At 44.2% G+C, this 288,358-nt stretch overlaps 3 protein-coding genes and 1 long non-coding RNA gene across 4 annotated transcripts; 3 read left to right on the plus strand and 1 right to left on the minus strand.

The window, feature by feature from the left end:
* The first annotated feature begins 7,553 nt into the window (after positions 1-7,553).
* Positions 7,554-15,011, plus strand: LOC117313302 (uncharacterized). Its single transcript, XR_004527764.2, has 4 exons — positions 7,554-7,779; positions 8,529-8,691; positions 8,950-9,650; positions 14,521-15,011. It is a non-coding gene; the product is annotated as an uncharacterized lncRNA (long non-coding RNA).
* A 13,993-nt stretch (positions 15,012-29,004) lies between these two features.
* Positions 29,005-200,222, plus strand: PTPRJ (protein tyrosine phosphatase receptor type J). The gene is made up of 23 exons (XM_073808963.1): positions 29,005-29,454; positions 142,208-142,226; positions 143,384-143,617; positions 145,575-145,757; positions 150,490-150,717; positions 153,695-153,961; positions 156,551-156,802; positions 164,060-164,317; positions 165,073-165,351; positions 167,856-168,146; positions 172,209-172,340; positions 173,943-174,153; positions 174,268-174,392; positions 180,341-180,428; positions 183,231-183,272; positions 183,934-184,021; positions 184,577-184,667; positions 186,902-186,975; positions 187,082-187,216; positions 189,940-190,059; positions 192,951-193,111; positions 194,446-194,581; positions 196,612-200,222. The coding sequence occupies exons 1-23, from the start codon at positions 29,020-29,022 to the stop codon at positions 196,768-196,770; spliced, it is 4,008 nt and encodes a 1,335-aa protein (XP_073665064.1). The 5' UTR covers positions 29,005-29,019; the 3' UTR covers positions 196,771-200,222.
* A 38,521-nt stretch (positions 200,223-238,743) lies between these two features.
* LOC101336613 (olfactory receptor 4P4-like) lies at positions 238,744-239,659 on the plus strand. Its single transcript, XM_019947799.1, is given in 3 exon segments — positions 238,744-238,975; positions 238,978-239,474; positions 239,477-239,659. Coding segments are annotated over 3 exon segments (912 nt in total).
* Positions 239,660-244,298: 4,639 nt separating this feature from the next.
* LOC101337357 (olfactory receptor 4P4-like) lies at positions 244,299-245,231 on the minus strand. Its single transcript, XM_019947798.3, is given in 3 exon segments — positions 244,299-244,352; positions 244,354-245,159; positions 245,162-245,231. Coding segments are annotated over 3 exon segments (930 nt in total).
* Between the last annotated feature and the right edge of the window lie 43,127 nt (positions 245,232-288,358).

Consider the following 288,358-nt stretch of genomic DNA (forward strand, 5'->3'; position numbering starts at 1 on the left):
TTTCTTAAAAACAAAAGCAATTAAAACTCAACTACACTAAACCAAACCAGACTTTTAGATTTTGTTTTTCTATCCCTAAGCCTTTTAGACAGATCTCAGTAAAAGTTTTTGGTCTTGATGCATGGGAAAAGAATTAAAGACATCCTTTGAGTTCCTTTTGAACGACTGTTCTATAAATGTTTTAAAATGTCGCATCATGTTTATAATCCTTATTATAAATAAAAATCACTGAATATTGCCTAGTGATTGTCATTTATTTTGTGACTTTGCTTTTTTTAAAAAAAAGCCCATGCCTGAATGTTGGTGGAAAGCTACCAACCAAAGTAATAGCAAGAGTTTTCATTTCATTTTCAAAGCTACTAATCAAAGCATACCAAAGCATTTTTCATATAAAACATTCATCTGATATGGAAAAAAACCTTTAACAAACAGCATGCAAAATAACTAAATTTAGTGGAGTTTGCATAAGAGTACCTGTTTTTCCTAGCAATTAGACAATAGTGTACTTAGTGGTTAGATGTTAAAGCTTTAGAGGAAAATCCTTGCTCTGACACTGAGAAGCTGTTTGAAACTGGGCAAGTGAATTAACCGTTCTGAGTCTGTTTCTCTATCTTATAAAATGGGGTTCATAATAGTATCGACCTCAAAGAGTATCTGTAAGGATTAAAAGAGAATCTATGTAAAGCTTATAGTATAGTACTTGACACATAGTAAGCATTCAATAAATCATTATTATCACTTACTTATTACATATTACTATTATGAGATAATGTGAGCTTTGCAAATTAAGTGCTGTGCAAAAGAAAATTATTTTAATTATATTGATATTTTGAAAACATTTTAATTACTAAAAATACCTCAGATTTTTTAAAGGAAATTTTGACATTAAAGAAAAATGTGGGGCTTCCCTGGTGGCGCAGTGGTTGAGAATCTGCCTGCCAATGCAGGGGACACGGGTTCGAGCCCTGGTCTGGGAAGATCCCACATGCCACGGAGCAATTAGGCCCGTGAGCCACAACTACGGAGCCTGTGCGTCTGGAGCCTGTGCTCCACAACTAGAGAGGCCGCGATAGTGAGAGGCCCGCGCACCGCGATGAAGAGTGGCCCCCGCTTGCCACAACTAGAGAAAGCCCTCGCACAGAAACGAAGACCAAACACAGCAAAAATAAATAAATAAATTTAAAAGAAAAATGTGGAAAAAATTAAGATCACTCATAATGTCACCATTCAGATGCAACCACTGACACCTTTTTTAGTTTATCTCTTCTCATCTTTTTCTAGACGCAGTGTAGTTTTACCTTGTATATATCATTTTAAAATTGGGTCTCTGTCTTTAACATTATTTCATTATCTTCATGTTGTTTGTTAGAACAAATTTATAGCCCATTCAAAGCAAGCCTATGAGACTTGATGTGTGTCCTTCTCCTATTGAATGTCCCTCCCATCTTGCAATTCATCTTATCTTACTGTATTTTTATGAATCTCTGTAATTTGTCTAATATTCTTTTTTGAGTTAGCAGAGTAGAAATCAATGACTCTCAATCCTGACTGCCTATTAGAAACACCTATAGAGCTTTAAGAAAATACTAATATGCAAGCAATATCCCAATTTAATAAAAATTTCTAGGGGTGGGTCTTGGCATCAGTACTTTTCAAAAGAGCCCAAGTGTTTGTTTATGCAAATAAACAAATAAATACATGATTATAATAATTTCTAATGTATATTATTGCATACCCTTCCTAAGCACATACTTTTAAAAAAAATTTATTTATTTTTGGCTGCATTGGGTCTTTGTTGTTGCACACAGGCTTTCTCTAGTTGCGGCAAGTGGGGGCTACTCTTCATTGTGGTGGCTTCTCTTGTTGCAGAGCACGGGCTCTAGGCATGCGGGCTTCAGTAGTTGTGGCACACGGGCTCAGTAGTTGTGGCACATGGGCTTAGTTGCTCCGTGGCATGTGGGATCTTCCTGGACCAGGGATCAAACCCGTGTCTGCTGCATTGGCGGGCAGATTCTCAACCACTGCACCACCAGGGAAGCCCCTGTTTTTTGTTTTTAAACTCAACAGCCACTCCCTGCAGCCACAGGGAATTCCCTGGCAGTCCAGTGTTTAGGGCTCTGGGCTGACACTGCAGGGGGCGCTGGTCCAATCCCTGGTCGGGTAACTAAGATCCTACATAAACAAACAAACAAACAAAAAACACCCGAACTTTTGTGGTATTGGGTTGGCCAAAAATGCATGACCTGAATCTAATTATTAGGAAACATCCGACGAAACCAAATAGAGGCATATTCTACCAAATATCTGGCCTGTGGTCTTCAAAAATGTCAATGTCTTGAAAGACACAGAGGGACTTCCCTGGTGGCACAGTGGTTAAGAATCCACCTGCTAATGCATGGGACACGGGTTCAAGCCCTGGTCTAGGAAGCTCCCACATGCCGTGGAGCAACTAAGCTACAACTACCGAGCCTGTGCTCTAGAGCCCGTGAGCCACAACTACGGAGCCCAAGTGCCACAACTACTGCAGCCTGTGCGCCTAGAGCCTGTGCTCTGCAACAAGAGGATCCACTGCAATGAGAAGCCCGCACACTGCAATGAAGAGAAGTCCCGGCTCACCACAACTAGAGAAAGCCTGTGCACGGCAATGAAGACCCAATGCAGCCAAAAAATAATAAAAATAATAAAAAAAAAAGAGTGAGCCAAGAATACTGGAAAAAAAAAAAGATAAAGAAAAAGTCTGAAACTATTCCAGAGTAAAGGAAAGTAAAGAGACAGCACAACCCAATGTAAAATGGGATGTAGGATTTTGTTCTGCTCTAAACAGACGAGATAATTTGAGAAATCTGAATAAAGTCTGAAGATTTTATAATATTACATCATCATCAATAAAGTATTTAGGGATAAAAGGGCTTCATGTTTGTAGTTTACTCTCAAATGATTCAGAAAAAATATGTATGTATTACATATGTATGTATGTGTGCATGTATTGTGTGTGCAGAGACAAAGAAAATAATAAAACAAATGCGATCAATTGTAAATATCTGGGGAATCTGGGTGAAGAGATAGTGTTAATTCTTGTGTTATTCTTCGAACTTTTTTGTAAGTCTGAAATTGTGTTAAAATAGATAAATTTTTAAAATCCTAAACTTTTACAAAGTCCTAAAAATGGAATAAAGTAGGGACAGAATTTAAAAATGCAAAAAACACCTTATTTTTGTTGTTTTAAAAATAATCCGTAGCTATATGGAGAGAGATCTTACTTAAGAAGAGACAGTTGTCAGCATATAGGCGAGGGAGGTCTGGGCTTCTGTTTAAGCATCTGCTGATTTAAGGATCCAACAAGTATGCTGGCAGAGTATGTCCAACAGAGGGCGGTGCAACATTATGAAGAATAAATCACATCACATGGGTTTTGGGCAACATTACTTAAAGTGGATTCTAAAGTGTTTACAAATAGAACAGAGGCATTGAGAATCTTAGAGCTGAATTCTATCTGCAACCCATTTTACAGATGCACAAACTGAGACTCAAAGAGGGGAAAAAAACTTGCCCAAAGTCATAGCCACCAGCAGCACAACCGCCTTGCAAATAATAACCACAGCTATGATTTATTGAAGGCTTACTATACGCCAGGAACTGTATGTACTAAGCACTTTACATGCATTATTTAGGTAATCACACCTCCACTCCCATCTTTTTTTTTTTTTTTTTCAGTTATGTAGCTGAGGCTCACAGAAGTCAGTAACTTATCTGATGGATGTCACTAATAAATGAGATTCTGGAGGTGCTCATAGCTGACATGCCATTCTGTCCTACAGTTTTGCTGGTATACCTACCCTATCCTTGAAGAATCAATCACCTAATAGGGGAAGGCAGAACACAGCCATCAAAACAGAAATTTATCTCAGCACTTACTGATGGATACACATACACACACAAGTAACCAGAGATTAAGTGAAGAAAGATTCCAAACTGGTCCCCTTGCTTCTCTTCTTGTACTGTCCACAACTCACTCTCCACACGACAGCCAGAGTCATGTTTTAAAATATGTATCAATCATGTCACTCTCCTATGAACATCTTCTAACGGCTTCCCATATACTTAGAATAAAATCCAGACTCCTCACCAGGCTCTGCTTGAGCTGACCCCTGCCTACCTCCTTGACCTCATCTCCCACCAATCTCTTCCTTGTCCACATTGATTTGGCCATACTGGCCTTCGTTCCACCCTGAGCACATGTGAAGCTTGTTGCCACCTTAGGGCCTTTGCAACTTGCTCTCGCTTTTGCCTGGAACCCTCTTCCCAGGTCTCCACGTGGCTGTCCCTTTCTTCTCACTCAAGTCTTCCCTAAATGTGGCCCCACAAAGAGACCTTCCTGATCACAGGATCTAAGATCGTGCCACCGCCTTCCTACCACTGCCTCCTGCTTTGTTTGAGCTACTGTATATGCTACTGTTACCAAAGCACAAGTGCCGTCTTATCATTATCTGAAATAATCTTGTTAACTTGTTTCCTTGCTTATTGCCCAACATTTTCCCCTCTAGAAAATATTCTTCTTGAGGACAGAACTTGATCATCACAGCAGCGCCTAGAGCTGTGAGTGTCTGGCTTAGAGTAGGAAATGTAATACATAGTTATTGAATGAATGAACAAATGAATGAGTTGAATTGATTGGAGCAGGGAATTCTTGTGCAACAAAGCAGGGTGGGGTAGGAAAGTATGTTTGAAAGGGTCAGGAGAAGATTGAGGAGGCCTCAAATGGTAGGCTAACCCCTCTATGCGTACGCTGTAGGCAGTAGGGAGCCACTGAAAGTTTTTGATTTCCTGAAAGCAAGGTTTGTTCATTTAGTTTCCAAGCAGTGTGTAAGATGGATTGGAGAGGAGAGCTTGGAGATGGACAGTCGAGTTAGAAGACTAGTGGAAACCCAGCCAAAGGCAGAGTAATAGTTTAAAAACTAAATAAATTGTCTGCTTTGACCCTATAACAAAAACAACTGCCACAACTCATTGGTATATAGAACTTACTGTGTCTCAGCAGACCCATCTGCAATGTCCCCCAGTCGAGTGCAGTCTGAAAGAAGACTGGAAATGGAATCAGATGGGCAGAGGTTTCAACTTGTCCTGATTCTGCAATTACGGTTTATGGGCAACATCATTTGAGTCAGTCCTTAAAGGGTTAACAATCAGGTCACAGGATTTAAGAATTTAAAAGTCTGAGCCCCAGAAGGGAACCAGTCCACATCTTGTCATTTTCTCATAAGGAAAAAATGAGATTAGAGAAGGGAAGTGACTTGCTCAAGGCCAGGAGGCCAGGAGAGCTTCCTCTGTTTTCCAGAGATGCTTCATGTCTGAGTTTCTTCACCTAGAAAATGCAGAAGTTCTTCTGCACAGGATCAAATAGATACTGTGAGAAGGCTTTGCAAACTGTGAAATGAGGGGCTCGTGTGGTATTTTATTATTATCTGGCCATAACTGCCAGCTTGGCTTTGACTCAGGTTCAGATTCATTCTTCCAACACATTTTATTTAGAGCTTACTAATGCTTACTATTTATTGCCTACTAATGCCTCTTCTCAGCACTGGAGACACTGCAGTGAACACACAGCCCCTACAAGCCCTAATCCTCCCAGTACTTACATTCTAGGGAACTGCGTGTGTGGGTGTGTTTGTTGTGTGGTGATAAGTGCTATGGAGAAGAGCAAAGCAGGAAGGGGAATGGGGAGTGGCCAGAGGTGGGAGAGGGGCTAGAATTATACACAGGGGTGTCAAAGAGGGCCTCTCAGAGAAAGTGACCCAGATTCTGGGCTGCACCTAGCACAGTGGAGGGGAACTTTTAAAATTAAAATAAAAAAGTTTGGAAAGGAATATACTTGTTCTTGGGCATCAGAGTCTCAAGGGAAAGGCTGATTTTGCTCGGATCTGTGGTGATGACCATCCGACACTGGCTCGGAGCGTAGGCTGCAGAAATGAAACCTTTGTCATCAGCATTCTCTTAGACCATCAGACGCAACTTTCTGCTTCCTTCTTGCAAACAAAACCCGAGCAAAAACCTTAAAGGAGTTAGCAGAGATAATTAGCATAAAGACATCCTCAAATCTGGGTAATTAAGGAAGGGGGCAGGAACCCACATTGCAGCCCTACTCTCTCCTAAGTGCAGCGCTAGGCTCCTACACACCCATCTCATGTGATCCTCCAGGCAGCCCTACAAGGGAGATATTATTGTTCCCATTTTGTAGATGAGGAAACTGAGGTCCAGAGCACCCGTGTGACTTGCCCAATGTCAACATAGCTGAGAAATGACACACCAGAGGTTTAAACCCAGGCCAGCCTGGGTCTTTATCCTGTGTTCTCTCTGTGAGGTCACAGCCCCTTCCCTGGGCTGAGAGCTGGAGTGGTTTTGAAAGCAACTACTGAAACCTTTCCCAGAAGAGACGCAGAAATTACATAGTCCAACTCCTTCATTTTACAGAGCAAACGAGTTAACAATACGAACGCGCGCCTAAACACCTGGTAGCCGTGAATGGATGCTGGTTTTCTGTCTTTGCAGATTGGAAACCAACGGTTTAGAGACAAGAAGTTACTTCCCTGAGGTTTACAAAGCAGCTTAGCAGCAAAGCCCATAGACTAAGGAGCCCCGGGAAGCCTACATCTTTTCACTACTCTCTGAGCCCCTTAAGGCTTAGAGGTCAAAGGCTGTAGAGTCAACGACAAAGAGAAAGAGGAAGAACTGTCAGGCCTGGAGACCAGTGATCTTTCAAGGCTTCTCTCCAAATGATTACTACGGGGAATGGCCGGGGTGGGTGGAGGTCTGGGGCCAATAACACGGAGTAGCCATGAGCTGGTGGGCTAACGCTACAGCCACTGCTGGGACAGTCGTGGCTCTCTCTTACGCTGCACGGACTGACCCCTGTCACATCCGACTTGCCCCTCAGGGTGCTTTGCTTCCAGAGGCAGTGTGGTGGTGGTACCAGCTGACGGTGCGCTGGTGGTCTTGGTTCCAAATTCGCATTCACGGGGTGAACCTGAGCAACGGTAATAACTGCGACAGCTAACATTTAATGAGTATGCATGTCTGGGGTGGGGCTGGGGAGCTGGCGTGTGTGTGTGTGTGTGTGTGTGAAGACAGACAGAGAGAGGGGGGACAACTCTGGTCAGAGTGTGGGCTAAAGCTTGCGGGAGGAGCTAAACAGGGGCAGGAGGGCTCGTCCCAGCACCCAGTCAGGTGTCTTGAATTTTCTTCCCAGTTCACAGATGAGAAAGCAAAGGAAGGCTCAGGGAACTTCAAGGTCATATAGACAGTGAAGGTTAGAACTCTAGTCTGTCTAAGCTCCATTTCCCCATTTTATGTTGGGTGTGTGAGTGTATATGTGCGTGGGGGCTTAATTCCTTCTTCCATTTGAATGAGAAAATGCCGCGGGGCGGGGGGCAGGGTGGAGGGAGGTGGGAGGGCGGAAGAGCTCTGGCAATTCCCGCTTCTAGGAGTAAAGGCGCCACACTTTTGGAGCTGTCTCTCTTTGGGAAATTCACCAGGATGGGCCTTTATACAAACATGAGGCAAGTCCCCGCCCATTGTCCTTGGGGAGGGGGTGGGGTCACCCCAATCTCTACGCAGATGGAGCGGAGTGCCTTGAGTTCACTTGAATGATGTGAATCTATCTTTTTAACCACCCTTCACCCTTGAGGAATGGGGGAGAAATAATCTTCCCGGAGCGAGATTCCAACTGGACATGAGGTGCCTCCTCGGGAGGTTTTTGAAGATTGAATAATGGAGATGAGGAAGGTACTGCGGACCCTTGTGACTGATTGGTATGGGCCATCCAGTCATTCATTAATTCACCCAAGCTCTGCTAGGCTTTGGGAATTTACTGGCGAGTTACCCACCAGCTGAACTTTGGGAGAGTTAAAAGGGCAGCAAAGCAGCCCAAAATAGGAGAGCTAAGATTGTAACTGACTGCTAGACCTGTGAAGCCCACCTGGAGTCTTGATGTCAGGGTGGTGGGAGAATGGGGTCTCTGGGTCGTGTCAGTATTTGGATAGTTTAAGATCAGGAGGATCCAGTGGGTGGTAAGATAAATTTACAGTTAGAGTCTGGAATCAGGGAAATGCAGCTTAGAGACGTGTTTGGTTAGTAGAGGTTATTTTTTCATTTGAATTTAAATGCCTTTAGGTGGGGATTGGACTCCCAGCTTCCTGGGTTCTCACCACTCCTTACTGGCCCCATCGGATTTACATTACAGGCCGTCTGCCCAGCCCTGTGGCTAACAGAGTTTTCCACCCTAACAGTGGATGTCTCCAAGTTTTGAGAGTCTATTAATTCAAGTATAAATGAACCAAAGGCAGATGTGCAGAATCTGGTAATGGTTTTAAGCTTTGAACTTCTCTCTGAGTCTCACTGGAATGAGATAATAATGGTGATCTTTACTGGTGATCTTTATTGATGACAATAATAATTGGTGATAAATAATGGTGAATAAGTTGACATTCATTTCCATTCATTCCACATGTTTATTAAGAACTGCTATGTGTCAGCACTTTTCTAGGTCTTGGGAGTACAGCAGTGAAGAAAACAGACAAAAATGGAACTTGAATTCCAGCGTGGGTGGAGGGAGACAGACAGTAGAGAAGATACATGATTGAAACGCATGGTGTATTAGACGGTGATAAGTACTATGGAGACAAAGTGGGAACGAAGGTAAGAAGTTTGGGAGGAGGAAGGCTTAGATAGGGCGGCCATCGTGGGCTTCACTGAGAAAATGAATCTTTAGTAAAGACCTGAATTAAGTGAGGGAGCTGCCATTGGGGGCAAAAACAGGCAGAGAAAGCAGCAAGTGCAAAAGTCCTGAGGGGGGACCAGGCCTGGGGTTTTAGAGTAGCCCTGTCAGCATACCATGCACTGTTCTAAGATATTTCACTTCTATGAGGGAGGTAACATTATTGTTCCCATTTACAGATGGGCAAACTATGGCCGGAGAATCTAAGAAACTTGCTGTGGATTAGGTAAGAGGTGGAACCAGGCTTCTAACCCAAGCTGCCTAACTCCAGAGCTTGTGCTTTTAAATACTAAGCTGTGTTGAAGAGATCAGACCCAGGTACTGAAGACTTACACCTCCAGCTATAAGCAGCCTTCCAAGCCCTGGAGGAAAACCCTGGGTGTGGTGGGAGGGGAGGGAGTGACTCAGACCTTGGCTGGCTTCCCGCTGAGTCACTGCTGAGGGGCCGTGAAAGGAGTCGAGTGGCACTCAGGCTTCACCTCCTCACACTGGTAAATTCCTGTCTTCTGGGGGAGATGCCTGGCGGCAGACCCGAACCACACATCGTTGGTGGACAAGTTCGTCTGACTTTCCTAACAGCTCTGTTGTGGAACCGTGGGTGGGCTCCATTTCCTGGTGTGGCCCCACAGCCAGCAAGAGGGAACACTCCCGGAAGTTGACTTTCTGCCCAACCTAGCTCTGTATCCTCCAACGTGTCCTGGATGGACACATTCTGTCCCTCGTCAGGCTGGCTGTGTTGCATCTCAGGTGAACTCTTCAAGAACAGCTGTGTGCTTGCCATGCCACTACAGAGAGCAAGATGCAAAGGGCAGCCACACACGTTGCCCTGGGGCTTATTCTCTTGACATAGTCATTCAGGAAGACAGCAAGGAAGAAATGTGTAAGTACTACGGCAAGTATGTCAAGTTTGTTATGATTTCAAAACAGGGATTGACGAATAACAGTAGCTAGCAGGGACTGAGCACTAATTATGTGCCTGGCGGTTTCGAAGTGCTAACCATGGTATATCTCATTTTCATAGTTCTCACAACACCTAGTTAGGGAAGTGCTTCCCATTGTACAGAAAAGACAACAGAGGCTCAGAGAGGTCACACATAGGAAAGGGCAGGAAGGACAGTGGGAATAAAATCCTGGAGTCAGGAAAGTACGAGCCTGGGCTTCCCTAGCAGTCCGGTGGTTAAGACTCCGTGCTTCTGGGCTTCCCTGGTGGTGCAGTGGTTAAGAACCCGCCTGCCAATGCAGGGGATGTGGGTTCGATCCCTGGTCTGGGAGGATCCCACATGCTGCGGAGCAACTAAGCCCGTGCGCCACAACTACTGAACCTGAGCTCTAGAGCCCATGAGCCACAACTACTGAGCCCGTCAGCCACAACTACTGAAGCCCAAGTGCCTAGAGCCCATGCTCCACAACAAGAGAAAGCACCACCATGAGAAGCCCACTTACCAAAATGGAGAGTAGCCCCCGCTCACTGCAACTAGAAAGCCCATGCAGAGAAATGAAGACCCAACACAGCCAAAGATAAATTAAAAAAAAAAACGGGGTTTGATCCCTGGTCAGGGAACTAAGATCCTGCATGCTCTGCAACGCAGCCAAAAAAAAAAAAAAAAAAAAAAAGAAAGTACAGCCTGGATTTAGAGAGCTCCAAGGAGCTGGAGCAAAAGGATGGAGGAGGGAGGAGGATAGTGATGGATGAAGCTGGAGAGGACCAGTGAGACCAGACTATGAAGTCTGGACTTGAGTTCATAGTAGCAGGGAACCACTGAAGATGTTCCATCATGTTTCTCCTTGGTGCCCCAGAGGTATCACACCTTTGTCGCTTTGGTTTAGGGTCACTTTGGAGCATGAATAGTGGAGACTGAACAAACACAGTGGGAAGAACTCATACTGTCTGCATGGTGAGATCCCTCACTAGCTCCTCGCTCACCAAGCATCCTCTGTATTTGTTGAACCTCTGCTGCAGAATATCCTTGGATAAGAGCTGTATGTTCCCAGGAATGTGCTGTCCACAGCTGGCTGGTCCTCTCCACTCTGGCCATGCCCACCTTCCCTGATTCACATCTTTTCCTGGCCTTCACCTCCCTCCTCCCCAATTCTAATGTGCACATAAGTTGTTTTTGTCTAGCTGGCATTTCCGCTACTTTTGCAAAGCTTCTCTTCCCTGTGCTCCTTCTGCGATCTAGCCAGTTTGCCTCACAACACTTTCTTGTGGTAGACGCCATTCGTTACCTACCCAATCTAGTCTCCTTCCTTCCTGGCTTAAGAAACCCCAATTTTGTTCAGGCTGACCACATGGCCAGCCCCAGGCCATGGATCATGATACATCTAAGCCAATCACATCCCTATTTCTCACTTTTCTAGACTCCCTTGCAGCTAGGGTATCCACGTGACCCAGTTGTTGCCTATAAGACCCGAGGGGAAGTCTGCTCTGGGGCTTCTGAGAAAGCTTTCAATTTTTTGACAAAAGAAAACAGCCTCTTCCCCATGACAAACCCTTCCCACTGCCCCCAAGGTAAACACAGTCGTGATGGCTAGAGCTCTCTGCAGGCTGGGAGGATGTCCACTGAGGGTTCTCAGCAGCCATCATTTGGAGAACGCCTGCTTTCCGAGGAGAGCGTACCATCAAACACAGAGAGAAAAGCATCAGAGCAGGGAGAGAGAGAAAGAGAGAAAAGTTGAAGTCTTATGTGAATGTCTTTATTCATACCTGAAAGCAGAACTACCCCTGGAATTCCAAGTTATGTGAACAATGCATGCCTTTCTTTTTTCCTTATGCGTGTTGAGGTGGGTTTCTATTATTTGTAACCAAAGGTCCAGGTCTCCCATCTTGATGATAAATGTTCCACAGGACTCCCAACCTTCCTCTGCCTGTAACACCTGTGACCTTGACGGACTGTTAGGATGTGTGTGAGTCACATGTCATCCACCTGCCCGCCCTCAACCTCAGCACCCCCTCCCCAGCACACACACACACACACACACAGACACACAGACACACACATACACACACACACACACACACACACACACACAGAGATATCTCCATCTCTACCCTCTTGGTAAAAGCTGGCCCAAGGGAATGAGGAATGAGGAAACCCAGGGTGTCACCACATACTAAGGCCACTTCAACTCCACATTGTGCTCAGAATGCCCTTGCAACACCCTTGTTTGAGAAACACTACAGTTAAGAAATGGGAGTCAGAGAAAAGCGGGCTGGGTGGGCAGGGGTGGGGTGCATGGGGTCCATGTGATCTGGGAGGGAATTTTGAGATTGTGCAGCTGTTCTCTCATTTGTTCATTCATAAAACATTCCTTTTGCCTTTATTTATTCTTATTGTTAATTGAGATATAATTGACACATAACATTAGTGTCAGGTGTACAACATAATAATTTGTTATTTGTATATATTGTGAAGTGATCACCACAGTAATCTATCATCACACAGTTATAAATCTGTTTCTCCTTGTGACGAGACCTTTTAAGATCTACTCTCTTAGCAACTTTCAAACATACAATAGTATTATTATTATTATTATTTTTTGGCCACGCCGAGACATGGGATCTTAGTTCCCTGACCAGGGATTGAACCCATGCCCCCGGCAGTGGAAGCACAGCATCCTAACCACTGGACCACCAGAGAAGTCCCTACAACAGTATTATTAACTGTAGCCAACATGCTGCACATTACATTTTATGACTTACTTTTTTTTTTTTTTTTTTTTTTTTTTTTTTTTTTTTTGCGTTATGTGGGCCTCTCACTGTCGTGGCCTCTCTCGTTGCGGAGCACAGGCTCCGGACATGCTGGCTCAGCGGCCATGGCTCATGGGCCCAGCCACTCCGCGGCATGTGGGATCCCCCCGGACCAGGGCACGAACCCGTGTCCCCTGCATCGGCAGGTGGACTCTCAACCACTGCGCCACCAGGGAAGCCCATGACTTACTTATTTTAAACTGGAAGTTTGTACCTTTTGATCCCCTTTACCCATTTTGCCCACCCCCAACTCCCCCACCCCACCTCTGGCAGCACCGATCTGTTCTCCACGCAACACATTTCTCTGTTGAGCATCTACTTCGTGCCAGAGTCTAAAATGTTCCCTGCTTTCTCTATGTTTGCGAGGAAATGTAACGTACAGTATATGAAAGATACAAAGCGAAGAAACTGGTGAGTCTCCATCTTCTCTCCTTCTCAAAGAGGAAATGACCTTAAAATAAAACAGATGAAATCCAGATTGGCAATGAGAGAGCCTTACTACTGAGTGGGATTTGGGATGTTAAAATGAGATATCACATTGGGAGTGAGAATCTCCTTTCCTGGAAACCTTCAGGATGAAGATCTAAACCACTGACTCATCATTACTAGGCACCTCCATGGGGTAATGCATAAAGCAAAGGCTTCCGAGTGAAGCAACTTAGCTTTGAATCCTGACTCCTTTCTTGAAATGGGTGGGTTTTGACAAATTGCTAAATCTCCCTGAGTCTCAGTTTTCTCTGAGTTACTGTGAGTGTTGTACGACGACAATATTATGTACTATTTTTTGAGGGCTGACTATATCCTGGTTCTGATCTAAGCTCTATGTCTCAACTCATTTAAACCTCACAACAAATGAAGAAACTAAGGCTTCGGAAGGTCAGATACCTTGCTGGTCAGTTGTAGAGCCTGGCTTTGAACTCAGGGAGCCTGGCTCTAGAGCTTTTGCTTGTTACCGGGTCACTTACTGCTGCCATTCTTGGTAAAATGGAGACTCATTTGTTTCAGTCACTAGGAGAGTGGTAAGTAAGATGCATGGGCTCTGGGGCCACACTGCCCTGGTTCAGATCCCAGGTTTATCACTCCTTAGCTGAGTTATTATGAGCAAATCATTTCACTTCTCTATCGCTGTCTTGATTTCTTCATTTGTAAAATGGAGCTGATAATAATGTTCTTAGGCTTTTTGTGAGAATTGAGTGAGTTAACACAATAAACTTTTTTTTTAAAGGCCATTGATTTTTTAAAAAATTTATTTAGGCTGTGCTGGGTCTTAGTTGTGGCATGCGGGATCTTCGTTGTCGCGTGCAGGCTCTTTAATTGCAACATGTGGGATCTAGTTCCCTGACCAGGGATCAAACCTGGGCCTCCTGCATTGGGAGCATGGAGTTTTCGCCATTGAACCACCAGGGAAGTCCCAACATGATAAACTTTGACTCATACCCGGTACATGGTAAATGCTCAATAAATGTTGCCTAGTATTTTCTTTCAGGTCTCTTTGCTGCCTCAGGGAGGTTCCCCTCCCCACCTCCACCCAATCTGAATTATGTTCCTTCTCCGAGCACCATGTTCCTTTCCCATATAACACTCAGGACGACTTGCAATCATGTATAATTGTAACCACCTCACAGGGTTGTTATGATGATTAAATGAGATAATGTGAGTAAAGCAGAGCTTCCTGGCATATGTTTGGCTCTTGGCAAGTGTAAATTGTTATATTATTATCACCATTATTTACACTGGATGCCTTCCTTGGTTGAAATCACTGATGTTTTGATGTATTGACAATTTCACTAAATTGAAGGCACCTGTCAATCATAACCACACCATTACTGATGCATTTCTAAGAAATACAAAATCACGACACAAAGCTTTCCTATCACGTAGAATTTCCATTTCATGCATATTGAAAGAGCTCTTTTAAGTCTTATTTAGACATAGATTTTTATCATGTATCAAGCTGCTCTGTTTCCTTGCCTTTTTAATACACAATAACTTTTCATTTCAGTGCCAAATCAGCGTGGAATCTTTTTGAAGACATTGTTAGTGGCGATTAAACCAACACCTGTGGTGCTAACAGTGCACACAACTCAAGGGAAAGGATGACGAGACGGAGAACTGTGACCAAGTTTGTGCACGTGCGGTCAACTGCAACTATATCACGACTATCTCCTGGCTGCCTGCAATTTGACATACTGTTGATTACAACATACAGCCTTATTTCAGAGATGTAAAAATATGAAAAAAACGTGTCATAAGTTTGATGGAATACAATATTAAAATTTAAATGTCCTCGCTAACAGTCATGTTGTTCCTTATTTGGTTTTCCGAAAGCCACCGTGGTTCAGATCAAACCTATGTAGGTTTTCCTTCTTTTTTTTTTTTTTTTTTTTTTTGCGGTACGCGGGCCTCTCACTGTTGTGGCCTCTCCCGTTGCGGAGCCCAGGCTCCGGACGCGCAGGCTCAGCGGCCATGGCTCACGGGCCCAGCCGCTCCGTGGCATGTGGGATCTTTCCGGACCGGGGCACGATCCCGTGTCCCCTGCATCGGCAGGTGGACTCTCAACCACTGCGCCACCAGGGAAGCCCCGTTTTCCTTCTAAGTAATGGCTTCATCTTTAGCAACAAGCTTTGCGTTTGTTAAAGCAATGCTGGCTGCTGTAAAAGCTAAACCCTAAAACCACATCGGTTAACACTCTAAAGGTTTATTTCTTGCTCGTGTAAAGTCCAAATCAGGTGCTCCTCGTTGGCAGCAAGGGCTTCACTCCATGTGGTCATTCAGGGATCCAGATACATAGATTTTGTGTTGCAACAGATCATTTCAAGGGCTTCTCTGGGCCTGTAACATAGAATGTTTCGTGGGCTGAGCCTGGAGGTGGCTTGCACAACACACTTTTTCTCACATTCCACTGTCAGATCTTGATCCTATGGCCACATCTAACTGCAAGGGAGGCTGGGAAATGTACTCTAGCTGTGTCACCGGGAGGAAGAGGAGTTTGGTGATCAGGCACCAATATCTGCTCCAGGCTTTGTGGGAAATTCAAGCACTGTGACGGGCATGCTTATAAGTGAATTCATTTCACCCTCACAGCAACCCCCCAGGTGGTTGCTATCTTCATTTTACAGGTAAAGAAACTGAGGCTCAAAGAGATGAAATGACTTGCTCAAGGCCACATCGCTCCACAGTCAGGGAGCCAGAGTTGGAGGTCTTGCTCCCTATGTTCTTCCATTACACCCACCTGCCTCTTATTATTATTTTTTTTTTTTGCGGTACGCGGGCCTCTCACTGTTGTGGCCTCTCCCGTTGTGGAGCACAGGCTTCGGACGCGCAGGCTCAGCGGCCATAGCTCACGGGCCCAGCTGCTCTGCGGCATGTGGGATCCTCCCGGACCGGGGCACAAACCCATGTCCCCTGCATCGGCAGGCGGACTCCCAACCACTGCGCCACCAGGGAAGCCCCCACCTGCCTCTTTGAACTATCCAAGAAAGGCAAGGGCGGGAGGGAGTCAACAGTCCTTCTCAGATGGAGCTGATTCACCTATAGGGTATAGTTGGGTTTTTTCCAAGGCCAGCAATTTCACCTGTAGTCAGTCACCTCTTACTAGTGGATGGGAGGGGACCAGGTTACAGGGTTTGCTACCCACTAATAGCCTGGGTTTCTTTTGACTGAGTCTAGCTATACTGGGTACATGATTTTTGGGAGCGATCTTTTTTTTTTTTTTTTGACCGTGCCTCGAGTCTTGTGGGATCTTAGTTCCCTGACCAGGGGTTGAACCCGTGCCCTCGGCAGTGAAAGCGTGGAGTCCTAACCACTGGACCTCCAGGGTATTGACAATGGAGATCTATCTACACAGATGTTGATGTAAATGAGATTGTAGATATAGACATTAAAAGGAAACTTAAAAGTAAAAACAACCAAACACAATGTGTAGCTGCTGATTGGATCTTAGTTTGAAAAACCAGCATAAAAAAAAAATTATAGGAGGACTTCCCTGGTGGTCCAGTGGTTAAGAATCCGCCTTCCAACGCAGGGGATGGGGGTTCGATCCCTGGTCAGGGAACTAAGATCCCACATGTGGGGGGCCAACTAAGCCGGCACGCTGCAACTACAGAGCCCATGGGCTCTGGAGCCCGCTCACCGCAGGGATGAGCCTGTGCTGAAACAAAAGCTCCCACGTGCCACAACTAAGACCCAACACAGCCAAAAATAAATAAATAAAATATTAAAAAAATATTACAGGAACAATTGTATATACTTGAGCATGGGCAGAGTATTTGATTCTATTAAAGAATTATTATTAATTGTGTTGGGTGTGATAATCATGTTGTGGCTAGGTATACGGTGGTCTTTAATTTTTAGAGATGTGTACTGAAGTATTCAGGGGTGAAACGTCATGATGTTTGTACTTTAAAACACATCAACAACAAAAACAGCAACAGAAAAATAGATGAAGCAAACATGGCAAAATGTTAAGAACAATTAAATGTTGGTAATAGGTATGAGGATGTCCATTATATTATTTTTTTTCCCCATGACATTTACTGTTTGAAGTCAGACAATGGGGGCATTTGGATGCAGCTTAAAAACGAATAATGCTTGTTACTGTCAGGTATTTTTCTTGCTATGTTTATTTATTGACTCATCAGTCAATTTCTTCCCTCCTCCACTTAACTGTAAATCCACGAAAACAGGGACCTTGCTCGTTTTGATTATCCTTAGCACCTGTATCCCTAGCACAGGACCTAGCACACAGTTGGATTTTTTTTTTTTTTTTGCGGTACGCGGGCCTCTCACTGTTGTGGCCTCTCCCATTGCGGAGCACAGGCTCCAGACATGCAGGCTCAGTGGCCATGGCTCACGGGCCCAGCCACTCCGCAGCATGTGGGATCTTCCCGGACCGGGACACGAACCCGTGTCCCCTGCATCGGCAGGCGGACTCTCAACCACTGCGCCACCAGGGAAGCCCCACAGTTGGATTTTAATTTTTTTTTTTTCTGCTAAACTTAATTCTCACTGATGTCATTGACCCTTATTCATCATTGCCGGTCTTTGCTTTGCTGGTTCTTGCTGCATCTCTGGCTTTCTAGGTTCCCCCATCCATAGCCCTCCCCTGCCTTGTCTTGGTCTATCCTTGGTCACAGGAAGCAAAGTACTGTCGGTGGCCCTTGTGCCCACCATAGTCTCAGTGCCAGCCTGCAGCCGTCTCCCACCCTCCCCTGTGATTTTCTACCATCACACTGTTGACTCCTGGAGGGCAGGGACTTTGCTTGAGACTTCTTGATAGTTGCTGAAGCACTCAGCACCACACGCAACCAGTGCTCTGAAATCATTTGTTGATTGATCACTTGTATTCATCTCCCTCTTGGCCTCACTTCACCCTTTTCTGATGAGAAATATTTTCATGTATTACTTTCTTTTCTCTCTGTCTTTTTTTTTTTTTTTGGCCGTGCAGCTTGTGGGATCTTAGTTCCCTGACCAGGGATTGAACCCGGGTCCTTGGCAGTGAGAGCTCAGAGTCCTAACCACTGGACCACCAGGGGAATTCCCTCTCCTACTATTTCTAATTATACAAGTAACACATGGTCATGGTAGAAAATTTAGAAGATAGAAATAAACTAAAAGAGAAAGGATTAATGATCTGAAATCTTATTTCCCATTGTTATCATCTTCATACATTATTAACTTTTCTTTATGTGTATATTAAAATGTTTTTCTCTCTATAAAATGACATTATTTTTATCCTGCTTTCTTCCCCAGCAAAATATTGAGAATATTCTTCCAAATCAATAGGTATACGTCTATGCCATCATTTAAAATATTTGTAAAGTATTCTTTTATAAGGCTATACCATAATTTACTTAACTAGTCCCCTATTGGTGGGCATTTAGGTTGTTTCCAATTTGCTACTGTATTGAACATCCTTGCTTATATCTCTCTTTATGCACATGTCAATCATCTAGTCGTTCGTTTAGTAATTTTTATTGAGTCCCTTCTGTGAATCAGGCTCTTTTCTAGGCAGTGGAGAAATAACCACAGTGGGTTTTCTGAGGTAAAAATGCCTTTATTATTATTGTTTTTATTATTATTAAAGACTTTTTTTTTTAAGAAGACGTTGAGGGTAGGAGTTTATTAATTAATTAATTTATTTTTGCTGTGTTGGGTCTTCGTTTCTGTGCGAGGGCTTTCTCTAGTTGTGGCAAGCGGGGGCCACTCTTCATCGCGGTGCGCGGGCCTCTCACTATCGCGGCCTCTCTTGTTGCGGAGCACAGGCTCCAGACGCGCAGGCTCAGTAGTTGTGGCTCACGGGCCTAGTTGCTCCGCGGCATGTGGGATTCTCCCAGACCAGGGCTCGAACCCGTGTCCCCCGCATTAGCAGGCAGATTCTCAACCACTGCGCCACCAGGGAAGCCCATTAAAGACTTTTGATACATATTGCCAAAGTGCCTCCAGAGAGACTGGATTGGTTTCATTCCCACCTGCAGTATGTATGTCCCAGGCCCCATCCTACCATGGTCCTTAAGGGCCAGCTCCAGATGGCCTCTGCAGGGAGGGGTCCAGCAGTGTGTCTGGCATCCGTTCTCTGCTCTCCCCCTGTCTGGGGTTCTTTCCTTGGCCATACCCCCTGCCCTTTCAGTATCAGCTCAGGCCTTTTGTGTCTCCCTTTTCTAGCGCCATGACCCTAGTAGCTTCCTGCCAGCCTCTGAGCAGGCCTTTGATTTCTAGGTTCCCTGCAGATACTTCCTCCATCTGCCATGGCCCCATGCAGTGCTCCCCACAGAGTCAGCACCACTCTTAGCCCCTAAACAGAGTGTTCAGACAACCAGAGGATGAGAAGCAGGCAGGATTCTGGGACTCCACTGCTGATGACAGGTTTTCTCCTTCCTCTGTTTCTCTGTCTAATTTCATCAATAAACTCAGGGGCCAATCAGGGGATCTCCCTTGATCTCTGTGCAGGAATAGCTGGAATTGAATCTCAGTCCTTGGCCTAAATCCTTCCAGGGCAACAGGGACATCACTTGGCATCCAAAGATTAGTGCAGAGTGAGCAGCCATGTATTTGGACATGGCCCTGGGGACAGAGGGATCAGTGGTCCTATGGAAAGGCATCCTGTCCTGACAGGCTGGAGATGGGTCTGAGCCCTGGCTCTGTGTGTCCTGTGTGACCATAGTAGACAACTTTTGGGGTGTCTGCTCAGCTCACTGCTACCCCTATCTGTGCATCTACCTACCAGCGAGGTGGCCTTTGGTCGCGATCGTTACGTAATATGACCCTCTCTCCTCAGCCACATTGATTGGACCAGGGGTGGGCATGGGATCCAAGCTGGGCTAATCAGATTCCTTCTGAGAACTGGGATTTGATATGGTCTACGAGTCACTATAAGGACATGAAACAGAGGTGAGAAAAACTGGAAAGAAGTACACGGAGATGCATTGAAGGGTGGCCTGCAGGAGAGAAGCAAGAGGCAGAGACAACTGTCTGGAGCTCTTGGTGGTTTTCCAGTTCTTGGTCCCAGGCTAGGGGAGGCCCTGGGTATTCCTGCCTTGGGGGTGCTCTGTGACACTCCAGTGTTATAACAAAACCCCCCTTTTTGCTTAAGCTATCTCTGTAATCTGCAAACAAGCGAACACAAATATAACTTACAATGGTGAACAGGGCTAAGTGTCAGTCTTCTGAGGCTTCATCTCCTCATCTGTGAGATGGAAATAGGGTCAGAGCCCACTTCTCAGGAGAGGGCCAAATGTATTCATGTTTGTAGGGCTGTGGGCCTGACAGGTTAAACTATCTTGAGTATCATTCTTAACTGTATGTGAAAGAATTTTGTAAACTTGAAAATGACATAACACTGTGTGTATGTGTGTGTGCATGTGCACATGTGTGTATACCTCTCTCTCTATTCCACTCCTATCCCAGTTCCCATTCGGACTTTTCTCTACACACTTCTCCATGGCTTTAGACAATCATTGACCTCCTTTGGGGCCTTTGTTTGGTTACTGGTAAAATCAGGGGTTGAATGCATGACCTCTAAACTCCCTTCTAGCCCTGGGAGTGGAAGATCGAGCTGGCTGGCTAACACCTGGGTATGATCCAGGTGCGCAGAGAATACACCTGCCTCAGGTTGGTGCTGAAGGCCAGGAGGCCGGGAGCCAGGGATCCTCCCAGGTAACAAATGCCAGGTCGAGTTAGGGAGCCAGGCAGGATCCCTTCACTGCTTTGCCTTGTTTATGTTTATGCTTCTTCTCTGCGGATGTCTTGCTCCGGGCCTAACGAGTCTTCAGGTTGTCACTGTGTCAGCAGGGACCGGAGTAAAGGAAATCTAGCTTTGCCAGAAAAGCCAAGGCCTTGAGGACACCGGTTGCAGGCTTACCTACACCGGGATTACAGCTGGTGTACAAACTCCTTCTTTCTGCTGGATTCCTTTGCTTCGGACAATGGCCAAATCAGAACCAGGCCCAGGATCAGCCCAGCCCAGCTTGCTTTCCCAGGGCCCAGAGGCTCAAGGCAAAAATGCTTCATGTTCTGTACATCTTTGGTGACTGCAAATTTCAAATTTCTTAACAGCCCAGAGATTAATGGAGGTTATTTGAGAAGGGTGGAGGCCCAGAATGCGAGAGATCTTACTTTCTTTCCTGTGAGTCACATAGAGGAGAGGGAGCACGTCAAGAGAGATTGCAGAACAGAGCCTTACTGCTGAAGCACTGCTGATACATGGACCAGATGTGTTACCATTCACAAGTCACTCAACCTCCCTGAGCCTCAGTTTCTTCATCTGTTTCTTCATCTGTAGAGTGAGCGGGTTGGACTGGATGACCTCCAAGGTTCTTTGTGTGTAATATTTTACAATTGCCCAAGTCTCAGGATGATAAGCCCTGAGAGCAGCAAGAGCACCTTTCAACAGAGTGGATGCAAGTCTCAGAAAAAAAAAGCCTGATGAAAATAACAACAGAGGAAAATGACAGCAGCAGATGAATAAGAAACAAGGGAGAAGAGGAATTTGTCTATATGTTCTTATCTTGAAATCATGCATTTATTGTGTATGTTCAGGGAATTCAGGGGTATCTGTAACATGCTGCCCTTGGCAAGACACTGAAGCTTAAAGGACCATGTGGGAGATACTGAGGGTAGGGAAAGAGTTCTACAGAAGGACCTCCTTAGGCCAGGGATGTCTGCCCTGGGAAGCAATCATAGAGTGGTTAACACAAGTTTGGCTTCAGCCAGCTTTTTGTCCGCCTCCTGTTCCGCCACCTGTGTGTCCTTGAGCAAGTTACTTAAACTGTACGTGCTGTTATTTCCTTAACCATAAAATGGGAATCATGACAGCACCTGTGGGGTAGGGTTGTGGGTATAAATATACAGATAAAGAAGGATTAAATGAGATAAAGTGTATAAAATAGCTTGCACATAGCCTGGTACATAGTTAGCTGCCAATAATGGAACTGGATGTTATTACTTAGGTGTTTACTGTCTCTTGATCTTGGATTATAGCTTCTAAGTAAGTAAAAGGAAACTCTTTAAACATATTCTGCTTATATGTGGTAGTCTAGACCTTTTAAAATTCTTTTGCTTCATAGGAAAAAAAAAATCACATAGACTCAGAAGACACTTGAGACTGTTTTCCCAAAGTGGTTGGAGGAAGCTAACGGTACCTGGGTCACCTGTGTGCTTCTTAGTGCAGAGTCCTGAGCTCCAATTCTAATCGGAGATAGAACCCTAATTCAGAGTTTCTGATGGGGGGCCAGAAATAAGCATGTTAACCAAATCACTGATAAAGGCTGAAAGCCAGATCTTTTATTTTATTTTTTGGAATAAATTTATTTATTCATTTATGGCTGCGTTGGGTCTTCATTGCTGCGCGCGGGCTTTCTCTAGTTGAGGCGAGCGGGGTTACTCTGTTGCGGTACGCGGACTTCTCATTGCGGTGGATTCTCTTGTTGCAGAGCCTGGGCTCTAAGCGCACGGGCTTCAGTAGTTGTGGTGCATGGGCTCGATAGTTGTGGCTCACGGGCTCTAGAGCACAGGATCAGTAGTTGTGGCGCGTGGGCTTTGTTTTTCCGCGGCATGTGGGATCTTCCCGGACCAGGGATCGAACCCGTGTCCCCTGCATTGGCAGGCGGATTCCTAACCACTGTGCTGCCAGGGAAGTCCCTTTTTTTTTTTTTCTTTTAGGATGGAATCCGGCCCCCCTGCAGTGGAAGCGTGGAGTCTTTACCACTGGACTGCCAGGAAAGTCCCTGAGAGCCAGCTCTTAAGGAGCACGCTGCCTTGCCACCCAACCGACCAGGTCAGTGCTTCTCAAACTTTCAGGTATATAGGAATCTCCTGGCAATCTCATTCAAATGCAGATTCTGATTTAGTAGGTGCGTTAGTTAGCGTTCTTCAGAGAATCGGAAACAATAGGAAAAAAATATATAAAATTTATATGTTGGGGCTTCCCTGGTGGCGCAGTGGTTGGGAGTCCGCCTGCCGATGCAGGGGACACAGGTTCGTGCCCCGGTCCGGGAAGATCCCACATGTCGCGGAGCGGCTGGGCCCGTGAGCCATGGCCGCTGAGCCTGCGCGTCTGGCGCAACGGGAGAGGCCACAACAGTGAGAGGCCCGCGTACCACACACACACACACACAAAAAAAAAAATATATATGTTAAAAAAATATATACAAATAAAATAGGTATTGGCTCATGTGATTATGGCGGCTGAGAAGACCATGACCTACCATCTGCAAGCTGGAGACCCAGGAAAGCTGGTGGTGTAGTTCAAAGGCCTGAGAGTCACAGAGCCAGAGAGCTAATGGTGTAGATTCCAGTCTGAGTCTGACGGTCTGAGAACCCGGAACGCCAGGCAGGAGAAGATCGTTGTCCAGCTCAAACAGTCAGGCAGAGAGAAAATTCAACCCTCCTCCGCCTTTTTGTTCTATTCAGGCCCTCAACAGATTGGATGAAGCCCACCCACATTGGGGAGGGCCATCTGCTTTACTCAGCTCACTAATTCAAATGTGAATCTCTTCCGGAAGCACCCTCACAGACACATCCAGAAATAGTGTTTAACCAGATATCTGGGCATCCCAAGGCCCACTCATCAAATCAACCATCTCAGTAGGTCTGGGGTGGGGCCAGAAACTCTAACAAGTTCCCAGGGGATGTCATACTGCTGCCCAGTGGGCCACACTTTCAATTGCCAGGTTTTAGAGGCTCTGTCACTGTGATGGTCATGAGTACCATTCACTAGTACCATTCATTCCCAATCTCCTTTTTTTTTTTTTTCTATCAGTTACTATGCCTTTACCACTTGTATCTCCTGGAATATGTGCCTGGCACTTTGCATGTGACTTTTCCTTTCATTTTCATAATGATCAATTATCATCCCTTTAAAAAAATTTTATTTATTTATTTGGCTGTGCCGGGTCTTAGTTGCGGCACGTGGGATCTTAACCTGCGGCATGCGAACTCTTATTTCCGGCATATGGGATCTAGTTCCCTGACCAGGGATTGAACCTGGGCCCCCTGCACTGGGAGCATGGAGTGTTAGCCGCTGGACCACCGGGGAAGTCTCTATCATCCCATGCTTTACATGAGGAAATGGAGGCCAAAATTACATAGCAAGCATAGGACTTGAACCTATGACCATCTGATCCAAAGCACATATCCTCCCCCATTACACCACCCTGCTTCAGATCTTCCAAAAAAATATTTTAATAATGGCAAACACTTACATGGTATTTACTTTATTCCAGGCAGTATTATCGGTGCTTTAACTACTGTAATACTTATAAAAATTCTATGAGGTAGATATTATCATCAAGAACATCCTCATTTACAGATAAGGATGTTGAGGCACAGAGAACTTGAGTAACTTATCCAGGGTCACACAGCTAATACATGGCAGGACCAGGATTTGAACCCAGGCAGCTGACTCCAGAGTCCAGACTCATATCCACTAGACTTTATTGCCACTAGCAAAGCTCATGCTTGTAGCTCTCTAATATGATACATACTAATATGATATATACGTGCACATGTTTATATATCATTTATATGTATAATGTAACTATAGGGCCATATATGATTTTTATTTGCTTATTTAGATTTCAGGGTATTTTCTTCTCTACTAGCAAGATTCCACTATACAATTGTTCCCACACGAGTTGATTACTTACCCTAACTGCAGGGACCCAGGTGTTGTATACATCCAGCCCAATGTGATTAAGATTTTCTTTTCAACCTGAAAAAAAAGAAAAAAAAGAAGAAAGAACATTTCTTTTCAAACCTGAAAAAAATTAACTTATTCTTAACGAGCAAGGACCCGGCTGCCAAGAAGCCCTGGGACTCTGGGCCTCCCGCCTACTCTCGCTCTTCTTGTCTTTACACCTCTCAGCCCTTCCTTTGTTGGAGGTGATGTTTCTGCTGCAGGCTTGACTGCCCTCCTGCCCCCAACCTGGCACTTGTGGTCTTTGTGTGGAAGTAGTTCGCAAGCCCTGGACAAAAGCCTCTTGTCCCCTAGGCTCCAAGTCTCCTTACCACACACTCCCCGTGTACCCAGGTACCCCCAAACCCTGGGTCTTGTGTTCGTTCTGCCAGCCCGGTGTGATTAGTACTGGACTCCCTGGGAGCTTGAAGGTACTGGGCTCCCTGGGAGCTTGACTCAGGACCTAACAGTTGGAAGTGCAGAAGCCCGTGGGCTCCTCCCTGTGGGTGCCTACATTTGGGAAAGGGTGGGGACTCTTGAGAGCAATGGCTCTCTTTCTGCTCTCTACACTCTGAAAAATCTGTCACGTGCTACTGTTTCTCTGCAAGTAAACTTTGTTTCCTATCTCAGCATACAACACACAGCACATAATACACACACACACACGCACAGAAATATGAACATGCTTAACGTTGCAAGTGCTTGAAGTCAGGAACAAAAAAGGCCTGCCGAGACACTCCCTGGTTTGGTACAGGGGCAGGTGATTAAGGCCGTGTTTCAGGAGGAACTGAGGTCTGGTGGACAAACATGGAGTTCTAACCACAGCCCAGTTATTAGTCCACAGGAAACAGCCTGTTACTATTGTAAAGATGAAGTGCTACTTTTTTTTTTTTTTTTAAAGAACTTTCGAAAAGTCTTCCTTTCCATTCTGATTCAGTTCAAGTCTGTGAGGCAGGAAGGTCTCAGGGCAGCCATGCCTGCAACATTAGCTAATCAGACTCCCAAGAAACATTCCATTCCGCTTAGGAGGGCTTTGGAGAATGGTTTGCTCATGGTGGCTTTTAAAATAAACTGAGGGTTGCCAGGCTGAATTGACTCCCTGCAGGGCCGGCGACCTGGTTCCAGGCTGGTGCCCAGCAGGCTTGCTTCCTGCTGGGATGGTGGACCTCTCATGAAACATGGTTGCCTTGCCTGTTCCCCATTCTTGGGGGATGAAGTGGAAAGTCTTGTACCTTCTGTCACTGCCTATTTTAAAATTGGGGAAACTGAGGCCCAAGAGAGTCATGATAAAAGTAATAACAACAGCTAACACAGAAAACACTTTATATTAAGTTATCTACAAATGTCAAGGGAAGGGGCACCATGACATAGTGGCAAGAAAGGTATGGTTTCAGATTCTGATTTTGCCCCTCTGAAGCTCTGTGATCTTGTGTAAGTAACTAAGCCTCTCTGAGATGTAGTTTCTTTGTTCCTAAAATATTGATAATGATACCCATTCTATAGGGTTGTAGTAAGGAGCAGAAATAATGGATGTAAAGTACCTAGAGTAGTGCCTGACACCTAGTTAGTACCAGATCAATGGACTTTATTATTAGTAGGGATGCAATGCAGGCCAGCCATAAGATCAATAGTGCCTTCCAATCCTGTTTCACAGCAAGAATTACCCAAGGAGCTGGTGAAAAGTACAGATACAGTCCTCTGCAGTCTAAGGAAAGGCATGGGAACGTATATTGTAACAAGCCACTGGGTGATTCTTACCTGGCAATTTTGGGACACATTCAGGTATGCTGCCCTCCAGCCTCTCTTTGCTTTGACCCTTTCATTCTCTGGGCACCTGGCCCCATATTCAGTAGAGCTTTAGCTTTTGCTTGAGGGTGGACATGATTAAAAGGTCAGATAGCATTATTTATTCTGAGAGAGAATGTGCTCTGAACTTTGCACAGCAGATTTATTCCTGAAAAGCTGTTTGCAAACGGAAGTTGGGGTGTGTGTGTGTGTGTGTGTGTGTGTGTACAGACATATATTTAACACCTTAGTTTGCTATTCAAAGGAATGCATTCAATTCAGCTAAATAAATACTATATGAGTGATTATTATGTGCTGGGGATACAGTGACAAGGAAAATGCAGGCCTTGTCTTCAAGGGCCTGACTTACAGTCCACTGTGGTTAGGTTAGGTTAGCACAGGGAGCTACAAGAGCACAGAGGGGGAAGGGTACCCAACTCAGGGTTGGGGCATCTGGGAATTTCTAGGGGAGGTGGCATCTGAGGATCCTCCTGTACACTGGAACATAATCTCAAGTCCTTTTGCAAAGAGAATGACCCTTCCCTAATTTATCCTTGTGGAAAAATGAGCTTTTCCTGCCATGGGTAAGGCACTGAGTGAGGTGTTACAGGGCAACCAAGGGGAGAAAGGCCCGATCCCTGCCCTCAGGGAGTTTATACCACACGTACTCAGGATTAATTTATGTCTCATATAGGTCATTAATCCAGTGTGATCTGTTTATGACTGAACAGGTAGTTTATTATTCAGGTTGTAACTCCCTTTACTGAAAATACTGTTTATTCTCTTTCATCACCATGTTGTGGGGAAATCCGGTTCCAACTAACACAACCGTGAGCACATATTTCATCCAGGAGAAAAACCCAAGCGCACGCTGGTGTTCCCAGAGCTATTTGCAGACCTGTCACGAAGCAGTGGAGGCCTGGATGGATCCTTAGGGTCGGTAGGGTCTATAAGTATCTGGGGCAACCTGAAGACCTGGTAGCACTGGCAGTAAGTCACGCTTTCTTTGGCCATCACGGATACGAACGCCTTTCAAACCACCTGTCTCTGCCCCAAGAAGGTGAGGAGTTAGGAAGGAACAGAATTCCTGGTGAATTACGATAATTACACCGTGTTTAAACAAAAGATGGCAGGGTGTTTGAGTGACCAGGTGAGGTTCCTTTACCTTCTGTTCTCTGTGTGTGCAGTCCTGGTAGGAGCTGCTTAGACCCTTTAAGCGAAGATGCGTTCCTGTCTCGTAGATGGGGAACCTGAGGTACAAGAGGTGTCTGGTTGTGGTGTTGGGCACCTGGTGGTTTACAATCTGCTGCACATCGAATCCAGCCCAGACTTATTATTGTGCCTTTCAGAGTCTCTATATATGAACCCCTCAACCTCCCATTTGCTTCTTCTCAGAAGGGCCAAGCCTGAAGCATCCGCCTCCCATTTTTTGCCAAGTTGCTCCCACTTCTTGAGCCCCTGCCCCCCTCTATCTTCCTGGTGAAATTCAACCCATCCTTCAAAGCCCAGCTCAGGTGTCACCTCCTCCCCTGGTTGGAATTCATCTCTCCCTCCCCAGCACTCCTTGGTTTAGCCCTTTCTCTCATTACTTTTCCTTGGGCAACAGGCTGAGCATCTGATTCTCAGTTCCCTCCTGTGTGCATGGGCATAACAGTAACATCTGCAGTAATCTTTAACCCCTTTCGGGTTGTGGACTTCTTTGAAAATGTGATGAAAGCTGCTGGAAGAGCTACTGCTTACTGAGGCCCACTATGTGTGGTGTCAGGCCGGGTGTTTAGGACTTTTCCGTTCATTATCTCATATAATGGTCAAGTCTCTCCAGCCAGGTACTAGTATTATCCTCACTTCACAGATGAGGAAAGGAGGCCCAGAGAGGTGAAATGCCTCTCCCGAGGTCACACAGCTAGTACTACTAGCAGAGCCAGGTTTACCACATGGCAGAGCGGGGGATCCTAATCACTGGACCCGCTCCAATGCCTGCTCTCTGCCTCCCTGGTCCGGGGATGGAGGCGGGGAGAACACACTGCACGTCCCCTACAATTTAGGGGTTCATGCACCTCCACTGCCACCCCAAGCCTTCGCCGGCAACCCAGCGAAGGTCAACCAGGCCTTCCCTGGGTTGCCGTCTTAACGCAGGCCCGGCTGTGCCCTCGGCAGGGGTCTCGGTCAACATCTGGTGACCCAAACTCGGGGCCATGGAACCGGGCCGAGGGGTACGGGCTCGCGTCTCAGCCGCAGAGCCGCGTCCCGGGTGCCGAGTCCCAGGAATGTGGGAGGGCTGGGCGGAGAGGGCGGGCAAGGCGGGGGAGCTTCCTCTGCCCGCCGGAGGGGAGCCGCCCGGGAGCGCGCGGGGAGCGCCGCCGCCCCCTCCCAGCCGCCCGGCCGGCCCGGCGGGGGCGGGGGCTGCAGCGGGAGGGCGGCGATGGGCCGCGGTGCTCGGCAGCCGGTCGGCCGGCCGGGGTGGGAGGAAGCGATGAATATTCAGAGGGGGAGGGGGAGGGAGGGGGCTGAGCGCTCGCCGAGGCTCCCTGCAGCCCCATCCGCATGACGCGCGGAGGAGGCAGCCGGAGCCGCCGGAGCCGGGATCAGGGCGCTGAGCGCGGGGGGTGGGCGCCGCTCGCTCCGCCCTGCGAAGCCCCTGCGCGCCCAGGGACGCGTCCACCCCGCTGCAGCCCCGCCAGGCTCCGCCGTGTGGCCGCTGCCGCCGCCGCTGCTGCCATGTCCCCGGGGAAGCCCGGGGCGGGCGGAGCGGGGACGAGGCGGACCGGCTGGAGGAGGAGGAGGCGGAGGCGGCGGCTGGAGGCGGCGACTAGGGCGCCGGGGCTCGGAAGCACGGCGGGGCCCGACTCGCGCGTCCCGGGCACGTTCCAGGGCGCGCGGGGAATGAAGCAGGCGGCGCGGGAGGCGCGGCCGCCTCCGCGTTCGCCCCGGCTCCGCTGGGCGCTGCCGCCGCTGCTGCTGCTGTTGCGCCTGGGCCAGGTGAGATGGGTGGGCCCGTGGGGGGGCGCGAGGAGGGTGGGGGCGGGACTGGCAGCCCCTGCACCTGCCCGGGTGCGCCCTGCCTGCGGGGATCGGGGGAGGTGGCGGGGGGTCCGCGTCCTCGGGGCCCCCCGCTGCTGGAGGCCGGCCTCGCGCGCCGGCGACCGAGCCGTTTCCCCGGCTGCCGCGTACGCGAGGGAGGGTGGTGGGCTTCGGGGTCCCGGGTGCCCGGAGCCTCCCCGTGGCCGGCCCCGCGCGGGCTGCAGGCCGTCTCTGGCCCGGCCCTGACCCGAGCTGGTCACATCTGGCCGGCGCGGGCCCGGCTCGCCAGCCCGAGGCGGCCGGAGGGGGCGTGTTTGTGGAGGGCTCCCGACGCGGAGCCGGGCGGGCCTGGCCGAGCCGCAGCCGACCTCCGACCCGGCCTGCGGGGGCCCGAGGGGCCGGGCCGAAGGGCAGCGGCGGCGGCCGCGGGGAGCCGGGGCAGGGTCGGGCGCCGGGCGGCGGGCAGTGGGAGAGGCGCGGGGCCTCCGGGCAGAGGGCGCTGCTTCTGGGGAAAGTTCCCAGCCTGGGGAGAAGGTGGCCACTCGCAGGCGTGCCTCCGGGCGACGGTCCTCTTCCCGGAGAAGCTGCTTGCTTCCCTGGATGCTTAATTCGTGCTTTGTGGGCGCCGACTCCCCCCCACCTCCCCGCCCTGTTTTCTAGCTTCGCTTTTCAGATAATGCTGTGCCTGCCGTTTTGGTGACGATCTTTCTGAAAGCGCCGTTTCCCCTTCACGGTGTTCCCACGGGGTGAGGCCGGGCAGCTGGGAGATGTCCCCATTTCACAGATAGGGAACTGGAAGTGAAAAAGCAGAATCACCCAGCCCTGCGGCGGGAGCTGAGCCAGCGGGTTCGTCCTCACAGCTTTCTAGGAGACTGCTAGGGTCTTGAACTCGCAGTGGAAAGGGCCCTGATGATACCCCTGTTGTGCATTTTGTAAAGGAAAAACCTTGCTTCTTTTATACAGACAGCGGCTCTGAGGACATGATGTTTGAAAACCTGGGAAGTGAGTTACTGGCTGGGTATGGAACCTGGCTTCAGGGAAAACTGTTTTTTTTTTTTTTTTTTTCCCCAGGTCCCTTCCTTTCTCTTTCTTTCTTTTAAATTGAAATGTAGTTCATTTACAATATTGTATTAGTTTCAGGTGTACAGCAAAGTGATTCGGGTATACATATATATGTATATCTCTATATATATACTTTCGATTCTTTTCCATTGTAGGTTATTACAAGGGAAAACTTTTCAAGCACAAATAAAAAGATTGTCTGAGAGCAGAGACGTCAGCCTTGGGGCAGCAATGCAGCCCAGCAGGCAGGACAAGAAGGCAGCTGGGGCCTGGGGGCTGCGACAACTCTCAGCACCCAAAGGACGCTCTGGTTGCTAGTGTCCCCTCACAGTTTTCCTCGGCAGGCTTTGAACAGGCTGTCCTGAAGGCCTGGAAGGCTCTGTGACCTCCTGCAGAGAATATTGGATTAGGTGTCAGAAGACCAGCTCCAGGGCCGGGTGCAGGTTGGACTTGCTCTTCCGTCTCCTCCATCCTCAGTTAATAGCTTTTGTAGCATGGGACCACCTGCCCCATAGCGTTGTTTGAGGGACTTTCACTGGCCAGTGTCTGAAAGAGCTTTGTAAACATTAAAGTGTGTCCAGGGCTTCCCTGGTGGCGCAGTGGTTCAGAGTCCGCCTGCTGATGGCAGGGGACACGGGTTCGTGCCCCGGTTCGGGCAGATCCCACGTGCCGCGGAGCGGCTGGGCCTGTGAGCCATGGCCGCTGAGCCTGCGCCTCCGGAGGCTGTGCTCCGCAACGGGAGAGGCCACAACAGTGAGAGAGGCCTGCGTACCGCAAAAAAAAAAAAAAAAAAAAAAAAAAAAAAAAAAAAGTGTGTCCAGATGGGGTTAACATTAAGGTACAGTGTGTATGGACTGTCTTCTCCCTGACCCTGTAAGGAAATTCATGGAGAATAGTATATGAGATTAAAAAAATATTGCCTCATATTGAAGATCTTTTGTACCAAAGTTAATACTAAAGAAATACTTCATTTATTTTTAGTTTACTTTGGTACATATATATTTTATTATATTATTTATGGTTTTGCTTGGGCCCTGATGGTTGCTAGCTGTGCTTTGAATCAGCGAAACGTTTCTTGGGTAAATTTATTTCTTGCCCAATCCTTCCTTGTGTTTCGATAGCATCTCGCCACGCTACACTTGTCCCCTATTCAGGTATTTCCTTCCTCTCTAATTTGTCCTGTAGAAACTCAAGAGGGCTCTTTATTTCTCATTTTTGGATACATTATAAAATAGGAAGTCTAAAAGGCTCTCTGAAAAAGCATCTTCAAAATCCACATTTGACGGTCTATTTTGATACTGGGTATTTCAGGGATTCAGCGCGTTTTTGAGCTGGACCAGACTTCAAGATAGCTCAAAGTCCTTTTTCTTTGTTCCTTTGCTTGTTTCTTTTCTTTTTCTTTCTTTTTTTTTTTGATAAGGCTATTGAGGCCCAGGGAAGACAGTGATTGGGCTGAGGTCACCTGGCAAGACAGTAGAGGAGCTGGGACTGGAACCTGTGTCACTTGCCCGTGCCTCAGATTTTCATGATGCTGTTTTTTGGGCCATGTTTTCTCTTTGTTCTTAATTTTACAATAGGCACAGCCCTGCCTCACTGTGTACTCCTGAAACTGTGGGTGTAAATTGAATTTTTCAAAGTCGAATCATATTTGAGATTGAAAGTCATATTTGAGATTTCTGAAGCTTGTACCATACACATAGGAAATGTGGGTGAAGTTATCGGACTGCCTCCCTAACACTTGGTTGGTTTTGTAAGGCTTGGATGGTGTGTGTTTTTAAATGGAATCAACTGTAGCAGCTTAAAAAATGGCCAAGTTGTAGAAAAGATGAAGCTCTGTTTGGGCATTAATGATAATGGGTACGGAAGCAAGGAAGCTGAGGTGCTGGAAGACTTAATGCTTAGTAGGGCTGGAAAAGCAATTTTTTAACCTGGCTTCTCATCCCCCTTCTCCAAGACAGGAAGGATGGCCAGAGATGATTCCAACATGAGGACTTTGCTGTGTGCGGTGACTTCACCCATTCTTGTAGCATTTTTGCCCACTAATTTTGGTCTGTGTGTATGTTTTAGGCAATGTGACAAAGCAGTTTTTCCCCCTTGCCTCCTTCTTTGGAGAAAAGCAGTCCTGACAGATTCTTTATAAAATCAGCTTGATAGTGGGCTGCTTTAGAATGAAAAACAAACGAGCAAACTGGTGAGTGATAGCTGTTTTGTTGGTCTTATAGTGTTTTGGATTTGCTTTTCCTTTGTTTTCTTCTTTCCTGGTGAATAATAGCTGTTTGTGTTTATTGTCTACCGTAGCTAATCCTTAAGCCCTCTTACCTACCTGTTTCATCCAGGGTACAAAAAATTATTTTGACTCCCCTTGAACTTGCTTGTTAAAATTCTCATAGGGGTGACTTTAAATATTTTTGTTTTGCTTCAGAACAACAACGGAAAAACCAAACGATTATGTTTTGTTTGCAGACAGTTTAAGAAAACAGAGCAAATTGGTTTATGGTTAGACTGTGACTTTGAGCCGACTTCAAGTTTAGCCACACGGTGAAGATAACCACAGAACACCCAAGGTTTCCTAAGCAGAGAGAATCCTGGCTCCTGAGCGAGCAATTTCGGTCAGCAAAGAGGTTATTTAGCTCCTAAAAGTAATCTTTGCTTGGGGTTGAGGCCCAGGTAGAGTTGCTGAATGACTGTAGGCCTGGGTTTAGCCAGCATTTCATCAGCAGTTACTTACTTAGTTCATTCACTGCTTGGCCAAGGGAATTATTCAGAGTGTAGGGTAAGAGGCAATTTTCCCTTCGAATAGAATGCTGCTGACAACATTAATTAATAGGTAACTTTAAATGTGGCAGGCACTAAGGGTTTTAATGCATTATCTCATTTGACCATTGCAGAAATAACTGAGAGGTAGGTGCTATTCATGGTCCCATTTTATTTTATTTTAATGTTTTTTCTTTTTTAATTTTGGCCACACCACGTGGCTTGTAGGATCTTACTTCCCTGACCAGGGATCGAACCTGGGCCCCAGCAGTGAAAGCACTGAGTCCTAACCACTGGACCTCCAGGGAATTCCCTGATCCCGTTTTATTTGGGAGAAAACTGAGGTTCAGAACTTACCAAAGATTCATAACTAGTACATGGCAGAGGTGGGTTTGCCATCTCTGCCGCTCCAGTTTACTGTCCTGTGCTGGAAGAATTCATGTGTTTTACAAAAGTCTTCAGTGTGCAGCTAAGAGAGGAGGTGACACAGATGAGTCTATCTATGAAACAGAAAGAGACTCACAGACATAGAGAGCAGACTTGTGGTTGCCAAGGGGTGGGTGGTAGGGGAGTGATGGATTGGGAGTTCGGGGTTAGCAGATGCAAACTATTATATACAGAATGGATAAACAGCAAGGTCCTACTGTATAGCACAGAGAACTATATTCAATATCCTGTGATAAACCATCATGGAAAAGAATTTTAAAAAGAATGTATATATAGGTATAAATGAATCATTTTGCTGTACAGCAGGAATTAACACAACATTGTAAATCGACTATATTTCAATAAAAAAAGGAGGGGGAAATAAAAAGAGAGGAGGTGAGTGACCTGTGGTGAAGGACAGGCTTGTGGGGCCTGAACCCTGATGGGACAGGGAGTCATTTTGGGTTTTCTGCATTCTAAACCCTGTAGAATCTACTCCCTTTGTAACACAGACAGCCCAGGAACCCCCTTTCCTGCTCATGTTTCTTTGGGAGCCTGAGTATGTGAGGCAGGCCTGCTTTAGTGGAGACAGAATGGGATCTGGGATGGAAAGACCTGGGTTTAGGTCCTCGCTCAGCCAGTTAGTAGCTGCCTAGACTTGGGCAAGACACTTAACCTCTGTGACTCCTCATTTCCTTATCTGGAAAATGGGACTAATACTTCCTGCTTCACTGGGTGGCGGAGAGGATCAAGTCAGATGGAAGAGGAACTGCTCTGTAAATTCCGAGTCTCCCCGTTGCTAGTTGTGGCTGCTGCTGTTATCTGCGGAGGGGAGGTGGGGCTTCAAGTCATTAATTCATGTAACAAATATTTATTAAGTGTCTCCCACACAGTGGTGCGGAATAACCCTAGTGGTGTGCAAAATGAACTTGGCTCACAGAACATTTTAGAAAAATGTTAATAATTATTTATTTTAGGGGAGCGTTAGTAAAAAAGTTATAAGTGAGATGTCAAACCCATGAGGGTCATGGTAAATAAATTTGTTTAAACTTAATAAAAAGTTAAGCTAAAGAAAAATATTGAGTACGGAATTATGGAAAGATGTTGTGGTTACGGCACACTTGTAAATGTGATAAATTGCTTCAATTGGGGACGTGCTGGATGTGGGACAGGCACTGAATGGAGGTCCTGGTGATGAGCAAGAGAAGCAGGTGGCCTCGTGACTCTTACAGGCTGTGGGGCTGACATCGTTCTGATCACCCCCGGCTAACCAGTCACAGGTGTGATACAGGCTGTGCATGTGACGTCTTTGCTGCCCCTCCAGAGAAAGGGCTGGCACTGGATTTGCCAGGGAAGGAGTGGTCATGAGAGGGGCAGAGAGTGTCTAAGTGGAGATCCCTGGAAGCTGCAGGTCTCTCAGACCAGAGAAGTCCACAGCAATTTTGTCACCTCCCCGTATGGCTTTCCAGTGGCTTTTCTGGTGACCTCTTGGAAGACGGGAGCTGTAGGAAATTTGTTATTACTTCCTTATCAGTGATAGGATTCCTTAATAGTCATCCTATTGTCTCAGAATTTCCACGGCATGTAAATGCCTGGGTGACGGGTGGTGGCAATGAGACAGCAGATGGGAGGCACTTTGAAAGCGAAGTAGTGTCAGTTCCCACAGAAGGTCTAATTTTAAACATGCAAATAATTTTCAGTTCCACTTTTCCTTCTTCCTGTTAGAGGGAAGCTGTGCCCTGTTGCCATTTCTGAGGCTTGAGCAGACAATGTCATTATTATGCCACAAACTATCTCCTTCTCCAGGGCAGGGATGGGGTGGTGTTTTTCTGAGTGCCTGTGCTGGTCACAATCCAATGCTGTTTCATGGCTTCTGAGCAAAGAAGTGAGTGAATATTAAAACTCAGCACCAATACGGGTCCAACACAGTGGTTCTTAATCTTTCAGGGGAGGGAGAGGTTTAAGACCCTTACAGGGTATGCAAAAGTGAAGAATCCTTTCCCTAAAAGAAATGCAGACATTTACAATTCAGAATCCAATTTCAGGGGTTTCACAGACTCCTTAAAATAGACCATGAAGCCCAGGTTGAAAACCCTCCAATCTAAAACTGTAACATTTAGAAAAGTATCAGTCCTCTTCAAAGAGATAACCCTGTGGGTAACCTTGGTTTCCTCCCAGGAAAAAAAAGTTTCTATGTAATGTATACAAGTATCTGTGTTGAGCTTTTTAAAAAGTTACATTAAAGGAAACATTATATATACATTGTTTTCTACTTAGGCTTTTAATTTTTTAATACTTAGTTATCTTGGAGATTATTTCATATCTGTGCCCATAGTTTTAACTCATTCCTTTAAATGACTGCCTAATCTGATGTGTGACTTTCCCATAGTTCATTTCACCCTTCTCCTGTCAATGGACAGTTAAGTTGTTTTTAGACACTCTGACCCCCTTTTTAGGAATCATGCTTCAGAGAGTGTCTTGATACATATTTCTTGTAACCTTCACAAGAATTTCCATAGGGTAAATTTCTAATTTTAGGATGGCTGGGTTAGAGGGTACATGCATTTAAAAATTCGATGGCTGTTAAAATTTCCCCACTTTGTACCTGCATGCATAGGCTTGGAGAGTGTCTGTTTCTCCATACTCTCAGCTGAATTGAGGATTGTTAAATTTGTAAGTGTGTGCCAGCCTGAGAGGTAAAAAATTGTATCCTGTTACTTTTAGTTATAGCTTCAATTTTGAGCATTTTTTTCTTGTTTTGGGCTATTTGCATTAATTCCTTCTTTTTTTTTGGTGGGGCGGGGGTTAACTCCCTGTTCATTAAAAAAAAAAAAAAAGATTGTCTTTTTGTTATCAATTTGTACAAGCGCTTTGGAAACTGAGGAAGTTAGTCCTTTGTCTCTAAGTTGTGTTTCAATTACATATATTTTCCAATTATTTTAGATGCAGCCCTTGTCCTTAGGAACTCAGAGATAAATAAGACCCCTGGGTGATGAAGAGAGTATAGACCTGAGAGCCAGCCTGCCAAGTTGGAATCCTAGCTCCACCATCTAACTAGCTGTGTGCCTTAACCTTTCTGATCCTTGGCGTTCACATTTCTAAAATGCTGATAATAGCAGTGGTACCTTTCACACAGGGTAGTTGGATAAGTTAAATGGGATCACATTATGTTAAAGTTCCTTGTAAATAGATATAGAAATTTAAGAACATTACTTCATTTTCTCAAGAATTAGGTTTTTAAAGTTAGGGCAAAAGGCCATAATTACGAATTGTAAACGTTGTGTTACAAAAAATTTTAAATTGGATTTAAGAGATTAAATCTACAATGGATGGTATACATACATACATATGTATATGTGTTTATATATATATTAAAATGTATAATGTGAAGTAGCGTAGGCTTCTCGGCTAGCATAATTTAAATTATATTTCTCTTTTGACAAGTTAATATAATTGAATTAATATAGGTCAGATGAACACAAGATATGACTGAAGAATGGCCAGTGTGGTCTTTGCCCCCAAAGAGCACAGGAATAATGACCATGTCCTTTAAAGCAACAGCGTCTTCCTTGAGTGTCTCTCTTTCTCTTGTGACCTGGCCAGCTCTGGCTGTGGCCACCTCCTATCTCTGGGGACATTTTCTGTAGGACCAAGAGGACTTATTTTATGCCACCAACTGAAAGTTTAAAGACATAATCCTTGACTCTAATTGCAGGAGATGGGAAGTTGAGGGAGTCTGTGTGGACCATGCCACCCTGTTTCCATGGCAGCGAGGTGATGCTGCATTTCCTGCTACTGGCTGAGGGGCTACCACGTTTTCATGTCCTTGTGTCATGGCGGTTATTCCTTCCCCACTAAGCATGGACCACACTTGTGGTCTTGTTTTGCCAAGACATTGGCATACTTTACTACTTACAAAAACGAGAATATTAATTTTACCTTATAGTTTGCAAGGCCTTCAACATACGTGAACTCATTCAGTTCTCATAGCATCCCTGTGAGTTTGTCATTGTTATTCCCATTTAAGGTGTGGCTCAGACTATCTCTCAGTGTCTTGTCCGGTCCATTTCAGGTGCCATCTGTCTTTTGCACAATAATAATGTACATTCATTGTGTAGCCCAGTTTTTAACATTAGTCAAATTTAGAATTAGCTTTCAAGAGGCAAATGGGGCAGTTGAGTCCCCTAGTTTGGTTCATACATAATTATTAGGTTGAACCATATGAAATTACTGTTTTTGGTCCTTTGATACCGGTAGTTGTGTATGAGTCTACCTAATATGTCCCAGAAAATGTTCTTTTAAAGTGTGGTTTAGAAAACCAAATCATAGACTTGCATGTTGTAAAGCAGTATATTTAAAACCATGGATCATAAAATCAGTTTAGTGATTTTAATAGATAGAATATATTCTATCTATTAAAAAATGATAGAAGAGAAAATATTGGCATCTACTGTATGTAGGAAGGGTAAGTATTCCTTTATGAAACTTGTTTCAGTTGTATGTGTGTGTGTGTGTGTGTGTGTGTGTGTGTGTGTGTGTGTGTGTGAGAATGTACTGAATTGAGTATAAATTGAATTAATCATGGCTTCAATCATTGCCAAAAACCCTGGAAGCCATTATTATAGGGAATGGAGTGATGGAAGGTGTGGGGTTGGGGTGGGGGTGGGCATGCAGGTGGTTTCTGTTTCCAGGGACGGTGGAAAACTAGTATAAAGTCCCCAAATGTGCGTCATCAGTGCCCCCATATATGACTGAAAACCATTATGCAGTGGCTGGTCCAGGAAGGCCCTTAGGAGGAGAGGGTGTTGACTGGCAACTGAGGAGGCCTGACTTTTAGTAGTTGCCCTTCTGGATAATTCGGGGGGACCACCCCAGTGGGACAAGCTATTGGCCGTGCTCTGCGTTCTTTGGTAGATGGGTTTGTTAGGGAGCTAACAGTTGTGGACCACACGTCCACTGGACCACCACTGGACCACACGTCCAGTGTGTGGTCTACTTTGAGTGAGAACTTAGGACGTCTCAGGGGAGCTGAGGCTCTGAGGGCTTCACCCATCTGGTGGACAGTGGAGGACTGAGACTCACGGCCTAGATGTTTTTTTTTGTTGTTGTTGTTTTTTTACCTCCAGGCCATGCTGCCCTCATTCCACTCATGGTGATCTGCACTGGCCTCATGCGGATCTCTGTCTGGGGGCTGTTAGTGCAGTTGACTGGAGGATCCTGATCCAGAGATTGATTTGATTCCCCTATGAGTCAGTTCTGTTTTGTTCTTTTTTTTAAATATAAAAAATTTGAAAATACAGATAAATAAAAAAGAAAGCAGGGACTTCCCTGGTGGCGCAGCAGTTAAGAATCTGCCTGCCAATGTAGGGGACACGGGTTCGAGCCCCGCTCGGGGAAGATCCCACATGCCGCGGAGCAACTAAGCCCGAGCGCCACAACTACTGAGCCTGCGCTCTAGAGCCCACGGACCACAACTACTGAGCCCACGTGCCACAACTACTGAAGCCCGCGCGCCTAGAGCCCGTGCTCTGCAACAAGAGAAGCCACCGCAGTGAGAAACCCACGCACCACAACAGAGTAGCCCCACTCGCCGCAACTAGAGAAAGCCCACGCGCAGCAAGAAAGACCCAATGCAGCCAAAAATAAATAAATAAAGATAAAATAAAATAAAAAAAAAAGAAAGCAAAATTATCTGTAATCTCCACTTTCCTGAAATTAACTCCTGGTACCATTTTATGACGGGTGATCTTTGTCTTTTTTTATGCTTGTTTTATCTATCTCTTTCTCCTAAAATAGGATTCCTTCCTACACATGCTTTGTAATTTATATTTTTCTTTTTTTTTTTATTGGGTTAGATGCTGGTACCCCAGGAGGTCACAGCATAAACATGAGGCTTCTTCCTGGAGGGTCACTGTTACTCAGTAGAAAGTCTTTTGAGAAACATTTTTATTTCTTTAAACAAACAAACAAACATGGTTGCATCTAGAAAAATTTCAGCAAATACAGGAGACAACAAAGAAATCTGTACCCTGCAGACCCTCTGGGGGTGTGAGTTCACTCTCCTCTGCTCTTCTCAGGGGCATTTTGTAAAGTAGTGATAATATGTTGCAAACATTTTTCCCTTGAGAGTAAATGTTCTTCCCTTCTCTAACTTTCGGCTGTTGCAGCCCATTGCATTATATGGAGGTGCCTTAATTTATCTCATTCATCCTGTTGTCTGGTTTGTTTCCAAAACTTTTTGCTGTAATAAAGACTGTTCAGATGACTTTGTGATTAAATCTCTGAACACATCTCTGATGATTGCCTTAGGATAAGTGAAGATGATAAAAATAGTAGCTACCATAGGTTGAATAGTTATTATGAATTGCTGTCAGCACTTTGTATGTATTAACTCTGTAATCCTATGTTGTAGGTTCAGGGAAGGAAACCGAGGCCAAAGACCTATAATCTGGTCCATGGCCACACACTGTACCGGAACCTCAACCAGCTAGTTGTGGGTTTCCTTGGGGACACGGGGAGATCTGGGAGGATTGCCTACATGGGCCAGGGTGTGTGTGAGTCTCCTGGAAGGACAGCAGGCTTGAGGGCCATTCTCACAGGTGGGAGGGTCTCTTCCTGTGGGATGGGAGGCACATTGATACTTGCTGCTCAAGTGCCATGACATGGCAGGAATGAAATGCTTCCCCAAACCACAGAAGCTAAGAGTGATTTTGCCGTGGATTTTAGGTCCTGGAGCCGTAAGTGGTAAAGGCTGCCTGAAACTTTGGGGCCTTGGCCCAGGTCAAATGAATGAAATAATGGCATCAAGTTGGGGTCTTGGCTTTCCTGTTGTGAATGAATTTGGATTTCATAAAGCTTGAAATTGGGCATGGATGACATGCCTTTAGGGTGTCCCATAAGAAGAGAAGCATGGAAAAGGGCATGGGCTTTGGTGTCAGCAGAAGCATGGACCCAGGTCTATGTTCTTCTCTACAGCCATGCCTTGGAACTTGTTACATCATCTGGAAAATGGGTAATAATTGCTGGGCCACGTGTTATTAGGGTTAAATGAGGGAAGGTGTGTGAGGCACCCAATCTGGATTGTGGCTTAAGTGTTCGCTCCCAGCTCACCCATATTAACACAGTGCCTCCTGACTCTGGGGCTGCAGCTGCCACGTGCCCAAGGTTGAGCAGACTTGCTGTGCAGGTGTTCAAACAACTTCTGCCGTAGTGCCCAGGAGCATTGTTGTCTAGAGTGGTCACCAGATCCTACCGTGTGAAGAGAAATTGTAAGGGTGCAGGACAGGAGCTCTTATTTAAGATGACATGTTGGCACATCTGAAGATGTGGGCCTGTATTCACTTTGAATCATAACAATCTCTAAAAGACAATAATGTTAATTAAGCTAGAGCAGGAGATCATGAGAGAGAGAGAGAGAACATACAACCAGCCATAAGCCAGCCTTGACTGGAGGAGAGAAATGGTCCTGTTTGTCTTTTCTCCTTGTGGTGAGGCCATCCCGATCCATCAAATCCTTGCTTCAGGCAGAAAATACTTAACAAGCTCTAATCCCTTCTTTTAGATCTAGTACTCTCCAGCCTAGCCTGTCTTTCTTTTTCTTTTTTTTTTTGAGATTATTGCAGGCTTTATAGAAAACTGCCCAGGGGAGATCCAGATTTCCCGGGTGGGGTGGGAAGGCAGGCCTCAAGGCAATGCGTTGAAGGAGGGTGACTTCCTGTGTGCAGAGGCAGCACAGGCCAGCCATTCTGCCTGACGCGGTGGGGGGGGGGGGCAGTCAGGGGGAGGCGGCCCCTCCCACTCACCAGTTGTGATTTGGGATCATGGAGAAGGCAGGGCACTGAGGCTCTGACCCTGGACAGGAGGGCTTGTCCCTTCCCCTTCCAGAAGGATATGGGGGGCAGGGGTGGAGAGGTGGCGGCGAGGAATCTCCAAGGGAGAAACGTCACATGGGTGGGAAGGAGCATGTGGCCAGCAGCTCCCAGCCCTTCAGAGCCCCTCCCGCTCCCCTCTCTGTGGCACAATGGGTCAGGTGACCCTGGTGGTGAGGCCAGACCATCTACTTTGCACCCCCAGGACTCCCTCCTCCACGATCTCCCATGGGGATCTGCTAGTATGGTTGGGGGGTGCTTCGCATCTGCGCCTGTTTTGCAGGGCTAGAGGGCTCATCCTAAGAGGAAAGGGGGCTGGGCATATCCCAGGGATGGATTCCTCACTGGACCCTGACCCAGTGAGTGGAAGTGTGGGTACTGAGTGCAAGCGACGGATGTAGGAGGAATTGAGAGCCTAAGACCTGGGCAGGGGGATGAAACTCAGATCGGGGTGAAGAGCTGAGAGTTTGAGATTGGGGACAAGGACTGAGTATTAGGGTATCAGAGCCACAAGTGGGAAAGGCTGAGGATCAGCTCCGCACTAAGGCTGTAAAGGGGTGCGCCTGTGCCTGGGATGGGAGAGAGAGAGAAGAGCTGAACCCCAAGCCTGGGCCAAGGAAGGGAGGGGCCTGAGCTAGAGCTGGGGTGGTGGGTGGTATGAAATACATCCTCAGATTGGGGGAGGGTGCTCAACCCTCAGACTTCCGGGATGTAGGTCTCTGTACAGGATGGAGAGTGAAGAGCTTCGAAATGAGAAAAAAGGCTCAAAGTCCACAGAAACCTTCTGGTGGGTTGCTGTGCTGCTGAGACCAGAATGGGATGTGAGGGCCCCCGAGCCCTCGAAGGGAGCTGAGGGCTGCTAGCTGGAGTGTCGTCTAGGGGGATGTTTCCTGCTGAGAGGTCTGGGTTCAAAGCACAGGGTAGTGGAAGCAGTCCCAGGGCCTTCGGATTGAAGGACAGGTTCTCTGGGTGAGTCCTGAAAGGGGGAGGGGGCTTCTGGTGGTTCAGGAGGGCTGTCAGAGCTTGGGATGGGTGGACCGGGTTTCTGGAGTCAGAAGAGAGTGTCTCTGGGTCTTTGATGGTGACAGCTCTCAGAGGCTGGGGAGGGGGGTACAGCTTGGGGCCCCTGAGTGGGGGAGATGCCATAATCCAAAGATCTCAGATTGGTCAGGGGTAGGTCTCAAAGCCCCGAGCTCGCGGGTGTCTCACACCCATGGCCTCGGGATAGGCCTTGGGTAGCCTGTCTTTCTTAGTTTGCTATACCCAGCTCTGCTCCATATAGTTTGGCCTCATCATCAAGCACCCGTCTCCTGACTTCGTGCCTCAATCCGTTCCTCAAGATCACCTCCTCCTGCAAACCACTCTACCCAAAACCATCTCTGATCCTGCGTCCTCATTACAGTTCAGGCCTGATGCTGAAATTGTTTTCATGGCTCAGACGTGTGCGTCTCCCAGATCAGTCATAACATCCAATGTAGCCTCATTGTATCTGGCTACCGGGAGTCCACCCCTGTGAGGGTGGACATCAGAGGGCTTGAAGTCACTTCGGTTGATAGTCTTGTTCATGGGGCTGAGAGACAGAGCTAGGGCTCTCGAGGAAGAAGGCTGCCTGGGAATTCCTTGTTTTCCCATGTTGTTTAACCTCTGTGCCTCATTTCGCTTATCTATAAAGTAGTGGTGAGTATATGACTCAGCTCTAGGGCTGTTACAGGGCGTACATAAGATACGGTATGTATTTAGCACATATTTAGTATCAGTAAACATTGCAAAAGAAAAAGGGCCACGTGTTGGGTGGGGGTGAGGCTCAGACCCTCAGCCTCTGTCTGACCACAGAGTTTGTGACCAGCCTTTTGATTTCCTTTGGAAGAGGCACATGTAGTGCTTAGCCTTTGCTGTCCCCTGGAATCCGGCATTTTGGCTTCGAGGTTGTCTCCCAGTGTGGTTGGGGTGAGTGGGGACAGCTTTTTTCCTTTAGAGCAGCGTCTCTCAACCTCATTTGGGGCCTGATAATTCCTTGTTTGGGGGCTGTCCTGGCCACTGTAGGACGTTTCGCAGCATCCCTGGCCTCTGCCTGATAGATCCCAGTACCCACCTCCCCCAACTTGTGACAATAAAAAATGTCTCCAGATATGGCCAAACGTCCCTGAGGGGTAGCATCGTCTTTGTTAGTAGGGGGCCCAGCTGTCCTTCCATTCCCAGGTGATTGCGTCACTGACTTCCTCTTGTGAGACCGTAGGTCTAAACTAACAAGCGCATTTATAGCCACATTGCTAGATCTCAGAAGAGGATTCATATTCCACCTCTGCTCATTCAGTGAGTACTCTTTAGGGATGCTGTGATAGGTCCTCCCGTGCCAGGCTCCACTTTTCCTCACCCTGCCCGGTGGGACAGGAAGCCGGTGTTAACGTGATATGTGTGGTGCTAAGCTCTACTGCAGGGGATGTGAAATTGAAGGAAAAGCTTAGCGTTTATTAGGAGGGAGGCCAGATATGCCAAGCTCCACACAAGAGATAGACCTGGTCAAAGGGAAATCCCATTACAAAGGGATTCGCTGGTAAGTTCCCCCTCCCACCACCTCCCTGGAGCAATTGTCAGCCTTTAGAGGCCCCAGGGCATAAGCCTGGAGATAACGCCTTCAGAACCAGTGACAGGGAGCCCGGCAGGAATGAGGCAGGAGGAAGAACCCCGGAAACCTACTGAAACGGTGGTACCATGGTGCCCATGGTGCCTGCCCCGGGGCGAGGAGGTTGGCTTTCTGAAACCCGGGTATTCACACAGCTCTTCCGGAACACATCACTTTGTGAAGCCGAAAAAAGGGCTCCTCTCTCAGTGTTGGCCACACCTGGTTAGGACGTACTCGTTTTAGGGGCTCTAGTCTTTTACCCAGAGTCCAGCAAGCTCTTCCAAGCTGTCCGCCGCACTGTCACGCACTGCGCTGGGCTCCCTCTTCATCCTTTTAATTATGGTCATTTTAGCACTGAGGCACAGAGAGGTGAAGGGACTCGCGCAGAGCCAGGGCTGGGATTGTTCCGTAATCTCCTTTCTGCTGCTTTGTGATCAACACCAATTTAGTAGCTTTCAAGGCCTGAATTTTCTCTTGCGCCAAATGGCGATAATAAATACCTCAGAGGACTGTGATTGAGATTCCATGAGAAAAGGCATGGGGAGCCCCCAGCGTGCCCCAGCCAGGCGTGGGGACTGGCATACAGAAAGTGCCCCATAAATGCCAGCTGGCCTCATTATTATTGTCTCAACTATCAGTAAGAGCAATAGGGCACCGGCCTTGCTGAGCTTTTCCAGGAATGGGACTGGTTTGCCCTGATCTAATCATAGAGTCTGTCTCAGGCCCTGTTCAGTCAGTGTTTGGGGGTGCAGCTACTTGGAGCGGGGGAGAGATGTCACCTGGGGAGGACAAAGAGACTGAGCTTGAGAGAATAAAGCAAAATAAAGCAAAACCTGCCCTCAGGGATAGAACATGTGATCTCCCAGTCAAACCAGCTGAGCTCATTGCCAGGCAACTCGGTAGTTAATCATTGCTTATAGGAAGATAAAAAGGATTATCACCTCAAAGAATGTCAGAGTGAGAAAGGACCTGAGGGACATTAGGCTAGGGAAGACAAATGGGTTCCAGTTTATGTCCATTTTCAAGTGATTGATAGTGGCTGCTCCAGCCCTGCATGGAAGGGATTCTTAGACCACTTGGAGTGGCCTAGCTCAGCAGGAGAGAGTGCTGGGATCAGTTAGTGATGTCTGCCATGGCCACAAGAAAGGCAAGGGGTGGCACACAGGCTGTTTTATTTGCTCTCTTTGGTTTCAGCTGGGACAATGAGACCAACGATTTGCTCACTGAAGGGTCACCCAGCAAGTCAAAAAACCACAAAAATCCCTTTTGGAAGGGATCTTTCAAGGGTATCCAGTTCTTAGGTTTCATCTCTGAGAAAGTGATTTTTGCTTGACTATCTTTAGCTAGGAGGAACTTGCTATCTCAAAAGGTGGCTCGTTCTGTCCTTGGGCACCTCTCCTGGGTAGTACTTACACCATAGAGGGGGAGAAGCCCTTAGAATACACTTTTGGTGGGCTCTTCTCCACCGTGGCTGCACCTGGGGGGCTTTTAGAAGATACTGACTGAGGGGGAAAAAAAAAAGAGAGGGAAAATACCGATTGGAGGTTCCCACTCCTGACGAGTGGGATTTGAGCACCTGCGTGCGTGGGCACACACCATCCCCGGCATCATTGTCTTATTTTTAATTTTCCAGACTCTTCATGTGGTATTAATGTGTAGCCAGGGTTGAGAACCACTGAGACCAACACTTTTTTTGGAATCAGAGGCCCAGAAAGGGTATGATTGTCCAGGGTTATATAGGGTTAGTGACACAAGGAGAAGGAAACTAGGGTTTCTTTCTTTATAGAGTGCCAGCCACGTGCTAGGTTCTTTTACTTTCATGCTGAGACTCTTCTCTCGTTTTAAAAAAATTAATTAATTAATTAATTTTTATTTTTGGCTGTGTTAGGTCTTTGTTGTTGCACGTGGGCTTTCTCTAGTTGCGGCGAGTGCGGGCTACTCTTCATGATGGTGCACGGGCTTCTCATTGCGGTGGCTTCTCTTGTTATGGAGCACGGGCTCTAGGCACGCGGGCTTCAGTAGTTGTGGCACGCGGGCTCAGTAGTTGTGGCGCACGGGCTTAGTTGCTCCGCGGCATGTGGGATCCTCCCGGACCGGGGCTGGAACCTGTGTCCCCCCTGCATTGGCAGACGGATTCTTAACCACTGTGCCACCAGGGAAGTCCCACTGAGACTCTTCTTGTCCCCCAAAGGTGTGTTATTCCACTGCTTAAGCCCATGTGGCTTCATGTTGCACTTGGTATAAACCCAAATGGTGGCCTGTAAGACCCTAAACCTTAGATCCGGATGACCAGACCCATTCTTCCTCTCTGACTTCACCCTGTCCACCCGCCCCTTTTCACTGATTCCATTCATGCTGCTTCTGTTTTAGCAGACACTGGCGCCCACCCTCCTCTCTCCCTTGGGGTGCAGGGGTGGGGGACACTTGCTGCAGTGTTCTTCCCCAGATCCTTCTGGTTCCTTCTCAGGCTTTAACTCGAGTGTTTTGTCCAGACCCCTCTATTGCTGTCCTGCTTCATTTCCTCCATCCTTACCACCACCAGAAACTATCTTACTGGTTTACTGTTTCTGTTTCCCCATTCCCTGGAATATGAACTTCAGGAGGTAGGGACCCTGTCTGGGTCTCTGTTCATACCTTGGAGGGAGCCTGCCTCAAAAAGATGCCACCAGGGAAGCCCCCAGAGCTGGTAGTGTCCCCAAGTTACAATCGACTAGAATCCCATTTAACTGCCTCTCAATCTCATATTATTTCCAATTATCTCATAATATTTTTACCTTTTGCCATGGCACCCCTAAATATATATATATGTGTGTGTGTGCATGCGCTCTAGTAAAAAGAGCACAGATTTTTTTTTCTTTTTTTTTTTTTTTTTTTGCGGTACGCGGGCCTCTCACTGTTGTGGCCTCTCCTGTTGCGGAGCACAGGCTTCGGACGCGCAGGCTCAGTGGCCATGGCTCAGGGGCCCAGCTGCTCCGCGGCATGTAGGATCTTCCCGGACCGGGGCACGAACCTGTGTCCCCTGCATCAGCAGGCGGACTCTTAACCACTGCGCCACCAGGGAAGCCCAAGAGCACAGATTTTGAAGTCCTTTGGACTTGAATTTGAATCCCAGCACTGCCTCTTACTAGCTGTGTGATCTTGGGAGATTACTGAACCTCTCTGAGGCCCAGTTTTTCTTGTCTGCAAAGTGGAATCACAGTCAATACTAATGATTACTTGACATTGATTGAATGCTTTCTATGTGCCAGGCACTGTGCCAAGTGCTTATGTGTTTCGACTGAGTGAATCCTTACGATCACCTAAGGAGGTGGTTCTCTTCTTGCCTTCATTTTACCGGAAAGGAAAACCAAGATACAGAGAAGTTAAGCAACCAGCCTGAAGTCACACACAGCAAATCAAGTGAGGAACCAAACTTTGGCACCTTGGTTCTAGAGTCGGGTTGTTATGAATTTATGAAACCATGTCCAGATGGCCCCAGATGGCTGGTAATGCTGAGGCCCCAAGGGTGCGTGGTGTTGGGCCCTGGTACTCAGGGAGCGTGGGGCATTGCATGCGTTTCCCATCAAAACAACAACAACAAAAAACTTTTGCCTCAAATATTTATCAAGTGCCTACTTTGTGCCAGGCATTGTGACTATGACCAATAAAAAAATTACAAAATAATTCTCAATCCTATCACCCCAACTCATCAGCCCTTTATTTCCATGCCCGGTTACCTGGGCACTTTTTGTGGTTGTGACTGTTTTAATTGGAGATGCGGATTTATGACTGTGCTGGGCCTGAATTTGGTGTCATCTTGCTGAGGCATTTTCTGGGAGTATTTGCCCTGTTTTTTTTTTTTTTAATTTATTTTATTTTTGGCTGCAGGGGGTCTTGGTAGCTGCACGCGAGCTTTCTCTAGTTGTGGTGAGCGGGGGCTACTCGTTGTTGCGGTGCGCGGGCTTCTCATTGTGGTGTCTTCTCTCGTTCTGGAGCACGGGCTCTGGGCACGCAGGCTTCGGTAGTTGGGGCACACGGGCTCAGTAGTTGTGGCTCGCGGGCTCTAGAGCACAGGCTCAGTAGTTGTGGTGCACGGGCTTAGTTGCCCCGCGGCATGTGAGATCTTCCCAGACCAGGGCTCGAACCCGTGTCCCCTGCACTGGCAGGCAGATTCTTAACCACTGCGCCACCAGGGAAGCCCTGCCCTGTTTAGATAAATGGAAGAGTGAACAGCCACGGCTGCATTTCAAGTGGCTGCTGTATTCTGGGCTGGGGAGGCTCAGGGTTGATGTAGGACTGAGAGGCCTCAAAATGAGTTTGGTCTTTTTTTTTAAATTTATTTTTTCCTATTTATATAAGAGTAGTGTAACAATATTAAAAGAAATTTAGAAGTTGGAGAAAGGAGGGGACTTCCCTGGTGGTGCAGTGGGTAGGACTCCACGCTCCCAATGCAGGGGGGTCCGGGTTTGATCCCTGGGCCCGCATGCATGCCCCAACTAAGAGTCTGCATGCTACAACTAAACATGCTGCAACTAAGACCTGGCGCAGCCAAAATAAATAAATAGATATATACTGAAAAAAAAAGAAAAGAAACTAGAGAAAGGAAAAAAAAGCCACGTATCTCTCCTCATTGGAGAACTATTGTAATTTTAAAGGAGTTACAGCTATGACTTATTCCAGGTTGTTTCTTATTTAAAATAATTGTCATCACAGACAGGGACAATTTCAGATCCTTTCATGCCAGAAGGCTAAATGAAGAGCACACTTTTTCCATGGTGATAAATGGATGATAGAACCATAATTTTTTTTATAGCTGCAGGATACTGCATGGATTGGGGGTACTGTCATTCACTTAACTTTTTTCCTGTTTAGAGTTTTAGGCGGCAGCCAGTTTTTCACTGTTATAAGTAATGCAGGGATGAATATCTTCACGCTATCACTTTTTCTGTGAAACAGAAATGATTTCTTCCAGATGAATTTCCAGGCATCTTTGTACTCTTTGATACCACTTGCCAAATGACTTTGCGAAAGGGGTGCCTTGTTTACATTGCCATTAGCATGCATGTGACTGCCTGTTTCATTACGCCCACACCGGCACTGGGTGTTACCCATTTTTAAAGACAGATGTTAAATTTAATACTTGCATTTGTAGACATGCCAACTGGGCTGTGTGGTGGCTGTGCCTCCACCGCTTTTGGACCGTGCGCGACTCGTGTAGAGCCTGTTCTGTGTGATCTTTTTTAAACATTAATTAATTAATTATATATTTAAAAAAATGCGCCGGGAAGATGTCAAGTCACTGTTGGTGTTCTGTGCTGCAGTCTGCGCTTGTCTTGTGGTACCTAGAAAAATTCTAAGTGCAGCCGGAAACCAGATGGGCCTAGGTGGGTATTAGCTGATTGCAGAGATAATCAGGTGTATTCATTTCATTTTTAGAGCTAATTTTAGGGGTGCCTGCTCTGCAGTATCTAACCTTAAACTTGAATTATGTGATGGTCAGATGGACGTCTGAAGAATGAAATATTGTTGAGCGCTTATTAGATATCTGGCCTTTTTTTTTTTTTTTTTGTGGTACGCGGGCCGCTCACTGCTGTGGCCTCTCCCGTTGCGGAGCACAGGCTCTGGACGCGCAGGCTCAGTGGCCATGGCTTACGGGCCCAGCCGCTCCGCGGCATGTGGGATCTTCCCGGACAGGGGCACGAACCCGCGTCCCCTGCATCGGCAGGCGGACTCCCAACCACTGCGCCACCAGGGAAGCCCGGGCCTTCTTGATTATACGTCGAAAGTGGCAGCATGTGCTAGCATAGAGGGCAGAGAAAGTTGAGTTCAGACCCTAGCTTTGCCCTTTGCTTCCTCCCTTCCTTCTCACTACCCTACCCTGCCTTTGTTTCCTCACCTGTAAATCAGTCTGACCGTTCCAAGGAGCGCTGATGTCAGGATCAAGAACCCTGTTATCAAGGGTTTAGCACACAGGAAGCCATGGGGATCTACTTTTGGTTTTGACACAACAGTGGCCTGAGGGGTGGGGACAGAGAGGAGTTAAGCAGGCCGGTCCAGATCTCTTTCCTTTGGGAGGTTCTGGTTTAGCGGGAGAGGTGAGGTGGGCTGCTGGGTCCGTTTCAAGTCACAGATGGGGCAGCCCTCAGAATACCAGCCGGGAGCTGAGACAGAAGTAAGGCCAAACGAGTAACCTTGGTTGCTGTTTGGGGGTGAATGCTGGGAGCCCAGGCCTGCAGTGGGGAGGACTCATTCTGGGGGCAGTGATGGGTCACGCTTGGTAAGTTCACCATGTTTGTGGCAAGGTAGGCTGGGGCCGGGCTTGGAGGTTTCGGGTGTCTGAGCGATTTAGACCCTGTCTTGCAGAGCATGAGGCATTACAGGAGGATTTTCTTTTCACATTTTATATATTAAGCATTGTATTATGTTGTTATATTTTTTAATGGTAATTTAAAAAATAACAGCTGTATTGAGATGTAATTCACATACCACAAGATTCATTCTTTTCAAGTGTCCAACTCAGTTGTTTTTAGTATATTCAGAGGCAATCATCACTGTTATCGAGTTCCAGAATATTTTCATTACCCCTCAAAGAAACCCACACCCATTAGCAATCACTCCTGATTCCTTCCTCCCCCCAGCTTCTGGCAACCATCAGTTTGCTTTCTGTTTCTAAGGATTTGCCTTTTCTATGTGTTTCATATAAGAGGAATCATATAATGTTTGTCTTCTTGTATCTGGCTTATTTCACCCAGCATAATGTTTTCAAGGTCCATCTTTTTTTTTGGCCACACTGCACGGCTTGTGGGATCTTAGTTTCCCTGACCAGGGATCGAACCCGTGCCCCTTGCATTAGAAGTGCAGAGTCCTAACCACTGGATCGCCAGGGAATTCCCTCAAGGTCCATCCTTATTGGAGTATATCAGTGCTTCATGCCTTTTCATGGCCAAATAATATTCACCATAGGGCCCATCCCATGTGTTATTTCTTCTTTCACGAGTTGATGGACATTTGGGTTAATTCCTCTTTTTTACCTATTACGAATAATGCTTCTGTGAATATTTCTCAGGTTTTTATGTGGACAGATGTTTTCACCGTGGGAGGACTTTGAACTGGGGAGTGGTGTTTGGAGCCTTTGAGCAGGGTGGGCTGTGAGGAGACCTGTGTGTGTTTCCGCCTTTACCAGGCCAGTCCAGGGCAAGCTTAATGTGCTCCATTTCTTTTAAATGACCCTATGAGGCAGGGTCTGTTACTACTCCCTTCTGACAGATAAGGATACTTGGGTTCAATGAGATGAAGTATGCTGCACAGCTAGAAAATGGTAGGTCCCAGCTCTGTCCGGTTCTTAGCCGGCTGGCATGCCATCTGCTCCTGGGAGACCAGGTGATAGCAGTGGCCTCCCTGGGAGGGGCCAAGAGGCTGAGCAGTCCTGTAGAGTGACAGTGAGCTGGATGGAGTTGGGGTGTGTGTGTACACGGGTGCGAGCGCGGTGTGCAGTGAGGGGAGACGTTTCACAGGCGGCATCGGCAGGACCTGCTGTGTGCAGATGTGACAGTAGAAGGAACACAAGTTGGGGTTATGAGAGTGAGTTGGATTCTTGGAACGAGACCTCTGTGACCTTGGGCTGATCTTGTCTCCTTTGCACATTACCTTCCTCATCTGGAACCTGGTGTTCTTCTCCCAGCCTCCTGCCTCCCTGAAGGCTGAAATGAACAAGGGCGGGGGTTGGGGAGGAAGGGAGGAGAAGAGGAGAAAGGAAGTGGGGGGACCAGAACCTGCTAGAACATGTCTGGGAGGCAGGGAGGGACACACGCGGCAGGTGCCGGCAGGTTTGGGAGGAGGTCGCCCGCTGGTCTGGGAGGACGTACATCCCTGCCCATTTGGGGGAGTTTTGAACCCCGGTTGTAATTCTGAGACTATTGATTTTTCCTAGTAGTTGAACTGGAGCCTTTGTTTCCAGGAAGAGTCTGGTGCTGACCCGCCCTCGGCATGGGCAGCTGCCTCCAGCACATCCCTTGCTCGTTCTGCCTGGACGTCACCTGAAAGCCAGCGAGGCTTTCCTGGGTCCTAGAGGTCACTCGGGTGGCCTCTCCTATCTGGGCCTGTCTCTCTGCTCCAGTGGTAGAGCTGGCTGTCCCCTTTATCAGTGACTTGCAGCTGGCCTGGGTTTTGTGAAAAGCCTGTCGTTGCCATTTAGAAAATGAAGACAGAAACCTCCCCTTTGGTGCTGGCATCGCAATGACTTGCTCTTGTTCTGACTGCAGTATTTTGCTGGGTTGTTATGAATCAGGCACTTAATGTTTTTTAAGTGTGATGAGCACACGTGTCTTACTATGAGAAGCTAGGCTTAGGGGATGCAAGTTAGGTGATTTTTTCTTAGACTAAGTCAGAATCCTGCCCCTATCAGAGAGTGATCTAATGTGTTCTCTCTTTTTTTTTTGCGGTATGCGGGCCTCTCACTGCTGTGGCCTCTCCCGTTGCAGAGCACAGGCTCTGGACGCGCAGACTCAGCGGCCACGGCTCACGGGCCCAGCCGCTCCGCGGCATGTGGGATCTTCCCGGACCGGGGCACGAACCCGCGTCCCCTGCATCGGCAGGCGGACTCTCAACCACTGCGCCACCAGGGAAGCCCTAATGTGTTCCCTTTTATCCTGACCTATGAGGACATAGGGGGCCTAGGTGTGTGATCCTTCCTCTGTGTGTTTCTGCCCTCTTGCCTCCAGGCAACTGCTGTCGGTCCGGGGCTGTACTTATCAGTTCGCATCATGAAGTCCAGTCACTCTTCATTTATATAATTGGTCAGGCCCAGGCCCTTTGGAGCAGGAAGGGACCTTAAGGATCACCTAATCCAAACCTTGCCCTTTGCAGATACTGAAACTGAGGTCCAGAGAAGGGAAGCCACTTGCCCAAGACCACACAGCTAGTCATAGTGTGAGCCCAGCTTCCTGGCTCCACTACCCTGTTCTTCCGGACAGTAACGTTCCCAATCGTGAGCATACAAGGCATTCAGGGAACATACCTATCTTTGACCCGTTTCTCCAGTGGACGTGGAATTGGTTTTCTGGGGTTGAATTCTGTGGTGTGCTTGGTAATCTGCTGAGGGGAAATGCATTCTTTTCTGGGAAGCGTTGAAAGTGTCTGCTGGAGTCTGGCATCTCTGCAGTGTTTGGCCACCTGAGGGGAGGTTGAGCATGCTTGGATCCTGAAGGTGTTGGCTGACAGATGGTCCTCGCCTGCTACCCCCATTTATTGCATTTATATCTAATAGAGTAACCCAAACTGGGAGGCTGAGTTTGGGAGGTGAGTTGGGGAAGAAAAAGAGTAGTGTTCCTTTTAGAATAAAACTTGCTGATATAACGTTGAAAGTCACTGTCTTACTCATCCTCATCCGAGATAAGTCACACAATGGGTGGTATCTGGGGTGCAGAGTTCCCCCCTGTGAGAACACAGTGAGATGAACTTTGTGTGGGCTGGTCTGTTAAAAACAAGAAGCCATGGGTTGGAAACAACTGAAATGTTAAGCAGTGGGGGAATTGCGGAAACCGTGGACTACTACGCAGTCATCACAAATGCTTTGAAAGAATGCTTAATGACACAGGAAGATGTTTGTAACGCAAGACGTTTAAAGATGTGGGCTACAAAATAAGGTAAAGTGGAAACCCAGTTCGGTAAAACATTCAACTAGACTTCCAACTCAAAAACATGTTTTGCAGGGATACAGGAGTGCACTATAGTGTGGTGTTTAAAGAAAAGCAGGTTAGGCAGCCCTAGGCCAAGTCCCATAATTGCTGCGTGCCCTTGGGCAAGTCACTGGACCTTCCAGTCTCAGCTTCCCATCTGTAATTTGGAAGAAGTACCTTGCCTGTGCGTTGTTGTAAGAATTCAGTGAGCTATCTGGGCCTTCAGAGATAGGGCTTGCCTGGCCTTAGACCTTGAGTCATTGCGCTGTGGTTGAGAGATCAGACCAGACCGAATTATCTGCTGCTTCAAGCCCATCAGAGCTCCCAGTACCTTCTGGATCCTGGACCTACACACTGTGTGGGCTCACGTTTCTTGCAGTTTCCTCCAATGTGCCATGCCCTTTCCACCAGGTCTGCACACATCCTGAAAGACATCCTTGTGTCTTTGTCTGCCTAAGTAGACTGGGTTCCCCCAGGGCACCATGTCACAGGGCCAGGTATCCAGGAGGTGCGCAGTCAGTGTTTGTCAAATGAATTGAAGAGGTGGGACTTGAATTGGGCCTTTAAGTAAGAAGTGGGGCTTGGTGATCAAGGCAGAAGCCTCATTCTAGGAGGCAGGCAGGGCAGAGGGCAGTGGCGGTCACTACCGCCTGTTCAGGGACCAGACCCGCTGGGCACACCAGAGATTGACATAGGCACAGCCTGCCTTTTAGCGTTCAGTGTCACACGGGCATCGGCACACTTTGTAAGACATTTCATCTATCGGGCTTGATCAGTTTTGCTACCTTTTGTAGATTGGGGCTGTGTGCGCTTCTTCATAAGAGAGACCCATAAGACCAAGCCTGTGTGGTGGTCGTGTATGTACTGAGGCTGCCAGCAACGTGCTGATGGTGAGACAAGAGCTGGACTTGGGGGCGAAGGTAGCCTGGGTTCTGTGTCTGGTCTTACCACTTACTAGATCATCTATCTTGAGTGGAGTGACTTAAGGAAAGAAAGCAATGCTTACCAGAGTGTTCCAAGTGCCTTTACACACAGTATTCTCATCTAGCTCTTGTGGCAGGGGTGCAGCTCAGAATGTGAGTGGTGTTAATGAGGCAGTAGGGAGTAGTGGGGACTTTGGTCAACTCAGAGAAGATGCCCTGTTTGAAGGCGAGTGCCTCCCCACTTTTAAATAACATATTAAAATGTGTCAGACAGTGTGTTTGTTGTTTTTTTAAATTGTAGTAAAATATATATAACAAAATTTAGCATTTTAGCCAGTTTTAAAAATTAAAAACATTTTTTAAAACTTTTTTATTTTGTACATTTTAGCCATTTTTAAGTGTATAGTTCAGTGGCATCGTGTACACTCACAGTGTTGTGCGCTTATCACCACTGTCCATTCAGGTGCTGTATTCTGTGCTTTGTAAACAGCACCTGCTATATTTAAAATGCATAAGCAACAAGGACCTACTACTGTATAGCACAGGGAACTCTGCTAAATACTATGTAACAACCTAAATGGGAAAAGAATTTGAAAAAGAATAGATACATGTGTATGTATAACTGAATCACTTTGCTGTACACCTGAAACTAACACAACATTGTTAATCAACTATGCTCCGATATAAAATAAAACGTTAAAATAAATAAATAAATACCACCTCACTTAATCCTTACCAACCAACCCACGCCACCTCCAGTGGAAGCACAGAGTCTTAACCACTGGACCGCCAGGGAAATCCGAGGTATCTCCAATTTTTAATCCTCGTTTGAGAATTGAGGAATCTGAGACACGGATGGGTCAAGTAACTTGCCCAAAGACCACACAACTGGTCAGTGTTGGAGCTGGGATTCTAACCCTAGGGAAACCAGAGTTGTCAGTTACTCTGATTCCTTTTTTTTTTTTTTCCCCAAGAAAAGCTGAAAATAGTTTTAAATGTTGAAACACCTGCTTTTAAAAAATATTGACTCAAATTAACCAAACAAAACACCGTTAGGGCCAGATGACAGCCTCACTGCTATAGGCTGGGCATAGTTCTCCCAGTAACTCATCCCCACCTCACCTGCCCCCAGGAGGAGTTGGGAGGATCCAGGGAGATAATGTAAGTGAAAATCTTTTGTAACCTATGAGGAGCAATAAGTCTAACTTGGAGTTAGTAAGAGTAGCTAATATGCATATTGAGTGCTTCTGTGTCAAGCCGAGTTCTCAGTACTTTCATTCTCACGAGAGCCCTCCATGGGTCGGGGTATTGTTACCCTCCTTTTGCAGATGAGGCACAGAGAGGTCAGGTACCTCTTCTGAGGTCACACAGCTGGGAGGGTGGAGTCAGGATTAGAACCTGGGCGGTGGGGTCCAGAGTGGGGCTCTGTCCACTGTGCTTATTGCCTTTGTTTGGGCTCAATTCTGAAGAATTACCAGGGAAGGGGAAGCGCTGAGCATCTCTTAAGCCCAGATTGGGGCCAGACACTTTGCTAGGCACCTTCTCTCACTTTATTTCATTTAACCCTCACAACAGTCCCAAGGCCGTGGTGGAGTGTCTTATTTTACGGAGGTGGAAACTGAGACTCAGAGAGGTCTAGTGACTTGCCAAGATCCCAAGGGGAGGGAGTGGCAAAGTCGGGATTTGAACTTGAATCTGAGAGAGTGCGAAAGCCCACACTTCTTTCCTCTACGTGGGAAGGTAGTAATCAACCGATTTTCAGTTTTAAAAAATATATCTGCTTCAGGGGAGAGCACTGAAAAGTACAGTCAGGAAGACTTGGGTTCACTCTGTGGAAGTGACTGAGAGCTGTGGCAGTTTCCCTCGCTTGTGTTTAGGTGGTTTCTTGGGGGTCACATGAGTCCAGGTCTGCAGCAGCTTGGGGACGTGGGGTGGGGAGCGTTGAAGTGGGCGTTACTGGGGTGAGTGCCGTGCTGGCCATTGCTGGCCATTGCCCCAGTTTCCCCTCTTATCTCCTTTTGTGAATGCTTTGCTAGCAACAGCCTTGCAAATCAGCTTGTTTGGAGTCGCCTCCTCGCTCTAAGTGGTGCTAATTGAATTAGCCACAGCCTCGAGGTGGTGTTTTCAAGGTTGGCATCTATGAGGCTCTGTTGGAAGGTCTACCAAGCACGGTGTTGATTTCCACTCCTCTTTGTTCAGCATGGTCCCCTGAAGCTGCTCTGTGCCAAGGCCTGTGCTGAGTCCCAGGAGAACGAGAATGGAGGGTGATGTCCCTGCAGTCAAGGACCTCGTGATCTAGTGCAGGAAAGGAGGAGCCACCGCTCTGCTGCCGTAACAGCAGATGCAGCTGTCAGGGAGGACCTTCCGGGCGGCAAGAACAACATGGGCAGTTGGGGGAGGTGGGGTTGGAGAGACACCTTGTTGGGGCTTTGGGAGCAGAGGACTCACGGGTCCCAGCCACCTTCCAGTCCCCGGCACACAGGGCTGCTGAGAATGTAGTTCAGGGTTGCATTCAAGATGTCAAGCCCCAGGGGGCAGAAGGTGGATGACAAGTGATGCTAAACAACAGTTGGGCCCACGGTCACCTACAGGCCATTTTAATTTCTTTCAAACACACGGACTAGGTGCCTAGAAGTAGGAGGAACGTGAATCTCGTGGCTGTGTAGGTGGACGGCAGGCCAAGGCAGTCCGGCAGCACAGAGGGGTCTGAGGGCAAGGCCAGGGTTCACGTAGAAGCCTGGGCCGGTGCTTGGTGCTCAGTACTAGGCAGACACTTAACAACTGTTTCACGAATGAGTGAATGGGTGCCAGAACCTGCCGGGGCGTATCCGAGGCTGGGAGCAACCCTCTGCTGCCCGGAAGGGCTCAGTAAACACTCGTTAATCATTTCCTGTCTGGCAAGCCCTGTGGGTGCCTGAGACAGCCGTGGTTTGCATGGGGGAGGGGGTGCTGGTCATTCGGATGGCCTGGCCTTCTGCCCGCCTGGCTCTCTGGGAGCTGGGGGATGGCACCTGCGGGGGCGGGCGGCTAGAGCGTCAGCCAGGGGTACCTGTTGCCAGGCGGCCTCTCAGCTTAGTGAGCTAAACAGAAACATGTGATGCACCCTGTGGCCTGCCACCCAGGGACTCCTGGATGGACACATACCCAGGTCCTCCTGCCTCCTGTACCCTCTTCCAAGAAAGCTCCCTGGGGGTGGTAAGGACCTTTTCCCCGACCCAGACTCTGTGCTTTGCTTGGACTTGGGTGTTTCTCTGCAGGCAGGTGACCCTGAGCCAGGAGACTGGGAGTTGGTCTTGCTGAACAAGTGGGTTCTGGAATGTTCAGGGGCAGCCAGAGTGTCCATGTGTCCAGACAGAGGGAGCTGGTTAGGTCCGAAGGATCCATTTGATTTAAAAAAAAATGCCACGTGTTCCAAAGTGCATAGGTGGTGGTGGTAGAAGGGGTTGGCTTGGAGAGTGGGGGTGCTCTTCGTTCCTCGGCTATCATGGGACCACCTCTGATCTCTGGGGTGGCCCCCTTTCCTTCTTAGGATCAGTTAGAGTCCCCTAGGGTCACGAGAACACATGTGGGTCACTTTCCCATTCTATGGGGGAAAAAGAGGGGGTTTGTGGCCAAGCAAGTTTAGAGAACTCTGGGCTAAACAAAATCAAACAGATGTCTTTCTTGCAAGACTTCTAAGAACGTTCCATGTGCTTATGACACTGACAGGGAGGCGAATATAAAACCCTTATTTTTCCCAGATTTTTGTTTTACCTCGTATCTGTTTATCTCTATTTTTAGAAATATCTCACGAGACTAGTGTTTTCAGGAAACTGCCGCAGAAGGTTAATTCAACAAAGATTTGTTGAGTAATTACTATGTACCAGGGGCCATTCTAGATGCTTGGGATAAATCAATGACCAATTCCGCCCAAGAGCCTACCCTGGAGGAACTTACCTTCTTGTAGAAGCTAGGACCTGACCTTTACAGAGGACCTGCTGCGTGTCGGGCATGTGAGCTATCACCTGTTATCCCGTTTAACCCTCACAACAGTCTGGTCGGATAGAGGGATCATTTTATAGATTAGGTAACTGAGGCCAGGGGTAAAGTGACCTCCCCATTTCGGCTGAATTGTCCTTTTTGGATTATGCCTTTGAATCGCAAGAGGAGCTGGGGAAGTAAGGAACTGCCTGGCAGGGACATTAGGGTCTGTGGTGGGGAATCTTTTGCTATACCGTTGTGACCCTTTATGAAGGTCTGATGGAGAAACTTTTCTGAGGCTCTGAATCAGACGGGGAAAGATGTGCTTCTCCAGAACAACTGGTTTGTTTTCTTTTTCTGGGCGCTGAGAATCTCGTGGCTGATCGTGTTTCCCTTTGGCTTTGGTTACTAAGCACCTGAGAGCTAGGTGTGTGACCCGTCTTGACACTTCTGCAGAAAGGAACTGACCATGTGGTATATTTTTCTACGTGCTGGTCTTACCCCTGGCTTTATTATTTGCCTTACGTTTACTTTTCTCTTATCCCGATTCCCTTGGCCGTTTATTTTATTCTTTTGTGTTGTTTGTATTATTCTAATGCACTATGAAGTACCTGGCAGATGGGGCTGAGTATAACTGAATTTTAAAAATACTGGTAAGGTGACTTGTGTAAGACCCTCCAGCTGGCTTGCAGGGAGGCGGCTCCACCTTTGTCCACCACGTGACGTACCTCTCTGGATGAGGACCCACCGAGAGACAGCTCTGTTTGCCTTTGCAGCCACCGTTTTGTGGGTTTCAAAGGAAGCTGGGCTGGCAGAACTGGAGGTCTTGAGTGGCTTGAATTGACCTGCATGTCACACGCGTGGTTTGAGCCGTGGATCCTCCTTGGTGAGGGCTGCTCAGCCTTCCCTTCCTGCTTGTGGTTCTGAGGATTCCCAGCGGGGCAGACCCCCCTTGGACAGACAGATGAGCACTGTAATGCTCTTTGCAGCTACGTCTCCTTCATTATCCTCATGGCAACTCTGTAGAGAAGGCAGCTTGGGAGCGGGGAAGAGCTTAGTATTGGGGATTTGGATCACATGGCCACAACTCTGTGCATATATGTCACTTTTCTGAGCCTCAGAAGCCTCACCTCTAAAATGGGTCCCCTAATTCCTGCCCTGCCAGCCTCGCTGGATTGTCGTGGGAAAATGAAGCAGGTGAGCGTGGAAGCACTTGTCTGGTGTCATGTACTGTGCCCGTTTGCAGTGCCCTGTCTGCATGGTGCTAGACGATGAACATCATAGGAACATTGACTCCTGTACCCATCACTTTGGTAAACTTTACATACATTTTCTTAATGAATGCACAAAGCATACAGACGAGTGGGGACGACGATAGCCCCTTTTTGCAGGTGGAAAATATTAAGTAATTTGCTTAAAAAAGATTAAGTAATTTGCTCAAGGCCCCAGAGATCTTAAGTGGAAGAGCCAAAATTTGAACCCAGGCAGCCAAGCCTACAGCTGAACTTACTATTACCACTATCATAGCAAAAGGCAGAAGCCTGAGACCTTTTTGGGTAGCGATATTAATGCACATCAGTGTCGTAGGGGCAGTAAGGACCACCTGGGGTAGGAAGTTGGTGTGGGTGGTCCCTGGAGGAGCAGTGGAACCTGGGACTCAGCTGGGTAACAGCCCTGGGCAACCGAGCTCGTCTCTGAGCTTCACGTTTCTCACCTGTAAGATGGGGAGATAAAAATGTGCCTCGTGGTGTTAAATGAAATAGGGGACGCATGGATGCTTGTTCCTTGCTCTAAAAATGTTTGTGATATGTGAACGACATGGAGAGTAGATGTAAATTAATTGTAATGGCCCCTCTGTCTCTTAAAATCATCCTCCTTGCTGAGATGGCTCGATCACCCCCAGTCTGCAGATTCTTTGTTCAAACGTTTTGTCGAGAATCCATTTTGCAAAGTCCTAGCAAAGTGCCAGGCATGAATTACACACACCAGGGATGTGGCTGGGGGGCGCTGTGAGTGGCACGAAGCCCTGGGCCTGCCTTGGGAGCATTGGGAGGAATCTTAGAAGTGAAGCCCCTGGGATGAGGCAGTGGGGTCCCAGGGATCTGAGGTGGGAGGGAGAATTCTCTTTTCATTGTTTAGATCTGTTTTTCTTCCCATGTACAAGTAATAACAAAACTTTCAAAAGTTATGTGAAAAGCAGCTAATTAAAAATACAAACGCAGTCCCCTTGGAGACTAGAAACGGGCACAGGAGAAACAGGTTAAGTGGGAACAAGATCCTTTTGTAAGGGCCAATGAGGGGAGGGGCTGGAGAGCAAATCCCACCTTCTGAAGGGGGGGAGACTGGGCTCCCTTTAGTTAAGCTAGATGAGCTCCGGCTTTGAGTAAGTGACAGACAGCCTTTTTATTTCCTGCTTTGTTCTCTCCCAGGTACAAATTGACCACAGTCTTCATGCATGCGAATGGCAGCTGGAAGCTGCCCTAGGGGGATGGCGAGATACCTCCGAGAATAAAGCCGAGGCCTTCCTTTTCTCTGTCTCACCAGAGTCCAGTTACCCCCTCTCCCAGCTTCCTGGCAGGGAGGGGGTGGGGTGGGGGAGGGGAGGCCCCATCCCAGCAGGCCTTTGGGGTCAGGCCGTCGGTTCCCCATCTCCCAATCTCCCTGTTCTTCTCCTGACTTTGGGACGACCTCTGTTCAGGAATGTGGAGGTTGCAGGGGTGAGGCGGGCACTTGGCCTTGACAAGAGCAGTGGAGAAGGACTCTCAGTGGAAAGGAAGCATCCTTCCTGGTTCACCCTCTTCTGCCTGAGCCCGCTGGACAGGTGCGCGGGGGCAAGCCTGTTTGGACTTGAGACCTCTTGCTTCACCAGCGTAGAATCCCGCCCCTTAAAAAAATCCCCCCTGAAAGCAAAAATCAGGGACCATAGCAAAGAAACTTGAAAACCAGGGGGGACTTGGCACTCTCATGTTAACTGATTCTGACATAAGGTAGTGACCCTAAGGAATGTTACTTTGGAGAAACATCTTTGGACTCAGAGAAGATCGTACATATTTGTAGGTATCTGGTAGCTGTCTGTTGTGAAATGAGCTCCTTGAAATTTTTTAAAAGCTAAATTAAAGATTTGCAAAAATATTAAATATATCAGAAATGAAACATTCTTTTTTTTGAGGGCCCTCCTCCCCCCCCAGCCAAAACCAACATCCACTTCTTTTTTCTGAGCCTAAGAGGAGTAAATAGTGTTGAGTGGGCCTGGGAGCCTTCAGGAAGGGGCCCGACTCCCTACGCTGACCATTGGGCAAACTCATTTGCCCAAGTGTGAAAGTAAAATTTGCTGACCCAGGTGAAGGGGGTGAAAAAAATGTTGTGATGGACATCTTGCCAGGGTACCAACAGTGTGTTCCCGCTCCCAAGGCATCACCCTGACACGTAGGAGCATTTAGGGTCCCCCCCCCCGCAATGGTGTTGAATGCTGTCAGCTTTTCCTTCCTAATTCTTTACCTTAATAGATTATTTGAGAAAGGTTGATTTGCTTTTAAAAATCAGCACCCAAGCATGCGCCATCACACTGCACACAGATGAGAGATTGATGCAGTTCTTTAAAATTCATAGCCTGTGTTGTGTACATAGCAGCAGAGCTGGGTGGTAGTTATGTGTGTAACCGCTGACAGAAAAGGAAGCATAAATTTTGTAGGAAAGAATTTGTTTTGGTGCCCTGTTCTTTTTGCTTCATATCCCATATCGTTTAAAAGAGGGATATTTTTTGTTAAAGGGAACTGTGTATTTGAGGTAAGTAGACTAAAGTGAGATAAATGGTTGGGTTCTGTCATGTGGGTGTAAAAATGGCACAGTTTCTGAGATCACCCCGTTTCTGTACTGTCCCCGTATTTATCTGAAAATTAGAAAATACAAAGTATGGGCTTGTCCTGAGATCCTGGTTCGATTGTGATTTATTTCTGTTTTACAGAGCTGAGATCGGTGAAATTTCAGGAGGTTTTAGCCAATGATGATCCAAAGACAATAAATATTGCTTTGTGGGGAGGTTTCCACCTTGTGTCTGATTTGGTGACCGTAAAATGGGAGCCAGACGTCGGGACCCATTATGCAAATGTAGAAAGTGGCCGGATTTGAAGCAGTCATCTTGGCTGGCGGCATGAAATACCCTAATTTTTGGTGGCGGTGTTGGAGGGCGTTAGCACAGAAAGTAAAGATGCTCTTTGTTCCTTGCTGCTGTGGGAATGTCTCTTGTCTCTCCCAACCCTTCATTTGGTGTGGTCCCCTTTCCTTCTTAGGACATCTGGAGTTCCCTGGGTCGTGAGAACCTTGTCCACGTCTGTCCCCCACTAAGCTCACGTTTGGAGGTCTTAAAACTGGGCTTGGTGCAGTCCGGGTGCAGAGCAAACGCTTGGTGACTGCAGCCGGCACAGCCCAGGTGCCAGAGATGGGTCAGCAGCTGAGCAAGCAGAGGTTTCAAAACCCTCTGAAAATCAAGCTGTGTGTCGGTTCTGCCGTTGCCAGCCGTTAGCTTGGAGCTTCTGGAGGTACCATAGGTGCGGATGCGCCGATGAGCTACGAACAGGCTGTGGGCAAGTGCATGAAGCAGTGAAGAAGCAGGGGGTTTAGACAGTTCACCTCTGTATTATCTGACTTGATTTTGAAGGGCACATGCCAGAGTTGGGTGAAGAAATATCCCCAGATACAGAGAAAGATCCCCAAAGGGCAGGCTAGCCACTGATGGTTTTTTATTTTTTAAAGAAAGGGCGGAGCGGTTTACTTTTCTGTGGTAGAAGGGTAGGCTGCCCAGAACCCTTCACAGGAGGGTGAGTTTTGTACAGAAGCCCCAGGGTTTGGGGCATCAGGGGTAGGAAAGAAGCCAAGATGTGTGTGTGCAAAGGACAAATGCATTGCGAGAAGACCGAAGACTTTGGGCTACTGTGTACGTTCACATGGGATCACACCGCCCCACCCCGACCCCACGCAGGCAGCACCCTGAAAGAGAAAGCCAGAAAGCCGACCGAAGCCTTTGAGGGGGGGTCTAGCCCATTCAGGTTTCCACTGCAGTCTTCAGCGTCGTTGCTGTTGTTTTAATTTTTCATTCTTGTGGGTCTTTTGCTTTTTAAGGAAAACTCTGGGTCTATTTGTCAGATGGCTAATAACACAGTATTCCCTTTTCTGCCTAAAGGCAACAAGGGATTCCTTCTGGCAAACGGCTTAAGAACCATGGTTCTGGAGTGGGGCTGCTGGGGCTCAAACCCCTCGCTCTGCCATTCACCAGCTCTGTGACCTTGGCCAAGTTCCTTAATCTCTCTGGGTCTCAGTTTCCTACTCTGTGAAATGGGGAGAAGAGAACCTACGTCCTAAGACTGTTGTGGCGATTAAATATGTTAACCTGTGGAGAGTGCCTTAGACAAATGCTGGGCACGTGGTTGATTATGTGTGAGCGTTGGTTATAGGAATTAAGATGCAGTGTGGGTGGTGGAAAGAGCGCTGGTCGGGGGAGTCGAGAAACCTGGCTTCCGGCCTGATTTCTAACAGACTGCGTGCGTGTCCTTGGGCCTGGCACTTTCCCTCTCTGGGGTTCTGACTTTGCACCTGTAAGATGAAGAGGTTTGGCTTGAATAGTGCTTTTCTGGGACTCTGTGGTAAGGGGTAGAGGTAGGGGCAGCCTCAAGACTGAGTGACAGAGGCTTGTAGACCTCCGTCTTTGCTTCAGCTGGGGCAGCTTGGGTTCCTTTCATTTATGGATTTTGGTTCATGGCAAAGAAAGGGTTCATTTGCGTGTGTGTGTGTATGTGTGTGTGTGTGTGTGTGTGAGAGAGAGAGAGAGAGAGAGAGAGAGAGAGGGAGAGAGAGAGAAAGAAAGAAGTATGGAAGTGGCTGAACCCAAGGACCCTTCCTGGGGGAAGATGCAGGGGGAGAGGGCTAGCCAAGGGGAAGTTGGTAGGGGTGGGCCTGATGGGTGTAATGGAGCCTGGGGAGAGGGGTTTGACAGCCTGAGGTCACGTGGCACAAGACGGGACTAAATATAGAGCAGCGGGGAAATGCTGTCATCATTTTTGTCCCAGTGGTCTGGCCTGATTTACTTATTTGGCAGGTACAAATGGCTGCATGTTATAACGTGACCATTGTTTGGAGGAGAAATTAAGAGCAAGAAAACCAAGAAAAATGACTTTCAAGAGTGTAGAAATTCACTTTTGTTATAGCTTTTACTAATTCTTGCTGGAGGTCATCCCAACTTGAACAAAACAAGAATTTAAAGCGGAGGGTGCCTGCCAGTTGTTAGTACTCTTGCTTCCTCCTCCCTCTTTTCTTTCCTTTCCATTCTAATAATCACTAGGAATTTCCCTGATACGAATGTCCATTCATTCCTTTGTATTATCACTCAGTGATGAGGGGCTGTCTTGCCAAGTGGAAAACCCATTCACAGGCTAAATCCGTGGCTTTGTTTTTCTTTTTTTTTTTTTTTTCTTCGGTACGCGGGTCTCTCACTGTTGTGGCCTCTTCCGTTGCGGAGCACAGGCTCCGGACGCGCAGGCTCAGCGGCCATGGCTCACGGGCCCAGCCGCTCCGCGGCATGTGGGATCTTCCCAGACCGGGGCACGAACCCGCGTCCCCTGCATCGGCAGGCGGACTCTCAACCACTGCGCCACCAGGGAAGCCCCCGTGGCTTTCTTGAACCAGAGTTTTCCATGGGGTTTTGAACTTCATTCTTACTCAAGTGGGATTTAACGTTTCCTATTATTTCTTCAGTAATATCGCAGATCCAACATTTTTTTTCAGAGGGAGGTCCTGATGATTAATCAAACAGAATTCAGATTATTTGTGCCCCCCTAGGCTACTTCTTCAATTAAAAAGTCTTTCAAAACCCAGCCCTGGCACACCTCATCCAGCAGGCCTCCCACCTGGACCCCAGCCCGTGTTCACATTCCTTCCATGTTAGCGACGTGGTTAATCTGTAGGGTTCGGTGTTTTGATCCTTAACTAGGCTGTTTCCTTACTGAAGACAGGAATCATACTGACATTTCTTTTCTGTTTTGCTGCCATGACCAACCTTTTCTCTCTCTCACTCTGTATCTAAGATCAAAGCAGCAGAGTAAATTTCCTTGCCCAGTTTCTGATGAGAATAAGTGTTGGGGACCAAACATCCCCTGTTCTGAAAGGCTGTGCTGCTGCCTTGTTTACCAGCTAGTGAGTGTTGAACGTTTGCTTGTAGAATGTACACGGATTGCTGTGTTTCACGCCTGAGCTGTGTTGTTATTTCATTCATTCTGAGTGGCATCTAAGCCAGGTCCACCTGGAGTTTTTCCAGGTTCCCCAGACCTGGCAAAGGCAGGGATCCCATCGTATTCAGCCGTATTTCTTGAGCACTGCTTAGAAGGCCTGACACACAGTGGGTAATCAGGAAGAATTGAGTTGGTAATAGAAGGGGAAAATAAAGGTATATTGAATTTCTTCGAAGCTTGTTGCCTAGCTCTCTCGAGGGGCTTTTTGATTTCTTTCAGCAGTGCCATCTGCCAGGGCCTGAGAGTATGAGAAGGAGGGAGGTGTGGGTCTTGTGGGTCAGCTGTGGGCTCTGGAGGAGGGATTAGTACCTGGGGCTGGAGGGATCGGGAATCTGCTAGGCCCATAAATCTAGCATAAATGTGTCTGCAAACTCAGAGGCCTTTGGGTATGTGGTAGGTGGCCTGTAAAAGGTAAGTGGACAGTGGACAGCCTCAGTCTTGGAGATTCAGAAGAGGTGACGGTATGGAAAACCGGTGACTGCGTGCTCTGCCTAAAGGGGGCAGCTGCCAGTCGGCTTCTTTGTCGCCGTGTAGAAGCATCGTCCTAGAAAAATTTAGATTTTTTAATGTGATGTCTCCTAATCCTCAAATGTTGGCCACAAGTTCAGCTGCAGGATGGTGCCTGCTGGCCTCTGAGCGAAGGCGAGGCTGGAGAATGCCAGAGGTCACCAGGGGATACACACACGCCATAGGGTCAGTTTAGGCGGGTGTTAGTCACTGTGCAGATGGTCGCGTACCAGGATTGCCACGGAAACGGACATGCGTGCACGCAGGGCGGGCGGAGCAGATGCCCAGAGTTGGCATCAAGGAGACATTGACGACAAAAGCCGAGTTCTTCACCCACCAGAAAACCTTCTGTTCCTGGTCCCCTCCCCTCCCCCACGCCTTCAAGGGCACCTCCCTGCCTCCCGTAATGTAAGTCTGAATTTTCCAGTTTGGCATTCAAGGCCTTCCTTGTGCAGTGTAACTGTAAACGGTGCCTCCGCCCCAGAGTGTGGCCTCAACTTTCTTACACACCAGTTTTATCTCCCTGGTTCCCTCCAGACTTCCTAGGCTGCAGCAGTCTCAGTCTGTGCCCATGGTTTCTTCCCTCCTGGTTTGTTTTTTTTTTTTTTTGCGGTACGCGGGCCTCTCACTGCTGTGGCCTCTCCCGTTGCGGAGCACAGGCTCCGGATGCGCAGGCTCAGCGGCCACGGCTCACGGGCCCAGCTGCTCCGTGGCATGTGGGATCTTCCCGGACCGGGGCACGAACCTGTGTCCCCTGCATCGGCAGGCGGACCCCCAACCACTGCGCCACCAGGGAAGCCCTTCCCTCCTGGTTTTACTCATGCTGTTCCCTCTTCCTGGAACGCTTGTCTCTCCAGTTTATGGGAACCCTACTTCCCACTCATCCTTCAAAAGGCTCTGCTCCCTGAAGTCCGCTGCCCTCCCCACTTTGTAAAGTTGGAATACATTGCGTGTTTCTCTCAGCTTCCGCGGCGCTTTCCCGCCATCTCTACCCTGTCCATGGCTCGCAGCTGTTCAGTGGTCTGTCTGCCGTGGTAGATGATAAAGTCTTTGTGGGATGGCTCCAGTCTTACTCATCACTCTGTCCCCCTGGCGTCTGGCTCAGGACCACAGCCAACAGGGCTTTATTGAATTAGACACTTCTTGTTGGGGTATGGAGAGCTGATCCTCACGAAGAAGCTGCTTCAGGTCTATAGGGGGCGTGGAAAAGGGGGCAGGTGGCTGGACAGAGGGTGTGGTGCCGTCTAATGGTCTTTTTGGACTTCAGCGCAGGGACTGCGTGCAGTATTGTCAGGTTTGTTACTTTTTCTTCCCCGAAGCTCCTCTTCAGAGAGCTCCTAGGTTCCAAGCTCACATGCATGCAGGGTCCAGGCAGTGAGTGGAAATGAGAGGGGCTCCCCAGCTGAAAGAAAAAGCATCGTAAGTTAATAGTCCTTCTTCACAGTTGTGCTTGGCTTGTGTTTTAGACAGAGAGCAGAGGTCTTCCCTGCTGCTAAGTCATATGCTCTCTCACCTTTCTGGAAACACAAGGTCTTCTTGGTTTATCTTTCCATTTTGTGCTTTTGATAGAGGCATGGACACCAAGAAATGTTCCTCTGATGGTGGAGAAATAGGCTTGAAGATGGGCGCTGGCCTCAGCAGCGGTGATGCCGGGAGCAGCTTGGGGAATCCCTCCATGCCCCCTTTTTGCCGTCTGTCCTCTCTCCTCAGCCCAAGAAAGTGGACCTGCTGTTTCCACATCACCCAGTTCTTCGTGAAAAACTAGAAATCTGGGCTTTTAATATGACATCTCTTAATTGTTAAAGCTAGATTTGTTTCAAAACATAATGAGGATGAACCAGACATCTGTGAATGTGATTCAGCCACTAGCCCTCCCATTCTTGACTTTTCGCTTGGACCCATAGTGGAGAGGGAAGTTAAAGCTACAAGTTAGAACTCCTGCAACTGAAGGGTAGTTTGGAAGTGAATCTAAAGCAAAAAAGGTTTGCAATGATGAATGTATGATTTCATACCATGTTGTAGTGCTGTATGACACAGGTTTGTCCCTGTAGGCTTTGAGCAGTACCCTGGAGGTGGGCTTGCTGTGTGTGTGCCAGGCCATGTGCTGAGAGCTGCAGGTGCTGCAGTGAGCACAGTGGACACGTCCAGCCTCATTGGACATCCCTCCCCCTGCCTCGGGGGTGTGGGCTGGTCCTCTTGGGTCCGGTGAGCCTCACACCTGTGTGCGTTGTTTAGCCCTTGTGACCGCATGCAGATTGGTCCAATTACTTTTCCCTTTCCAGAGCCGTGAAAAATAACTTAATTTTTTTAAAAGGCAAAAAGTCAAAGAATGCATGTACCTAGTTGTATAAAATTCAGATTATACAGAAAGATGTAAAGAAGGAAAATTATTCTTTGCCCTTTCCTCTCTTCCTCTCCCAATTATTTGAATAAGAAAACTGTCTGACTAGTTATGTGACCTCAGACAAATCCTCTAACCTCTCCAAGCACAATTTCCATATATGTTATGGGATAATATTAAAACCTAGCTCATTGTATTATTTATTCTTTAGCGTGGATTAAATGAGGTGATATGAAATCCCCCGAATCCTAAGCACACGGATTTTTTTTTTCTTTTTTGTGTGTTGAGGATTTCTTTGGCAGTCCCATTTGTAATTACTACACAGTTTGTCCTTGATAAACATACATGTTTAGCTGTATAAGAGAAAGAATAAAACTATTAAAGACGAGCAGGACTGTTTTCAACTTGAAGTCCTGTTCTGTCCTTCTTCCCATGTGGGGGCTTAAAATTGCTTTCCCTACCCTTTCATCCCCTAGACTCATGAAGACCTCTGATGAGTGCCTCTCAGTAAGACTGGAGGAAATTGTTCTTTCAATTAGAAAAGGACATAGAATCTTCATTGTCTGCCCTTCGGAGCCAGTGATAGAGATGATAGTGTAAGAAGTTCTGGACGTTCAAATGTAAAACAGCTTAATTTGTAGGAATGTTGGATTTTTATCTAGACAGATGTTTTGCTTTTTATGGAGCTGGTTGGGAATAAAGATGGGGGCAGGGTTTTGTTGGTGTTTTCGTTTTGCTTTGAGGTCGCATTCGTTAGGATCGGCTTTAGCTGCCTACAACAAAATCCAAACCCCCGAAAACCTCCAGATTCGCAGTAATTTACAAGATGCTTCAGTGATGTAAAGTTTTGTGTCTCACATAAAAATAAGTTGGAGGTAGCAGTTCGGGGCCCTTAGAGCCCCATGGTGTCATCTGGGACCCAGGTGTCCATCCTCAGGTCATCTCACAGCCCAGGGTGTTCCTGGAACTCCAGCTCTTGTGCCTGAGCAGAAGGAAGAAAGGCACAGCCCTCAAAGGAGGCACCTTCTCTGCTGAATCAGCTCTCTCTCAGCTCTTTTCTGGAAGCCCCACGGAACATTTTCTGCTTACGTCTCACTGGTTGTGACTTGGTCGCATACACACAGTTAAGCTGTCAGGGAGGCTGGGAAGTGTAGCCTTTTAGTCCACAGTGCAATATGTAAAGTTAAAAATAAGGGTCCTTTGGGCTTCCCTGGTGGCGCAGTGGTTGAGAGTCCGCCTGCCGATGCAGGGGACACGGGTTCGTGCCCCGGTCCGGGAAGATCCCACATGCCGCGGAGCGCCTGGGCCCGTGAGCCATGGCCGCTGAGCCTGCGTGTCGGAGCCTGTGCTCCACAACGGGAGAGGCCACAACAGTGAAAGGCCCGCATACCGCAAAAAAAAAAAAAAAAAAGGGTCCTTTACTGAGGAGGAGGAGACTGGAGATTATGGATGTGGGCAGTAAGCAGTGTTTTCAAGGACTTTAATAATTGCAGAACTCTGTGAACTGACCTCCTTCCTACTTAAGCGAAGAACCGCCTAATTGTTTTGCACAGTGACCATCGCCTATTGGAGTCTAGGGGCACAGACTCCAAGCCGACTCTTCCGCTTTGTAAATGGTGGGATGAGGTTGCAGGGAGCCTGTAAAAGGAGGAGGGCCAAAGGTAAAGTCCCAACACGGGGCGGAGGTAAATATGTGGAGCTGTGGAAAGAGCCCGGGCCCTGGTGTCAGAAGACCTGGGTCAACTCTGCACCTCCTCTTACCTCTCCGAACAGTCAAGTCTCTGACCTCTCTGAGCTCTTCCCATCGGTGAGACGAGAAGTCCCAACACCTTGTGGAGCTGCCGAAGCCTGCAGAAGCCCTAGTAGATTCGGAAGCGTGATGCACGTGATTAATCCTCTGCTAGGCTGAAGCGCTTCCAGCGGGCGCGTGGGAAGCATCCACAGTGTGGAAGGTGCCGTGGGGTCAAGGGCAACATAGAAGAGGTCCAGCCTGAGTCTGGCACAACGTGCTGGCGGGACGGGGTCAGACTCTGCTCTTTACCAGCTGTATGCCCATACTTGGCCTGCAGGGCATGCGGGATTGGAAACACGCATCTGATCTTCCTTGTTGGTGTCCTGGTGCCTCTCACAGTGTAGTTATCCTGCCTTGTGAGTGTGGTTCTAGGGATTACAAGGCATACTTTTCATACAGCGTGGCTGCTACGTGCAAGCTGCGAGCCCATTACGTCACCTGTCCAGTGCTGGAACTCAGGGGACAGTGTGTCCTTCTCCAACAAATGCCTAGGTTGGTACATTTCAAGGGTTATTATGCTTAGGCCCGGTCCTGCCCCCACTCCCTGGTGACATTAGAACCTAGCCCCATGTTAGAGGCAGCATCCCTGTGACTGTATCGTAGGGTTGTCATGAGGATGAGCGTGCAGCTAGGTGCTTGGCGCTTGGTCAAGGCTCCGTGAGTGACCGTTGCCGCGTCCAGCTGGCCAGAGCAGGCCAGGTGGCAGAGGGCGACTCAGTCCCCCAGCGCCTCTTCCTGGCCCCGCCGGATGTTCCCCCGACTTGGTTCCTTTTTTTTGGGTGACATTCTCATCCCTCAGCTCTGGACTTTCATGTGCCATCAGTTTCAAAACATTATAAAATAAAATGTAGAGGGGAGAAGGGAGAAAAGGGAAGCTGAGCAGCCCAGCCTACCTCTGGCTGCTGAGGGCCTCCACGGGACTCCTTGGCCGGCCTTCAAGTGCATCTTAAAAACTTTAAGTTAAGCCCCAGATAACGATTTTGTTTTTTGACCCTCTCTTTGTCTACCTTGGCTTCTAATTAATTAACCAATTAAAGGATTCATTCATTCATTCACACGCAATTTAGTCACTGCCTGCTCTGTGCCAAACCCTGTGTATGTGCTGGGGATATTGACATGCCCGAAACAAACCATGCCGCCTCCCTCACGGAGCTTACATCTGCTGGGGAAGACAGGTAGACTTCAGACTGCGAAGAGAAGTAAAATAGGGTGATGGGGGGGGGGGCGGGTGCTAATTTACATATGGTGGTCAGGGAAAGCCTCCCCAAGGGGGCATAGGGAACAGCAAGTGCAAATGCCCTGAGGTAAGACCGATTGGCTCGTTTGTGGAATAGCAAGGAGGCAGCTCTGCGGGGAGTGGAATGAACTGGGCAGGGGGTGTGGGTTTTAGACTTTTGAGCTTGAGACGCTTTTATGTGGAGTTGTTGAGCAAGGTGTTGGTAACAGGCGCCTGGAGTCCAGAGCAGACATTGAGGCTGGAATGATAAATTTGAGAGGCATCAGCTATGCGATGCTGTGGGACTGGATGAGATCACCGTCATGTTGGATCGGTCGTGCTGGCCAGGGGGTGCACGCATCCAGTCTTGGTGGGTGTTCAAGAGATACATGTGCCTGTCCACCTCATTGGCCTTGGATTTGCATCTGGGCAGAGTGACCGAGGACCAGTCCCTGTGTTGCTCCCAATCTGGTGTGGAAATCCCTCAGAATGATGAGACAAGTACAGAGGAGAAGATAGTCACTGGGGAGTCTGTCCTTGAGGTCTGGCCTCGATAGCTGTTTGGTGGGTGGTACCACTGACGGTGGCCCTGCCCGGGTTGGTCAGCAGAAACAGAGCATTGGACCCATACTAGCCAGCTGAGTATCAACAAATACTTTATTTACTACGAGGCTTCTCTCCAAGGCAAAGTGGGGCATGTATGGAGCAGGGACTTGGGAGGACTTCTTAGTCTGCACTCTGAAGTGCTGACACTGTTAACAGTCGCCAAGTGGAGCCCTTCGCCTTGGTCAGAAAGTAACATACAGACTTGGCCCAAGACTCCCTTTTCCTCTCCTTCAGCCCAGCCTGTCCTGGTGCTAGACACTGGCTTGGATCTTCCTGTTGGCCATTCCCACAAGATGGCACGTGAGAAGGATGTGATCTGCTGGGAAGAACTTGGCTGTACAGGCAAAGACTTGAGCTAGAAAAGGAACAAATGGTCATTCATTCCGTGCTTCCCATTAACCAGGGTCTTTTTTGTTTGTTTGTTTTTCCTTCTTTCTTAAAGGAAACCTTCAAGAAAGGAAGATTCCCTCCCAGGCCATCCTTAGAACTTAGGCCCCGATTGCACATCATAGGATTTTTTTTTTTTTGGTTTCAATGAAAGCCTTAAATAACTTAGTGGGTATGAATATGAAGGTATACTATAGATATTAGTAACTGCTGCTGTTGCCTTAAAGGACACCCCTTTCCCCAGATCCCTATTGATTCATCTTATATTTATTTATGTAACAAATCCTTAGACTAGTGCCTGGTACCTATGTATGTACTGTGTAAATGCTGTGCGTATATTAACTCATTTAATCCACATATCAGCCCTGGGAGGTAGGTGCCATTAGTTTGCTTATTTTACAGATGAGGAAATAGATACAGAGGTTAAGTAAGGTCACCCAACCAGGAAGTGGTAGAGCTAGGATTTGAATCAAGGGAGCCTGGCTCTGGCGCCAGGCTTTTCAACATTATGCTCCAAGGCCTATTGGTTTTTCCACAAATCTTTACTCGAGAATAATGACGATGGCCATACCCATAATCGTTGCTCTTTTTACGCTGTGCACCGTGTCGTGTATTTCAGATGCTGAGTAGGACTCTCCGTCCCTGCCCAGTCTTCAAAGCCCGTTTTTCAGAGGAGGAAACAAAGGCTCCGAGCAGGTAAATAACTGCTCAAAGTCTAAGGAATGGCGCCAGGATGCCAACTCTGGTCTGTCTGGCTTCCGAATCCTGCTGTTTTCTCAGTACAATGGCTGTCCTGCACTGTGCACACGACACTCCTTCGCTGGTGGCTCACGGCACCCGGTCACCTCCTTTCAGACTCACTCTGTGGCCCACGGCACCGGCTGGGCCACAGGACGGGACGGTGGCCTGTGTTTCTCCAGGCCTGAATCCAAGGCCACGTGAGCCACCCGGGGAGGCCGGGGAAGTCGGAGCTGGGATTTGAAAGCTGTTAATCCAGCCGGGTTCCTCCACATCCCTTGCTCTGTTTTATTAAGCTCAGGGTTTTCCTAAAGCGCCACAGATCTCCTTTTCCTGTGTGATGAGATTAGGCCAACGCACACAGCCAGTAACGCGCAAGCATCTCGTTTCTGGTCAGCATCATGATGAGCAGTGTCTAGTGAACTGCCTGGGCCTGGAGAGCCCTCGGGAAAGGTGGGGACCATCTGTGCTGTCCTGTAAAGGAAATTGTGGTTTCTTTCTTTCCTTTTTTCTTTTTTCGTTTATGGGAAAGGGAGACTTGTGTCTCAATTGAGTCTTTGTGGCATTGTATTACAGAGAGTCACAGAAAATGTTCTATGTAAATGACTGTGCGCCCTGATTAGGGCCTCAATAGGCACCATTGTGTCATATTGCTATTATTGGCGATTGCAGGATTCTAAATGATATTCTCATCAGGCTGAGAAAGTTCAGTGTTAGCAGTGAAACTCGGGGTTAATTATACTGCTCTGAATTAGAGCATAGAATTAAGTTGTAGGGAGAGCTGGGCTCTTGCTTTCTCCCCCCTCTGTCTCTCCAGGGTTGTTGCTGGAGGTTTGATCAGAGTATTGTTTAACCCATGTTCTAAATTTGTACTTACTGGCATTTTGCTCTGCGTGAGTTACTACCCCTTCTGGTGCTGGGAAACACAGGACCAATTTATAGGACAGTGGGAGAGGGGGAGAAATGATCTGCTTCACAGTGCATTCTTAGTCACTTGCTGGGTAAAAAAGATGGAAGTCTTAGGGGCCCGAGGGACCCTCCAGAGAGGCCCTTTACAGTTAGCTCTCGGCTCTTCTGCCTTTGAATTACGGGCTGCTCTGATCCCGACTCACCTCTGAAGAAATGACACACTGACCTACATCTCGGCTGGAACAGATAGAAGCCTCTATCTCTGTTCTGCCCCTTCTTGGCATTCCTGATGCAACCTGCGAGGGAATCCGTCTGCGGGCTGAGGCAGGCCCTCTCGGGTTTCCTGCCATCCACTTCTCTCTGCGTGCTTGGATTGCAGAGCTTCGCTCTTCTTGAGTGGTTCCTGATTGTAAACTTCCTGCATTCCTCTCGCGCGTTCCTTTTGTCTATAAATTTCATATTGCTCGCATTGCTTCTGAAGCCACATTCCCCCGCTCCCTTTAATATGTTACATGGGCTGTGAATATAATGGTTATAAAAAAAAAATCTTTGAAAAGTGGTTTGTAGCAGTGGCCTCCTACTTTTTTTTTTTTTTTTGCGGTACGTGGGCCTCTCACTGTTGTGGCCTCTCCCGTTGCGGAGCATGGGCTCCAGACGCGCAGGCTCAGCGGCCATGGCTCACGGGCCCAGCCGCTCCGCGGCACGTGGGATCTTCCCGGACCGGGGCACGAACCCGTGTCCCCTGCATCGGCAGGCGGACTCTCAACCACTGCGCCACCAGGGAAGCCCTGGCCTCCTACTCTATCATATGTACGTATCATGACTTATTTAACCACTTCACCACTTTTTGTTGTTTGTTTGTTTTTGTTTTGGCTGCGCTGCTTGTGGGATCTTCGTTCCCTGACCAGGGCTCGAACCCAGGCCCATGGCAGTGAAAGCACCGAGTCCTAACCACTCGACTGCCAGGGAACTCCCACCACTTCACCACTTTTGGATGTTTAGGGTGCATCTTTTTTTTCTTTCTTTTGCTGTTGTAAGTCACACTATATTGGCAACTAGCCTAGGACCTGTTCCTAGAAATGAGTGTACTGAGACTATGAACTTAAAAGTAGAGAAAGCATTTAAACCCAGATCTGTCTGCCTCCAGATCCAGTGTCCCTTCTGCTGATTTTAGTTCTCCTGTCTTTTACCTGCCAGAACTCCAGAGCCTGCCCAGAGGAGCCAGGCACATACTGCTCTCCCTGAGTGACCCACTTCTCACCTGGATGGTCCAGAGGGAGCGAGCTCTGGAGTTCTTTTTTCTTCCTCCTGTCTTTTCAGTTTGACGGTGGTGAACCGTTCTCTGGAGCAGTACCGGGTCCTGTCCTGCACAGCGTGTGCAGACAGCACACGTGAAAGAATAGCACTTCGTTAACAAACGGCAGTTTAAAGAGTAGAAGATAGTTTGGTGACCGTATTGGGTGTGATTTAATCCTCCCAATGCAGACCCCCTGCTGAGTGCCCTGTCGTTCCTGTTTGGAAACATCAGTTCTCAATTTTTTTCAGTCAGTGTAGTAACATATTTTCTATATTTATAATATATAAAATAGGCTTTCTGAAGCACAGCCCGGACTGAAACAACTGTCTTTCCCACACTGTGCATTCCCTCAGAACCTGGAGAGAATACGGTTGGGGAAGGGGCCTTTGGTCAAACAAGCTGGGGAAAAGCTCCGCTCTGAAGAGATTCCCGAAGCCCTTCAGACTCTTGGAGGCTGGGGCACACTGCAGTCGGGAAGCCTGTTTCGCTCTGTGGAAGCCACTTTGTCCCCCAGGACACCTGTTGATATCCTGTGGCAGAAGCAGCATCTGGAATGATGCTGAGCTAAGGGTTAAAGTCCAGAGTCCTAGCTTTTCAGCCCCCGTACCTGCGGTTGCCTTTTCATTTCCTGTCCTTTCTGGCTTCTGTGGGTCTCCATACACCATTGTCTCTGCAGTGCCCTTCCTCTTATCTCCACATGGCCAAGTTCAACCCTATTTCCACATGGTCAAGTTCAACCCCCTTTGCAAGACTCGGTTCAGATCCTCCTTTTTTTGCTTTATCCTTATACATTCTCCGTACAATTCACCTCTGGGCCTCCTGCATCCTTGCAGCTGTTCTCTGTACCTGCCGTATGGCATGATTTCCTATCTGGTCTTACACTTATTTGTGTCCATGTCTCTTTGATTGATTCATTGCCTTGAAGGTAAGACCGGCCTTTCTGTCATGGCTACAGTATGGACTGTCATATTGCCTTGCACATAGTAAGTGCTCAGTAAATGCCTGCTGAACGGATGTTCGTAGTGTCAGTTAATGTTTCCATGGAGGGAGGGCCTGACAACAGTGGTGACATTGGAGATGTCCCCACAGCGATTCCTTTTTTTAAAAAAAAAAAAATTTATTTATTTGGTTGTGCCGGGTCTTAGTTGTGGCAGGCGGGCTCCTTAGTTGCAGCATGTGGGCTCCTTAGTTGCGGCAGGCAGACTCGTTAGTTGCGGCTCTCCAGCTCCTTAGTTGCGGCACATGCCCACAGCAATTTCTATGCTGACCTTAAAAAGCACATCACTGTATGAGACGCAGAGTCTGCCTTCTCCTCCGTTCAGAATTGCTGGGGAGCACAGCTTTACTTCTGATTTTTTTCTTTTTTTTCTGATCAGTTACATGAAGGTTTCGTCTCTAAGACTACTGCTAATAGGCTTCGGTTTTTTGAGTACGTACTAGGTGCTAACTGCTTTATGCACATTATCTCTATAATCCTTCTGTCTACCCAGTGAGTTAGGGTTTGTTAATCAGGCAATGTCAAAAATTGTGGCCCAGAGAGGTTGAAAAATGGGCTCAGGCAAGGTCATATAGTAAATGGCAGTGCTGGGAATGAAACTCGGGTCTGTCTCCAGAGTCCTTACCCCGCATAGCTGTATTGCCTTTCTCCAGATGCAACAAATACTGTGGCATTTATTGTTTTATTGAATTTCTCCTGGAACCCTCCCTCCCCTTCTCTGTCCTCTTTCTCTTTGTGAATAAGACCGTTTCTTCTTCTCTCCTGGGCATGGTATCTGTGGATTTAAATGTGGCTAATTTATCCAGTTTTCTTAATTCTACTTTTCCCCTCACCTCTCTGATTTTCGGAGCTTTATTGAGAAGCTGGCTGAAGGGAGGCTAAAGGGCTCCCAGTGTTAAGTTTGTCATTAATAGTTATGTGTCTCCCCTGATCTGCCGTTTGCCCTTTCTTGGCATCACTGATACCTCCTGTCTTCGAGCCTTTCCAAGTTCTCAGATTTGCTCTCTTTGGATACAAACTGCAGGTAGGTGTTGCTTCTTCTGGAAGTTCCCAGATAGCACAGGCCTTGCTAAACAACCCAGCACCAGGAACTATCACCAGCCCCCCGAGATGCTGTATGTATGCATGTGCGCGTGTGCGTGCTCGCGCGTGTGTGTGTGTGTGCACGCGCCTAGTGAGGTGTAAACATTTACAAGGAATAAAAGACATTCTTTCCCCAGAGCTGAAATTTGAATAGTCTCCTTATGTATACAGCTTTGATGGTGATTCCATACGTTTTGTTCATCATTACGTTTTTGTAGCCTCCACAAATTATTTTCCACACTGCTACCACCAGCAGGAGAGTGTTTCCAAAATACAGAACAGCTAAAAGTCCTTCTTTGCACCCCCTGGTGCCCTCAGGGTGATTGGCCTGTTGGCTGCCCACCTTTCCAGCTTCTTTTATGTTTTTCCTGTAAGTTTGCTCCAGCCAGGGTGTATTCAAGGTTGCTCCTGCGTGCATGTGGTTTTCTCTCTCTTCTCTAAGGCTTCCCGGCTGGCTGCACCTTCTGTACATGTCACTCTTCTCCACCTGGCTGATTCCTGTTGGCAGCTCCCGGAAATCTATGCCCAATCAGATCCATCCCTGGTCTGCCCTGTGGCGTCACTCAGCTCACTGGGCTCTGTTTCATTTCTGTTTCTCCCTCAACTAGACCATTCACATCTTGCCTTCTTCATCTCTGTACCTGGCACACACTCGGAGCTCAGTAACCGTTGAGTGGAGGATTAGTCACATGAGTTTATTTCCTGTGAAAATGCAGGGAGGTGGGAAATTTGAGCATTTCTTGTTCCTTGAGCTTTCCCAGATTTGCGTGATAATGAGAATACACACTACTGATTATCAAATGCCTACTGTGTGCATTCCAGGTGTTTTGTATAGTTTATTGTTACCCTCGTTGTACCCATGAATGTAGTAGTATTACTGACCCCATTACAAAAGTGAAGAAGCTGGGGCTCTGTTTCTCAGATGAGAAGTCAGTAGACCACGGCTTCTGGGCATGTCACGTCAAGGCACTTTCTGAATTTAAAGCTGAAAGACATCACCACTGAGGCTCAGGGATATTGTGACAATATTGTGACAATATTTGAAAGAGGATTTTAGGGGCTTGGGCCCCGAGATGTTGCCAGTTGCCAAACTCCTGAGTGTAAAGGGAGAGAGAGAGAGAGAGAGAGAGAGAGAGGAGAGAGGGAAAGAGATGGAGAGAGGGTTTTCTCTTTCAGATAGTTTGCATTTACATGAAGGCCAAATTGGATTTGTTTATTAAATCAATAAAGATACTATCTCTTTGAATAATTCAGAATCTGATAGCCCTGTTACCCTGAGTTCCTCTTTGTGAGAGACACAGGGCTGCTGGATGCGGCATTGCAGAGCTGGGGGCTTATCTTATAAGGGGTCTCTTCAGTGTTGTCTTGGTCATATGAATTTTGTTTGCCTAGTAGGACATGACTGAGGCTCTGAATAGTCAAAGAAAACATCTCTCTTATGTTTTTCTCATGAATAGAACACTCTGTGTCCTGAACTATTGCTCCACTGGGTCCAGCACGTGGTGTATTTTCCTAATGTTTGAACCAGTAGGGTTTTTCATTTTGGGGCAATCCAGGTAAAGATTTTTCTGGTGCTCCTGTGTGGCAAGGAAAGCACCTCTTTTCTTCTCTCTTTCCCTTCTGTCCTTGTGTTTGAAAAAGTATATTTTGAGTTGCATGACTAATCTTAGCATATTTACTAGAAATTAATGTTCCGCCAATGATCGGAAATTCCTTCTTCTCCTCCATTCTGTCAGACAGTGCTGGGGACTGGAACTCAGGGGTATTCAGATCCAGAGGACAGCAGTTTAGAACATTGGAGACATTTGCAAAAATATATCTATGGCCCTGGGCTCTGATTCTTTTATCGTGTGTGTGTGTGTCTGGGGGGGACAGAGAAAAAGAGGGAGATTGATTGATTGACTAGGAGGAGGAGGCAGCTGCATGGAATAGAACAGGACTTCCTAAAACATGGGACCCAGAGAGACATCATAGGGACCATGATTTCCAGCCCTTGAATCAGGCTCAAGTTCAGGTCAAAGTTTTTCTTATGATTTGTGAATATGGTAATATGAAAAGTCTTATAAAACTGTGAAAATGTGGCTGGTAGCCTGCTTTATGAAAAAGACTAACCCGCTACAGGGTGGGTATTGCCCTATGAGGTCCAGAACCTGGTACACGTGCCGACAATGGTCTTCAGTCTTTGACCAGCTCCCTTTTAGACGGAACCTTTTCTACCAGCCTCATATTCATAAATGGGGTCACGTTTAGTCTGAGGTCTTTTTCTTTTCCAGGAAGAACAGAACCACACCCGTCAGACCAGGAAGACCCAGACAGAGCCCCGGGGAGGTGGCTGGAGGACTGTGGGAGCTGAGGCAGACAAGTGCAGGAAAAAGCAGTTTCTTGTCTTTAGAAAAAGTTCAGTATTCAGTTGACTAGAACGAGTGCCACCTGTATGACACTGTGGAAGGTCAAAGCGGAATAGGGAAGGAAATGGTTGAATAATTCTGTTTTTCTTTTTTCCTTTCTTGAGGTTTTTTTCCTTTCCTCCCTGTTAAGAGGGATATTTCACAATGGGCAAGGTCCAATGAAATGGATCTTGAGATCGGTGAGGGTGGGATCAGGGAAGGGGCTCAGCCATGGTTGACTCCTGGCTGCTTTTATGAGAGCTGCCCTGTGCCAGCCCCATGCTTCGTCCTCATAACCATCCTGTGGGTTGAGAAAGTGGGAGCTTAGAGAGGAGGGTGCGTCCCCAGGGTCTCTTGGCTAGTAAGTGGCTTTCAATTCCATGCTGGTGGGCAGGTGGGAGAAACCTTGGATGTATTTAGGATGGCACTTGTGCAGCCCCTCTCCCCTCCCTCTGAAGGGAAGCTGAATCCTTCACTCTTGCGTTGATGCTCTGGGAAATTCCAGATCCAAGAGATCAGCTTGCTCGGAGGACTCCCCAGTGCTGGGCTGCTTTCCTCCTACATGGGGGACTGGCCATGTGGGAAAGGAGGGGAAATCCGATGTGCTGGGCTGGGGGAGGCATTGGCCTTGGCCCATAAAGCCTTCTCTGGGCTAAGGAGGTCCACACTTGGTCTTTTCACTTGTGTTTGTTTTGAGGCATACACACTTCTTGCTTGAGTGGGGTTGAACTGGTTCCTCGGCCAGCTGGACGTATGGTTGACTTCCTCAGTGGGTCCCACCTGGGGGCGGGAGGTTTAATCTCCAGTGAGGGCTGCAGATTCACAGCTGCTCTGCTGTCAGGCATGATGGCTAGTGGGGGCCTAAGAGGAAGTGGATTGCCCAGGGACCAGGCTGGGGTAGATGGTTGCCTGTGCTTTTCAGCACGTGCTAAGGGATCTCCAAAACTGGCTGGCTCGCTAGTGACGATGGACAAAGGAATAACTCTTTTGCATAATGCTTTCATATGCTTCAGTGGGATTTTGGTACGTATTACAGGAACCTGAAAGGTAAGGAGGTCAGGTCAGGTAGTTTCTACCCCATTTCAGACATGAGAAAATGGAGACGGGATATAAAGATCAGAAAGTAGTTGGAACTCAGCTACTCTCGCAAGGCTGGTATTCGTTCCACTACCCTGTCAAAACCAGGGTGAGGACACAGGCCAAGTCAGGCCTTTAACAACCAAAGCTACACTGGAGGAAATGGCCAGGTGGACTTAGCAGTGACCAAAGACAGAGTAGAAGCCATCATTGCTGTGTCCCTAGTGCCTGAGAGAGCCTGGCTGAAGTGGGTTCTTAGTAAGTCGTTGCTGGGACCGTGGAGGAATTCCTTAGACTTGGGGGATGATTGATTACTTTCTCTGTACCTTTCAGAATGTTCCCCTTCCCTCTGTGACCCTCCAATTCTTTCCTCCCTGGGTAACGCATCTTATCACAGCAGTGGGATGGTCTATGAGATTTCTATCCAGCTTTTCCCCCACAAATTATGGGATTTGGGACTAGGAGAGAGAACTTTTAGGCTCAGTGCGTGAACTTGAGCTGTGGATTTTGTAGCTGGCTTCTGATGCCCATAGACCACTTTCGATCTGGAATGGTGTTCTTGTAACTTTATTTTGTCAACTGGGGTGAGTGGGTCCCAGGGAGGTTTGGGAAGCTCCCTGGGGCTTTCCAGTGAGTAGGGTCAGAGCTGGGCTTGAACTTGCACTTTCACTGCAGTGCTTTCTCTGCACTAGTCCCTTTTGCCCCAAATCCCAGCGGGTCATCTTAGATGTCTTTTGAGATTTAAGTCTCTCTGGTTTCTGCAGCTTGGGGCTGAGCGGTAGAACTTCTCTTTAGTGGAGAAGGACGGTGGGGTGTCTCCAAGTAGAAACTTTGGACCATTTGCGCAAGGTTCTTACAACTCTCAGATAGTTTTCTTTTGAGAGTTTGGTTTTCTTCCCTTCCCTCTGCCTCCCTTTTCTCGACCCACCTTATCTTGCCTGGGCGGAGATAGGTGGAGGGAAACTGGTGGAATATTTGCGTGTGGAGCTGATGGCCAGGCCCCCGGGGTGGGTGTGCGTGGTAGTGGTCCAGCTTGATTGGCCTCTGGTCTGAGTCTGCAGGCCACACCCCGCCCTGCCTCTCCCTGGAGGGCCGAGGGGCCGGCCGCCTGGGGCTTACCAGTGCGGCTCTCCCTGTGTTCTTGTGTCGAGGAGAGAATGAGAATGCCACCTGATCGTGTGCATGTATGTGGCCGTTTCACAGCCTCGTTCTGTTTGTGGTCTCATCTGAGCTGCATGTGGGGGCGGATCGCCACCTAATAGCACCCGTGTGGAGGCCCTGCCCTGGGCACCTTCCCATCCGTGAACTCGTTTAACCCTCAGTTATGCAGGGGGGAATATCTCTTATATCTTATATAGAAGGAAAGGGACAGTTAGAGCCCTTTGCTCGGGGTTGCTTTCATGATTCATTCAATCTGTATTTATTGAGTGTCTGCTGTGTGCTGAGCTCTGCCCTAAACTTGGCCTTGGTGCGTAAGACCCACACATTCCCTGTTCTCATAGAGCTGGGAATCTTGGGATGGGGGTCCCTTATAGAGGTTTGTGGGTGGGGAGCAGTGAGCAGGGATTGGGGGCTGGGGGGAGAGAGTTAGGATTTTAGCCCATTTTACTCAAATGCTTCATATTACTTCATGTTACTGGCCTTCTCCCTGTGTATCCTCCCTTCTCCCTTAATACGGATTATTAGCACAGTTTACATATGTGTAAACCTAGGCTCAGAGAGGCTCGGTAGCTTGTCTGAGGTTGCACAGTAGATGAGCTGGAATCTTGAAGAGACTCTAGGTTGAGTTTTGTCATCTTACTCTGTCTACCTGTGAATAATGTGTTTTCATAAAAATAATCAGTTTGCAGAAGAATAACCATTCCGTTAGCATTTGGGTGAACTCTCAGATACGTTAAATTCAAAGTTGCGCCTACGCAAAGGTGAAGCCCCGTGTCTCATCTTGTAATCAGGACTCAGGGATGTGGGCTGTCTGTGGTCTGAGGGGCAGAGGGGCTGTCTGTCTGAAGACATGGGCTTGACCGTGTCTCACAGTCGTGTTCCAGTTAGGGTCAGGGTAAAAAAACCTCTTCAAATAAAGCCCTCATGTTTGTTGCCAACATTAAACAATGTTCATATTTAAACCCTGCTCAAACTTTTAGAAAACAGAAGTCTGGAAATTCCGCGCTGAGCCACCAGTGACCTCCTGGCACACGTGAGCATGAGTGTGCCATGGGATCGGGGCACACGCCTTGGTGGTTCTCTTCAGAAACAGAAGTTCCTGGGCACGTGCAGTTCTCACGTCTTAGGAGGCTTTTATGGGGCCCTGACTCTCCCGAGTTGGTTATGACCAACTTTATTTGATTCTGGTTGTTTGAGGCCTCCAGACATTGCGTCCTCAGTTGTTTTTGTCACGTTAAGGGGCAAATTGAAGGGGGGTGGTTTGTGCTTTAGTCTGCTCTTCTTTCTTTTGGGGATCTACAGAAGAACCCTGGCTAATCCTTTTCTTGGATAGTTTTTTGCCCTCTGCTACCAAATGCTGACCTGGGACTGGTCTGGTCCCAGCCCCTCCTCCCTCTCGCCTTTGCTAAGTCATTGCTCCCATCCAGGACATCTTTGGGGATACAGGTGACCCCAAGAAACTCTGCTCGGAGAACCCTGAGCTACCTCAACTTGCTCAGTGTCCCAAGTGGCTCTGCCCTGCTTCTGGGAAGACTCATCTCTGCCAGGCCCTCTACAGCCTGGCTGCTCCACAGCTTACGGCAGTGATGGCTGTTACCATCCAGAAGACATCTCAGCTTTGCTGATTAGCCTCTCGTGTAGTTTGTGTTTGCAACGTGCAGGGCACTGCAGTGCTGTGAACCCTTTGTGTGCATAACCTCACGTTGTTCTCACCAGAATCTTGGGAGGCAGGTATTAGTATTGTCCCCACTGTATAGCTGAAGAAACAGAGGCTTGGACGTTGTAAATCACTATCCCAGCTCACATAGCCAGCGATGGAGGGCTGCGTCTCCCCGTAGGAGCACAGTTCCGCTTAGGAATAAACTTCCCTTGCAGTCCTGGGGCAGGAGTTTTATTTTAAGGTGCCTTCAGCTTTTCCCACTGAAGCCTTCTAGCTACGGTAGGGCCTCTGAACCTTGGCACGCCTGATGTTTGGGGGCAGATCATTCTTTGTCGTGGGAGCATCTCTGGCCTCTACCCACTAGATGCCAGAAGCACCCCTGCCCCGCCCAGTACCCCACCTTGCCACGTCCAGTTGTGACCACCAAAAGTGTCTCCAGATGTCAGATGTCCCCTGAGGGGGGTGAAATTGCACCCAGTGAGAACCACTGACCATTTCTTTTTTAAAAAAAATAAATTTATTTTATTTTATTTATTTTTGGCTGCGTTGGGTCCTCGTTGCTGCACGCCGGCTTTCTCTAGTTGCGGCGAGCGGGGGCTACTGTTTGTTGCGGTGCACAGGCTTCTCGTTGTGGTGGCTTCTCTTGTTGTGGAGCACAGGCTCTGGGGCTTCAGTAGTTGTGGCACGTGGGCTCAGTAGTTGTGGCTCACGGGCTCCAGATCGCAGGATCAGTAGTTGTGGTGCACAGGCTTAGTTGCTCCGCGGCATGTGTGATCTTCCCTGACCAGGGATCTAACCCGTGTCCCCTGCATTGGCAGGTGGATTCTTAACCACTGCGCCACCAGGAAAGTCCCTATAGTGACCATTTCAAACCCTAAACCAGGATGTACATTATATGGAGATGGAGAAAAGTAGAACATTTAAAATCAGGACTGTCTTAGAGAACTTGAAACTACTGCTTTAACTACAGCCTTCGATGTAGGAAGACAGACTGATGGCGGGCTTTACGTGGGGATAACCTTTCACGTTGACATGTAAATTACACTGTATTACACTCTCGGAGGCCCCGTTATGGAGCCTCCTTAAAATATTTTGTCTTTATTCACTGATAACTTGTGGGGAAAAATTGTAGTCTTAGATTTAATGAGGTTTTGTGGTTCAAGGCACATTTTGCTGAAAAGAGCCAGGTGAAAATGAGAAGGGCCTCCCTTGAGCCATCGGACACGTGGAGAACATACACGGAGCAGAGCATTCCTGTGCTCTCTCTACGCCCTTGCCGAACCCACCCTGCAGGTTTCATAGGCTCCCAGTCAGGTGGTTTGAGCAACGTCTGTTTTGTGGTGTGTGTACACAAGCCCGGGTGAGTTTGTTTTCACACACGTGGCTGGCAAACCTGTTACGTTTTGTCAGACGTGATTTCTTTTCCTCCGTGTGTCATTCCTGTTGGTTCACACATCCGTCCTCAGAGGTTCCAAGCCAACAGTGTGCCAGGCTGTACCTGAAGCCTCAGAGCATTTATTTGGAGAGTTCAGTAAACATGAGAGCACATGGTTTGCTGGGATGCCTTGTACTGAGAAAATCCAATTTATAAAAACCTCAAATAGAACAGTAAAATTTGGGAAGATTTCTTTTTTTTCAGATGATGCAGTCAGATTATATAAATCCATTTCTTGGATTCTGTGGAACAGAGCTCCCTCCTGTTATGTCATAAATAGGGTTCCATTCGCAACACCCATTTACATGCGCTTTCCCAGAAACACACATGTAAGTCGGGTGTAGTGTGCCCCTGCGCTGTAGCGGGCAACCTCCCGGGGACATACTAGAAGTCTTATGTTTAGTACAGCTCACGAGAGTGGCTGATTTTCAGGAAAGGGTTCTCTTGTCAGTCTCGGTGACTCAGAGGAATTTTGCAAAAGCGCCTGGTGAACATTTCTATCTTATTGCAGTACTAATATAATGCCCCCAGGAATGATATCTAATTAACTGATGACATCTTTTTACCCATAGTATCCCATTATTCTTATTCCCAGGGCTTAACTCCCTCCTCCAGTAGGATAAGTCATAATAATAGCTACCGTTTGGAGTCCTGCTATTATTAGTAGTGTTATTAACTGGGAAAAGTTAACTACCTGGCACAGGGTCACGTGGCAGGTGAACGGTAGAGCTGGGATTCCAACCCGCACTTGCCCTCAGGGCTTTCCCGCCTCTGATGGTCACTGTAGATACAGAACTGGGGAAACAAGGAAAGTTTAAAGAAGAAATAGAAATCCCTTAGTCTGCTATCTTGAGGTCGACATTGTTAACATTTTACTGTTTCCTTATGACTTTCTCCCCCAGAACACATGTGCTACAGGACTGATCATACTGCGTGTATGCTTTGTATCTCGTCGGCCTCACTTTGTGTCTTATTCTGAGCACTTTCTCATGTTGATAGTTGTTCTTTTTAAAGCATCATTTGGTAACTGCATAATATTCTAGCGTCTCTTGTATTTTATTTAACTTTTGTATTATTGAGCGTTTAGTTTTTATGATGTTTCATTATCCTAAAGGGCTATCACTGCAACGCTGCTCTGATGTTGGGGACGTCAGTGTGTGTGTGTGTGTGTGTGCGCGTGCAAATTTGTGCACATGTGAAGGCTGTGTGATAGGCCATTGGGTTCCAGGCTCGAGCTGGAAGATTCTTACATTTGACTTCCAAGCCAAGCTGCTTGTGGTTTTCTTTCATTCTTCCTTTTTGGTTTAGAGGAAGTCACTTGGTCATATTTTCCCCCTCCCATGGCATAAGGAAAATGGTGTTTCTGATGATTGTGTTTCTCCGTAGATGTGGAAAAACCTGCTCCTGGTTTTCAGAGATGTTTTCCAGGTCACTGCGAGGTGGGTCCTCAACTGGACGACCAGACTCATTCCGCTGACAGCTAAGCGCAGTCGAGCACCGGTTGTGAGCCAGCCGCTGGCCCAGCTGTTTTGCATAACCAGTTTCATTTACTGTTCACATCAGCCCCCGAGAGGGAGACATAGTGCCACTTCGGTCTTACAAAGGAGGAGACCGAGGCATGTGCTCAGGGGCAGAGCTGGGATTTAAGGCCAAGCTCAAACCCAGGGCTCCTCTGCCAGTTTGTGCCTCTTCTGTCCTGGGCTGTGCCTTGGTATCTCCTGTGTGGGTCATAACTGGGGGAGATTTTTCCTCCCAGGGGACGTTCGGCAAGATCAGGAGACTTTTTTTTTTTTTTTTGCGGTACACGTGCCTCTCACTATTGTGGCCCCTCCCGTTGCGGAGCACAGGCTCCGGATGCACAGGCTCAGCAGCCGTGGCTCATGGGCCCAGCCGCTCTGCGGCATGTGGGATCTTCCCGGACCGGGGCACGAACCCACGTCCCCTGCATCAGCAGGCGGACTCTCAACCACTGCGCCACCAGGGAAGCCCCAGGAGACTTTTTGATGTCATGACTTGGGGCAGAGGATTCTGAATTTGCTGCTGGCATCTAATGGATAGAGTTCAGGCATGCTGGTAAGGACCCCACATGCACAGGACGGCTCCCCTGTTGATGAACTGTCCAGCCCCAGATGCCAGCAGTGTGGGTGCCGAGAGGCTCTCCTGTGATAGGGTGGGGGGAGTGAAGAAAACACAGGCTTCTGGGTGGGGGGGCAGCCAGGAGCGGGTGGAAGAAAGTGGGCTTGGGAGGGAGCCCTCTTCCCACTCAGCTCAGCTGAGGCTCAGCTTCCTCATATGAAAATCAGGAAATGATGTTTGGCATTTCCAGCATGGGTTCGGGACTCAGACTTCCTGGGTTTGAATTCTAGTTCCTTCTGTGACTTTGAGCAAGTTACTCTAACTTTGCTAAGCCTCAATTTTCTCATTTGTTAAATAGGCAGATAATAGTCATACCAAAATGTGATAATGAGAGTGAAATGCATAACATACCAGCTGAGACATTGTAAACACAGGGAATGTTAGTACCTCGATAACAGCAACAATGGTGAAAGTGGTACTTGGCCAAGTCTGAAAGTGAAGTGTCTCTTCCTGGGGGCAGGGTTTTGTCTTGTCCTGTGCTCTCTCTCTAGTGTCTAGAATTGCCTATAGGTTCGCCTCTGGATCCCATCAGGGTGGGGCTGAGTTTAGAAAGACAAGACGTAGCGCATCCCAAGTGATGGAGGCTTAGTGTTTATTCTCCGTCTACAAGATAATGGAGTCGTGATTCAACTGTGAGTGTACGATCTTCAGGTTCTTGAAATGTGGGAATGTGGTTCCCTTGGGACAGACGCTTGCCTTTCTCTTTTCCCTGCCAGGACTTCAGGAGATGCTGGCCATCCTCTGGAGCCCATGGTTGGCCTTACTCCTGCCTTCAGCCTGGAATGTAGGTGCTCACCATTCCAGCCCTTGGGTCAGTGCCATAGTTGTGCCGGCAAGGTCCCCCCGCCCCCCGCACCTCTGCCCTGCTCGACAAAGGCTTATGCCCCCTGTCCCCCACGCCCAGGTGGTAGAGGAGCTTCTGAGGCCAGGCGAGGCTGGGGATCTCACGTGTCTGCATCCCTTCATTGATGCTTCTGGTGGGAGTGATTTAATCGGGTGGAGCCCAGATCTTAAAGGGTGGGACACGTGGATCCAGGATGTGGAGAAGAGCCTGGGGGAGCACCGAGCATGCTTGCCCCATGTCATCAATGAAATGTCCTTCATGGATCCCCCAGGTAACGGGGAAGTGGTACCCAAAATCTTACAGTGTGATGAAGACTCGGCAGAACTGTAGAAACTAGTAAAGGCCTAGCAGCTCTGCCATCTCACAGCACCTGACTTTATGCAACGCTTGCTTACTTTAGCAATGCTGGGCCACCAGCCTACAGTGGCCTGGCAGCCACACAAATGAGGGAAGTGGGCTGGCGGCACTGGTGTTGAGTTGGAGGGGTTAAGCCCCCCAGGAGGCCGCCACCCTGGCGGTTAGGACCAACAGCCCTAACCATTGTTGTTATGCGAGAATGCGGCCCAGTGTTAGTAGATCTTCTGCTTTTCTCCCCCAAGAAAAGAAGAAAATTCTATTTTTATGGGAGATATTCATTTTTTGAAACCCTCTAGCATGGTGCCTGGTGCATGGTGGGCACTCAGCAAATACCCCTCCAGGGTGGTCCGGACCTGTCATTTATAGACTGTGGATTCTTGGGCTTCCCTGGTGGCGCAGTGGTTGAGAGTCCGCCTGCCGATGCAGGGGACACGGGTTCGTGCCCCGGTCCGGGAGGATCCCACATGCCGCGGAGCGGCTGGGCCCGTGAGCCATGGCCGCTGAGCCTGCGCGTCCGGAGCCTGTGCTCCGCAACGGGAGAGGCCATAGCAGTGAGAGGCCCGCGTACTGTGAAAAAAAAAAAAAAAAAAAAAAAAATATATATATATATATATATATATATATATATATATATATATATATACTGTGGCTTCTTTCCGTCTCAGTGGACTGCATTCTTGCCTGACCGGTTGCCTGCAAGCGTGGAGCTTCTGACAGTGATTCTGGGAGTCTGAGGGCCCCTAGATCTCCCACTGTATCTCTGGGGTTAACACCTAGTCAACCTCCTCCCTTTGTTTCCTGGCCTCTGTTCTCTCCACCTCCTCCTCCCACCAGTGTGACAGTTACATCTCCTCTAGAATGTTTCTGATGAATTCTAGCCTTGGGAGGCTAGAGGGCTGGTCTCGTGACCAACATGTGAAGGAGAGTGTCACCCGCACCCCGTATCCTCGGTCAGGCCCCTAGGCTCCATACTTCAAGGCAGGTTAACGTCCAAGGCCTGCTGACAGATACCCTTCTGTTATTTCATGCACAGGCTGTGGGCACGAGGGTCCCATTCCACCGCTAGGCCTCAGGGTCAGTGGATGAAGGTAGGTCCTCTAAGTCAGGTTCGGTCAAGGCCACTGGGGCCAGCTTGTCTTGGTCTGTGGTGCTGATCTCAGGATCCAGCAGGATGCTGCTAGCTTGCTTGGCTCAGCTCGGCTAGTGCTGGGAATAGTAAGCAGCGTTGAAGACGCGAGGCATTTCAGTCCAAGTCACTCTGATCCCTTTCCAGGCGTTGAGAGAATGTTTTTGCAGCTCAGTTACTTGCTGGCATGCGTAGGTCAATATACAAGGTGTTCTCGGAGAAGCTGGAGCTGGATGTTGACTTTTGCTGCCTGGGATGTGTTCTCTGGGGGGAAGTGGGTTTTTAGGTTGTAGTGGGTATAGGATGTGGTCTGGGGTGATGAGAATCACACTGTGGATGAAGTTAACATGAATTGTGGAACTTTTTTTCCTTTTGTACTTTTGGGCTAAGGCTTCTCAGAAGGAGCTTTGTGTGTCGGGGAGGGGCCCTGGATTCTACGTGTATTTTAAACATTTGTATAGAAGTTAGAAGCACACTCATTGCTCCCTTTTATGCAGTAAATATGTTTCTGGCATGTTACTTGTAAGACCTGAGTTCAGTTTCTGACTTTGACACTTAGTGGTTATGTGAGCTCTAACCCGTATGCTTAACCTCACTCTCTGAATTTCAGATTCCTGAGTGTAAAAAGGGGACAAAACTCGGAGACTCTTGTAAGGTTTCAGTGCGTTACTGCACGTAAAGCACTTAGTGTACAATTCTTGGCTCAGGGTAAGTATTTAGTAATGGTAGTTATTATCCTAATTATAAGGCAGCTTGGTATGACGATGATAAGGGTAAGAATAAGAACAAGAATGCTGATGATGATAGTCATTGAGTGCTTACTGCGTGTCAGTTATTCTTCCAAGTACTTTGCGTCAAGTAACTCATTTAATTCTCCCAATAACCCAATGAGGGAGGTGCTATTATAATCTGTTTTATAGATGATATATAACTCAGGCACAGAGAGGTTAAGTAACGTGCCCAAAGTCACCGCTTATAAATATGAAAAGAGCGTGGACTTAAGAATCAGAAGACTTTGGCACATGCCTGTGTGTCATCTCCTAATGGTGTGGCCTTTTGCAAAGTGCTTACCTCTCTGACTTGCCTTCTCAGCTGTGAAAAGGTGCTTATGAATCAGACGTCCTTCGCCTCCTGACCCTTTATCACCTAGCGCGGTGCTTGATTGCCAGTGCTTAGTAATAGGTGCTGAGGAGTCATTTGCTGATTAACTGAAGATGGGAGGGGTTATTACGAGGTTCCAATGAGCTGTGAAACTTGGGACAAAGTTCGCTGTTATTTTAAATGCCCCTGGGTGCTTATTGCTGGGGTTTAAACAGCACCCCTGTTTTTCAGGTTGCTGAACCACTTAAGAGAGAGGCACAGAGTAAAAAAATAAAGATCAAAATATCAGCTTTCTGACTGATAAAGGCTTGGTTGGAGGATGTGGCTTAGGTGTGGGACAGCATGAGCTTCCTGGTGGGAACCCAATATTAGACAGATGTACCCACCCAGTCACAGACAGCTTTGAGCCCCCAGAGGCCTCCTCCGGGGGGTGGTGAGGTGGCAGTGGTAGCAGCAGCAACTGGGTGGAGGAGTGGGCCGCCAGGGCGGGGTAAGTCATGTCTGCATGGTGGTTGGGGGGCGGACCTTGGGGGAGAGGCTGATGAAAGCCAGGAGTTTTTATTTTTTTTAAAGAAGATGCTGGGGCTAGGAGTTTATTTATTAATTAATTAATTTTTGCTGTGTTGGGTCTTCGTTTCTGTGCGAGGGCTTTCTCTAGTTGTGGCAAGTGGGGGCCACTCTTCATCTCAGTGCGCGGGCCTCTCACTATCGCGGCCTCTCTTGCTGCGGAGCATGGGCTCCAGACGCGCAGGCTCAGTAGTTGTGGCTCACGGGCCTAGTTGCTCCGCGGCATGTGGGATCCTCCCAGACCAGGGCTCGAACCCGTGTCCCCTGCATTAGCAGGCAGATTCTCAACCACTGCACCACCAGAGAAGCCCAAGCCAGGAGTTTTGAAGGAAAATCTTTCTCTTTGGAAACCAGAAGTAGGGAAGAAGCATACTGGCTACGATTACTATTTAAAGAAATATTCTCCTTCTCCCCCTGCAGAAAAACCCAGTAACCAGAAAACCAGCGGCGCTCACGGTTCTACCCATTTTCCTCCAGCACGGTTCATGGCTGCTCATTCCTCCACTCGCTCACACCCAAAGCCCTTGAGTCATCCGTGACTGCTCCCTCACACCCTGAATCAGTGCCCCCTGCGGGTCTGCAGATGCAGAATCCAAGCCACCGTCGGGGGCCTCCTCACTGGTTTCCCCGCTTCTACCTGCGTCTGTTTTCAGTCTGTTCTCAGTGAGGCAGCCACAAGGATCCTTTTTAAGACTTGAAGTCGGGTCACGAGCTTTGCGCTTACCATCTCCAGCAGACTGCATTGTTCCTCTTGCAATTACAATGTAGGCTCCAGGAGGATTCTGATCTGTTTTGTTGACGGATTCATCTCCAGCCACCAGGGCAGTGCCTGGTGCAGAGTAGGTCCAGAACTTGGCCCTGTAACAGATACTAGAGATTTTGCTGTGTACGCTCGGGATAGAGCAGGTAACGGTAGCGTGCTTTTCCAGAGCCCTTGCTGTATGCCCCACATGCCACTCAGTGCTTCCTCGCAGCCGCCCGACAAGGCAGCTACTGTTAAAACCTCCATTTTACAGGTGAGAAAAGCAAGGCAAAGAAAGGATAGGTAACTTCCCTGAGGTGATACATCTGGCATGCAGAGAAGCCACCTTTAGCCCTTGGCATCAGCTCTGACAGTCTGTGTCTTAACACCGTACCATCTGCCACCCCTAACACAAACCCGGGTCTCAGCAAGAACCCCCAAACCCAGTTCTGATCGAGGCTGTAGGGAAGCTTTGCACATGGTGAATGGGGTGCTCTAGGGTCAAGGGGTTCTGGGAAGCCTTCTCCGTGGAAGGGATGTTTTGTAAAGTGAAGATGCCCCTGGTAAACAGAATAATTGCCCCCAAATTAGCTTCGCTTTTCTGTTAACTGTAATACCTCAGGCTCTCAAAAGTGGAGACACGCTATTTTATCTTTTTCTCTAGGTCCGGAAGTAGATTTTTGCGATGAATAAAATTAAAAATGACTGAGACCTAGGGTTACTGAGAATTCAAGAGGTAGATTAACGAAACAACATTTGAATGCAACTTTATCTTCTGAAAAACATTTTTGAGAAGCCCTGTTTATAACCAGGAAGCAGGCTTCGTGAAACTCTCTTTTCCATTAAAGTGTGTGTGGTGTACTGTAAACAAAGATTGAGCTCCTGGGAGCTGCTTTTTCATAACTTATAGAAGCGATTTTTTAAAAAAGGATCCAACGCGTGTTGCCACACAAACAACAAAATAAACCAGTATGTGCCAAGAGCAAACATTTGCTTCACCCACCCACAAACTTGGAAAGACGCAACACTGAAGGAGAAGTCAGAAGCCAGGGAGTTAGCGCCAGATTGTTCTCGGGGCCCCTGTTCATTTTAGTAATCCTGGAAGAAGCTCTTAAGCTTTTAATGTTTTTATTAGAACCACCACCTCAACAGATTTGTCAGAAAAAGTATTATTGTAGCGATTCTTTGGGCTTCTTGGACTCCATGTTCCTTGAGCAACTGGGAGCCGCAGCCCCTTAACAGGGAGGAAAGTTTCTACCCTGCCTCACTTCCTCATCCCCACTTTGCCAGAACAATGTGTGGCAAAGAAGCTTTTGTGTCCTGTGTGACTAAGGCTTTCGTAGGGAGCTTAAGAAGTTGGGGGCCAGGGTGAGGGCTGCTCCCCGCTCAGACCTGCCCCAGGAGCTGTCCTCTGTGGGGTGTGTACTGTGGGCTGCCTGGGGTCTGTCCTGGCTCCATCCCCATAGTGGACACTGCTGGTTTCTTACTCAATTCTCAGGCATTCTCTCTGCTACCGAATGGAAGCTGCTTCTCCCAGTCTCACTGGCACATAGAGGCGGTCCCGGGACCCTGTCCTGGGAAATGGTTGCTTGTTGGGTCACTGGGTAGGGCTTCCGGGAAAGCCCTGAGTGGGGATTGACTCTGGTTTGCTCTTCGGCGGTGCCCTTCCGACTGGGGTGTGGATTCTGTGCTTGGAGGTACAGCAGTGATGCTGCTGCTTCTGACAATAATAATAAATACTAGTACAGCGAGTCTGTGTGCCGAGCACTTTTCTGAGCCCCTTTTATTAACTTGTTTAAGATCGGCAATGTGATCTCCATGGGATAGATGAGGAAACTGAGACTGAGGAATATCTCCATGGGATAGATGAGGAAACTGAGACTGAGGAAGGACAATATTTCTCCACCCCGGGCCTCAGACTGAGTCAGTGGCAGAGCTGGGACCCTGGCACCAGAATTTGTATGTCACCTGCCCGATATGCTGCCTCTCACAAAGGTGCAGGCCCTGTCCTGAGGACGGGAGCAGGTAATCGCCTTGAGCAGCTGCAAGTGGCCTGGGCTGCCTGCTTCTGGGGCATCTGTTATTTGAGAAAAATAAATCCCTTACTTGTTACCAAGGGCCGGTGCTTTACAGAATTGATGGAAACGCTCCACGTTGTGTGACTTTGGACATATTCCTTCACCTTTCTTGGTCTCAGTCTTTTCAGCTGTAAAATGGAGATAACAATGGTGCCAACTCATAAGTTCTTTTTATTTTTTTTTGCGGTACGCGGGCCTCTCACTGCCGTGGCCTCTCCCGTTGCGGATCACAGGCTCCGGACGCGCAGGCTCAGTGGCCATGGCTCACGGGCCCAGCCGCTCTGTGGCATGTGGGATCTTCCCGGACCGGGGCACGAACCCGCGTCCCCTGCATCGGCAGGCGGACTCTCAACCACTGTGCCACCGGGGAAGCCCGACTCATAAGTTCTTTAGCATAGTGCCTGGCATGTACTCATGCTCCATTGTTATGGTTATATCATTGTCATCAACAACACTGGCAGTGAATTCAACAACTACTGATCTACTCTATACCAAGCTCAGCGATAGGGAGACAGAAATAGCCTATGAGGGCTGGAGAATCATCGAGAAAGAGAGCTAAGTACTGAACAATAAGACCACCTGGCTCTTGGACACCTTTGTTTCTGAAGCACTTTCTCATATATTTTCCCATTTAATCGCCTCCTGCCTACCAACTTTGCCCACGAGCACATCCCTATGTAGAGCTTTCCCTCACCAGCCTGGGGCTAAGCTGTGTTCCTGGGCAGGTTGTCTGTGTCTACACTTGGACGGATGCAGGGGCAGCAGGTGGGCACAAATTCCAGGCTGCGAAGCAGAAATAGGAGACAGGTAAGAGCGGATTTACAGGCAGGAATGAAGTTGTGGGGAAGCATCTTAGATGTTGTTTCTGTTGTAAAAGAGAATGGATTCCTTTATTTGAAAATCCACGTTTGGAGGAGTTAGCGCGCCAAGGAGAGAGGTTTTGTCCATTTTGTCCACTGCTCTAAAGTAGCAGCTGGCGTGGAGGATAGGTGCTCAATACATATTTGTTGAATGAGTAATGAGAGGAATTGGCCTTCCTTGTACAGTTCTCACTGAAAATTCAGTTTTCACATAAAGGGCGGTGTCACGGACAGACTGCCGGAGGGTGGCTTTTTGTGATCGCCTTACCAGTCTTTCCCGACGGAGGGAATTGCACATTTTTAAGCTACTTTTGCTCTGACTGATACACTTGGCTGCCTAACAAAAAGCCAGAGAAGAACTAAGATTTTTAGCATCATTCAAAATGCTTGCCATTCCTCCTGCTTTGCGAAATCATGAGCTAGTTATTTCGAGTTCACATGAAGGTCAGAACTTGATCTGCAGGAAGGAGGTTCCCCTTGGTTTATGCGAGGGGAACTTTTTCCCCCTTCTGTTTATTTTACCCAAAGGCTTCTGTTTTTCTCCCAAGCTAAACTCTGGCATTTGTTGTAGAAAGTTCTCAGCTTATGTATGTTTTTTTTTTTTTTTTTTTTAAAGAGCTCAAGTTTTGGTCTTAGTTTTGATTCTTAGTGACTTTTTTGCTGCCTTAGTTGAGTTTTCTGCTCCTTGGAAGGCCAGCTCTTAAGTGGGCGCCTGAAGTTCCCTTTCAGTTTTAGAGGTGACTTCAAAATCATTTTCCGAGACCTTCTAAGGGCTGCTCCCAGCTTGTGTTTCTTCTTTTTTTAGTTGATTGGTGGGACAGCGTCTCTCAAAGTACACAGGCTCATCTCCCTTCCCCTCCACCCCTGTTTTGTTTTTAATGACCGTGAGACAAAGGAATGTATAATTTTTTGTGGGGGGAGGTAGTGAGTCCCCTGAACCCTGGTGTTGTTGCACCCTGCGGAACCAGAGGTCTCTTTCCCTCAGGGCTGGGTTAGTTCAGAAAATGGGAAGCTTTGGAACTTTTGTGGAGGGGGGGTTATTGTAGGGGCTGAACGGGGGCAGAGCCTGGGCAGCAGCCCCGAGGCAGTTTTGGCTGCAGGGTTACCTGCGGTGGCTCAGGCGGCTCCCCAGGCATGTCCTGGTCCAGCGCAGCTGCCCAATCCCTTCCTGCCCCTCCAGGATCCTCAGGATGGTTTCCTTCTGAGCAGGGTGGAGGAGAGTCAAACCCAAGAGTCAGCTAAGAGAAGAACTTTGGGAAGGGGTTCTCCCCACCCTGCTGGGGCTTAGGCCTGCGTCTCCCGGGGGGCTTGGTCACTTAGCCCAGCCCAGTCCTCCAAGCCCCCTCCTGGGGGGAGGTGTCCCTCCCAGGAGCCCGTGCCCTACACTGGACTCTTCTTGTCTTCATTCTTTCTTCCTGTGGTGCCCATCAGATTTTCCCCATACACAGATTTGCTTTATAAGTTCTGGAAACATCTGCAAGTCTTTCTTCATGTTTGTAAAATTGTATGTCTTCTGGTAGATTTTCTAACTTTTAAAAGTATGTGTCTTGGGCTTCCCTGGTGGCGCAGTGGTTGGGAGTCCGCCTGCCGATGCAGGGGACGTGGGTTCGTGCCCCGGTCCGGGAAGATCCCACATGCCGCGGAGCAGCTGGGCCCGTGAGCCATGGCCGCTGAGCCTGCGCGTCCGGAGCCTGTGCTCCGCAACGGGAGAGGCCACAACAGTGAGAGGCCCGCGTACCGCAAAAAAAAAAAAAAAAAAGTACGTGTCTTTCTGTGTGCTTTGCCCTATTTGTGTAGCACAAGTCACAAAGCTCTGCCGTGCCTTATCTTACTTATAAATAGTGGCAATGGTGGACACCGCCACAGTGCTTCCTGTGAGCCAGGCACTGTTCTAAGACCTTTGGATCTGCTAACTTACCCTAACACCACCCATTGTGCTGTCATCGGCCCTGTTGTATAAGGGGAGGAATAAGCTAGAGAGAGATTAAATGATTCTCTGGCAGCCACACACTTCCCAAATGGAGAGTTTGGATTTGAACCCAGGCAGGTGAGCTCCAGAATCCTGGTGTTTAACCACTACACCGTACTGTCCTTCATATTAGCCAGCAGGATCAGGACTTATCGTTCTTATTTCTCAAAAATGAAAACTGCTTTTCTTAAAAGATTCAAAAGTAAGACCGCAGGAACAACTTAAATGATGCGTAAAAGCAGAAAGTGAGAGCTCGCCCACCTGCCGGTGCTGTTGAGATAGACCAAACTGCTGGCAGGGGTTGATGTCCTCACAGACTCTCCATTTGGAATCCTTATGAATTTTATACATTAAGTATAACGTATATAATCCCACTAATGGGCCCGCGCCATCATCCTGCTGGTGGTGGGAAGGAGGCTCAGGTGTTGAGTCTACTCCAGGGCACACAGCTCCGAGGAAGAGTCTGGGTTTGAACCCGATCCCCTCTCCACTGTAACCTGCCTCGGGCTGGTTTTACACGAATTGAGCTTCAGGCAAAGACAGTAAAATGCAAATCTTCAGTTTCGGTTCAGAAAATCTGAAACTTGTGGTGGCGATATAGAAAATAAGGAAGTAGGACGATTCTCTTTTTCTCTCTCCCTTCTTTCTGTCTTCTAGAAAGAAGGGATTAGGAAGGCCTCCTGGAAAAGAGTCTAGGAGAGTCCTTTCCTGTGATAAAACCAGCCCCTTCCCCTCCCCCAGCGCAATTATGGAGCCTCTGGCCTGGAACCCTGGAAGCATCCTCACCAGCCTGGAGGAGATACCATTCTGCAAACAATGGGGGGAAGGAAAGGAAAGCAATGCGTTTGCCAATGGTGCAGATGACTTCCTCAATGCAAGACTCAGGCTTGTGCTTAGAAAATCCCTACTGGGAGGTCCCCTGGTAGGACCATGTAGAATTTGCTTTCACTCTCCACATCCTATTGTCCAGGAAAGAAAGTTTCAGACTGTAGGGAGGGCCCTCTGGCTGTCAATTCATATGGAAATTTGAAAGGGAAGGGAACCTTATCCTAGGAAACCTCTCTCTTTTTCTGGATTGGACTGGTCAGGCAACAGCAATTATCCAAACCACAGCTCTGCACCAAGAGGCAAACCACAGGAAAACGAAATCTGAACAAGCAGTGAAACTATGCATTAATGTTTTTCTCAGGAGAGTTTTTTATTCACTTTTTAAAGACTGCTCCAATACGGGTAGTTCTTCTGGTTTCCCTATCCCACAGCAGATAAGCAGAAAATTGGAAGGAATAGCAGAAGACTACAGAGTATCTCCAGGGTGGAGATGGGAGAAACTGGGAAAAGGAGAAGTGGATGCTTAAACACCTCTGCAGCCCCTGGAGACCCTTAGGTGCTTGGTTTCTAATGAGAGTGTAGAAGGCCTGTATCTCAACCGTCCTGGCAAGTATTAATCCAGCACGGTAGGTACAGGCTGCTGATAAAATGACTGGCCGTCCTCAAAAGATGAAGTGACGACCAGGGTAATATTATTAAACTCAGAGTACTTGGTTTAAGAAGGCAACGTGGGGAGTTCAGTGGTTAGGATTCGACGCTTGACCCGTGTTCAATCCCTGGTCAGAGAACTGAGATCCCACAAGGCGCACGGCTTAGCCAAAAAAAAAAAAAAAAAAAAGTTGTGATACAGACAGACTTCCATCCTTTCTTTATTCTTTGTTTGGAGAGGCAGAACGGTTGAAATAGACATGTGAGTGATGGTAGTTGACTACCGTTAACTACAATTTCTTTTTAAAGGGTTTATAGATTTTTTTAAACTTATTTTTTTTATTTTTCGCTGCATTGGGTCTTCATTGCTGCGCACGGGCTCTTCTCTAGTTGCAGAGAGTGGGGTCCACTCTTCGTTGTGGTGTGCGGGCTTCTCATTGTGGCGGCTTCTCTCGCTGTGGAGTACGGGCTCTAGGCACACGGGCCTCAGCAGCTGTGGCACTCGGGTTCAGTACTTGTGGCTCACGGGCTCTAGAGCTCAGGCTCAGCAGTTGTGGTGCACAGGCTTAGTTGCTCTGCGGCATATGGGATCTTCCCGGACCAGGGCTGGAACCTGTGTCCCCTGCATTGGCAGGCGGATTCTTTTTTTTTTTTTTGGCAGGCGGATTCTTAACCACTGCACCACCAGGGAAGCCTGCTCTAGACAGCAAGAACACTGAGTCAACCTTGATCAGTCAGCTGATACAGGTCGAGAAGTGTTCAGGTTGCTGGGAATAGGTAGGTGAAAAGCCACACCTTGTCAGCAGGTGTGTCACTCTCTGCTTTAGTGGCCTTGTGAGAGCCGTGTGATCAGTGTTGAGGTGGCCGGGAGAGCCCAGTTGAGCCAGGCATTGAAGCTGGCCCTGCCGCTTGCCTCGTGGAGTGGCTGGGTCCCTCTCCTTCCTAATCCTCACTTTGCTCATGTATGGCATGAAGACTATGAAAGTTCTACCCTCAGAGGTCTCCTGTGAAGATTAAATGAGAAAAGCCACGGAAACTACCTTTGCAGACAGCCTGGCATAGCCTGATAGCCGCTGTTCTTATTTTATTCTCCTTCACAATCGAAATCTGCCTCGGGGGGTGTTCCAGGACAGCTTTGGAGAGGGAGTGATCTTTGAATCCAATCTTGAAGCCCCCCTAGTAGGTACAAAGGAGGTAACACCAGTTGAGAATAATTCTGAATGCCTGTGATAAAAAGTACAGTTAATTTGTTTATCAGGTGGTGTTGCCTGATGACGGTGGGAACAAGGCAACTTGACTGTACCATACTTTGGTTTTGGACCGAGGTCACCATTGGTGATGCCAAGTAGAATCGCATCTCAGTTGGAGCATGGGTTCTTGATGGAAAGTCAGTGCTGTGGCAGACATGCTGTTTGGTTAGGAAATGAAAATCATTCCTTGAGTTGTCCCAAAATAGAATGCCCGGAGTGGTATTTATCTGCCACACTGGGGACACATGCCATCTCTTAGTAAGCGCCCCTCATCTAGTTATTCCTCATGGTTGAAAAAGGTACCATCTGTGGTTGAGCATCAGATAAAATATTATATTTAGGGGCCACGTGGAATGGAAAATTTATATCCTTAAGTGTTAAATCACTATGAGGATGGTGAGAAGTGGTGCATGGGAATTGGGACTCGCTGAGGCTACGGTGGAGTGTGGGTGGAATAGCTGGTGCCATTTAAATTACTTCTCTTTTACTTCTCCCTTTCAGCAGATATAGTTTAATTCACCCAAGTAATATTCTTATGTGATGGGACATCAACATAGGCTTTTTGTTCTCGCTACTGCTGGTGATCTGATTTTAAATATGAATACGTCATTGCTAAGAGTTTTTGTTTTTTGTAGTATTCTCTGTGGAGAATTTCTTAATGTATACTTCATTGTTTATCCCTTGGCAATTTACCAATAGCAGGAAATATCATTCATTATTATTGTTCAGAGGAGCAGACTATTTTTATATTTTTCAGTCAAAAGTGGCTTTGGCTATTATATAGAGAATGCATAAACAATAAGGTCTTGCTGTATAGCACAGAGAACTGTATTGAATATTCTGTGATAAACCATAATGGAAAAGAATATTTAAAAAAAGATATATATATATGTATAACTGAATCACTTTGCTGTAGAGCAGAAATTAACACAACATTGTAAATCAACTATACTTCAATAAAAATTTTTTTAAAAAGAAAAAAAAGTGGCTTTGACATTTACAACTGTAGAGGGAACTTTGATAATTTAGTGTTTTATGAGGGCTGGTCTGAATGTCACATGATTGTGCCCATTGCCATAGAGGTAAATTATTACCTGTTTTCTGAGGGCAGAGGGACTTGGTTTTCCTGGGCTTGCATAATTATTGGTTCACTAGAACTGCAGATATGTTAAAAGAAGGGTTACAGACCATCTAGTTCACTCTCCTTCCAGTGCAGGGAACCTTCCACAAGGTTCTGAATAGATAAAATAGGTCAAAATGTCAATGAGTAGAGTGCAGTGGAGCTCTTGTGCAAAACAATGTGGAAAGTACAACAATGTGGAAAGTGCAACAATGTTAAAAAGTGCCAGTGGAAGTGGTAAGAAGTATCAAACTACTGTGGCTTTGGCACTGTGCTTAGTACTGGGTGTATTTTTTCAGCAATCCCAACAACCACCCTAATGGAAACAGCACTATGTCATACCCATTTGCAGGTGAGGAAATACACAGAGTCAGGGGTTTTAACCTAAAATTATCTAATTCAATAGCCAATGGTCGGGCTTCCCTGGTGGTGCAGTGGTTGAGAGTCCGCCTGCCGGTGCAGGGAACACGGGTTCGTGCCCCCGTCCGGGAGGATCCCACGTGCCGTGGAGCGGCTGGGCCTGTGAGCCATGGCCGCTGGGCCTGCGCGTCCAGAGCCTGTGCTCCGCAATGGGAGAGGCCACAACAGTGAGAGGCCCGCATACCGCAAAAACACCCAAAAAAAGCCAATGGTCTTTTGTTCTGCTTGACTTTTTTTGATCTGTGGTTCTTAATGGGGTGGTCATTCAACTCCTGGTATGTGAGATGATTTTAGATGCTACACAGATGAATATTTATTTTAATAGCCATCATTTTCATGTGTATTAGCAAAAAACCCAGGGAACAATGAACCTCATGGTTTCTTGAATAGCATTATAGGGCTTCCCTGGTGGCGCAGTGGTTGAGAGTCTGCCTGCCAGTGCAGGGGACACGGGTTCAAGCCCTGGTCTGGGAAGATCCCACATGCCGCGGAGCGGCTGGGCCCGTGAGCCATGGCCGCTGAGCCTGCGCGTCTGGAGCCTGTGCTCCGCAACGGGAGAGGCCACGGCAGTGAGAGGCCCGCGCACCGTGATGAAGAGTGGCCCCCACTTGCTGCAATAGAGAAGGCCCTTGCACAGAAACGAAGACCCAACACACACACACACACACACACACACACACACACACACACACACACACACACACACAAAGAATCCGCCTGCCAATGCAGGGGACACGGGTTCAAGCCCTGGTCCGGGAAGATCCCACATGCTGCAGAGCAACTAAGCCCGTGCGCCACACTCCTGAGCCTGTGCTCTAGAGTCCGTGAGCCACAACTACTGAGTCCACGTGCCACAACTACTGAAGCCCGTGTGCCTAGAACCCGTGCTCCGCAACAAGAGAAGCCACCGCAATGGGAAGCCCGCGCACCGCAATGAAGAGTAGCCCCTGCTCGCCGCAACTAGAGAAAGCCCGCGCACAGCAACGAAGACCCAATGCAGCCAAAATAAATAAATAAAATAAATTTATATTAAGAAATTGCGTTACATAGGATGAAGCTACGTTTATTTCAGTAAAATCTGTAGATCAATTCACAGAATAAGATTAAATAGATAAAAATGTGGGTGGTTTGTGACTATGACAAAATCGATGGTGACGGTAGTTGAACGAGTGAAGTAATATCAGTGATGCATTTGCCCGTTAGATGCTGTTCCATTGTGAATGTGGTTCTGCTGGTCAGAAAGTTCTTACAATGGTGGGGGGGGGGGGTCTCTGGGCCTGCACCTTTTGCCTACTAGTTCTGTCTGGTTCCCCTGGAGCCCCACACAATGAACCTGCATACACTTTTCTCACTCCCTTTGGTATTTTCTTCTCTGGGTTAAGCATCCCCAGCCATCTGCATCCCCGTGTGCCTTGGTCATTCCTGCCCCAGGATAGCATTTGTTCTAAAATGTGGGTGTCCCACATGAGGTCAGATCACCTCCTGGGATTTCTGGAAATCCTGCTTCTATGATGGAGACCTTCCTTAGCAGATGCTCGAGGACAGTCTGACCTCCTACCTGTCAGCCCGCCCCACCTCTTGATGTTTTTCTCATGAACCTCTCACCTCAGCTTTCTCATCTGTAAAATGGAGAGATAACATGTAAAGTGCTTGGCACAGTGCTTAACTATACACAGACTACTGCCGCTACTGTCAAGTCACTTCTTTGCTGCTCATGGGTCACTGTCTCTGATTATGCCTTCTTCAATATGAACGAGTTAACTGTAACCTGAAAACTTACAGATTTGAGACTTTCGGCCTCATGGTGAAAGGACCCCTTCCCGATTTCCTTTAGCAGTTTTTACTTTCAAAAAAAAGAAAAAAAAAGGATGTTTAACATCTTTTCACTTTCGAGTTCGGTTTCTCTCTTCTCCTTTTTTCTAGGTGATGGTTGACGTTATTATTTTAAAAAATGTTACGTGCATGTTATGTAGAATAAACCAATGAAGCTGCAAGCGTCCAAAAGGTGTGTCTTGTGTTTTCAGTTGACCCATTCACTTTGTAAGTCTCTAGGGTGTTATATTTGCAGCATTTTATGTATACTTTACAGAACAAAATTATGCATACAACATATTAAACTCTTTTTAAACCACAGAGGAAACAACTTTCTAAATTTTAAAAAGTAGGGAAAAAGTGTGTAAAGCACTTTAAACTTAAGAACTTCAAGTATCTTCACTGTTCTGTGTTCCCAGTTTATTTTTGCAGCAGTAATTATTTCAGCTGCCTGTAGAATTAGCATGTTGGAGCATTGGACTAATTCGTGCATGAGTATATTTGGAGCCTTTTACTTGATAAGAATCACGTATATCATGCCTGAGTTTGTAATTACCCAGCATGGGACCTGAATTAACATACGATATTTAGATTCTAGGCAACAATGCCTAAGTAACAACAATGCCTAAATAAACTGGGATTACTTAGGTCGTGGCAGAATCTCTTCCCGCCTGTTCTGTAAACTTGGGCAAGGTATGTAACCTTTCTGAGCCTCAGTTTCCTTACTTATCAAATGGGATAATTAAACCCTTTCACCTTGTAACTCACAATGCAATTTGGGCGAAACCAAAGTCCAGTGTTAACATGGCAGTCATGGAGACTTTGAACCTTAGTACTTAGGTCAGTGCTTCAAAGTATTTTTTTTTTTTTTTTTGTGGTACGTGGGCCTCTCACTGTTGTGGCCTCTCCCGTTGCAGGCTCAGGCTCCGGATGTGCAGGCTCAGCGGCCATGGCTCACGGGCCCAGCCGCTCCGCGGCATGTGGGATCCTCCCGGACCGGGGCACGAACCCGCGTCCCCTGCATCGGCAGGCGGACTCTCAACCACTGTGCCACCAGGGAAGCCCGCTTCAAAGTATTTTTGACCCTCTTGTTTGGTGTTCTCTAAAATGCAGTGTGGCATAGTTTTTAGGTACTTTTGATAATACTGGAGCACTTACTGGGATAATTGATGAGAATATGGAATTTCACCACATTAGGGCTAGGAGTCAGTGCTCTCAACTTGGGAGAATCTTGCCTTCCATATATTTTATGCAGGTTTTGCACATTAAGCAAGCACAGTAAAGGCCCAGCGAGGGCAACAGTGATTGCTCTCAGACCGGGGTTTTCTTTGCAGAGAAGTTAGTGGGAGCGTATCAGACGAGGCATTCGCTTAAGGAAAACATATAGAATACTTGAGACTTTTTGAATCTCCAGGATTCTATGGTTTTTGCTTATAACCTGCAGCTGTGTTCTAGCCTCTTCCACCTCTTCCAGAGAACTTGAGGAGAATATTTTGATGTATGAACCTGTCCCTTACCTGCTCTGAAGCCCTTGTTCCAGCCTTGCCTCTCCAAGACAGAGGCCAGGTTCTAGTTCAACTAGCTTGCTTGTTGTTTTCTCTCTAAATGCCAAGTGTTGGACCTTCTGCGTGGAATGTTCCTTTCCCACCTGTGTGTACTAAAGTCCTGGTCATCTGGTTTCCATCTTGAAGGCCCCTTGTTCATAAAGTCTCCCACGGTCTTTCCTTACCCCAACCTGGCATACTTTTCCTTTTCTTGGGACTACTCTGGGAAGAACTTTGCGGCTTGACCTATGTTCAAATTACTGCCTGGGTGTTAACCTGGGTAATGTTCTTGGGTGGATCAGTTCCTGTTCTCAGAGCCTTAGAATACCTAACTTCCATGAGACAGTACAGCTGGAGCACCTAACATAGGTTCTCTCCAAGCACTGGTGTCTTACCTCTTGTGTTGCCCTAATGGCTTTTACATTAGCTGTTGTGTTAGAGTTTTGTTTCTGTCTTACGTTGCTTTAATAAGTTGTAATCGTATGAGAGAAGACTATCTTTTCTTTGTTTCCCCAATAGTGCCTAGCACAATACTTTTACATAAATAGGTGTTTTGTTGCCAGTTTCCATAGATTCAAGTTGGTCTGGAGTTATTCCAGTTAAGGGAGAAAAGTGGAGAGCGCTTGTGTTCAAAAGGGCCTTCTTCTCCCTTTTCATCCTGGTATTTCTGTCTTCTCCCCATCTTTTAGCTTCCATTTTTACTTCTTTAGTACTGAGGACGTGCCAGGCTCACTTCAAAGAGTTGACTTCAAAGGCCTCTTGGCCTAGAATTGCTCGCCACTGAAGCCTATAGGAATTGTCGTCAATGGAGGACCTTGTGCTGGTTGCATTTGAGAGTTTTTCGGGACTTCTATTTTTATAATCCTTTAAAGAGGAAGGGGGGAGGGTTTCAGAAACATCTGCTTCTTAAAAAAAAAAATCAAACACAAGCCAGTGTGATTCCAAAAAAAGTTAAGATATCTTAAAAAAAAAAGAAAGCTATTTTACAATTGGTGGAAAAAACAAATCTTTTTCTTTAAAAAATTACTTTTGCTGTTTTGTCCTAGTTATAAGAGCTGAGGACGGAAATAGAGTCTTAAGTGCAACATTTTCCAAGATGGCCCAGTGGCGTTGCAGGCTCCAGAGCAGAAAACAGGGCTTGGGCCTGGCGAGACCTCACACTCAGTTCTCCTTGGAACTGTGGGTGTAGGCTGGATGAGAAGAGAAGGAGATTAGAGAGCAGGGATCTCCCGCCATCAACCCCTTGATGCTCTTGTTTGTTGACTTTTCGAGGCTTGCAGTGACTGACTCTTCCAGGAATGAGAAAAGGAACCTCCCAGTTTCTATGGTGGTCCCCAAATATATTTACTAAAGGCCTGCTGTGAGTCCGCACCATGCCGAGCCTCTCCAGCCTTAGTGAGTGTGTTCCTGGGTCAAGAAGCTCTCTGTGACCTGACATTTTCCCCCTGCCCAGTCATACACCCCCGCTCTACCCCTGCTTTTGTACGACTCTTTCCATCCTGGAATGCTTCTTTCCCCACTCCCAAACCCTCATGTCTTATCGGCTTGCTCACCTTGCTTACCCTTCAAGACCTCGTTTAAGGGTTAAATCTTTTATAGAGTCTTCCTCCAGTTTCCCCTCAGCTGGTTGCTTTGTTCTCCACTGTGACCTTGCAAACATCAATTAGAATGTTCATTTTATTCTTTGGTAATTATCTATTTACACTCTTATCCCTGCTAATTATAAGCCCTTTGGGGGCTAGGTGAATGGCATAAACAAGTGCTATAGGAATGGAGACTCAGTTGAGGTTAGGTGATCAGGGAAGGTTTTAAGGATGATCTTGGAGTCAAATCTATAAAGATGGATACAATTTATTTGCCAAATTGGAGAGGATGGACTTAGGCAGTTAGGCTATGAGGAGACAAGGTGAAAGGTGTCTGGGAGCCTAAATGAGCCGGGCCTCGTATGCCGGTCCAGATGTCTGGCCATTTTCAGAAGGGGAATGAGATGACTAAGATGGAATTTGTCGGAAGATCTGCCCGGGTAGGAGTGAGCAGGATGCATTTAAGGGGTAGTAAGATGTGCCAGGGGGCAGAAATTGAGACACAGATGTAGAGAACAAACGTATGGACACCAAGGGGGAAAGCAGCGGCGAGGGGGGGTGGTGTGATAAATTGGGAGATTGGGATTGACATGTATGCACTGATGTGTGTAAAATGGATGACGAATAAGAACCTGCTGTATAAAAAAATAAAACTCAAAAATTCCAAAAAAAAGAATATGAAAAAGAATGTATATATATGTATAACTGAATCACTTTGCTGTACAGTAGAAATTAACACAACATTGTAAATCAACTATACTTCAATAAAGTAAATAAATTAAAAAAAAAAAAAAAAAAAGATGTTCCAGGAAGACCAGGTAGGGGAACGTTGGTGAGGTCTGGGAATGAGGTGACAAGGGTTTAGGCCAGGCCTGCCACCTGTTTTTGCATGGCCAGAGGGTTAAGAAAATATGCTGTGACATGGGGAAGTTATATGAAATTCAGATGTCAGTATCCATCAGTAAAGTGTTGTTGGAACACAGCCAGCCGTATTCATTTGCATATTTTCCGTGGCTGCTTTCACACAAGCATGTCAGCCTTGAGTAGCTGCGGCAGAGATCGTATGACCTGCAATGGCTAAAATAGTTACTATCCAGCCCTTCACAGACTAAGCTTGCCGACCCCTGGAGTAGAACAACCAGGGTGAGTGAGACTATGAATGGAAAGTAAGGGATGGGCAGGATCAAGGGACATTGTAGAGGGAGATGCATCGTAGGAGAGTTTCTCTAAGTAGTTGCTCTTCCCCCCTTCTGTGTAACGTTATGTCTTGGTGGGGGTGCACTAGATGTGGCTTCGCTAGGGCAGGGAGCAGAGGGCATGGAAAGGTACAGGGGTTGTGCTTTCACAGTGGGGGGCCTGGGTTAGTCTTAGAGTAAACCCAGACCACCTGAGTGGCTCCGAGTCCAATGTGGGTTCCTCAAGCTTAGACCAAGGGCAGCTTGGCGGCTGCTGGTGGGGAAGAGTGAAGCTGAGAGGCTCACACCTGACTGCTTGAGGGCTTCTCGCGTAACAGTTCTTCCACGAGGGCAGGAGGAGCATTGGAGGGTGAGCTGCCGTCGGGAGGCTGCCTTCCTCCCAGCTGCAGCTCCTCAAAGGTGTGTTTGTCTGTGACCTAAGCAGTGGCAGCTCTTTTTTTCTGGCTGGTGTTGACGCTTCTTTTCCCTGCCTTTGGGGATGAGAGAGGAAGCTGATGACTCCCTTTAGCTCTGAGTGAGGCGAAGGCCGGGAGGTCAACTTCCCTACTGTCCCGTGCCCGCCTGCCTGCTTGCGGGGAGGGGCACCCTCAGAGCTCCTTGAGTATGAAAAGATACAAAGAAGCCTGGGTGAAAAGGGAGGCTCAAGGGGAAAGCAAAATATCCCGAGGCATGTCCCTCAGGGAAAAGGCATGACTTTCACCCAGCCCTAGGAGTGCGGAATGGGCATCTCAGAAGCCATGAGTCAGAGGCGACATGCACATCAGCGCAGGACAGACCCTGGGGACTTACCACTGTTAGAAAAATGGAGTCTTATTGTTAGAAGAGATGTTAGGGTCTGATCTAAGCCTCTTGTTTGGCAGGTGAGAAACTTGAGCCTGAGATGGGTGTATTTACCAACGCTGGTTAGTGATGGTACTTGGGTTTTTAAGAATTAATTAATTAATTAATTTATTTTTAGCTGTGTTGGGTCTTCGTTTCTGTGCGAGGGCTTTCTCCAGTTGCGGCAAGTGGGGGCCACTCTTCATCGCGGTGCGCGGGTCTCTCACTGTCACGGCCTCTCCCGTTGCAGAGCGCAGGCTCCAGACGCGCAGGGTCAGTAGTTGTGGCTCACGGGCCCAGCCGCTCTGCGGCATGTGGGATCCTCCCGGACCAGGGCTTGAACCCGTGTTCCCTGCATTGGCAGGCAGATTCCCAACCACTGTGCCACCAGGGAAGCCCCCGGTACTTGGGTTTAATTGCAGGCCTTTTGTTATTATTATTACTAAACAATTCTTAACCATTTTGAGCCTGTACCACATGCCAGGGGCTCCACATGTACACTTACTCTTCACTGCAACCTTGGGGAGTAGCTCTTGTCCCTGTTTTACAGATGAGGAAAGCGAGGCTTCGAAGGGCTCATTGCCTACCACCCAGTAACTAGAAATGGTAATCGGACCCTAGTCAGTCTCACTCCACAGGCTGAGCAGCTTCCTGTTTCCCTAGTGTTCAATCCATCCTTTATTTCTCTTCATTCATCAAGGTGTACTGAGTTCCCTGGAGAAGTCGGGAGGGTACTGGGCTACGTGAGGACAGGTGGGGGCCCCGTCTTGGTTTTGGTCAAGGCAATGGGAATGCCAAAGGCTAGCCAAAGATCCCGTCTTCTGTGAAGCTGCCTGTGACCCCCCCAAGCAGAGTTGATTTCTCCCACCTTTGAGCTCCCTCTTTTTTAAAAAAAAAATTTATTTATTAATTTAGTTATTTTTGGCTGTGTTACGTCCTCGCTGCGGCGCGCGGGCCCCTTACCGCGGCGGCCCCCCTGCCGTGGAGCACGGGCTCCAAGTGCACGGGCCTCAGCAGTTGCGGCACAGCGGGCTCAGCACTTGTGGCTCACGGGCTCCAGAGCTCAGACTCAGTAGCTGTGGCGCACGGGCCCAGTTGCTCCGCGGCATGTGGGATCTTCCCGGACCAGGGCTCGAACCCGTGTCCCCTGCATTGGCAGGCGGACCCCTAACCACTGTGCCACCAGGGAAGCCCTGAGCTCCCTCTTCATGCTCTGTCTTCAGCACATCACACTCTATTGTGACTCCCTTGGAAGCTCAGATTAGGAGCATGTGCACTTGTCTTTGTATTCCTAGTCACGGGCCCTTGGCAAATGTTGAGTCTGTGAATGAATACGGACCAGGCTCAAACTTTATTTTGCAAAAGAATCACTTGAGGAGCTTGTGGAAGATTCACACTCCTGAGTTCTCCCCCCCTGGTGATTACTGCTAGGTTTGTGGAGGGAACCCAGATTCTGAATTTCCCTGAAGCACCAGGTGTTCCAGACGCGGGTGGTCTGCAAGACACGCTTGGAGCAACTCTGGCACAGGTGCTGAGCCTTCTGGAAGAAAGGAACCAAACGCTAAAAATAGCACGCCATTCATTGGATTTTGCTGAGATGCCAAGAGCCCTCTCCTGCCAGTGACAGGTCCGGATGTGGGCCAGTTCTCAGCCCAGGGAAAATGAACAGTGTCTTCTCCGTGGTGCGCAGAACAGTCTGAGTCAGGGGAGCGTGCCGGCCAGTCAGGCAGCAGGGAGCTTCTATTTCTTTTTTAAACCTTGGTGGGAACCGTGCTGGCAAGGCAGACTGGGGGGAGAGGACGCTCGATGTGGGGCTTGGGGTTGGCCGACTTTGCAGGGCTGGCTGTACTTTGGGTGGCCGCCGAGGGCCACTGCTATATATGCCCCTTTCCTCTTGAAATAGTCACTTCCCCGGCTGGGTTATGTGTTGGTTGGCTGCCACAAATGTGTGGCTGTTATTCAAGGGGGCCTCCTGGGATGTTAAAAAGAGAGAATTGGGCCGGGCTGCAGCCAGGGCTTCGCGGGAAGACAAGAGAGCTGGCTTTGGCCCCTTTGACTCATTGTGAGATTCAGAGGAGTGGCTTCTGGGTCCTGGGCCTGCTTTTCCATCTGTAAAATGTGTGGGGTGAAGGGGCAGAGTAATAAAGCTTGTTTCTTCTCCTAAAAGGGATGTTTTATGGCCAAGATTGAACACAGGGCTCTGTTGTTAATCTGATGCAATTGGTGAAGGCTCAGGAAGCTTGAATTTTGGAGTTAACCCTTTTAGTCGGTATTGTGCTGATGACAGTCGTCTAGAACAGAAGCTTCAGAAGGACAGGGCCTTGGTCTTTCTTCTTCATCTCTGTACCCCCACTGCTTAGAACTGGGCCTGGCGCACAGTAGGTCGCCATGAATGTTTGTAGAGCTAATGGCTCCAAATATGGGTGCCTACTAAGTGCCAGGCTCCATCTCTCTGTCTTCTTTATAGGTTCAACTTGCTGTTTGAGAAGGGGGATTATGACAAGCCAGGACATTTTTGGAGGAAGAAGCTAAGCTTCTGTCTTTGTTTTAAATGGCTCATCCATTTTCTCTTCCTTACACGAAGGAATATCAGAGGTTAAGGAAATGGCAACAGTCTGTATAGTAAAATGAACTGTGCAGAGGAGTCAGGGGACATAGGTTCAAGTTCTGAGTTTGTTATGTAATAAGCATGTTACTTATTAACTTCTCCCAGGCTCAGTTTCCTCATCTGATAAAGAGGTGAATAATACCCACCCCAGGTCACCTCTCAGGGAGTCACGTGAGGCTCACGCAAGACAGTGAATGTGCCGTACAGTCAAGGCGTGGCCAGAGGGATATGTGTGTAAGCAGGGAGGGCGTGGTCAGCCCGTAGGAGGGACGGAAGCCTCTAAGTGAGGTGACTTCTGAGGTTTACCCCTCCTAGAGCAATTGCAAAGGAATCCAGCTTCAGTGGTGAGCTCTCAACTCTTCTAGGGCAGGTCAGCACCACTCCCCGCCCCCGCCCATGTCCGCAAGTATTTTGGTATTAAAAAAAGAGAAACAACCCATATTTTATTGTGAAACCCTTAAATTAGCAAATCCCGGGGTTCGCTGATTTAGGCTTCCCAGGGCAACCACATGCCCATGTGCACATGTCTGGTACAGTGCTTCATTCTTCCACTAGCACTTACCACTACCTGACGTTATTGCGTGCATTTACTTATTTATTTGTGTACGGTCTGCCTTCCCCATGAGAATGTGAGCTGCACTAGGGCAGGGCTTTGTTCACTGCGGAATTCCCAGCACCTGGAACAGATGTAGTGGGTGCCCAGTAAATATTTGTGGAATGAATGAATGAATACATATATTCATTGGGTGTGAGCTTCTTTACCAATGTTTCTCAAAGAGTGGTCCTGGGAATGCTGGGCGTTCCTGAGACCCTTACAGTGGATCTGCAAGGTCAAAACTGTTTCCAGAATAATAGGAAACTGTCGTCTTCTCACTCATTCTCTCCTGAGTACCAATCTCAGCGAACCAGTACTTTGCAAGTAACCAATGCACAAAAGCCGCGCAGGCTAAGAAGAGCCGTGCAAAGTGCAGTGAATACAAAGAACAATGGATTTTCATGTAACAGAATATGAAAAGGCACTGACATAGTTTCAGGTTCTGCATTGCAGCTGACTTTTAGAAAACTACCTACCACTGATCCAGTTTTGGTGTAGTATCAAAGAAAAATTCCACAGTTACTGAAAAGGCCAAGAAAACACTGTCTTTCCCAACTATATGTTTGTGTGAGGCCAGGATTTCTTCCCGTACTTCAGCCCCCAAAACCATATTGTAATGGAGTGAATGCAGACGCACACATGAGAATCCAGGTCCTCTAATGCAGCCAGATTAGAGGAAAGAGGCTTGTGAAAGAGGCTTGTGAAAATCTAAAATAACCCCACTCCTCACGAATTTTTATTCTTTGTATTGGAAAATACCGTTTCCATAAAGATGTTATTTTTTTTTTAAACAGGTAATAGATTTATTATAAACAAAATCTCTTTGGGGTCATTAATAATTCTTAAAAGCATAAAGCCATCCTGAGACCAAACAGTTGAAGAAGCACTGGTCCAGACGGAGCCCTGGAAGGGACTGTGCTGAACCTGTAGCTCATACAGAGATGCTTGTCCAGGTGGACGATTGGGGTTTATCGAGCAGCCCCTATGGCAGGGGTGCCTCTCTGAATGATATGTTTGCCTTCCAGCAGAATGGCTTTGGGGAAGTTTGTCTCTCTGGGCCTTGCTTTTCTTCTTTTTTGAAAACTGGGCCTGGGGGCTGGGGGCAGGTAGAAGATACCGGGTTGGGTCTCCTTCAGCTTTTTCTTTGTGTTAGCTCTGCCCATCCCTGTCAAAGAGATGCGTGGGAACTGAAACAGGGAGAGACGGTTTCAGGGAAAAGAGGAGACTTAAAGCTGAGCAAGCTTTGCCTGTGAGACAGGGAAGGCTTCAGACGGGACTATTGCTTCCTCCAGATGGGCAAACAGGCTTTCTATTTGAGACCTGAGTCACGTTACCTGGGTGGATGTTCAGTTATTTTGATTCTGGGCTCCAGCCTGTCTCCAACCTGTAGCCTGGAGTATTTTGTCCTCTTCACTTCACGACCTCACCTGGGGCCTTTCCTGGGATTTATAGAGCAACTGAGGTCAGTGGCCTGGGACCACCTGGCCTCCTCGACTGGCCAGCTAGTGTTCAGGAAGACGCTAAACGTGTGTATGTATTTTAATTGCTCCTCTATAACTTCCTGCTGCTCTTCTCAGGGCAACAGTGCTTTTTAAAAGAGGCTGTGTGTGCGTTTCTCCATGTTGAGCCATGAAATACGTTGAAATATCTTTTGTTCAATCTGAAAATATTTCCTTATCATTGTGCCCCTGGAGAACTGCACACCTTGATAGAAAATGGGCAAAAATTGGATATGTAGAATTAAATGAACCAATGCATGCAAAGCACCAGACATCTTGCCTGCCTCAACAACAGCAACAATAAAATTAAAGTAATACATTATTATGGTCAGTACTCTTTTAGCAATCTTGGTAATTGACTTCTGCAGCTCACGTTATATCAGTTTATTCAGCAACTAAAATGCATTGAGTTCTTCCAGCTTGCCAGGCAAAGCAATTAATTTTATGCCCTAAGATTAAAATATTTCCTTTTGTGAGATAAGATTGACACTAGGTGGTAAATATCCTTTGGCAAAGTAAAAAGTTGTGACTCTTGGGTTGACCCTTAATGTTTCATGTGTTTAATGTTTGAAACTGCATTGATCTTTGAAATCCCAAACTCTGGGAGCTAAATCCATAAAGTGTCAGCGCTAGAAGGGACCTTAAAACCAGGCAAGGAATGTTCTCCTCATTTTACAAGTAAGGAGCCTGAGACTCAGAGAAAGCATGTGACTTGCCCAAGGTCACACAGCAAATCTGAGGTGAGTCAGGGCTAAAACCCAGTGAGGATGGCTAGGAATACCGGTTTTGAGTTAATAACCACATCTGTCTTCAAATTCTGCCTCTGCCACTTATGAGCTGATCTCTTATCTGTGAAATTGGGATATCTACCCAAGGAGTTAACACGCAGATTTAATGAGATGATTGGGTTTAGGAGAGATTCTTGGGTCAAAAGCAAAGGAAACCCTCTTCTCTTTGCCTCCCCTCCCCTCATTAGTAAACAGGTTCTTATGAAATGTCAGTGAGTGACATTAGTCAGAGTTTTGTTTTTAGCATGGTTCCTGCGTTTGCTACTTGTGATTCTAAGTAGTATCAACTGCTCCTTGGGATGGTCTCACACCTCTCTTGATGACCTTTCTCTTCAACTGTGGAACGATTTCAAAGATCTGATTGGAGCCCCCTGCCCCCAGTCCCAGGCACAGGTCCTAGGAGGATGGGATAAAAACAGTTTGCCCAGGGTTCCCACGCCGCTTGGGCACTCATTCCTTTCTTGAGAGGACCTGCCTCCCTCTTCTAAGATCATTGACGAACATTTTCTGTCCCATCTGGGGCACTGCAAGGCGGCCTTTTAATAGAGATACCACAGAGTCGCAAGCATGCAGAAATTCTCATGACATACTGTCAGATTTAAAGACCAGAGAACATCCCATGCTCCTTCCTGAAGCCTTGTAATAACTGACATAAATTATCTGTGGGAATGGAATGGCCCTGGCCTCAGCCGCGCTGTACCATGCTCTCCTAGTGACAGTTTAGTGACTCCATATGTTCACAGATGAAGGAAGCATGGTGACTTGGCAAATGGCCCCATGTGCCCCTGGCTTGCTGCCTCAGGCTCCTCCTAGAGACCTGGGCCAAGGGATGTTTGAAAAAGGCCCACCTTCGCTCTTGGCGTTCAGTGGGTCCCCCATAGGCCGTGGTCATCACAGCCGGGACTCCTGATCTAGACAGTCCTGAGGTCTTCTCTCTACACGTCATTTGAGCGTCGTGGTCTTAAGTCACTTGTGTCCTTCAGGGTGGATGAATTAGATGCCTGTGACAGGCCCATCTGTGCACAAGGGCAGGAATCACATGTGGCTTCTATACTAAGGGTTGTTATGCTTGGCTTGGGGTGATGCAGTTTCCATCCTGGTGTGTCACATTAAGAAAATTTATGTTGTGTTGGCGTCAGCCACATCAGCCGATGTGCTTTGCTTTAGTAACTTTATGAAGGGTTTATCATCTATTATTTATTCAGGTAACGCACAGTGTCTCTTAATTTAGGTGCTGCTCTGTTTGTCGTCCCTGATCAGTGTGTTGTGCGGCCAGGAGGGCTGTCGCCTACGTTTGAGACCATTTTGAACATTTTCATTTTGGTTGTTATTATCCCCAACTGTGTGTTACATGGAATTAAAATCCCTTTTTAAAAAAAAAAAGTATTGATAAAAGGAAGCCATGCCCTGTGTGGAAATGATGTCAAGTGCAGAAACGTATTGAAAAAAAAGTTGCCTGTAACTGACTACCTGAGGAACCACTCTTGGTGATTTGGTGTGTGTCTTCCCAGTATTTTTTTTTTTTTAATGCAATAGGATACTTTAGTTGGTGTCATACTGTGCACATATAAATTCTTAAACAGAGATGATACATTTAATTCAGAGGGCTATTGTGAGGGTTTAATTAGATAACAAATGTGAAATGCTTAGCACAGGCCTGGCATCTAGCCATCTTCAGTAAATGAAAGGAATTTTCATAGGGGACGTTGAACAGAGGGGCTCCAGGCCTGGTTCTGTCACATCCTAGCTCTCAGGCCTTGTTCCAGCCGCTGGAGTACAGCAGCTTCATCTCCCCATCTGGGAAATGGGGCTAAGCATAGTGTACCCCCAGATATCACATATTAGATCCTTGGAGCAGTGCTGCCTTACAGCCGGCCCACAATAAATACTGGCTGTTATTATTCAAGAGAAATGTGGGAAAACACGTTTTTCAACAAAGTAGGTGTTCGATCCCCTCCTCTGTACTCACCTGGTCTTAGTGGGTCAAGGAGACTCTTGAATTCGCAGCCAGTTGAACAGCCCAGTGTCAGCTGGGAGCTGCCCTTGAGGGCCGACACAACGAATCACTACCTCTGTATCCCGCGCCCCCCCGCCCGCCGACCTGGACCGATGCTCTGCATCTTCCTCTTCTTCCTGACACACCCTTTCGTCTCCTCCATCCACTTGTTACCCAGGCTCAGGGAGGAAGTGAAGGTGGTCTCTCCTTCCCAAACCCCGGCCCACACTGGCTTCCCTTCTTGAAGCTCCTGGCGCCTAATCAGAGACTGGCCGGCTGGCTTTTACTTTGGCCTTGTCTCCTCAGGTCACCCATCAGGAGAAGGCTTTGGTGTCTTGTCCCTGACCGGAGCCGGCACAGCGGCCTCCGCAGAGACAGGTCTGAGCCTCTGGGGTGGCCTCGTCAACCCCCACGTCCTCACTGAGCCAAGTGGTGCGCACTGGCACCCAGACCCACCCCGGCCTGGCAGGTGGTTTTCCTGGGGACCAGAGTGTTGCCGTTGCTTCTGATCCATCACATGGTGGTGTCCGGAAGTCAGTTCCCATGGCCAGGGTTGCTCCACGCGGCATGGTCTGGGGCTCAGCTTGCCCGGCTGGGTTTCCTCTGGTGCCCACGTCCTGGCTGTGGGTGTGTGGTTGGTGCTTTGTGTTTTGAGTGAAGTCTCTGTCTTTGCTGATGCATTCTCCCCAGGTCTTCCAGCACTTGAGGGAACCCGCCCAGTCTGCCCCACTCTCGAGGGTGAGTGTGTGTGGGCCGTGGTGAATGGTGAAGTGCTTCCCCAGCCAGAGGCTGCTTGTGAGACCACATTCTGAAAGCTGACACGAAGGACTCAGGGGAGAGCATTTACCTGTTTGCCTTGGAGGATTTTTTCAACCTGCAGTTAAACAAAATCCTCCTTGATATAAAGTGGGAGGATGTGGGCTCTGAGTGGACTGGTCATGCCTGGAGGAGGCAAGAGGGCCTGGAGAAAATATCCCACAGGCTGCAGGCTAATCGTATGGTCTTGGACAATTCCCTTTCTGTGTTTGAACCTCAATTTCCCAATATGTAAAATGGAGATAAGAGCATACCTTATCTCATAGGAGCGTTACTAGGATGACTTGTGACGTGGGAAAGTTTCCTGGCATATAGGGAGAACTCAGTAGATGACTGCTGTTGCCACAATATTATTGTCATTATCATAAATTTGCATTTCTCTGACTTCCGCATGAGGAGTTCAGTGTGTGTGTATTTAAAAGGTTAGGCTACAAAATAAAACTCTTTCTAAACCTCAGGGCAGGATGGGGCTTGTTTTGGTGACTCCACAGCAGTGTTTGGTGATGAGGGGAAAGCCACAGACCCCATTCACGTCTTAAAGGCAGGTCTCCGCTGGCCTCCTCTAAGCGAAAAACGTAGTTGTTCACGTGCCTTTCTTTTCCCTTTCTGCTCCGGGTTTGACCTTTCATTCCTTCAGGTGATTGAAAAATTTCTGAAAGACACCTGCTTCCTTAGGATTGGTGTCAAGGCAAGGCTAAGTGAGCCAGCCAGGTGAAGCGTGCTCCGAGAGCCCCCGCCGTTTGCTCAGGGTTGTTTTTTCAATCAAAGGGTGATGTCCCCTCCCCCAGTCACGAGAAAGGGCAAAGCTTGTTTTCTGGTGCTCAGGGTGGGCAGAGGTTGCTGAGGGTTGGAGTGGAGCCTGAACTGCTGCTGGTCTGTGGGTAGCATTGAGTCTCCTGTGTGAAATGTGTAGATTGTAGTCTTTGGCAGCCAACAGCGTTATTTCTGGATTCCCCTGGGTGCTGTTCGCAAATGCAGGTGCTTCTAGCCACTGCTGAGGGAGACAGAGGTCGCTGCCAAAGTGATCAGAGTGGCCGCTAAGGTCTGAAAAACTGTCTTAAATGTGTACTTTTGCAGACAGGAAAACTCTGAAGTCTGCCAAGGGCAGGTATATGCCATCTCATTGGATCTTTGAACAATTCTGTGAACTTGGAAGGCAGGGGTGACAATATCAGTTTTTCTTTTTACATCTTTATTGAAATATAATTGCTTTACAATGGTGTGTTAGTTTCTGCTTCATAACAAAGTGAATCAGTTATACGTATACATATGTTCCCATATCTCTTCCCTCTTGTGTCTCCCTCCCTCCCAACCTTCCCTATCCCACCCGTGACAATATCATTTTATGGACAAAGGAACAGAGGCCCAAACAAGGTGAGGTGTCTTGACTCCAGGGATGGAATAGGTAGTTAGATCCAGGACTCCAGACCCACAGAAATAGTTTCCCCTTTCCTTTCGATCAGGTCTGGGGTGGGAGGGTGGCCTCTGCTGTGATCTGTTCCCAGCAGCCTCCTGCAATATCCCGCTGTGATCTCATCAGGCAGCCACTTGATCTAACCAACTAGCCAGCTAGCCACCTCCAGCCAGCTCCTGACTCCCCTGATCCTCTTTCTCTCCTCCCTCCCCTTCTCGCTCACTCTCCTTCCTTTCTCACGTCCCTTTCTATCACTCTTTCTCCCTTTCTCTCTCTTTCCTTCAAGGCCAATGATGGTCCTCAGGACCTCCCCACCCCAACCCTGCACACAGGCTGAGGCCCTACCCTGGCTATAAACTCGCCCCTTAATTTTTATTTATTTACTTATTTAATTTTTAAATAAATTTATTTATTTACTTTTGGCTGCATTGGGTCTTTGTTGCTGCGTGCGGGCTTTCTCTAGTTGTTGCGAGCGGGGGCTACTCTTCGTTGTGGTGCGCGGGCTTCTCACTGCGGTGGCTTCTCTTGTTGCAGAGCAGGGGCTCTAGGCGTGCGGGCTTCAGTAGTTGCAGCACGTGGGCTCAGTAGTTGTGGCTCGCGGGCTCTAGAGCGCAGGCTCAGTAGTTGTGGCGCACGGACTTAGCTGCTCCGAGGCATGTGGGATCTTCCCAGACCAGGGCTCGAACCCATGTCCCCTGCACTGGCAGGCGGATCCTTAACCACTGCGCCACCAGGGAAGTCCCAAAACTTGTCCCTTTAACTCCTAGTTAGGAAGACCTGTTAAACCTTGCAGATGGTGGCTGTTAGGAGAAAGTTTCAGATTTTCTCTGCTTCGACAAGATATCAACCATTTGTATACTTCTTAGTAACAAATTATGGGCAGTATTTCTCACGATGGAGGGCCACCCACCTTTCTGTTGCCACCTTGTGAACTGAGAACCTCTCTCCCAGAAGCTAATGGTTAGCTGCCAGTCAGATAAAGCCACTGGTTCTAAAGTGTCCGTGGATGTGCATGGGTCAATTTATGACGATCAGCATTAAACGGCCGAGCGCGTTACTCTGGTCATACAGACCTTGGTATACTTCGCTTATGTTTCCAGCCTGGAGGTATTTACTGGGCACTTGATGTGCGCTAGGCACTCAGAGGGGAGCAAAGGAACTGACAAGGTGTGTTCCTTAACTTACACTGTGGTTGGGGAAATGAGGCAAACACCAGATACCCACAGGCTGGTGGCGAAGTGAGGCCTTGAGCACGGTGGAAAGGACGCTGGCCAAGGGCGAGGAGGTCTGGGTTTGTCTTCCGGTTCTGGCCTCCCACCTGGCAGTGCTACTTCTCTAGTTCTTCATCTGTGTAACTGGAGCAATGCCTGGCCTCTAGTGATCGCCTGATAAATGTTGGCTGCTGTCAGCATCATTGATGATGGTGACCGTGAATTGTGTCAGTAGTTTAATCATTGTTATCATGTAATATTTGATAATTTCAAAGAGTATAGTTGAGTTACAAGTATAAGAATAAAGTGTACACCTGTGAATCCACCACCCAATTATTTCATTTACCTGTGTTCCTTTTGAACCCATCACGGGCCTGCACCACAACCAGGTCACCACTATCCTGAATTATGTTGATCACTTTTCAACATTAAAAAAAAAAAATTAAACATATACATGCATATACCTAAGCAATATTTTTTAGTTTTGCTTGTTAATGGTCTATCTCACACAGTTTTCTACGACTTGCTTTTTCACTCAGTATTGTCTTTCTAATGTCCATCCATACTGTGTTTGTTGTGGTTAATTCAGTTTTATAGGCATAAACTGTTGATCGGTGTGTTATTCTATAATTATTTATCCATTCTCCGGAATGATGAGGCTTTTCCCACCCTTTTGGGTTATTGCACATGACATTGCTGGAACATTCCTGCTCATGCCTCCTGGTTCACGTGCAGCGAGGATTTCCGTGCGGCTCATTCCTCTGCACGGAACTGCTGGGTCTTAAAGAACACTGCTCATTCCTATGAGTGGGATTACTATGATGACGTTTGACTTCACAGAACTGCCAAATTGTTTTTCGGGGCGATTGTGTTCAATGTCCTCTCCCGTCAGCACAGTATTAAGTGGTCCTGTTGCTCCATGGCATCTCTATCACTGGATACTATCAGAGTTCTTAATTTTTGCAGATCCAGTGTGTGTAAATGATGTACTTTTGTGGTGTCGATCTGAGCAGCTATTCCTGTCTTTGTTGGTCACTTGTATTTCTTCTGTGAAATGTTGTTCAGGTCATCCAGTCATTTCTTTCTGTTGGGTTATTTGCTTTATCTTCTCGATTTACTGGAGCTCTTCGTGTATTCTGAGGATCAACTCTGTTGGCTGTATGCATTGTATCTTCTCTTAGTTTGTGGCTGTCTTCACTTCCTTTAAGATATCTTTTCAGGAACCGAAGTTCTCAGTTTTAACAGTGTCAGATTTATAATCAGTCACTTTTTTATGGTTATGCTTTTGGGTTTTGTTTAGGAAATATTTCCTTATTATACAGTTATAAAGATATTCTCCTATTTTATTCTAAAAGTTTCAGGGTTTTGCCCCTCCCAGTTACGTCTCTAATATGTTTAGAAGTGATTTTGGTGTATGGTATGATGGTAGAGATCCAGTTCCACAGTTTTCCATGTAGACACCAAATTTTCCAGCTCCATTTGATGAATTCTTCCTTCTTGTCAATGATCTTCACGGCCACGTGAGCCGTATAACAAGGTTCCATAGGTGGGTGGGTTTGTCCCTGGGTTCCTTACTCTGTTTCATTGGTCAGTGTGTCTGTTTCTGTCCCAGCACCACACTGTGTTAATTACTGTTAGTGTCATACTGAGTCTTGACAGGTGGTAGAGAAAGCCACTCCCCCTAATTCTTCAGGAGATCTTGGCAGTTCCTGGCTTTTTGCACTTCCACGTAAGTTTTAGGACCATCTCTGTGAAAAAAGCCACGTCATTGGAATTTTGGTTGGGACTGCATTGAATCAAGAATCAACTTGGGGCTTCTCTTGTGGCGCAGTGGTTGAGAGTCTGCCTGACGATGCAGGGGACATGGGTTCGTGCCCCGGTCTGGGAAGATCCCACATGCCACGGAGCGGCTGGGCCCGTGAGCCATGGCCGCTGAGCCTGCGCATCCGGAGCCTGTGCTCCGCAACGAGAGGCCACGGCAGTGAGAGGCCCGCATACCGCAAAAAAAAAAAAAGAATCAACTTGATAAGAATTGACATCTTCCAATATTGAGTCTTCAGTTGAGTCTTCTTCAAGAACATGGTGTACCTGTCCTCTTTGAAGTCTTTTAATAAAGTTTGATAATTATCTCCATACAGAGCTTCCATATCTTTTATTAGATGCAGTCCTAGATTCCTCAGGTTTTTATTGTTATTGTAAATGCTAATTTAAAAAAATCACCTCTTCTCTTTCTGGCTTTATATGGAAACACATTTGATTTAGTGACTGCTAAATTAAATTCTCTGATTATTTCTAATAATGTGTCTGTGGATTTAAATATACAACCAATCTTATTATCTCATTTTCTGTAAGGAATGAGTGTTTTATTTCTTCTTTTCCAATTCTTATCTATTTATTTTATTTATTTATTTATTTATTTTTGGCCAAGTTGGGTCTTTGTTGCTGTGCGCGGGCTTTCTCTAGCTGTGGCGAGCGGGAGCTACTCCTCGTTGCAGTGCACAGGCTTCTCATTGCGGTGGCTTCTTGTTGTGGAGCACGGGCTCTAGGCGCTCGGGCTTCAGTAGTTGTGGCACGCGGGCTCAGTAGTTGTGGTGCACGGGCTTAGTTGTTCCGCAGCACGTGGGATCTTCCCAGACCAGGACTCGAACCTGTGTCCCCTGCATTGGCAGGCGTATTCTTAACCACTGCGCCACCAGGGAAGCCGCTGTATTTTATACTTGAAAGTTGCTAAGAGAGTAGATCTCAAGTGTTCTTACCCCTCCCCACCAAAGTAACAACGTGAGCTAATCGACGTATTAACTTACCTTAATGTGGTAATATTTTTGCAATATGTACATATGTCAAAGCACCACGTTGTACACCTTAAAGTTACACAATGCTATATGTCAATTATATCTCAATAAAGCTGGGAAAAAATGAAAAACTTTCAACGTTGGAGGCTACTTGTGCTCCTTTGTACTGCCAGCTTAACTTTTTTTTTATGATGCCCTTAGGAGTAAAACCTCTGCTCTTTGTTTAATTGAGATGAATTGTTAAACGTTCACTATTTGCAGCTACACAGCTCTGTAAATCAGAATTTTATTGATTTTTGTGCAACTGAATGAAACCCAGAAATGGATGAGATGTAACACGTGATTTCAGATTTTTTGTGTTTGCCCAAGTTGCCGTTTAAAAATAAAAATAGATTGATGTTCCATAATAAGTAAATGATATAAATGTGAACTTTAAAAATTAAGGCTTACTAAAAAAAAAAAATTAAGGCTTACTAATAATGTTACCCATCTTATCTGGTTTTATTTGGGTTTCCCATAAGATTTAATTTGTCGAGAGGATTTTGCTGTTCTAAAATAATAAAAAGAGAAGCCACTGATTGCTAATGACTCCTGCAGTGCTGACAGTCCTTGATGAAGTGTTCTTTGATTATGTGTCAAGATGAATGGAGCAAATCTTTGACAGACACAGACTGTGGCTGGAGAGAGCCCAGCATTAACTGCTGACCTTGCCATCCCAAGTGAGCAGGTGTTGAATGAGCTCAGTTCCCTCTCAGCCCTTCTTTTTCCCTGGTGGGTCATTGGCTCCTGAGTAAGATAGATGCATGCAATAGAAGAGCTGTTAATAGCATTTACTCTGTCTTAATCATTTTTAATCCATTCATATTTCAGTGTCTGAAACTTGGCAGGATGTCAGAAGCCACAATACAGGCAGGGAAATTTTTCTTTGAATAGCGAGGACCAAGTAAAATTGTTTTCCTGATATTTCATTTGTTAAAACACGTAAGAGTGGAATATTCCCGCTTAGATCCCAAATAAATGCCCCCAAAAGATCTTGCCAAAAAGCCCTTCCTGGAGTTTCTTATTATCTTCATTAAAAAAAATGGCAATAAAGTCATTTTATCAAGCTTGCCAAGTATCATAATAAGATATTCCTGGCGTATTAAATTTACTTAATAACTTTGACAGAAGTTGACAGACAAGTGTTGTCTTTCTGACGTCAAACCTGTTGGGAATTTGGATCTTTTAACTCATTACTGATAAGACTTTAACCTCTGCTTGGGCTTGTTGGCCCAGCGTGTTTTTTTTCCTTCTTTCTTCCCAGCTTTATTGAAATATAATTGATACTTTAACAGTGTACAGGTTTAAACTGTACAACATGTTAATTTGATACAAAATGATTCCAACCATAGCATTAGCTAATACTTAGTCCCATCACATAATTACCATGTTTTTGACTTAAAATTTTTTTTTAATTGAAATATAGTTGATTTACAATGTTGTGTTAGTTTCAGGTATACAGCAAATTGATTCAGTTAGACCTAGCTATCTATTCTTTTTTAGATTCTTTTCCCTTATAGGTTATTACAAGATATTGAATATAGTTCCCTGTGCTATACAGTAGGTCCTTGTTGGTTATCTATTTTATGTACAGTAGTGTGTATATTTTAATCCCAAACTCCTAATTTATCCCTCACCCCCACCCCTTTCCCCTTTGGTAACCATAAGTTTGTTTTCTATGCCTATGAGTCTATTTCAGTTTTATAAAAAAGTTCATCTGTATCATTTTTCTAGATTCCACATATAAGCAATATCATATGATATTTGTCTTCGTCTGACTTACTTCAGTTAGTATGATCATCTCTAGGTCCATCCCTGTTACTGAAAATGGCATTATTTCAACTTTTTGATGAACAGGACCCGGCTGTTCCCTTAAATATCTTATATAAAGAATCTGGGGAACCCCAGTAAAATACCAGGAAGACTGAGACACTGATCTCCATTGGGATTTGTCAAATCTGAGGTCACGTGGGCTGGCTTTCAGCGTCTACTGCGATGGATGCGTGGATCTTAAGTCTGTGTGTGGCTACTGAGGATGATTTTGGGGGTGTAGAAGTTCTTGGTAGCGCAACAGCTCCCCAAGTGATAGATTCTGGGTCAGACTTGGGGTTAATAACTTCAGGGTAGCAAGAGGACGGATGCCTGAGAGCACGTTGTCTTCGCCTTCCAAATGGCCTTCCTCTTCTCAGTGCTGGCCTTTCCTGGGCCGAGATGGGTCTTGACTGGAGGGGGAGCCCTTTCTGCCGTTTGAGTTCTTGCTGAGCCCTGGGGTGAGGGCTGGTGGGGCGTGGGGGGGTTGTCCAGGCCATTGTGGGAGAGAAGGCTGAGGGCTCCTAGAGGAGCATTTGGGGCTTGAGTCAGTTGTGTCTTTGAAAAAATTTACCCATTTTGGACTTGTCTGTGGAAGCAATTAGGGAGATCACAGGACCGTTTCTGATTCCTGATTCTGTACAGTGTCTATTCAGAAAAATAGAAAACAGTCAACTGGAACAGGGGATTATTTGAGCACACACAGAGTCCTGTTGTCTCAGAGGCATGCCTTCAGACAATTTGCCTTTTAGTGAAGTTTAAGCCCATGAAAGGAAATAAAAAGTGTTTTATTAGATGGCAAAGAAAGATGGACTAGACTTATGAGACTTTGAGAATTTTGGCTTTTTCTTTGTTAATGCAAACTTTTGGAGAGAGTGACTCTTTATATAATGCAATTTATTTGTACAATGTGGTAATTATCGCGAACAGTTAATAATTATCTTCCACTGGGTAAAATACCAGTGTGCGTATGTGTGCGTGTGTGTTGTGTATCTTTTGTTTAAAGCTAAATATTTCTACTTCTGAAGATGAGTGTACCTCAGGGAGGTAACCAGCTAACATTTATTACGCATCTATTTTGTCCAAGACCTTATGGCAGTTCCTGCTTGCCACAACTGTGGGAGTCAGGCAACATTATTTCCCACCTGAATATGTGGACACTAGAACTTCAAGAGAATTGGTGCCTCACCCAGTATCGTACACCTAGTAGGTAGTGGGGTGGGGATTTGAACCTGCCTATGGCTTCCACAACCATTCTTGCCCTTCTGTAAGAGGCTGACTCATTCACTTTAGGTCTGGCTGGAACCCGGCACAGCTCATTGCGGTTTACGGAATATGTTTACATCCATCACGTCTCTTTTTTTTGTTTGTTTTGTCTTTTTGTGGTACGCGGGCCTCTCACTGTTGTGGCCTCTCCCGTTGCGGAGCACAGGCTCCGGACGCGCAGGCTCAGCGGCCATGGCTCATGGGCCTAGCTGCTCCGTGGCATGTGGGATCTTCCCGGACCGGGGCACGAACCCGTGTCCCCTGCATCGGCAGGCGGACTCTCAACCACTGCGCCACCAGGGAAGCCCCATCACGTCTCTTAAGCGTTGAATCTTGTTTCCTGAAAGCACACAAGGAAAAGCAAGGGATCCGCGAATGTGACCAGTGATGTGTTGTGTGAACAGAGGCAGGAAAAGGACTTACTGAGTGCTGAGTGACAGAGCATGGGTCTTCCTGACCTTGGTATGAAAACAGTTCAAGTTCTTGGTCAGTGAGGAAAATCACTCTTAGTCCAAATTCCTACATAGGCTGATGGGATTGCCCTCTACGATGTGTTGGGATTGCTGAATTCGTTAAAGGGAGAACTGGAGGAAGCTACCAGAAGCTTGCAGTGCATCTGAGAACAACTGTCCCTTTGATCCGCCTTCTCCACCAAGTGTAGTCTGGTTTTAGCCCAGCTAGAACCTACGGGGCAAACTCAGCCTGGATTCCAGAAGACCTGACTGCTTTCTTGCTTAAAGACCATTAGAAGATGTCTGCAGTTTGTTCTGGATTGAATTTTCCTCAAACTGAGCCAACTCCCACCCTGGAGTGAGTTTTTCAGGGTTTTCCTGGGAGCTTAGGGACTGTGGCTACTTCAGACCAGAGGGGACTCTCTGGGCTACATCATCTCTTCTCACTGTCCCTTTAAAATACCTTAAGCCAGTGGTTCTCAAAGGAGTCACCTAGAGAGCTGATAAAGAACACAGAGGCCCGGGCTGGTTGAAGGAGGACGGAACTGGGCCCTCTGTATTTTCACTGAGTTCCCCGGATGGTCCTGATACCACAGTGTGAGAATCACTTCCATGTGTTTTCTTGCCATTGTATTTCTTCCTCACACTATTCTTGGCTTGAACGCTCTCTTCTGTTCTTTTCTGCTGTCCAAATCAAATCTAATTTTCATGCCTAGACCCTCTCCCCACTGTCATCCTTTCAGCTACTATGTTTCTTTTTTTAAAATTAATTAATTAATTTTTGCTGTGTTGGATCTTCGTTTCTGTGCGAGGGCTTTCTCTAGTTGCGGTGAGCGGGGGCCACTCTTCATCGTGGTGCGCGGGCCTGTCAGTATCGCAGCCTCTCTTGTTGCGGAGCACAGGCTCCAGATGCGCAGGCTCAGTAGTTGTGGCACACGGGCCTAGTTGCTCCACGGCATGTGGGATCCTCCCAGACCAGGGCTCGAACCCGTGTTCCCTGCATTAGCAGGCAGACTCTCAACCACTGTGCCACCAGGGAAGCCGGGTTTTTTTTTTTTAAATTGAAGTATAGTTGATTTACAATGTTGTGTTAGTTTTGGGTGTACAGCAAAGTGATTCAGTTATACATATCTATATTCTTTTTCAGATTCTTTTCCATTGTACATTATTACAGGATACTGAATATAGTTCCCTGTGCTATACAGTAGATCCTTGTTGTTTATCTGTCAGCTGCTAAACTTCTTACCATCCAAATGTCCAGTGGTCAGCCAGCTCGGGCACTGTGCTAGGTGTGAGTTTGAGTCCCCAATGTCAAGGCGTTTCCAGCCAAAGAGTTACAATAACAGTAAGAGGAGACGCAAGGTGCTGAGCATCCCACAGAGGAAAGCACCAGCTATGCTGGGGAACGGAGTTTGGCAACCTGGTACAAGAAGGAGCAGGAATGAGTTGGGCAAAGGAGGGAGTGAGACAGCTCTTGTCTTCTAGGTTGTAGGACCAGCACAAGTCAAAGTAGGGGATGACAGCACAGATGATTCAGGGGATTTGAGGTATGTCGATACGTGGGAAAATGTACATGAAGTGTGAATTCTGCTTTTGTGACTCATTCTTTCCTTTACAGAAGGCATCAGTTACATTGTAAAAAAAAAAAAAAATGTTTGTGTGTTGAAAAGTTCAGAAGACGTAAAGTGGTAGAATGTAAAATGTTGAAATCCTCACCAAATTAGACGGTTCCACCTAAAGGGAGGAAGAAAAACAAAAAAACCCAAAACCAGTTGTTTATTTCTTTGTCTCCCTTGCTAGTCTCTAAGCAACTTGAGACTAGGGGACGTTCATCTCTGTGTCCCTAGAATGATCATGGGGCCTGGCATAGAGAATGCAATTAGTGATCAGTGGGTGAACGAATGAGTTTCAGACCCAGGAACTTTGGGCAAGTCCCTTTACCTCTCTGGGCCTCTGCTTCCTCAACTCTAAGTAAAGATTTTATCTTACATTGTGACTGATCATCTATATCCCAGTGGCTTGCTTTTGAGGCCCTGAAGTTCACACGCATGTACCCACTAACTAACAGCCCGGCCAGCTCTGTTCCAGGCCCTGGAGATCCAATTAAAATCCACCAATCAGCCAGTGCTGAATGAGCATGTCATAGGGAAGGCCATGTGCTGGGCACGAGCAGATGTAAGTGTGTGACTCCCCTTACCTTAAGAGAAAGTTTATAGATAAGGTAAATATGTGGAAAGATAAATTGGCTTATGCTAAGTCCCAAAGGACAGAATCAGGCTTGCAAATGTACAGGGTACGAGAGGGGCTGCTCTGAGCAGTTCTATAGCCAGTGTCTTTTGACCACCAGGCACCATCCTCTGTCACCAATGGACCCATATTGCAAGGTATTTTATCTCTCAAATACCCTGGATTCATTAAGAAAATTTTGTTTCTTCCCATGTCTTATCGGCCAATTGGAATTTCAGACCAGCATTGAGAGATCCTGTGTTCTTAAACTGAGTTGATTGAATTCTAGCCAAAAGCAAAGAAACAATGGCAATAATGATAGAATTGTCCTCTCTTGAACATTTGCCTTGTGCCAGACATTATTTCATTTAATTATCATAAGTGTTTAGGAGGGGACTGTTGTAATCTCTGTTGTCAGAGGAGAAGATTAAACTTCAGCTTCGTACTCAAGCTAGTAATTGTCAGAACCAGGACACAGAACCAGACCCAGACCACAGGCTCATGCTCTGACTTGCTGTAGGCCTGTGCCTGTGGCCCGTCCAGGGTAAATATGTGATTTAGGGCAGCATTAGGCAAACTACGGTCCCCTGGGCCAAATCCAGCCACTTGTTTTGGGGTGGCTTATGAGCCAAGACTGGTTTCTTACATTTTTAAGTGGTTCAAAAGCAAAAAAATCAGGAGAAGAATAATGTTTTATGACACGCAAAAATTATATGAAATACAAATTTAATGCTCATAAATAAAGTTTTATTGGAACACAGCTATAGTCGTTAGTGTACTCATTGTCTGTGGCTGATTTCAAATTACAACAGCAGAGCTGTAAGACCTGCAAAACCTAAAATATATACTGTCTGGCCTTTTACAGAAATAGTTTGCCAACCTCTCATTTAGGGCATTCATTAGGCTTTAGGAGATGTTGAAAATCGCCTATTGCCTTGCATTGCTGTCCTCACCCATCGTGGACAGGCTCTGCTGATAATTTTATGATTCTGCATTCTCTTTTCATTGCTAGGATATCAAATAAAAGTGTTTACTTTGTGACATCACTGGCTTAATAGGACCTGCCCTGGGTGATTTACCCAGGTGCCGCTGTATCCAAGGTCTGTTTCTTAGAGAGGACGATGGTATGACCTTGCCTTGAAAAAAAAATTTTTTTTTCTTTTTTTGGTGGTGGTTGTATTTAGGTTATTGTTAAAAGCTGATTGGAGAACAGTTGTCTGGATGTCCCGGTGATGCACTTTTTAATCGAAAGAGAATATTGTAGGCGGAAAAATCTGTATAAGAACTGACCTGTTACTACTACCACTGGTTGTTGAGGCCACCCTGAGACTGTCCTGGCATGTGGGGAGGAGCCAGGCCTGGGTCCTGAGCTCTCATCTTGCTGGCAGTGAGGGGAGTGGGGTTGATGGTGGGTTTGCTGAGAGCATCTTTCTCCTCTGGTGGATGCAGGATGGCCTCAGTGCAGCTCTGGCCGTGATGGGTCACAAGAGACGAGAATGCAGCCAGTCCGAGAATTTCAGCCCAAGTTCCTCTTAACATGCAGCAGAATCCAAGATGCTGTCTTGCCTTTCTCTGCTGTTCTTGCTTCTGTGTTAGCAGAAACACCTCCTGGTTCTGCTTTTTCTTAGTCTTTGTTGTGACAGCTCACCCCTCCCCATGCTTCACCTCTTGAACCCTCCTGTCCCAGCTCTTGCTAGCGGTGATAACGGTAATACTAGCTAATATTTATTGTGCACCCCCTGTATGTTAAGTGCTTCGCATGGATTGTGTCATTTAAGACTTGTCACGGGAATCCTGTGAGGTAAATCCTGTTTAAACCATTTATTTTTTAAGTTATGAGAGTTATCAAACGCACACAGATGAACCCCAGGTACCCCTCTCTCAGGTTCCGTACTTAGCCCTCTTTTGCCCCACCCTTGCCCAGGTAGGTAGTTATTGTAGCTGCTGAAAGGGGCTGAGAAGCTGGCTCAGGTGAGTGCAGCTGGTAGGGCTGGACTCCAGAGTGTCTTCACCCCTGTGCCCTCCCACCCGACAACTGATGTTCGCTGCTGTTTATAGAGCACCTACTATGTGCCACTTAATCCCCGCATCAGGCCTACAGAGTAGATGATAACTTACAGGTGAAAGAGCTCAAGAAGTGAGGTCACTGGCCTCCAGACTCCTTGCTAATTAGTGGCAGTACTAGGATGCAGATCCAGAGCTGAGGCCCTGCCCATTTTCTACCCCAGCCCGTTCTCTGTCCTCCTGTCTTCCTCAGTGCAGTGGGCATCAGTGGGGTGGTGGTTTCGCTTGTGGGAACCTCTGTCTTCAAACCTTGGAAGAACATAAGGTTACTCCAGGATGATTTCTCAGCGGGCGTGGAGAGCTTCTGCTGCAATCACTGCTGGCCCTTGTGGCCTCAGAGATAGTATCTACCATTGACCTTTTGGCAGGCGTTCATAGCTAATGAGAGATCCTTTAGCTTTTGTGGTCAGTTGAAGGCAGAGCTCGCAAAGCTGGCACCTCGAGTCCTGATGTTCAGTCCTCCTCCGGGAGGAAGGGGGAGAGGGGTGGGGGACTGGGGAGCTGGGAAGGCATGGGCTGTGGATGCACGCAGCTGGGGGTGGGGTGGGGAAGGGGAGGATTCTGTGACCAGCTGGCCCTGAACATAGAAGGCACTTGGTAAATGGTGGCTCTTAGCTGTTTTTATCCGTACTCTAAGGTGGATGGGCGGTGCAGGAGGGACTTGGTGGGATTTATGGAGTGGTTTTATTCAGATTCAAGAGTCGGAAGTGAAAATCTTGACTTTCACAATCAACTGAAAGATCAGAGCTCTCTACCCTGGTTTTGCTCCTTTTTGGGGGTGGTAGCATGGGGGAGCAGGTCAGGGGATGAGCGGAGAATTCAGGGACAGGCAAAATGGTCCACTTTATATTCACATTGTGTACAGTATTCACATCTGACGTTGGCGGGAGGTCTCTTCCTAAGAGAGCAGCTTAGAAAGTAAACATTCGTTAATAATTGCAACCCACAAATTTTGCAAACTGCACTTAAGTCAATGGTCAGAAACTCAAATGGTGTCAGGGTGTGTTGGGAACATAAATAAATGGAATAGGCCAAATAATGAAGTCACAGTGCCTCTCGATCTTTTATATGCTCATGTTTGATAGAGAAAATGAACAGTGTGGGTGCCATGTTGCTTGGCAACTGCCATTTTTCCTCTGTGTTGAGGTGACAATACTAGGGAGTAGTGGTAAACTCTAAGCACTTACCCGTGGAAAGGGGGAGCTGATGCTCAGATCCAACTCGTTGCTTAAATGTCTCCAGGTCCTCCCCCTCCCCCCCGCCTCCCCTCCCCCCTCCCCTCCCCTCCCCTCCCCTCCCCCCACCTCCCCTCCCCTCCCCCCACCTCCCCTCCCCCACCTCCCCTCCCCTCCCCCCACCTCCCCTCCCCCACCTCCCCTCCCCTCCCCCCCACCTCCCCCCACCTCCCCTCCCCTCCCCCCCACCTCCCCTCCCCTCCCCTCCCCCCCCTCCCCTCCCCCCCTCCCCTCCCCCTCCCCTCCCCTCCCCTCCCCTCCCCTCCCCCTCCCCTCCCCTCCTCTTCCACTCCCCTCCTCCCTCCTCCTCCCCCTCCTTCCTCCTCTTCTTCTTCTTCTGCTTTTTTCTTTTTTCTTTTTTTTTTTTTTTTGAGGCCTCTCACTGTTGTGGCCTCTCCCGTTGCGGAGCACAGGCTCCGGACGCGCAGGCTCAGCGGCCATGGCTCACGGGCCCAGCCGCTCCGCGGCCCGTGGGATCTTCCCGGATTTGGCACGAACCCGTGTCCCCTGCATCGGCAGGCGGACTCTCAACCAGCGCGCCACCAGGGAAGCCCCCTGCTTTTTTCTGGGAAGCTGAAAATGAGGATTTACAAGATGCTGTCTCCTAATTTAAAAATATTTGCTTAAGATTTTAAGAAACACTGTGGCAAAGCATCATGTTTTATACTATAAATATATATACTCTTTATTTGTCAGTTATATCTCAATAAAGTTGGAAAAAATACAATGGGGAAAATAGGACAGTGTTCTAATGGAGGTGTATTAAAAAAACAACAACACTGTGGAATAAATAAAACATGTCAGTGGGCTAGATTTGGACAGTGGAGCTTCAGTTTAGGACCTTCAGATTTATTGTATGATGTGGAGAAAAGGTTCAGAGAGGGGCCTGGGTTCTGCCGACTCTGATTCTCTCACGAGATGGGAGGTGAGTCCTGCTGGGGAGCCCATGCATTGGTGCTTTAGTCTCAGGGCTGGGTGATCTGGGTTGAGTTGCTGAACCACTCTGGGACTGACTTTCTTCCTCCATGAAGTCAAAGGGGAGGTCGATCACTATTTCACAAACTGTGTTCCTTGAGGTGCCTTGGGGGTTTCTTAAGTGTTTCCTGTGAGTTTCATAGAAAACACACCCCCCTCTCCAACCCCTTCCAATTTGGCTGTGTGCAATTGTAATGAAAACACTTGCCCAAATATGTGTTACACCAAGTTTTAATACATTGGAGAACACCAGTGTCTTAACTTGCTTATGCATCTATTATTATTGAAAATAAGAACAAGGTAACTTGAACTTTAAATGTATAATGAAAAGATTGCTTTTATTCAAGTATACATATATGCACATAGACATACCTACGTAGATATATATGATATGTGGAACTCTATGCATATAGTTCTTTAAGACTCTTTTTGAAAAAAATAGTTCTGCTGCTAAAAATACCCATGGAAACTTCTGGCCTGGGATTTCCAAGGTCATCCTCAACTCTGCATCTCAAAGTTCACATAGCCTCACCAAAATAGTCCCTCTGGTTACTTTTTCCTCTGTGCATTTGAAAGGGAAATGTTCATCATGCCTTCAACTGCCCCAAGAGCCAAGAGATGAGCCACCTGGTCTTTTTAGGGTAATTGTTGCTCATTCCTTCTGTCAAAGCCTCACCTGGCTTTTTGGGGGGCACAAAATTAGGGATTATGCTGACCCTTCTCCGCAGTCCCTTTTGATGACAGTGTCAAGTTCAGAGAGTCATAGCATATATGACTCTGCAAATGAGGCAGAGTCAGCCAGCCCATTCTCACCTTGCTTGGCCCAATGTCTCATGCTGTAGGTACTGCTTGCCATGCTGCCTATTGGTCTGCCTATTCCCTGCCTGTGGACTCTAGGGTGGAAATGGATACCAGGCATTCAGGCTGCCCCACAACGCCTCACCTGTCTTCTGGAAAGTTCCCCATAAAGATGTTTAGTGCCTGGCTTCTGGGTTCAGAGGGAGCGCCCAGCCTTTCTACCGTTTTCGTGATCAATGATTTACCTTTTTATACCAGTTTTAAAGGGAGCTGTTGGGTAATTTTCACATAGGAGATAAATGGAAGGAAGAATGATGGCCTTTCAGAATTGAAATTTGGGCATGCACCGAATCTCATAAAATGCTCTTTGATTTTAAAAATCTCTTGAAGCGGTTCACGTTTTGTTTAATTATGTCAGTGGGTAAAAATAACTATTGTCATATGGTGTGTGGGCTTGGTTTTGGAAGGATAAAGAATCTATTGTTACCCATTGTGTTATTCAGTCGCTTATTACCCAACCCTAAAAACCAAACGTGTATAATAGAAAACCTTAAGCTTTGTCACTTGCTGAGATCCAGGCTCTGTGCTGAAATCCTCAAACTCCGCTTCCTTTGAGAATAGTGCAGAAGCCTCCCTAATTCGGTCAGTTTTAATGGGTGGATGGAACCTGTCCCCAGGGCCCATGTCAGGCAGGGGTTTGTGACGGGCAGCTCCGGAAGTGCCTTTGGGTTCCGTGGTCTCAGCTGAAGTTTGTCCAGCATCCGAGCCAGCTTAGCGCTCCTGGGAGAGGTTTAAGTCAAGAGCTTCAGTCAGGCAGACCTGGGCTGGAAGCGTAGACTTCCTAGCTGTAGGATTCTGGGTCAGGAATTTAACTTTTCCAAGGCTTATTAGTTTCTTCATCTGTAAAATAGGGATCAACACAGTTCCTGCCTCGCGGGTCCTTGTCGTAAGGCCTAAAGGAGTTGATGAATAGAACACCTGTAGTGCAGTGATTGGCCCATAGTTAAGGGCTCAATCAATATTATTACAAGTAGACTCCATTAGCATTAAGTACCCACACAGGATCACTCTCAAACCACCCGTGCCCCTCCCTCTCTGTCCCCCAAACTCACGGGGTGCTTGGCACCCCCTGCTTCTCCAGCTGGCTGGCTCCTGCCTCCATCTCTGCACTGCGCTGTCATTGTCTTTGGTACCGCTCTCGCCCCTGGCTCTCGGTGTCAGAACCACCTTATGTGCCCTGGCATCTTTGGCATCCAGCCCAGGGCCTGGCGCAGTGCAGGACCGCAGGAGATGGCACAAGTGGCTTGGACTGAAAGGGCTTCAGAGCCTGGTGAGCTCCTGGGGCTGGAGTGGTTGCAGAAGGTCATCAGGTGAGCTGACGGGTGGCCACTTAAGAGGTTCAGTGAGGCAGGAGGAAGGCTGTGAGGCTGGGAACATAGGAACCTTGTTTTGTTAGAGCCCCAAGAAAACTCAGACGCGGGGTCTGTATTGCATATATCCTTCCGCCATTTTATACTTGATGAAATGGATGGCTTGGTGAGATCCAAGTCCCTGAGCTCTCAAGCATCAGGGGAAGTGGAACCTAACCCTCTTGATTACCCTGTTGGGCCGTGCCTACCGGATTCACAGGCTCTGCAGTGATGTGACATGAGCTCTGTGCTGTGGCTCTTCCATGTGCCCCTGCAGACCCCTGCCCCCCACCTCCACCCTGCTCTGCCCACTGGGAGGAAGCTGCCCTCTGCGGTCTACACCAGCAGGTGCCCTTGACCTGCAGCTTCCCACTGGGCCAGTCCAGCAGCAGGAAGCCCCCCGTGGAGATGGGGGAGGCAGCCACTCAGCCTGTTCCCTTGTCCTGTCCCACTGCTCCTGCCTCTAGGGTTCTTGCCCAGCTCTTGCCCATTTCCCTTAGCCCCACCCACACCCTTGTAAACAGACCCTTTAAAAATTCTCCTCAGTTACAGTGGTAGAGTGTGTCATCTGTTCCTGCCAGGATCCTGACGAATACTAGCACGTTTTAGAAAGAGTAATCTAGCAGTTCTATTTAATTTTCCACTGTGCATTGAAGGGAGAGACTAGAAGAGAGGCAACCAGGTATGTGGACGAAGGAATAGGGCCTGCTCTTCACAAAGGGCGTCAACTTAGCTTTTGGCCTTTTATATTCAAATGAGGAATTTTAGGTAGAGTTGCAGCAGTACTTTGACAGGACTGAGACAAAGATATACTGCAGCAGATATAACCCTCTTCTGGCTCTTCTTAATTTAAAAAAAATCTTTTTTTTTTTTTGAATTATCACGTGCTAGTAATTAAAAAAAAAATTTTTTTTTCCGGCCACGCCATGCAGCTTGTGGGATCTTAGTTCCCTCACCAGGGATCGAACCCGGGCCCCCTGCAGTGGAAGCACGGAGTCCTAACCACTGGACCGCCTGGGAAGTCCCCTTACTTCTTTTTGGTGTGTGTATTAAGAGCTTCAAGATATAAAAATGGAAATGGTCTGTCTGTATCAGCCCAACAACGAGGCTGTTTTCTGTTAGTTAGGGCTGAGGGTTATGAGGTCTTGCTTTAGGGTGGCCACACGACAGAAGTGGGAAGTCCAAGTGCATTGTACAGCGAAGCATCTTTAGGACATGGCCACTGAGTGTACCCACCAAGGGCGAAGGAAGGGAGGAGTCAGGTTATTCCAGAGTTTATGGACTGGGAAACACGTGTAACGGGGCAGTCACAGAGGTACTTGGGAAGAGAATATGTACAAGTCTGTTTTGGTGCGCATCTAGGAGTAGTGTTCAAAGTGGACCACTGAGGTAACGACTGTAGCTTTGGCCGAGTTGGGATGGCATTGAGGGCAGTGTTAGCAGTTTTCTCTTCTCTGGGCCTGGAGGAAGATTCTTGTGACTGGAGCCACGGTCTCAGGAATGGGGGTGGTTCCCAAAGAGGGGGAGGGAGAGCCTTGGCTCATCAGCATAACCAAAGGAGGTTGTGAAACAGAAACACATCCCTGGGGGAGGGGAGTGATAAACAAGGCTGGAAGTCTTGACAGTGAGGGTCTCTGCTCCTTAGAAAAGAAGAAGACTGCTGTGCAGTGTTGGGTGATCTTGGGCATAGTTAATGCCTGGCCATCTGGTCGACCAATGGGTGGACCATTGTCTGCTGTGCCTGGGGTATCTAGGTAACGGGAAGTCCTTGGCAGAACTGAAGACAGTATTATATTCTTTTTTCGTATGTTGGCATGTCTTCCTCCTAAGACAGTGAGCTTAATCTCTCTTCTCAGTGTTTGCTCCTTTTGCCCAGTTATGGGGCCTGCAGAAGCCTTGGGCCACCTGTGTGGGTGACTTCGCAGGGTGGTAGTGAGAAGATGGGTAAGCTATGAGTACTCCATCTGGGTTTGCATCCCAGGAGAGAAGGCTTTGGGGAATCTTGGCTAGAATGGTTGAGGTCAAGATAGAGGTCAAGACCTGGATTCTGTTTCTGGTGCTTCCTCGCTGGCTCTATGTCCTTGGGTAAGCCACTTACTGTCTGTGCCTCAGTGCCCACCTCTGTAACTGAGTTATTGTTCAACTATTTATACACTTGTAAAGTATGAGTTTCAGATTGCCCATTGGTTTTATCAGTAGGATCTGAGCTTTGGTGTTGTCGTCTGTAAAATAGAGATAAAAATACCTTGCAGAGTTGCTGTGAAGATTCAAAGGTGATGATGGTCGTAATAGCTTAAATAGATCATTTAATTTCATATTCACTGTAACAAAGCAGGTATGATTGTTTATAGATGTAGACACCGAGGGACAGAGAGGTTAAGCTACCTGCCCAAAGTCACACAGCAAGTAAATGGTGGCACTGAATGGTTTCCCCCAGGTGGTCTAGTCCCAGAGCCCAAGATCCCATGAGTCTGTGCTCAGACAAGGTCTGTAGAAAGCCCAGCTCAGTGCCTGGCACACAGTAGGTGCTTAGTAAACTTGAGTTCCTTCCTTTTTATCCTCAGAATGCATTCGGAAATGGAGGTCCCCACAGTGCTTCTGGTAAGGCTGTTCTGCCCACCCCATGTTTTCTAATGTCCAGTTCGGGGTGGGGGTTCATTCCCCCTTCTTCGGCTGTCAAATCCACCTTTCAAAACCTCTCTATATATTACCTTCCTCTTCTCCTCCCTACCCTCCCACCCCAACCTCTTCCTTCCGGAAGCTTCCTTTCCCTCCTCCCTCCCAATGGCGGAGCTTGATAATAAACAGTCACCTACTTACTATCATTTTTTTTAAAAAAATTGAAGTGGAATTCACATAACATAAAATTAACCATTTTAAAGTGTACAGTTCAGTAGCATTTAGTACATTCACAATGTTGTGTAACCACCACCTCTCTCTAGTTTCAGAACATTTTCATCACCCCAAAGAAAATCCAGTACCCATTAACAATCACTCTCCCTTCCCCCTCTTCCTAGCCCCTGGCAACCACTAGTCTGCCTTCTGTTTCTATAGATTTCCTTATTCTGGACATTTCATATACATGGGACGACAATATGTGTGCTTCTGTGTCTGCTTCTTTCATTGAGCATAATGGTTTTGTGGTCCATCTACACTGTAGCATGTATCAGAGTTTCACTCCTTCTTATGGCTGAATAATATTCCATTGTATGTATATACCACATTCTGTTAATCTGCTGTTAGGTTGTTTCCACCTTTTAGCCATTGCGAATAGTGCTTCAGTTGACCTCCACCATCTTTTATGCAATCACTGTCCCCTGTTGCAGTTTGGGCACAGGGGCTGTGGCTTTTGGTGTCCCCTGAGGCCTAGACAGGGTGAGCTCATTCATAACCTCTGATTGCTGGGTCTGTTGAAACCAAGAGGGAGAAGGCTGGGAGCTAGATGTGCCCCTAGCTCTTGGGCCTGGCTCTGCATACTTTATCTGGTTTAATTTCTGCCTAGAGGGAAGTAGAGAGTGGAAAGTGCTGGTTTTTCTCCACCCTGAAGTACTTCTCCCTCCTGTGCCTGGGACAAGTTCATAATAACCAGTTGGGAAATTTCTTAGCTCTGTGACCTGAGGTCTACTCTGACCTCAGCATCCTCATCTGTAAAATGGGGATGATCGTTCTTGTTTCACAGAGTTGTGAGGGTTAAATGGGTTGGAACCTGCGGAATGCTTGCTTCTTTCCCTACCTGGATTTGGAGTTCTGGGTGAGGGACCAGTTGAGGGAAGGCACTTGGAGGAAGGACGATTTTTGTGGAATCCTTCTCGACTAACAACTACCAGTGCCTTTTGGGGTCCTCTTAGAAGGGGAAGAAGCTGAGATAATTCTCATCACCATGTTTAGCTGTCACTGCTGAAAAGTTGTCCCCAACTTCCCTTTTCTGCAGTTAGTTAACTCTGATGCTCAGTGTATGAATCTGTGGAAATTTTCTCCCATTTCACCCCCAGGCCCAACTAGGCTCTGAGCTAACTTCAGGAAGATGAGCTTTCTGTTGATTGTATTCTTTTAAAAAGTACTTATGAGGCATCCTCCATGCCAGTTAACTTGTAGGGTGTTGTTTGCAAGGGTCTTTTTTTTTTTTTTCCTGTGGTCACTGGAAGAGTTTGGGGGCCTGGCAGACCAGGACTTGCCTCCTGGCTTTACCTCTCACTGACCAGCTCTGTAACCCTTGATGACAGATCACTGACCTTTCACTTTTTTTTTAATCTATAAAAATGTGAAAATGAGTCACCTTGCTTTGTGGTTGCTGTAGTGTTCTTTTGGTTGCAAATCTTAGACAACCCAAACAAGAGTAATTAAATAATAAGGGGTATTACATCTCCCCAGGCAAGAAGTCTGGAGGTAGAAAGAGTCTAAAATTGCTTGACTTGGCAGTGCAGGGATCCAGGTGTTTTCTCTCATTCCCCTCATCAGCCATCCTCAGCAGGTGGGTGAGTTCTTCCCTCCTTGTCACATAGTGGCTGCAGCAGCTCCAGGCATCATGGGTAGATCTGCTGAAGTCCAGCGAAGCAGGATGGTGTTTCCTTCCGTCTGATTCCTTTTTATTAGTGAGGAAGCTCTTCCCCAAGAGACCCCTTGCAGACTTCTCTTAGGTGCTCTTGTCCTTCGTTTTAGTCTGCATCCTTTAGGTCCCCTGGGTCCTAAGGCAAGGATTAAACTGCTAATGCTTTATTTGGGAAGTCAAGGCCTAGTGAGGTCAAGATGAGGGAACAGAAGGGGGAGTGAGGCCAAAAAGACATGAAGCCATGTGATGTAGTGTGTTATCCCTCTGGCTACGATTTCATGATGAACCTTGAAAAGATACCAGCTGGTGTGTACGCCTGGCACATAGGGCCTTCTTTGGGAGGGTTGCCAGGAGAAACTGTACCTGGATTTGTCAAAGAAGCACACTGATAATATCGCTTGAAATTAATTTTTAAACCTTCCCTAAGTCCTGGTACATTTCTCGCCAGTTGCTTTACCCTGGAAGGTAGTGTAGCTAGTGGTTTAGGACACAGACTCTGGAGTCAGACTGCCTGGGTTCAGATCCAGGTGCTATAGCTCACCAGCCCAGGAGGGACCTGTGCCTGCCTTTTAGTAATGTTTGGAGGATTAAGTGAGTTAATATCTGAAAGCACTTGGGACGGTGCCTGGCAGAGTCAGTGCTCCGGGCATATGACTTTAATCTTTGGAAACGTGACTTTTTGCCATGACCGTGATTCTCGAACTTTCACCTGTAGAACTCAGAGTCCTTTGACACGTTGTCCTGTGGAGTGACTATCAGCCACTCAATGTTTGCTGAGTCTAGGACTGTAAAGGGCACAGATGGGGACGCACAGACACTCTTCACCTTCATGTGTGCCCTCAGTGAGTGGCACCTACCCGAGGGCATCCTCCATCTGTCCTCCTCTCTCCCTCTGCCACGGCCTCCTGGGACTCGGAGCCTGTCTGCTTTAGCTCTCGGGCTTTAGCACAGCGCTTGACACATGCAGGTGTGCGGGAATCGCTTGTTAATGAGTTGTCAGTACTTTCTGCCTTGAAGTCCTTTTTTACGGACATGTCTTATTTCCCTTACTTTCCTGTAAACAGTTTGAGGACAGGACCCAGATCTTTCCTGTCTTAGGCAACATTTGGTTGGATGGTTGGATGATTGAATGGATTCCAGGTGAGGACACAACATATAGATGCCCAGGCAGAGAGATAATAACATTGCAAAGGGCCAGGACATGCCATCCTAGGGTCATGAGGTTATGTAGTTGAATGTTTTCCAACGAATGGGCAAAAAAAAAGTTTGCTGCCCTGTGCTGCTTAACTAGCAACTGACTCCTCCTTTTTCTCCCTCTCTTGTGGTCCATCCTGGATGACGTGGATTGATGCATAGCATAGATTGAGGGGCAGGGCCTGGAGGGAGGAAGATGAGCTGGAAAAGTTTAGGCCTGAGATGAGGAGGACTTGAGGGTACAGTGCAGTGGTGGGAATGGAAAGTTTGAGAGAGGGGTTGAGTAGGCAAGTATATCAACAGGGCTTCCCGTCCCCCCCGGCTTGCAGGGAGTGAGGAGAGGAAGAGTACTGGATTCCTTTGAGTACTAGTGCCTGGGTCACTGGGAGACAGGACAGAGGCCAGACCCCTCCCCCCCCACCCCCCTTCTGTCCACCTATCTCATGAGATGAAAACTAATGTTGTTCTTATCTTCTCCATTTGATAAATGCAAATTTTCAGGATAAGCGGAAGGAATACTGGCCTGGGTAAATCAGGCTCCTGGGACCTGACTGGCCTTGGCCTTAGCCTTGCTGTGGGACCTTGGACAAGTTTTTCCCTTCTCTGGGCCTTAGGGGTTGCCTCCTCTCCAAAATGAGAGGCTCATTCTTTGCTTCCGTGGCATTTATTGAGTGCCTACTGTGTGTGATAGTCTAGGCACGGACAGAGACGCGGTTTCTGTTCTCGTGGAGTGTACATTTCAGTTGAAGGAGACTGACAGTAACTGAGGTGAATGCCGGGAGAAAACTCACCAGTGATGTGGTGGACAGTGAGTGGGGCTAATTTCCATTGGTTGGTTGGACACGGACTCCGTGAAGAGGTGGCATCTGAGGCCACAGTCTGGGAAGGTCTGGGGGCAGAGTGTTTTTGGAGAAGGGAATCAATACGTAAAGGGTTCAAGGGAGAATCAGCTTCAAGAACATTGTAAAGGGTGTGAGAGGCTATGAGATCAGAGAGGCCACACAGGCTGTAGTTAAGAGGTTGCATTTTATTCTAAGTGTGATGGGAGGTTGGAGGACGCTTTTTTCCACTGGAGTCCCTTTTGATTATTTTCTACTTTATGAGGACCATACTTTGAAATATCCAAAAAGGTGTGTTAACTAAACAACAGAATGAGCAATCTTGAAATATTTTAGGTTTTTAAAGTGTGGGGAAATAATGTATGGCTCGTGATAAATATCTTTGAGGATCCCCAGGGACCTAAAGATGGCAGATTGAGATACGGTCAACTAGACAATCTTTAAGGTCCCTCTGTTTCAAACATTTATTCTTCTCAAAGCTGATTGCCATGTGATTAAAAAAAGAAGATGACTGCCACCTACTGATAGAAGATGAATTTTTGCACAATGAAAATCTCAAACCCGGTGGATTTCTTCTGTCACGCATCTGGCTTTATACCCTCCGTTTCTCGACCTGAAGTGGCTCTGAGGAAGGGGTGATGGGGTGATGGTCCTGCTTTCCTTTCTTTCTGACCCAGAGAATCTCAACTCTTGTTTCGATGTTCGTCTGCCTCAGTGCACAACGTAGCGACAGGAAGGAGTGCTGACCTGGGGAGTTTCACTGGGAAAAAACACTGCCAACAGTTGTCTGGTCTCCATTGTTCGTAGTTGACCCGCGGTTACACTGAATTCCCCTATTCAGTGGCCCTACACCCTAACCCTGGCCAACAGGCCTTTGCCTAATGTATTTAACACCCCGCCCCAGTTATTAAATTCCCAACTGCTTTATTTCTGATTTGCATTTGCCGTGGCTGAATGAATCTACTGACTTCCGTTTTCTTTTTCTGTTACAGATCGTGTGTACAGGTGACTGTAAGTACCACTTCCCATTCCACTCTTATGTTGTTCGCTACTGCCCCCCGATGGACACAGCAACATTAACAGCAACGTGAAAATCACAGAAAATGCTGATTTGCTAAAACTTGCTTAGTTTCCAGTTTTTCTTTAGAAGTGGGGTGAGGGTGAAAACAGCAAGTGAAAGAAAAAGTTTTTTATTTGTGCAATCCTGACAAATAAAAAAATAATTTTTCTATGATTTTTTTTTCTAGCCTACATCTGTAGGTGAGCAAAAAAAACCCACTTAGTTTTCATAATGCAGTATCATTTATATTTATTTCATGTACTGTTATCCCATAATTATTTTCTTGTGTTGCTACATTACCACATGATTTTTAAAATGGTGTACAGGCTTTGCATAACCTTTGGAAAACCAGACGTAGCCTCCTGGATACTTTGCTTCCACGTGGAGGGCTGAATCCCAGTTGCTGGTCCACTGAGGTCCTCCCAGGTCTATAGTAAAATGAGAAAAATAGGGACAGTATAATAAGTCTTTTATGAAACTAAATATACTCAGTTGAAATCACTGTTTATTCTGGGATTATGTCCTTACCAATTTTTTGGATCATAATTCGCTTCTTTAAGAAATAAAATTATTTATTTCTATAAGAAATAAAAGTAAGAGTATATGGTAACTTTTTAATGTACGTTTTTGAAAAAATAAAAACTGGTAGCTTTTGTCTGTCCTCAAAATTCGAGGACTATTTTTTTTTTTCCTGGTTGGTAAAACCTCAAAGTCTGTGAACCATAGAGATAAAATAATTAGAATGCTCTCACAGTGCCATACAAAGGGGGCAGACCTTGCTGAAACCGTCTAATAAAGAAAAGCTCAGTTAATAACAGTCATTATGCAAAGCCTGTGCAAACAATAGAAAGAGGTCTACAATTGCTTTTTCTTCCTTGTTAATCAGTTTGGTAAGTAAACTGGAAGGTTCCTTGTGCAGGCTTGAATCACTGGTGCAAGAGAAGAAAACATCTGTGTGTAGAGGTGATACTGTAAAGTGGGGAAAGGGAGATGAGGGAACTATGATGCGTTTTAAAAATTATAATAAAAAAGTCTGTTGTATGGCTGGTGTACGGTGGGAGATGCCATTTTATTAGCTTGTGTTTCCTTCTTCTTTCCTGTGTTCTAGGCTCCCGCTGCGATCTGCTTGAATTCACATCTACAGCCAGTGAGATTCAATCATCTATCAAGGCAGCAGGAAACTTTTCAGTGATAAACGTAACGGATTTGAGTGGCCAGAGTCAGCAGTTTCTCCGAGCAGACAGTGATGGGAAGACTTCATTTTCAGGGCTGGTTCCTGGGATGCACTATCTTTTCACCTTTTCAAATGGCTCCAGTACCTGCTGCCAAGAAGTGCAGATACGTGAGTGAGGCTTTTCTTTTGGGGATGGATTGTGGGTTTTAGAGAATGTCAGTGTCTTCACGTTTGAGCAGTACTGCGATGGCGTAGTGGTTAAAAGCGCAGACCGAGAATCAGGGTCCCAGGTTCGCTTCCTGGGTCTGTCAGTGTTTCACTGTATGACCTGGGGCTAGTCCTTGGTCCTCTTAGACCTCAGTTTCTTCCTCTTTATTACCAAAAATACATACATATACACACACACATAGTTTTAAAAGATATTTTAAGATGTACTTTGCTGAACTATTGAAAGTTAAGAACTTCCTTTTCTAGGGAATTCCCTGGTGGTCCAGTGGTTAGGACTCCACGCTTTCACTGCTGAGGGTGCAGGTTCAATCCCTGGTTGGGGAACTAAGGTCCTGCAAGCCGTGTGGTACGGCGCAAAAACAAACAAACAAACAAAAAACCCCTGCTTTTTAAAAATCTTTCCCTGTAGAAAGAGAATCCCTGTATGAATCAACAAAATTTCGTTCTTGACGTATTTCTCTTTCTTTAAAATGGCGCCATAGCCTTCTTCAGGAAGTTATTGTGAAGCATAAATGAGAAAATGTGTGCACAGCGCCTGGCGCAGTGCCTGGGACCCAGCCAGCACCCAGAAGAGGACTGCTGCTTCTTCTTGCTGCCCTCACGCTGTGACTGTGCCTATTGTTTTATCATTATCCTCACCACCATCATCACTGCTGATTGCAAATGGTACCACAATGATGACCTGCCAAAGTGCTACTCTGACGCTGTGAACCGGTTACTTTATAAAGAGGAGGTTCAAGTCTGAGGGGCTTTCTGGCATGAAGTTTATTGAATTGTGGGCCACCAGATTCTTCTGTGCCTGGTCCCTTTTCTTTTCTCTTGTTTCCTCTCCTGCCCTTCTTCTTTGATTGGGTTAATGTTTGCATCTCCCAGGTTCCAGGTCAGGCACACTCTCCATGCTGTCATTTGAAGGCCACATGCATGCTGGAGTGGTGTTACCTGTACCACCTTTATTCTTCTGGGATGAGGCCCTGGGTCCTTGAGAAGGGCCTTATTGCCTATGCAATAAGGGTCACTTCTGTTTCTAGTCGTTACTCCTCCATCTAGACTGTAATTAGGATGCATCCATTTGAAGTTTTAGTTACTGTTAATCACCATCATGGCTTCCATTGTGTTAAGATCCTGTACATCTATAATTTGACAGATGATGAAGTGAGGTTCAGAGCAGTGAGATGACTTCGAGTACAATCACATGCTAGTGGCCAGCGGGATTGGACTCTGAGCCCTGATTTGTGAATGTCCAAGTCCAATGACTTTGTTTACGATTTCAGGGTGCCTTAATAATAATCCTTTGTGTTTAAGAGCTGTCAGCAGAGGAACCTGAGACTGCGATGTTTTAAGGGACTAATTCCAGGTCACACAGCTAAGGGGCAGAGCAGTGCCTTACATCCAGGTCTGGATTCCAAGACCAGCTCTTTTCTCTTTATGCCATTCTGTCCTATGCCATCTTTAGGCCAGAGAACTGTGGAGCTTCCTCCTAATATCTGGGTCTGGAAAAAAAGTTATCATATGCTTCTGCGCTGTATATGTCTCTCCAGAAGCAGTGTTTTCTGAGAATCAGGAGATAGACTTATTTTGCGTCACAGGTCTCTTTTATGTCAGCTTCTGTACAGATTTAGCTCCATGTTCAAGTCATGGCCAACAAGGCCACCCTCTGTTATTTTTATCTTTGTTTTACAGCCTTCTGTTTCACTAACACACATGCATACATGTATATATGGGAATCTAAATGTATTTTGTTCGAGGGAAGTCCAGGAGGCAAATAAAGAGAAATGAAATTCTACGGTTGCAAAATTCACTTCTGGAAAGTAGACATACAGAGCAGTCCCTACTCTTACATTTCTTTTCGAAATATAATTTTTTTCTTTCCTTTTTTTGGGAAACAATATTAAAATAGAACCCAGTCCTACAGAAGCCGTTACCATCAGTCCAACCAGTGTGACCCTAACCTGGAAAAACGACACAGCTGGAGTAACGAGTACGATGGAAAATGGGCAGATGAGTCTTGCAAATCAAACAGGTGGTAACAGCACATACTCAAGTCCAGGAAGCGATGGGACTTCAGGAGATACCACATTAGGTAAGACGAGTAGCTCCCAGGAATGATCATGAACCATCCTTCTTGTCCTGTATCCTAGAGCCTTGCCCATTCAAGTTGCCTGCTGGAAAGAGATTGATTTTCATTAACTGTGGAAGACGAGAAAAGATTCTGTATTGTTTCCAGCCCGGGAGTTCAGGTGACAGGATCACTCAGTATTAAGGTCCTGTGTGTTTTGGGATATTTTAGCTACTTCCAACTGTTTGGTTTAAAATTGTTTTCATTATTATTGATTAATACTTACTTTTCTGCTAGGACTTGGGAACGGAGACCTGTTAGAAATGTGTCTTGGGCTTCCCTGGTGGCGCGGTGGTTAAGAATCTGCCTGCGAAGGCAGGGGACACGGGTTTCAGCCCTGGTCTGGGAAGTTCCCACATGCCGCGGAGCAACTAAGCCCGTGTGCCACAACTGCTGAGCCTGCGCTCTAGAGCCCGCGAGCCACAACTACTGAAGCTCGCACACCGCAACGAAGAGTAGCCCCCGCTTGCTGCAACTAAAGAAAGTTTGCCCACAGCAACGAAGACCCAACACAGCCATTAATTAATTAATTGATTGAAAAAAAAAAGAAAAAGAAATGTGTCTTGATGGTGTTGGTAATTACTAGGCTTCTTTTAATCTCCCCAGGGAAGTTGATGCTATACTTATATTCCTGGGAGCTTCTGTTGGGCATGAAAGTTTGATATACTTTATAGAGGAGTATGTGCTTCAAATGAAATAAGAGTCCGGGGACTCTTATTAAGCTTAGATTTTTCTTTAGTTTAGATGTCAGTACCCTGAGCCACCTGTTACAGCTGCAAATTTAGCTTTTTTTTTTTAAGCTGAAAAGAACCAAAAATATAAAAAACAGATGAGACGCTCTTTTTAAGCTGAGAAGAATACACAATTTAAAAAAGAGGTCCTGTGTTGGTTTTCTGATCACACCCTGTGTCGGGTGTGCTCTCATTGGCTGGTGAAGGCTGTGGAAAGCTGACCTCCTGAGCCCATGGTGTGAAGTGACCGCCTGGCACAGCGCCTTCTGCACACAGAGCAGGCCAACGCTAAACCAGTGGTTTTCAACATTTTTTTTTTTTAAGCCTGGAAACTATTTCCTTAAATAAAATCTTGCCCAGATGCCCAGTAAGTAAAAAGAACTGAAGAGAGAGGAGCTACAGGGATGCAGTGTCACAGGTACCTTCAAAAACCTCCTGGAGGTTCTCAGCACAGTTTTAGAGAAAACAGAAACCCACAGTAAAGATTTGCTGTATTGTGAGAGAGAGAGGAAAAGAAGGAGAGGGCAGAGAGGAGATAGAAGAGAATTACGGAGGAAGAAGAAGACAGAATTTAGAAATGCTGATGGGACAACGTGATACAGAATTGGTGACTATAGGAAAGGGGAGGTGGACAGGTGGCCAGAAGCCCGCAGCCCAGGAACCAAGGATCCTTACTCCACCTTAAAGCCCCCAAGGTCAAGGCTGTGTTTATCAGCTCCTGTTTACTGAGCACGTACCATGTGTTTAGCTGTCCTTAATACATCAGGGTGTCCTCACAGTAACCCTGAGGGCTACAGTGGAAGAAATGGTAATGCCGAGAAGTTAAGTTTCTTCTGAGCTCCCAGAGTTATTGAGCCATCGTGTAGTGGGAACCCAGCAGCCTGATTCCAGAGCGCTGTGGTACAATGGTGTTCATAACAGTTACCCAGATCATTGAGATGGCTGCTTTATTTGTGTCGCGCGTGTCTTTTTTTTTTTTTTTTTTTTGCGGTACGCGGGCCTCTCACTGCTGTGGCCTCTCCCGTTGCGGAGCACAGGCTCCGGACGCGCAGGCTCAGCGGCCATGGCTCACGGGCCCAGCCGCTCCGCGGCACGTGGAATCTTCCCGGACCGGGGCACGAACCCGTGTCCCCTGCATCGGCCGGCGGACTCTCAACCACTGCGCCACCAGGGAAGCCCCTGCACGTGTCTTTTTTACAAAAAACGTGTGACCCGATGTAGAAATCTTTGCATCAGAAACATTTGATGTGAAGAACAGAATTGCAGAATGGACCAGCTCGCCTCAGAGCTGGATGGTGCCTTGCAGTCGTCCAGGCCAGTGTCTTTGAGTTCAGCCACCTCAAGCAGGGTTGTGGAACTGTCTGCAGTGCTGCCTGTGCTTGTATCAATATATGCTTAAAGCTGGAGCCCTGGGCTCTAGTTTCCCTGATGCTACAAGTAGTGTGCATTCTTGAGCAAGTCACCCTGCTGTTCTGAATGTCCATGTTCTTATCTCAAGATTGAAGGGAGTGGATGTCATCTTGGCCAAAATGGTTTGGTTATGTCACAACCAGTCAAATAAAGTGATAGAAAGAACGGAGGGGGGATAATAGAGACTGGAAATGTTCTGAAAATTTCCCTTGGGGTTGGAATACAGGGAAGAGGGTCTTCGTTGAAATGTCTTGATACTGTGAAATATTATTTGTATTATCTGGAATTGAGACCTTTAGATGTAGCAAATGATCACTTTTTTTGATGCTTATTCCTGATATCTAAGACAAATACTAAATGCTGCTGTTTAAAAGGGCAATTTAGAAGAGTATCAGATCACTGTTGGAATTAACTGTCATGGAGAACAGTTCAGCTCCTAAAAAATTATGGCCTTAAGGTTTATGCTTTTCTCCTTTTTTTTCTGCATAATGATAAGTTTTCTCCCTGCTGTGAAATGATGGAGCTGCACTGGACTCTGATATAATGGAAGTATTTTGAGTGGGTCACATTGACACATCAATGTCCCCAGTCATTCTTAATGAAAGGTGACTACAAGTATCTTATTCCATCAGTGCCCACTGTGTGTTTTTAAAATAGAACCTCATCCAGTTTCTGGTCTTCGTGTTGTCTTCGTGGGTGTGACGCACGTTGCTCTTACCTGGAAGAATGATAACATCACTGACACCTGCCGGATGTTCCTTGAAGGAAGCCAGGAGTCGACTCAAAACTTAGCACTCAATATTTCAGACCTGAAGCCAGGGGTTCAAAAAAACGTCACCCTGTATCTTTCAAATAAGTCACAGAGTGACCCTCTGGTTACAGAAAATAGCTTAGGTGAGTTACAGAAGTGGGCTTCTGATCTGCCTTGCTGGTTTTGACTTTCAGTAACTTATAGTTAAGAAAAATTGTTCTTATAATTTGTACGGAGTTTAGAATTTATAGAGGTCTTCTGCACATTTTAGTTTGACCTCCACGAGTGTGTGAGGAAGGAGGGGAAAAATGTTCTTATTTTACAGGTCAGCACAGTGGGTGTTGAAACTTTTTGGAGCCTGGCATCCAGGAAAGTAGCTGGGCCCTTTAGCTTCTTAAACTTTCGGTTGGGGGGCTTCCCTGGTGGCGCAGTGGCTGAGAGTCCGCCTGCCGATGCAGGGGACGCGGGTTCGTGCCCCGGTCCGGGAAGATCCCACATGCCACGGAGCGGCTGGGCCTGTGAGCCATGGCCGCTGAGCCTGCGCGTCCGGAGCCTGTGCTCCGCAACGGGAGAGGCCACGACAGTGAGAGGCCTGCGTACCGCAAAAACAAACAAACAAACAAACAGACTTTCGGTTGGATAGACAACAGATGTGTTAACCCAAGTGGGCCCGCCGGAGGAACTTAACCGCATCCATTGAGAAAAGGGCTGCTTATCAGGCAGATCTAGCAGGTTCTTCTGCATTGACAGTGGAGTAGTCATTTGCAGACTTCATAGAATTTTCAGGGGTAACCCTGTGAATTGAGAACAAGTACTCAATCCCCATTTTACACATAAGGAAACAGATGTACAGAGTAGGTGTCCGAATTCTTGATGACAGGTGACAGAATCAGACTTGAAATAGCTTAGACTAAGAGAGCAACTGCTTGGCTCGTGTGTATTTCCCCACCAGGGGCAGCAAGGCCTTGAAGGAGGAGAGGAGGTGACTCTTGTCTCTCTTTCCTGCTTCTTTCTTTTTACCAGCTTTCCCCTGGTTCAGCGGTTCTGCTTGTTTCACCCTCTCTCAGCAGGGGACTGGTCCAGGGAAAGAATTCCTTGAGTGGGCTCTGCTTAGCCAAGTGTGAAGCATGAGGTTGTCCTGGAAATCCATGTTTGGAGTTGGGTGGGAGACGATGGTTTCTTGAAGGAAGCTGGGAAGAGATGCAAATCGCTGAGTTGGAGAGAGAAGCACAGATATCTGCGGTGCTACCTGGGCTAAAAGTGCAAAGTGCAATACCTGCCCCAAATCAGGACCCTTTCACAGAGAACGAACGTGCGGACACGGTGGAGGGGAAGAGGGGGTGGGATGAACTGGGAGATTGGGATTGACATATATACACGACCATGTGTAAAACAGATAGCTAGTGGGAACCTGCTGTATAGCGCAGGGAGCTCAGCTCCGTGCTCTGTGGTGACATAGATGGGTGGGATGAGGGGGGTGGGAGGGAGGCCCACGAGGGAGGGGATGCATGTATACATACAGCTGTTTCACTTTATAGTACAGCAGAAACTAACACAACACTGTAAAACAACTATACCCCAATTAAAAAAAAGAAAAGGCAAAAAACCTCACCAAACCCCCAAATCAGGGCCCTTTCAGGAGCATGTGTATCTCTGGGGGAGGAAGGGAACAGGTGTTTGTGGAGTCCCAGCTGTGGGTACTGTCTGATGTGTCGTCTTACGGTGGGGAGGGCACCGGCGCTGACGGAAGACAGGGATGCACTTCTGTCGCAGGTAATGTCTTTGCCTTTTGTGTTTGAAACAGATGCCAGCAACACAGACCGCTTTCTGCAGTCACCCGGGAGCCCCACTGCCCCTGGGTACAAATATGGACTTGAACCTGCACCCCCGTTCTCTGACCCTTCTCTGCCCCAAGACACCACGGAAGTGCTGCTTTTTGGGTTAAAGTCTGACACACAGTACAAGGCCACTGTTTATCCTCGAGCAGCGAATGGTGCCGAAGGACAGCCCCGCGCCACAGAGTTTAAAACGAGTATGTTGAATTTTGTAGAGTGGCTTCAGCCAGAGTTTTCTAGCACAACGTTTGTCTTCTGTGATTCTGGTTCCGAGTTATCTCTTGCTTCATAAGTAGTTTTGTTGCAGGAGAGAGTTTTCTGGAAGAGGTTTTGGACAGAGCAGATCCAGTGAGTTTCTTCTTAACTCTGTGGCCAAGACCCTCCTTTCCTTGAGCTCATTACGGCGTAGCTGCTCATTTCCTTGCACAGCTACCATGTGCAGATGCTACGGGCTACCTCATTCTTTCTTTCATAGCTCTGCATGCTGGCCAACGAGACAAACTGGCATGTTTTTCTCTTGTAACTTGATATTCATTTTGTCCATGTTGGTTAAGTATTTTCCCCTTGAGAGAAGAAAATGAGTTTCCTTTTTTGGCCTGAACTTGGAAGGCATGCTGACCTTCCTGTGATACTTGCTGACATGCACGTTGCTTCTTTCTACCTATGATTTGTCCGCACTGCCACTCTGTAAATTGAACAGTTTTAGAGACTTTTTGGATTGGTGCTGATGAGGGGGTAAAGAATGGTTCCTGCCCTCAGGGAATTGCAGTATAGATGGGGAATCAAGGCAAACATATATGGGAAAGCACACGGTCAGGCTCTGTGGGTTCAGGAACAAATGCTGTAGCCTTGCAGCTGTTGGGGGCTTGCTTGCAGGCAACACAGACCGACTCGGGTTATCTTATGCAACGATATCTCTATTCTATATATGACAGTCTCTTTTCTGTACAGTAGAAGCTAACACCACCATCATATTTGTAAGTCAGATATACTCCAATAAAAATTAAAACAAACAAACAAACAAACCCCCAAAATATATGTGTTCTGAAAGGCTGTCATAGATCCATAGAATGGAGGGAGTAAGGATGGAGGCTGGAGGACCAAGGACAGAAAACAGTCGAGCATCCAGGGAACTCTAGGGGGCTGGTCCATGCTGGAGCTGGTGACAGTCTCTCAGGATCCTAGGGTGGAGACGGTGTCCTGTTGCTTTCTAGATGGCTGTGCTGGGGAAGGGAGCCGCTGTCCCTCCAGCTTCCACATGGGTGATAGGCACTTCCTTCCTACAAGGGGAAGAGGGACTTGGGTGCTGCACAGGCAGCCCATGGTCACTGTGCACTATAGTTGCCCACTAAGTGCTGTGGACATGGGAAGGCTGGAGCCTGATTTTAATATTAAATCCCAAAGGAAGGCCTCTTCTACAGGGAGGATCTGAACTTTCTTTGAAGGGAGGATAGGATTTGGATAAATGGAGAGGAAGCGGAGGATGTGTCAGCTGAGGCAACGTCATGAGTGAAAGTGCAGATGATGGACGCTGAGGTACGAAAGTGGAGAGGCACTGGGACTAGGTAACGTCTCAGGGACTCTGATGATTCTGGAGGGGTTGATTCATTTCCTAGAGAGATGGTATATGTGTGTCTTGAGAGCTGCTCTCTCTTTTGGAGGGGCTGGGAGGATGTGCTATAGGACACCTGGGGGCAATTTTTGGCTGGGGGAGGAGTGGGGGGAAGGGACTCCTCCAGGGGTGCCATTGACAGTGGTGGGGCTGTCCTACATACAAGATGCTTGTGCAGGGAGGTGAGTGGGGCTGGAATCTCGTCTCTGGGTCTTTCACCAAGCCACACACCCCGGGGCAGAGCCATCCAGAGGAGGGCCTTTTTGCCTGATCCTGCTAAAAGCGGCCTGTGGATTGGTGTGGACCTGGGGTTCTCTGCTTTTTAAAGTGATTTGAGTGGAATTAAAGTAATAGTGATTGCATTTTTGGCTTTTGGTCATGTGGATATACACAAAGTCTGGTTGGTGTTGACTGTCCTAGTGCTTAATAAATGATAATAATATTATATAATATATACTACTATAATAATTATATTATAGCCTTAACCCTCTCTATGTTGTGTGTGTATGTATATGTGTGTGTGTACTCATGTGTACACACACACACACATACACACAGATACACATACATGTGTGGTACCAGGCACTTTTCAAGTGACTAATTAGGTGGAATGGAGTTAAGGACACCATCAGAGGATGTTGAGACGCCTGAGACTAGTCATGATAGGAAATTACGTCCAAAGCTGAAGAGTAAGGGGGAGGAGATGGTGTTTCTGGAGCCGAGCGAGGGCTGGGGCCCTGGAGGACACAGCTATGTCAGAACAGGTGACCTAGAGCAGGAGGCAGTGAGGAGAAAGACTCCCAGCTGCTTTCTCCTCCAGCCCCCCAGTAGCGTGCCCCTATCGCTCACTGGTGGAACCTGGTCCCAGGCCACCTGGCAGAGTCTCTACCCCCAACCCGTGCCCCAGTGATGCAAGGTACAGGGCTCAGCCTCCCCGGGGCACAGAGCAGGCAGGAGAAGGACAGAGGGTGGATTGGGACAGTGGGGTGGGCAAGTGGTGAATAACTAGCCCTCTTGTGTTACCTTTTGTTGAGTTAGGATTATTATCCTGACTTTATAGATGAGGAAACTGAGCTCGGTGATTTTCCTACGATCCACCTGCCTGTTCAAGTAGAACTGACCTTGGAACCCAGACCTGCCTCACGTGGAAGTCTGTGACCTTTACTTGATCATGTAGAGTATAGTGTTCATTCTTGGATGGGTGCATGCTTGAGACCTTTTGGGGTCACCCAGCACCTAGGGGGGCATGTGTAGAGTCCATGTTGTTGTTTGAGGAGTCTGTCGCATCTCTAAGCGTCAGCTCACAAGAAGAGCGTAGAGTAACTATGCAGTTGCGATTGGCCAGGTTGTTTTCTTCACTGAAGATGCTGCCTGACTTTTGCTGGGACCGCCCTACACTCAGGTATGTTGCGTTAAATGGTGTAGAGTAGGAAGGAAGAATCGCTAAGAGTGTTTCTTAGATTAGATGACGTTCCTTGATGACAGCATCTCTCCCTCTCTCTGTCTCTTTCTGTCTGCCTTGGCCATTCTGGTGGTTGTTAACTCCTCTTGTGTCTTTGCAGATTCCAGTCAGGTGTTTGACATCGAAGTTGTGAACATCAGTGCCACAAGCTTGACCCTGACCTGGAAAATCAATGAGAATGAGCCATCTTCTGTCTATACCTACAAGATACAGGTTGCTGGCGAGACAGATCCCTTCAATCTCACTGTCCATGAGACTCGTGCCGTCATCACCCCACTCAACTCGAGCACGTTATACAACATCACAGTGTGGCCTTTCCCTGACAACGGTTCTGCGGGCATACCAGGCTTTCTCCAGGTGTACACCCGTGAGTCCACTCATTGCTTTGCTAACCTTTCTTGCCTGCCTGCTATGCACCAGGCGCAGATACAAGACAAATTGTGTTCCTGCCCTTGAGGAAAGCACAGCTCACCTTGTGGGTCCACAGGGACTCTTACCACCTTCAGGATGTGTGATCTTATGACGGTGACCACTGATTGACCCTGCCCACACGCCCAGCGTCGCGTGACGGGCTCTCCTTGCACGGTCTCATTTAATGTTCACAAATCTGTGACATGGCACTGGCCTCATTTTATGGATGAGGAAGCCAAGGCCGAGAGAGATGCTATGGACAGGTGTCAAACCTTGTGAGTGTCAGAGGTGGGATCAGACAGCTGGGCTGTCTCAGCTCCAGCCTGTGCTGGTGACAGCCATTCTAGTGTGCTAGCGACAGGGAGCAAGTTGATACATGGAGACAAAAAGAACCTGGTTATTCATGTCCCTTTGTCCTTTGGATGCTGACGTTATAAGGAAATAGGACACAGCTATGTCTTGTCTTTTCTTTCTTCTGATCCAGCTGTCTCTTCAAGACAAGACGTTAGGCAGCAGATAAAAACCATTCTGTTCCAAGGACGGTCCAATAATTGAAACAATAATGGCGTGCCAGTAGAGTAGTAATGTAATAATATAGTAATATCGGTATTGCACTGCGCCACGAGCTTTACATGTATTGTAGTGGTCTTCACGGTAGGTGTTAGGATCCCTGTCTTACAGATGAAAAGACTATAGCTCAGCACAGCTGAAGTGTTTGCCCAAGACCACAGAGCTGGTAAGCAGCAGGGCAGGGACTTGGACCCAGGGGTGCCTGGCTCTGGATCCAGGGCTCATCCCACCGGAATACTTTATTCGAGTGTCTGTTGCTTTCCAAGAAGCACACCTTAGGCATTCTTACAAACGTCTTCTGACTGGGTCTTTGGAGTAAATGAAATCTGCTTTTCTTTTCTTCACCTTTTACTTTTTTTTTTACTGTTTAATCTCTCTATTAGTTAGGATCAGGTTCGTTGTGAGTAACAAATTCCCCAAGTATCCAAGACAGGAGTTTATTTCTCTCTCATTATAAAAGAAGCCCAATGCTAGGTAGGATGGGATGGTTAGCTACCGCTCAGTTGCAAGAAACAGAAACCATGAGCTATGTTAAGCTGAAGAGGATCTTACCTTGGGAACTGAGGGTTTATAGAATCATTGGAAGTGCTGGTGTGTTAGTTTGCTAGGACTGCCATAAAAGTACGGCAGATTGGGAGGCTTAAACAATAGAAATCGACTCTCTCACAGTTCTGGAGGCAAGAAGTCTGAGATCAGGTGATTCAGGCTTGGTTTCTTCTGAGACCTCCCTTCCTGGCTTTGTAATGGCCGGCTTCTCCCTGTGTCTTCACGTGATTCTCCTTTGGTCTGTGCATGTCTGTGTCCTAATCTCTCTTTTTTTAAAATTTTATTGAAGTATAGTTGATTTACAATGTTGTGTTTAATTTCTGCTGTACAGCAAAGTGATTTAGTTATACATAAATATATTCTTTTTCATATTCTTTTCCATTATGGTTTATCACAGGATATTGAATATAGTTCCCTCTAATCTAATAAGGATACTAGTCATAATGGATTGGATTAGGGCCCACCTTAATGGCCTCATTTTACCTTAATCACCTCTTTAAAAATCCTACCTCCAAATATAGTCAGATTCTGAGGTACTGATGGTTAGGACTTCAACATATGAATTTTGGGGGGACACAATTCAACTCATAACATGTGGGGTGCAGCTCTAGGCTGGGATCCAGAAATGACTCCCAGCCTAAGGGTGCAGAACTCCCCATCCAGGGAGTCCCCAACTGTGTCACTGTCAGCAGCCCTGGCTGTAGTTGTTGGCTCCAGGAATGTACTGAGCCGCCATCCTGGCATCAGGAAGCTGCAGCCACTGCCACATTGTTGGTCCTAGAGCCAGGCAGCCTGAGCTGCAGGCATCACATCCACATTCCAGTTACAAGAAGGAGGAAGGATAAAAGGTAACGCTCCATCCTTTAAGGATGCTTCTTGGGAGCCATATGGTCCTTATACTCACATCCCATTGGCCAGAACTTAGCCTAGTAGCAAGGGAGGCTGGGAAATGTAGTTTTTCTTTCCAATAGCCATGTACACTGCTACGAATCTGGGGGTGTATGATTAAGGAAAACGGAGGGGGGAATGGATTTTGGGGGTCAACAGCAGCCTCTGCTGCACTTCCTTAAACAGAGACTCTGGAAGGCTAAGTAATGTATACAACATAGGCAGCCAGCAGTGGCCAAGGTCCTCCAGTGCCTGAGCCCTTGACCCATGAGAATTTACGCCTCTTCTCATTTCCTTTGAATGACTTTGTACAACTTAAACACCAGTTTCTGCACTCCTGTGGCCAAGTGTTCTCTTGTTGGTTAGAAACATGAGTTTCTGAGGGGCTTGTGTTGTAGGTGATAATACAAAAAAGAGAAAAAGAGAGGTTGGGTGTCCCAAGTGTACGTTTAATCTCATTGTAAATATTTTGTGAGGTTCAGTCACCCTTGTCTTCTGGAGAAATAGATTCTTAATCTAGTCATTTACTTTCTACCCACAGCCCCCTGTCCAGTTTCTGACTTTCGAGTGACAAGTGTCAGCACAAGGGAAATTGGCTTAGCATGGAATAGCAATGACTCTAATTCCTTTGAGATACATATCACACGGGATGAAGTTGGAGTAAATCAAACAACCACCGAACAAAGTATTGTCATTGGTGACTTATCCCCTGGAACCGAGTATCGTTTTGACATATTTCCACAAGGACCAGATGGGACTAAAGGGGATTCCCAAACAGTTTACGGTACAACTGGTAAGCAAATAGGTTGTATTTTCTGAGAAACAGTCATGTTTCTTAAGGGAAATCAGTATAATTTATAAATGTCAAATTTTCCAAATATTGCTTTTCTTTTAATTATCTAAGAAAAACTTTTTAACAAGTTTATAATGACAGCAGTGCATATTCATTATATAAAATACAGACAAGCAAAAAGAAAAATCACATGTAAACCAACAACCAGAGATAATAACTAATAGCTTTTGATGCGTGATGTTTTAGAATTTTAAGGTATAGAAAGGTGTGTATGTGTATATATATTTTAACAAATATTAAAATCCTGTACATGTGTTATCTGCTTTTTTTCATTTCAAGTTTATTATGACTATTCTTCCCTATTAGCATAAATATTTCTGCAGGATAATTTTTTTTTCTTTATTAAACATCTTCATTGGAGTATAATTGCTTTACAATGGTGTGTTAATTTCTGCTTTATAACAAAGTGAATCAGTTATACATATGTCCCCATATCTCTTCCCTCTTGTGTCTCCCTCCCTCCCACCCTCCCTATCCCACCCCTCTAGATGGTCACAAAGCACCGAGCTGATCTCCCTGTGCTATGTGGCTGTTTCCTACTAGCTATCTGTTTTACGTTTGGTAGGGTATATATGTCCATGCCACTCTCTCACTTTGTCCCAGGTTACCCTTCCCCCACCCCGTATCCTCAAGTCCATTCTCTGTAGGTCTGTGTCATTGTTCCCATCTTGCCCCTAGGTTCTTCATGACCATTTTTTTTTTTTTTTTTTTTTTTTAGATTTCATATATATGTGTTAGCATACGGTATTTGTTTTTCTCTTTCTGACTTACTTCACTCTGTATGACAGGAACTAGGTCTATCCACCTCACTACAAATAACTCAATTTTGTTTCTTTTTATGGCTGAGTAATATTCCATTGTATATACGTGCCACATCTTCTTTATCCATTCATCTGTTGATGGACACTTAGGTTGCTTCCATGTCCTGGCTATTGTACATGGAGCTGCAATGAACATTTTGGTACCTGACTCTTCTTGAATTATGGTTTTCTCAGGGTACATGCCCAGTAGTGGGATTGCTGGATCGTATGGTAGTTCCATTTTTAGTTTTTTAAGGAACCTCCATACTGTTCTCCATAGTGGCTGTATCAATTTACATTCCCAGCAACAGTGCAAGAGGGTTCCCTTTTCTCCACACCCTCTCCAGCAATTATTGTCTGTAGATTTTTTGATGATGGCCATTCTGACTGGTGTGAGGTGATATCTCATTGTAGTTTTGATTTGCATTTCTCTAATGATTAGTGATGTTGAGCATCCTTTCGTGTGTTTGTTGGCAATCTGTATATCTTTTTTGGAGAAATGTCTATTCAGGTCTTCTGCCCATTTTTGGATTGGGTTGTGTGTTTTTTTGATACTGAGCTGCATGAGCTGCTTGTAACTTTTGGAGATTAATCCTTTGTCAGTTGCTTCATTTGCAAATATTTTCTTCCATTCTGAGGGTTGTCTTCTCTCCTTGTTTATGGTTTCCTTGTCTGTGTAAAACCTTTTAAGTTGCATTAGGTCCCATTTATTTATTTTTGTTTTTATTTCCATTTCTCTAAGAGGTGGGTCAAAAAGGATCTTGCTGTGATTTATGTCATAGAGTGTTCTGCCTATGTTTTCCTCTCAGAGTTTGATAGTGTCTGGCCTTACATTTAGGTCTTTAATCCATTTTGAGTTTATTTTTGTGTATGGTGTTAGGGAGTGTTCTAATTTCATTCTTTTACATGTAGCTGTCCAGTTTTCCCAGCACCACTTATTGAAGAGGCTGTCTTTTCTCCACTGTATATTCTTGCCTCCTTTATCAAAGATAAGGCGACCATATGTGCGTGGGTTTATCTCTGGGCTTTCTATCCTTTTCCATTGCTCTATATTTCTGTTTTTGTGCCAGTACCATACTGTCTTGATTACTGTTGCTTTGTCTGAAGTCAGGGAGCCTGATTCCTCCAGCTCCGTTTTTCTTTCTCAAGATTGCTTTGGCTATTTGGGGTCTTTTGTGTTTCCATACAAATTGTGAAATTTTTTGTTCTAGTTCTGTGAAAAATGCCATTGGTAGTTTGATAGGGATTGCGTTGAATCTGTAGATTGCTTTGGGTAGTAGTCATTTTCACAATGTTGATTCTTCCAATCCAAGAACATGGTATATCTCTCCATCTATTTGTAATTTCACTTTCAGATTTTTCATCATTAGTGTATAGGAATGCAAGAGATTTCTGTGCATTAATTTAATATCCTGCTACTTTACCAATTCATTGATTAGCTCTAGTAGTTTTCTGGTAGCATCTTTAGGATTCTCTATGTATAGTATCATGTCATCTGCAAACAGTGACAGCTTTACTTCTTCTTTTCTGATTTGAATTCCTTTTATTTCTTTTTCTTCTCTGATTGCTGTGGCTAGGACTTCCAAAACTATGTTGAATAAGAGTGGTGAGAGTGGGCAACCTAGTCTTGTTCCTGATCTTAGTGGAAATGCTTTCAGTTTTTCACCATTGAGGACAATGTTGGCTGTGGGTTTGTCATATATGGCCTTTATTATGTTGAGGAAAGTTCCCTCTATGCCTACTTTCTGCAGGGTTTTTATCATAAATCGGTGTTGGATTTTGTCGAAAGCTTTCTCTGCATCTATTGAGATGATCATGTGGGTTTTCTCCTTCAGTTGTTATTATGGTGTATCACGTTGACTGATTTGTGTATATTGAAGAATCCTTGCATTCCTGGAATAAACCCCACTTGAACATGTTGTATGATCCTTTTAATGTGCTGTTGGACTCTTGCTAGTATTTCATTGAGGATTTTGCATCTATGTTCATCAGTGATATTGGCCTGTAGTTTTCTTTCTTTGTGACATCCTTGTCTGGTTTTGGGATCAGGGTGATGGTGGCCTCGTAGAATGAGTTTGGGAGTGTTCCTCCCTCTGCTATATTTTGGAAGAGTTTGAGAAGGATAGGTGTTAGCTCTTCTCTAAATGTTTAATGGCATTCGCCTGTGAAGCCATCTGGTCCTGGGCTTTTGTTTGTTGGAAGATTTTTAATCACAGTTTGAATTTCAGTGCTTGTGATTGGTCTGTTCATATTTTCTGTTTCTTCCTGGTTCAGTCTCGGAAGGTTGTGCATTTCTAAGAATTTGTCCATTTCTTCCAGGTTGTCCATTTTATTGGCATATAGCTCCTTGTAGTAATCTCTCATGATCCTTTGTATTTCTGCAGTGTCAGTTGTTACTTCTCCTTTTTCATTTCTAATTCTATTGATTTGCGTCTTCTCCCTTCTTTTCTTGATGACTCTGGCTAATGGTTTATCAATTTTGTTTATCTTCTCAAAGAACCAGCTTTTAGTTTTATTGATCTTTGCCATCGTTTCCTTAATTTCTTTTTCATTTATTTCTGATTTGATCTTTATGATTTCTTTCCTTCTCTGCAGGATAATTTTAATACCTGCCTGACATTCCATTGTCTAAATCAGGAGTCAGCAGATAAAAATGGCCCATGGGCCAAATCTGGCCCACTGCCTGTTTTTTTATAGAGAATTAAGTTTTATTGGAACACAACCATGCTCATTTCTTTATATAAAGTCTATGGCTTCTTTTGTGCTAGAAATGAGTAGTTGCCACAGAGAATAAATGGCCTGCAAAACCTAAAATATTTACTCTGTGGTCCATATGGAAAAAGTTCGCTGACCCCTTGGTTATATCAGTGGTTCTCAAAGTGTGGTCCAGGGATCTCTGGGAGTCCCCTAGATTCTTTCAAGGGGGTCTGTAAGGTATTATTATTTTTAAGAATTTATTTATTTTATTTATTTATTTTTGGCTGCGTGGGGTCTCTGTTGCTGCTTGCGGGCTTTCTCTAGTTGTGGTGAGCAGGGGCTACTCTTTGTTGCGGTGTGCGGGCTTCTCATTGCGGTGGCTTCTCTTGTTGCGGAGCACGGACTGTAGGCACATGGGCTTCAGTAGTTGTGGCACACGGGCTTAGTTGCTCCGTGGCATGTGGGATCTTCCCGGACCAGGGCTCGAACCTGTGTCGCCTGCACTGGGAGGCAGATTCTGAACCGCCAGGGAAGCCCTGTGAGGTATTATTATCATAATAATATTGGAATGCTATTTGGCTTCTTCACTCTCATTCTCTCATGATGAGTGTACAGTGGAGTTTTCTAGATGCTCTATGACATGGGATGAGATCATTTTTCTGTTGGCTAATGGAATGCATGCTTGTGTATTCTTATGTTTTAAATATTTTCCCCATTAAAAATTTTCTATTACAGTATACATAAATGTAACCTAAATAAATAAAAATTCTCTGAGAGCCTTAATAAGTTTTAAGAAGATAAAGCGGTCCTGAAACCCTAAAGTTTATAAATATTTAACTACTCCCCTATTGCTGGACAGGTAGATTACTTATAGTCTTTCATAAACAACATTGTGATACAGTAGTTTTGTTAGTTCTATGAGGCCTATTGATATTGATAAAAATATTTCATGAAAACTATTGCTCATTATTGTTTTTAAAATTTGAAATGAAATTTTTGGGAAAGCTTGGAAAACATACAGTATTCCCTGATCTTTGATTGCCAGGGAATTGAAATCTTTTCCACAGAAGGGAGGAATAAAGAAATGAGACTGATATTCCTTGAGCCACGTGTGAAGTCATTTGGACTCTTGAGATTCTCCTTGTGTAGGTTTCTTCAACTCTGTTGGTTGGGTTAAGCACTGATAGCTACTAGGAAGATCTACTTCCAAAATATGGGGACTGCTAAAATGCATCCCTCAGATGAAGTGCAGTAATTCCTTTTCAAGTCTGAATTTCAGATTAGGCTTTTGAGGTAGGATCGTAGTATCAACATATATTTTTTTCTTTCTTTTTGAGAATGTTGCTAATGGTAAAGGCATCACCATTGTGGGGTCCCTTTGATATTGTATGACTTGCCAACGGCCAGAATTTAATGTAATAATAACATAATGTACTAGGGGTCTATAAATGGCTGGGCTGTCATCCTGTATTTAAACATTTTGAACACAACTCCATGAGGTAGGGACTATTATCATCTCTATTTTATAGAGTAGGAAATGGGGACTCTGTGAACTTAAGTAACTGGCCCAGGGTGGCAAGGTAGTGAACTGGCCTCTGTCTGACTTTGAAGACTGAGGTCTTAACCAGAGTGTGGACTGTACTTTGATATGGTGCAGCTGCAAAAGTAATTTAAGCCTATTCATAAGGAAAAGGCATCTCTTGTACTATTGCCTGTAATTGTCCGGTTGAATGGAAATCAAGAAGAGTTGTAATAAGGCACTAGACTCTTAGGGCATTACCATTCTATTCTTGACCAATGTTCATTATTATTGGGGAGAATAAATGTAACAGCATTAAAGGCAATTTTGAAAAAGGGAAACAAATACCGTATGACCCAGCAATTCCACTCCTACATGTATATATATTTCCAAAGGAATTGAAAGCAGGGCCTTGAACAGTTATCTCTACACCAATGTTCATAGGAGCATGATTCACGATAGCTAAAAGGTGGAGGCAACCAAGTGTCCATCAACAGAGGAATGGATAGACAAGATGTGGTATATCCATATGATAGAATATTATGTAGCCATAAAAAGGAACGAAGTACTGAGACATGCTAGAGTGTGGATAAATCTTGAAAACATTCTGCTAAGTGAAAAAAGCTGGACATAGAAGGACAACTACCGTATGAATCCACTTACATGAGATGCCTAGAATAGGCATGTTCACAGAGACAGACGGTAGAAGAGAGGGGCTGGGAGGAGGGAAGAATGAGGGTGGTTGTTTCATGGGAACAGAGTTCGTGTTGGGGATGATGAAATGTTTTGGGTACAGATGATGGTGATGGTGACACAACATTGTGAATGTATTAATGCTACTGAGTTGTACACTTACAAATGGTTAAAATGATAAATATTATGTTGTGTGTATTTTACTACCACAAAAAGGCAGGGAAACAAAAATAACTCCACTCTTCTAACCCGACTGAATTCCTTTTCTGTCTGTGTCCATGGTCATATATTTAGTTGATATCACTGTAATTATTATATGAATTATTTTATTTTGTATTTGAACTTTTTCTTTTAACTCCATATATATCATAACTTCCCTCCTGTAGTTGTTATGTTTTCATGTTTTTAGTGGCTGCAGACTATTTCATTTTATAGCCAGATCACAATGTATATATAGCCCTTCCCTTTTTATGGAATATTTAGGTTATTTCTACTATTTTTATGTTTATAGAAAACTGCTGCCTTTCATGGCCTTCTGTCTGTGGAATCCCTTTAACATCAGGAATCCAGTGGTAGGGAAAGAAGATTCTCAGTTACCTCCCTTTAAGGAGAACCTACTTAAAAATTAATTTTTAAGCAGATAGTACATGCATGTGGTACAAAATTTTAAAAAGTACAAAGGGTTTTACAGTGAAAATGTTCCCCTCTTTTGTCCCCTATCTCCTCAACTGGCCTCTTCAGAGGTGACCTTGGTTACTGGGTAAAGAGAGAAAAGTTTTGTAAGCAAGGGCAGAAAAGAGGTCCTGTTATCCAGTTGTTTCTGGGATCTGTGCATTCATAGTGCAGCTGGTTCAGTGTGTAGAGGTGAGATGATCTGAGTACAGAACCCAGAGGACTCATTGGGTGATATCACTTCTGACTCCCAGCTCTGAGCGTGGAGGGCATGTGTGCTTTTTCCCTTCGTCACTCCAGCCTCAGATGCTCCCACTTCGTGGCAACTCTGTTTCAGTTTTGCTCTTCAGTATGCCTGTCTATGTTATAGAAAGATGTTTGCTTTTGAGGGAGTGATTAAAAAAAACCCTACTTATTGAGATCTAGTACACATACTGGAAAGCACACACATCCTAAGTGCATAGTTTGATGAATCTTCACAAACAATACCCATCTGGTCACTAGCACTCAGATCAAGAAACTGGCCATGATTTCCACCCCAGAAGACCCCCGAAGGGGGCATCTCTATGACAAAAGCAAAAGACCAGAAAACGATAGGATAAGCTGGTAAGTTCATCTGTGTTACAGAAGAGCCAAAATTCTGGAAAGAACTGAGTGTGTGTGTTTCTCACCTAAGTTTTAGAGTTTGCCCTGTGTGAACTCATTTGGGGGTTTGATGGCAAAAGAGCAAGTTCTCTTGTCAGACTCTTTGGAATAAAGCTGGACGTTATGATGGTCATTAATAGACTTCCTTTTTTCTTCCTTTTCTCTGACCAGACAACAGTGCAGTGGTTGATATCCGTGTGGTTAATGTCACCACAACCGACATGCAGTTGGAGTGGCGGAATACAGACGATGTTACTGGGTACATCTACTGTGTAGTGATACAGTCTGAGCACAGCTCTAACCAAACAAATAGTTCTCATGAAGAAATCACTCTCGGGGGCCTGATCCCGGGCACCTTATATAACATCACAATCTTCCCAAAAATGAACAATTCCCAGGGGAACTCCAGCTCCACTGCACAGTACACACGTAAGTGTCTTAAAACACCCTCCTAAGGGAGTATTCTCCCTTTCACTTGGAGGATGGGAAGTAAGCATTGGTTAAATGATGGAATAAGAGGCTCTTGTGTTTCTGGGCTCCAGGTAGAATGTGAAACTGTGTAAGCTGAAAACATGGGCCTCAGCAAATGTTCTTCTGTGCTCTTGGAGCACTTGGCGCTGAGCCATGTGAACTTGGAATTGTCTTCTGAAGCAGAAAGGGATCCCATAAGCATGGAAAACATGACTATTCATTCTCTAGTCTGGAATACAGACTAGAGGAGGGTCACCCTGTCATGTTGGCATTGGAAGATGCAGCCCAAATGAGGCGCTTTGCATGCAAAAGTGAGGGAAGTACTTTGGTAATATTTGACCTAAATATATGGTAGAAATGGTAGTTCATAATGCCTTTTTCATATGTTTTTCTCTTTCGTTAATCATATTTCAAAAACAGATAGAAATTATATCTTGAAAATATATTTCAGATAAATTATTAAAAGAAGCCTGAAAAACTTTCATTCTTTTGAGTTTTAATCTGTATAATTATTTTCTGAATGTCTTTTTTGGGAAGCGTTCCATCTTTCGAGTCCAGCAAACATTAGCTTAATTTATTCTTTCCCAAAAGGAGCCAGGCTATTTTTATTAAATTAAATTTAATTAATTTTCTGGCTATTTTTACATGCAAATAATAAAATGGTTCAAGCTAATCCGTGCTTTTTTTTTTTTTTTTTTAAAAAAAAAACGAAGGGCCCAGCAATGTGTCCAACATTGAAGTAAGGACCAACACCACAGCAGCAACCTTAAACTGGCAGAACTTTGATGAAGCCTCTTTCAGGTACACCTACCGCCTTCTTATGAAGCAGGATGGAAATGCCAGCAAGGCCACACAAATAGTCACAGGCGTTGGCATCACCTACGCTACAGTCACCGAGTTGACACCTGGCTCCTCATACACCGTAGAGATCTTCACACAGGTGGGGAATGTCACCGAGTCACTGGCACCTGGCTGGCAGTCATTCTGTACAGGTGAGTAGTCCCACGTGCCTCTTGGACTCCTTCTTGTGTGATGTTGGCCTTGCACATAGGTTCTTGAAATAAACTCTAGTTGATTAGCTTTTGTGTGGTGTGCGACAACAGACCCCAAGCTCTCTGAGCATCCTATTAGCTTATTAGTGCTATCTTGCTGCCCGCATCATTTATTCATTCAACAGATATGTATTGAGCATTTACTATATGCCAGGCACTGTTAAAGGACACAGACAAGTCCCTGCCTTTCTGGAACTTTTATTCTGGTAGGGAAGACATAATAAACAAGATAAATAGGTTATCAGTTGATGATTACTAAGGAGGGGGGAATAAACAAGGACGGGGGACATGAGATGTTTATCTTGGGAAGGCTTCATTGAAAAGGTGACTTTTGAGCAAAGACTTGAAGGGTGTAAAGCAGGCCATGTGAATGTTGGGACGTAGAGCATTACAGGCAGAGGGGCAGCCAGTGCTGGGGTGCCGAGCCTGGAGCGTGCCTGCTGTATTGAAGAAAGAGCAGGAGGTCAGCGTGGCAGAGGTGGATCCATGGGAGCAAGAGGGGGAGGGGGAGGAGTTGAGGCCCAAGATGCAAGAGGTGATGGGCCAGGGCGTGGATGACGTCCGGGCCTGTAGCTCATGGTTTGGCTTTTACGCTGAAGAAGACGGAAAGGATATTGTTAAAATGGATGCCCAGCTTTTCTGCCTTTCTTGATCCTGAATGTCTCGATGCAAAAGGTGTGATCTTTTAAAGGGAAGAAGAGCCCTGTGTTTAACTGAGGGAACTTTCAGAGAGTAATCCGGGGAATGTTTTGTGGACGACTGTGAGTACTTCTGCTGACAGTTTTGATCGTGGGGCCTTTATTTTGTTTGTTTGTTTGTTTGTTGTTTTTTGCGGTACGCGGGCCTCTCACTGTTGTGGCCTCTCCCGTTGCGGAGCACAGGCTCCGGGTGCGCAGGCTCAGCGGCCATGGCTCACGGGCCCAGCCGCTCCGCAGCACGTGGGATCTTCCCGGACCGGGGCACGAACCCGTGTCCCCTGCATCGCAGGCAGACTCTCAACCACTGCACCACCAGGGAAGCCCGATCGTGAGGCCTTTATCACCTCTGTGTCTGTGTAGCACCCTACTCCCTACCCTCTTTGCACCTGCTTCCTCCCTTCCTTAGACCAAGCCATTCAAATGTGTTTAAGCTGATTTGGAAGGGGAACAGGGGTCTCATCGGATCAGCCTCCCTGGTAGTGTAGGAGCTGGAACCTTGATGACCTCTGAGTTTTCACATGGAGTGGCTAAAGGGATCCCTGCAGCTTTGAGTCCCTTCTGCTAACTCAAGCTTCATTCACCAGGTCTAGACTCTGATCTTTGGTATTTGGGTGGCTTCCATTGCTAATGTTTATCTTAGCTACAATCATTGTAGCCTATAGCAAAAGAAGGATATCTATGAGCCTTTATGAGTGGGGATGGGTGGAACAGGAACAGTGGGAGTAGGTGTGCATTGGGCAGGTTACCTTTCCAGGCCTCAGGTGGAGAATGTGGGCGTTGCACTAGGGGACTCTCTACAACCTTCTCCTGCTTTAAAACACTGCAACATTAAAGTAATGATAATACTCCTCCCACCCCCGGTACATAAATACAGAGTTTCCCATTTACATCAGTTTTTTGTTGGCCCTCAATAAAACGCTATTGGCCCTCAGATAGGTAGAGACAAATAACACCACATTTTAGAGATGAAGAAACCGATACCATTTACCATTGATTATTTAGCCTGTTGTATGTGTAGAAAACACGCTGGACTTGGATTTAGAAAACCTGAGATCCAGTTTTGGCTTCGCCACTGACCAGCCATGTCATCTTTAGCAAATTGCTTAATCTCTCTAAGCCTCAGTTGATTCATCTGCAAAATAGGACAATATTAACCCTGCCTCTTCCAGAAGGATTATCAAGTGGGCCCCAAAATGAGGTGACGCAGGCGAAGAACCTGCTACCGCCTCCACTGTATTGTCGCTACCTCTCATGGAGCCCTGTGCTCTTCCAGCCTGGACCCTGACAGCCACTGTTTCATTTAATCCTGAGACAGCCCTGCAGTTGAGGCTCAGAACGGTTGGGGGACTGACCCAAGGTCACACAGTTCAGTAAGGCCCTATTCAAGGTCAGCCTCTGCCTCTTCTGTCATGCTCCATGGCTGTGTCCTTATCACCAACGGGCCAGGAACCTCCTGCTCCCCAAGTTTCAGTATTTGCAAAGGCAAAAGTCCAAGAATTGGGCTTCCCTGGTGACGCAGCGGTTGAGAGTCCGCCTGCCGATGCAGGGGACGCGGGTTCGTGCCCTGGTCTGGGAAGATCCCACATGCCGCGGAGCGGCTGGGTCCGTGAGCCATGGCCGCTGAGCCTGCACGTCCGGAGCCTGTGCTCTGCAATGGGAGAGGCCACAACAGCGAGAGGCCCGCGTACCGCAAAAAAAACAAAAAAAAGTCCAAGAATCTCATGATGTGCTGTTCTTGCCTTGCAGACCCTGCACCAGTAACCTCCTTCCACTGTGAAGTGGTCCCCAAAGAGCCAACCTTGGTCCTCAAGTGGGCCTGCCCTTTCGGCATCAACACAGGCTTCGAGCTGGAGGTCAGCCACGGAGACTGGGAGAATATGACGAACCTGGAGAGCTGCTCCTCGGAGAACGGCTCTGAGTACAGGACGGAAGTCACATATTTGAATTTTTCTACCTTGTACAACATCACCATCACTGCCCGGTCCTGTAACAAGACGGCATCGCCCACCCAAAACACCTGCCTCACTGGCATCACAGGTGGGCTTCAGGGAGGGCAGGGTGGCCAGGTGACATTGTGGTCACCTTGGAAAGCTGACCCAGAGGCTCTGCAAGTGTGGCCTAGAAACCTGTTTCTAAAAAAAATTTATCCAAAAATATTTGTTTTTGTTGGCACGGACTGTTAACCCAATTCTACAGAAATCTAGTCTATATATTCTATAGAATCTGTATAATCTATAGAAATCTAGTGAGAGGGAATATTTTACATTCCAAAAGTTTCCTTCGTTTTACAGAATAATTTGTTGCCACCTTTTCTTTTAAGTAAGTTCCCCTAAAATGTTCAAATATACACAAAAGCAAAGGACAGTGTAGTGGGATCCACGTACCCATCAGCACTCAGTTGAACATTTGTGAGCATTTGACCAATCTTTTTCATTTATATCCCCTCCTCCCTTATTGGACTTCTTTGAGACCAGTCCTGGTTATTCTATACTTTTATTTGTAAGTTTTTCAGTATGTATTGCTGAAAGACAGGGACTCCTTTTCCCTTTCTTTCAAACATAACCACATTACTATTGACATTACCCTTAAAAATTTAACAATACTTTTTTTTTTTGGCCATGCTGCATGGCTTGCAAGATCTCAGTTCCCTGACCAGGGATTGAACCTGGGCCACAGGAGTGAAAGCCCGGAATCCTAACTACTAGGCCACCAGGGCACTCCCAACAATCCTTTTTTTTTTTCTTTCTTTTTTTTTTTTTTTTTTACTATTATCAGATAGATATTCAGTCAAGATTCATATTTCCCTAGAATCTGTATTAATAAGCTCCCCAGCTGTTTTGGGAAATGGGATCATTCACAAGAGATCCCCCTAGTTAATCTTTTCATGACCACCTTTTATTTTGAACTTGGAAAAAATTACTTCTTTGCTTTTTTTTTTAAATTGAGATATGGTTGATTTACAATATTATATTAGTTTCAGGTGTACAACATAGTGATTCATGATTTTTATAGATATACTGCATTTAAAGTTTTTTTTTTTTTTTTTTTTTTTTTTTGCGGTACGCGGGCCTCTCCCATTGCGGAGCACAGGCTCCGGACGCGCAGGTTCAGCGGCCATGGCTCACGAGCCCAGCCACTCCGCGGCATGTGGGATCTTCCCAGACCGCGGCACGAACCCATGTCCCCTGCATCGGCAGGCAGACTCGCAACCACCGTGCCACCAGGGAAGCTCGCATTTAAAGTTTTTATACGATATTGGCTGTATTCCCTGTGCTGTACAGTATATCTTTGTCACTTATTTCATACATAGTAGTTTGTACCTCTTAACCCCTACCCCTGTCTTGCCCCTCCCCCCTCCCCTCTCCCCACTGGTAACCACCAGTTTGTTTTCTTTATCTATGAGTCTGTATCTGTTTTGTTATATTCATTCTTTGTTTCATTTTTATCTGTCTTTCGCTCCCTGTGTCTTTGCCAAAATTATGTCTTAGGTCAACCTGGTGGAGTTGGTTTTGCTTTGTGCTTTTTGAATCCTGGATATACTATTTCCTTTAGGGTATCAGAATGTTTCCAAACAATTTCTAAAGAATTGGTGGTTGAAATAGTAAGAAGAAAAGCCTTCTTACTTCAGGGACACTGACTTGGAAAATGGCTGAGGGATTCTACTGACAGAGCCTTGGACTTAGGCAGACCTGGGTTTGATTGTAAAGTCTACCTTTTACCAGCTGTGTGATCTCAGAAAAGCCGCTTAACCTCTCTGAGCCTTGTTTTTCTTAGGTGTAAAAAAGGGGAAATAATACCTACCTTCCAGGACTGTTAATACAAATTAGATGAGGTAGTGTAGGTGGAAGATCACTTCAGAGCTGCCACGTATGGCTAGTCAAGTTGTGCACTGCATAGTTCCATGGGACACCATTCATATAGTCTGCCGTGCGCGTGGGACTCCTTGGAGTTGCGTAGTACACAGCTATATAGGATGGCCCTGGGTCACAATCCTTTGTGTTTCTCCAGCACTCTACAGTGTAATAGAAACAGTGAACCTTGTTGGGTACTTTTTTGTAGTTCTCTGTTTTATGATGTCATCTCAGTGGGTATAAGCCACTGAGGAACAGAAACCATATCTGATCCGGTATCTCCAGGGCTGAGCACAGTACCTAGTGAAGGGAAGGAGCTTGTTAGAGTTAGTTGTTTCTGAAGCTGAGCAGTGCCTGGTAGGGTTAGATAATGACCACTCAGCATTTAGTCCAGTGATCCTCTCACTTTTTAATCTGTAGCTCCCGTTCCTCAGATGAATTTTTATGTACAAATTTAGCAAAAAGCTTTTTAAATGTACAACTTTGATACTTTTTTATTTAACATAAAAGTGGAGCTGCATTTTCTCTGAGAGAGGCAGGAAGTGCTGGTGGGATGGGTAAACCGGGGAGAGTTGGAGCGATGGTCTTTTAGCCAACACTTGTTGAGTGCTTACTGTGTGCCCGGGTAAGGGACACTATGGTGAGCGTGGCCGGCAAGGTCCCTCTAGTGTAGGACTGACATAAGCAGTGAGAAGGAAAGGATTTCCAGGCTTTGAGGTGGGTGGAGCTGTCGTGGGGCAGGGAGCTGGGGACTCCTCGCTGGCCCGCTAAAAGGCATAGAGCTGTGGACGGGGTGGGAGCTGGTGCTAGGAAGTGTCTGTTGAGGCAGCTGACACTTAGACGATGGACAGCGCCTCCAAGTGGCCACTGCGGTCAGTTACTTGAGAGGTTGCTGAAGGATGGTTTAGAGCTGTGCCTTCCAATAGAAAATCATGTGAGCCTCCTATATAATAAAAACTTTTCTAGGAGCCACATTAAGAAACTGTAAAAAGGAGCAGCTGGAAATTCCCTGGTGGTTCAGTGGTTAGAACTCTGCTTTCACTTCTGGGGGCCCGGGTTCGATCCCTGGTCGGGGAACTAAGATCCCATAAGCTGGCTGGCATGGCCAGGAAAAAAAAAAAGGAGGAGCTGAAATGAGTTTTGATCTGAGTTTTGATCATATTTTATTTAACTCAGTATATTAAAAATGTTATCATTCCAACATGTAATTTGTATAAAGTGAGTTATTAATGAGATACTTTATGTCCAAACTTGGGCCTGTCAACCTTTCAAGCGCTCAGTGGGTACATGTGGTTAGTGGCTGCCATGTTGGACAGCATACATTTGGAAAATTGTGTTATGGTCTTTTTTTTTTTTTTGGAGTTCAGTTTTCTCAGTCTCCCTGCATCTTGGTTATAATAACAGAAACACTCAAACTGTATGTGGGAGACCAATTTAGGTAGAGAGAGTGTGGAGAGAGATCATCTTGAATTCACCTTTCCTTCCTTTCGTGTTAATGTAGAGAGTGGCTTCCCAAGCTTAGCTTGGGAAAGGCGAGGCACAGGACCATGAAGGCCACTCACGGAGTGTTCCCGTGTGGGCTTTTCTGGTTTCCGGGAAGAGGGTCAGTTGGATTTTGTCTAGGCAGAGTTTTAAACCTACCCCAGCAAAAATCAAGGACTTCGGTGTGAAGGGTGCAGAGCCGGCATGCAGCCAGGTGTCAGGAGAAAGTATGTTCTCTCCATGTCATCTTTGCTTCCTTCTGGGTAACTATCTGCTTCATCATTGCTCTCTGACCAGCCAGTCCTGGGGCCAAGTCCATGTGCTGACAGATGTCTGCTTTCAGCTCCCAAGTTCTCACCTTGGAGTTCTACCCACACAGTCTCCGTCTTGTTCTCCTTCTTCTGCCCCCATTCTCAAAATAAGGAATCTGGGCTCTCTGGGTCAGGAAGGACTGGGGGAAGATAGAAAAGGCACGTTATCTTCTACAAACAAGGCTGCCAGGAGGCCACCCTGGCAATGTGGCTGGACCCAGTGAAGGGGTCATTGTCAGCCAGGCAGGCTCCCCAAGGACTTGCCATCTTTGTTCCCCACCAGTTCCCATCCCTGCCCTTTGCTTCTAGATTTGCTTTGCATGAGCCCAGCACACGGCTTCCAGAGCAAGGGCAGAACTTGAGTGGGGCACTGCAGCAAATCCTCTCCTTCATAATTTTGTTCCTTCTGTGGTTTTAAATGTTGGGTGATCATGTTTTCTTTTGTTCTGTTTCAGACCCTCCTTCTCCAGATGGATCCCCTAATATTACATCTGTCAGTCACAATTCTGTGAAGGTCAAATTCAGTGGGTTTGAAGCCAGCCACGGACCCATCAAAGCCTACGCTCTCATTCTCACCACTGGGGACGGTAAGGAGGGGTCATTATGGGTTAAACAGCCAGTGGGTGATGGCGTGACTGGGTACCATTTTTGTGCCCACTGAAACGCATTCATGAGACAAACACACGTCTGGTTTTATACTGCGACCCACGCTTTGGCACTCGCCCCGGGGTGGGTGGGTGTAAGCCATTTGCCTGATGAGCTAGGTCAGAGGTTGACAGACTTAGTGTAAAGGGCCAGATAGCAAACATTCTAAGTTTTGCAGGTCCTACAGTCTCCTTCTCAGCTATTCAACTTTGCAGTCGTAGTGTGAAAGCAGCCATAGAAGATACAGAAAGAGTCAGTATGACTGTTCTAGTATTTACCAAAAGGGGTGGCTGGCTGGATTTGGCCCATGGCCATGACTTTCTTACCTCTGATCTACGTTTTTCATCTCTTTTGCAGCACAGGGTCTTTTAGGTGGCAGAATATTAGTTTTAACCAAGTTTGTCACACACACACACACACACACACACACACACACACACACACACACACACATATGAACACGCACGCACAAATCATCCTCAAAGGGTGACTTTCTCTTGGAAGAAAAAAGGAAAAGATTTGCATTTGTAGTGGGAACTTGCAAAGAGCATTGTCATAGCTGAGAGAGGAGGTGGATTAAACGCTGCTTTTCCTTAAAGGGCTCCATTACATTCCCTGGAAGTGAGACGGGAATGATTTGAGGGTGTCTTTGTTAGCTGTGTGTGGGTGCTTTGCCCAAGGTCTGGGTTTAAAGCGGTGAGTTTTGGAAATTCCCTGGCAGTCCAGTGGTTAGGACTCGGTGCTTTCAATACTAGGGGCCTGGGTTCAATCCCCGGTCGGGGAAATAAGATCCCGCGAGCCGTGCGGTGTGGCCAAAACAATAAAAAAGTGCAGAGTTTTGCTGTTCTTGGTGATTCTTTAACTCTGAATTATGCAGTGCCCCCCTTGCCCAGTCTCACAGCCTGTGATGCTGTCCTCATCTCCCCAAAGAAGACAGAGCTCAAACACACTGTCAGGGCTGCGGGAATCCAGGAAGACAAGGGATTTGCTGGTGTTGAAAACCTGCAGCTAAATCTCAAAAAGAGACATTGAGATCTCTCTCTCTCTCTCTCTCTCTCTCTTTCTATCTTTTGTTTTGGGTCTGTTTCAAACACCTAGTCATTTTGCTGTGAAGGTATTCAGCAAATCCCAAGCTCAGACCTTTGCTGAACAGGGGAGATGATATTGCACACTGACCAGCCTGACCAGTACCAGCCTGTGATGGATGAGATCACACCCTCCGCGTCAGGTGGTCTGGGTTAGAAATACGACTTTACCACGTAGGCAGTGCAGCTTGGGGCCCAGGTCTTTTTACCTTTCTGTGTCTCATTTTCCCACCTGTAAAGTGGGGGTGGTAAGCCTATGCGATGAGATTATTGTGGGGATTAAATGAGTTAATGTAAGTAAAGCCCTTAGAACTTAATATAAGGAAAACCTGGCAGAGAGAGCATACGTGAGAGATGGCAGCTGTCACCACCATCACGCTGGTCATTATTTAGAAACGAGGGAGACTTAAATCTCTGCAATCACTTTCTTATGGCTTTCCTTCCGTGTGCCTTTCTTAGCTGTTCATCCGTCAGCAGATGTATTGAGATATACGTACGAAGATTTCAAAAAGGGGGCCTCGGATACCTATGTGACATACCTCATAACAACAGAAGAAAAGAGCTGTTCTCAGGGCTTATCTGAAGTCTTGAAATACGAAATCAACGTTGGGAACGAGTCCACCACGCACGGCTATTACAACGGGAAGCTGGAACCTCTGGGTTCCTATCGGTAATGCCTTGTGGTTTTTGCCCTTTGGGGGCTGGGCCTCTGAGTGCAAAACTATATGTGCCTGGGCCATCAGACACTTCTCAGCCACCCCTCTTTCCTCTTGTCACCCCACAGGGCTTCTGTGGCTGGCTTCACCAATATTACCTTCAACCCTCACAGTGATGGACTCATAGATGGGGCTGAGAGCTACGTGTCCTTCAGTCGCTACTCAGATGCTGTTTTCTTGCCCCAGGATCCAGGTAGAAGAGCATCTTAGCAATGCATTGACTTTTTGCTTCCAGTATCCACAGGAGCATGGGGGTCTACACACCTCCCTGGGGCCCCCAGGAGGGTAGGAGAGCCTGGTCTGTCCTCTCAGAAGCTGAGATGTCACTGGGCCATCAGGACCCAGCTCAGCTTCCTCTTCTGAGGTCCCCACAGGCCCCGCCCACCACACTCCCTTCTCTGAAATCCAGTTACACTTCCAATCGGCAAACACTGTTTGGTCCTTTTTTCTCAGTGTAGTCATTTGTGTGCCCATGTACCAGGCACACATGTGACTTTTAGGGTATGGAACCCTTGAATATTAGGATAAGAAAGAGCCATGGGAATCATCTTGTCCAACTCCCATTTTATTTTATTTTATTTTTAAAAAGTTGATTGAGAGAGAGCAGACAGCAGAAGCAAGAAGATCTACAATCCCACAGCCTGTGGAACAAAAACCACATTCACAGAAAGAGAGACAAGATGAAAAGGCAGAGGGCTATGTACCAGATGATGGAACAAGATAAAACCCCATAAAAACAACTAAATGAAGTGGAGATAGGCAACCTTCCAGAAAAAGAACTCAGAATAATGATAGTGAAGATGATCCAGGACCTCGGAAAAAGAATGGAGGCAAAGATCGAGAAGATGCAAGAAATGTTTAACAAAGACCTAGAAGAATTAAAGAACAAACAAACAGACATGAACAATACAATAACTGAAATGAAAACTACACTAGAAGGAATCAATAGCAGAATAACTGAGGCAGAAGAACAGATAAGTGACCTGGAAGACAGAATGGTGGAATTCACTGCTGCAGAACAGAATAAAGAAAAAAGAATGAAAAGAAATGAAGACAGCCTAAGGGACCTCTGGGACAACATTAAATGCAACAACATTCGCATTATAGGGGTCCCAGAAGGAGAAGAGAGAGAAAAAGGACCAGAGAAAATATTTGAAGAGATTATCGTCGGAAACTTCCCTAACATGGGAAAGGGAATAGCCACCCAAGTCTAGGAAGCGCAGAGTCCCATACAGGATAAACCCAAGGGGAAACATGCCAAGACACATAGTAATCAAATTGGCAAAAATTAAAGACAAAGAAAAATATTGAAAGCAGCAAGGGAAAAACGACAAATAACATACAAGGGAACTCCCATAAGGTTAGCAGCTGATTTGTCAGCAGAAACTCTACAAGCCAGAAGGGTGTGGCATGATAAAGTGATGAAAGGGAAGAACCTACAACCAAGTTTACTCTACCCAGCAAGGATCTCATTCAGATTCAATGGAGAAATCAAAAGCTTTACAGACAAGCAAAAGCTAAGAGAATTCAGCACCACAAGACCAGCTCTACAACAAATGCTAAAGGAACTTCTCTAAGTGGGAGACAGAAGAGAAGAAAAGGACCTACAAAAACAAACCGAAAACAATTGAGAAAATGGTCATAGGAACATTCATATTGATAATTACCTTAAACATGAATGTGTTAAATGCTCCAACCAAAAGACACAGGCTTGCTGAATGGATACAAAAACAAGACCCATATATATGCTGTCTACAAGAGACCCACTTCAGACCTAGGGACACATTCAGACTGAAAGTGAGGGAATGGAAAAAGATATTCCATGCAAATGGAAATCAGAAGAAAGTTGGAGTAGCAATACTCATATCAGATAAAATAGACTTTAAAATAAAGAATGTTACAAGAGACAAGGAAGGACACTACATAATGATCAAGGGATCAATCCAAGAAGAAGATATAACAATTATAAATATATATGCAGCCAACATAGGAACACCTCAATACATAAGGCAACTGCTAACAGCTATAAAAGAGGAAATATACAGTAACACAATAATAGTGGGGGACTTTAACACCTCACTTAACACCAATAGACAGATCATCCAAAATGAAAATAAATAAGGAAACAGAAGCTTAAAATGACACAATAGACCTGATAGACTTAATTGATATTTATAGGACATTCCATCCCAAAACAGCAGATTACACTTTCTTCTCAAGTGTGCATGGAATATTCTCTAGGATAGATCACATCTTGGGTCACAAATTAAGCCTCAGTAAATTTACGAAAATTGAAATCATATCAAGCATCTTTTCTGACCACACGCTATGAGATTAGAAATGAATTACAGGGAAAAAAACATAAAAAACACAAACACATGGAGGCTAAACAATACGTTACTAAATAACCAAGAGATCACTGAAGAAATCAAAGAGGAAATCAAAAAATACCTAGAGACAAATGACAATGAGAACACGACGATCCGAAACCTATGGGATGCAGCAAAAGCAGTTCTAAGAGAGAAGTTTATAGCTATACAAGCCTACCTCAAGAAACAAGAAAAATCTCAAATAAACAATCTAACCTTACACCTAAAGGAACTAGAGAAAGAAGAACAAACAAAACCCAAAGTTAGCAGAAGGAAAGAAATCATAAAGATCAGAGCAGAAATAAATGAAATAGAAACAAAGAAAACAGTAGCAAAGATCAGTAAAACTAAAAGCTGCTTCTTTGAGAAGATAAAAAAATTGATAAACCATTAGCCAGACTCATCAAGAAAAAGAGGGAGAGGACTCAAATCAATAAAATTAGAAATGAAAAAGGAGAAGTTACAACGGACACCGTAGAAATACAAAGCATCCTAAGAGACTACTACAAGCAACTCCATGCCAATAAAATGGACAACCTGGAAGAAATGGACAAATTCTTAGAAAGGTATAAACTTCCAAGACTGAACCAGGAAGAAATACAAAATATGGACAGACCAATCACAAGCACTGAAATTGAAACTGTGATTAAAAATCTTCCAACAAACAAAAGCCCAGGACCAGATGGCTTCACAGGTGAATTCTATCAAACATTTAGAGAAGACCTAACACCCATCCTTCTCAAACTCTTCCAAAATATTGCAGAGGAAGGAACACTCCTAAACTCATTCTATGAGGCCACCATCACCCTGATACCAAAACGAGACCAAGATACTACAAAAAAAGAAAATTACAGACCAACATCACTGATGAATATAGATGCAAAAATCCTCAACAAAATACTAGCAAACAGAATCCAACAACACATTAAAAGGATCATACACCATGATGAAGTGGGATTTATCCCAGGGATGCAAGGATTCTTCAATATACGCAAATCAAGCAATGTGATACACCATATCAACAAATTGAAGAATAAAAACCATATGATCATCTCAATAGATGCAGAGAAAGCTTTTGGCAAAATTCAACACCGATTTATGATAAAAACTCTCCAGAAAGTGGGCATAGAGGGAGCCTACCTCAACATAATAGAGGCCATATATGACAAACCCACAGCAAACATCGTTCTCAATGGTGAAAAACTGAAAGCATTTCCTCTAAGATCAGGAAGAAGAAAGGGATGTCCACTCTCACCACTATTATTCAACATAGTTTTGGAAGTCCTAGCCACGGCAATCAGAGAAGAAAAAGAAATAAAAGGAATCCAACTTGGAAAAGAAGAAGTAAAACTGTCACTGTTTGCAGGTGACATGATACTATACATAGAGAATCCTAAAAATGCCACCGGAAAACTACTAGATCTAATCAATGAACTTGGTAAAGTTGTAGGATACAAAATTAATGCACAGAAATCTCTTGCATTCCTATACACTAATGATGAAAAATCTGAAAGAGAAATTAAAGAAACACTCCCATTTACCATTGCAACAAAAAGAATAAAATACCTAGGAATAAACCTACCTAGGGAGACAAAAGACCTGTATGCAGAAAACTATAAGACACTGATGAAAGAAATTAAAGATGATACCAAGAGATGGAGAGACATACCATGTTCTTGGATTGGAAGAATCAGTATTGTGAAAATGATTTTACTATACTACCCAAAGCAATCTACAGATTCAATGCAATCCCTATCAGATTACCAATGGCATTTTTTATGGAACTAGAACAAAAAATTTTAAATTTGTATGGAGACACAAAAGACCCTGAATAGCCAAAGCAGTCTTGAGGGAAAAAAACGGAGCTGGAGGAATCAGACTCCCTGACTTCAGACTATACTACAAAGCTACAGTAATCAAGAGAATATGGTACTGGCACAAAAACAGAAACATAAATCAATGGAACAAGATAGAAAGCCCAGAGGTAAACCCACGCACCTATGGTCAACTAATCTATGACAAAGGAGGCAAGGATATACAATGGAGAAAAGAGGATATACAATGGAGAAAAGGCAGTCTCTTCAATAAGTGGTGCTGGGAAAACTGGACAGCTACGTGTAAAAGAATGAAATTAGAACACTTCCTAACACCATACACAAAAATAAACTCAAAATGGATTAGAGACCTAAATGTAAGACCGGACACTATAAAACTCTTAGAGGAAAACATAGGAAGAACACTCTTTGACATGAATCACAGCAAGATCTTTTTTGATCCACCTCCTAGAGTAATGGAAATAAAAACAAAAATAAACAAATGGGCCCTAATGAAACTTAAAAGCTTTTGCACAGCAAAGGAAACCATAAACAAGACGGAAAGACAACCCTCAGAATGGGAGAAAATATTTGCAAACGAATCAACGGACAAAGGATTAATCTCCAAAATATATAAACAGCTCAAGCAGCTCAATATTAAAGAAACAAACAACCCAATCCAAAAATGGGCAGAAGAACTAAATAGACATTTCACCAAAGAAGACATACAGATGGGCAAGAAGCACATGAAAAGCTGCTCAACATCACTAATTAGAGAAATGCAAATCAAAGCTACAATGAGGTATCACCTCACACCAGTTAGAATGGGCATCATCAGAAAATCTACAAACAACAAATGCTGGAGAAGGTGTGGAGAAAAGGGAACCCTCTTGCACTGTTGATGGGAATGTAAATTGATACAGCCACTATGGAGAACAGTATGGAGGTTCCTTTAAAAACTAAAAATAGAATTACCGTTTGACCCAGCAATCCCACTATTGGGCATATACCCAGAGAAAACCATAATTGAAAATGACACATGCACCCCAATGTTCATTGCAGCACTATTCACAATAGCCAGGTCATGGATGCAACCTAAATGTCCACCGACAGACGAATGAATAAAGAAGATGTGGTACATATATACAATGGAATATTACTCAGCCATAAAAAGGAACGATATTGGGTCATTTGTTGAGACGTGGATGGATCTAGAGACTGTCATACAGAGTGAAGTAAGTCAAAAAGAGAAAAACAAATATCGTATATTAACACATATATGTGGAACCTAGAAAAATGGTACAGATGAACCAGTTTGCAGGGCAGAAAATGAGACATAGATGTAGAGAACAAATGTATGGACACCAAGTGGGGAAAGCGGTGGGGGGATGGTGGTGGTGGTGGTGTGATGAATTGGGCGATTGGGATTGACATGTATACACTGATGTGTGTAAAATTGATGACTAATAAGAACCTGCTGTGTAAAAAAATAAATAAAATAAAATTCAAAAAAAATTTATTGAAATACAGTTGATTTACAATGTTGTGTTAGTTTCTGGTACACAGCCAAGTGATTCAGTTATACACATATATATTCTTTTTCATATTCTTTTCCATTATGGTTTATCACAGGGTATTGAATATAGTTCCCTGTGCTCTACAGTAGGACCTTGTTGTTTATCCATCCTATATGTAATAGTTTTCATCTGCTAATCCCAAACTCCCAGTCCTTCCCTCCCCCACCCTCCCTCCCCTTTGGCAACCACAAGTCTGTTCTCTGAGTCTGTGAGTCTGTTTCTATTTCGTAGATAGGTTCATTTTTGTCATATTTTCGATTCCGCATAAAAGTGATATCATATGGCATGTCTTCCTCTTTCTGACTGGCTTCACTTTAGTATGATCTTCTCTAGTTGTCTGTGAACACCTCTTGAAGTGGTTCCCATTTGGACTTTTCCCAGGTGTCATCTGTGGAGCAGTGTTTGGATGTATCTTTGGTGCCTTGGTTATTGTGGCCGTAGGAGGCTTCCTCTTCTGGAGAAAGAAAAGGTGACTATTGCTTATGTTAACAATAATATCCTACTTTTTTTTTTTTTAGTTTTGTTTTTGTTTTTTTTTTTTTTCCAGTACGCGGGCCTCTCACTGTTGTGGCCTCTCCCGTTGCGGGGCTCCAGACGCTCAGGCTCAGCGGCCATGGCTCACGGGCCCAGCCACTCCGCGGCATGTGGGATCTTCCCGGACCGGGGCACGAACCCGTGTCCCCTGCATCGGCAGGCGGACTCTCAACCACTGCGCCACCAGGGAAGCCCTTGTTTTTTTTTTGGTTTTTTTTTTTTTTGCAGTACGTGGGCCTCTCACTGTTGTGGCCTCTCCCATTGCGGAGCACAGGCTCCAGACGCGCAGGCTCAGTGGCCATGGTTCACGGGCCCAGCCACTCCGTGGCATGTGGGATCTTCCCGGACCAGGGCATGAACCCGTGTCCCCTGCATTGGCAGGCTGACTCTCAACCACTGAGCCACCAGGGAAGCCCAATAATATCCTACTTTTAAAGGGACCTTTGTATTGTGGGTAACCAGACAGTCACACAGATGGAAGGGATAGTATAGTGAGCCCCCAGGTCCCCATCATCCAGAGTCTTCACTGTCCGGCCCGTCTTATTTCATCTCAGTCTCTGAGCTGGAGGGTTTTCTTTTATTTATTTATTTATTAAAAAAATTTTTTTAAGCATTTATTATTTTTTTTAATATATTTATTTATTTGGTTGCACCGGGTCTTAGTTGTGGCAGGCGGGCTCCTTAGTTGTGGCTTCAGGGCACCTTAGTTGTGGCATGCATGTGGGATCTAGTTTCCTGACCGGGAGTTGAACCCAGGCCCCCTGCATTGGGAGCTCAGAGTCTTAACCACCGGACCACTCGGGAAGTCCCTGTGAGCTGGAGGGTTTTAAAGCATTAGGTCATGGTAAACACTGCAACAGAAGGGGCTGCTTTCAAACAGGCATTCTAGTTCACAAACCAGACTGTTAAGAGATGGCGTTTTAGAGTCAGCTAAGTTTGAACACACGCTCTGTCTCTGACTGGTGGTTAGGGAGCTTGGATTTAAGGTCTTGGATAATGTATGATACAGGGATGATAACAGTGCCTAACTCGTGCCACCTAGGAGCATTAAATAAAAAAAAGTGCTTTGACAGTATCTTATACCTCTTATGCTATTATTATTTTATCTGTACAGTTACTCTTTGGGGTAGTTAAATAGTAAAAATAGCAACTCTGTCTTGAGCACTTACTGTGTGCCTGGACTTGTGCTTTTCATGAATTCTCTCATACATGAGGCCCTATGAGGCAGGTCTCCCAAGCCGCATTGCAAGGATGCAGAAGCTGAGTGTAGGAAGTGTGGAAATGGACTTGGACCTGGTCTTTGCTTTTCATTGCACACCCTCCTGCCTGACCATGCAGGGTGTGAATCCTGTGTATCAGCTGGGATTTAGTCACTGTTATCGGATGCTGCCAGCCAGGGGATTTCATCCTGGCCCAGGGTTTCTAATGCATCCTACACCTGGTCTTCTGCCACCGCCTTGCTCTCGTGGGTTGAGAGGCAGTGCCCGTATTACATCTTTTTGCATTAGATTCTGATTTTTTTTTCGAGGGAGGGGTCAAAAACAGCTTTATTGTTTCTTATTAAAAGAAAAGTTTTACATATTTACGGCAAAGAGTTAAAAAACAGAAAAGAAGGGCAAAGAAAAGAAATAAGCCATAATCACACCCATACAAAACTACTCAACATCGATGTGATTACAAAACTCACACAAATACACACACACATCCCCACAAACAGAATCATATTATACATATCATTTTCTGGCCTGCTTTGTTCACAAGACATTGTGGACGGCTTCAGATCTTCTTCATTTTAAGTGGCTGTTGAGTATTCAGCTGTATAGAAATTATTCACCAAATTCCTGATGTTTTCAGGTATTTTGTTAGTTTGTTTGTTTGCCACAGTTGCTTATCCTTGTGTGTAAATCTGGGCACATTCATGATTACTCCCTTAGGCTAAATTCCAAGCTGGGAAATTGCTGGGTCAGGGGGTATGCATGTTATCAATTTTGATACGTGCTGCGAAATTGCCTTCCAGAAAGTTTTTTTCTTTTAACGGCAGCATGGGGTTTAGCCAGCAGTACAGAAGAGGGCCAGGTGCCCGACCACCTTGCCGACACTGGGTGTATTTTCTGGTTTATTACATTAACTTTATCAGAAAGGCTTTCTCAACGCCAAAACCAAAACCAAAGCCAAACGAATAACAAACCAAGAAAACAAAAACCAGAGCACTAAAGAACGAGTGTGGCTTTACGCTAGGGTGGTGCTGCCGGTATGTACCCAGAGGAACTCCTACACATTGCTTCAGTAAGATTCTTCAATACTTTAAGATAGTATAAAAGAGAGTAACTTGGGCTTCCCTGGTGGCGCAATGGTTGAGGGTCCGCCTGCCGATGCAGGGGACATGGGTTCGTGCCCCCGTCCGGGAAGATCCCACATGCCGCGGAGCGGCTGGGCCCGTGAGCCATGGCCGCTGACCTGCGCGTCCGGAGCCTGTGCTCCGCAACGGGAGAGGCCCCAACGGTGAGAGGCCCGCGTACCGCAAAAAAAAAAAAAAAAAAAGAGAGAGAGAGTAACTTCACAGGCTTATACTCAGCATTTGCTGCTTAGACCGTTAAGTCTAGTATTTGTGAGCACGAAGTAATGCTGTGTATGAACTAATGCTCAGCGAAAAGGCATTTTGTAGATACACAAAGGGGACAAAGCACAGAGTTAAGCCGTTTTGATCTAATGGGTCTTTCTTTTTCTTTCAAAACAGGAAAGATGCCAAGAACAATGACGTGTCCTTTTCTCAAATTAAGTAAGTCTCCAGAGTTGTGCACCTTCATACATTTAACCCCTCAATCTGTTCAGTGCCTATTTTGAGGTTTTTGTTTGTTTGTTTGTTTGTTTTTTGATGGAAACTGCTGCCACTTTTCGACAGGTTTGGACCTAATCCTCCGGAAGTCCTTATTAGCCTTGTTATTCTGCACGGAACCTATGTTTCCTAGTCTCCTGAAGCTAGCTTCCTTGCCGTGTTGTACAATGGCAAGGGGAACCATACTTTTGCCATATAGTCTACCAACAAATATATATTTTGTGATTCAAAAAAGGTTGTGAAGATCTAGGAGGAGAGAACTTGCTCAAAGTCACAAAACCAATCAGTTCTATGACAGGGTCTAGAAGTCAGATTTCCTGATTCATATTTCATTGTTTTGTAAATAACATTATAGTGCCACCACCTGCCACCGCCCGCCCGCCCGCCTCTTGTACTACAGGTTTTCTTTGGGAAGATGTTTACTGTCATCTCCAGAGTCATGGTTGAGTCATTTTTTTCTAACTGCTTATTTTATTTCTTTCCTTTTCTATGATGAAGACCTAAAAAGTGAGTAAACTCTCCACTTTTTAAAAAAATAACTTGTATTTTTCTATTTTGAGTGTGAACTTGGTTGAATGCAAAAAATCCTGTTTTGTTTTCCTAGATCCAAGTTAATCAAAGTGGAGAATTTTGAGGCCTACTTTAAGAAACAGCAAGCTGACTCCAACTGTGGATTTGCAGAAGAATATGAAGTATGTGGCTGTAAATGTTGTGTTTTTAATTGCGCTACGTTTTTCCTGAAAGTTGGAAAACTGCCTGTTTCCGTTTTATGGTGAAGCTTTGGGTGAGAGGCAGCCCTCTTTGAGGGGAGAGAGAAGCTCTTGCATGTCCCCTGGGGGCGCCTCTGAAACCTCTTGGGGAGGAGCCTTCCTTGCTTCATCCAGCTTCTGGAAGCCCCAAGCATTCTTGACTTGTGGCCATATAACCTCCATCTTCACATGTCTCCCTTGTGTGTCTGTATCTCAGTGTCTTTTCTCCTCTTATAAAGACACCAGTGATATTGCACTAAGGGCCTGCCCTACTGCAGTATGACCTCGTCTTATCTTGAGTACATCTGCAAAAGCTGTATTTTCAACTCAGATTTCATTCACAGGTACCAGAGGTTAGAACTTCTGCATATCTATTTGAGGGACACAATGTTACCCATAACATCTCTGCATTCCCACTTTGTTCTGTCGTACTCGCTGAGTAGTATAACTAACATTTGAACACTGAATAAATGCACAACTCATATGTTCTGTTTTTAGGATCTGAAGCTTGTTGGAATTAGTCTACCTAAGTACGCAGCTGAACTGGCTGAGAATAGAGGAAAAAATCGCTATAACAATGTTCTACCCTGTAAGTTGTTTTTTCCACATTACTTTCCCTTTTTTCCATCATTGGCATCACATCTCTTAACAGTAGAGGGGAGAAGAATCCAGATACGAACTAACCACTTCCATAGCCATTCCTTAGTCACCTTCTGTGTGCTGAGCACGGTGTTCAGGCATATGCCATTGAATTCAATCCTCACAGTAGCCTTATGAAATAGGTAGTAGATGAGGACAATGAGGCACAGAGTGGCTAGGTGATTTGCCCAGAGTCACACAGATAGTCATGATGGGACCAGACTTGGACTGAGTCTGTCAGTTTCATTCAGGGAAAAGGCCAGAGTCTGCGCTTTGAACCCCTTTATTCCCACAGCTCTTTTATTTCCGTTAGTATAGTTCTGGAATGAAAGGGAGCAGGGCGAGGGCAGGCAGGGAGTAATGCTTTCTGTTTGTCCAGACACGTCTCTGGTTGGCCGAGTACATTCCACGGCTAAATATGAATTACATTTGGGTTCATTCCTGTCTTTTTTTGTTGTTTTTTTAAATTGTCTGTTTTACTTGAAGTTGTGTTTTTCTTTCCTGGCCTGAAATGTTAACTTCTGTTTAGATTCAGGATCTTCTAGCTCCTCCCTTCGTTCTCTTCATTCCTCGCCGCCCCTCCAGCACTTATATTGACAGCAGACATTGACTCATGCGTGTGCTGAGAGAAAGGCTTTTAACACTAGGCTGTCGGGATCTGCCTCAGCTCTGCGCTTTGAGGGTTAACACAGGATTATTGGCCCGTTCTTGTGGATGTCTGTGGAGATTTTCAGATCCAGAGTTTGGCTGTTGTTTTTATTGGGAAGATTTTAGGCTGACACTCATGTTGGTAACTGGGTTTAGAATTGTTGTTATTTTGTTCAGGGGAGGGTGAGATAGTGGATAGTCAAAGACAGGGAAACATAGGAGTTGCTGCTTATAGCTCAGGCTGATAGTTGAGATTGTAAGGATATTATTTCATTTCTGGAGTTGGACAATTTTGCGTGTGTGTTTTTTGAGATGACAGTATATAGGAAACATGAGAATTTTATGCTTTATGTCCTTCCACTTATAGTAGTCTTTTTTTAAAAAATTGAAGTATAGTTGATTTACAATGTTCTGTTAATTTCTGCTGTACAGCAAAGTGATTCCATTATATATATATATATATATATATATATATACATATATATACACACACACACACATTTTTTCATATTCTTTTCCATTATGGTTTATTATAGGATATTGAATATAGTTCAGTATAACTGTGTTATACAGAACCATGTTGTTTATCTGTTTAAATCTGCTAATCCCAAACTCCTAATTTATCCCCCCACTCCCTTTCCCCTTTGATAACTATATGTTTGTTTTCTATGCCTGTGAGTCTGTTTCAGTTTTGTAAATAAGTTCATTTGTGTCATATCTTAGATTCCACATATACCACTTATAATAGTCTTATACATTCAGTTTATTCTTGCATTTGGGACTTTTTATAACAACTTTTTTTTATGAGAATAGAGAAAGTGTGAAAGTCTTAACTGAGTATCTACCCTGCTATACTGGAAAGGGCACTGGATTTGAATTCTGACTGCCATGCACCAGATGAAAGTGCTTGGAAAAATCACTTAATCTCTCTGACCCTCAGTTTCCTCCTCTTTAAAATGGGCGCAGAAGCTTGTAGTGTGGTTATAAGGAATAAATAACATTGCTGAGGGCCTTCCCTGGCTCATGGCACGCACCCAAGAATGGTAATAGTTGGTTTTGCCTGAGAAGGCGGTCTGGAGTGGTTAAGACCTTGGGACCTGTTGCCAGGCTGCCCGGGTTCTGACCGTGGCTCTGCCACTGACTAGCTCTGCCCAGGTGATCATGTAACTTGTCTGTGCCACAGTCACATCTGGTGACTGTGGGAATGAAATAAGGTCGTGGATGTAAAACGCCAAGCCATGCAGCTTCAAGGTGTGATGGAGCCCCTGCGTTGCCACACAGGGTTGGGTTGCCACACACAAGGTTGGGCTCTGCACCCATTTCTCGCATTAGAACAGGTTATGATGCAAACGAAAGGCCATTGCTTATGAATGCAAATAAACTTTACGGTGCTGTTGAGCCCAGGGCCTCACACATGGAACATTCTCCTAAATATCTGTTAGATAAATGAAAACGACAGTTTTTTCTCTTGTATTCAACTCACCTCACACCTTTGCTTCTATTCTAACATGGAACTTTTTTCTTTGAATGTCACAGACGATATTTCCCGTGTCAAACTTTCAGTCCATGCCCATTCAACTGACGACTACATCAATGCCAACTACATGCCTGTAAGTGGAGAGCGGGGCCCATAGTGCTGGCTGGTTAGGAGGAGATCCTCCTGCTGTCCTCTTGCTGTCTCTTTGAGGTTCAATATGTACTGCTTTCCATTTTTAGGGCTACCATTCCAAGAAAGAATTCATTGCCACACAAGGACCTTTACCCAACACTTTGAAAGATTTTTGGCGTATGGTTTGGGAGAAAAATGTCTATGCCATTGTCATGCTGACCAAATGTGTTGAGCAGGGAAGGGCAAGTATCTTTTATTTTTATTATTATTCAGTTCAATTCGTTCATTCGTATTTACTGTGGTGGGAGGGTATCTTAAAAATGATCTTTTTTTAAAAAAACACTCCCCCAAATATTAGCACCTCTGTTCTTAGAAGTGTGTTTTCTGACTTTTTCTCCTCTAAGAGAAAAGTTCTAGAAAAACATTAAAAAATTCTATGTTATCATTACCTTCCTTTGTGGACAGAGAGCAATGTTCTCTATTCATTAAGTCACTGCTGCTGGCATTAATGAACAGCAGGGGTTGGGTTAGTGAGGCGGAAGAAGTCATGTGCAGCTCCGTTGTTCATCAGCTCTGTGGATGAGTGCAAGCCCGACCTGCCTCCGAGCAACCAGCTGCACCTGTGAGATGACCAATTGGACCAACTCAGTGATTTTCAAACTTACTCTATAGCATTGGGACCCTTTCTTTATGCAAAATTTCTGATGTATCCCCAGAGAAGTCTCAGCAGTTCCCTCTCCCTTCTGATGGCCTGGAATCCTCCCAGCCACTTCCATCAAAGATAAGATTTCTTCTAGTAATAAAATCCCATCTTTCCATAAGTGGACCAAGGAGAATTGAAAAACATGGGCTAAATTCAGAAAGGCTGTGCCTGAGGAATAGGACCTAATGTGCTTTGTGAACTTTTTCATGAAGGTTTGTTACTTAAAGAATAGGATAGGAGTCAAGTCCCTTTTCTTTTTGGGCCATGCTAGTTCCCCAACCAGGGATCGAACCCGTGCCCCCCTGTATTGGAAGGGCAGAATCTTAACCGCTGGACCACCAGGGAAGTCCCAAGGAGTCAAGTCCCTAAGCCAGTGGTTCTGAAACTTTAATGTGCATCAGAGTCACCTGCAGGGTGGCTCCGCCTCCAGAGTTTCTAATTCAAAGGGTCTGTGGTGGACCTCCGAGTTGCACTTCTGACAATTCCCGCTGCTGCCGCTCCAGGGTGCATGCTTTGAGTAGCACTATCCCGGAGATAGTGCCAACCTGTCAGGCATCATTTCTTTTTTTCTTCTTTCTTTTTTTAATAGTAGAGCTTTTATTTATTTATTTAATTTTTGGCTGCCTTGGGTCTTCGTTGCTGCACTCAGGCTTTCTCTAGTTGTCGCGAGCGGGCTCTAGAGCCCAGGCTCAATAGTTGTGACGCGCGGGCATAGTTGCTCCGCGGCATGTGAGATCTTCCTGGACCAGGGCTTGAACCCGTGTCCCCTGCATTGGCAGACGGATTCTTAACCACTGTGCCACCAGGGAAGTCCCTGGGCATCATTTCTTTTAATGTTCTGTTCTTTCACTTTAATTTAGCAGATGTTTATCCAGCCCCAAGTATGTGTAAGGTCCTGTGTTAGGGGCTGGGGTTGGAGGAAGGAAAGGTAACAAAGAACAGTTAAGAGGTGGTTCCCTTCATATTATGTGTGACACAGAAGGTTGGGTTCTGCACCCATTTCTCGCATTAGAACAGGTTATGATGCAAACAAAAGGCCATTGCTTATGAATGCAAATAAACTTTATGGTGCTGTTGAGCCCAGGGCCTCACACATGGGACATTCTCCTAAATATCTGTTAGATAAATGAAAACGACATAGTTAAATTAACGAAGAACAAGAAGATGAATTTAATGGGTCCTTGTTCATCATCAGGCAGGAGAGAAGTGGATGTTACTGACCCTGGGTGACAGGGGAAGAGAGCCAGTGTATTTTCTGCACTAGATTCTCCATATATGTTATTTTTTCCTATAACAACCCTGTGAGGTGTTATTATTTTATAGATGGGGAAACTGAAGCTTAGAGTTTAAGAGCTTGCCCACAAGGTAGTAACATAAATCCAGTGGGTAAGAGACAACCTGGGCAAAAACTCCATGTCAGTGTGTCCCAGTCCTGTGTTCTTTCTTGGAGCAGCGGTCCAGAAGCCGGGATCTTTTAAAAAATACAGATCCCTGGGTCAGAGTCAGCATCTCTGGAGGTGGGAAGCAGGCATCTGCTTTTAAAGCAAAACAAACCTCCGAGGTGAGTCAGATATCAGTCAGGGTTAGAAACCATTGCAGGAGAGCACACTTTGGAAAGTTTAGAGAGACAGTGTGTGTATATATGTGTGTGTGTGTTTTCAGTCAGTTACTAAATGGGGATTGAGGTAGTCTCAGAGAGCAGTTGTTTCCTGATTTTTATTTCTATTCACATCTGCCCACTGACTTTATAAAAATCAAAGACCCCCAAATTATTTAATCTGATTCTCTTTATTGGTGTCCATATTTGTATTGCAATTAGTGTGTATCTAAAAGTATTGGGGAAAGTTCTCATTTCTTCTGCTGCTTAGGGTTATAGGTCAGTCAGAGAACTTTAGTTCAGGGAGCTAGTGGAATGGCTGCTGTAGGCCTGGGGGAGCTGGGTGGGCATGGTGTCCCCTGTGAAGGAACAGCTGCTGCTTAGCTCTGAGTCAGAAATGGGGGCTCAGTGTTGGCTAGATCTTCTGATTTTTCAAGAGAAGCAAGAAATCTGGATTTTTATGGGAAAACTCCCAAATTTAAAAAAGTTGGCAGGAATCGTAAATTTAAAAAAAACCAAAATTCCAAGGGTCAGACAGAACCCACCTGAGGGATGGATTCAGACGCCGGGCGGTGCTAGTTTTCAATATCTGGTCTCCTTGTGAGGCTTTCGTGATGGTAGGTGGTTTGATCTGAGTCTTTGTTTAAAAACACCTTTTATTCTAGACCAAATGTGAGGAGTACTGGCCCTCCAAGCAGGCTCAGGACTACGGGGACATAATGGTGGCAATGACGTCAGAAATTGTTCTACCAGAATGGACCATCAGAGACTTCACAGTGCAAAATGTAAGTAAGAGGTCAAGAAGGGTAAGTCTCATATAACATTAACATATATAAACCTTGGGTTGATGCTTTTTAGGTTGGTATTAACCAATTTTTTTATGCATCAGAATTATATTTTTGCTTTTTTCTTTAAAAATAAAACAATCCATATCTGCATATACTCTAAGGCAACCCTTCGGCTTTGCTTTCTTAAAGAGCATTTCCTAAGTTCTTCTTAAATAAAGTGAATCTTACGAGCATGGCTCAGTATCTGTACTCCTTTCCTTCCACTTCCACGTGACCTGCTCATAGAATTTTTGCTACAAATCAAGGCCGTTTTGGATTATTTGGTTGGAAGTATGACATCAGGAGTGGCCATTTGCTGTTGGAATAGTTTATCATGACAGTTACAATAATAGGATTCCAGGACATATACACATGGCCTCCCTTCCCCCAAAATGTTTTGAAAACAAATGCAGTTAAATTGTGTAGGCATTCTAGGAAGTCAGCTTATGTGTCCTTTTAGTTTTGTAAAGGATGTTTAAAAATAGAATCAGTGTCATGAGCAACATTGATATCTTTTGATGGCTGCATAAATCAATATAACCCTCTGCAGTTTATATCAAAGGCATAAAAATACCCGTCCCCCTTTGATCTGGTGGTTCCAAGTTTGAGAATCTGCCCTAAAGAAATAATCTGAAATATAGGAGAAGGCTTATTATTCATAAAGATGTATCTGAGTATTATTTATAATGGGGGGGGAAAATTTGGAAACCATGCACATATCTAGCTTTTGGAGTATAGATAATGAAACTATAGGTTATCTAGTCACTGTATCATTATTCAGCTATTAGAAATGATGGCTATGGAAACTGCATAATTACCATGAGAAGAAGTTAGAGTGTAATTAAGGGAAATATACTAGGAGACAAAATTTTATGCACATTATGAATAGTGCATAAAAGAAAAACCTGGAAGTAGATTTAGTAGAGTTGTGTTTATGAGGGGCTGGTGGGCTGGTTTCCAGTCTATGAGAATTATCCTTGAAGATTTCATAAGTCATTTCATGCTACACTGTTGTAGTATATTAACTCTTTGCTAATTGCCGTGTCTCAAAGGCTCTGGCCTCCATTAATACTTATTTCAATTCTTCTCCTGGAGATGCCGTCAAAGCAGTTAATCATGTATTGAATGGGTCACATAAATAATGCAGTTCACCATAGCTGAGAATCCCTTAAAATGTCATACTTATTTCTATAGATTTCACCCATTTTAAACAGACTGGCTTATCCTTGGTTGCTTTCACTGCTTGGAGTTTGCCCTTGTGGAGGGGAATTGTGGGTAGAATTGTCCACATCATTAAAAAATTTACTATTATTTTTATTAACTAAACTCCAGACTTTCTTCTAATTTCATAGTTTTCCACTAAAGCCCTTTCCAGTTCAGGATCCAATCTAGGATACCACATGGCATTTAATAAGATATTATTTTTAATTGTACAAAATGCATGAATATATTTTCCCTTTAAAAAGTGGGAACATAACTGATAGGGCTGAAAGTGTCCTTTGCCTGCCACCTCTAACCTGAGCCGATTTGCTCTGGAGATAATACTGAAAGTCTGACCTTTCCCTCATCTCTCTCCTTCTCCCCTCTTTTCTCTCATGGCTGGTTTCTTTCTTTGGATGAGTACTTATAATTAAATCTGTGAATGTTATGTTCCTGCGTGACGGGATTTCACAGTACCCTCTTCCCTCACTGCCCTTTTTTCTTACTGTCTTCCACATTTTGAATAATGTGAATGTACTGCTTTTATAATGTATATACATTAACAACAACAAAAGAAGCTTCAAAGGGTAGCTGTCATAAAGAAGATGGAAATGCCAGCAGTCCAGATGTAGCTACGCACAGGTGAGGCCAGTGCCCAGGTGTAGGCATAATGAGTACAGTTGAATCAGGAATGGGAATGGCCCAGCCTGGGTGGAGTTCTGATAATTAAAGGTATGTGCTTTGGTCCATGTAGGAAACCAGTCTGCATAATAACTAACTCTGTTATAATAAGCTTCACTTTCTATTGTCTATCTGAAGTCGAAATAGATGCCCTTTCTCAAAGCCCTACAGCTCTAAGTATTTACTTGGTGCTTGCCGGTTGCCTATCACTTTATTAAATTCTTTGTAAGACGTGAATTATGAGGCATTTCTTGCCCCGAAGGCACTGACTATCGTAGTTGTATTTGTATAAATTTATTTTTGGTCAGTGACATTTCCAGGTGGGCTCAAGGGGTGGGGTTTATGAATCTCTAAGGAGGTGTAGGTGTAAGAATGTGAGCACATTATTGGCAGGAGGCTGGATTGGAAGGGGAAGATTCTGAATTCAAAATCGAAGGATGAGAGACTTCTGCCTCTGAGCTGAGTGTTAAGAGAAGTTGTTTCACTTCTTGGAACCTTCCTCCTTCTTTTTTTTTTTTTTTTTTTTTTTTTTGCGGTACTCGGGCCTCTCACTGTTGTGGCCTCTCCCGTTGCGGGGCAACAGGCTCCGGACGCGCAGGCTCAGCGGCCATAGCTCACGGGCGCAGCCGCTCCGCGGCATGTGGGATCTTCCTGGACCGGGGCACAAACCCGTGTCCCTTGCATCAGCAGGCGGACTCTCAACCACTGCGCCACCAGGGAAGCCCCCTCCTCCTTTTTTAAAGGGGGATCATAAACCCTCCTGCTTGGCATGTTATGAGGATTTGATGAGTACATCGAAGTCCCTGCGAGCACTTTATCAGCTGTTGTACCAATGTACCATTCTAATTTGTGGTCATAACCACTTCTGCTGAGCTGCCTTTCAGCTGAGCCATGCAGTTCAGTCTTCAGGTACTGCTTGATCTAGCTTGCCTTTCTCTCTGGATCTTACAACTTTTCTTGGCTTTTAGATCCAGACAAGTGAGAGTCACACTCTGCGTCAGTTCCATTTCACCTCCTGGCCTGACCATGGCGTTCCCGACACCACTGACCTGCTCATCAACTTCCGGTACCTTGTTCGTGACTACATGAAGCAGAGTCCTCCTGAGTCACCGATTCTGGTGCACTGCAGGTATGCAGATGGCTGTCCATGTGTGACAGATTTCAAACGTACTTATAAATATGGACACTTTTGGAAAAAAAAAAAAAAAACCCTAAGAGGGAATGCAATAGGTATTTACAAATTCAAGAAAGGTTTGGATAAGGGACCAATAAGGAATTAGGGCTTATTCCCTAAGCCTTCGACTTTAGAACGGGGGTTGGCAAACTATAGCCTGTGGGTCAGATCTGGTCACCTGCCTGTATTTAAAAAAAAAATCATAATATATTTAAATTTCTTTCTTATTTATAATATTTTGTTTTGAAATATTTCAACCTTACAAAAGTATGGAGAATAATAACAATTTAATCAGGCACCACATGATGCCATATATGTTTCTTTTTGTTAATAATATTACAGATATAATTAAAGTCTCTGCTTACTAGTCTCCTATCCCATTCGCCTTCTTACATAGGTGAATGTGGTCCTAAAGTTGATCTGTATCATTCCCTTCTGTGCTTTTATATTTTATTACATATGTACGTAACTCTATGGTTTTATATACTTTAAACTTTTACCAGATTTTAGAATGTATACATCATTCTGCAACCTCTTTTGTTTAGCATTTTGGTTTGCTATTTAACAATGTTGAAACACATAACTCTGGTTCATTTTATTTATTTAAAAATATTTTTTCCACATGTAAAAACTGCATGTAAATTAATGAATACAACATAATGAATACAACAGTGATGAGTTTGGAGATGAGTATACCCCTGTGAAACCATCACCACAGTCTATTTGGCTGTCTGTTTTTGTAAATACAGTATTATTGGAACACAGCCATGTCCATTTGGTTACATATTGTCTGTAGTTACTTTTATGCTATAGTGGCAGAAAGAGTTGATTTGCAAAGTCTGAGAAGCTGAAGATATTTACTCTCTAGCCCTTAACAGAAAAAGTTTGCCACCCTCTCCTCCAGAACAATAGGAAATTAGCTTTGAAGCTGAAGGAATTGATTTTAGGACAGAAGAAGGGAGGGACTTTGTTGCCCTCTGGGGAATAAATTGATGGAACTTGCCAACCTAGATACAGTGGCGACTTCAATGGGACTGAGATTCAAGATGCTCTAGCAAGGTGTTTTATTTGTGGCATTTGACATGAAAGTCACTTTAGGACTTGGGCCCCAGTTCTAAGCTAGTACAGTCTGACTTGAAAGGTTTCAATTGAACCAATTGGTAATGGTCCTGGGCTTGACCCTCAAAGCCTGATAGTGGAGGAGAGTAAGATATATGTATAAATGGGGAAATGGGAGTTTTACAGTAGAGGTAACCCATGCTGACATGCTCATTTCCCCTTTTTTTCAGTGCTGGGGTGGGAAGGACGGGCACTTTCATTGCCATCGATCGTCTTATCTATCAGATGGAGGATGAGAACACTGTGGATGTGTACGGGATTGTGTATGACCTTCGAATGCACAGGTCTTTAATGGTGCAGACAGAGGTGAGCCCAATGTCTGTGTCTGACAATTCCCCCTTCCCTTCTGTGTTTAAAAAATGGCATCATGTCACGCACTTGTGTTAAAATATTCCACCCTTCCAGATCTTTCTGGCTCTTGGCTGTGAGGTGGATTTCTTTCAAGACCTTAAAGTGATGTGGGATTGAACTACCCCACGATACCCGATGCAGTGACATAGTTGTCCTGATAGCAGCAATGGAGCTACAAACCGAGACAATATCAGGATTCCTCACCTTGCTGCCACTGACTCACCAAATAATCTTAGCAAGTCTCTGAACTTTGGCTTCCGGGTTTTAAACTCATGAAACTGGTCTTTTCAACTCTTGATTTCTAAGAAGGTCTGACCATTCTTAAAATAAGCTAATGAAATGGACTCATCAAATATTAATGATACGAAATAGGATAATGCCGCTTTAAGCTTTAACACAGCAATATATCCTCACCCTGCCTTGTAAATGTTAAAGAACTTCAATCATCATGGCTGCGGGAGGATGGTGACCAATTGGGAACATGCATGCTTAATATCTACAGTGTCATTTATGTAAAACTGTTGGGTTTGGCTTTCCCTGAAATGTTCCTGATAAACTATGTGTTCAAGGCATGTTCTCAACACGCGTATTGGGAAATAGTCTTCCTCAAAGCTGTCGGGATGAATGCTCCCTGCCAGGATAGAGCAGAATATTAATCTTGTATCAGGCCGTCACCCGGAACCAATTCAGAACTCTATGAGTATGTGCTGTGTTTCTGAGTCCAGCAGGGAATGTTCTGGAGGCCTGGGTGCATTGTGTGCTTTGGGGTGGCGCAGCGTGGCTGTGGTGGGAAGAGCGGAAGTAACCTCCTGCGTTGGTGGGGACAGAGATCTCCTGTTTTCTGCTGTAATTAATATATAGAGTCGTAGTTATCAATCTTTTATCCGCTTTTGAGAAACACAGAAATCTTATACCTGCTTACAAATGTTCTCATCCCTTTTTAAAATATTTTGAAAATAATATAAATTTGTCCATATCAAAAAAATTTAACAGTACAGGATTATACAGAGGACGTTTTTCTCTTTTACTTTTTCTTCCCCAGTTCCACTCCCTAGAGGTAGCTAGTGTTTACAGCTTGCATATATCTTTACAGGCTTCCTTATGTACCTCTGTTAAAAAAATATATACACATACACACACACACACAGAGCATGTTTTAAAAATTGGATCTTATTTTGTAGGTAGTGCTGCCCTGTGATGTTTTTCTCCTCTAACAGCATTATGGATATCTTTCAGCATATACCCTTTCTTCCTCTTTTTTTTCTTTTTTTTTTGCGGTACGTGGGCCTCTCACTGTTGCGGCCTCTCCCGTTGCGGAGCACAGGCTCCGGATGCGCAGGCTCAGCGGCCATGGCTCACGGGCCCAGCCGCTCCGCGGCATGTGGGATCTTCCCGGACCGGGGCACGAACCCGCGTTCCCTACATCGGCAGGCGGACTCTCAACCACTGCACCACCAGGGCCTTTCTTCCTCTTTTTAATGGCTACCTGCAGATTCTGATGTGCTTGCCTGAAGCATGGGGACCTTCAGGTCTACCCCAATCATTACCCCTGTCTCTACACCCCCTTCAGGATGGGGACCCCCAACTCGGTCCTGATCATCCCCCTTTAACCCACCCCCTCTGTTGAGAATCACAGCTTATTCATTCTCCACATCCCCCCTAGCCAAGAAAACCCTGCTGGACTTTTTAGTGCATTATTTCCTCCACGTTCTTTCTTTGCCCTTCCCCAAGATTCTGGTACTTTTCCTTGGTGCAGGGAGGTGCGGGGAGTGCGCCGCTCTCATTGAGACCCATTAATGATGAGAACCTTGCTGTCCGTGGTTTCAGATTTCACCACTATGTTATTACCCCTTGACCTACGTGAACTTGGAGTGTTCACTGTGGGGTGGGTGGGGTTGGAGGGCGGTAATCTGTTTGAAAAAAACCTTGGGTGCGCATCTTCAGGACCTGTGCTCATTTGTTTTCTCTCTTTCTTTTTCTAACAGGACCAGTATGTTTTCCTCAATCAGTGTGTTTTGGATATTATCAGATCCCAGAAGGACTCGAAAGTAGATCTCATCTACCAGAACACAACTGCAATGACAATCTACGAAAACCTTGCACCAGTGACCGCGTTCGGAAAGACAAATGGTTACATTGCCTAAATTCCAAAGGAAAACCTTTCTGGAGTTAACCAGACCGTCACACCCACAGCAGAGGAAAATGCCCCGATGTTGACATGTTTTTATATGTCTAGTATCCTAATTCTTTGTTCCGTTTTGTTAGAACTAATTTGAGAGTGTGAAGCTGCGCATGTGAAACATGACAAGTGAGAAGTTGGGGCTGTCAGGGGCTGTGGATGGGTAGTGAGCAAATCAACTATGTTTCTGATTATCAGTGGGATGAGTTCCCTTTTTTTTTTTCTTGAGAATTACAGAACACCAGGAAAAGTGAGCTATGATTTTTTTTTCTTTTACAAGACATTCTTTTTTAAAAAGACTATTTTATATGATTCACATGCTAAAGCCAGGATTGTGTTAGGTTGAATATATTTTAAGTATCAGAGGTCTATTTTTACCTACTGTATCTTGGAATCTAGCTGATGGAAAATACATAATAGTGGATGATTATCATGTAGGGAGGGCTACGTGGTACCTCTCCTGCCTGGGTTTTCTATTTGAACATGTGCCTTTTCTGAATTATGCTTCCACAGGTAAAACTCAGTAGATCTCTATTTTTGTATTGAATCTCATAATTGGACTATGTGGAATATTTAAACAGTAGTTTAGTATCAGAGGTTCAGCCTTCTTAGTAACATTCCTGTTCTCATTTGATTAGAGGAGATCCTCCCCAACTTCCTCCATCCCCCGTTTTGTGCTCTATTCTTTCTTCCCTTTTCCCCTCCTATTTTTCCCCAAAGACACTTCTGATGGCCACATTTTCTGCCCATTGGTTGGGCAAGAGTGGAAACTAAATTATCACCGTGAGAATTTCGGGGTGGGGGAAGGTCGGGGGGAAGCAGAGGAACCCTTCAGTGACACAATAATCTTTTATTGTCCCCATTTGATCTTTTTTCTCATTTCTGTATGTGGTAAGAAGGATTATTTAAAGGTGCAATATGTGACTTAGTGATTCATGATGCTCTAGGTTTTTAGTAACGTTTTACTCAGGTTGGCATTTTATGTGTCTCTGTGTGTCCGTGTATGTGTGTGTGTTTTTAAACGCGTGGCAATCTGCGAACACTTCCGTGTGAAAACAGTGTCAGATGAATCCCTCCTTCCGTAGAGTCTACTGGCTTTAGTCTGTATCTGCAGTGACACATACCCGTATCTGCTGTATATATATATACTAAACTCTTAAAACAGTCATTCCTTGGAACTGAGGTGTACAAAGTTCAAATTTGTATCAAAGATGTAATTATTATTTTTAAAACTTCTTTTCACTATACTGCTGCTGTAATTACTTTGATTTTTTTAAAGTGTAGGTTGATTTTTGTTGTTGTTGTTTTTGGCTTTCAGGTATGTGTATCCACCGAGAATTTCAGAATCTATGTGGATTTATTTTATTGGTACATAATCTGTAAACTTCTCAAGGCATTAACATGAAAGGATTTGTTTTCTTTTTATTTTATATTGTGGCTCAGGTTATATTTTGAAGATGTGTTGAGTTTCTCCTCCAATAGGCAATGAAGTGTACAAGGTCTTATGAAGGAATGACCAAGTCCCTGGAGTCCTGTGGCCGTTTCCCACAGTCATAAATCCTGCTGTAAACATAGGACGATGTGTCCTATTGAAAATGGGAGCGGCATGCCCTGGTCACCGTGGATCTGTGGGATCCTGTCTCCTGACCCTGCCATGCTCCTTAACTCACCGGCACTTTGATCACTGACTGGACAGTTGGGTATCTTAGGGTCACGAAGGGGGAACCACCGCGTACAGAAAGCCCTTGATTCGGTTCAGAGGTCGGGTGCTGCACGTCTTTTGTCTCCCTCTCCCTTTGAGGTACTGAAAGAAATAAAGGAGAAGTGGTAATGGTGTCGTGTTTTGGGGGAACCTTACTTCCCAAATGGAAATTGCACTTTTTGCTGAATCGTTTGCTCTCTTTGGTAGAAAGCAGTTTGTTCAGTATCAGGCCCTTGGAGGAGCGGGCTGGCCAGGCCAGGCCAGGCTGGGTCCTCCTCTTCGGCTCTGAAGGTCTGCATCAGGGAAGCCGTGCTGTCCCGGGGTGTTGAGTAAAGCTGGGTTTGGGCGATTGCTTCCAAGCCTTCGCACTTGGAAGGCTGCCCCTTGCACGCAGATCTTGGAGGGTTCCGTAACTTCTTCAGTGGTCCCTGTTCGGGCAGCAGTTCTGTGGGTCACACCCCTTCCCACTCCAATTTGTCAGGAAACCACGGTGATGGGTGCCAGTGTACCAAATCCCATGTAGATGTACGCCCTGCCCACATCACTGCCGCTGCCGTGGAGAAGTCGGAGGGAAGGACTTAACTCGAAAAATTCCTTTAAAAGATGAAAGCAACAATAATCATAAACATATTGTGTCAAAATGCAAAACCCAGAAATCTTCCTCCCTTCCGCCTGGGATGATCTTGGGAAATGGGCAGCAGCCACTCTCAGACGTCATTCTCAATCCTGGGAGGAAGGCTTGTGGTGGAGAGGCCTGGATTCCAAATGGGCAGGTCACACGAAGGTCAGGACGCTTCTCTGCATCCTGAAGAGACCTGGCGATGGGCCAAGGGTGGGGGGGGGGTTGGTGAGGGTATTTATAGCACAGTGAAAAGGGAAGATTAATGTGTAAATATAAAGGACACCCGGGCTGGGGGTTGGTCCCAGAAAAGAGAAAGTACTTTTGAGTTCCTGCCCCCAGCCCTTCCAGGAGCAATGGAACAGTGAACAATGAACCAAACTTTGAGGAGTCCAGTGGAATCGTGGGGATGGTGTGATCGCCCTTGCTTAGTATTTGACAGTTGCATACAGAAAACCAGCCAGGATGGGATGAGTTAGTTTGGGGGATTTGGGCCATTGATATCTTCTCCCAAGAGCAAGGACGTTTTGTCTGCAAAGTTAAATCTCAGGATGATTGGCCCCAGTAGGAAGTGACATTTGGGTCTGTTCCCTGTGGCCGTGTAACAACCATTAGATTTTGGCGTAACTGACTCCGCTGGATTTGGGCATCACCAAGTCATAGGCTCCTGGGGTTGGGGCCAGCTATGCAGATGATTCATGTTCGCTTTTCATCTGGGATGGAAAAGCCTGGTTTTCTTTTGAAATGCTCGATTGCACTTGCTGAGCGAATAAACGAGTCTTGGTGACCGATGTCGATTTGCCTCCAAAGTCCAAGTTCTGAGTTTTCAGACTATGTGTAGCAGTCGAGTATTTAACATACTGTAGCTTTTTTTCCCTTGGGGACACCTATGAATAGGAGATGTTGATGTGGACTCTAAAACTGTAATTTTCTTGTAACAATTTTGGAATGATGCATATTTCTAATGTTTGTTATACTTGTACAGAGTATTGCTGTTGGTTGCTTTTTTTTTTGGTTTGTTTTTTAAGGAAAAAAATGGCCTGAAAAAAAATTTTTTTAAAAGACATAATTACCAAATATAAAAAATGTCAACACATCATGCCTCTGTTTGACTCTCCCCCTCCTTGCTTTATGTCCACATCATTTCACTTACCGAGCCGTTTAGTTTCCTGCATTCAGCTGGGGCATCCTTAACAAAAACACGTTTCCCTTGGGATTTTCCCACATCGTTTTGGTTTGCCAGGGCTGCTGTAACAAAGTACAACAGACTGGGGGGCTTAAACAACAGAAATGTATCATCTCACAGTTCTGGAGGTTAGAAGTCTGAGATCAAGGTGTCAGCAGGTTGGTTTCCTCTGAGGCCTCTCTCCTTGGCTGGTGGACGACCATCTCCCCCTTTGTCTTCACATGGTCGTCCCTCTGTGTGTCCTAATCTCTTCTTATAAGGACAGCAGTCACAATAGATTACAGCGCACTCTAATGACCTCATTTTACCTTACTTACCTCTTGAAAGAGTCTGTCTCCAAATACAGTTGCATTCAGAGGCACTGGGTGTTAGGACTTTAACATATGAACTTTGGGGGCACATAATTCAGCCCAAAACACACATGGAGGGTGAGAAAGTGGAGACCTGGGGGAAATGAGCGTGCAGCTCAGGTGTGTGCTCACAGAGGGTCGGACGTGGCTCTGCAGGTGGACACACACCCACTCGGGGGTGGCTCATATGCCTTAGGCAAGCCTCCGGAATTTTTAGAGGGTTTTCTGGTCGATGGATTTGGGGAATCTCAGAATTGCTGGGAGACTGTGGCAGTTTGGGTACGTTTTCCTTCATCTCGCTCCCTTCTGCCTGATGCAAACTCTAAGTAGACGGAGATGATTCTAAGATCTCTCTTATTCCTCTTGCCCGAAACAAATTAATCTATTCAACAGCGATGTACTGAGTACCTGCTACACACCAGCCACTATACCTTGGGGGCTGAGGGTTCTACTGTGAACAAAATGGACAGAAATCTCTGCCCTCATGGAACTTACATCCTGATAAGAGGAGGCAGACAAACAACATACATAAATAAAATCTTTGTTAGATGATGAAAATAAGGAGAAAAATAGCATTTCACACCCAGATGCACCAACTGGCTTTCACACACAAGGCAGTGCAGCCACATCGTGTCAAGGAGAAAGTGTCGCAACACGCTCTCCACTCAACCCCTGACTGACTTACTGTTTGGTCGGCGGCAGTGCCCACTCCTCGGGTCCATCAGGGACACAAAGGGTGAACGCAGCACATGTCCTGCCCGTAAGAAGTGGACAGTCTAGAGGGAGTGGCCAGGGGCACGTGTGATGCAAACGCACAACAAACCCCACGAAATACTGGAGATGATAAAGGAACAGGTGACAGGGGTCCCAGGAGCATAAGGGGGGGGTGGCATGTGAGGCAAGTCTTGAGCAGGATTTTAGTTGGAGGATATAAGGGGGAGGCAGGGGGTGAATGTGCCCTCTTGGAGGATGGTAAGGCCTTCAGGATGAGGGCGTGCAGGGAGGGGTGAGGTGAGGTGAGTTGAGGTTGTGCCTGATGACCCTGGCAGGGAAGAGCCCTAGGATTGTAAGCCTGGTTGATTAAAACCGTCTCACCTTTAAGACGTGTGTGTGTGTGTGTGTATACGTAAGTAAACTTACACACAGACATATATACACACAATCTTGCCTTCTCTATTTTCTTTGCATGAAAACTGCACAGTGGTTGCAAGGGTGAGTGACCACAATAGGATGGAAGGAAGGACACCACCAGACCCTTGACTGGTTAGTGGGAGTAAAGGGTATACTTTCTTGCACAGAACAGGCCACACTGTGGCACGTTCAGTGGGAGACACGTTTGCCCGGGCCTCCAGGTCCCACTAGGTCCTCAGTGGTCATTGCCATGGGGCAGAGCACGCGGGGTCCTGTCAGATCTTTCATTTCCCTTTTTGCTGATCGCACCCTCTCAATCCCTTTCTCTCTTTCCCCACCTCTTCCCTTTCTTTCTCATTTCTCATCCTCCTTGCCTGTCCCAACCATCTGGAGACTACAGCTAAATGCTGGCCTGCTTGCCAAGTCAAAATAACTACTGACAATTCCAGCACATTCCTGAGTTGTTTATTTGAAATACTGGGCGAAATCAGGTCAGTTTTCCAGGCATGGATTCCCATAGTATGTCCAGGTCTGCCCGAGATCCCTTGCTGTAATTACTTTCCTGATTAGGCAAAAAGCACAGGTCTGGAGCATACGACAATGGAATTATTCCAGACATGATTACTTGCCTCATTGAGGACAGAAAATATTTTGCTTTTAAAGAGATGCTCCAGATCTATGGTGGTAGGAAGGATGGTTCGGGTCCAGAAGCTTGGAGGCCTGAGCTTTAGTTCTCCCCTTGCCCAAACTGACTGAGTGGAAATCACAGAACTTTTCTACTTTTGATAAGCATCTTTAAAAAACAAACTTTTTATTTTATATTGGAGTATAGTTGATTAACAATGTCGTGTTAGCTTCAGGTGTACAGCAAAGGGATTCAGTTTTACATATATAAGTATCTATTCTTTTTCAAATTCTTTTCCCATTTAGGGATTGAGCAGAGTTCCCTGTGCTATACAATAGGTCCTTGTTGGTTATGCATTTAAAATATAGCAGTGTGTACATGTCAATCCCAAACTCCCTAACTATCTTCCCCCCCGCCCTTCCCCCCTGGTCACCATATGTTCGTTCTCTTAAAAGAACAAAACAAAAAAAATGATGAGCAGTAGATGACAGAGAGCTGAAGTTTGCCTGAGGTGTCTGGAATGCAGCATCTGTGGCTTGTTGAATACACAGCCCTGAGTGCCCGAGAGGAGTTGGGTGCTGGTGGATGTCTTCTAGTTAAAGCTGAGGAAGTTTAAGAGGCTCAGTTCCCTAGGAGGGCATCTTCCCACAAGTGTTTTGAATGGTCATCTGACCATTACAAGTTCAACTGGGAAGGGCCCATCTTCATGTCCCAGCAGAGAGGGGCCTTGAGGGTAAGTTCAGGAAGAAAGAAGATGGCAGGTAGGAGTGTGGTTATACTTTTGATGCTGTAACATGCTGAGACACTCAGCACATTGCCTGGGATATATTAAACACCCAGTAAGTGTAGCTATTTATTTATCGACTTAAATTTGTATTGATCATGTCCTACAGGCTGGCAGTGGGCCCTCGGTGTGTACATTTGTGAACAAAACAGGCATGATCCCTGTCCTTGTGGAATTTAAGAGCCTATGGGAGAGACAGGAAATTAAGAAGGAATCAAACCCGTATCTATCGTCACGGTGCGGCTGGAGTGAGAGGCCAGTCCCGGAGGGAGTGGGCAGGAGGGGCAGCCAAGACCCTGAGGCAGGAATGAAGCTGCACTTCTGAAGAGCAGTGAGAAGGCTGTGGTCCTTAGGGCCTCGCTGGTGAGGAAGCTAAGGGCACAATATGAAGCCGGAGTCAGTCGGGAGTGAGTCGGGCTGCGTGAGCCGCGTCGGGAGATGGGAAGTTAGCCTACAAGCCGTGGGAGGCCATCAGAGTTTCCACAATAGAGTGTGCTGATGTGCCGGTCACTGCATGGAGAACGGGTTGTAGGAGGGGAGCCTGGAAGCAAGGGAGCCTGTTAGAGGCTCTGCCTTAGGGATGGTTTTGGAAATAGTTGATGGTCACTTGTGAGGGAAGTGGCAGTGAATTTGGAGAGATGGGTGGATCTGAGACATGTGATGATGGTGGCCTGATGCATTCCCTCTCCTTTGTTTTGGACTTAAGACAAGGCCGCCCTGCAATTTGCTTTGGCCCATAGATGTGAACAGAAGTACTCATTCCAAATCTAGTCCATATGAGATTTTGCTTGATTTTGTTCTCCCTCTTCATTGCCATGAAAATGACCTCCCCTGGGCACCTGCTCCACGAGCCTGGGCCCCAGAATGAATAGAGCTGCCCAGCCAAGCCCGCCAGGACTCTACCTTGGAGCAGAGCTACAGGGCCTAGGCCTGTCTAGGTCAGCTGGCTCCTAAGTGATCCATGAGGATAATTTATTCCATGAGAATCTATGACTTTGGGGTCATTTGTTATGTGGCATTTTTGTGGCAATTACTAACTAAAACACAGCCCCATAGCTAGTAATAGGCAGAACTGGAATTTGAATCAACTCCAAAGTTTGGTTCTTAGTCATCTCTTTCAACAGTAGATGATTTCGTTTAAAATGTAGTCAGTTTCTTAGCACAGGCAATTAGGAACAGAACCTGTAGGTATCTGACATGTGAGAGAAAACAGTAAGGATCTGCCTACATCTCTATCCTAGAGGCCTTCACTAAAGGTTATGTTATAGTTAGTTACGCTCGGCTATTTTTTTTTTTTTTTGGCCACACCACGTGGCACGCAGGACCTTAGTTCCCTGACCAGGGATCAAACCGTGCCCCCTGCAGTGGAAGCATGGAGTCTTAACCACTGTACCACCAGGGAAGGCCCTCTGCTAGGCTTCTTTCTGGGCTGGGGGAACAAATCCACATTCTTCATGCTTTAATTCAGGCCAAACTTGTCCCAGAACTTTATGCATATACTATTGGTTTGGTCCAGGCAGGAAGGTACAAGCAACCTTCACATTCTATCAGTGGCCTGTTGTTAACTGGATACTGTTCAAAAACCAGGCTAAACTGCAAAACAGGCCAGCATTCAAGTGTTGCCTTCTTCTAGCACTTAATTTGATAAAGAATACCCAGGTGTAGCCTAGAAACTGAGGTATCATGGCGTTACTGAACTCAGGTTCAGCTGCTCATCCCTCAAGAATCCAATACTGAGAAATAGGTGCTGGGTAAAAGGAAAGACAGTTTTATTGAGGAAGCTGGCAATGCTGGGTAGAAGGTGGACTCGTGTCCCAAAGAACCAACTCCCTGTTGCCGACTGGGGGCAAGAGCTTTTAAGGGGGAGTTTCCAGGGTGTATAGGCAGGGGATGGGGGGGGTCTACGTGCAGAACAGCACATTCAGCTCTGACAATCATCTTGATATTGGTCATAGGGCAGTTTGATCAATGTCATCTTGATTGTTTTAAATACAGTTAATCTTCAGTTCCAGGGCTGGTTTGTTCCCATTTCTTTGAGGCCAGTTCTCAGAGTTGTGCAGCTGGAGCTCTTATGTCATGGCTACAGTCTGGGCATCATGTAGTTAACTTCGTTTACCAGGTGGGGGTTTTAATATCTGCAAGACAACTCAAAGAATATGGCTCAGAATATTCTCTACATCCCTTGAGGAGGAGCTAAATGTCCTTGACTTTGTTTAATGGCTAAACTATCATTATTTTGTCTTGTTTGGCTGTTGTTTTTTGCTTCTGCATTTTCTCACTTTTCTGATTAAATTTATTCTTTGGGTAAAGTTTTTCTACAGACAAGAGGCAGGCAGAGGACATGGGTGGGTGCGGGGGGAGTGGGGGAGGTCTGACCTAGGAAGACTCCATAGGGCCTGCTCAGCTACAATGGGGGGGGAAAAATCAAGTGATCACCTGGGCTGTTATAACATGTAAAGCTGAAGTGAGAAAAACAATTTATAGAACTATAAGAAAATAATTCTAGTAAACAATTGGGTAAGCACATAAGAAGACAAGAAAGACAACTCCAGAATAATGTAACCGTGGGGTCCTGAGTGGCTTTTATCTTCACTTTCCTAAACTTTCTAATTTTCCCCAATGAGTATGGAGTACTTGTTGAGACTAATTAAAACTTCAGCATTTTTCTTCTTGACTCAAAAAAATAAGCTACAAAAAAAAAAAAAAATAAGCTGCAACATATTTCAAAATATATTTGTTCAGCTTTACAAAGTTCTTTAAAATGAGCACAAGGCTTTTTGGAGTGCCTTTCAGCTGCAGTTTGTTAAAAGTGAAAGTTAAGTTTCTGGATATTAGATTCTGAGCCGTTCAGCTGGAGGAAACAGGGGCCCACCTTGTTGCTCCTGGCTGAGCGTGGCTCTGCCAGGGTGGAAGGCCTGGTCGGCATCTGGGGAAACAGAAGGAGGAAGCAGGGAGAAAAGAGGATTAGCCCTGGTCCTCAAAGTTCTTACAGCCCTTCCATCCCTTCTGGGATCCCACAGCTCCCTTCGCGGATGAATGTGGAGGATCCCTGGGCCCTCTGAAGAAAAACACGAGACCCTAGGCTTTACCCCCCGAAAACGATTGTTACACCCTATTTCGCTTTCCTGCAGGCAGCTGAGGCCTTTGGACTCACGCGTTCGCAGCTGTCAGCGGACAGCAGTGATTCTGAATACCACCAGTAGATGGCGCCAGAGGACTGTGTGGAGAAAGCAACCCTTGGTCAGGCTGTGAGAGGGCAATGGAGGAAAAGATTAGAAAAGGAAATCAGAGAGCTGGATCTGAAGCGAGCATGGGTCATGTTGTCCCCGAGGGTGTGCTAGCAGCTACCACCTTGGTGGGAAGCTGGGCTGGAGGTGGAGGAGCTAGACTCAGAGCCAGGTGTGAGGCAGGAGTTGTCGGGTGCTCACTGGCAGTCGCGCTCTATCCGGGGTGCTGGTAGGGCCCAAGGGGTTGGAGCAGAAACCCTGAGGATCAGGTCTGAGCTGGTTCCATTCCAAGTGAGTGCGCCCTCCTTGGCCGTGGCACTTCCACCCTAGTGAAAAACAGCACGTGGAGCGAGAGTGGCTACAGTGGCCTCCTATGCGTGTTGGGGTGCATGCTGGAGCAGTCGTGAGAGACGAGCCAGAGCCCCAGGCAGTTTTCAGTCTGCTTTCTCTGTGCTGTTCCCAGGAGTAAGCAAGCATCTGTGCACGCTCTTTACGAATGAAGTCTCGGTTTCCTACAGCCCTCCTGTAAGTCCCACTGGTTTTAAAATCACCTAACACATATATATGGAATCTAAGAAAAAAAAAATGTCATGAAGAACCTAGGGGTAAGATGGGAATAAAGACTCAGACCCACTAGAGAATGGACTTGAGGATATGGGGAGGGGGAAGGGTAAGCTGGGACAAAGTGAGAGAGTGGCATGGACATATATACACTACCAAACGTAAAACAGATAGCTAGTGGGAAGCAGCTGCATAGCACAGGGAGATCAGCTCGGTGCTTTGTGACCACCTAGAGGGGTGGTATAGGGAGGGTGGGAGGGAGGGAGACACAAGAGGGAAGAGATATGGGAACATATGTATATGTATAACTGATTCACTTTGCTATACAGCAGAAAGTAACACACCATTGTAAAGCAATTATACTCCAATAAAGATGTTAAAAAGAAAATCAGCTAAGGGCACTCATCTTCTGTGCCCAATATGTGGGTAGAACCCTCACTCCCCAGGGAGGGTCTGCAAGACTGTGATATCCCCTCCTCTTCTGTGTCCCCCTGCTAAGGCATGGGTCCCGACCTGATCACTTCCCATACCCAACTCCATATCAATCTTTCTTTTTCTAAATTTATTTTTATTTATTTATTTTTACATCTTTATTGGAGTATAATTGCTTTACAATGGTGTGTTAGTTTCTGCTTTATAACAAAGTGAATCAGTTATACATATACATATGTTCCCATATCTCTTCCCTCTTGCGTCTCCCTCCCTCCCACCGTCCCTAGCCCCCCGCTCCAGGTGGTCTTTCTTTACAGTCTTGTAATTATTGTTAATATATCCTTGTGAAATTTGTGACAAAGTTGGTTGAAAAGGTCATTTTGGCAATGTCAAAGAGGAGCTTTGGTGGAAAGAAGATATAGTTTAACTGGATATTTCCTAATATCTTTTGGTCTTTATCTTTCAGTCATGACCAAAGGTAGATTTCCCCAATATGTAGTTTGTCAACTGACATAATTTAAAAACAAATAAAAGTTACTGATGATGATGATAAAAAAAAAAAGAAAAGGAACTCAGAGGTTGATAGGAGATGCTTAAAACTCAACAGCAGGGCTAAGGAAGTGTCCCTTCCAGCAGCCAGTAGCTTTTTTCCTTATAATTTAGCATATATGTTTATGGTAAAAAAAAATTTAGGAAATTTAGATATGAAAAAGAAGGAAAAAAAAATCCCATGTGGTCTTCCCACCAACAAGATGGCCCCCAATGCCACTTGGTATCCAACCCACCGTTTTCCTCTCCCACATTGTGGTCTGTGTGATCAATAGAATTCGGCAGAAGTGATGGTATGTTACTTCCAAGATTAGGTTGTAAAAGACTCTGCAGCTTTTCTGTCTGTCTGTCTGTCTCTGTCTCTCATGAACAACCAACCCTACAAGAGGCCCACGTAGTGAGGAACTGAACCTCCTGCCAGCAGCCGAGTGATCTTGGAAGCAGAGTCTCCAACCACAGTCAGTCCTCAGATGACTGCAGCCCCAAGCCAACAGCTTGTCTGCAGTCTCCTGGGAGACCTTGAGCCAGAACTACCCAGCTAAGCCACTCCCAGCTTCCTGATCCTGAGACACTGTTTTAGGCTTTGGAGTCAGATGGACCTGATTTGTGTCCTAGCTGACCACCTACTAGTTGTGTTACTGCAGACAAGCCACTCCACATCTTTGAACCTCTTCATCTGTAAAATGAGAAGAGTAGTATTTACTCACAGCTTCAAGTAACAATGTGTGCAGAATTCAAGATGCTGCTTCTTTATGTAGGTAGAGGCGGAAGGTGTCCTTGGAGCAGATGTCTTTGTTCTAAGTTAATTGAGTGCCCTGATTAAGTACGCAGATGTAGTGTGTATAGGCACTTATTATTATTACGTTTTTCCTGAGGGAAAGCAAAACCTACTTCTCCCCTTGGTTTGCACAATTTTCATACAAATTGCTCAAGGGGCTTTCTGGGAAGGAAAGGGTTGGCCCCTCCCCCAACTTTTGGTCTCTGAGATTTGCAATTAAGGAAACCTGTTTTGGTGGTTCGGGGTGACATTGACCATAATCCATAAGCATAAAAGAATATTAAAAACACCAACAGGGAGCCCACCATGAGGGGAAGGGGGACCTGTGTCGGTGAAGTAGGTTCAGCACTGGGGTTTGGGTAGCAGGCTTGGTTTTGTGCAGCACGTGCCTGGGGCTGGAAGCCCCTCTCGGTCCAGCCATTCTAGCCCATTGTGTTTTGGGGAGTACTAGCTGAGCATGTGGCAGTGGGCAAAGATAACTATGACCTTGGAGCTGAAGGATGGAGTCACACTGTGGGATGGCGGGGCTCCAGACCTGCAGCCGCAATGCAGCAGTCAGCGCACACCCATCAGATTATGCAGGACCAGTTACATGGCTATTACCAAAGACAGCGCCTGGTCAGAGTTTTAGTTCTTCCTCCCTGCATGGCCTTTGGAAGCAGGAGTCCTTTGGCCTGAGTGTTCCTGGACACTTTGGTTTGCGATGGGATCCAGCATTACGCGAGAGATAAAGGACTTCTGCTATTAAGGCAGAGGTAGCCTCGAGCCATTTGTTGGGTAAAATAAAAGATATGATTTAATTTGTATTTTCCAGATGGTGAAATAGAGTGGCTGAGTTGGGTAAGCTAACTGGTCTTATAACAAACAACTCCCAGATCTCAGTGGTTTAATACCTATGACACAGTTTAATGTGGCTGGCACACTTCAAGGACCTAGGCTAGCACAGGCTTCACCACCTTTAACCCAAACCTGTCAAGGTCATCCAGAGTGCCAGGTAACAGATGAGGAAGAGAGAGTGGAAGACAGTGGGTGGGAGGTTTCTGCAGGCCAGGTTTGTAAGTGACATATACCACTTTCACCCACCTTCCGTTGGTGGGGGAATAGCATTTGGCTGTGTACCCTGGCAGAAGAGAGCTGTGGATCTTGGTGGGCACTGGCGTTCGGTGCCACCTTGGTCTGACCAATGGGTAAAGTGCTCAGCCCAGCGCCTGGCACCTAGTAGGTATTCCATAAATGGTGGTCTCCTCCTTCCTTCCAGAGCCACCTGTCTGGGGAAGGGGTAGACGGGAAAGAAATGGCTTCTGTCCTCCTGCATTGGCATGGTGACCCAGCTGCTTCTAAAATGTATGGTTTTGTGGACCTGTGTCCACAGATGCTGTGTCCTGGGTTTGGTCCACAGTATGGTTACAGGAGTTGGGAACTGTGAGCTCATTAGCGACTTGCACATTGAGTGGGGATGTGTTCTTGTAGCATCCAGTCATGCCTTTAATTACTTACCTGAAGCTCCTGGGGAATCGAGGTGAAAGAAATTCTTAGCTCTGAAGAACCCTCAAGGGATGACACTAATTTGCTGCTTTACAAACTTTTCCTAACTCTTTGCCTCAGCTCCTGAGGGCATAATTAGTCACCTGCGGTGTCATCATGCCATAAAGCCGGAGCTGGCCTCCAGAAAGTGGAGGACTGACTGATCATCCAACTCAAAGAACAGAAAAATAATTGGCTCTTTTTCTTCCTTTGATGATCATTGTAGCAGCAGAGAACTTTTCCTATTAAATGTGAAGAGGCCAGCATAGGAGTTGTGGAGCGTTAGTGGAAAGAGTTGAGAATACATGAATTTGATCAACACTTTTTTTTTTTTTTACATCTATGCTATTATGTTACACATACTGTTTTTCAACTTTTTAAAAAAATTAAATATTTTGGAGCTCTTTCAGTATCTGTAGGTAGATGTACTCATCTGTGTTAGGTCTAGTTGCCATAGCAAAATATCAGAGTGGGTGGCTTAAACAACAGGAATTTATTTCTCATAGTTCTGGAGGCTAGAAGGCCAAGATCAAGGTGCTGGTGGATTTGGTTCCCTGGTGAGGTCACTCTTCCTGGCTTTCAGAGGTTGCCTTGTGGCAACCTCTCTGAGAGAGTTTCTCTCTCTCTCCTTCTCTGAGAGAGAGAGAGAGAGAGAGAGAGAGAGAGAGAGAGAGAGAGAGCTATTCTTCTTCTTATAAAGCTGCTAATCCCATCATGAGGATTCTACCCTCATGACCTCCTCTAACTCTAATTACCTCCCAAAGGTTCCATCTCAAAATACCATTACATTAGGGATTAGGGTTTCAACATATGAAATTTTGGCAGACAAAATCCAGTCCATAGCACCATTCTATTTTTTCTCTTTTTTTTTTTTTTGCCATACGCGGGCCTCTCACTGTTGTGGCCTCTCCCGTTGCAGAGCACAGGCTCCGGATGCGCAGGCTCAGCGGCCATGGCTCACGGGCCCAGCCGCTCCGCGGCATGTGGGATCTTCACGGACCGGGGCACGAACTCACGTTCCCTACATCGGCAGGCGGGACTCTCAACCACTGTGCCACCAGGGAAGCCCTTTATTTTCTATTTTTTATTTCAGCTTTACTGAGATATGATTGACAAATGAAATTGTAAGATAATTGAAGTGTACATGGTGGTGATTTGACATACATATACATTATAAAAGGATTCCCCCATCTAGTTAATTGACACATCCATCCCCCTGCAAACTCACATATTTATCTTTTTTTTTTTCTTTTTGGTGAGAACATTTAAGTCCTACTCTCTTAGTGAATGTCAATTATACAATACGATGTTGTCAACAATAATCACCATGCTATACATTAAATCCTCGGACCTTATTCATCGTATAGCTAAAAGTTTGTACCCTTTTACCAACCTCTCCCTATTCCCCTCCCCACCTCCAATGCCTGGAAACAGCTTTTCTACACTGTTTCTGACCTTTTATTTTAGATTCCACATATTAACCTCTTTATTCCTATATCATGATGTGTTATTTCTCTTGTTAACATTCTTTGACTTAAAGTCTATTTTTTTCTGATATAAGAATAGCAACCCCTGCTCCTCTTTTGGTTTCCATTTGCCTGGAATATCTATTTCCATCCCTTCACTTTCAGTCTATGCCTTAAACTTGAAGAATACAGGTTGCATATAGTTGGGTCTTGTTTTTTTAATTCACTGAGCCACTCTATGTCCTTTGATTAGAGAATTTCGTTCATTCATATTTAAAGAAATTATTAATTGGTGTGGACTTACTATTGCCATTTTGATAATTATTTTCTGGCTGTTTGTAATTCCTTTGTTTCTTTCTTCTTCTCTTGCTCGCTTCCTTTGTGATTTGATGATTTTCTGTAGTGGTATGCCTAGATTCCATTCTTTTTTATCTTTTGTATATCTAGTATAGCTGTTTGCTTTGTGTTTACCTTGAAGCGTACATAAAACATATATATATAATAGTCTATTTTAAGCTGATAACAACTTAAGTTCAAATGCATACTAAAGCTCTACATTTTTACTACTCCCCTCCATTTATGTTTTTGATATCACAAGTTACATCTTTTTACCATGTGTGTCTGTTAACAAATTATTGTAGTTATAGTTATTTTTAATACTTTTATTTTTGAGCCATCATACTAGAGTTATAAGTGATTTACTCACTACTGTTACAACATTGGAGTATTCTGAATTTAACTATATATTTACCTTTATCAGTGAGATTTATATTTTCATATGCTTTGCTGGTACTAATTAGAGTCCTTTCACTTGAGCTTGAAGAATTCCCTTTAACATTTCTTATAGGGCTGGTCTAATGGTGATCAATTCCTTCAACTTTTGCTTGTCTGGAAAATTCTTCATCTCTCCTTCCGTTGTGTAAGACAACTTTGCTGGGTAGAGTATTCTTGGGTGGCATTTTTTTTCCTTTGGCATTTCGAATATATGATGTCGTTTCCTTTAGGCCTGCAAAGTTTCTGCTGAAAACTCTGCTGATAGTCTTATTGGGGTTCCCTTGTACATAAGAAGTTGTTTTTCTCTTGTTGCCTTTAAAATAAATAAATAAATAAGTTTATTTATTTATTTGTTTATTTCTGGCTGTGTTGGGTCTCCGTTGCTGCGCTCAGACTTTCTCTAGGTGCGGTGAGCAGGGGCTACTCTTTGTTGTGGTGCATGGGTTTCTCATTGTGGTGGTTTCTCTTGTTGTGGAGCATGGGCTCTAGGGGCGTGGGTTTCAGTAGTTGTGGCACACGGGCTCAGTAGTTGTGGCGCACAGGCTCTAGAGAGCAGGCTCAGTAGTTGTGGCACACGGGCTCAGTAGTTGTGGCACACGGGCTTAGTTGCTCCGTGGGCTAGAGGAAGGATTCCAAAATGGCACTTGCCAGCACCAGTGTCCTAGTGGTAGAACAGGCTCACTGACATGGCTGCTGCTAGTGCCTGTCTCCCCAGGGTGAGTTCCAGTTCCCTCTGCCTCTCTGGGAGGTTCTCCAAGATCAGCAGGTGGCTTTGATCCAGGCTCCTTCCAAATTACTGCTTATGCCCTGGGTCTTGGATCATGTGAGATTTTGTGTTCACCCTTTAAGAAGTGAAGTCTCTGTTTCCTATAGCCCTCTGGCTCTCCTGAAATTAATCCCCACTGGGCTTCAAAACCAGATCTTGGGCTTCCTTGGTGGCGCAGTGTTTGAGAGTCCGCCTGCCGATGCGGGGGACGCGGGTTCGTGCCCCGGTCCGGGAGAATCTCACATGCCGCGGAGCAGCTGAGCCCGTGAGCCATGGCCGCTGAGCCTGCGCGTCCGGAGCCTGTGCTCCGCAACGGGAGAGGCCGCAACAGTGAGAGGCCCGCGTACTGCAAAAAAAAAAAAAACAGATCTTGCGAGGGCTTGTCATCATCCTGGTGCAGTCATCTTTTGTTTGGATGAAGCTTATCATGTAGTAGATTCCTCGTAAAGGGTACTTATGTACAGTATTTACTGAGTTATTGCATGATTAAAACTGTTTTTATAGTTTTGTTTATTGAAGAACTACTTGGCTGGGTGTAAGATTCTGGTTTATACTTTCTTGATTTTCTTTAAAATGTTGCTACACCGTTGCCTCGCTCTGCATGCTGTTTTTGGGAAGTTGAGTACCCCTGGAATTCTCCTGCTTTTGTAAGTTATTTCATCATTTTGCCTAAAATTCTTGAAGATTTCTTTCTTTATCTTTAATATCTCATAGTTTTACTAGAGTATGACTTGGAGTTGATTGTTCTATGTCATTTTTTCCTGGTATCCAGTGTATCCTTTTAATGTGTACATTCAGGTATTTTAAGAACTTATGGAGTATTTTTTTAAATTTAATTAATTAATTAATTAATTTTGGCTGTGTTGGGTCTTTGTTGCTGCCCGCAGGCTTTCTCTAGTTGTGGTGAGCGGGGGCTACACTTCGTTGCAGTGCATGGGCTTCTCAGTGCAGTGGCTTCTCTTGTTGCGGGGCACAGGCTCTAGCCGCATGGGCTTCAGTATTTGTGGCACGTGGGCTCAGGAGTTGTGGCGCACAGGCTTAGTTGCTCCGTGGCATGTGGGACCTTTCTGGACCAGGGCTCGAACCTGTATGCCCTGCATTGGCAGGCAGATTCTTAACCACCTTAAGCCCTTATGGAGTATTTTTGGATTATAGGGGTTTTTTTGGCCATGCCACATGGCTTGTCGGATCTTAGTTCCCCAGCCAGGGAATGAACTGGGGACCTCGGCAGTAAGAGTGTGGAGTCCTAATCACTGGGCCACCAGGGAATTCCCTGGATTATAGTTTTAAATATTGGTTCTATTCCATTGTTTTAATCTTATTTATTTAGGGACATCAATAATATATGTTGGGCTTCCTTGGTCTAACTTCCATTTCTACCTCTTTCTTGGTCTAACTTTTATTTCTACCTCCTCTCTGACACTTTTTCTTCTTCTTTAAATCTTGTTTTTTTTCCCTTTGGTTGATTATCTGATTTACTCTCATGCCTTTTATTCTATTTTCATTTGAATATTCTCCTTTTTGTACTTTAATTTTCATTATTGACAAGATTTTGTCCTTTTATTTTTTTCCTGAGTTTAATCAACTCTCATTTCACCCACTCACTTAAAAAATCTTTTTCTGGTCTTAGTTTTTGTATTTCGGATTCAGTGTTTTATTTCCATACCCATAACTGTTTGAGTGTATTTAGTTTGGCTTTGAGTACTATGTTGCAGATATCTTTCACTTTGGGGTTGCACTTTTTTTTTTTTTTTTTGCGGTACGCGGGCCTCTCACTGTTGTGGCCTCTCCCGTTGCGGAGCACAGGCTCCGGACGCGCAGGCTCAGCGGCCATGGCTCACGGGCCGAGCCGCTCCGCGACATGTGGGATCCTCCCGGACCGGGGCACGAACCCGCGTCCCCTGCATCGGCAGGCGGACTCTCAACCACTGCGCCACCAGGGAAGCCCGGGGTTGCACTTTTAATGGAGAATTTTTGGCATTTTCATCAGCAGAAGTACTTTGATTCACATTTTCAGGTTTCTTATGGTACTTTTGTTTAGATATAGTTTTTTTCTTCTATTCCTATTAATTCCGTGGACATGGGTTGATTGCAAGAGTGTTACAGCTCCTGCTCTTCTAGTTGTATGTTGACACTGTAGGCAGAAAGAAGGAAGGGAGAAGAGTAAAGCGTGATGAGCGAGGTGCTAATTGGGCTCACCAATTAAGTTTGAGCTCTTTAAAGAAATTTCCAAAAGTTACCTTTGCTTACATTTTATTGACCAGACTTGGATCATATGGCCACGTCTAGCTGCAAGGGAGTCTGGGAAAGTGACTATTTTCCTCTGGGCAGGATTAGAAAGGAGTAAAGGAAATAAAGTATTAGGAGTATCTGTCACCAAAAAGGAGGAGGAAATGTTTTTATCACTTTGTTTCATAAAAGAAATATTTGTAATTATTTTTGGTGCTACTGATTTGATTTTTTAAAATAATTTTTATTGGAGTAGAGTTGATTTACAATGTCGTGTTAGTTTCAGGTGTACAGCAAAGTGAATCAGTTATACATATACAAATATCCACTCTTTTTTAGATTCTTTTCCCATATAGGTCATTACAGAGTACTGAGTAGAGTTCCCTGTGCTATACAGTAGGTCCTTATTAGTTATCTATTTTATATAGAGTAGTGTGTATATGTCAATCCCAATCTCCCAATTTATCCCTCCTCCCTTTTCCCCCTGGTAACCATAAGTTTGTTTTCTACATCTGTGACTCTATTTATGTCTTGTAAATAAGTTCATTTGTACCATTTTTTTTTAGATTCCACATATAAGTGATCATATGATTTGATTTTTAATTTAGTGTTACTCCCTCTATAAAATTTGACACAAAGACCTATACATTAAACTGGGTAATAGTCTTACTACATATTTCAAAAATCCTAATTAACATTTATGGGACACTTACCATGTATCAAGCATTGTGTTAGATAAACTTTTTTTTTTTTTTTTTTTTTTTTTTTGCGGTACATGGGCCTCTCACTGCTGTGGCCTCTCCCGCTGCGGAGCAGAGGCTCCAGATGCGCAGGCCCAGTGGCCATGGCTCACGGGCCCAGCCGCTCTGTGGCATGTGGGATCCTCCCAGACCGGGGCATGAACCCACGTCCCCTGCATCGGCAGGCAGACTCTCAACCACTGCGCCACCAGGGAAGCCCCTAGATAAACATTTTAACACAGGTTATTCCATTCCACATTCTAACAATCTTGAAGGTATGTATTATTATCTCCATTCAACAGATGAGAAACTGAGACAAAAAGCTGTTAACTAAGTTGTCTAAAGTTACAAAGCTACTAAGTGGTAGAAATAGAATCTGAAACCATTACTTTTTCCTGATGCAGTCTCTCCATTATTCTATGTTTTCTTTTATTTTTAATTTTTCTTATGCTATGTTTTCTTTTAAAACTCAACATGTTTTGAAGCTTATTTTTCGTCATGGCAATATAGTGTCTCAGTGCTATTAATTTTTTCCAGAAGTTTCCTTTCCTCATGGGTATGGCAGGCATCCCATATGGTATCTGCAATATTTCTGCAAGAACTGGCATCTACTTTTCAATGTGTAATTAAAGTTAGAGAATGATGCAGCTCAGAGAATTCATGAGACTATTGGTGTTGATATTATTACCAGTCTGCAATTACCAGAAACAGGTATGGGTAGTAGGAAACTGTCAGTCGTGTGAACTTATAATGAAGAATCCTATGAGATTTTAACCTGTTTCCTTCCTGAGTTTGCACAGTATAGTCTTCAAATCTGGAGTTTATATTTACGATGTCTCTGGGAGTCACAAATTTCTCTGTTTCCTTTTTCCCACAGCCGTTTTTATTTGATTTTGTAGAGAGTTTCCTGAATCTTAGGAATAATTTATTTTTAAAAAAGATTTTTTCATATAAATATTATAGATATTTCAGAAACACTTGGAAGCTACCAATAATAAAGAATTCTAAACACACATAACACAATTCACAGAGATAAACATGAATACTGTTTATGAGTATATTAATTGAGTTTAAATACATCTTCACTTTTGGACTTTGGTATTTTCATTTCCCTGGCCTCAGTTTTGTCACAACATTTTCTGGGGGGACTTATAGGTAGGATAGCATTGGGTAACCTTGCATAAGTAGTAGGCTTCTCTCAGACTCAGAATTCCAACAGTAAGAGGAAAATAATACTATTGTACCAGTTATAACACTCTATGATTCAACCGACAGAAAATCCTATTCCATGTATTTAAAAAAGTAATGGAATTCATTATCTCATGTAACTGAAAACATCTAGAGGCAAGGTAGGCTCCAAGTGAGTCTTGATACAGTGGCTCAGATATTACCACCACCCATGAAAGCTCATGATGCCTCTTTGTCACAAAGTTGCTGCTGCAGTTCTAGACCTCACAAACACACCCACTCAAAATGATTTAAGGCAAATGTTTCTGTCTCTTCTGATATGTTCTGCCCAAGATAGAGTATACTTCTTTCCTGTGACCCCCCTCCACCCCCGAACTAATATTGTAATCAAGGGGTGGTTTATGTACATCTGCTTAAATCAATCAAAACCTGCCTCTAGGTGATCAACATCATCGAAATTACATGGCTGGGATTGGGGTGGTGTGGTTTCTCCAAAGCAAAATCTGGGTAGTTTTGACATGACTAGAGGAAAATAGATGCTGGGGAGGAAACAAAAAAGGCTCAAAAAGAAAATTTGCCCTGTAGGATTGTTGTGACCCTTAGAGACAATGGCTACAAAATGTCTGGTATAGTGCGTGGCGCATGGTAGGTACTCAATAAATGGCAATTATCATTACTGTGATCACGATCACCATCATGGCTTGTGTGGTACTGAAGTCTAAGTGACCTTGAAGCATAGACTGTTAGAGTGAGAAGGGACATGAAAGATAATCTAGTCCGGTTCGGTCATCTTATGTCTGTAGAACGGCAAACCATAGAGATGAAGGAACTTGCCTAAAGTCATCCAGTTTGCAGCCCCTTCCCCTGGGCCAGTCCTTTTTTCTCTTCTCCTTTCGGACTCATACTCTCATGGTAACTCAGAAAATTGGGGTGAAAAACTCTCTTAATGTCGTGTTTTTAGCTTCCCTCTTTCAGAGCATAATTACTGGATGTTTGTTAACTTCTAGAAGTTCTCTAAATTAATTGGCACACATTTTGAACTTTTTCCTAAGTCTGTTTCTTGGGAAAGTTTCACCCTAGAGACAAAAAACCATGAGGAATTTGGTCCCTTGATCACAGCATGGGGTTCAATTTATTTTAAATAGTTCAAGCATCTCAATATTGAAAAACAACATTTGGTTTTCTAGAGAGCAAGTAGCTTTCCTAAACCAATAGCAGAACCTAAAACTTACTGGTTAGCTGTTTTCTGTAGCTATTTTTCTGTTTCTGAATAGTTGATCTAAAGGTTGGCCATGGACTGATTTCCTGAATCTCTCTATTTCTAATTTATCCACATCAACATAGGCTGTTCATTTTCTAAAAGGTCACAAGATCTATGGGGTTTTGTTGTATGGTAGCAAAATTGACACTGTTAATTGGCAACAACAATCACAAAATCAAAATCACTAGAAACAATCCCGGAAATAGTGCCTCAACAACCTGACCAATAAGCAGCTGTATGACTCTGAGAAGTCAGTTAAACTTTCTGGCCCTCAGTTGCTTCACGGGTAAACTAAGGAGATTGGATTAATCATCTACAAATTTCTTTTCGGCTCTAAAGTTTCTTTGGTTTCACCTGGTACCTTAGCTGAGATTAAGTGGCTTAGCTCACTGGGGGCCTCTGATGCAGAGGAAGAAGCCCAGTGGAAGAGTTTTGTTGTGAAGAGAACCTTCTGCGTTCCAGCATACACCCCTTCGGTCTCCTCGGCCCAGGACATCCGTGTGAGTGAAGAGTCCTTGCAACAGAAGGAGAAATATTTCCTGTGCCTAAGGAGAAAAACCTTCAAGCTCAAGCTCTGAGACTGAACAATACCCAAACAAGGTAGGTAGTGCCATACCCAGAGACTTTCACAGGTTGACCGAGTGTGAGTGAGAGGCTCCAAATCACTGTGTGATCTAGCGTGAGTCACTCTTCCTCCCTGAGCCTCAGTTTCTCCTTCTATAAAAAGGAGAGGACTAGGGCTTCCTTGGTGGCGCAGTGGTTGAGAGTCCGCCTGCCGATGCAGGGGACACGGGTTCGTGCCTCAGTCCGGGAAGATCCCACATGCCGCGGAGCGGCTGGGCCTGTGAGCCATGGCCGCTGAGCCTGCGCGTCCAGAGCCTGTGCTCCGCAACAGGAGAAGCCACGGCAGTGAGAGGCCCGCGTACAGCAAAAAAAAAAAAAAAAAAAAAAAAAAAAAAAAAAAAAAAAGGAGAGGACTAAACAGGATGTTTTCTACAGTTTTTTTTGGCATTCACATTCAGGGATTCCACGAAGTACCAGTTGGGGGTCCAAAGTGAATTGTGGGAAGGAGGCCCTCGTGTTGTGATTTGAGCTCATAGTAATATATCTTCCAGGCCCTCTATCATTTTACTCTCATGTCCTTGTTAGATTTTTCTCATTGGTGCTTTATGTTAGAGGAGAAAATTCTACCTAGTTAGGGTCTAGACCATCATTTACCTGTCTAGGGTTTTACATGCAACCCATGGATTATCTTGTAATCCTTGATCCCATGGTAAGGGTTTTATTTGGAGAGGTGCTAGAGGGAAGAAGAGGTTACCAACTAACTGTGTTTCTCTTGAGCAAGAGGGAAAGAGAAAGAGAGAAATGTAAATAAATACCAGGAAGTCTGAGCTAATAATAATAGCTCCTATTTTTTGAGAGCTTCCTATTTGCCAGGCAACCGTGTTAAGTGCTTTATATATTTTATCTTGTATCTAACTGTTGCAACAACTATGCCAAATATGAATTGTTACCCCATTCTAAGAAAATAAGAAAACCTGTTCCCAAGGACCTATGATATGTAGCGACAGAGCTAAGAACTGGCTGCTAACTGCACTGCTCGCTTTTATAACCACTAATCCAGACCCATCTGGGAGGAGAGTGAGTCAACTCAACTAGGTGTCCTTACAGTATTTTGTTTTCCTCAGTTCTTCAGAGGTCCATGAACCTGAAACTATTCCCTCCAGTAAAAGATCATAATGGCATAGATTCTATGTCCATATCAAGCCAAACATTTTAACAAGAAATTGATCACTTTTAGCTGTAGTTTATTGACAGTTCTATCCTATGCCGTGTGGGTCAGGACCCTAGAATGATTCCTGACGGTCCCTACAGTGTCCTACATTCTGCAGCTGAGAAACACCAAGACAGTGGAAGAGAGGTGGGATAAGTGGCCGGGGAAAGAGCAAGGGCCACATCACATAGACCATGGGAGGGACTCTGCAGCCTTTTATTTTTTTCTGTGGGAGCCAGGAAAGACATTGGTAGGGATTCTTTTTATTTTTCTCCTTTTTTGAGGATGTGAGTGTGAGACACAATCTGACTGATCTTTCAAGAGGACCTTGCTGACTGCTATCTGGAGAATAAACTTGAGGAGAGAAAGTGGGAGCAGGGAGAACAGTTAAGAACATATTGTAGTAATCCAGGCATGAGATAGCGGTAGCTTGGACAAGGCACATGGGACTGCGTCACTCTGTATGAAACCTGGGTGTTGCTTTTTACCTCTGGGGGCAATTAAGACATTTGATGTTACTTACTTTACTATTTATTCCATTGCCCACGAATAAGAGGCTCCAGGAATTCCCCCTGAGGAGTTAATATTGCCTTCCTATCTCTTCCTCCAACTTTGTTGAATACCAGAAGAAAATGGAGTGGAATAGACCCATGCCTTTTTGGACTACCTTTGTCCTGTTTTAGTGTTCACTACACCAAGACTCTGGTGTCTATTCTGGACTGTAAGGAGTATAGACATACTTCTTCACCCAAGGATCAGGCACTCATATTGTGGCACGAGAGACTGAACCAATAGCGAAGGCTAGGTTTTTCCTGAGCCGCATGAGGGAGGGGACTGTAGGACTTTGATCTTCACTAGAAAAATGTCATTCACGTATTATGCTCTTTCCTTATTTGCTCTTCTTTCTCAGGCTCAGCCCATACTCATGTTGAGGGAGGCTCTTCCTCCCTTTCTAGATTGGCCTGAGTTTCAGTCTTGACTCAGCCACTCACAAATTGTGTTTCTTTGGGTAAGTAACTTAACCTCTCTGAGTCACAGTTTCCTCATCTATCAGTTCACTACCTCAAAGTGTTACAGGAAGAATTAAATGAGGAGAGGACTATAACATGTTTATAGCACACAGTAGACACTGAATACAGCACAGCAGTATCTGCTGTTTTGGTTGTCGGGTTGACAGTGAAAACAGTGAACATCAGGTAACCACATGCTTCAGTTTCTTTTAGGCCACCAGACTATTTCACAGCCTCTTTGGGTTGTTTTCGATGCCTTCCTTGTTTCCATTTCCCTGCACCAGTAAGGGATCCCCATCTTGCTTCATCTCTCCTGCTCAGTTGTTCTTCCAGGGTACACACCCCCCCTTTTATAAAAATTTTGAAACCTGATTTTTATCAGAAGTTTATTTTAATTTTATTATGTTTGATGCTAGTGAGGGATAAGCCAGACATGAAAGCTTTGGAGTATAGATTTTTAGAACTGAGAGATGAGCAAAACTGACAATTCATATTCTTATCAAATCTTTTTGAGTTTTACAAAATAGAAGTTTTCTTGAATTTTCTGACATCTTCACATTTCATCCTGCCCCAAACTTGGAGGCTCTAACAAACATAAAAAAATTTTTTTAACATCTTTATTGGAGTATAATTGCTTTACACTGTTGTGTTAGCTGCTGCTATATAACAAAGTGAATCAGCTATAGGTATACTTATATTTCCATATCCCCTCCCTCTTGCTTCTGCCTCCCACCCTCTCTATCCCACCCCTCTAGGTGGACACAAAGCACCGAGCTGATCTCCCTGTGCTATGCAGCTGCTTCCCACTAGCTATCTATTTTACATTTGGTAGTGTATATATGTCAATGCCACTCTCTCACTTCGTCCCAATTACCCTTCCCCCTCCCTGTGTCCTTAAGTCCATTCTCTACGTCTGTGTCTTTACTCCTGTCTTGCCCCTAGTTTCTTCAGAACCTTTTTTTTTTCTTTAGTTTCCATATATGTGTGTTAGCACACGGTATTTGTTTTTCTCTTTCTGACTTACTTCACTCTGTATGACAGACTCTAGGTCCATCCACCTCACTACAAATAACTCAATTTTGTTTCTTTTTATGGCTGAGTAATATTCCATTGTATATATGTGCCACATCTTTATTCATTCATCTGTCAATGGACACTTAGTTTGCTTCCATGACCTGGCTATTGTAAATAGAGCTGCAATGAACATTGTGGTACATGACTCTTTTGGAATTATGGTTTTCTCAGGGTATATGCCCAGTAGTGGGATTGCTGGGTCACATGATAGTTCTGGTTTTAGTTTTTTAAGGAACCTCCATACTGTTCTCCATAGTGGCTGTATCAATTTACATTCCCAAACAGTGTAGGAGGCTTCCTTTTTCTCCACACCCTCTCCAGCACTTAATGTTTGTAGATTTTTTTTTTTTTTCGGTACGCGGGTCTCTCACTGCTGCGGCCTCTCCTGCTGCGGAGCACAGGCTCCGGACGCGCAGGCCCAACGGCCATGGCTCACGGGCCCAGCCGCTCCGCAGCACGCGGGATCCTCCCAGACTGGGGCACGAACCCACGTCCCCTGCATCGGCAGGCGGACTCTCAACCACTGCGCCACCAGGGAAGCCCTGTTTGTAGATTTTTTGATGATGGCCATTCTGACTGGTGTGAGGTGATACCTCACTGTAGTTTTGATTTGCATTTCTCTAATGATTAGTGATGTTGAGCATCCTTTCATGTGTTTGTTCGCAATCTGTATACCTTCTTGGGAGAAATGTCTATTGAGGTCTTCTGCCCATTTTTGGATTGGGTTATTTGTTTTTTTGATACTGAGCTGCATAAGCTGCTTGTAAATTTTGTAAGATTTTGTAAGATTAATCCTTTGTCAGTTTCTTCATTTGCAAATATTTTCTCCCATTCTGAGGGTTGTCTTTTCATCTTGTTTATGGTTTCCTTCGTTGTGCAAAAACTTTTAAGTTTCATTAGGTCCCATTTATTTATTTTTGTATTTTTTTCCATTTCTCTAAGAGGTGGGTCAAAAAGGATCTTGCTGTGATTTATGTCATAGAGTGTTCTGCCTATGTGTTCCTCTAAGGGTTTGATAGTGTCTGGCCTTACATTTAGGTCTTTAATCCATTTGAGTTTATTTTTGTGTATGGTGTTAGGGAGTGTTCTAATTTCATTCTTTTACATGTAGCTATCCAATTTTCCCAGGACCAATTATTGAGGAGGCTGTCTTTTCTCCACTGTATATTCTTGCTTCCTTTATCAAAGATAAGGTGTCCATATGTGCGTGGGTTTAACTCTGGGCTTTCTATGCTGTTCCATTGATCTATATTTCTGTTTTTGTGCCAGTATCATACTGTCTTGATTACTATAGCTTTGTAGTATAGTCTGAAGTCAGGGAGCCTGATTCCTCCAGCTCTGTTTTTCTTTCTCAAGATTGCTTTGACTATTCAGAGTCTTTTGTGTTTCCATACAAATTGTGAGATTTATTGTTCTAGTTCTGTGAAAAATGCCATTGGTAGTTTGATAGGGATTGCATTGAATCTGTGGATTGTTTTGGGTAGTATAGTCATTTTCACAATGTTGATTCTTCCAATCCAAGAACATGGTATATCTCTCCATCTGTTTGTATCATCTTTAATTTCTTTCATCAATGTCTTATAATTTTCTGTATACAGGTCATTTTTCTCCTTAGGTAGGTTTATTCCTAGGTATTCTATTCTTTTTGTTGCAATGGTAAATGGGAGCGTTTCCTTAATTTCTCTTTCAGATTTTTCATCATTAGTGTATAGGAATGCCAGAGATTTCTGTGCATTAATTTTGTATCCTGCTACTTTACCAATTCATTGATTAGCTCTAGTAGTTTTCTGGTAGCATCTTTAGGATTCTCTATGTATAGTATCATGTCATCTGCAAACAGTGACAGCTTTACTTCTTCTTTTCTGATTTGGATTCCTTTTATTTCTTTTTCTTCTCTGATTGCTGCAGCTAAAACTTCCAAAAGTATGTTGATAATAGTGGTGAGAGTGGGCAACCTTGTCTTGCTCCTGATCTTAGTGGAAATGGTTTCAGCTTTTCACCACTGAGAATGATGTTGGCTGTGGGTTTGTCATATATGTCATATGTCATATATGTTATTATGTTGAGGTAAATTCCCTCTATGCCTACTTTCTGGAGGGTTTTTATCATAAATGTGTGTTGAATTTTGTCGAAAGCTTTTTCTGCATCTATTGAGATGATCATATGGTTTTTCTCCTTCAATTTGTTAATGTGGTGTATCACATTGATTGATTTACATATATTGAAGAATCCTTGCATTCCTGGGATAAACCACACTTGATCATAGTGTATGATCCTTTTAATGTGCTGTTGGATTCTGTTTGCTAGTTTTATGTTGAGGATTTTTGCATCTATGTTAATCAGTGATATTGGCCTGTAGTTTTCTTTTTTTGTGGCATCTTTGTCTGGTTTTGGTATCAGGGTGGTTGTGGCCTCGTAGAATGAGTTTGGGAGTGTTCCTCCCTCTGCCATATTTTGGAAGAGTTTGAGAAGGATAGGTGTAAGCTCTTCTCTAAATGTTTGAAAGAATTCACCTGTGAAGCCATCTGGTCCTGGGCTTTGTTTGTTGGAAGATATTTAATCGCGGTTTCAATTTCAGTGCTTGTGATTGGTCTGTTTATATTTTCTATTTCTTCCTGGCTCAGGCTCAGTAGATTGTGCCTTTCTAAGAATTTATCCATTTCTTCCACGTTGTCCATTTTATTGGCATAGAGTTGCTTGTAGTAATCTCTCATGATCCTTTTTGTATTTCTGCAGTTGTTACTTCTCCTTTTTCATTTCTAATTCTATTGATCTGAGTCTTCTCCCTTTTTTCCTTGATGAGTCTGGCTAATGGTTTATCAGTTGTGTTTATCTTCTCAAAGAACCAGCTTTTAGTTTTATTGATCTTTGCTATCGTTTCCTTCATTTCTTTTTCATTTATTTCTGATCTGATCTTTATGATTTCTTTCCTTCTGCGAACTTTGGGAGTTTTTTGTTCTTCTTTCTGTAATTGCCTTAGGTGTAAGATTAGGTTGTTTATTTGAGATGTTTCTTGTTTCTTGAGGTAGGATTGTATTACTATAAACTTCCCTCTTAGAACTGCTTTTGCTGCATCCCATAGGTTTTGGGTTGTCGTGTTTTCATTGTCATTTGTTTCTAGGTAATTTTTGATTTCCTCTTTGATTTCTTCATTGATCTCTTGGTTATTTAGTAGCATAGTGTTTAGCCTCCATGTGTTTCTATATTTTACAGTTTTTTTCCTGTAATTGATATCTAGTCTCATAGCGTTGTGGTTGGAAGAGATACTTGATATGACTTCAATTTTCTTAAATTTACCAAGGCTTGATTTGTGGCCCCGGATATGATCTATGTTGGAGAATGTTCCATGTGCACTTGAGAAGAAAGTGTATTCTGTTGTTTTTGGATGGAATGTTGTATAAATATCAGTTAAGTCCATCTTGTTTAATGTATCATTTAATGTTTGTGTTTCCTTATTTACTTTCATTTTGGATGATCTTTCCATTGGTGAAAGTGGGGTGTTAAAGTCCCCTACTATGATTGGGTTACTGTCGATTTCCCCTGTTATGGCTGTTAGTATTTGCCTTATGTATTGAGGTGCTCCTATGTTGGGTGCATAAATATTTACAATTGTTATATCTTCTTCTTGGATTGAACTATTGATCATTATGTAGTGTCCTTCTTTGTCTCTTGTAATAGTCTTTATTTTAAAGTCTACTTTGTCTGATATGAGAATTGCTAATTCAGCTTTCTTTTGATTTCCATTTGCATGGAATATCTTTTTCCATCCCCTCACTTTCAGTCTGTATATTTCCTTGTAGACAGCATATATACAGGTCTTGTTTCTGTATCCATTCAGCCAGTCTATGTCTTTTGGTTGGAGCAATTAATCCTTTTACATTTAAGGTAATTATCAATATGTATGTTCTTATTACCATTTTCTTAATTGTTTTGGGTTTGTTATTGTAGGTCTTTTCCTTCTTTTGTGTTTCCTGCCTAGAGAAGTTCCTTTGGCATTTGTTGTAAAGCTGGTCTTGTGGTGCTGAATTCTCTTAGCTTTTGCTTGTCTTTAAATGTTTTGATTTCTCCATCAAATCTGAATGAGATCCTTGCTGGGTAGAGTAATCTTGGTTGTAGGTTTTCCCCTTTCATCCCTTTCAATATGTCCTTCCACTCCTTTCTGGCTTGTAGAGTTTCTGCTGAAAGTTCAGCTGTTAACCTTATGGGGATTCCCTTGTATGTTATTTGTTGCTTTTCCCTTGCTGCTTTCAATATTTTTTTCTATTTAATTTTTGATAGTTTGATTAATATATGTCTTGGTGTGTTTCTCCTTGGATTTATCCTGTATGGGACCCTTTGTGCTTCTTGGACTTGATTGACTCTTTCCTTTCCCATAATAGGGAAGTTTTCAACTATAATCTCTTCAAATATTTTCTCAGTCCCTTTCTTTTCCTCTTCTTCTTCTGGGATCCCTAGAGTTCAAATCTTGGTGTGTTTAGTGTTGTCCCAGAGGTCTCTGAGACTGTCTTCATTCTTTTTTTTCTTTATTCTGTTCTGCAGTAGTTATTTCCACTATTTTATCTTCCATGTCACGTATCCGTTCTTCTGCCTCAGTTATTTTGCTATTGATTTACTTCTAGAGAATTTTTATTTTCATTTATTATGCTGTTCATCACTGTTTGTTTGTGCTTTAGTTCTTCTAGGTCTTTGTTAAACATTTCTTGTATTTTCTCCATTCTATTTCTAAGATTTTGGATCATCTTTACTATCATTACTCTGAGTTCTTTTTCAGGTAGACTGCCTATTTCCTCTTCATTTGTTGGATCTGGTGGGCCTTTACTTTGCTCCTTTATCTGCTGTGCATTTCTCTGTCTTCTTATTTTGCTTATCTTACTGTGTTTGGGGACTCCTTTTTGCAGACTGCATGTTCATAGTTCCTGTTGTTTTTGGGGTCTACCCCCAGTGGGTGTGGTTGGTTTAGTGGGTTGTGTAGGCTTCCTGGTGGAGGGAACAGGTTCTTGTGTTCTGTTGGATAAAGCTGGATCTTGTCTTTCTGGTGGGCAGGACCGCATTGTGTTTTGGGGTGTCTGTGAACTTAGTATGATTTTAGGCAACCTGTCTGATAATGGGTGGGGTTGTGTTCTTGTCTTTCTAGTTGTTTGCCATGGAGTGTCCAGCACTGGAGCTTGCTGGTTGTTGAGTGGAGCTGGGTCTTAGCATTGAGACAAAGATATCTGGGAGAACTCTCGCCAATTTATATTACATGGGGCCGGGAGGTCTCTGGTGGTCTAATGTCCTGAACTTGGCTCTCTCACCTCAGAGGCTTGGGCGTGACACCTGGCCAGAACACCAAGACCCTGTCAGCCACATGGCTTAGAAGAAAAGGGAGGGAAAAAAAGAAGGAAAGAAAGGAAAAAAATAGAATAAAAAAAAAAGTTATTAAAATTAAAAAATATTATTGGCTTCCCTGGTGGCGCAGTGGTTGAGAGTCTGCCTGCCGATGCAGCGGACATGGGTTCGTGCCCTGGTCCGGGAAGATCCCACATGCCGCGGAGCGGCTGGGCCCGTGAGCCATGGCCGCTGAGCCTGCGCGTCCAGAGCCTGTGCTCCGCAACGAGAGAGGCCACAGCAGTGAGAGGCCTGCGTACCGCAAAAAAAAAAATAAATAAATAAAAATAAAATTAAATTAAAAGGTATGCATAGGTGTCATGTATATAAACAAATGGAACTTCAAAGGGACACACAGCCTTGAATGTGAATATGGCACTGTGCCCATGCTCTGAGTGACAGGAAGGGGGAGAAGAGTGATGTTAGGAAGATGTTCCGGGTAAAAGCAGAGAGTTGGCATGAATTCACGGATGGGGAGAAAGGAAAGGGGCCTTCGTCTCTGTTCTTTATTGGGCAGGGCACTGGAGACAGAGGCACCGTTCAAAGTGGCTGTTGTAATGTCTTCAGAGAATCTTTTATTATGTTGGGGGAATTGGGGCCTGCTAGTAGGAGCCATTTTCAGTACCTTAATAGTATTATTCTGCTCCAAAGCTTCTTGCCAAGAAACCATTGGTTGCAAAAATAAGTTATCGCTGGGGATTTGATAAACAAAAGTGCCTGTTAGTGTGGAAGTAGTTTTGGCACCAAACGTTCTGAATAATTAAAGCATTGCATCAGCCTTGGAGACCAAGAGATCGCACTGGAAGGAGACAGTGACTGAAGTTTGCCATATACCTCAGGGAATGCACTTTTTCCTTCCCTGCTTCATGAGCCCAAGGCAGGGACTGGAGTTCCAAGCCATCTCTAAGTAAGGCCGATCTAAAATATACATCATAATCGTTGCCTCAATGTACCACATTACCCAAGACATTACACCCTAGAGAAACACTTGGCATTTACATGTAGAAGTCTATACATCAGCAAGTAAATAAATTGGATTCATTTCTATTAAAGACTTTAATTTTCAGGAGCAACTTTAGGTTCACAGTAAAACTGAGAGGAAGGTACGGAGATGCCCCACATACCCCTGCCCCCTACACATGCAGAGCCTCCCGCATTATCAGCCTCCCCTACCAGAGCTATACATCTTTTCCAGTTGATGAACTTATATTGGCACATAATAACCCAAAGTGCACAGTCTACCTTCAGGTTCTCTCCTGATGTTGTACATTCCATGAATTTGGAGAACTGTATAATGGCATGCATCTATCATTACAGTACCACACAGAGTGTTTTCACTGCCCTAAAAATCCTCTGTACTTCACCTATTCATCTTCCTCCTACCAATTCATACTGAATTTTTGCTCCGGACGCGCAGGCCCAGCGGCCATGGCTCATGGGCCCAGCCGCTCCGTGGCATGTGGGATCTTCCCGGACCGGGGCACGAACCCATGTCCCCTGCATCGGCAGGCGGACTCTCAACCACTGCGCCACCAGGGAAGCCCCATACTGAATTTTTAAATTACGAAATAAGATAAAGGTACATCTATCTTGAATTAGGCCATCTTTTTGAGTGCTTCACTCAATATAATGAACTTGTCATAGGTTAGAGTACTTGCAGAATATGCTTGCCATTAGAAGCTACCAGGTTTACTTAGGACTCAAGGTCCTGGAGGTTCATCTATTTATAGAGCTCTTTAACAAGTCAATGAGAGAGCAAAGTTGATACTTTTCGTTATCATTTTACCAACAGAAGATATTATTCTACTTGGCTAGTCTTTTGAATCCGGGCAATATTCTAGGGGACAGGGAACTGTTATATTATGCAATACACTAAGAGTCTTCATTATGATACCTCCCCTAAACTCTGCATGTCTTCTTTAATTAATGTAGGTATGTAAGAGTAGGTGGAATTTTTAAAATAAATATGCCTCTCATTAATAAAAGTATAAACATACACCTCAATTGTAACTTTATAGATCACATATTTTAACAATATGTAATAAATAAAGGCAAGTCTTTCTGTCTCAAAGAAACGCTCTTCCCTTCACAGGACACTGGCTTATCTTACTATTCAAAGAACTGTATTACAAGTGACAAGAAAAGTGGCTAAGAATTGACATTTTTAAACTGACATTGAAAAATATGAACGCAGGTTGTTTTGAGGATGATAATTTTATCCATGTTCTTACTTAAGACAACAACCACAAAATAGAACATTCTTCTAAGTAATCCTTTGCTAATCGTATGAAAGTTACTAGATCTGTTCACAAATATTCTAGTTCTCTTCTTCTTTTTTGGCACATAGCTAGAATGCATCTCCTCATCCCTTGTGGAAATTTATGATATTATTTTGTAAAGCTGAATATTGCCACATCCTGCAACCTATCGATTATACTCCTAGGAGACATATTTAAAAATGTTCATAGTTACTGTTCATAGTAGTCTATTCATTGGCTGGAAAATGAATAAACACATTTTAAAATGATCACACAATGGAGTGTGATATAGCAGTGAAAATGAGTCTACAACTATATTCAACAACCAACATAAACTAAGTAGTTTTGGATGAAAAAATAAAAGAAATTCTTAGAAGTCTGCATATAGGATGCTAAGTTCTCTAAAATTCAAAGCCAGGAAAAAAATACATATAGATAAAAATATTTTATATTTTAAGATAGTACTGGTTTTTTTGTTTGTTTTGTTTTTCTTTGCCACGCTGTGCAGCATGAGGGATCTTAGTTCCCTGACCAGGGATTGAACCTGTGCCCACTGCATTTGGAGTGCAGAGTCTTAACAACTGGATGGCCAGGGAAGTCCCCATTTTTAGGATAAAATTAAAATATTGGTTACTTTTAGGGTGAGGAAAGGGACAGAAAAGGGAGGAGGTTAAAAAAATTTAATTATTGGTAATATTTTAGTTCTTGAGATGGTAGTAAGTTTACTAGGATTCATTTTATTATTTACATAAGTGTAAGAAAGCAATAATATAAAATAAATAAAATAAGAGAAGGTAAAATTGTTTAGAGATGGATGAATTCTACAGTTGAAAACATTATAAGAATGGGTCTCTTCTGTCTGATGTCTTGGCTTTCTTTTGTGCTCTCTCTATTTTCTATCAGTCTCTCTCTACTTATGGTAAGATCAAGCAGGAGTTCTGGGTCTATATTTTCAGACACAAATTCTTTCTCCATGTATCTTACAATAAATAGTCTCCCATTTCCCTCCAGCCTTTCAGATTCCCTATTCAGAATTCCAGAGAGGAAATCTGAGTAAACTTATTTTTGTAGTTGAGTTGAATAGACTAAACTCAGGTCACTGGCCAATCCATGGAGTGACTCCCCAAGTCAGGTGTCATCCCTGGTACAGTCTGCTATGATGTAGAGATAGGAGGGAAAAGGGTAATCGGAGAACAAAAATGTGGCAACTTATCACATTTGTAGAGTATGGACTGTTAGCCAAGCACGATGAGAAAAATGAGGAAAATATTATAGTATCTAATCAAAAATTTACCCAGACATTTTAGGTAAATTTCACTTATTTTCTTTTTGGTTTTTTTTTTCCCTAGTTTTGTTGAGAGACTATTTACATATAACATATGTAAGATTTGTGATGATTCTATACAAGTGTATACTGGGAAGTGAGTACCACAATAAGCTTATTTAATGTCTCCATCCCTAATATAATTACTTTGTGTGTGTATATGTGTGGTGATAATAGTTGATCTACTCTCTTAATAACTTTCCAGTATATCATACAGTATGTTAACTGCAGTCACCATGTTACACGTTAGATCCCCAGAACTTATTCATTTATTAGGTGAGAGTTTGTTTTCTTTGACTAATACCTCCCCATTTCCCCTATACCCCAGCCCCTGGAAACCACTATTCTACTATTTCTATGAGTTCAGCTCTTTCAGATTCTGCATATAAGTGAGAACATGCAGCTTGTCTTTTGCTGTCTGACTTATTTCACTTAGCATAATGCCCTCAAGTTCCAGCCGTGTTGTTGCAGAAGGTACAGTTTCCTTCATTTATATTGCTTAATAATATTCCATTGCATATAAACACCACATCTTCTTTATCCATTTTTCCTTTGACAGGCACTTAGGTTGTATCCATATTTGGCTGTTGTGAACAATGCTGTAATGCATATGGGGGTAAAAATATCTTTTTAAGATAGTGTTTTCTTTTCCTTGGATATATACCCAGAAGTGGGATTGCTGAATCATATGGTAGTTCTATTTGTAATTTTTTGAAGAACCTCCATACTATTTTCCATAGTGGCTACATTGATTTACATTCCCACCAACAGTGCAAAAGGCTTCCCTTTTCTTCACACCCTCACAAACACTTGTCTCTTTTAACCCTTCCTATAGGAAGGCTTACACTATTTTAGAACTGTTAAATTTCAGTAAATGTGATAGGTTAATGGAGGCGGGCTAGTCTGCATAAAAAGAGACTGTGTCACCTCAGTTTTCTTCTGTGTCATTCCTTAGTGCTAGTGTTTAAGAATCTCCTTACAAGCTCTCACTTCAAGTGATCTTCTCTATCACACCTATTACAATAATGTTTCTTCTTCATCTTCCATTAAGCCCTCTGTCTCCCTTTCCCATAGACCCAGTCTCATTTAAACTGGAGGAAAGGAAAATCTGACATCAGGGAATCATACTCTGATATGTAGGTTAGTTTCTTTAAAGTATTTTTTTTTCTTTTGCAAGAGCTGAAAGAGGGGGAAAAAGTATTCAAGTTACCAGTGATAGAAAAGAGAGGGAAGGAAATACACATAAAACAACTGAATTTTGTTATGTAACCTTCCCACACTAGTTTATATAGAGAACTGTCCTGGCATTTCAAGAATTCTAATAGTCTCTGATCCACTCTTTGTATATCTTAAAATCTACATTTACTTGCCATTCTGACAATGTCTTATCAAATAACGTTTTAACTTATTGATAAATGTCACTGACAATTTTTCTTGTTATTGTTACATCATTTGACTCACTGTTTTGTTTTATATTTTAGTACCATCAACTGTGTCTTTTACACATGTAGGTTGCTTATTCAAGTCCCAATGTTGAACTTATCATATTTTTACCATATTATATTGATACACTTGGCTTATCTATGTGTGTGTGTTTGTGTGTAGACTGTATAGTAAAAACAAATCTTTTTTCTTCTAAAAGCCTTCAGCTATTTTAAAGAAAACTGTAATGGAATTTCTATCACCTTTAACCTAGGATTCTTTGCTACAGTTAAGGTATATTGATAACAATTCTTGACGCTAAGTTTAAACTAAACTAAATTTAGATAATAAACTAAGCTAAACTTCTAGATAATAAAGCTAGAAATTAAGCTATTGTTCTGATTGTTTTATATTTCTATTGCTGTGTAACAAGCTACCACAAAAGCAATAGCCTAGAACAACACCCATTTACTCTCTCAGTGCTTCTTGTCAGGAGTTTGAATAAGCTGGTTTCTGTCACTGATAAGGTTACCATCAAGGATCTACTGGGCTGGGCTCTTTTCTGGAGCTTCTGGGGAAGAATTGCTTCCAGGCTCATTCAGATGGTTGGCAGAATTCAGTTCCTCTGATTGGAGGACTGAGGCCCTGATTTCCTTGCTTGCTGTCAGCTGGGGGTCACTCTGAGCTCCTAGAATTTCTTTTTTTTTTTTTTTTTTTTTTTTGTGGTACGCGGGCCTCTCAGTGTTGTGGCCTCTCCCGTTGCAGAGCGCAGGCTCCGGACACGCAGGCTCAGCCGCCATGGCTCACGGACCCAGCCGCTCCGCGGCACACGGGATCTTCCCGGACTGGGGCACGAACCCATGTCCCCTGCATCGACAGGCGGACTCTCAACCACTGCACCACCAGGGAAGCCCATGAGCTCCTAGAATTTCTTGCATGTGGTCCCTCTGTCTTCAAAGCCAGCAATGGTGCATTTAATTCTTCCTGAGTGTACTCTGAATTTTTGTAACTTCCTCTTCTGTTACCAGCCAGGAAAAATTCTTTGTTTTTAAACAGTTTATGGGATTACGTAGAGTTCAAAGAGAACTCAAAGTCAACTGATTAATACACTTAATTAAATTTTTGAAATCCCTTATGACATGTAATTTAACATAGATGTGATATATTATCATATTCACAGTCCCAGGAGCTAGGGCAGGAAATTTTATGTTCCACTGGGCCTCCAGGGAAGTCCCTGTCATCGAATATCTTATATAATCAATTCCATTATACAAATTGTCTCCAGGCATGAGCATGTAAATCTCATTCTCTGCCTCAAGCAGAGAACTGAAATTTCAATTTCACATAGTTTTTCATAGTGAGCTATTGTCATGTTTCCTCTTTATATATCATTTTCTTCAGTCTTAAGATTGTGAGCTGAATGTTTTGTCTTTTAAGTATTTCCCAGTTCCCTATACTAATTTCTTTGGAAATTGCATCAGAAGTTTCTAATAATAAAATAATAGGAATAATACTAATAACAATAATAGAAAATACATATTACTTATGTATAATAAAATAAATATATATTCTTATCGTATTTATAAGTGAAGAATCTGAATCTCAGTGAGAGAAGTATCTTTCCCAAAGTCACATCTTGTATTCAAGTTCACATTTTCTGGCTTCAGCGTCTGCGGTGGTATACATCAGATCATCCTGGACATTTGGCATCTCACATAAAATTGCTTCTTCTTCTTTTGAGTGCTTAGATGTATATATAATTAGTTTTGACACTGTTGCTCTGTTGCTTCTTTCTGCCATCTTCCTGTTACCATTCACATGCCCACATACCACACACATACACTCATGAAAATAATCATTCCCCCTTGCAATGTTTTTGACATCCAAAGCACAAAAATTAAATTGTTTAGATGGTGAAGCACAATTATAAGTTTAGTTCAAGAAAAACGTAAAACTAAATCCTTTAAACTGCATGTTACTTTGCCATCATAAAATAATCAAAGCTATCAATATTATCTTAGTAATTTATTTTGTTGTTGCTATTAAAATTCTATTAGAACGGACTGTATAATTTGGAAACAAATGTATAACTTGAATCCTCACTATACAATTAAAACTTTAAACATGATTTTGAAATATTCAGCATATTATTTTATTATCCTATTTTAAACTGAATATCCAGAAATATTGACTAAGTATTTCCTATGTGTCAATTGTGGAGTACTTGCTTAAGGTAGTGTTTGCCATGTTTCTCCATAGTAAAACTGCTATCTTTTCCTCTCCTGATCTATTCTTTGGAAGTGAGATACTAAATCTAGTTTGCCCTCAAGGGAGACGTGAGGAAATAAAGTTTCACCTCCTAAGGTGTTAGTATTTCCACATATGTGGAGTTTTTTATGTAAAAAAGATTTATTTCTGCTCTTGCATTTATTTATTCATTTATTTATTGATGCCACTTTAGACATATCTATATTTGTTTTATACTTTAGATTTTAATCCACTGCTGCATTATTTATTTTGTTCACTTTATTCCATCTTTGCACTTGGGGGGCACTTTCATTTCTGTCCATGTTTCTCCTTGACATGACCACATTCTGTTGTTTCTTTGAACAGTTATTGACTTTAGAGCATTGAAAGATACTCAAGAGTTATCTTCTATTTTCTCTGCCTCAAACCTAGAATCAGCCATTTTTCCTGAGTCCTGTTTCCTTTTTACTAGAGAATAATATTTAGAAACCAAGATATTGGCAGTGGATTTGCTGCCAATATCTTGGCATGCTTATTGCACCTGGGATGTCATTATGTCTGTGCCTCCCAGCAGGCAAAACCAGGTAATATTGGCATGTCTATGAGCTTTTTGTGCACATATATCTACAGTTGGTCTGTACTATCCACCTGTGTATGTGTGTGTATTAAGCTAAAAAATTAATTTATACTAAAATCTGTGTGTATCTCTGTGTCAAAACTGGTACCACAGGGTTCTTTCTAGCCATCATTTCTACCACACACTATCCAAACATTAAAAAATTTTTAATTGCTGTAAAGATAACTGACTGAAACAATAACAGCAATAAAGCATTAGCTGTTTATAGTGTATGGAAATCTAAAAGGTATGACCATAGGGACACAGCAACTAGAGGGAGAAACTGGGAATATTCTGTTAAAAAGTTCTTTTACTACACTGGAAGCTAAATTACATTATTTGAAGATGGAGGGATAGATCTGAAGTTATATAACTTAAAAGTATATTGTAAACGCTATGTAAACCACTAAGTTTTCAGAAGAGGTATAATTATTCAATAAGGAAAATAAAAAGTAATTATAAACAAGTACTCAGTGAAAACCAGAAAAACCATGTTAAGAGAAAACAAGGGGCAAAGAAGAAATACATCAAATAGAGCTAGCAAGATGGTAGGCTTTAATTCAAATATATCAAAAATTATTTTATGAGAGAGTGATATAAAAATGTTAGTTAAAAGACAGAGATATAGAAAACATTAAAGTAAAGGGTGGAGAATGATACACAGTGAAAGCAAGAATTAAAAGAAAGCTGAAAAAGATACGAATTTCAGATAAAGTAGACTTCCGGAAAGTAAAGAAGCAGGGTAAAGGGGAACATTACTTAATGATAAAGGGATCCAATTTCTGAGAAGACAGAACCATTCTACCGTGTATTCTTCTAAAAACAGAGTTTCAAAACTGATAGATCTTATAGAACAATAGAGAAAGACACAATTACAGTTGGAGATTTCACTACACTTCCCTCAGTAATTGCTAGAAAGTAGGCAGGAAATCACTAAGGCTAGAGAGTCCTTGAAAACAGCACTATTAAACAATTTGACCTAATTGACATCCACCAAAACATTTTAGGGCTTCCCTGGTGGCGCAGTGGTTGAGAGTCCGCCTGCCGATGCAGGAGATGCGGGTTCGTGCCCTGGTCCGGGAGGATCCCACGTGCCGCAGAGCGGCTGGGCCCGTGAGCCATAGGCCGCTGAGCCTGCGCGTCCGGAGCCTGTGCTCCGCAGCGGGAGAGGCCACAGCAGTGAGAGGCCCGCGTACCACAAAACAAAAATAAAAACAAAACATTTCATCCAAAAAAAGCAGACCATGCATTTTTCTTAAGTGTACGTGGAATATTCACCAAAATATACTATATTCTGGGACATAAAACAATCCTTACTTAACAAATTTAAATTAATGGAAGTTATACAATGCACTTTCTTGGACCATACTAGGATTAAAGTAGAAATCAACAACAGAAAGTTTTATGGAAAATCTCTATATTTAAACAATAAATTTATAAGTAACCCATGGGTCAAAGTGGAAGTCTGTAGGAAATTTTAAAAATTAGAAGTAAAGAAAAATACATCGCACTAAAATTAGTGAGAGTAGGTTAAATCCATGCTTCTAGGAAATTTAAAGTACTGAAGATATACATTAAAAAATCTAAAATCAATAATTTTCATTTCCATCTTAGGAAGTTAGAGTAAGAAGAACAAATGAAACCCAAATCAAGGTAAAGGAAGAAAAGAAAATAGAAGGGAAATCAAGTAAACTGTAAATAGAAAAGCAATACAAAATATCAAAAAAAAAATTAAAAGCTGGTTCTTTGAAAAGAACAACAAAATCGATAAGTCTCTATCCAGGCTAACCAAGAATAAAAGAGAGAAGACACATTTGCCAGCATCACAAATGAGAGGGGACGTCACCCCTCATCCTGAAGACATAAAAGGATAAGAAGGGGATACTGTAAACAACTTCATGCCATAAAAGACAAATTCCTTGAAATACACATAGTGCCGAACTCACAAGAGAAATGTATAATCTAATAGCTTTATATCCAACAAATAAATTGAATTTGTATTTAAAACAGTGTGAAAAAGAAAACTCCTGGCCAGATAGTTTCACTGCTGAATTCTACCAAACATTTAAGCAAACAATAATACTAATTCTGGGACTTCCCTGGTGGTCCAGTGGTAAAGAATCTGACTTACAATGCAGGGGAGGCTGGTTCGATCCCTGGTCAGGGAACTAAGACCCCACATGCCGCGGGACAAATAAGCCTGCGCACCACAACTACTGAGCTCACACACCTCAACTAGAGAGGCTGTGTGCCACAAACTACAGAGACCATGCTCCCTGGAGCCCATGTGCCACAACTAGAGAGAGAAAACCCACATGCCACAACTAGAGAGAAGCCCGCACGCTGCAATGCACCACAGCGAAATATCCCGTGTCCCTCAACAAAGATCCTGTGTGCTGCAACTAAGATCTGACGCAGGCAAAAATAAATAAATAATTTTAAAATAATGCTAATTCTATACATTTTCTTTAATTGTAAAAGGAACATTTCCCAACTCATTTTATGAGGTCAGCATTACCCCAATACGAAAATCAGACAAAAGAACTGCAAGAAATGAAAACTAAAGACTTATGTCTCCTGAACATAAACATAAAAATCTTTAACAAAACATTAGTAAATCAAATCCAGGAATAAAAACTAATACATCACAGGTAAATAGGTTGTTCTGAGATTCTTTACCCCTCGAAAGCTCCAATATAATCTATTCTCCTTGAATGCCTCACTCTCTGTAACTAAATACAATAATTTCTGCTTATCTGTTCAAGAAGGTCCTGGAAAGTAGCTTCACCTGACAACTTGTGGTGTGACCTATCTATAAGGAATAATTAATATTGGATGTTATTTTTGGGTAAATTTAATATTATTATTATGCTGCTATTTTAAAATACAGATTTATGATTTTTCTTGTCAGATATTTGAACCATCTGTTTATAATATATGTCAATCTGAAGTATATGGAGAGCCAGAGCAACGTCTCAGAATTCATTCTTTTGGGGCTTTCTTATGACCAGAACATAAAAACATTTTGCTTTGTGCTCTTTTTATTCTGTTATATTGCCTTGTTGGTAGGAAGCCTTCTGATCCTAATCTCCATTCGGCGCAGTTCTCTTTTTCACCAACCAACGTACTATTTCCTCAGCCACTTATCCTCCATGGACATCTGCTATACCTCCAGCATTACACCCAAATAATTGGTGAGCTGCTAGTGGAAAGAAAAAACACTTCCTATGGTAATTGCATGTTACAGGTCTTTTCCAAGCACATGTTTGGAATGACTGAAGTCTTAATTCTTACAGTCATGGCCTCTGATCACTATGTTGCCATCCGAAAGCTTCTCCACTACGTGGTTATCACGAACAGGACAAGGTACAACCTCCTAGTCTTAGCTGCTTGGGCTTGTGGGGCATTTCACTCCTTTCCTCAGTTTTCTGTGATAATCCAGTTACCCTTCTGTGGTGCTAATAAAATTGATCACTATTTTTGTGATATTTTTCCTTTGCTAAAAGTTGCCTGTACTGATACCTACATCACTAGTGTCATTATGCTTGTCAATTCAAGAATGGTGACCTTAAGGACATTCGTGATTTTATTTTTTTCTTATGTAATTATATTATTCACTTTAAGAAATCTCTCAGCTGAAGGAAAACGCAAAGCCCTCTCTACTTGTGGGTCTCATGTCACTGTGATATAGTTTTATTTTTTGGTCCTTCAATATTTACCTATCTTAGACCACCCACCACTTTCCCTGAGGATAAAATATTTGCACTATCTTACACCATCATCGCTCCTATGTTCAATCCCTTAATCTATACACTGAGGAATTCAGAAATGAAAAATGCCATGAGAAAAGTTCGGTTTCAAACATTATAGTTAAACTTCACATCACATATGTAGACTAGGTCTCAATATCTCTGAGGGTTTAGAAATTTCCCATCAGTATACTTTGCCATAGATATAAACCATAGCTTCAATTTCTCCCTAATAAATAGTTATGCCAAAGTTCATAATTATATTTTCCTATTGCATCAGGATCCAAAGCGCTGAGGTTAGACATGGGGCACGGGGACTATGAAGAAATGTGTATGTAATGCTCATTTTTCAGGACGGGGCAGAATTAGGTAGCTGAGGGAGGCTGAGGTGAGCTGCAATGGGAAATACATGAGAACGCTATGGCCAGAACTAAAAGTACAGCAAGTAGACCCAGGATTTACGATTTATTTTTTCTGAGGAAAAAAAAAAAAAATCTTGTTAGGGCATTGGAATTTCTAGTTAATTCCTAGAAAAGGCTCCTATTCTTTAAAACAGTTCTTTTGGGAGCCCCACATGCCCCCATGAGTTCTCTTGCCAGGTTCTCAGATAGCTTCTTGATTTATCTCTGTACGGCAAACCCCTTTCTAAAAATATATGCTTTTTCTGACTGAATTTCGTATACGTATATTGTAGAAAATCTAAAAAAGTATAGAGAACTATAGCAAAAAAACAAAATGGTCTCATAAATTCATCCATATAAAAATATTTACTGTCACCTATCTCTAAAAAGTCTAAGTTGGATCCAACTCAGGATAGAGAATGCGTATAACTGTAGTGACAGACAAACCAGGAAGTCTTTGCCCTCAGTGAGGCTGGAGACCAAAGGAGGAGACAGACAATGAAACAAACAAGAAAACAAACAAATGTATAACTACAATAGTATTTTTTAAAGAAAAGAATAGGAAGCTGTTAGTCTTTTTAATTTACAGAAGCTTTACTCAATTGTAAATCTTTGACATTTTTATGTTATACAGATATTTATTACTTGGTTGTCTCCTGAATTTTACTTTACATAATTCTGTAGGACAATTGTATTTTCTCATCCTTTTTGTACCTGAAAATGTAGTCTCTATATTTGTCCAAATGCTGAAATCACATGATTGAATTCATCTTTTAAAAAATTTACTTTGTCTTTATTGTTTGTCTGAAAGCTTGTCAGATCTTTCATTGATCACTGAATTTTTTTAAACAGCAGGTATCTGTGAATGGATCTATTTTTATAGCTTCTTTCTAATTTCAGCAATATTTTAAAGTTTATCATTGTCAAAGGATAACTTTTAAAAGAGGATGTAAAAGTGGTTTTTATACAAATAATGAATGAACATGTCAAAGATTTTATTTAACTTAGAATTTAATGCAGAAACCAGTAAGGTGTTACCATTGTTTCAGACAAAAACAGTGTACCACACATTTATAGTCAGTAAGGAGTGCTGAAATGAATTTATAAGTGGATGCAAAACTCGCCCAGTACCCACAGGGCTATAATCAATTGCATTTCACCGAACAAATTTGTATTTCTATGGCCAGGAGATGTTGGCATTGCTATTATTTTCTATGAGTCAACTTCTATATTTTTGAGTTGTAAAATACCTTAGCCAAAGGTAATGAAAGGTGGGTGAACTGAATGCAAGAGCTAGTAAGGTCACTCACTAAATTGCAAAGAATCTCATCCTGCTTTCCCTATAGTTATATGCGATATTAATGATCCAGCTGGAGAGAGAAAAATGGCTGCTGCAGAGAAAGGTGGGAGAATCAATGAAGTGATGTTCTTGAGAAGCTGAGAAGGGAGGAGATCGAAGGGCAAAAGTGAAGGAGTTAAATTAGAATTCCCTGCTTAATGATTGGTACTACCAATGTCTTTTTGCTCCAAGTATTTGTTTGTTTATTTATTTATTTGTTGAAGTATAGTTTATTTACAATGTTGTGTTAGTTTCAGGTGTACAGCTCTTACCGAGTCCAAGCTCGTTCTGCTCGCCGCATGACAGGCCAATGACTTGGAGACGAGGTGTTGAGGCAGGGAATACGACTATATTCAGAAAGCTGGCAGACCGAGAAGATGGCAGACTAGTGTCTCTGAAAAACCATCTTATGGGGGTTTGGATGCCAGTTTCTTTTATAGCACAGGGAGGGGGGAAGGAGATGAGGAAGTAAAATCAAAAGGCCATAAGTTTTGTAAATATCCCCTGGAATGGTCAGCCTTGGTGAGAAGATGTGTTAATTTCTTCTTTCTTGCAGCCATCCACAGGTGAACAGGGTCAGATACCTCCCTGTGAGCTGAACAGAGGCATTTTAGTTTAACATTCAAGCAGAGGGGCAGGGCTCCCTAAGGCAGGCCATTATGTGTGATTGTAATAACAAAAACAATGAAAAGCAAAGGTTTTGAAGTTAAAGAAACAGATTGAACATGGAGTCCGATTTAGCTCTTCCCTGTTACACAGCCATGTGACTCAGTTCATATATGTATATGTGTATATATATATATATGTTTTGTAAATAAGTCCTTTGTATCATTTTTTTTTAGATTCCACAAGTAAGTGATAGCATATGGTATATGTCTTTCTCTTTCTGACTTACATCACTTAGTATGATAATCTCTCAGTCCATCCATGTTGCTGCAAACTCCAAGTGCTTTAATTATCCCTATTCAAAACTTTTATTCCAAGGATAAAAATAAAACAGAAACATTTGTATTAATTTTTGAAGTTTTACTTTTCAATAATACAAGTCTGGTTGGCTGGAGGATAGGGCTTCTAAAACAGAGGGGAACTTCGAGGCTTGGCGGGTCTTTTTATGAGAGACCCTGCTAATTTCACACCAGAAAGTGATCTTTCATTTTCCCGCTCTGATATATTCTCTGACATGTATACTGTGTGAGCCCTACTCAGGAGTTTTGGGATAGCGGTCAAGACTTAGATTTAAAGCAACAACAACCAGAAGTATGTTACGATATTTCTGTAGAATTTCTAGCACATAATATTTTCAGGTTTATTTGCTGGGCATTTTAAACTGAGTAACACAACTATGCTATTTTTCTCTTTATATTATGCACCCATTTTAGGAACCCTTAACAACAGTAACTCATTTTTATTTAGTATGGCTTTCTATACAATTTGAAAACAGATTCTCATGCAAGTATGTTATGTCAGTGAAGTTTTTGGGTTTTTTTTTTTGCGGTACGCGGGCCTCTCACCGCTGTGGCCTCTCCCGTTGCGGAGCACAGGCTCCGGACGCGCAGGCTCAGCGGCCATGGCTCACGGGCCTAGCCGCTCCGCGGCACGTGGGATCCTCCCGGACCGGGACACGAACCCGCGTCCCCTGCATCGGCAGGCGGACTCCCAACCACTGCACCACCAGGGAAGCCCCCATGTCAGTGAAGTTTTTAAAGATCTCTGAGATTCTCCCCATTCCTAACCAATTGTCCACCGGCCTAATTTTGCTCCTAGCCATTTCTGATGTTGGGTGACTTTCAATTCCTGCTGAAAAAGCTGCCTTTAACTTGTACAGTGCCCAAAAAATGTACCCATTGAGTTTAACTGATATTTTCTACTTGCCCACTCTAAGAAAAATTTAATTTCACCAGTAACAGGAACATGATATTAATATGTGTTCCTTAACTTTTTCCCATGCTTATACTCCCACTGCTCCGGAGGAAACTTATTGTCAGAATGGTTACTTTTCTGATGCATAACGGGGTTGGGCAATAAAAATAGCTCATGCTTATTGAGCACTTACTGTGTGACAGGCAGTGTTGCAGCCCTTCACATATCGTCACAAGACTGTGACTGTTGGGCTATTATTATCATTAATAGAGGCTTTGTTGGCTATATGTCCCACTCCTCATAATTAGTAAGCAATTCTGAGTCCAGAACTCATGCCCTTAACAAATACACTATAAGGTGCTAGAATCAGAGAGTTGCAGTTCGCTTGTACATGAACAGAGCTGGTAGAAAAAGCTCATTAGAACAAAAGAAAAGAGTTTAATGAGGGGCTTAGGCATGTGAGAAGTTCCAGGTCGCCACTGGCTACAAATGATCAGAGTAGAAGATGATTTTTTTTAAGAAATATTGTGGCAGGTCATAAATTTGATCTTTTATAAGATTCTCTATGTGATGCAAGTGAAAGATTGGAATTATCTTTTTTTTTTTTTTTTTTGCTGTACGCGGGCCTCTTACTGCTGTGGCCTCTCCCGTTGCGGAGCACAGGCTCCGGACGCGCAGGCTCAGCGGCCATGGCTCACGGGCCCAGCCGCTCCGCGGCATGTGGGATCTTCCCGGACCGGGGCACGAACCCGCGTCCCCTGCATCAGCAGGAGGACTCCCAACCACTGCGCCACCAGGGAAGCCCTGGAATTATCTTTTAAATCATTGTTTGGTGGCTGGAATATGGTCACATATGAGAATGAGCTATATGGGCTCTCAGTGTTGATTTGTATTGCATGGTGGCTTTGATAGTCTGCTGCTAAATATGCAAACTGGTTACACAGCCAAACCATCAATGGGGCAAAAGAGATATAAATAATAAAGCTAGAAGAGACATAGCAGAGTGCCAGGACAAATCCTCGGAATTGTAAATTTCGCTCATATTTGAGCCTATACATGTTGCTAGACACAAATACATAGACAAACATTATGCATTTTAGTTTTCAGAGTAGACAAGTCTTATATTCAACAAGCTCAGTGGTGAAAATCAGGGATATCTTTCAGTTCGTTTCCTTTCTTCCTGTAACATGGCACCATAGTTTCTTTATGGCTTTTCTTCATCTCCATGTTTCTCAGTGTGTAGATTTGAGGGTTGAGCATGGGAGCAATGCTAGTATAAAAAAGAGCGAACACTTTGTCTTCTGGTAAAGTAGTTGCTGGTCGAATATAAATAAAGAATAAAGGAGCAAAAAAGAGGGCCACCACAGTGATGTGGGAACTGCAGGTGGAGAGAGCTTTGCGGAGATTCTTTACAGAGTAGGACCTGACAGTATATAAGATCATAACGTAAGATACCAACAAGACCACAAAAATCACCAGGCTCATCAGGCCCGAATTGGCAATGACCAGGAGACCGATTCTGCTGGTGTCAGTGCAGGCCAGTTTCAGCAAAGTGTACACATCACAGAAGTAATGATCTATGTCATTGGGGCCACAGTAGGGTAAAAAGATGGCCAGGAGAAACTGACCAAAGGAATGCAGGAATCCCCCAGCACAGGAAGCAGCGATCATGGCATCACTCTTCTGTCTGGTCATGATGACAGTGTAATGCAGGGGCTTGCAGATGGCCACATAGCCGTCATAGGCCATCCCTGTGAGGATGAAGACCTCGATCCCCCCAAAGAAGTGCATGGTAAAGAGCTGTGTCATGCAGCCATTGTAGGAAATGGTCTTCTTTACTGCCAGCAAGTCAGTGATCAACTTGGGGGTCACAGTGGAGGTATAGCAAAGGTCTGAGAGAGAGAGGTAACTCAGGAAGAAATACAGAGGCTGGTTAATAAGTTGACTGCAGGTGACAGAAATCATGACAAGTAGGTTTCCGATCAAAACTGCAATGTAACAAAGCAAGAACAGTAAAAAAAGAGGGCTTCAATTTCCTTTTTCTGAGAAAGTCCTAAGAGAATAAATTCTGTGATGTTATTATTATTTTCCATGACTCAGAGCAGTTTGTAGCCAGCTGAAATTAGATAATTATCAATTCTTATAAATATTTAAATATAGTGATGCATATCATGGGGCAGATCATAATGGAAAGGGTTCAAAAGTTGAAGAAAATGATTTGATTTTTATTTAGGAAGTCTTTCCTGGAGTCTTTTTTTCCCTTTCTTGAAGACGTTAATTACTGGTTAAAATCTTAGGTACCTGAGATGAAGGCTAATGTTGTAGAATGCAGTATATTTACGTAACCATTCTATTGGCATATATTATCAAACATAACTGGATATCATGCGCTGGTAGAATTCAAGAAATAGTACTGTAGAAAAAAAATCAGATATCTCTTTCCTGTTCTCACTGTTTATTATTAGAAAATACACACAGAAATGAAATATCGAGTGAAAATACAAATAGTGCAAATATATGAAGTATAATATGTGGATAACGTTATATGTGAGAAATTTCCTGCTCTCTCTCCTAGGTGGAAAGGGGATAAATAGAAAAAAATCAGCAAATTTGGAATCATGAGGCATATACACATGGCCAAAATCTGCTATATTTCTCTTGCGCTTAATTTACAAATATGCTTAATTTACAAATAAAATATTATATTTTATAGTCAACCAAAAGGATAACAAGCAAAGTATAATGATCTCTATTTTTGAAAACATTTATCATCTCAGACTTTTAAAATATTTGTTTTTGACATTCAGCAAGGCATTCAAGGATAATAAAAAGTTTTGCTTGAATTTTAGTCTCATACGATGGCTTACTCACTTGCATAAATTGGCTTCCTTCTAATTGATGTACACAAACTCTTCAACTCATCTTAGTAATCAGCCATCCTGAAAATGCATGCTCCTTTCTGTCCCTACATCATCCATCTTAGTATTTCAGGCTGGCTTTTCTTACTTTCATTCCTGTTATTTCTACCTTCTCCTCCTCCACACATTGCTGTAAAGTAAGACCAGCTCTAATAATGTGTTAATAACTATTACACCTTAGGATAATCAAAACCTTTCTACTGGTAGAAGTTCAAGAATCATAGGCTAAGGAAGAACTACTGAGAAACAATCATTCCACTAAATCACACCATAAATTCTGTACTTCAGCTATATAAAACACTGGACCTGAGTATTTAAAATATTTTATTTTGTTTACTCATAACTTCAGAGCCAATATATTCACAATTTATTTTCAAAGCTGTAACACTTCCCTCCTTTTTTTCCTTTCAGTGTAATTACCATTCAAATTTGTGTACATAAAGTAGGATTTTGAAGAGAAAAAACCATAAATCAATCTAGTGTATGAGATTGTGTATCATCAATGACCACAAAATGATATTTTGATATGCTTCATACTGAATAATGAAGAGGGGATATTCGTAGTGGTCAAATAAGCCATCTCATTCAACTAACATTTACATTTTAGGCTTTTAAAATTATTCCCAATCATTTAAAAGAATGCAGTGCTCTACTCTAACTCCTCCCTTAAATTATATTCTTCTGATTTGGTGGGAAGCACTGTAAATTAAATATTCAGCCACAGTTTATTCTTTATTTCACACTTGCTGCATGAACTGATCGATTAACTTTTCTCAGCCTTTTTTTCCCTCACAGGTTTTCCAAAATCCTGCCTCTGTGAGATTCTTTATCAGATAACAGGTCAAATCATATTTGAAAAGGACAATGTAAATGCCATTTTGAGAAAAGTGTGTTTGCAGGCTGAAAGTGGAAAATCAATGAAATGATTATGAATTATCAAGAAAATAAACAAAGGATTTTAAAATGCAGATTATTTTGTTTACCAATACTTGGATATTTCATACAAAACACAAAACTCTTTTAAAAATTGTAATCATATAAATGCACTCAGTCTAGTATATTAGAGGGGAAAATATGAGAAAAGACCTATCAATTAATTTACTTTTTAAAATACAAAATCTATATAATGCATGACTCAAAAACTATAATCTATATTTCTGAATAACTTGAAAGTAATTTCCCTATTTTTAATTATTTCTATAGAAAATAAGAAAGTATGACTAATATATCTATAAGAATCATTTTATATTTTCATATTTTAAAAAATAAATAATATCAACTTAGAAGATATTCTTTAAAATACTGGACTATTTGGAAAACGAAACAAAATATTGTCTCCTTCATCTTGTTGTACTATTTCCTAACTTTGATTTATAATATTGCTGCATCCCTTTTTTATACTTCAGTTTAACCATAAGTAAGCTAGCTGTGGGAGTTAAACTAGATCTTTAAGGACCGCCTCTGGACCTGAACTGTCCATGGTTCTGACACAAATTAGGAGGTGTCAGCAGCTGGGTGTTGATAACTATTTACTTATTTTCTAAACACGTCAAAATAAATTTACAACTCACCTTCAGATTATTGTCTCTGTTTTCTCCTTTAAGATTATCTGATCCAGTCTCAGAATCACAACAAAGTTGGCCTTTTCCCCCAGAAAGAAGCAGAAACTCCTGGAGCTATCCCTTTCTTTGGATCGTTTATAGCCTGCTATTTTAAATTCCCTTTATGCAATCCAGGTATATAGAAATCCCCAGCATCTGTAGTTCAAACTTACATATCCTTTCCTGGAATTCCTCATGATTCCCTGCAGCAGTGGAGCTGGACTTGTTCCCAATCAATCCTTGTTCAATCCTATCAGAGTGTCTTAAACTCCTACTACTTCCAGGTAGATTTCACTATAGCCCACAACGCAATGAATACTCAAATATTCTAAGTCTTTTGGATCTTAGAACTATCTACCTTGCTTCGTTTTTTTTTCTAATTATTGCCAGATACTGTTAAATGCTTTAGCTTATCTCTCTAAGGAAATCTTATCTTGGTGAGAGTTAGGGCCAGTGCCTCATTTTCTCCCTGACCTGGACATAATGAAAAAAAAAAAATTAAAATTTATGCCATTTAGATCTATGTAGAATAGTGGATGCCTGACTCTGGGACAGATTATGTGAACTTTTTGGCCACCTCACTTGTTTAATCTTTAAAGAAAGGAAAATAAAACTCATCTCCTGTTGATGTGGGGAAAGTTCTAAATTATTAATGACTATGTGCCAGAAATTGTGCTAGGTGGGAGAAAGACTAAAATTACCAAGGTAGGCTTTACTGAAATTCTCATTTAGTGAGATAGTTACCGAGTTCTCCCATAGTAAGATTGTGACTGGATAATGAAATGATGAATTATGAAAGAGTCAATGAATTAGATAATGCATTCATAATTTAATCAATCAGATGGCACTTTGCCTCATCATGAATTAAATTATTAATTCTATTCCTTTCCTCATTATATCCCCACCTTATACGTTGATTGTTTTAAGTATTCGGTATGTATTTGCCAAATTAATGAATAAATGTAATTTAAATGTTTGATAGAATGAAATGGACATTCATTTTAATTATATGTCGTTATCATTATAACTGTTTTGTCATGTATTTAAGAGATGTTTATAATCACATTTACTTCAGAATGATAGAGACACAGAAAGATCCACTTAGAATGCTTCTTCTAATTTTGACTAGTATCCTGTTAGCAAAAATCATTTGGAGGTCATATAAACCCATCCCTGTAACCTTCCCGCATTTCTTACTCCCCTGGTGTACTTGGAGACTAGACTCTTGAGAGCAGGCTTTTATGTTAAAACTCGGTCACTTTCCCTAAAACCGTGGTGGTCTCCAACCTGGATGTTCTCCAAGATGTACAGAACTAAACCTGACTATGCTTTATTCTCCACCCTTTCACTCATTCTGAGGGATTATTTAGATCATCTTCATTAACTTCCTATTTTAATAAATAGCTCAGTTTTGGTTGAATTGTAATAGAATAAGTGGTGTTTAAATACAGGAATGAGAAACTCAAACTATAAATATGACACATTCAGACAATTGATAGGAAGTAGGAATAGAGTGATTTGACATACTCTGTACTTCTGGAGTTTTTCCTTTTCAGATTTTCTATATCCTTCACTGAATATAAATCACTAACTTTCTGCTTTGTTTCCCCTTAACATTCCCCAAGTTATGAAAGATATTCATCATTGTCATGTTTTTAATTATTTTATACAATTGGCATAGAAAGTGTAAATTATCATATATGAATTCTATAAAACATATGTAGCCACAAAAGATACTCTATATTACCAAGTAGATAGTTTCAAATGCTGACTGTATATAAAATATGGTTAAAGTTTTCTAACAAACATTAGCCAAGGGGGAAATGGTCATTAAATTAATATTTTAATGATAAATTCTAAAAATATATTTCTTATTGACCTAAGGACAGTGATTAATTGTGGGTTGATTAAAGAAAACTCGTGTCCAACTCACCAGATATTTGGCTTAAATCTAAGGTACATGTAATGTTTCACAGTACCATATTTAGAATTAACCAGTAAATTCAATGAATATGTAGTAATAAGTCTCACTGTGCAAATAATTCTGAAGAATCCTGAAAATAGAACTTACCTGCTCTCTAAGGTACGGTATGCAGCTTTTTTCTTAAGCAAATTCAAGAGTCTTTCCCCAGTTTTATTTTAGTATTTAAGAGAATAAAATGGTACCTTCAGCATTTATGTTGGCAACTATTCCTTATTTCTTTTACATAGCACTTTTATTATATTCTATGGTGAAAATGAAAACAGAGACAACACATGGTTCCTGTCTGATTTGTAAACAATTTTACCTGGGAGATACGTAACTTGCAGACATTTATGGCAGTATCTCTGTGAGTTTGGAAATTCCCATTGGGATAACTTCACCAAAGTGAAGCTGAATTTTTTTTTAACATTATTCAAAGACCTAAAAATAATTATATCAATCAAGCCATATTTTTCCTCTGAAACCAAGTACCGATCAGTTTCTCTTTTAATACGGGGACAATTATGAGAAAACTCTAATGACCTGGAAAGAAAGTTTGTAACACTCACACCTCAGAAAGAAGAGAAGTAGAAAGAGAAGAAAACTGAGTTGCAGGTAAAAGGAAAATACTAATGTTGCCTCAATTCAGTTTGTGGAGGACGCTGAATCTCCCAGCACACATCTCCTATAGTCTAATAAAAACTCTTTAAAAAGCTACCACAGTCTGTTGTCCTTCCTCTCTCAATGTCCTTGGCTATTAATTTTTCTGTCAACAATTCATCCAAACAATCTCCTTATATACCTCATCCCTGTAATGGAAGATAAGACCAAGTCTTTTTGTGATTACTTGTTTATCTTATTTCTTGGTAACATTCTGAGACAGTATTTTCTCTTCTCTGACAGCATTTTATTCAAGCTCCACAGACAACATACATTAAAAAAACTGGCACTTTAGGTGCATAACTCAGTGGCATTAATTACATTTACAATGTTGTGCAACCATCACTACTCTATATTTCCAAAACATTTTCATCACCCCGAACAGAAACTATGTACCCATTAAGTAATAACTCCTCATCCCCTTTCCCTCTGCCACTGATATCCTTTAATCTACTCTGTCTCTATGTATTTGCCTATTATATATTTCATGTAAGTGGAATTGTTACCAAGTCCAAGCTCGTTCTGCCCGCTGCACGACAGACCAATAAATAGGAGACGAGGTGTTGAGGCAAGGAATAGTGACTTTATTCGGAAAGCTGGCAGATGGAGAAGATGGCAGACTAGAGTCACTGAAAAACCATCTTATCAGGGTTTGGAAACCAGTTTCTTTTATAGAACAGAGAGGGGGAGGAGATGAGGAAGTAAAGTAAAAAGGCCACAAGTTTTGCAAATGTCCCCTGGAATGGCCAGCCTCGGGGAGGGGATGTGTTAATTTCTTCTTTCTTACAGCCATCCACAGGTGGACAGGGTCAGGATGCTTCCCTGAGCAAAGGCACTTCGGTTTAACATTCAGGTAGAGGGGCAGGGTTCCCTGAGGCAGGCCGTTGTGTATAGACAGTATCCTTTTAGTGAACAAAAGCAACAGAAAGCAAAGATTAAAGTAAAAGAAACAGATCCAACATGGAGTCAGATTTGGCTCTTCCCTGTTACAGAATCATACAATATCTGTGTCTCCTATCCTTTTTTATCTTGTAATTTAATCTTGATTTCTCAAAAAATCTTGATTTCTTGATTTTTCTTTGATTTCTTGATTTTTCTTTGATTTCTTTCTTGAGTCCAATCAACTCTTTTTGGCATAATCTCTTTTTTCTATTCATGTTTTATTTTATATTTATGACATATTTTTAGTATTTCTAAATGATTTTTTTAAGGAGATTTAGTTCAATGTAGAGTATTCTAGTTTTCTTCTGCTGTGTGTGTGTGTCTGTGTGCACGTGGTATTATTTTGGGGACATTTTCATTGTTTGGAATGTTTTGACACATTCTATGTTTTTCCCCCTTTCCCCTTATAGTAGAATTATATGGATACAGATTTTTTTGATAACTTAGGGAACTAAGTTGTGGGTTTTGGGTGGCTTACAAGAATTCTACTTAAGGTTGTTTTCTTCTGTAGTATAGTGAAATGAAGTGTGTGTGTATACACATACACACATATGTATACTCACACATACTTACACATATATGTGTGCATATACCTATCGATATATGAATCCTTCTATACGTAAAATGCGTGGCTGCTGAGAGGTCTTGATGATCGTTTGTGTGAGTTTCATCTTGTTTCTGGAAGATCCTTCACATAATTTACTTATCTTCTTTCTCTTTAAATTTACAACTCTAAAGGGTACTGTCATCTTTTTCCTTTTCTCCTTTCTCTTAGAAAGAATTTTTCCCAAAGTTTTCACCTCAAATCCTATACAATTGCTAGCCTTTTTCCTGCAGCCAATGCTGTTTCTTATCAGACTTTTGACCTGTTTTCAATTATTGGTTATGTAAGTGGAACTTTATGATTGATTTTACCTGTGTTGTCCCACTAATAAGATCTCCAATTTCTTTTCTCTTTTCTAAACTGTTTCTTCAGATTTCTTCACTATACACACATAGAATTATGGTAATTTGAGGCCCAGAGATAGTCCTTTTTCCTTCTGATGAATATTTATCTACTTACAGGCAAATTTCACTTCAAGGGGTTGTCTTTTTCACAGTGATGCAAAAAGTGTGGGCTATTCATTTGATTTCCTGGGTCTGAAAAGTTTCAGGGAGGTTGGGTGGGAAGATTAAATTTTAGGTTCTATCACTATATAAAGGCCTTTTTCTAGATCTTTCAAGTGGAATGTTTTATCTATTTTCATTTTATTGATATCAATATGCAATACCGTATAATTTATTTTGACAATCACCTAGAGTATATCTCATATAGTAATTCTGCTATTGTGGGCTACATTATTCCTTTGTAATATTTTAATGGCATGCTTTTACATTTTTAAATGGACTGCCTTATTTATACTTATATTTATTAGTGACCAATAAATGATATTTACATTTTTATTATTTTTATTATTGATAAATTTGTTGTGTTTTACTCATGGGTTAAAATATAGTCAATTTTTTAAACTGCTTAGAAACAATTGAAGAAAATTCTATTCCTTACTAGTAGAGTTCTGGGATATACATGCGATTGTGAGATTTGGGATTACAGCTTTAATTACTAAATGTTTGTTGTTGTTGCTTTTTACTTTGAATTGAGAGTGTTTGTTTTTTCTCCTCTCATCTCCTATAGTATATGGTTTATGGATATTGTTGCTTTGTCATTGGATATATGCATATTAATAACTTATAACTTCATTATGGATTCCTGGTTTTTTGTAATATAGTATTTGTTTCTTTTAATACATTTAAAGCTCTATGGTCTTCATTCTCCTTTATAACATGTCATGATTTTGGCATATATATGATAAAGGTATATATGTATCTTTATATATATGTATATATGTTTTAATATGCAAACTATATATATGTTTTAATATGCATACAGGAAAGTGCATGAACAACACCACAAGTTTTCACAAAGCAAGCACACCTTTTAATGAGCTTGGAGACCAAGAGATTACTATTATGAAATGAAATTCAGATCTTATGGCAAGACAAGAATAATTTAAACATAAGAAAATCCTTCTCTGGCCTTTGGCCTTCTCTCTTCCCCACTGTGCATTGTGTTATCTGCATTATGCATCTATTAAACCTCCCCCTATCAGCAGGAATACATGCTCAACCATAAAAAGAAACATTCTCCCAGCATCAGCAAAACAACTACTTAAAAGACAGCATTCTTTCTTGAGCTTGTAAGGGGTCACATGACCCACCATGATGACGCTTAGATCTAGATTACGTAAACTGTCAATAATACGTTATTTGATGTACAGCAATCTGTCTCAAAAAACTTACATAACTGTGCCTTGATTTCTAACTGGTGGAACAGTTCTCAGAGCTTTCTGAGATGCTCTTCCTGGGTTATAATCCTCAAATTTGGCTCACATAAAATTTTCCAATTCTTAGATCCACTGATTAATTTTTTGTTGACACTATTTAAACTTGTAATACTAATGTTTTACCTGTTTGTAACTTTATATAAATAAAACTATACATAGCATTTTTTTTGGTATCTGGCTTCTTTTGATCATCATATGTATAACATTTATTCATCTTGTTGCTTGCAAATTTCTTTGCTGTATAGTTTCACTGTATCAATATACCCCAAATTTTATACATAAAATGTTGATGGTTTTCTAAGTTTCTTTTTGTTTATTTATTTTTTTACTTTTCAGTAAAAATTATGAATAGCGGCATTTTGAAGACTCTTGTTATATTTTGATGAACGTAAATAAATGTTTCTGTGAGGTATAGACCTGGGTAAAATTTCTCAGTAGTAAGTTAGGCATGTGCTCATCTACTTTAGACATTGTAAAAATAAAAATATATTACAAAGCAAAGTCTTTCTAATGAAAGTCCGTGCATCTATTAACAATATGAGACATTATAGGTTTAAAATAAAATAAAATTACTGAAGATCATTTCATAATGACATACATGTTCACCTTCTAAGAAGAGGTTACAATTCAAATGTCAATGCACATTTGGATCTTCAGAATACGTAAGGAAAAATCCCAGAGATACAAAAGAAATAGACAAATCCTGTATCATCATAGGAGACTGTATGTAACCTGTGTTTTCAATTGATGAGTAAACAAGCAATACAACGTCTAAGGTTGTAGAAGTTTTAAATGACACAATTAACATATTTAACCTAGTTAATGTTGATAGAATATGACTACCAACAAACATAGCATACATGTGTTTTTCACTGCACATTAGAAATATACCACATTTGATTATCTGCTGGATCATAAAGCAAGCCACAGCAAATTCAAAGGACTCAGATCATTCAGAATAGTTTCTGTTCATGAAAATGAAATTAATTTAGGAATTGCTAACTCATTCTTTAGTTTTAATTTTACTGAATCTCTTTGTTTATGAGTTTCTCATGTATATAGGATAGTGTTGGGTTTAACTTTGTCATTAAATCTATTAATATAATCAATATGTTCTGGTTCAGTTCTGTAATATTTTATGTCATATACATGATATTTTACATCATATACATTCATACATATGTATATATGTGTGTGTGTATTAATAGATAAATATCTTGTCACCATTTTGTTTTGTTTACTCTTTACTTTTAGGAAGGTTTGCATTTCTGTAAGGATTTTAATATTTATACTAATATCTGTACATGTTATTAATCACCTTTTTATTTGTGTTTTTACTTATTATAAAATGAATTGAAAAGAACTGCTAATACTATTTATTACTCGAACTGTGTGATTGTGTAAGTGACCGAAAGCCAACACATCACTCCTAGTTCAGAACTGAAAATTGGAAAAACAAAGATAAAAATCAAAGGTGAGTTGATGCTTGAATGTGGTCGAGGGATTTCCCATCTTTGAGCATGTGTTTCCTTATTCTTGAGAGATGAAATTGTCAACTAATAAAAAAAATGCACAACCTAAAAGTTGAGAATTATTTTTTATTCTATGGACTTCAACCTGGAAGACAGCCTGTCAGAGAGTTCTAAGAGACTGCTCTGAAGACTCAGGGAGAAGCCAGGATATATATGCATTTTGCAACAAAAACCAGGTAGTTGGAGCATCAGAAGATTACCATTAATTATAGAAAACCAGATAGCTCAAGGTAATGAATTTAGCACTTTTCTGTGTATGGGAAGACGCAAGAGTCTGGGCTCCTTGAAATCATTCCTTTGATATGCGCCTTAACTGGAGCCAGCATCCTGTACTTTTCCATCCTGAGTCCCCTCAGGGTGCAACGTTTGTCTCCACAGCCTGAGTTCCTTCAGAGCTCCCCTGTCCCGGGTGGGAGGTAGGGGTGCCCAGATAGTGGCTGATGGCTTGATGGCCTCAGCATCCTTTGTTTGTTGATATGACAGGTAACGTTTTTCCTTTACAGAAGAAAAAATTTTCAACGTTGTATTTAAACCATGAACATCTTGTTTCTGTTTGTTTCTGTTACTCTCTCTAAAGCAATTAATGTACATTATTCGTGCCTTGATTTAAAGTATGGTATCACCCTGCCATCTAGTGGATATTCTATTTTATCACTTGTAAGGGAAAGACAAGTTCATACTCTGCTACATTTGCAGAGGGATTTTATACTACTAGACCCTGTGAAAAAAATTCTACCAATTACTATGTACTTTTGCTGAGAATGAGATCAAAAATAGACAATAGAGAGTCAGATTGGGAATGTTGGGGGAAAACCAACATTTCTTTCTCATTATGTCAAGCTAGGATAAACTTAAGGAAAAAAAAAGAAAGAAATTGCTTCTTGTGTAATAGGAAATAATACTGGACATAGATTTAAGAGACTCATTATCGTATTTACCTTAACTCTTTAATCTTTTCTGAAATATGTGTCAGACTGGAGACCCAGATTAGATCAAAGAAAGATAAAGAAAATTGCCTGTAATCACACTGAGTTATCCTAGAAACCAGAGTCCTAATAATGGGCTACACTTCATACTTTCCATTCTCAGAAGTATCTATATCTAAATACCCGTATCTATCTATAACTATGTATTTATGCATAATACTAGATTTGAGAGGCTATTTTGAATTGAATTTCTTATTTTTTAAAAGTATGCTGTATTTACATATGCTTACAGGAATGGTCTCCTCAATTATAGGCAAGGATTCATAAAGCTTGCATTGAACTGAATCCTTACTTGTTAAGATGGTTAGAGTATACTATTTAATTACTGTAATAGGTATTTTATTAGATGGGCAGTTAAACCAACATGTTAGATATGTATAAATTATGGATTTTGAGAATTGTACATATAATTTAAAAACAATAGAGTATTTTGAGAGCACCAAACATGAAGTGATCTAGTGAAAGCTTTAGACAAATGTAACAACTAGACACAGAATATGGGAAATGCAGAAAGACATTATGAAGTTTTATTTTTTGTCTGCATTCTTCCTGAAGAGCCACCCCCTTCCCTTCATTTACATTAAAATTTATATCTCTATAGCCCCTTCTTACATCCTTTTAGTGAAACTAAACAACCCAGAGACTCTGAGTCATTCATACTATTCTGTTTCTGGACACTCTGGAGAGAAAGTCCTTTTTGGTTGTTGTTCTGAAACTGGTTTTCCTGTGGTTTGTAAATTAATTCATTTAAAGTTAAATTTCTCTCTTGAAGACACAGAAAAGAGGCCAGTGTTTCTTTCACATTTTAGCCTTTAGATATTTGAAAACACTGGTAAGAGTCTCCTTTTGTTTTTCTTCTGTATTCCAGAAATCTTCACGTCCTTGATTGGTTTATTAGATGCTCTAGTTCCCATATATACATCTCACTGTTAATTACTTCACATTGCAGGTGCCTATACAATTATTAATAGTTACTGGGAACCATTGATTTACCTGCAGTGAGATGCTGTCAAGAACATAATGCTCGCTTCTGAACTAAAATGAAAATGGAAGTTACTTCTTTCTGTTTACATCAGCTACTAATGGAACCTAATTGAATGCCATGAGTATAATATTAAAACTGAATCAATTTCATTCCTAATGTCTACAACTTTTAACAACCATAACCTCTTTATTATTACATACCTGTCCTGTTGTCATGGAGCTCTATTACAAGGTCAACAACCAGCACTAAACCTAATTGCATTCTTTACAGAGTTTGGATCCTCTTGTCCTCCGATCTTATCCTGTACCGGTACCTGCATAAACTCTACTTCTAACTGATAAAAACTTGAACATTCAAATTCTTACCTTGGCTCAGAATGTCTTCTCTGCATAAAACGTCTTTTGGTTTTCTTTCTTTTCTTTTTTTTTTTTTTTTGCGGTACGCGGGCCTCTCACTGCTGTGGCCTCTCCCATTGTGGAGCACAGGCTCCGGACGCGCAGGCTCAGCGGCCATGGTTCACGGGCCCAGCCGCTCCGCGGCACGCGGGATCCCCCCGGACCGCGGCACGAACCCGCGTCCCCTGCATCGGCAGGCGGACTCCCAACCACTGCGCCGCCAGGGAAGCCCGGTTTTCTTTCTTATCCCTTCAATTCTAACTTAACATTATAGTTCAACTAAAAGTTCAAAATCCTATTGTGATTTTGTTAACCAGGAAATATCTTGGTTGTTATTCAAGTATCTCAACATATGAAGAGCACTCTTAATACACTTGACAAAAGCTTAAAGAGAGAACAGGGGAAGATGGCAGAAGAGTAAGACGCGGAGATCACCTTCCTCTCCACAGATACACCAGAAATACATCTACGCGTGGAACAACTCCTACAGAACACCTACTGAACGCTGGCAGAAGACCTCAGACCTCCCAAAAGGCAAGGAACCCCCCACGTACCTGGTTCGGGCAAAAGAAAAAACTAAACAGAGACAAAAGGATAGGGACGGGTCCTGCACCAGCGGGAGAGAGCTGTGAAGGAGGAAAAGTGTCCACACACTAGGAAGCCCCTTCGCGGGTGGAGACTTCGGGAGGCGGAGTGGGGGAGCTTGGGAGCCGCGGAGGAGAGCACAGCAACAGGGGTGCGGAGGACAAAGCGGACAGATTCCAGCGCAGAGGATCGGGCCGACCGGCACTCACCAGCCGAGAGGCTTGTCTGCTCGCCCGCCGGGGCGGGCGGGACTGGGAGCTGAGGCTCCGGCTTTTGTCGGAGCGCCGGGAGAGGACTGAGGTTGGCGGCGTGAACACAGCCTGCAGGGCGTTGGTGCGCCGCGGCTGGCCGGGAGAGAGTCCGGGGAGGGGTCTGGACCTGCCGAAGAGGCAAGAGACTTTTACGTCCCTCTTTGTTTCCTGGTGCACGAGGAGAGGGGATTAAGAACGCTGCTTGAGAGAGCTCCAGGGACGGGCGCGAGCCGCGGCTAAGAGTGCGGAGCCCAGAGACGGACATGGGACGCTAAGGCCGCTGCTGCCGCCGCCAGGAGGCCTGTGTGCGAACACAGGTCATTAGCCACACGCCCTTCCGGGGAGCCTGTGCAGCCCGCCACTGCCAGGGTCCCGGGATCCAGGGACGGCTCCCCGGGAGAGCGCACGGCGCGCCTCAGGCTGCAGCGTCACGCCGGCCTCTGCCGCTGCAGGCCCGCCCCGCACTCCGTGACCCTCCCTACCCCCCCGGCCTGGGTGAGCCAGAGCCTCCGAATCAGCGGCTCCTTTAACCTCTTCCTGTCTGAGCAAAGAACAGACGCCCTCCGGCGACCTACACGCACAGGCGGGGCCAAATCCAAAGCTGAGCCCCTGGGAACTGTCAGAACAAAGAAGAGAAAGGGAAATCTCTCCCAGCAGCCTCAGAAGCAGCGGATTAAAGCTCCACAATCAACTTGATATACCCTGCATCTGTGGAATACCTGAATAGACAACGAATCATCCCAAATTAAGGAGCCCTGTGGATGAAAGGCTCTTGGTGCTGCAGCCAGGACTCAGTGCTGTGCCTCTGAGGTGGGAGAGCCAACTTCAGGACACTGGTCCACAAGAGGCCTCCCAGCTGCACATAATATCAAACAGCAAAAATCTCCGAGAGATCTCCATCTCAACGCCAGCACCCAGCTTCACTCAACGACCAGCAACCTACAGTGCTGGACATCCTATGCCAAACAACTAGCAAGACAGGAACACAACCCCACCCATTAGCAGAGAGGCTGCCCAAAATCATAGTAAGTCTACAGACACCCCAAAACACACCACCAGACGTGGACCTGCCCACCAGAAAGACAAGATCCAGCCTCATACACCAGAACACAGGCACTAGTACCCTCCACCAGGAAGCCTACACAACCCACTGAACCAACCTTAGCCACTGGGGACAGACACAAAAAACAACAGGAACTACGAACCTTCAGCCTGCATAAAAGGAGACCCCAAACACAGTAAGATAAGCAAAATGAAAAGACAGAAAAACACACAGCAGATGAAGGAGCAAGATAAAAACCCACCAGACCTAACAAATGAAGAGGAAATAGGCAGTCTACCTGAAAAAGAATTCAGAATAATGATAGTAAGGTTGATCCGAAATCTTGGAGATAGAATGGACAATAGAATGGACAAATTGCAAGAATCAGTTAACAAGGACCTAGAAGAACTAAAGATGAAGCAAGCAACGATGAACAACACAATAAATGAAATTAAAAGTACTCTAGATGGGATCAATAGCAGATTAACTGAGGCAGAAGAACGGATAAGTGACCTGGAAGATAAAATAGTGGAAATAACTACTGCAGAGCAGAATAAAGAAAAAAGAATGAAAAGAACTGAGGACAGTCTCAGAGACCTCTGGGACAACATTAAACGCACCAACATTCGAATTATAGGGGTTCCAGAAGAAGAAGAGAAAAAGAAAGGGACTGAGAAAATATTTGAAGAGATTATAGTTGAAAACTTCCCTAATATGGGAAAAGAAATCGTTAATCAAGTCCAGGAAGCACAGAGAGTCCCATACAGGATAAATCCAAGGAGAAATACGCCAAGACACATATTAATCAAATTGTCAAAAATTAAATACAAAGAAAACATATTAAAAGCAGCAAGGGAAAAACAACAAATAACACACAAGGGAATCCCCATAAGGTTAACAGCTGATCTTTCAGCAGAAACTCTGCAAGCCAGAAGGGAGTGGCAGGACATATTGAAAGTGTTGAAGGAGAAAAACCTGCAACCAAGATTACTCTACCCAGCAAGGATCTCATTCAGATTTGATGGAGAAATTAAAACCTTTACAGACAAGCAAAAGCTGAGAGAGTTCAGCACCACCAAACCAGCTCTACAACAACTGCTAAAGGAACTTCTCTAGGCAAGAAACACAAAAGAAGGAAAGGACCTACAATAACGAACCCAAAACAATTAAGAAAATGGGAATAGGAACACACATATCGATAATTACCTTAAATGTAAATGGACTAAATGCTCCCACCAAAAGACACAGATTGGCTGAATGGATACAAAAACAAGACCCATATATTTGCTGTCTACAAGAGACCCACTTCAGACCTAGAGACACATACAGACTGAAAGTAAGGGGATGGAAAAAGGTATTTCATGCAAATGGAAACCAAAAGAAAGCTGGAGTAGCAATTCTCATATCAGACAAAATAGACTTTAAAACAAAGACTATTAGAAGAGACAAAGAAGGACACTACATAATGATCAAGGGATCGATCCAAGAGGAAGATATAACAATTGTAAATATTTATGCACCCAACATAGGTGCACCTCAATACATAAGGCAAATACTGACAACCATAAAAGGGGAAATCGACAGTAACACATTCATAGTAGGGGACTTTAACACCCCACTTTCACCAATGGACAGATCATCTAAAATGAAAATAAATAAGGAAACACAAGCTTTAAATGATACATTAAACGAGATGGAGTTAATTGATATTTATAGGACATTCCATCCAAAAACAACAGAATACACATTTTTCTCAAGTGCTCATGGAACATTCTCCAGGATAGATCATATCTTGGGTCACAAATCAAGCCTTGGTAAATTTAAGAAAATTGAAATTGTATCAAGTATCTTTTCTGACCACAACGCCATGAGACTAGATATCAATTACAGGAAAAGATCTGTAAAAAATACAAACACATGGAGGCTAAACAATACACTACTTAATAATGAAGTGATCACTGAAGAAATCAAAGAGGAAATCAAAAAATACCTAGAAACAAATGACAATGGAGACACAACGACCCAAAACCTGTGGGATGCAGCAAAAGCAGTTCTAAGGGGGAAGTTTATAGCAATACAAGCCCACCTTAAGAAGCAGGAAACATCTCGAATAAACAACCTAACCTTGCACCTCAAGCAATTAGAGAAAGAAGAACAAGAAAACCCCAAAGCTAGCAGAAGGAAAGAAATCATAAAAATCAGATCAGAAATAAATGAAAAAGAAATGAAGGAAACAATAGCAAAGATCAATAAAACTAAAAGCTGGTTCTTTGAGAAGATAAACAAAATAGATAAACCACTAGCCAGACTCATTAAGAAAAAAAGGGAGAAGACTCAAATCAATAGAATTAGAAATGAAAAAGGAGAGGTAACAACTGACACTGCAGAAATAAAAGAGATCATGAGAGATTACTACAAGCAACTCTATGCCAATAAAATGGACAATCTGGAAGAAATGGACAAATTCTTAGAAATGCACAACCTGCCAAGACTGAATCAGGAAGAAATAGAAAATATGAACAGACCAATCACAAGCACTGAAATTGAAACTGTGATTAAAAATCTTCCAACAAAGAAAAGCCCAGGACCAGATGGCTTCACAGGCGAATTCTATCAAACATTTAGAGAAGAGCTAACACCTATCCTTCTCAAACTCTTCCAAAATATAGCAGAGGGAGGAACACTCCCAAACTCCTTCTACGAGGCCACCATCACCTTGATACCAAAACCAGACAAGGATGTCACAAAGAAAGAAAACTACAGGCCAATATCACTGATGAACATAGATGCAAAAGTCCTCAACAAAATACTAGCAAACAGAATCCAACAGCACATTAAAAGGATCATACACCATGATCAAGTGGGGTTTATTCCAGGAATGCAAGGATTCTTCAATATACGCAAATCTATCAATGTGATAAACCATATTAACAAACTGAAGGAGAAAGACCATATGATCATCTCAATAGATGCAGAGAAAGCTTTCGACAAAATTCAACACCCATTTATGATAAAAACCCTGCAGAAAGTAGGCATAGAGGGAACTTTCCTCAACATAATAAAGGCCATATATGACAAGCCCACAGCAAACATCATCCTCAATGGTGAAAAACTGAAAGCATTTCCACTAAGATCAGGAACAAGACAAGGTTGCCCACTCTCACCACTCTTATTCAACATAGTTTTGGAAGTTTTAGCCACAGCAATCAGAGAAGAAAAGGAAATAAAAGGAATCCAAATCGGAAAAGAAGAAGTAAAGCTGTCACTGTTTGCAGATGACATGATCCTATACATAGAGAACCCTAAAGATGCTACCAGAAAACTACTAGAGCTAATCAATGAATTTGGTAAAGTGGCAGGATACAAAATTAATGCACAGAAATCTCTGGCATTCCTATATACTAATGATGAAAAATCTGTAAGTGAAATCAAGAAAACACTCCCATTTACCATTGCAACAAAAAGAATAAAATATCTAGGAATAAACCTACCTAAGGAGACAAAAGATCTGTATGCAGAAAATTATAAGACATTGATGAAAGAAATTAAAGATGATACAAATAGATGGAGACATATACCATGTTCTTGGATTGGAAGAATCAACATTGTGAAAATGACTCTACTACCCAAAGCAATCTATAGATTCAATGCAATCCCTATCAAACTACCACTGGCATTTTTCACAGAACTAGAACAAAAAATTTTGCAATTTGTATGGAAACACAAAAGACCCCGAATAGCCAAAGCAATCTTGAGAACGAAAGAAGGAACTGGAGGAATCAGGCTCCCAGACTTCAGACTATACTACAAAGCTACAGTTATCAAAACGGTATGGTACTGGCACAAAAACAGAAAGATAGATCAATGGAACAGGATAGAGAGCCCAGAGATAAACCCACGCACATATGGTCACCTTATCTTTGACAAAGGAGGCAGAAATGTACCGTGGAGAAAGGACAGCCTATTCAATAAGTGGTGCTGGGAAAACTGGACAGCTACATGTGAAAGTATGAAGTTAGATCACTCCCTAACACCATACACAAAAATAAGCTCTAAATGGATTAAAGACCTAAATGTAAGGCCAGAAACTATCAAACTCTTAGAGGAAAACATAGGCAGAACACTCTATGACATAAATCACAGCAAGATTCTTTCTGACCCACCTCCTAGAGTAATGGAAATAAAAACAAGAGTAAACAAATGGGACCTAATGAAACTTAAAAGCTTTTGCGCAGCAAAGGAAACCATAAAGAAGACCAAAAGACAACCCTCAGAATGGGAGAAAATATTTGCAAATGAAGCAACTGACAAAGGATTGATCTCCAAAATTTATAAGCAGCTCATGCAGCTTAATAACAAAAAAACAAACAACCCAATCCAAAAATGGGCAGAAGACCTAAATAGACATTTCTCCAAAGAAGATATACAGACTGCCAACAAACACATGAAAGAATGCTCAACATCACTAATCATGAGAGAAATGCAAATCAAAACTACAATGAGATATCATCTCACACCAGTCAGAATGGCTATCATCAAAAAATCTAGAAACAATAAATGCTGGAGAGGGTGTGGAGAAAAGGGAACCCTCTTACACTGTTGGTGGGAATGTAAATTGATACAGCCACTGTGGAGAACAGTATGGAGGTTCCTTAAAAAGCTACAAATAGAACTACCATATGACCCAGCAATCCCACTACTGGGCATATACCCTGAGAAAACCATAATTCAAAAAGAGTCATGTACCAAAATGTTCATTGCAGCTCTATTTACAATAGCCCAGAGATGGAAACAACCTAAGTGTCCATCATCGGATGAATGGATAAAGAAGATGTGGCACATATATACAATGGAATATTACTCAGCCATAAAAAGAGACGAAATTGAGCTATTTGTAATGAGGTGGATAGACCTAGAGTCTGTCATACAGAGTGAAGTAAGTCAGAAAGAGAGAGACAAATACCGTATGCTAACACATATATATGGAATTTAAAAAAAAAATGTCATGAAAAACCTAGGGGTGAAACAGGAATAAAGACACAGACTTACTAGAGAATGGACTTGAGGCTATGGGGAGGGGGAAGTGGAAACGGTGACAAAGCGATAAAGAGGCATGGACATATATACACTACCAAACGTAAGGTAGATAGCTAGTGGGAAGCAGCCGCATAGCACAGGGAGATCAGCTCGGTGCTTTGTGACCGCCTGGAGGGGTGGGATAGGGAGGGTGGGAGGGAGGGAGACGCAAGCGGGAAGAGATATGGGAATATATGTATATATATAACTGATTCATTTTGTTGTGAAGCTGAAACTAACATACCATTGTAAAGCAATTATACTCCAATAAAGATGTTAAAAGAAAAAAAACAAAACAAAACAAAAAAAAAAGCTTAAAGAAAAATAAATAAACAAAACAAAAAATGTTATGCACAGTGACAATGCAGAAAAGTGCAGTATTGCTTAAAGCAAATTATTATTTCTCCCACTACATTATAATTACATGAGAATAATCACATTATTATAAGGCACAATTTGGAAGAAGGCTGGGTCCCTGCACCACCATTCAGAGGACACCTGCCTACTGCTCTAGAGATATTTTTGGACCTTGAACAATCAAGAAATACATTCTACTGCATGGGTTGACAAACTGTGACCTGCAAACCAAATGTGGCCTACTGTCTTTTTTTTTTCCTTTTTTTTTTGCGTTACACGGGCCTCTCTCTGTTGTGGCCTCTCCCGTTGCGGAGCACAGGCTCCAGACGTGCAGGACCAGCAGCCATGGCTCACAGGCCCAGCTGCTCCGCGGCATGCAGGATCTTCCCGCACTGTGGCACGAACCCATGTACGGAAACACAAAAGAGCCCAAATAGCCAAAGCAATCTTGAGAATGAAAAATGGAGCTGGAGGAATCAGGCTCCCTGACTTCAGACTATACTACAAAGCTACAGTAATAAGAAAATATGGTACTGGCACAAAAACAGAAATATAGATCAATGGAACAGGATAGAAAACCCAGAGATAAACCCACGCACATATGGTCACCTTATCTTTGATAAAGGAGGCAGGAATGTACAGTGGAGAAAGGACAGCCTCTTCAATAAGTGGTGCTGGGAAAACTGGACAGCTACATGTAAAAGTATGAGATTAGATCACTCCCTAATACCATACACAAAAATAAGCTCAAAATGGATTAAAGACCTAAATGTAAGGCCAGAAACTATCAAACTCTTAGAGGAAAACATAGGCAGAACACTCTATGACATAAACCACAGCAAGATCCTTTTTGACCCACCTCCTAGAGAAATGGAAATAAAAACAAAAATAAACAAATGGGACCTAATGAAACTTCAAATCTTTTGCACAGCAAAGGGAACCATAAACAAGACCAAAAGACAACCCTCAGAATGGAAGAAAATATTTGCAAATGAAGCAACTGACAAAGGATTAATCTCCAAAATTTACAAGCAGCTCATGCAGCTCAATAACAAAAAAACAAACAACCCAATCCAAAAATGGGCAGAACACCTAAATAGACATTTCTCCATAGAAGATATACAGATTGCCAACAAACACATGAAAGGTTGCTCAACATCACTAATCATTAGAGAAATGCAAATCAAAACTACAATGAGGTATCACCTCACACCAGTCAGAATGGCCATGATCAAAAAAATCTACAAACAATAAATGCTGGAGAGGGTGTGGAGAAAAGGGAACCCTCTTGCACTGTTGGTGGAAATGTAAATTGTTACAACCATTATGGAGAACAGTATGGAGGTTCCTTAAAAATCTACAAGTAGAACTACCATATGACCCAGCAATCCCACTACTGGGCATATACCCTGAGAAAACTATAATTCAAAAAGAGACGTGTACCACAATGTTTATTGCAGCACTATTTACAATAACCAGGACATGGAAGCAACCTAAATGTCCATTGACAGATGAATGGATAAAGAAGATGTGGCACATATATACAATGGAATATTACTCAACCATAAAAAGATAGGAAATTGAGTTATTTGTAGTGAGGTGGATGGACCTAGAGTCTGTTATACAGAGTGAAGTAAGTAAGAAAGCGAAAAACAAATACCGTATGCTAACACATATATATGGAATCTAAAAAAAACCCCGAAGGTTCTGAAGAACCTAGGGGCAGGACAGGAATAAAGACACAGACGTAGAGAATGGACTTGAGGACACGGGGAGGGGGAAGGGTAAACTGGGACTAATTGAGAGATTGACAGGGACCTATATATATACTACCAAATGTAAAATAGATAGCTAGTGGGAAGCAGCCACATAGCACTGGGAGATCAGCTCGGTGCTTTGTGATTACCTAGAGGGGTGAGAGGGAGGTGCAAGAGGGAGGATATATGGGGATATATTTATATGTATAGCTGATTCACTTTGTTATTCAGCAGAAACTAACACATCATTGTAAAGCAATTATACTCCAGTAAAGATGTAAAAAAAATAAATAAACACAAGTGATTTAACGGATTCTACTAGGAAGCATGCTATCTACCCTGCTCCAGTTATTGTGGGTGCTAAATGTCTTTATTTCTTTAAAAAGTATCCGATGATTCAGGCTGGCTGTTTCACAGAATCTACTTATTTTGGTGAATTCCTGGTCCTTGAAAACACGCATTACTGTCATTATTTACTACCATAATATGAGTCAGCTTTCTCCCTCGCCTAAGGGAAGTGAACCTTGTAAACACTTTCTGGAATCCCAGTTTATGTTTACCCAAAGAGTGGAAGTGAATTCCAGGTGTGATCCACTTCTTTTTCAAGAATGTCTGGTCGTACCTATGCATCACCTTTCCCTGACCATTTCACCCCATCAGGGTACTACCAATGACCATCAAAGAGCCAATATATTCCTAACTGTATTCGTTTGATAGGGTTGCTGTAACAACTATCATAAATTGAGTAGCTTAAACAACAGAAATTTATTGTCTCACAGTTCTGGAGTCTAGAGTCTGAAATCAAGATGTTGGCAGGATTGGTTCCTTCTAAGTTGTGAGAGAAAGATCTGTCCCAGGCTTCTCTCCTTGCCTCAAATATGGCTGTCCTCATGTTCACATGGTGTTTTCTCTGTGTATGTGTCTGTCTCCAAATCTCCCCTTTTTATAAGAACACCAATCATATTGAATTAGGACCCACCTTAATGACCTCATTTTAATTTGATTAAAGTCTCTTTGAAGACCTTATCTCCAAATAAGGTCACATTCTGATGTACTGGGGGTTAGGACTTCAACACATGAAGTCTGAGGGGGAACATAATTCAACCCATAGCATCATCTACAGGCAAGGCTGCTCAATTCTTCAGGACACTGAGAATCTTATAAACATCTAGTCTAAAGCAAATCCAGATCAATCCTTTATTCCCTCTTCCTTTCTTGGTAGATGAGTCTCTGTGTGGCAATTGGACCTGTCATGACATTCCAGATTATTGGAATTGCATCTTCTCCTGGCCAGGATGCCTCTCACGTCCTTCAGAAAGAAGTGGGCTCTGATTAACAAATCCAGACTGAAGACTCAGAGAACTGAGCCCCAATACATTCTCAGGGGTCTGACAAGCATAAGGAGGATTATAAGAAGGTAAGAGATTGTTATTATAAAAAGTTCAGTTTCAAGCTTAACCACAACCTACAATAACACCAAACCTGAAATCTAAAATTCTGTAATAATAACCAATAATGATGATAATTATAACAACCATTTACTGAATAGTTACTACGTGCCTGGAATATGTACTTTATGTGCATGGTTTTACTTGATCTCAGTACCACTGTATAAGGTTGATACTTTCGGTTAAATCTGATATGTATGTAAAGAGCCTCCCACAAATCCTGGCACATGGTATGTGTTTAATAACCAAAAGCTAATATACATGCCCATTTTACAGATGAAAAAACTGATCTTCAGAGACACCTAGGATTGCACTGACAGAGATGTAAGCTGTATTTGAATCTAATACAGGAGTATGTTAGACTCCAAAGTTTAGATCTTATCAACTAAACTATGCTGCAGCCCATATCTATTCCTGTGTTACAGAAGTTTAAAATTATATAAAACTCCAGAAACATCCGTCATGTCCTCTGTCCTTTATGAGTCACTGAAATCTTTTACAGCACCCCTATTTAGTCTCCAGAGCTTGAGAATTACTTTTTTAAGATTAAACTAAGACTTCAGAAATGGAATTTGTAAGCTTCCTCTTTTTCCAGGGCCCCTTTCCCCCCACACACCCAGATAGTTCCAGAAGCTTTTTATAAGCACCCCCTACCACCAATGCCCCTTAAAACTCTTATCATCAATATAGAAGACACTGTGACATCAACTGGTGAATGTACCAGATAAGACCTTAAGATCTCCCAATAAATTAGAGTCGGCTGATCAGGGAAGGGCCCTCTACTTGGCTAGTTTCCACGTCAAATGCTCTCCTTCAACTCACATTAGAATTACCATTTCCTTTCCCTAATTTCTGCACCAGAGATATGTACAGTGTCCAAAACTGCGCAAAGGATCTTACATACACCATCTTGTCTGACCCTCACAGCAACTCTATGAATTCACCCTGTGTTGTTGAAGAAAATGATACTTAGGGTAGTCAAACAGCTTTCCAAATCCCTCAGCCAGGAAAACTCAAGCAAAGATGGACGTTTAGGGGTTTTTGTATTATTCTATTTTCTTTCCACTATAGCTCGTTACACCTCTGATTTTTAACATTCCTTTTCAACTCATGTCTATGATTATATTACAGAAATCTTACTTAATCATCCCAACTCAACTTTCAATCTTACTTGACATTCCCTAATCAATTTTCAGAAATTCATTTCTTCAACAAATGTTTTTGGAATGGACACTCTGTGTCTGATTCTGAGTTGAGTGGAGACATAAAAATGAGCGAGACAGACATGACTTCTCCCTTCATGGAACTTACAATCTAGCATTAGTGTCACAGCCTATCCAGAACTTAGCTGAAGAGGCCAAAGTCATTGCATCAAAGAGGATATGGTTCAACCACACTCAAAAATGTGAGATAAAGGGCCTTTCACAAGGAAAGTAAAAGGAAGTCAGAGTTTACTTCCTGAAAGTGTTCATTAGGAATATTTGGGGTGCTTGGAGAGATGATTCAAGAGGCTAAAGTCAACCAGCTTTAAAGAGGATACCTAAAGAGGATACCTAAAGAGGATACCTAAAGAGGATACCTAAGGGCTTCCCTTCCCTGGTGGCGCAGTGGTTGAGAGTCCGCCTGCCGGTGTGGGGGACACGGGTTCGTGCCCCGGTCCGGGAAGATCCCACATGCCGTGGAGCGGCTGGGCCCGTGAGCCATGGCCGCTGAGCCTGCGCATCCGGAGCCTGTGCTCCACAACGGGAGAGGCCACAACGGTGAGAGGCTCGCGTACCACAAAAAATAAAAATAAAAAAAATAAAAATAAATAATATAAAGAGGATACCTAGCCTTCTGTTTGCAACAGTTAAGTAAGTGTGTGATGATTAGCTCATTAAGAGAACATTCTTATCTTCCCTTTTTAACATGTGAAATTTTAACTGAGTCAGACATAGGAGGTCTGGAGTCTACATTTTTATAACAACTTATTCATAACAATAATGAGAACCAGAGTCAGTCTGACTAATGTACCTAAACCACTGTCTACACTGGGGAATAGGCCCCAGGCCATTGGTGTCTGGAGCACTTGTCAACAGTCCCATATCTAAATCTCACAGGGTGGTCATGTTTTCATTTATAATAACCTATCAAAATGATGGTTAGAATTCTTTGAGAAAATGTAGTCAAATACACTATGAAAATTCTTCTTATATAATCCTCCTAAAAGCCCTGTGTTAAGATTTTCTTAAGCTCAAAGAGGTACCATTTTAGAGTAATAAGGAAGTTTCTGCCATCTGGTTTGAAAATAAAATTTGCCTTTGCAAGCGTCTATTATTTTTGGAAGGAGCTCTTTAGTACATTTAGCTTTGAGCATGTTAGGTGAGCATTCATTCATTGTTTGCTAGTTTTTGAGAGGAAGACCTGAGTGGGATCACTTTAGGTTGTTGGCTCAAATAGATAAATACTCCAAGGATTGAAATGGGTTCTGTTTGAGTTTTATCCAAAGGCTCAAATAATAAAATCCAGACATCGTTTCTTTGCATCTCTCAGCTCTGCCTCTGTCATGAGTCACCCTCAGCCTCAAGCTGGTCTCCTTCCCGATGGTAAATGGCTGTAGCAGCTCCAAGCCTCACGTGACCAAATATGGTGATGGACAGAAAGCCTTTCTTTCCACGAATCCCAGAAGATATCTCCTCAGAGCTCACCGGCTCTGCTTGGATTGTGTGCCCCTCTCTGAAACAATGGCTTAGGGGAGGAGTGATCATGCTTCTGACTGCAGATAGAGCCAATCATTCCCAAGCACAAAATAAAATGAGCAGAATGGTTTCCCAGGGGAAACTTAGGGCCCTCTTACTAAAAGAAGAGAGACTGAATACTGGACCACAAGTGATAGATGTCCATTTATTTGGGGAAAGATAAATTCCTGTGCACATCATTTTAATACAAGGTAGATTGAGATTGGCCAAGTAAAGGTGTAGGCAAGAGGGCAAAGGGCATGGGGCAGAGAGAGGTTGATTCTGAGGAGTAGGATCTGGGAAGGTCACTTAGACATGAGCACAATGGGAGCTGGTCACTCAGTTTGAGCTTCAGGAACCCTGGGTTCCAGGTCCTGCTCCCCCACTGGCCTATCACGCCAGATACACCAACTCAGTTCTCCTCCATAGAGATTCCTCACCTACAAAATAAAAATGGTCATCGTAAACTCTTAGGCTCCTCCAGCTCTGACCTCATAGGATTCTCGCTGTGGCCTCCACTGTTGGTGTCCTCTGCCCTCTGCCCTCAGGTGTCCTGATGCCTCTGCATCCCTTACACTGTGGTGCCTCAGCTGGTCCTGCCTTCTCTGTATTCTGCCCCCTCCCCTGACATCAACCAGCAGGTAACTACTGTGAGTAACCCCCAGCTGAGTAATGAAAGAATCTTTGACATGGGATTGTCATTTGCATTTTGACAAAAGCCTTCTAGAACCTATGCTTTAACACAACAGATTTGTTAGAGTGATGGAAATTTAGGTATTTTCTTTTTTTTTTTGCAGTACGCGGGCCTCTCACTGTTGTGGCCTCTCCCGCCGCAGAGCACAGGCTCCGGACGTGCAGGCTCAGCGGCCATGGCTCACGGGCCCAGCCTCTCCACAGCATGTGGGATCTTCCCGGACCGGGACACGAACCCATGTCCTCTGCATCGGCAGGCGGACTCTCAACCACTGCACCACCAGGGAAGCCCTAGGTATTTTCTTTTTAACCAAGTGGGCTGTGGGTCCTTTCTGAAATTATCCATGAACATGGCTGCCTTCACATACAATTAGCCCTAGAATAATTAAGGAAAACCAGACTTGGAGAAGCCAAGGTTTCAGACTTTAATAGTCATATAATGTATTGGGCCGTGAGCATATTAAAGAATTTGTTGTACAAACATTGGTAATTCCTCTTTGACATAGGAGATTTGAGTTAGCTAAAGTCATTTCCCTAGAACAAACATGGAGACATTGAACTGTGTGAATTATGAGGTTGTGCTTCCACAGAGAATAAGTATCTGGTGTGACTTGGAGAGAGCATGAAGGAACAGTGGAGGAGATGTGGAGGGAAGCTGCATTCCAAGTCCCTGTAATAATATCTCACTGACCTTCAGCACTGACCTACAGCATGGCTTCCTCAAGACACAGCCTGCTCTTCCCCACCTCTGGGGCTCTGTCCACATGATGCGCCTCTTGGAATGTCCTTTCCTCCCATCCCAGCTCTGCTCTCCACACTATCCTCTCTTCCTTTCAAATTTCATTATAAATGTTGTCTCCCATAGGAAGTCTTGCCTGATCTCTCTGCTGGAAATGATACGAGTACCCCTGAACTTGCACAGCACCTTTCCTCCATCTCTACTACATCAGTGATGAGAAAGTGCCCTGCTGAAGGAGATCTCTGCTCAAACTGCACGGTCACAAAAAGACTTGGCTCCGGCATTATGGTAAGCCTCATTCTGGACCTTGTTGAGAATTGGGCCTGGTTAATGCCTGCCTAAGTGAAAGAAGGCTATGATAAGGTCCAGCAGCAAAAGGGACTTTTCCATCCCTTTCTGTGACTGTGAGAGGCAACCTCTGATCCTTTCCTCCTGGTATGCACGGCCTGTGTAATCTCCTCCCCTTGACCCCTTGAGCATAAGTAGGACATAGTGACTCCCTTATAGTGAACAGAATATTGAGAAAGTAATGAGACGCTGAGATTAGCAAGATTAGGATTAGGAAAAGACTCTGGCTTCCACTCTCAATCTCTGTCTGTCTCTGTGTGTGTGTCTCTCTCTCCCCTTCCTCCCTCTCTTTCTCCCACTCTCCCTCAGAGGGCAGCCAGCTGCCATGTTGTGAGTTTCCCTATGGAAACATCTATGTGGCAAAGAACTGATGTCTCTGGCCAAAGCCATGTGAATGAGCTTGGAAGAGGACATTCCCCCAGCAGAGCCTTGAGATAAGACCACAGACCTGGCTAACACCTAGATAGCAGCCTGTAAGATACCCTGAGCCAGAAGCTCAGCTTAGCTTCTCAGCTAAGCCACATCTGGATTCTTGACCCATGGAAACTGCGATATAATAAATGTTCCTTACTTTAAGCCACTAAGTTTGGGGTTAATTTGTCATACAGCAGTAGAAAACTCATACAGTAACTAATCAAATGTGCCTTCCAGAATCCTACAATTTTTGGAAAAAACTTTTCCTTCTTCCCCTGTATCTGTCCCTCACTCTACAAATCACTGTTGGCCTTGTTATTCTTCAGAAGTCCACACTTTTTCAGGTAATATGTTGGTCTAAGGAATTAAGCTCAGAATTTGATGGTCCCCATGAAATTGACTCTTTTCCAACAAATTGTATAGGTATCCGAAACTCAGAAAAATTCTTTCTTGTTAAAAACGTAGTCCAGGGAAGTTGGACTATTTTATAGATAAAATATTTTATATCTATATTTCTCACATGATTCTATTTTCTGGCCCATCAGTTCAGATAGATACATATTTCATATTAATAAGCCTGGACTCTATGAGAAGAAGAACAAAGTCTATTCAAATGTCTTGAAGCAGCTGGGAAGTGAAAGCTTCTTATGAACCCAGCAGATTCCCAAGTGAATCACTCTGGGGGCATTAGCTGACATTTCAAGCATCCTTTTCAGCTATTCATCATGTTCTTCCACAAGCCCCAGCATGACCATCATTGGTGAGTGGCTTCGGTAGCTGAAAAGCAGGGGGCCCAGCCCTATAGGAAGGGTCCCCAGGGTGCTTCTTAACTCATAAAGGTCACAGCTGCTGCTGGAAGAAGAGATACTATTGTCATTGACAGGGACTCTATTAATATTTCACCGAAGTCCTATAAGGCTCACTTCTGTGTCTGAATCCCTCACTGGTTTGGTATCAGACATTAGATCAGTTCACTTCAGCCTTCAAATTACTAAAAATTAACCCATGGATCCTTAGTCAAATCAACTCCAAAAAACATTTATTGTGTATCTGTCTGCTGGGTGCAGTGCAAGTTGGAGAGCAGAGAACGATGCAAAGATGACCAAAGCACAGAGGTTTTTCCCACAAGTTCAGAGTCCGCACAGACCTGACAAAAAGGCTCAACAATAGCTCTACAATCAATGACCTCAAAGAGCACCAGAGCTGGAAGCTGAAGACATAGAGTCTTAATTACAGCTGTGCCAGCCTCAGTTTTTCCATCTGTACAACAAAGAATTTGGGCTAGACCATGGATTCTGTAGGAGGCAGGATTCTAGGAAGGGCTCCTAAGATTCCCACGCCCTGGTGTTACATGCCCTATGCAACCCTCTCCCCAAGAGTGTGGGAGGGATACATGTACGTGATGGCATCTCACTCTCGTGATTAAGTTATGTTGAAAGGAAGAAATGAAGGGATTTTTAAAGATGTAGTTAAGGTCCCAAGTTAGTTGCTTTTCCAATAAATCAGAAGGGAGATGGAAAGCTAATATAGATTTTAGAAGGCCATCTTGCCTGCTAATTGTAATGATTGAGAATGTCTGCCTGGAGCATCATAATGAAAAGTATTCAAAATTTGCACCTAAGTTCAGCTACAAAAATTGTCATCACTGATTAATAATGTCTGCCATGGGTATTTATCAGTTAGGACTCCTCTGATTGCAAGCAACAGGAAACATCACACCAATTGGCTTAAGGAGGGGGAAAGAATTGTTAGACCTGGTATTTATTCAGGAAATACTTACTGAACCCTACTGAGTGGTGAACATTGTCCTAAGCACTGAAATTACCACAGAAGTGAAGTCCTTGCCCTCACAGAGCTCACATTATAGTAGCTTATTAAAATGAAAAGTCCAGGGATAGAGTTGGCCTCGGGCATTGATTCAGGAGTTCAGTGTATAATCTCCATGTTATAGCCACTTTAGGCTTCAGGCTTATATTCTCTCTGCTACACATCAAATGGGAAAAGATTATTCTTCATCTGGTTACTCAAGCAGATAGTCCAAGATTCCCACTATGCCCTGGAAAGAGTGGTGTCCCACTGGGTTAAGCTGGATGTTATGAACCTCATGTCTGTGTCCCTCCTCCCTCCAAATTCATATGCTGAAGCCCTAAGGCTCAGTGTAATGGTATTTGAGAACTACATGATTCAATAGATATGAAACACTTAAAACAATGTCTGACACATAGTTCATGCTTAATATATGTTAGCTATTGTCATTATTATTCATACATTCACACATTTGTTGAGAATATATGTTCCAAGAGCTATCTTAGGTGCTAGAATTGCTAGAATCAGTCTCTTCCATGGAGAGCTCAACACAGATTTTTTAATTGCAAAATGAGATCATTATTAAGAGAAGAATGAGAAGAGAAGAAAGAAAATGCTCTGGGAGCCCAGAAGAGGGAGCCTAACATTGGAAGAATGAGGGAAAACTTCCCAGAGAAGGGAATATTTCAACTGCACCTTACCTTCATGAGCCATGTAAAGAAGAAGACTGAAGAGAATTAGAGGGGTGGGTAAAACAATTGAAAATTTAAAAACAGCTATATCTTAGAAACATTGTGCAGAGTGAAAAAAAAAAGAATGAGATTTATAACACTAAACAATTTCTATAGTATAAAGACTTGGACACAAAATGACAACCTGCATTTTGCAAAACTATACACATAAAAAATGCTTATGAAACATACTTAATAAGAGTAGAGAATTGGGATTAAAATCATAAATAAAATTTTAAAAGAACGAGAAAGCAAGGTCATGAACACTCAATGGTGATAATGTACCATCAACTTAAAGCCAGAGAGGGAGGGAGGAAGGGGGTACACCAGGGAGAACAAAGAGACCAAACACAGAACGTGTGAGAATTTGCATCTGAAATTCTGGAAGAATCATATCACTGCTGGTAGGATAAGGCCTCCGGTTATCTGATCTGAATTCTCAAAAGGAATGTCACAGACAGTTATACACATGCACGTGTGCACGCATACACACGTCTAAATGTGGAGAGGAGCCTGCATTACCTTACCTGGCCCTCTTATGCACTTAGAAATAAGTACCTCTTCCCCTGAACAAACACAGATGGAGCTCAGGAAGCAAAACCCAAGCTGGATTTTAGCACCACTCATGCCCTCAGCCGGGCACACCTGTGCAGGATGCAACTACACGACCCTAAGGGGTGGCCCTACAGTAGTTATTCCCTTTCATCAAGCCTCCAGACAAAAAAAGAAAAACTGAACAGCTCTAAACTGTATACAAAATGAGCAAACAAAAGCACAGAAGGTATAGATGGTCAGAGCACTCCGTATCGGCAAATCCAAGAGCGCTGAGCCTCAGAGCGGCAAAGCTGGCTGCCAACCTCAGTCTCCAGCATTAGAGCAGCCCTGGGCTTGGGAAAGGCTGTCTCTTACAAAGCAAGAAAACATCCCATCATCTTCAGATGGAATGTCCACAGAGCTACTCTAGGAATGTCCAGGTCAGCAAATGACTCTTTAGCCTCAAATGATTTTCCCTCTGCCCAAGACTTTGACCCAAATACTGCCTTTCTTTCTCTGGCGTGGGATCTTCATGGAGGAGTTTTACCCTGTGACCTAACGTTTGAAGAATGGGACGATGTTAACTTGTGGCAGAGGGAGAAGGGAGTGATGGAGGATGGGATGTAGAGGGGTTACCAGTAACAAGCAGCCTGAAGTACTGAAGAACAAATAATGATAAAAGTGGTTTAATTACTTGAAAAAAAGGGTTCAAATTTTGAAAAGGAACTTTGCATCTGACAACCGTGGTGCAGTGTACAGTGTACAGGACTAGAGCTTTTACGTCTATGAGTTCACAGGATCTTCACAACAATCCTGTAAAATTGGGTACTGAAATCATTAGTAGTACTGGAGGAGGAAGAAGGGAAGGGCATTACAGGCGAGGGGTGGGAGGGTTCCAGTCTAAGGTAGAGAGGTCATGGCCAGCTCCTTACCAAAGGACAAAGCCTTTTTAACTGTAGCGGGACAGGACAGGCAATATCACATGGGTATTAGGTCACAGAGCTGCAGACAAATGGATCTGTATTCTAGTCAGCTAGAGGGGACTTGGACCAGTCTATTAACCATTCTGACTTTATTTCCTTAAATGGGATGTAATAATAATATTCACATTGTACGGTTGCCAAGAGGGGTAAAGGTTTATAAAGTGCTTAACGGAATGCCTATCACATAGTAAGTGTTCAATAAATAGAAGCTATTCACATATTCAATAGGTATTACTGAGGGTTTATTTTGAGACAATCACTGATCCAAGCCCAGAGATACAATGTTAAACAAAAAAAAAAAGACATGGTATTTGTACCCATAAAGTACACAGCCTAGTGGGGCAATAGGCAATAATGAAATAATCACTAAAAATATTAGCTGTGAATGATTCTAAGTGCTATAAAATCACACAGAGACAAAAGATTGTAAAACTGAAAATAGCACAAAGTGAAGGAATCTGAGATATATTAGTCTAGGGATATCTAATCTAGAAAGGATCAGGAAGAAAGCAAACTTTGAGTTGAGATGTGGGAAGTGCATAGGAGCTAACAAATGGATATGGAAAAACACTCTAAAGAGAAGAATCAGCACGTGGCATGTGCCTGTAAACGGGAGCGGGCCTGGTGCAGGCCAGGAAATAAAAGATGAGCGTGGCTAAAGCATGGGGGTAGAAAGAGTCGTGTAAGGTGAAGCTGGCATGAAGAGGGCTGAGTAGGCAGGGGTTGTGCCCTATGGGTCCTGGTAGGAATCAATGAAAAGCCACCAAGGGTTTTCATTTGATTGAGGTTGACTTGTCAGGAACATGAGACAGGGCGGGATAACATGTTCACATGAGACAGGGCAGGATAACATGTTCACATGAGACAGGGCGGGATAACATGTTCACATGAGACAGGGCGGGATAACATGCTCACATGAGACAGGGCGGGGTGACATGTTCACATGAGACAGGGCGGGTGACATGTTCGCATGAGACAGGGCGGGATAACATGTTCGCATGAGACAGGGCGGGGTGACATGTTCACATGAGACAGGGCGGGATAACATGTTCGCATGAGACAGGGTGGGATAACATGTTCGCATGAGACAGGGCGGGATAACATGTTCGCATGAGACAGGGCGGGATAACATGTTCGCATGAGGTTTTGACAAGATGGTTCTCACTATTTATGTGGAGAATAGATGAGAAGGAAAAGATAGAATGGATACCGGGAAATTGTTTTGCAATGATAGCAGTGGTCCAAGCTAGAGATGATGATGGCTTGGGATAGCAATAGAGGACATAGCACAAAGTGAAGGATTTTCTAAGATTTATTTAGTAAATTGAATTGACAGGACTAAAGGATGGATTGGGTATGGAGCGTAAGGAAAAAGGAAGAATCAGGAATGTCTTGCAGGTTTTGGGAAGAGCCAGTTGCTGACATCGGGAGCACTGGAAGAAGTCCCAATTTGGGGGAAAGATAATACATGAATTTCTTTGTGGCCAAGTTGAGACTAAAACGTCTTTGGGATATCCAAGTAGAGATACTCTGCAGATATATATTTCTAGAGTTCAGAGAGAGGTCTAGGTTATGGATATGTACTTAATAGTCATTGGCATGTAGAAGGCATGAATGAGATCATGTAGGATGAGGATAGAGAATATTTTTTTTAAGTGGCTTTAGACTACACCCTAAGGAATTCCAAAATAATGATTGGGTAGTGGAGGATAAGTCAGCAAAAGAAAGTAAAACAGGAATATTCTAAGCTAGGAAGAAAACCAAGAAAATATTTAGCACCAGAAGCCAAGTGAAGAGAGAGTCTGAAGGAGTCAACATTATTCAATGCTGCTGAGAATTTTGTAAATTGTGTCATAAATCACAGGTCTATTTGTTATTCAACAGCTTAAAATTGCACACCTTTAATCAAGATTTTAAAAATTAAAGGCTTAAAAGTTTAAATTATTTGCCTAAGTTTATGCAGTCAGGATGTAGTGGGCAGGGTTTTAAATCTAAATCTTGCACCAAAGCCCGTTTTATGAAGGTTCTCAAGCTCTACTGTCTTCCTTGGGGATTAGATATGAAGGTTCCTCCCCACGGCACTGTGATTTGCAAAACTAGAAGAGCCTGACGCTCGGAGCTTAGCAACAACATCTGCATCCTCTCCTCCCAGGGACTGCACATCTCTATAGAAGAAAATCCTCCATTGTCTCTCTGTAAGTAAGTAGCAGAGAGATTGGCAAAAGAAACATGATTTAACTCAGTGGTAGCTGTGATTTCATCTTGAATCTAGACTGGGATCAAGTGCATCTGGGAAACAGGCAGAACTCCTGACCACAGTCTCTTTTCAGAACAGCTGCTGAGAATCTATAGAAAAAATCTTTTTCTATTTTAATGGATCTTTATTGGAGTGTAATTGCTTCACAATATTGTGTTAGCTTCTGTTGTACACCAAAGTGAGTCAGCCATATGCATACATATGTCCCCATATCCCCTCCCTCGTGAGCCTCCCTCCCACCCTCCCTATCCCACCCCTCTCGGTCATTGCAAAGGAAGGAAGGAATCCAACACACACACACATGCACACACACAGAAAGAAAAAAAAAACTTAGAAACAAAGTCTTATTCACAATTCTGAGTCCAGCAGAGTAGCTATTACTCAAAATTCATTCCCACCTCAAACTGCTAGGTCCCAGGAAAATACTGGATGTCAAGTCTGAAAGACCCAGTTTTATCAATTTTTCCCTCCTTTCAACACTCAGCTTCTCTCTCAACCCCTACCTTAGGACTGTTAAGATCATTTTACTATGGTCTTATCCTTGTTCATGTCGGATACCCTGTGAAGCCCAGGACTCCCAGCTCACCCCCATCCACTAATTCTCATGCCTGTCTGGTTCTATCACGTTTTCTGAACTCATCCTCCACCTTTCTCCTTCTGAAATCATTTCACTATGACTCTGGAACTCAAGATCTCTTATCAGCAAACTCCCCTGTATCCTCAGCCTCTTCAGTAATATTCCCCTTCACCTTCATGCTCTAACTGAAACCTGGCTCTTCCTTGAGGACACTGCAGTTATTTCTAATGATGGCTCTCTTCTCTTCCACTCCTGTAGCACTGGAGCTGGAGTTGGGGTACATACCCTCCTTATTGCCTTATTGATGCTTCAAGATCATTCTCTCTCCTTCCTCATCAACAAAATTAAAGCTCTGACTCTCACATCGTGAAAGTGTGCCTACACTACCCCTTGAGGTTGCAGTCACTTTCCCCACTCCTCCAAAGCCAAGTCACTACTCTTCAACTCTTAAGATGTTAGCTTCTGGTCACTGTCGTTCTCCCCCACACAATTCCTGTCATAGGTCTTATAGGTCAATATCCCCATAGAAAATCCTTCCCATATTCTGGCCACTCAGTATTTTGGCCTCCTCTCCACCATCAATCCTGTCCTTTTCTGGTCCTGCTCCAGGCTTATTTTTTTAATTTTATTTTATTAAAGTATAGTTGATTTACAGTATTGTGTTAATTTCTGCTGTACAGCAAAGCGATTCAGTTATACACATATATACATTCTTTTTCACATTCTTTTTCACATTCTTTTTCGTTATTGTTTATCACAGGATATCGAATATAGTTCCCTCTGCTATACAGTAGGACCTTGATGTTTATCCATTCTATATTTAACAGTTTGCATCTTCTAACCCCAAACTTCCAATCCATCATTTCCCCACCCTCCCCTCCCCCTTGGCAACCACAAGTCTGTTCTCTATGTCTGTGAGTCTGTTTCTGTTTCATAGATAAGTTCATTTGTGTCATATTTTAGATTCCACATAGAAGTGATATCATATGGTATTTGTCTTTCTCTTTCTGACTTACTTCACTTAGTATGATAATCTCTAGATCCATCCATGTTGCTGCAAAAGGCATTATTTCATTCTTTTTTATGGCTGAGTAGTATTCCATTGTATATATACCACATCTTTATCCATTTGTCTGTCAATGGACATTTAGGTTGTTTCCATGTCTTGGCTATTGTGAATGGTGCTGCATGAACATAGGGCTGCATGTATCTTTTTGACTAGTTTTTTCCAGATATATGCCCAGGAGTGGGATTGCTGGATCATGTGGCAACTATATTTTTAGTGTTTTGAGGAACCTCCATACCGTTTTCCATAGTGGCTGCACCAATTTACATTCCCACCAACAGTGTAGGCCTGTTTATCAATATTTGAAACCCTTGCCTAACCACTAATTCAAACACTTCACTCTCTAACTACCTTCTGAGCCCCAATCTCAACAGTTCTTTGACTGCATCTGAAACTTTATGTATTCTGCTAATTTTTCACTGCCCCTCATATCTCGTTTTCTCCTTATCTTCCATGGTCAATCATCATCATCATCCTCTTGCATACACCTTCAATTCCATTGTCTCTCTCTCGCTTTGTCATATTTACTTGGCTAAATCAAAGTTCTAATTCAGTCCAACTCACTGGCTTCTCTGCATTGGTATCCATTCAGCCAGTAGAAGGACATGCTCCCATGCTGGCTCATACCACTTTACTCTCTCCTTATTCTCAAAGCTCCAATTGCTGTCTGGCAACCGTACTATATTTCCTTAGCCTATCTACTCTCTTGGACAACTATTTCATCCCCTCTCTTCTCTCCTTAAACCTCTAACATTGCTGCTTCATCCTTACTCATAGCTAATGAATTTGATCACTTCACATAGAAAATGAAAAAGAACTCCCACAACTTTCCTTCACCACATCCACCCACCTGCCTGATTCTGGGCCCCTAATACTTCTGCCATCCCTGTCACGCTCATGATCCTATGTAAGATCAACCCCTCGATTTGTACACCAAATCACATCTCCTTTTACCTAGGCAAGGACATTGCTCTTCCAATTTTCCCTTCTCTTTCTTGCATCTTCAGCTCCCTGCTTTCTATTGGATCATTCCCATTAGCATACAAATATGTTATTCTTTCTCCCAATATTAGTATAACAACCCTGCCCCCCCCCCAAAAAAAACCCTTTCCTTTCCATTCCTTTTCTTCTCTTTAGAGCAAAACTCATTGAAAGGGTTGTCTAAACTCACTGTGTCTAAATTTTCTCCTTCCATTCTCTCTCCAATGAGGCTTTTGTCAAAACTGTCTATATCAAGGTCACCAATAACTTCCACATAGCTAATTCCACCGGTCAATCCTCAGTCCTGATCTTACTCCATCTTTCATTAGCAACTTAACTAATGATAATCTTATCCCTCAAGCACTTTCCCACTTGGGCTCTAGGACTTTACACTTGCCTGGTTTTCTTCTGACCTCTCTAGCTGCCATGTCTCAGCCTGATTTGCTGGCTCCTCCATATGTCCCAGACCTCTAAATGAAGGCAAGTCCTAGGGCTCTGTCCTTGAACCTCTATTTTTATCCATATACGCTCAGGGCTTTAATATCATTTAGATGCCTGTAACTTTCATATATCTAACCAGAACCCCTCCCCTTTAGTCTAGATTCTTATACCCAGTAGACCACTGTGTATCTCTACTTGAGTGCCTACTAAATATCTTAAATTTAATATATCTATTACGAATCCCCAGATTTTCCCCCTTAAAACCTGCTCATCCCACAGTATTTTCCATACCATTTAAGGGTAAATTCATCCTTTCAGTTGCTCAGGTCAAACACACTGGAGTCATCCTTAATTCCTACCTTTTCCCACATCCAATCTGTCAACAAATCCTCTCAGATACAGCCTCATCTTTTGTCTGTATCTTCAAGCTATATCCAGAATTCTATTGCTTCTTACTATTTCCACTGCTATGACACTGATCTGAGCCAAGCTGCCATCAACTCTCCCCCTGTATCATTGCAATACTCTTCTACCTGGTCTCCCTACTTCTGTATATGTCCTACAAGCTATTCGCCACACAGTATCCAGAGAATCATGTTAAAGCATAAGTCAGCCCCTCTGCTTAAAACCCTTCAAGGGGTCCTAATCCAAGCTTTCTACCACGTTCTCCAGAGCTCTGCAAGGCTGACCCATCACCTCTCTGACCCCAGCACCCACTACTCTCTCACTCTGCTTCAGCCATGCTGGCCTCCTTGCTGTTTCTCTAATATGACAGACTTGCTTCTGCCTCCGTATCCTTGCTCTGGGTATATTCCCTCTGCCTGGAATTATCTTCTCCCATATTTTGGCCATCCCCATTCCTTCACTTCCTCCAGATCTTTACTCAAACATCTCAAATGTTGACTTCTCATTGAGGCTTGCCCCGAACACCCTATCTAAAATCCACCCTCCCACATGCACATTTCCTATCCCCTGTGTTAGCTTTATATTTTCCTCCTTAACAGGAGGAAAATTACTCTAACTTCCTATATATTTCAGTTGTATTAAGCCGTGAGCTTGATGTAGACAGGGATTCTTATCTGTTTCCTTTATTATCATCTCTCTGGAGCCTAGAACAGTGTCCACTGCACAATAAGAGCTTAAATGAATAAGTGAATGAATGAGGAAACTGAGTTACCAGGAGGCTTAGTCATTTCTCCCAAATTACAAAACTGGCAGCTAGTACACATCAAAGCCAGAACTCAGGTCTCATTTCAGGACCCCCATGCTTTCAAGACGGAGACTTACCCAACCCAGGGTGGAAAACACCCCATCCCTGTTTGCAGGAGTCTGCCCAAGACTCCCATTCTTCCTGACTTCTTGTGAAACATTCATAATGCCATGAAATAAGCTTTCCCAGTGCCCCTGCTGGGACTTCCCACTCATCTCTAATTTAGTGAATTCAAACAAACAGGACAGAAAAGGAGCAGCTGCCCTACGAGTAGAGAAGCCAGTGAAGAACTTCCTAAATTTCAAGTTGCAATTAGCAATTCCAGAGAGCAAAGGGGTTTTAGATAAACCAAAATGGCCATTGTCAGTCCTGCTGTAACTATTAAACCCACTAAGAAGACTATGCCTTATCTCAACTTACAGGGCCACTGGGAAATAAAGACCCATTCATGGAAATTGAACTTGATATAACCTCTCCTTCCGGGCACATTTACCTAGAAATTCAATGCTCTGGCCTGGAAATTTTGTATTCAAACTAATAAAATTCACACATTTTCTGAGGACTAAACTGCATGCAAGTCACTCCCTACTGTTGAGAGATGAATGAAAAGATAAACATAAAAAATAATACCATTTGTTGAACTTTATGATATGTTAAACTTGAATTAAGAGCTTTAAAATCAATTCATCATTTAATCCTTACATCAGCTCTGCAATATGGTATAATAACCACGTTATGACTGAAAATGCCAGTTTAGTTCATCTTCCTAAGGCACTAGGATGAATAAATATCACAGTGGAAATTCTGATCTAAGTACCTCTGACTCTAAAGCTGAGGCCCTTAACCAATGTGTCAGACCACCTTCAGTTAAGAAGATTAAGAAGTTAAGAAGGGGTAAGACTAAGACTCACCCCTTGTCTCCAGTAGCTGAGTTTTCAGGAGAAAAATGGAAAAACATCTAGCTCTCTTTTCAAAAAAAAAAAAAAAACAACAGTGCTGATCAACTGTAATGATAAATGCTGGTTGAGCAGAAATTTATTCTAAAAGGAGTTAGCTAAGAATCCTCTACGTATAAGGCATTTGCCTCATGTTTGAATTATAGGTAAGGTTTAAAATGTTGATACAAGGCAGAGGGAATGCCGGGGGAAGAGGTTTTCCTTGAAAAATCAGTTAAAGCAGCAATCTTCATAAGGACAAGACTCTGAGGCTACATTAACATCCCTACTCTCCAAAACAGATCAATAAATATACCCCAAAGGAGGATTCAGACGTTGAACTCCCACACATGTCATCTGTTTGGAATTGTTACAGGAATGAAGAGAGGGCCTGCCCCTCAAGTTCTCCTCCATTTGGCCTGAAGAACTCCATCTCTTTACTTTAATATCTGTACTTCTGACAGACAGATAGTCAACGGGTTAACAACCTCCTTAGAAAAGCTAAAAGCCTGCAGGAAAATTACAATCTATAAATCACACCTCACTCTGTATTGATTTACTCCCTTGGCTTCCTCCGAACCCAGCTGAGGGCTAGCATCTGATGCACAAAAGAGTACTAATGGGGATGAAGGAGGGGAAAGAAAGAGGAAAAGATAATTCTGGAGCCTGGGATAGACTTCAAGGGGCAGGTCTGAAGGAAGTCCTGTGGCTGAGCTGTCAGTCACAGGAAAGAATGAGGCCAATGATAGAAGGAGGGGATCGTTAAAAGGGACATAAACCCAACTCAAACTATCTAAGCAAATTAAAGAATTGATTGGATCCTGTCCCTGAACTAAATCCAGGCAGGTTTACGCAGCGGCTAAAGTTGCAGGCTTTGTCACCACATCATCTGAGTTCAGATCCATACCCAAATTCTTACTCACTGTAGAACTTTGAGCATGTTATTTAGCTTCTCTGGGCCTTTCTTCCCTCATCGGACTGAGGGTGTGATGATAATAACCATACCCAGTTCATAAATATTCTATGGGAATTAAGTCGATCCATGTGTTATGTGTTGAATTGTGTCTCTAAAAAGATATGTTGGTGTCCTCAGTACCTTAGAGTGAGACCTTTTCTGAAATTAAATCTTTGCAAATGTAATTAGTTAAGACAAGGTCATACTGGAGTACAGTGAGCCTTAATCCAATATAACTGCTACACTTATAAGAAGGGGAGAAGAGACGCAGACACAAGGGGAGAATGCCATGTGATGACAGAGACCAAGATTGAAGTATGGTAGCTGCAAGCCAAGGAATACTGGGACAACCACAAGCTATAAGAAAGAAGCAAGGAAGCATTCTCCCTTATAGGTTTCAGAGGGAGTGTATTAGTTTGCTTGGGCCACCATAACAAAATACCATAGACTGAGCAGCTAAACATTAAAAATGTATTTTCTCCCAGTTCTGGAGGTTAGAAGTTCCAGATCAGGATTCAGCAGATCCTTGATAATAACCTAAACGGGAAAAGAATTTGAAAAAGAATAGATATATGTATATGTATAACTGAATCACCCCGCTGTACACCTGAAACTAACACAACATTGTTAATCAACTATACTCCAATATAAAATAAAAATTAAAAAAATATAGAAAAAAAGATTCAGCAGGATCTGTGACTGGTGAGAACTCTTTTCCTGGCTTATGGTTGGCCCAGACTCACTGTCCTTCACATGGTGGAGAGAGAGAAAGCTCTCTGGTGTCTCTTCTAAGGACACTAATCCTATCAAGGACACTAATCCTATCAAGTCAGAGCCCAACCCTATGACCGTATTTAACCTTAATTACTTCTTTAGAGGTCCAAACATAGTCACATTGGAGGTTAGGGCTTCAATATATCAATTTGAGAGGTGTTGCGGGGGGGACACAATTCAGACCATAACGGGAGCACGGCCCTGTCAACACCTTAAACCTGAACTTCTAGCCTCCAGAACTATGAGACCATACATTTCTGTTGTTTTAAACGTCCCAGATTATAGTACTTTGTTATGGCAGTCCTAGGAAACTAGTACAACATGTGAAATGCTTACACCAGTGCCTGGTATATAGAATTTAATACATGTTATTATTACAACTCAGGCACAATTCAATCCAGGTCCTCAAGAAATGTCTTCAGGTATTTCTTTCTCTTCACCTCTCAGCTTTGCTTTCCTCCATATTGGCTCACCCTCACAAGCTCTCATGGTGACCCCTGGGAACTCCAGCCTTAGAGTGCTACTAGCTTAGCAGCCGCAGCAAAAAAACACATCTCTTTCTCAATAGTTCTAGCAAAAGTCCTGGGACTGAATCTCATTGGCCAGAATGAGGTCACATGTTCATCCATGAACCAATCACAGTAGCCAGAAGGATGCAGTGCTTTGGCCTGACATGCCCACTCTGCAGCCATGACTGCCATCAACTCCATTTTAACCACATGGACTGAGAATGGAGATGGATGGTTTGGAAAAGGAAAATCAGGGTGCTAGTACCAGAAGGAGTACCAGAATGCTCCGGAGACACGAACAACAGATCATCATTGTATGGCATTTCAGCAAACTGAAGTTTATAAACGTCTCTGAAGTTCTCATTACATTCCTGATGTTATCCTAGTAAGAATTATTGGTTGCAGATAACAGCAACCAGGATTAATCAACTTAAACAGAAAAATAATTTTCTGGAGTGTCTCTGGTAGTTTTCAAAGCTGAAAGGGAAGCTGGAGAATCAGCCTTGGGCAGGAATGAGTAATGTTAACACTAACCAAGGTCTTGCCTGTGGTCTGTCAGTCAAGGGACAAGGAACATGGATTTCTTCATCCCTCATCTGAGTTCTACGGCAAGAGGTGGGACCCTCCACCTTCCTATTTAGAATCCTCGCCACCAAACTAGCAGGGTGTTTGGATGTTGAGCCGGCAAAGACAAAGATTCACTGTAGTTTTCTACTTATTGACAGTGAGGAAGTGACCATGAATCGAGCAAGGCTTTAGAGTCATCCAGAACCTGTGATCAAGGTGCGAAGAGACATCTTTACAACTAACCAACACTCAAGTCAGAGTGCAACACCAAACCCGTAGAATGAGATTTACTTTGGTTGAGGGAACCAGAGAAAGCTTCGTCAGAGAAGTGGTAGCAAGCCAAAAAGGACGATTTTGATGGGAGCAGAAGAGCAGGAGCAGGGCAGACACGAGAACTCTAGGAGAAGCGACAGCATGAGTAAAGGCATAGAGAAAAATAAGATCAGACGGTGCTTCCCTGGTGGCGCAGTGCTTGAGAGTCCGCTTGCTAATGTTAGGGGAAGCGGGTTCGTGCCCCGATCCGCGAAGATCCCACATGCCGCGGAGCGGCTGGGCCCGTGAGCCATGGCCGCTGAGCCTGCGCGTCCGGAGCCTGTGCTCCGCAACGCAACGGGAGAGGCCACAGCAGTAAGAGGCCCGCGTACCGCAAACACAAAATATAAATAAATAAGATCGGGCGGAAAAAATAGGGAAGACCTTTTTGAATTCAAGGAATTTGTTTTTTCAGCAGAATCTCAGTGCCTCAAAGATTATCTTTAAAAACAGCTGTTACCCAACAACTACTTAAGGCTTGAAATAAGGAAAACATTCCCACGCCAACTCTGCACTCGAAATAGAAGCTGAAGAGATACAAAGTACCGAGGCCACTATGGCAGCCTAGTCGATGCTTTTTATGGAACAAAGAGTTCCATGGGCTACTGAAGGCCTCACTCCTCCTCCTCATGCCATTGTTCTGTTTCTCCTGAGCGCCCACTGCCAGGGTGTCAGGGAGGAAAGAAGGACAAGCAGACATCTGGAGCCGCAGCCAGCCTCCAGTTCCCCTGCCCCCATGCAAGCGTTCTCTTCCCAGGAGCAACTGCTACAAGAAAATAGCAAAAGTTG

Source organism: Tursiops truncatus, chromosome 8 (assembly GCF_011762595.2).
Source record: "Tursiops truncatus isolate mTurTru1 chromosome 8, mTurTru1.mat.Y, whole genome shotgun sequence".
NCBI classification, from domain to species: domain Eukaryota; kingdom Metazoa; phylum Chordata; class Mammalia; order Artiodactyla; family Delphinidae; genus Tursiops; species Tursiops truncatus.

Bases quoted from the DNA above. Each gene is read 5' to 3' on its own strand.
- PTPRJ (XM_073808963.1), top strand. From the start codon at position 29,020: ATGACGCGCGGAGGAGGCAGCCGGAGCCGCCGGAGCCGGGATCAGGGC. The intron at 145,758-150,489 runs GTAAGACGAGTA...TGTTTGAAACAG, and splicing joins TTCAGGAGATACCACATTAG to ATGCCAGCAACACAGACCGC. The intron at 194,582-196,611 runs GTGAGCCCAATG...TTTTTCTAACAG, and splicing joins CTTTAATGGTGCAGACAGAG to GACCAGTATGTTTTCCTCAA.